General features: G+C 34.4%; 2 protein-coding genes and 1 non-coding gene across 6 annotated transcripts; 2 read left to right on the top strand and 1 right to left on the bottom strand.

Annotated features, from left to right (window-relative positions):
* Positions 1–36135: 36135 nt before the first annotated feature.
* On the top strand, positions 36136–36209 carry TRNAT-GGU (transfer RNA threonine (anticodon GGU)). The gene has a single exon. It is a non-coding gene; the product is annotated as a tRNA-Thr (tRNA).
* A 22140-nt stretch (positions 36210–58349) lies between these two features.
* Positions 58350–174235, bottom strand: LOC149085588 (alpha-1A adrenergic receptor-like). Of its 4 annotated transcripts, none has more exons than XM_089233719.1 (4): positions 174149–174235; positions 147331–147411; positions 86490–87797; positions 58350–60186 (listed from the first exon to the last, which is right to left on the bottom strand). In XM_089233719.1, the coding sequence occupies exons 3-4, from the start codon at positions 87505–87507 to the stop codon at positions 59675–59677; spliced, it is 1530 nt and encodes a 509-aa protein (XP_089089845.1). In that variant the 5' UTR covers positions 87508–87797; positions 147331–147411; positions 174149–174235; the 3' UTR covers positions 58350–59674. The 4 variants fall into 4 exon arrangements, with proteins under 4 accessions (XP_089089845.1, XP_089089843.1, XP_089089844.1 ...); XM_089233717.1 differs by lacking the exon at positions 174149–174235 and adding an exon at positions 166296–166521; XM_089233718.1 differs by lacking the exon at positions 174149–174235 and adding an exon at positions 165078–165418.
* LOC149085589 (uncharacterized) lies at positions 108813–120536 on the top strand. Its single transcript, XM_089233920.1, has 5 exons — positions 108813–112375; positions 112547–112683; positions 113152–113907; positions 119533–119681; positions 120501–120536. Exons 1-5 carry the CDS (start codon positions 108813–108815, stop codon positions 120534–120536), a joined length of 4641 nt encoding a protein of 1546 aa, XP_089090046.1.
* Positions 174236–207997: the final 33762 nt, after the last annotated feature.

Genomic DNA, 207997 nt, shown 5'->3' with positions numbered 1-207997 from the left:
CCCAAGTTCAATAGCTTTGTGATTAGAAGAGAGCGGTCTATTTTATCGAATGCTTTGTGAAAATCAATAAACAATATATCAATTTCGGTTTTTTCTTCAACGGCATTTGTCCAATAGTCGTGGCAAATTAGTTGTTGGATTAATAGTGATCGACCAGGAACAAAACAAAATTGATTAGATGGTATAAACCCTGAATTGATAGCAAATGTAAGAAGTTTTTGGACCAGACATCTTTCGAATATTTTAGAAGAAATATCAGTCAATGATACCGGGCGATAGTTTTGAGGATCAGAACATTTGCCTTTATTTTTGAAAATAGGACGAACTATGGCATTCCTCCAGGAATTGGGTATCATACCAAAGTCATAAAAATACTGGAACACTGCACTCAGGAAATAAGATGCCTTGTCTCGTAAGACCCTGTAGAAATTACCGGGGATACCATCAGGCCCAGTAGAAGAGCGAGAAGGCAGTGCATCTATTAAAGAAGCGATAACTCTAGCATCAAACATATCGATGAATTGGGAATGATCTTGCATAAGGCCGCCATCAAAATGAACTTCTGTCGCGAACGGTAACAAGTAAACGTCTGAAAATATGTCCGCAAATATATCAGCCTTAGATTGACTGTCAGTAATTATCGCTCCATCTACAACAAGGGATGATATAGATGCAGCCGAACGTAGTTTCCGTCGAGCGTCTTTGTAGAAGGCAGTACGATTATTATTGCCACAAATCGAACGGAGGTGTGAACTCTCGCTTGATGCAACGTACGCATTGTATTCCTGAGCCATGTCACAATATATTCGTTTGTTTAGAACACTCGGATACCTCCTCAAATTGTGCCAAGCAATCAGTTTCCTCTTACCGATTATTCGCAGTCTTTTATTTGCCACGTTGCTAAGTTTTAATGACATACGAGGAATATACCTCCAACAATTCAAAAAGAAAGTTTGAAATGCATCGAGGGGAGATATGCGCTTTTCCTGGATAGAACCAAAGAGATCATGTAGTAATAGAGAAAGAGCGTCATAATCCGCACTCCTAAAGTCATGTTTAGCCAAGCTTGAATAATTATTGGCTATTAAATTAGACAGTCGAAAGAGAAATGGTATATGCGGTATGTTGTCACTATTGCAGAAGGGTGGCAATGATCGTATGTCGATTATAAATTCGGGAACAGTGCACAAAAGAAGATCCAAGAAATTCTCTCCCTTAGTGGGAAAGTCAACTAGTTGATTGAAACCCAAGTCTGCAATAGAGGCAAGAAAGAATCTGTCAGTTGCATGTGTAGATATGAGGTGGTATGAATCCCATTTTATGTTTCTCATATTCAGGTCGCCGGCCAATACGATGGGATATCTAACTGTACAATATAGTCTGAGAGCATCGAAAAAACAATGTAAATGTCCGGCATCGGAAGATTTGTCCGGAGGAATATAAGCACAGATCACGCGCGCACACTGAATACCGACTCTAATGTCCACAGCTATTATTTCGATTTCAGCATTATTTGTATCAGTTCTCGCTATAACAGCAGGCGGATTCAAATTATTTTTTGCGAATATGCATACACCACCCCCAGGAGCGAACAGTCTATCAGATCTAAACACGTCGTATCCCCGCGGGCATAGCAGGGAATCGGGTAGACTTGGGGACAGCCATGATTCGGATACGCATACAAGAGAGGGATCATAAGTTTCGAAAAATGAATGCAAAGTATACAGTTTATTGCAGAGACTGCGGGGATTCGAAAAGATTCCAAACACATCACATGGTCCTTTAGTATCTGTCAAATGCTCAGCCCCGAGTGCCCACCCGGACCCTGAGTGTTGGGAGCACTTGGTGATATATACATATACATGCCCCTCGGTACATACACATAACTTGGTCCCGATGGGTCAAACGGTTCCCGATATATTAAAGAGTTGAATGAAAACTTGATCCAAAATCGCAACCGATTTTCGTCGCCCAACTCGTAATTTCCGTTGCATAGAAACGGGCACTTTTCGAGTTTGTGATTTTATATTATAGAGTAGAGATTTGTACGTCTGGAGTTTGAGTGCCATCTACCTTTCACGAAAGAAGAATAGTGTAAATAATATCTGAAATGCTGCATGAAAAAGAAAAGAAGGAAAGGGTTCCCCCCCCCCCCCACTTGTGCAAGAGAAAAAACATATCTTCAACTATTTGTGCACTTGAAGAGTTAAGGAGTAATAGAACACATCTAAACAAGTAATTGCCGCATCATAATGCATGGTCGTAATGCCCCAAGTGGTGAGCCGCTAAACTGCGCTGTAAACACAATAGAGCGTTGGTTTTCTAACTCATCGTCATTTTTATCGTGGATTGCAGAAGGGATGATTGGTTTCACGAATCAGGACGAGGAGGGAATGTATTTTATATATGGTGCTGCGGACGAGAATGCTCTTGTAGCCTAGCCTGTACTGAGAGTTTTTCCGTCAAGACGCGTGCATCATATGTCGGAAAACCTTTGAGCGATTAGGCCGGTGTGAGGGGCCAGCCATATGTGTGGAAAAGACTCATTTACGATAGCCTTATCCGATTCCAACGAAGCAATTGTTGCTAAAATTGTTGTCGTGCCCGAGAAATCTAAGAAATGTCTGATGTTTTTGCACCGCTCGCTACATCCCAGGTAATAGTATGCCGTTAGAGGTCGCTTTTTTGAGTAGTTTTTCTGTATTCCTTCCATTTTTTTCTATACATTCTACATGGCTACTATTTCTGCCAATAAAATATATTTATTTCGTATTACTTTGTCATATTCCAGTGTTTCCCAATTTCTTAAAACTGCTACCTCCTAGCGGTTCACTGCTTGCATTACGACCATGCATTGCATAACGAAAATCACTAGTTTAGATTATGGTGCTAAAATAAGAGAGAGCGAACTCTCTCTCTCGTCGCCCATCTTTGATCTAAGAACAAGTTTGCCGCTCCAAGAGATGGCTCAAGAATCGTTAAAAAAGCAGGATAGAGAACAGCGATTTGCTATACCGATAATATTGACGTCATACTTTTGCACAAAGGTAGTAGATGAATCAGCCTGGCATTTCGAAGAGCTCTGGTTTAGGTGCTCTCTCACACCTTGTTTTGGTGTGTATATGTTCTTGGTTTACATTTTTCGTTTTAATCTTCATTTAAACTTACATACTCTATCTTTGATTCTTTCCTTATCGCGGAATATTTTGAAGAAGTTGCGCAGGTTGAATATGTTCAATTCATATGCAGCACGATTTCGTTCGCACTTGCAATATAGAACCAAGTACTGATATTAAACGGGTGGCGACATCTAGGGTAATCAGAAAAGGATCGCAATTGATTTTTTTTGGACTAGGTTGGTGATAAACGAGGTATTGATAATCTAGTTATTGTGGTAAACGTGGACAAATCCCACGCAAAGGGGTCTTTGCAAAAGGTTTTTGGATCTTTGCTGCTTTTTAATAATACGGTTAAACGTGGAAAGCGTATTATGAAATGAGATGTAACTACAATGTTGAACGCCTGTCAGCTCTATTATGAAACGGTGTAGTTCGTTAATCCCTTTACGTACAGGCTTTTGGCAAAATATTCGAATGATATATAGTAGAAATACCATAGATTAAGGTACGTATAAAGCAGAGCGAGTGGACTCGCATCATCTGTCCATCTTTGAACAAAAAACTGGTTTGCCACTGCAAGTGATGTCTAATCGTTAAAAAGGGCAGGATTGGGAACAGCGATTAGCTGTAGCGATAATACTGACGTCACATCTTTGCTCAAACATGGCGAGTGAGTCAGCCAGGTATTTCAAGGAGCTCTAACAGAGATAAATCTTAATCTGGGTCTACACCCGCAGAACTCTGCAGCATAAATTCTGGTTTTGGGGTTTGGCTACGTAAAATTGACCATCAAAATCCCCGCACTAAGCTAGCCACACTTCAAAACCGGTTTTAACACTGCGGAGTTCTACATGTGTGGACCCGACTTTAGAAACTGGTATCTTTGATAACATTTAGGAAATAAAGGGAAGAAAGACGCGCGTGAGTTGGCCGGCCACCTTTCCCTTTTATATAATTGTATGTAATACTTTACTGTATATTTTTCACACTTCTGCTTATTTACACACTTTCTACTTATTTTTTTACAAACTGCATCAAGGACGAAAAGAAAAAAAAATAATTCTGAGGTAAATGAAAAAAAAAAATAGATTTCCGTTCATAGGGTTACCAATAAAACGTCGTGGTACTGGGAAAGAAAAAAAGCAAGAGCGAAAGCTCTAAAGCAGTGTTTCTCAACCTTTTTCAGCTCATGGCCCCCCATGGATAACATTTTCTCTTGTGGCCCCCCTGTATAGGCCAGGGCCCCTCTATCCTCATCCAAGATTGAGATACTTTTATTTTTTTTTTATTATGAATGAAATTTGAATAAATCAGATCAAATGGTGTATTATCATCCCTCCCAGGAGTCAAATTATATGGTAAAAAACGGTCTGTGTAAAATACGAGACGATCCAACGAACCTGCACGATAAATCGATAAAACTGGAAACAACAGCTTACATATGAAAAAATCATAGTACCAGATCCCATATAGTGCAGTCCCCTGCCTCCATTATAGACATGAAGATCCGGGTCATGCCCACATAGACCCAAGGGTTAAGATGACCCTGGTTCTATTGACGGATCTGTTTGATTCTGAAAGTAGTAATATTTTTCATGTTTCCCTTTTAAAGCTTTTCTCTTCACAGCTTTCTATGATTCCCTTCACCCCCTGTCGTGGATCACTTTTCTTCTGATTTTCTCCCGTGGCCCCCCTAGAATATCTCAGGACTGCAAGGGGGCCATACGGCCCCAGGTTGAGAACCACTGCTCTAAAGTATATCTTCCAGTTACTTCTATAGTACGAGATATCTCGCCTTTGTACGGGAAGAGATAAAATTATATGGCTAGGCGTTGTAGTAAAGTGATCCCCAGCTGTGACATCAATGTAGGTAACTACTTTTTGCACTAACTTGTAGTCGGGGTATAGGAAAAAATATTGTATTCATGGGAAGAAAAGATACTCAGAAACGAATTTCAAGAAAGTGAATTTTTAATCAAGAAACCAAGAAACACTGCTGCTTTTTTTTCAAAAACTCCAACCACGAGTTACGCTTCGAGAATTTATGTACTTGATTACTGGTTTTAACTCAAATTGGATCACAATTCAAGTCGGATGCATCCATCAGCCACGGGGCAAGAACAGACTGTCAGACCGGGAACAAGTTGATTTAGGTCAAGGATGCTTAAAATTTTTGGGATTGCGGGCCACTTCATTGATTTGGAAACGTGTGACGAGTCACTTGCGTTATCTAGAAATATTATTCAAACCACTTGAGTTATTTGGAAATGTGTAAATAGTGTAAAGGGAAACTTAAGTAATCTGGAAATGTAACGGGAGTCGCTCAGCTGTGTGAAAGTATGCCACGTGAGTCGTCTGAAAATATGCCGCAAGTCAATCAGGTTATCTGAAAGTGTTTCATGGACCGCTTAAGTGATCTGAAAATGTCCCAAGAGCCACTAAAGTGATCTATAAAAATACAGTATGTCATTTAAGTGAACTATAAGTGGGCGGCGAGCCACTCAAGTGAATTGTAAGTGTGCGGCGAGTCACTCAAGTGATCTGGAAATGTGCCTGTCAGTCAATTAAGCAATCTAAAAATGTACCACGTGACATTTAAGTGAACTGGAAGTGTGCCACGGAACGCTCAAGTGATTTGGAAATGAGCTTGGGTCACTTAAGTGATCTGTGTACACACCAACGGCATCTTAAATGGGTTGAGCATGTATGATTAGGCAGTCGGCGATCACGTCGTGTGCCTTTAGCAACAGCTTCATACCACAAAATTCAGATGCTATACGGTAGCGTTTCGCAACCTATGGTCCGCGACGATGGCACACGTGGTCCGCAGGCAGACTTGATAAAATTATTCACCAATTGTGATGTTGTAATTGATATCAGTAATATTCACATGGATTCAAATAAAATTATACATTTATGCCTACGTCCACCATACATCATCGAGGAGCATGCAGGAAATTGCGATATTGAATACGGAATATCATTAAATTTTAACAAAAAATTCAATTTCTTGCTTTAAATACAATTTTATAATCATTACTAAAATGGCTGAAGGGTATGGAAATGAAGGGCTGCTACAAATCGCAGTCAACAAAAGTATATAGTAGGCCTATTTCATGAAAAAAGTATTCAAATGATCTGATAACTATATTTCTCACTGAGAAAAAAAGAATGCTATACTGTGATCTTAAATAAGAATCAGTAAAATAAGGGACATTGCCAATCGTCATGAAAAAAATTGCTGAAAGTAGGCACAATCACCGATAGTAATCAAAATTTTTGAAAAAATGCGGATAAAACGGTAAACCTGACAAATATGTGAGATGAATATTTATAATTTTTGCTACAATTATCATAATATAATTTATATTATAATTATGTGTGTATTATGAGTTTAGTAATTGTTACAAATGCAAATAAGTATGGTTGAAAAATGGGACAAATGTATAAAAAAAATTGGAACAACGAAAACTATACAGGTATGTCAAATTGTTTCAGACATTTTACTGGTCCTCGTTTTCAGAAAGGTTGAGAAACACTGTTATATGGAAACCACCGTGAAAACTGAAGTGAAATGGAGAATGGAAACACAACATATAAAGTCTAATAAATCTTGTTTTAACTACTATCAAGTCGCTGGAATGCAACAGATGTGATGTGAACCTGAACCATATGATGCGTAACTCCACGAATGCCAACTCGGTATGGAGCAAGGCACCGTGCCATAGGTGCCGGAACCTAGAGGCTGAGGACTTTTGAGCCCCTCCAATAAATTTTGTAAAGCGGCTGATGCCTTTTGAGCCCCTCCATTAAATTTTATAAAGGGGCTGAGGCCTTTTGAGCCCACGAATAAATTTTGCAAAGGAGCTGAGGCTCCTTCGAATAATTTCTGCAAAAAACATTGCTATGCGCCTTCCCCCTCCTACGAACGCGCTTGAGCCCGTATATACGGGACGACTAGCAACTTTCATCCCCCCCCCAATGTTTTCTTCATATCTGCGCCTCTGACTAGTGCAATCTATTGAGCTGCTTTCGCATAGGACACTCCAAGACCCTTATTTCTCTTGAGACATCTGTCAATGATTCCATGTATGCGCAATGCTCTGCAATACACCTTGTCGAGGAAAACATTAATTAAACCGAAGCCGTTCTATATGATTGTCATATTTTTTCTGCTTTAATGACAATTTGTTCAATTAAGGAAATAGATATTTTCTGGATATTATATGCCAAGGTGAATTCGAAAGGAAAAGTCATCTGGTCTCCACAGAACAGCGTTCCTCATCAAAGATCGACCTCCTACAAAATATAATCTTTCGATGAATAATTTGATGATCATAATTATTCATAAATGCGGTAGATTCTCGATAAAAGTGAAAGAATAAATATATATAATATTATAACTCTTTCGCACAGTTTCAAGATCTCTTCTATACATGGCTATAATTTTTTTTATGCGTTTTGCAAACACGCGCGTAGTCGGAATGACGTCATGGCGAGAATTTTTGACGTCAAACATGCAGAATTTCGTGAGAATGCGCAAGTGCAGAAAGCTATAACGTCACTTGCTCTATCTAACACTTTGAAAAGGTATCTGTGGCTGAATTAATAAAATAGCAAAAGGAGAATTTTTCACAAGTAAAAAGAATGTACAGTATCTCAATTATATGTATATATAGACAAAGAGTAGAGAAAACTCAAAAAGAAATCGAATTTTCCCAAAATAGCATTCTTTGCTCGAAGGAAGCGAGAACCTTCTTATATAATGTTTGAATGATCGCGAATCAATTTTAATTATAGTACAGTACATGTATTAAACAGAAAAAAGAGGAAATTTCTTTCAAATTTACATATTTGTTACATTTTTGGAAAAACAAAAAAATTTTTTTTAAGCTGTTGCTTTTAAAAAAAAGTATTACACAAAATGAGTGATGTTACGGATCGAAATTGCCAGTGATACGAAAAAAATGAGCCAAAGATTGCAAAAACGAATACAAATTAATTATTTTATACAGTATTAAATATTTCATCTCGTAATACTTGTTTTAATATTAAATTATGAACGCAAGATTTTTCTTCTTTGGTTATACTTGTGCTGTATTACGAAATTTCAAAATTCCTAAATATAAAAATTTTAATTATAACATTATAATTATAAAAACTATTATGCATTTATCGGAATTTATTTGTGTTGGTAGGTTAAAAGGTTTTGTAGAGTCTCTTAATCTCAATTGCATATAATATTTAATATAATAGAGTATGTGAATATAAATGAACATTGTTGTTTTAATACGTCTCGTCGGATCGACAACCATTAGGTGTCTTGTTAATTAACACTACCAAGCGGTCATTCTGACCGCTTTCTGAACTTCGATCACCCACCACATCTTTAGTTTTCGAAATTTGGCAATTTCACTCCGCGATTTTTCCCAATTTTTCAAAAGGAAGGTATAATTAATTTTACTCAGAACTACCGAGCGGTCACTTTGACCGCAGTTGAAAATTGCGTTACTTAACCAGATTTTAAATATACTAAGAATGCATTTTTTAGGAAATAAAATTATTAATTTTCTTTTCTAAAAATAGTGTTTAGAATCGCCCATGTTTCGTTACATTTCGGGAGTAAGTAAACATACAGGGTATTTGAAAATAAAGATGGGCTAATTTCCAAAATGCGGTAGAATGCATTTTGATAATCTATTTTTTTGTCTCACAAATACTTGGTGGAAAATAGGACACAAAGGTATTCGCACGTGAACATAGTCGTAAACAGCGTTCTTTCTGAATTTTGCACGTGCGTGACCACGCACAGCCAAGAATGCTGAATATAATATTTCTATAAAACACAGTCCATTGAAAATTCTGTACATTCTAGAACCACTCTATAAAAATTAACCTTAAAACAGAGCTTGACTGAAGATACTCTAGGCGCGTATGTGCATACCTTTACATATATACAATACGACTATTTTGACAGCATTATGCAATCATATGAAAAATGATAATATGGTTTCCCTGTTGCAACAACTTGAAAACAGAAGCGACAAAATTGATACGATAACACCTCATGTTCTCTCTGCTAATAAATGTATAATAATGGATAATAAATAATGGATAATATTAGCTTCAAACGTAAAATATCTTGATTGGATGGGGGATGAGGGACGGAGTGGGGGCATAGATGGTGGAACCTCAAGAATTCCGGTCACTAGAGCCCCCAAGAATTTTTGTGAAGCGTGACCCTCAATAACTCATGAACATGCAAAACAATGTACGCACACTCCCCCGCGTGTTTTATCGAATTCTTTGTATACAAAAAGTCTGCATCCCTATAGTAACCTTCCATTGTTTTGCCTTATCGGAATCCCAGAGTTGGAGGTGAGAGGGTGTCACATGGTTGTCGTGGAGCAACTTACATTCCGAAAGTTTGAAATCAATGAATAATGTGTGCAATATAAATTCGAAAATATAAACATAATATTTTTTCACGGTGTTGAGACCCAAGTGCCACAGTGTCCACCAAACTTTTATACGACAATATTTCACGACAGGCAACCTTAGTTCTTATGACATTTGTTTTAATCCAAAAATAAATCAACATTTACAGCAGTGTCGATGAATGATCAGAAATAATATGTAATAATGTTGGTAGGGGTTTCAGAAAATTTTAAATTGTTAGACTTCTAGAATGTAAACTGAATTGAAATAAATGAATACAAATATTTTTTAGCATTTAATAAAACAAAAATTTCAGAAAGTTATACGGCTCCTATTTCATCGACAAATAATATATATATTTGTTCCTTGTTTGAAGAATTCTTTTTCGGATACCTTGGAATTTCTTTTAATTTTTTTAAGGGTTTCTGCGGAATTTTTCCAATTGTATCACATCGTCCATGAAGAGTTTGCTCAACCACCTCGCGCTTCTTTCAGAGAAGCTCCAATGAGCTTCTCATGGAAACACATCCAATTACGTACATTAGATTACACTTTCCGTGGATCTGATATTATCTCGTCGAGCAAGTAAGTCTGGGTTTTCACCTCATTAGAGAAACTCATCCATTTGATATATATACATATTCATTTTGCAAGAAAAAGACAAGAAGTATACAATTTAATTCATATAAAAATAGTAAACCCTGCGGTCGGCAAAAAAATATTCTGAAATAAAACATTTTCTCTTCAGTAATATAATTAACTCAAACGTTTTTTTCTTTTTGACTTGATGAATTGAGATTTAAAAATTTATGCCCTTCAATATATATGTTGCGGTAAATTTGATACATAATAGCAGGTTATTATGCATACTTGACAAGCATTTTGATAAATTTGTAAAAAAATAAACAAGCAAGTTTGATAAATTTCCTTAAATTTATCACTTTTACCGGTGGTTATGCATAGTACCCAAGCATCGCGTCGTTGCCAAACATGATAAATCGTACTATATGATGCACTATAAATGATAAGTCATACATGTATTGTATCATTGTATCGGGGTACGATCATAAAATTTGTTATCATTATATGGGGGCTATAACTATATTCATCACACATACTATACTCATTTGGAATTTTTTCATATTTATCAAATTCACCGATTACACTAAGGTATAAAAGCGACAAATTTGTCAAACTTACCAAGACGATTGGTAAGTATGCCTAATAACCGGTTATTATGTGTAATAATCTATTTAACACATTTACCGTAACACACACACACACATACACGTGTATATATATATACATACATATACATATATTTGTGTATTTGATTTATACAATTTATTTGTACATGATTATAGATATTCTTAATTCATTCGTTTTATTCATTTCATTCGATCTCTTTGTTACATGTGAGTTTAAAAAAAAACCTCATATTTTGATTTGGGAATGGGTGAGAGAAATAAAAATACAAAAATACATACATAATCATGTCCGTATTAAAAAAATTCGATATCATTATTTTTGTTTATTGTTGAATCAATTCATTTATTCAAAATCTAAAATACCTGCAGCATCGAATAGGTGTGATAAAAGGAGCAGTCAAACGTTCCGACGCTGTTCTTGTGTTCACTCAGGAATATCATGGAGATCTCACGTATCCAAACCACGTGTACTATTACCATAATGCGAACATGATCCAATGAAATGGAAACATCGGTTTCAATAGGCGACATTGAATTTGTTCCGGAAATTATAGAAACTATGTTGGCAAACTACTTCAATTTCAGTGCATTTGGAAGTTATGAAAGCTAGTTGCCATGGAGACTGAAACATTAGCGTAATGGATGACGAAACTAGCATGTAGACGTTTCCAATTAAAGATGAATTACTTGATTAATATATATAATCAGAGTACGAGAGATATATTTCGCTGTATACGCGATTCGCAGATTTAGGATCCTTTGGTTGTTCCATCATGAATTATTTTGAAATTTCACTTATCAGTCACGATAATTCTCTCATTCAAAATAAATTGATGAAAACGTATATAATAAAAGTTCATAATACTTGAATATTTATCAAAGCAAATATTCATATTTTACTGTATTATGCTCATGCTAAGAGAAATGCATACGCAGAAATGAGGACACATCAAAGTGCAACGCATTTACTCGTCAGAATCTCATTCGAGTCTTTACGTCAAGTTCAAACTAAAATTTCTGATATGCTATGCCTTTGAAGATCAAAAGTTCAAGTTTCTCTTTAATGTAATCTCATCTACAATCAAGAAGAACGACTTTTATTTCGTGAGTTATGCGCTGGACGTTATAGACAAATTTGCATTAATAAAGATCATTATCGGTTGATAGGAATTACGCGCAAGCATGAAACAACGACTTCCTACCCGAGTTTACGATAATAGATTTGCCATTCGAGATTTATAAAAAGTTAACACAATTGTGTGTGTGTGTGAATTTGTTTTTAATTTATAATAACCCCCCTCACCCACAAAAAAATCATTACTGCTTTTATTAAGCAGTTATAATTTTAATCAGTTTAATATACATACTTTAATCCTCGATCATTTATCAGTAACTTATGTACTTCCTGTTACTCGTAATATTTTAATTTCGTCAAAAAAAAAGCGTCGGGAAATTTTATTAATTATTGATCGTTAATTAATTAATGCCATATAAAATATTTTTTTTTGTTATTTTATTTTAGACAGTGCATCTGAAAAATTATTATAATAATAGTTAATTTTTAAAAAAATATTCTGTAAACTGACTAATGAAATATTCATTCAATTTCGAAATAATTAAACTTTGGTTCTGAGTTGATTTGATCGGATTTTTTTCGTTGGAAAGGAACTGAAAAAATTTGAAATTTATTAACAAAAATGCATACTCTCATCACAAAGACACGGAAATTAATAACTACGCGACGTATATGAACATAGTAGAGATAGTAAAAAGGAAAAGTTGAATCTAGGTTGGCAGATAACATTGGCTCTGACCCAAAATCATTTTTTAGATACGTCAATAATGGATGTAAGGGGACAGTTGGCCCCCTGTCGATAGGAGGGTCTAGGATAGAGAGCAATATAGGCATGTGTAATGTTTTCAATGACTTTTTCGCGTCGGTTTTTAATGGAGATAATAATATTCATTACACGGGTGTTGCATGGGGTAATAAAATCCTCAACGATATTCAAGTGTAAGACGTACAGGTCCTAAATCTTCTAAAAAATATATGCGCAAGCAAAGCACCAGGACCAGATGATATCTCTCCCAGGGTCCTCAGGGAATGTGCTAATGAATTGTTGTGGCCAGTCGCACAGATATACAGGAGTAGTGTTGCTGAGGGTATCGTTCCAAGAGATTGGAAGCTTGCTAATGTTGTTCCAATATTTAAAAAAGGTAGTGGAGAGGCTGTGTCCAACTATCGTCCAGTGAGTTTGACGAGCTTCCTCTCGAAAATTTTGGAAATTGTTATCAAAAGGCAATTGGTGAAGTGGATAGACGAGAATAATGTATTGTGGGGTAAACAGCATGGGTTCAGGAAGGGTAACTAACCGTAACTATCAGTCATGTGCAACTAACCTCCTTTGCTTCTATAATCACGTGACTAAGGATTTTATTATGGGCATCTTTTTTCAGCCACCTCGTTGGGCATTTTGCTTGTTGTGGCGTTGTGTTTGTAGTTGTATAGACATACATGGTTCACATCTGTTGTGCCTAAGGTACGATCCGTCCAAGGCAAGCTTTTTACTTAACTAAACAAAATTTATGTTGGTGGCAAACACACGTACAAAGCAGAGTGAATAGCATACCCCCTTTAACCCTTTATTTGGCAATGTTGCTTTCAAAAAGCAACGTGGTTTTCTTATATTTTTCAAGCATTTTATATTTTGAGCTCGTTTCGGCATTGATGCTTCTAGGCAACTCCTAAACATTCGATTTTTACTTGTGAGATGTTCATGAAGTTTCTATAATTACCAGCAGAATGGCTCAAAGGTACACGTTTCTTATTTCTTGACAAGAATAATTTTTTACGCTTGCATTTTGGAGGGAAATACCATGTGTGAAACAGACTTATTGCTGTGCATTCTTCAACAATGATAGAAAAGTAAGTTGGAAAACAATAAATTAAAATTTCAAACTATTCGAATCTATGTAAAAGTAAATATGTTATTGCCAAAGCCCAAAGTGTGGCCGATTCACGACGGGACCGGCCACTTCGCTAATTGGCCAAAGTCCGAATTAAAAAAGTGATTCATAACCGCCAACGTGTGATACATGTCTATGTATATCAAATATATTGGATTAGCTCTATGTGACAAGAGAGAAAAAAGTAGAAAATTTGAGAGAAAAACTACAAAAATAATTATATAAATAGTTTTTCTGCCAAATTTTGGGGAAAAAAATTATTACCGTATTGTGACTGTGGTTTGATGAGTTGCCATAGCTAATGTGGACATAATTATCACGGAAAAATACGTCAACTTCCCGATGATCCCGAATCATGTCTTTTGTTATCGGATTTCGGCCAGGGATCACCGACCACTTCGTGAAATGTTCGGGTCAATATTTAACGAAATTGGCCAATTTGCGAAGTGGCCGGCTCCGTCATAAATTGGCCAATTTCGGGCTTTGGCAGTAATATATGTATATATACAGTGTGTTCCCTGAAGTGCAACATCCCATATTTTTTAAATATTGACAATAATTTTTTTGTCATGTAATAGCGTTTGGGGTACCTCTTTTGCTTGATATAACTGCTTAAAAATTTTCCCGTCTGGTTATTTCAATGCTTGCTAATTAAAGGGTTAAACATGGGCTTTCAAAATCAATCACAAGACAATTACGATGTCACTATAATTTTAAGATGGTTTCCAGAACTAATTAAATATTATTGAGAGACAGAGTATAGAGATACATATCTTATATTATTGGTTATTTATACAATTGATAATGGGTTTCTTTGAATCAGTTTAAATTTTTAAATACAAATACAAACACAATGGCCACAGTAGACAAATTGCTCAGCGAAGTGGCTGAAAAAAGATGCCCATAAAAAATGTGTATGTCAAATGCAACTGAAATAGAGCAACCCAATATAGAAGCATATATCATGAAAGAAAAAAAAACTATTACAATAAAAACCCCTTTAACGGACACCTCTCAGATGCGGTCATCCCCCTTTTACGGCCAAATAACAATTTCCCCAGTGCATAACAAACAACGTGGTCCAACCCTTAGGGGTAAAAGGCTTATATCCCTCTTGGGACAGAGCCTGGATCACGACTGGCCTTACAGTACATAACAAAAGTATGATTTTCAAACCCTCGATTAATGTGGCCACCCTTCGTTTACGGACGAATTTTTTTGTCTCACCGGTGTCCACAAAAGAGAGGTTTACTGTAATTAATACTATATAAAACGTACTGTCTATTAAAAGATTACGGTTGTGTTATCTAAGTATGGATGGCTTCTCTATAAATCCCATTATGTTTATCGCACTTCTTTTTAAACTTGAGATTCTTCTTCTACACGAAAAAAACAAAACGCGTACTTCTTTTCGTGCCAGAAGTCACGGCCCCGGAGGTAAGCTATACCATTTAAAGTTGAAGCTTTTCTGTTGGTAGATTTGAACCCGGGCCCACTGAATACTTTCCATCTCTGACTTCACAACTTACCAACATGCCACCACATTACAATGTTTTTTAAATCACGGTTTAAGTTGTTGTAATGAATTTTAACAGTATATGAAATCTTAAAATTGTGTTTTTAGTCAAATAATCTGATTCCAATTTTTAGAACATTAACATGTATTCGCTGAAATATGTGCCTGAATTTACAAAGAAAAAAAAAAAGGTACAATAATGTTATTATTAGAGCCCGAAAGTTCAGGCAAAATGCCACAAATGTTGAAAATTTATGTCTTGCCTATTTTAAAACGCATTCGTAAAAATGTCAATTTCATATTTTTTAAATATCTTTTTTCAATTTTTCCTGCAGTAAATGCCTATTTCAAGAATTTAATGTTTTACGTTCACCGATGAATTTTAGAGGCTATAATTTTGAAGATATATTATTTTATACATAAATGAATGTGTGTGAAATGGGGAACGCTTTTGTCATTAACTTTGATAAATGCCGGATAAAGACGAACTGTAAATCAAACGTTTGAATTAGAAACTGCAAAAGTTTCTAACTCTATTTCGAAATGTCACTATCTCTAAATGAAGAGAAATATTATTAGAAAGAAATTTTATTTTTGAACGAGTCATGTCTGAAAAAAAAATTCTGAAACTTTCTTCTCTCTCGTGTGCAATGTTCATATGATAGAAATCGATACTATAGTTAGTGTCGTCCAATATCGGAAGAAGATGGATTTTACATCAAGAAATCTTTACTAAAGTGATCTGTTCCATATCATTGGAAGTTAGCTTCACTGCAAACCTATTTCGATAGAGACGAAGTAAAGAAAAAAAAGAATCGCTTCTAGAAAGAATGATGTGTGTTCTCAACCCCACACATCATCAGAAACGGAATTAGATATATAGCAACAGCAACACTGAAGCAATTCCAAAGATGAAGTGTTTCCTATCAACTTCTAGTTTTCAGTGATAATAGCTGAAGTGTGTGTCGAAAATATTTTTTCTGTCAGCCATAAAACTTTCAAGAGCTTCAACTTGTTCTGAAAAAAAACAAAAAAAAAAAAAACACGTGGATTTAATTTTTTTTATAGAAATATATTATCGGTAATGTTTTTAGAGTGTCAACATCTAGACTTTGAGGAGCCGTTTGGACTATTGGGATCAACAGATCAAGTTTACTTTTACGTTTCTGTCTAGAAACTATGTCTGAATTGATATAAATGGCATGTTTTTTTTGTAAATACTTGGTTCAGTGTATAATAACTCTCTAGATACCATATTCAAAATAGAAATGATGTAAAAATATTACCGTATTTAATTTGTCTGTTTTTAATGATCCATGTCTCCTGTTGATCTATAACGGGGCATTTGGCCCAATACAATAAAGATTGATTGATTGACATTCAAAATAGAAAGTTTAAGGTGTCTCGTACTTTTAGAAGCGGGCAAATAGTATCAAAAAATATGCTCTAGCAGAAATATCATTTAAAAATACAGACTGGTCCAGAAGTCCTACCATGATTTGAAAAAAAAATATTTGTAAAAAGCTATTGCAGATAGAGACTGACGGCTTAAAGTATTTGAAAAAAATGTTTCAATTTTTTTTCTAATTACTACAAAATTTCCGCATGCGCACCTTTAGTGACGTGGAGGATGTCAAACTTATATAGCATTTCTTGCCATGTTATTTGTAACATGGGTGTTACAAAGAATGATAGTAAAATAAATGGATGTAAAAAAGACTTTGAACCTAGCTTTTCGCAAATGCCTTAAGCTGTTTGTCTCTATCTTTAACATTTTTTGTTAAATATTTTTTTCAAAACGGGGCAGGACTTCTGAACCCAAGAATTTTATGCTAGTACAGATATGAAAAAAAAAACCTCGATTCAATTAAAAAGTTTAGTGGCAACAGTCCCACAGATGTAAAATCAATGAATTATAAAAAGAAAAACTAAGCTTTTTCTCATTTCTTTCATTTTTCTTCTATTCTTTGTGACACTCATGTTACAAATAGCATGGCAAGAAATGCCATATAGGCTTGACATCGTCCGCGTCACTGAAGGTGCACAAGTAAAAATGTTGCAGTAATTACAAAAAAAAATTTGAAACCGTTTCTTTAAAATGCTTAATTTGAAAGAAAAAGTTTTTTTTTTTCTGTTTTTGACAGTTTACTTGAGTTTGATTCCTAATGATGATTTCGATTCTAACATGATTTCGATTCTAACATGATTTCTAAAAATATATTAATTGTATTATAATAATAATTATAATATTATTACAATAATCAATATATTAAATGTATTATAGAATAATACCATAAATTAATTTATTAGTTGATTTTAATAACAAAATTTTAATACGATATTTTGCCATATATTGTCGAGGGTTATGAACTAAAATCTGAGGAGGTCTATCATATATATATATATATATATCTAATTATATACAGTGTATTTTTTATACATGTAAAAATGAAATTTCAAAATTTCACTCGCGCATCAACGGATTCGGGTCTAACTTATGAGCTTACCATACAATCCTCTAAATTATGGTTCGTAACCTGCTTCATCATCGGATAAATATACTGTGGAAATAACAAAACATTTCATTCATGGAATTTTTTGCAATAGTGTTTCGAATTTTACTTAAAATTTGACATTTCATAGAAAATGACATAGGTAGTCCAGAATTTATTATTGTTTTCACCATTTTGAGACACTTTCTATAAAAAATGGTATCAAAGTTCACTCCAGTAACGTTTCATAGAAAGGTTCTAAGAAACGTAGACGATACCTCAAGTGAGCAGGGCCGTAACTAGGATTTTTGCCGCCCTCCACAATTTTAAAATTCAATAATTTTATAACGGCGTTATTTTTTCCCACCTAAAACGGAAGCCCCTTAATTTTTTTCGGCTGGGGCAGTTGGTACTCCTCGCCCCCTCTAATTCCGGCTCTGCTTAAGTGTTTAGTGCAAATAATGTAAACATTATTAGAAAATAGAGAAGTTCGTCCTTTATTTTTGGATGAAAACATATCAATCACATCATTTAAGGGGGTGTCATATCTTTTAACATTGTGAATAACTATGCTTTAGTAGAAATATCATTAAAATACTATTTAACCTTGATTTATTTCAAATTTTTCACACTTAGTTTTGATTGCATATGGTATCCTACAGTATGTGTTAGTTTAAAGTTTTTCCCATTTCTAACACTTAATCTTTTGCATGCTTTTGAAAAAATGCATTAAAAACAGCTTGAGCGCATGATAAAATAGCACGACATCAATGTAATTGAAAAAGAAAAGATTCAAAATAAAGAAAATATTTAGTTCATGATGGAGTAAAATATTGACATTTCATTGACTCAATATCATTTAAAATTAAATTTTAAAATTTCTGAATTTAAAAAGTTCAAATTTTGAATAAAAATTGATCTAAAAAATATACATAAAGGAAACCGTTCAGCTCATGAATTGAAGCAAAATATTGAGATTTGATTGACTCAATCTTACTGAAAATTGAATTTTAAATTGAATTTTAAATAAGATTGAGTCGATGAAATATTAATCTTTAGCTTCATTTCATGAATTGAAGTTTCGTTTATTTTGAATCAGTTTTTATTCAGTTACATTGATATTATGCTATTTTATCATAAACGCAAGCTGTTCAAAATTCGTAAAAAAAAATATTAAAGATATGTAAAACTTTATACTAACATAGGATAGTATATACAGTCAAAATATGAGTAAAAAATTCGAAATAAATCAATGGTTCAATAGGATTTTTAATGATATTTCTACTAGAGCATTTCACCATGTTAAAAGGTATGAGACCCCTCAATAAGGGGCTTTTATTATCATGAGAACAAAAGACTAACCATTAAATAATCTATAAGTTTAATTTATCATTGACCTTCAACTGTGTTCGATCAATATCTTGAATCCTCTATTTCTACGAAACCAGTGACACATTAAATATATTTGGAGTACTTGCTGTTCTCGTTGCTGACAAGGCCTAATACCACGACCAGTGACTGTACTATGGAACTGGTAATCTTAACAACCAATAGCTGACCCGTCTTCTCCGCCTGATCTATGGCTATTTCCGGGCAATTTCTTCGGTGTTTTTCTTTTCCATCTGCCGTCACGGAACCACCGTTTCGTAGACCTCGAAATCGTTGTTCGAAAACACTGCCGATCCTTTCCGATTCATTTAATAAAGTCTGTTGCAGTAAATCCGCCACACAAAATTACCATGGTATTTTCGAGATGCTATTTTCGTACAGGTTTTATATACCTTTCGCTCTGATCTAACCGTTCGAACAAAAGAACCAATTCGGTCGATCTCACGCTTTGATAAACTTTTAGATAAGAATGAAATACGATTTATTTTTCTCTCCCGAAGCCAATCTTTTCTTTATGCTTTTTGATATGGCATCAAATAGTTACAAGTTCATCGAATCACACTTGCTCGTGTATATATATATATATATATATATACATATATATATATATATACATATATATATATATATATATGAAGATGTCCACCTTCGTGCGAATAAGTGGTATACTCTCTGATACGGTACATAAATTTATTCCCGAAATTATTATTAGTAATTTTTCAAGGTGATTGAGATTATTTTCACGTAAAATAAATTTGACGGGTATTGGAGAGACACTATGTTGCAGTCACGCCCGTACGTGTTTTTCATTGGGCGTAGAATATGACTTCGAAGTGTCGATTTCTCTTGTAGCTTGAAATAGAGCTCCTTGAAATATGAGGCTGAGTCATCCACCATCCTTGAGCAAAAGTTTGATTTATCACGTGATGAGCACTTCTACCTTCTCATCCTATAATCGCAGGGCCTCTGATCTTCTTTCATCGCTCGATTGGATCCGTGCTCTATTTGAATCAGTTATCACTTTAGTGAAATGTGTTTATGGGTTTCAAAATTATAGTATGATTTTTGAAAAGACAAATTTAACGGAACCACTAATTCAATTCTCCGCAATACAATGTACGACATAATTTAAAATATTTCTTGCTAAAGATAGAATTCACCCTCGATATCGCAAATTTAACGGTACTCTTTTTAAGGTTGCATGAATTCACGTTCAGGAGTTCCAACTAGACTCCATCGCCTAGATGATTTCTTTTGTCCAAACTACGCTAGTCCAGCCCGATGATCTGGCGATTATATGAACTTTATCATGTTGTTTTGCTCGCTTTTATTTCTGCTGTCTTTAAATCAAATATCAATTTTTTGATGTGTTAATTTTTAAATGATAGCATGAACTTTTAATCAACACTTTTCGTCACTTTGAAGTGCAAACTGCATAGCTCCTCCTCGCTCAACGCGTGATTGCATGATCATCTGTTTTATCTCGCTAAATTTTTTCATTATCATTCTTTTCAAAATCAGTTATAACCTTTCCGATATGCTTATTAATTTTGAAATTCTGTGTGTATAGCATGATATTTATTTAACACTTAAGTCACCCCCGGATTTTTGCTTGTGGTAAGACACGACACGACACGTAAGACACATTCTACGCCGAAATTCATTTTTAATTCATACTTAAATGGGAATCGGTTCTCAACCACTGCTCCGCAGCCACTCGAGAAAAATAAAAAAACCAGTAAAATAAAAAAAAAAATTTTAAGTAATAATCAGTCTCTTTGATGAATAAATAAAAAACAGGCCTACGGGCTCCGGTGTAGAAATTATATGCTAGAAAGGGCTCCACGAGTCATAAAAGATCGAGAACCGCTGGTTTAATCTATTGATTGTTTTCGTTTTTTTTGTGCCTTTAAAAACTTACCGACAAAATGTTACTTAAGACCAACACAACAACATGACTTTCAAGAGCAGACATCATTCAATAAAATATCGGACGTTTTAAAATGTTCAACACAGAGAGAATATGTTAAAGTAATAACGAGAGAGGGAGAGAAAAAAGGCATTGTTAATTTTATAAGCATTCCTTCCAAATGCATTTAATAGGTCTTCCAAAAACTTTCAAAATCTATAATGGCCTTCAACCGATTAATTTAGGATTGTGTGTGTGTGTGTGTGTGTAAGTTTTTACTTTTTTTCTCGTTATAATTTTTTTTCTATTTTCTTTACCTTACTTATCTGATCAAATGTTCCTGAAGAGGAAAGAGATTCTCTTACTTTTTCACTCATGGTTTGACGTCATCATTCTTAAATGTTTGAATCACGTGCTTTCTAAAGACTTGAGCTCACGTCAAATACTATTGACGTGGAAAAAAAAAAAAAATTCCAGTCCCTATATAAAAACAGAAAAAGCTTTCAAATAAAAGAGACAAGAAAAACTCTTACAGATCTTTTTCAAAAAAAAAAAAAAAAAAATTATATAACTTTTATACAAAAGCTCGAAAATACTTTTAAAAGAATTCTTTGGTCCATGATGCGTAATGTTTAGTTATTTACTTTTTTCAAGTATATCAGCTACAACCTTTGAAATTACTTTTTTTTTTTCCAACAAAATAACGAAATCTTCCAAGAACCTAAAAATAAAAAATTGTAGGCCTAGGGCCACCTGGCAACCGAGTGGTTAATACACTACCTATGCATCTAGAGAAGTTCTCATCTTTTTGGAGACTTAGGGCCAGATTATTGATTTGGAAATCGCTCGGGGGCCATATAAGTGATTTTAGTAACTGGTCGAGGGCTACAATAAAATTGAATGATTAAAAATTTTGATTTTTTTTCTCCCCTTAATAAATAATGGGAAATTTAGAGTAAAAATCAGGATCGTCATTTTTTTTTTGGGATCGATTCCCCTCGACTTCGATATTTTCAATCGAGCGTCTTTTAAATCATTTGACAATACTGGGTGCATTTTCAAAAAGTTGTGTAACGAAATAACTTAAACGCTCATATCTCAAGAAGTATTCACTATGTACAGTGTCCCACAATCGACCGAGGGTTTTCAAAATGGGATAGCATGAAAACGGTGACAGATATTGAAGTCGTTCTAGCGAAATATAAATGTGCAAAGTCAGGAATTTTAGCTATGCCATTCGTGTTGTAAGGGGTTGCATAGTTATGAAAATAAAAAAAAATAACTTTCTATATAGACACCCTGCGCCAGAAAACCTAACTCGAGATTTGTTGCCCTATCTCTCCTGATGCCAACAAAAACATTTCACGTTCCTAAGTGAAATATTTGCTGAGATATTTGAATTGAAAAATCGGAGGAAAGTTAGGAAAAAAGAAAAAAGAGGAAAAAAAACTAACGAACAACGCTTCTTTTTCAACTTTTCTCCAAGAATTAATAGAAGAAATAAATTAAATAAATTCTGCTACTACGTTTCTTATCTTTCAATGTTCTCAACCATTTTCTGAAAATGATCGGCAGGCCACGACAAAAAACTCCGGGGCCAAATGTGACCAGTGAGTCACGCTTTCAAGACGACCCCTGGTGTAGAACTTCTAGCAGCAGCTATGAACAGAAAATCAAGATTAAATATGCCTCCCCAGAGAGACATATTCAATAATAATTACTGTAATGAATGAGGATGCGATTAGGGCAGCATAAAGATTAAATCAAATTGGATTAAATGTGTCCGTAGTCAACGCTTGTTGTATGAATCGTGATCATCTTTAATAGGTTTATGTAGGATAATAATAGTAATCCCCAGAACTGGCATGCCAGTCCCGTAATATCATAACATCGAAAAAATATAGAGATATTTTTCTAATATATTAGCTAATATTTTTGAAAGTTATCCTACTTCATGTATATATATATTTTTATATAACATCATTTTTTCTTTATTTTTTTTCTAAAATTCTAACCTTGTTTTCAGATTGATGTCATTACTTCTTCCACCTAAATCTGTACTTATATATTGTTGATATAGATGGGCAATCAATCCTGGACATCAAGGGCTAGATGGCCAATAACATAGTTTTGAAGTTTTTGATTTCTATATTTTATTTATTTTCCACCGAAGTCCATGTCCCTGTTTTTTTATTATCATTTATACTCGTGTATAAGCCTGTCTGTGTATAAAACTGCAAAAAATTTAAAACCTGTGATGAGCCGACCCAAAAAATAGGCACATTTTAGAGAAAAAAATGCATATTTCCAAGTTATGAAAAATAATTAAAACTTTCAAAATCTTTTTTACCTCTTCCGATTTTCGGACCGAACCTTCACGAGACAGCAATGATGCTTTTTCCAGTAGATCAATGGATTCTGCATGGGTAAAAAGCAGGGGATGCGCAACATTTTCAGTCTGCTGGCGAGATATGCGAGATGACTACCGTTAAAACTGGGACGCAAACTGGTGTAATTATCGTGTTTTGGGGATTGATATTTTTTTTGAGACACTTTTCTCGCAGGGCCTTCTACCTACACGGGCTCACCCTTTCAAATGAAAAAGGAAAAAGCCCCATAAGGCAAGACCAGGGAATAAGCTGGTTGTGAAAGTATCGGAATGTGATGTTTTGACAGGTAATCTGTCGCCAGGAGGTACTTGCGAGTCTTTAAATGTCTGCATGATTCGGTGAGACGCAAGCGACCAGATGTTTGCAATGCCAAGTCGTACGTGCTCCATCACCACGGCAATGCGCCGGCTCGCAGGTTCCTCCTGGTGTCAGATCACCTATCAAAACATCACACATTCCAATACCTCTGCAACCTGCTTATTCCTCTGACCTTGCCCCATGTGACTTTTTTTCTTTTTTTCCCTCGGATAAAGAATTTGCTTAAAGGGCAACGATTCTCAGGTTCCGAAGAAGTGCAGCGAGCAGCGACGAAGGCACTGGAGGATATGACAACAAAAAGGTTTGCACAATCCGCATTTACATCTTTGTGTGAACAATAGCAAAAATGAATATTTCCACAGTTAAGTTACTTCCAAGGAAACACCAAATAAACAGGATCTATATGCATTCATTCTTTCGTAATAAAAGAAGTTTCGGAACTTTTTGAACGTAGTAGTATACCGTATTACATATATAAAACCTTCAAGTTATTTGGAATACTTTCCTAAATGAAAATATGTTTCTATAATCAACGATTGAGAAGAAAAAGGCCTGGGTAATAACTTTCTGTTCAAGTAAAATAAATACTAAAGCAGATTAGTACATTTTGTCCGATAACAAACTAAGCAATTCTTGATCGATAGCGCACTAATCAGCGAAAAAAATTATCTAACATCAAAACACATCCGTTTTTAAATTTATAAATTTCTCTGCTAAGTATAACTCGTAGTATATATGATATATATCTTTCGTTGTTTTTTCCCTTAAGAATATATAGTATAAAAAATTCATTCAGCAACGGTGAGCCATTAGTAAAAGTGTTTCGGAAAATATACTGTATATATATATATATATATATATATATAAACGGAAAGAGGAGTTTAGCCTTCTCTTGCCGATCTTTTGCTCCGCATTCACACAAAGATGCCTCAGACATTGAGCTAAAAAAAAAAAAAAATCAAGATTTTTTTTCCCCTTTTCCTTGGACCTCGCGATCAGCAAAAAAGGAAGATCATTATCGGAAAGTTGAATCCTGAAAGCCTGAGGATGACAATTCAGAGCCCTCGAAGTGCTCTCCGAAGAATACGACGAAAACCGCCGCTGCTAATAGTTCTAAGTTTTTTTTTTTCGAAAAAAATATATAAAAAAGATGAAAAACACAGAAAAAATTCTTATTTTTTCCCCCTTAACTCTATGCTCTTTCAGAGCGATGCTCACAAAAATCCGTGTTCAAGGAGCTGCACAAGCTGATATATATCCGACTTTTTTTTTAAACTTTCGTTTTTTTTTGCCAAGTTATTTGTGACAACATACACAGGAAGAGGGAAAAAAACCCAACGTAGTGAGAAAGTTGAAAAAAAGTGAATTCTTAGCGCATTTTTTAACGATTTTCCTCAAAAACGTCAGAAAAAAAAAAAACCATATATATTTTCTTTTATTTTCCCATTGAACCTAAGTTTTTCCCCCAGTTTTCATATGATCATAATTAGTCTGAAATCGACTCGATTAACCACTTAAGTTCCTTTTTTCTGCCATATTGTGTCCAAAAATAAGTCGATCTTTGATAAACAATTTTGTATTGAAATCGATGATGTAAATTCAAACCAGCAGTCAAAATTGTCACAAGTATTGAATTTATTAATTTATAATTTTTAATTACCACGAAAAAATGGTTTGAAGTTGGCTTCTTTCCGAAGAACTAAGTGAACTCTTAACTGAACTAACTAAACGGAATAATTTGTTATGAGCCACAGAGCCGCCCTTAGGGATGTGTGACAGGTGCGTTCGAACCGAGCCCCGCACCTCCAGTAAGCTAGCCAGCACCAGACTCCAGTAAGTTACTATTTACTGCAAGTAAATAGTAACTTACTAGAGGCTTTGACCAATTTTGAAATTATTTCTTACATTAATTCTGAATTTTTATCAATGCTCAAATTATTTCTTTCATGCATTCTGGAATTTTTTCTTACTTTAATACTGAATTTTCATCTACTCTGGTATTACTTTTCATTAATTCTGAATTTTCATTAGTGCTGGAATTATTTCTTTCAATTATTTTTAATGAATTAATTTTAAGATTTTCATTGGTTTCGGAAATTTCTCTCATTAGTTTGAAATTACCTTCAGTGTGTTGAATTTTTATCAATCTTTGTGTTAATTTACACTCAGTTGTGCATTTACAATTTTTTATATGAACATTTCTTAGCACTCCTTTATATTCTGAAAAATTGGCGGATTCTGCCACGAAGCTGGGCTGGAAGAGTTTTCGGCAACGGGATAAGTCCAGTAGCAAAGTTCTGGAGTTCATTCATTCATGTATATTCTGAAATAATTGATGCCCGATTTTCCTCCCCCACAAAATACGTATCCCGATATTGTTGAGACGCACCTAGCCCCGCTATCATTTTCGCACCGGTCCCGCGTCTGGTTATCGCAACCCTTATGAGCCTCACAGTCTCACTCATACTTTTTCAAGTAAAGCAAAAAATTGAGAAGAAATAGTATTCGCAACGCGTGATACACCGAACAAGTGCAAACAAAATTCGCTCCTTTTCCCGTGTAAACGAAAAGCAGTAAAACCTGACCTTGAAACTGATGTACAGTTGTTTTGCAATGCAATCTGTACTGGAATACTAGAGCTAGGGACTATCCTAAGTATTTTGCGGCCCGGTGCGGAAACAGCTTGGCGGTCGTCTAAAATGATTTTTTCCAATCCACCAGTGTCTTCAGCACCCTGGCGTACGTTAGGTTTACATTAGCACCGGAGAACGACTATCAATCTATGTACTTACGTACAGTTTTTATACTATATTTATAGTAAAAAAAAGCCAAGTGGCAATAAATTCGGGCCTATCACCCAACGAGTAAAATAACCATGGTTTGACAAAAATGTTTGAGTATTAACACTAGAAAGGACGGATAATACGTTATACTTATAAGGACCATCGGCAGTCAATTCGACCACTGCTTCTTTTTAACACAATGTATTTAATAACACTACATATGTGTTACGCTGAATATGTGTTGTGTCTTGCGTGTCTTCAGTAAATGTTAGGTAATAAATCTAAAACACACACACAAAGAGTTTTTCAAACTCCCCACAACAAGGGAACATATACAATTACATATAGTGGTGAAAATGCGTGCTCTAGCCGTTTAAGTGTTATATCTCGACTCCCGGACGCAAACAGAAATATCTAAACCCTCCGTTAATTTTTTTTTGAAGTAGGTTTTCTTCTGATTCTCAACAGGTGCAAAGTAAGGGGTATAGGGAAATGTGTTTCATTGAGAAATCAGCTCTGCACAAGTCTTGTCTTGCCACTGATAAAATTAGACTTTTAAGAAGGCGAGATATCTCGTCAACGCCGGTGAGAGGTTTAAGAAAGAATTGCGAGAAAAAATAATCTGTGAAATCAATGAATCATTTTATTTCCACACATGGCTCTAATCCTGTGCGAATGGTTGGCAAAAATACAGAGAACGAGTTCATGATCGCACAGACAACAAATGACACACACGTAATAAATTATGAATATGTACATTGACAATTGATGGCTCGAGAGTTTTTCGTAAGGAATTTAGTTAACGAAATTTATTCGATCATTTTTGTCGCACCACGGCCATTTTCTGCACACGAGGGCTAATTTAGACCTGGACCTACAATTTATTGGCGATTCCAAACGGCACCTTTTTTCAATACTCACAGAGAGGTTGGTACGTTGACACTTAGGGGCATGGGGGACTCCTTACGATAGCAATATTTTTCTCTAGTCATGTCGCCGTTTCTGTTGTACCCTTGGGTCAGGAAAGTTTCTGACAAGGACAAACCGGGTATCGAACTCGCGACACCTCTACTCATTCTTTGGTACTTCAGACGAGTATCTTATCGACCTGGGCCACCGCGCCCGAAATTTAATTGTAATGGAGCATTCGGAATTATATATAGACTTATACCGGCTGGTGACAGCTCAATTTAGAAAGTTTAATTGTTTAATCGTGTCGCGTTGCAAAAAAAAAAAAAAAAAATTGAAGGCTTCTTATTTGAAGCTCGGAGAGCATTGTTATCTGAGATACAAAATTTTGTTGGTTAATGTTGGATTTCAAAAAGAATTTAGATATGTGTGTGCAGTACATTTAAATTGAATAACGGGCGTCCCATAAGCATATGGAATAGATCGAATATTTGATTAGGCACATTACTACACTTTGGGGTATTTTTGCCCGGGTCAAGTATTACATATCCGTTAGAAGTTGGCAGGAATTTTCCCCCAGTCCGCATTTGAAAGATCAATCGCTTCCACGAAATTAGAGCATTACACCAAAGAAAGTTTTCCATCGTGAGGTGTAACGTGAAATGAATGAATAAAGGCAGGGTTAACGTTCTACGTTGAGTTATAACTATTGTTCGTCAGCAATATTTTCTTCTGGGAGAAGGGGCTTAAGCTTAATACAGGGTGTTTGAAAATTCGCACACATCATAGTTTATGAATGTTTTTTTAAATGACTATAAACTATTTAACAAAAATAACAAATTAAACTTATGAACTGAAACATTATCTTTAATGAAGGTTAAAAAAAACGTTGAATTTACAATAAATGTTGAAAATGCAGGTTTTTTTTCACGGACACATAAGCACACTCGTTTTATTTTACCAGATTGCTCGAGACTACGAAATCTGCGAGAATTAATGTCTGGTATAGCATTAATGATGTTGGTCTTGAATTAATCAATCGTATTTGGATTATTGCAGTATGCCACATTTTTAAGATAGCCCCAAAGAAAAAAGTTAAAGGATTATACAAATCCGGTGAAAGAGGCGGCTTAAGTCAGCGCGTAATGACACGAGCAACAAAAAAAAATCCAGTTAAAACATGCACTAGTTTCTTTTGACGCGTGGCACTATCCTATTGAAACCAGGAGCAGGACAACATCTCCTATAGATAAGATCTTATCTTATCCATAGGTTGTGTTGAGCAGGGCCGGAACTTGAGGGGGTGGGGGGGGGGCGCAACTGCCCCGGGTGACAGTTTTAGGTGGAGACAAAGAACAACGTTATAAAATTATTGAATTTTAAAGTTGTGGAAGCGGCCAAATAATGTTTGCTCCGGGCGGCGGAATCATGTTTGCCAAGGATGGCAAAACCCCTAGTTACGGCCTGTCTCCTGACCAGGAGTATCGGTCATCGCTGTTCATCAGTGAAATGAATTGAGTAATAATACCTTTGTAAACTTTGTAATTAAGAGTGGAATCGAAAAATATAGGCCCCCCCCACAATCCGACAGCGTGACACAGCATACGTATCATCAAGTATTTATCAAATTTACCAACGACACTTGATTATTATGCATAATTACCGGTAAAAGTGATAATTTATATAGTATTTATCAAATTTATCAGCGACGCTTAGGTATTATGCATATTCACCAGTAAAAGTGACAAATTTATCAATCTTACCAAGGCGATTGGTAAGTATGCATAATAACCGATTTACCATAACATACATATGGTACGAAATGGTAGTAGAATACTTTTAATGAAACATACATTTAATGAGCAATGAACAAGACGAATTTCATCGGATCAATAAGGGGTATTTATTTCAGAAATTCCTTTATTCCTTCCATCTGATGAACTTTTAAACGTATACTAACATCGAAAGGATGGGACAAGTAGATTGGAAAAACTATTTATTAAAAGCTCAGGTTTACTTGAAACGTCAGTCGTAACCTGTCTCATAAACTTCTTTCGTTGCTAGAGATTCTCATTTTGATGAAACTTTCTCGAAATAAGTTGCATCGAACCATTACCGACGACAAAAAAAAAAAAAAATTAATTAAAGCACAAAAAGTAAAAGAGGTTAATGATAGCTTTGGTGAATAAATGAAATTAATTGCATTGAAAATTATTTAGAGACAACGTACACACACAAACTGAAAACGCAAAAGCGTTCACTATTTAATTGGAAAGAGGTACATTTCAGAAAGGGCTTAGTTTAAATTTTAATTAACAATATCACGCTACATTTTCCAAACAATTTCCAATGAATAAAAATTTCTACAATTAATATTTCTCTGCGATTTATTTCCCGCCGTCAGACGGACGAGTTAGCGATAATTTCGGATCGGGTTTCACAAAAATGTCAAAAAACGATATTTAGGAACGAGGTAAACTGAAGCGAAGGAACATTAGCCTGCATTAAATACACAATATATATTTGGTAATCGTAAAAAAAAAAGTGCGTTGTTTCTAAAATGATTAATTATGGTGATTCGTTTTATGTGAAACGCATGAAATCAATTAAATTTTTACACTTATCATAATGAACTGTCTTGTTTCGTTTACTGAAAAGTTAAATAATTACATAACTTGATTCAGGGCCTCCAAAAATGGCTCGGGGATCCATGATGCTCTTAAGTCAGCCACCTCGTTGGGCAATTTGCCTGTTGTGGCGTTGTATTTGTATTTGTATAGTCTTTCTGAAGACATTCACGACAGTCGTGAATGAGAAGAACTTTTATTATTCTCAAGTAAAACTTTACTTAAATTCGAAGAATAGGCCTATATTTAAATGTTGTTGAAGCTTCGGTACCTTCTGTTTAGGAAAAGTCGAAGCCTGGATGATCTAATGATATGAAACAAAAACGTACAAATCTGATAACAGAAATATATAAATTGAGGAGCTTATTTTCGAAAGAGGACATTTCCATTTTTTTTTTCGAATTTCGTTTTCCAACGTTTCTGAATCTATGGGGTGAGCTCTAACAGGAACAGGGTTTATTCCAATGGGAATTTGGTAAAAATTGCAATGTCAAGTTAGTGATTTCGACCAAAAGGGAACCACACACATCCCCCCCCGTTCATTAATTTCCGTATTTTTTGGTAGTCTTTCGATAACGGTCACCGATGGGACCTAAAATTTTGTCCGCTAACGAGGAGTGTCCGTTAATTGATGGTGGAATACACATTGAATCACTTCGATGTAATTCAAAAAGTGTCAGTTAGTGGAGGTGCCCGCTAACGGGAATGTCAGTTGTGGGAGGTTCCACTGTAGAATGATAGTATTTCTTATGTTATTGCGAGAGGGCAGTGTAAGGGTACCTTCCTAGGCTAGGTAAAACTTTCTGGAATCAACAGGTGACGTAGAAATTTCTAATTTTTCAGACTTGAGCACCTCCAATTTTAATGAAAAAAGGTAGCATTTCCACTGATCTTCTTTCGAAACGGAACATTTCCGAAATTCAAATGTAGAACTCTTTGGAATGTTGATCAATAAACATAGTATTTAAATATTCATCTACCATTTTTATATGCCACCTGTTGGGCTATTTTCTACTTTTGTAAAGTGAATGTATTCCGGAGGAGTACGCTTTTTACTTTTACTGTGAATTTATCAAAAGTGATAATGTTTCCTTTTGAAAATAAGCTCCTCCATTATATAACTCCATTAGGCCATTGTATTTGTAACGTTTCAGGAACTGACCAACACACCCCTTCAAGTATCCACCATTTTTTCTTTATATATTGTGTTATGACCCGTCAACAGACTTTTCTTATTATTTGCCATTGAAAAGAAAGAAAAATAATTAATGAAATAAATGGAAAATATTTTTCCTTCTTTTCCTCTGATTTATACAACTAATAAACAATGGTATACACCGGAATTTCCCATGCAATTTTTCCAAACTACTAGTTATTAAGGAAAGTGGTTGAACCAGGGGTTTGGTTTTTAACCTTTTTCAGCCGAGATCCAAAATCAAAAAGAAGGTCAGCTTTGCGACCCATGGTAATGTTTGTTCTTCAAATTTAGGGATACCAGTGACGCAATAAGTGCATTTATAACAGTACTGTTAGTGGATTTGTACCACCCCTCTCGCAAGCCCTAAATCAAATTTAGGTCGGGACTCGTAACTCAATAGCAGAGCCCCTAGCTGTTAGTGGATTTGAACGACCCATCTTGGAAGTCCCTGTAGCCCATAGGTTAAAAACCCCTAGGTTACACTGATAATATTTTGAACACGTTTTTGCGTTTATCGTAAGAGTTAATTTTGCGAAACTTGACATTACGGTATTGTAAAGAAACAAACATATGCTCCATAAGTGCGAGTACTAGGGTAGTGTCAACTTACTACGGTTTCTTCCACTTTATAACATTTTCGGGACCTTTTCCTGAAAGGCAAAACACATTTATCCCGGAAAAGACTGTTATAGCAAGTTTGATAGGTAGTGCAAATTAATCACATTCACCAATGTTTATATAGAGAGGGATTCTTATAGAACTTGCAAAATGAATTTTCTCATAATTCTGCAATTGATGCATGTAACCTCTATACATTTGGACACATTAATCTGTGGACTTTGGGGAGTGAAATAGGAGAATAATTTGTGGATGGTGCAAACAAATGTAGCGCATACGGTACCAAGTTTAAGGACACGTAACGCTGAATTCCCGTGGTTCCTCTTTTCGGGATATGTGAATCAGGATAATCACTGAAAGAACACTGCAACACTTCACGGAGAATTTGAAACATCGAGTGGCCGCGTACCTTCAAGAAAATGGCACCCACTTTCAACACCTGCTCTAATCACAATAAATGGTACTCGAACGTATAGCTCACAATCTAAGGTCAGTTACATACTGTATCAAGTATACAGGGTGTCCTATAAGTCCTAATGTGGCCGTTATTTCATCAACCGTTCGTCGTAGAGTGTTAGCTGTCTCATGGTTTTTATTGTAAACGAGTGTGACCCTACTGCAACATTGATTCTAATCATCCCACTAATGTAAACATCCCAAAATGCCGTGATCGAATTTTATTCATAATCTTACGAATTTTGTGCTCCATAGATATTCATTGCGCAGTGAATCTAAGTCAATAACCACAGGCCCGTGTAAATGACAAGTCCAAGGAAACAAAGATAAAACAGTTAATTAATCTTTAATTATTAGGCTACTATAAATAAGGGCATTAAATATACGATTTACAAATAGAAGCTAGGATAGTGCATTACATAATTTCAATTTACATGGAGAGTGATAAATGGTTCGTAAAGTCGGAAGTGTGACTTACCCCAAATCCGGTGAAGATCAACTTCACTACGGCGTAGCTGCCCATCTCACTCTTATCTTGTGGACTTCCACAACCTCTCTCTATCTCACTCACTCAGTCTCTCTCTATCTCTCCTTGAGTCTATATCCCTCCACTCTTCTCAAACTTCATATATATATTTTTCTTTGGCTATCCGCCTACTCCTACCTATATTCCATAAACTTCATTTCATTCGCTAATTCCGATTTTCTTTCCTAAATTTTCTTTACCGAACTTCTCTTCACTTTACATTATTGGATAACATTTTCCTATGGACATGCGTTTCATTGGCTACTGCTATCCCTTTGGTTCGGTTGACGTTCCTGTGGGAACTATTCCCGGAATTCGCAAATCTCCTTTCACCTAATACCATCTGCTCTAACCCTGGACTTTCTCACGCTTTTACATGTATACAAAATTCTGACCAGCTGCAAATATCATTGAAATATGAGCGCGGCCGCTGAATTTTATTACCATATTCTTCTTATACAACTTATACCGATTTCTTTCATAGTGTCCTGCACCCTTTATGCGATTCATTTCAGTCCCCATATTTATAGATCTGTTTATCGCTACTTTTTATACTACTTCTTCGATTCTGTATTCCTTACATGCTACGCGCCAAATTTATAGGTTTCTTTCATGATCCATATTCTTTGGGACTCTAACTCCTAACACCTGGCTGGTATGGCTTTGAAATACATAATTTTCAAAGTCCATCCTTTCATACCATTATTCCTTGACCGATACGATTATTTAACTTTGCTAATTTCTTTACAGTATAACAAGAGGTATAGTTCTAATTAAAAAAAATGCTTAAAATTTGTTCAAAAATCGCCCTGTACCCATTTGGAGTGTGAAAATACAGTATCATAAAATAAAAAATCTAAATGTTTATTTGGCCACCCTGTTCTAAAAAATCCAATTAGAGAGGAAATTGTTGCCCTGTCTCTTCTGAGGCACAACATAAAAACTTTCCATTCGCAATATTTACTAAGATGTTCAAATCAAAAAACCGAAAATGAGGGAGAGAGCAGCATATGAAGCGTAGGATGAGCTTGTCCATTAGTTTATGCAGTTTTTCCTCAACTTTTCTCTGGTTTCATACTTTTTCTAATTGCAAGTGTGCCTCTAACATCAATGGTTCGCCATTAATTTGCGGTACGAGGTGCTAGCTATGCACCCTGTATACGTAACACATCATGACTGAATAAAATTAAAAAAAAGAAAAAGAATTGATTTTGTGAGTATATAAAAGTCACGGCATTTCTCTTTCTCTTGCAATTTTTCTGGATGCGGCGTTTTATTCATGGCAAATCATGATTATTTTCTAACGTTAAATCAATATCTATAAATCGAACTTGATTGGAATAACCTGATTTTTATGAAATACTTGGTCACGCCATTTCTTTTCCATTAATCTTATTATGCAAAAAAATGTGAGGATTTTTTTTTTTTTCACGGGCGACGTCGGCAAAAAACAGTGAATGAAATAAGATTTTGACAGGCTGCGTAAAGCCGGATGTAATTTAGGCGGAAGGGAAGTTTCTGTTTGGTGTATAAGTTCTAAATTAGGTCAGCAGTTTCAGAGGATAGCTGATAGCAAAATGTGCTAAGGGCAGGTACACCAGTTACTTGATGTTGCCATTTCCGGGCTACATCAGCTTTTCGAGCAAACAATCGAACTAAGGTGTGTTTCCCCCTCCCCCATTATATATATATATACGACATCACTTCAAGTTCTCTCACATTTTTTTTTTTACTAGATTTTTCTGCTCTAGTTTCAATTCAATTTTCTCACGACAGAGTTTTCTAACTTCCGTTTCAAAGAGCACCGAACGGAGGGTAAACCAGGGATTGAGAAAAGAATGAAAATAAAAAGCACAACGTGCTAAAAAAATATGTGCATACAACTCTCTTATACATAAAAAAAGACCAATTTCTTCTGTATTTTTTTTTGAAAAAAATTTTGACAAGATAAAATTTTGCTGTTATTTAGCTTTAGGTGATTTTTTAAAGGTGTAAGTTGTTCTTATACAAACGTATGTTGTTTCATTTCCATTGCAGGTCAAGGATAATGATAAAGATTATGCGTTTTTTTATTTATTTATGTTTAAGGAGCCTCATATACCTTTTAATATGATTAAAATCCTTAAAAATATATGTTCTAGTAAAAAAAAAATATCATTTAAAATGTTATTAAACAATTTATTTGTTTAAAATTTGATAAACATATAGTTGAATGTGTATGTGATGTATTATGCCGACATACTATTTCACACATCTGTGATGCTTATTTTTTTGCAAATTTTCAAACAGGAAGAAAAAAAATGTTTTGCGAACCCCTTGCTTTTGCAAAATCAATCTAAGTGAGTAAAAATTGATTCACAAAAAAACAACAACAACAACACCCAACCTGTTCAGTTCATCAAATGAGGCAAAATATATTAGATCCATTCATAAATACTGGATTTATAAAAAAAACTATTCAACTGTTTAAAATTTTGAATTAAGTTAACGAGAGAGAGAAACAGAAATCTCTCAATATTATGTCTCATTTGATAAACTGACGAGATTTTTTTTATTTTCATTCAATTTTTATTCAATGACATTGATGGCATACTATTTTATCATGACGTTAATAATACATTGTTTTTTTCTTAACGTTCTCAAATTTACAAAAAGAAAAATATGAGCGATATATATATATGTAAAATATTATGTTTAATAAAATAGAAAATATGTTTACAAAATTTGCGAAATAAATGGCTAAATAATATTTTTAATTATTTTCTGCCAGAGCACATAGGGGTTTCAGGCTTTTTTGTGTGATAATGTTAAAAGATATTAGACCCCTTAATAATTCCATGTTTTACTGTTTACCGTTTCGTATTTTTACTGTTTGTTATTATAGGAAATAATCATTTAAGAAATATTAAAGAAAAATCAAGGGAACAGTTATTTTCCGGATATTATGCTGAGGTGAGCTCGGAAAGAAAAGTCATCACGTCTCCGCCGGGACTCGAACCCAGGCCCTCTTGCATACCGGGCAAGCATGCTACCATCTACAACACTGGAGACACATGAATCTGCCTTCCTAATTTCACGCACTGTGTCGTGAGGCGCTGAAGTAGAGGCATTAGTAGCCTCTCTTAACTTCAGGAAATGGCCCCCGGGTGGGACGGTTTAGAGAGATATAGATGGCTTTTTTCTCAGCCAGAGATATCAAGGAAACAGTTATTTTCCTCAGCATAATATCCGGAAAATATACTGTGCGTGAAATTAGGAAGGCAGATTCATGTGTCTCCAGTGGTGTAGATGGTAGCATGCTTGCCCGGTATGCAAGAGGGCCTGGGTTCGAGTCCCGGCGGAGACGTGATGACCTTTCTTTCCGAGTTCACCTCAGCATAATATCCGGAAAATAACTGTTTCCTTGATATCTCTGGCTGAGAAAAAAGCCATCTATATCTCATTAAAGAAAAATGTTTAATAAAACTATGTTAGCATGTATGCTACTGAATATATACTCATCTATGTTGCTAAATTCGGTCACAGTGTGATTATTTTATGTTTATGCACTCGCGTGCGTAAATTAAACTACGATCAAGAGTTGAAATTTAAAACAAAGCTGTTAATTGGGGCGATAAAACCACACTTGTGCTAGGTCGTAAGTATTCATTCTCCTGCATACAAAATTCAATTTCTTTAATTTCTTAATGAGACTAAAATTCAAATTTTTTAGATAACTATTAAAATTTTTCTCTCATTGTTACATTTAGGTTTCAAAATTTTTGAGTATTTTTTTGTAAGTTATTGAAAATTTCCTATGTAGGAGCTCAAATTTGATTGGAAATCCGCAAGAGAAATACCCCTGCACACATGCGTGGCTTTCTTACAGTAAGTTTAACAGTGCAGTGAAATTTTTTCGATGTTTAGCAGGTAAGGGGTACTGATGACAATTTTTACACTAATATCTCACAAAAAGTACAATTATGATGCAACTTATGAGTACTGGCTATACACAATAATAATTAGTGCATTTATTATTATAAATGTGTGTATCATTCTTACCCGGCCTCATTAAACCAAATGCCAATATTTTACATGCCTGTGTTCTCGGTAATTGATTTTACTAACTCTGAATTTGATAATGATGTGCATAATACGGTATCAATCGGCAATGGCCTCCTATCCCGCCTATGATATGCTCAAAAATGTAAAAATTAATTGCATAAAAGATGGATGGTGATTTTTTGCTCGGACCAAGATATATGAAAGCTATCTCTGGATATATTATGCCGGTGAACTTAAAAGAAAGTGTCGTTCTCTCCAATGGGAATTGAATCCAGGACCTCCTCCATACCAGGCAAGTGCACTGACTATTATATATCAGAGAGACGATCCCCTCTCCCTTAAAACACGCACAGTAGCGTGACTGGCAGAGTAGAGACATTCTAGCCACTCTTAACTTCAGCTAATGGCCTCCAGGTGGCGGCAGTAGAGATGGATGATGATTTTTTGCTCGGCCAAGATTCATGAAATCAGTTTACTAAAGAATAATATTTGAAAAAAAAAATCATCCCATTGTTGAATAGCTGAATTGATAGATTTTTTTTATAATTATTGTCAACTTTGATGTGATTGAAATCAATAGGCTACCTGGATATTACGCCGAGGTGAATTTGGAAAAAGTGTCGTTCTCTCCACCAAGAGGTCCTGGGTTTCATTCCCGGTGCAGAGAACGACACTTTTTTTTTCCAAGTTCACCTCAGCATATTATCCAGATGGCTTATTGATGTCAATTACATCGAAGTTGATAATAATCATAAAAAATGTCTATCAATTCAACTAATCAACAACGGCATGATTTTTCTCAAATATTATTCTTTAGTAAACTGCTGTGTACTAAGTATACAAGAGCACACGATATTGAAAAAGAATATGCATATTAAATGTTCTTTTTTTTAAACATCCCACGAAGATCATAAATTTTCTTTTTTTTTGACAAAAAAAAAAATCACAAAAAAAAGGACAAAAGCATTTTCTTAGTTTCTTCAGAAATAGGCGGGTGGCAGCATAATAATGACACGGAAAGAAAAGCAAAAACCATCACCTGCATGGGTTTGGAATGGTCTTGCTACATTTGGCTATAAAAGTAATGGAGATAGCCCTTTATGAAATTGCACTATCATAACGTACTCTGTTTAATATTACGAAAGTTCTCTCTCTCTCTCCATAGCAATAAAGTTTATTAAATTTTCGAAAAGACACAAAAGTAGCCTGCAGTGTTGGATGACAGCGGTACCGCTTATAGATGGAAGAAAGCTTGTGTATGCCTTACAAACATATTTTCTAACATTCGAACTCAAAAGATATATCTACGTTTAAACCTAATATTTCTTTTGGAACACAAAAATATCATTTTTTTCTACAATTTTGAAAAAAAAAAACCAATATTTAGTAATAAAAATTCAATCGATTTTATAGAAATGATAGAAATAATTGCACAAATAATACACATTGAAAAATAAAAATTAAAGGGGTCGGTGCACGAAAATTTGCTAATTTTTTAAATTTTAAATTTCCAATTTTTTACTTTGAACTTTTCTGCGTCTAACTGCGTTTGAATTTTTCTTCTACCTGTACCAGAATTATTTTTTAAATATTTTGATATCATCTGCTAACAAGCATTATTTATGATAAAGTTTTCCATACATTAAAATAATCTTTTCTCAAAAAACTGTTTTTCGTCAGATAAGGACATTTTTTAAAAATATGCATTTAAACGTCTTGAAACATTGTACGTCTCTTTGCAGTATGGTGTTACATATTCTGATTAAACGATTGCTAACAATTTTATGCTATAAAATATAGGTAAATTATGGTGACTATTAAATTGGGTGTTTTTTTTTTGTAGTTTTAATTCGAAAAACATAACTAGCAATTAAATCCTAAAATATCCCGTTAAATTGTATAAAATTTTTCACCACACCAAGTTTGAAAAATAAAATCAAGTGCTTAATATCGAATAGAAATTTTTCAAATGTTCCTTAAACGCAGAAGATGATTTTTCCCTTTTTCTCATAGCAAAACATGGGAAGCCAATATATTACACCTCTACCCTCCTTTCAAAAACTAATTTTTTATAATAAATTTTTTCTAACCATGAAACGTATCCAATGAGCTCGGAACGGAATATTCTTCATCTTTTAATATATCAATGATCCCTTTTTAATAATAATGAGTGGCAAGTCTGGAACTAATGATCATATTTAGACGCGGTTTTGCATTAAGGCCAATTTAAAGAATGATGATTTGAATTTCGATATATAGAATATTTGTGTGGGTAATATGTATGTATATGTGTGTGTGTGACACTTTTTTATTTTTGCTGGTGTAATTATGCTAATAAGTTAGCTAGTTCACGTTACGAAAGAGGTCACTTGAGAATCCATACCGAAATAGTCCGACCTTGATGTAACGTCTGATGGGAAGGGCATTAAATGGAGGCTTAATTTCTGTTCGAACGCTAAAGTAATTTCCCTTACATAGATAGAGTGAACTCAAAACTGAAATTTCCTCGTCATTTTCATTGAAAAATCCTTAAAGAAAAGAACCAAACAGTATATACATCCATACTATATTTGACATCTTTTAATATTTTAAAGAATCCAAAAAAAAAATATTGATTTTTTTCAACGGGTTTCTGATTTGATAAAATAAAAAATGCACTTCTTTAATGAAAAATAAGAACCAAAAATATTGTTCATTTTAATGAAATGTGGAATTTTTCATTTATTAATGTATTTGATAATCAAAAACCATTAACCCTCACTATGGCCCATACATATTTGAATATACATGGCAAATACATGATAAAAAAAAACCCATTATACAAATCTCTTTTCTCAATTTTTTTTTTTGTTAAGTACATTTTTTAGTGTCATTTCAGTACAAAATACCACTATACAGGGTGTTGCCTTGAAGTGGCAACAAACTCGGAGGGGTGATATTAGGCACCAAGAGGAACAAAAATTGCCATAGAACATGGTATCGCAAACCACGTTCAGTCGGTGAAAATCGCAAAAATACTTATGAAGGGTGTGACGTCGAGTGGGACAAAAAGGCCAATAATAAGTAGAAAAAAAATTTATTTGACAGCATGATTACTACACAGCCTGTGGTGTACAAAATGAAGCACAATAATAAGTACAAAATTTGCTGTAATAATTTCTCTTCGTCTACTTTCTGACATTGAACTGTGCTGCACAGGCAGTATTGTAATCATGCTGTCAAGTAAATGGTTTTTGTACTTATTTATTTTACTCCTTTGTACTTACTTTGGACCTTCTTTAGCTACCTGTCATGGCTTTTCTTTAATGTGATTTTCACCAGTGGCCCCTTAGAATATCCAGGGATATTATCTTAGGTTCCGAACCACTGATATAATGGACTGAGTGCCAATTGATCGGGACGAACTATTAAGGAAACTTGATACACTAATAGACTTAATACACTTAATAAACTTAGCTTTAACCACTTAAATTCTAAAGAAAAAATTATTTCTGAATATTACAGCATGTATACAAAGTGAAAACCAGAGTCTCTTTCAGCTCGAACAACTCGTGAGCTCCTTTAGCTTTTTCATCCCTGAACCAAAACTGGATATTAAAAAAAGTTCCTTTGATCGATTTGTGTTTATTGTAATTGAAAATGCCCCTTAAAAAGAAAATTTCATTAAAGAAAAATTTAGTTGATTAATTTAGGTAGATATCTTTACAAGGACCATTAGAGTTAGGTACACATATGTGTACCTCAGGTCTTGACTTGAAAAAAGAATCATTGAAGATCATTTAAAAACATTCAAAACTTTTAAACCTTAGGGCACACATATGTGGACCCCTGGAACGAAAAGGATAGGGTATGCCAGTTTTTTGCTAAGAGCCGTATATGTGTACCGAGAGGAAAAATTAAATTTTTTATACGTTTCCTTGTCCTCCAACTTCCAATTTAAAAATTATTTCCTTGACTTTCCTGATCCCCCCCCCCCAAAAAAAACAGTATGTTTCATATATTAGCTGAGATATTTGAATGAAAAAAATTATCAAAAATGATTGAAAGAACTGTATATATTTACTGTATATAATAAACTTGTGTTCTACGCTGTGCTTTCCCTCATTTTTAGAGACTTTGAACTCAAATATTTTGGGTAATATTGGAACCACTTGGAAACGAGGATTTTTTTGTTGGGCCCATTAAAGACAGGGCACCAACATTTTAATTAGCAGTTCGAGCACAAGGGAAGTATAAAAAATTCAAATTTGTGTCTTTGAACTTATATGGCCCCTAGTTAAAAAAAGACATATCTAAAATTGACACGTTTACTTAAATGTATCTAAATGAAAACACGTGTGAATACTTTTTTTTTAAATTTAATCTGTACTTCTATAACCAACGGTGCACGAGTTATTTGAGCTGAAACGGACTTAAGTTTTCATCCTGTATATAAGTATGTAACACACGTTGACGTATATCCTCTTATTATAAATGATCATACATGATTTTGAGAATACATGCAAATGCAGTATTCGATTTTTACCGACGTTTGCGTTAAAGACTTATTCCAAATAATTTTTCCCCAGGAGGAAATTGAAGAGAAATACGTTAGGAAAAGCACATTAAGGATTATTCTCAAAGGATTTTCGATTGCTCTGCAAATTTTCTCTTCGTTCTGCTCCATTGCATAGTCTCAAGATAGCAGCGAATCATTGAAAAGTTGTGAGTGATGTTGTGCTTATACTTGGGAGGGTGGGGGGTATAACGCTCTCGCCATGCATTAGCAAGGAGCTAAATAAGTGCTACGTCTCATCTTGTTTTTTTTTTTGCTTTCACTGTGAAAAAAAAAATTGCTTTTCGAAAGGATTTTAGCACTCTTCGTGTTCCGCTCCTAGCAGAAAACAAATCCCCTTCGATAAACCCTTGAGCACGCGCTACGTAAAATATGAAGCGAGTTTTACAGGGGAACCGTTCTTATAACCCGAGACAGATTTTTTTTCCCCCTACAACTTTTCTTTTAAACAAAATGTCGGAAACCTGGTGTGTGAGAAATAAGAACCTACACCAAATAAAGATATTGCTTTTGAAGTTGTTTTACCTGCGCAAGTACATTTCTTTTCCATTACATACAATTAAGAGTTGATGTATTGGAAGAGAAGAATTAGGATTTCTGTAGATACGGCACGTTTCAATTGTTATCTTTTCATGCATTTTTCGGCTTTGATTTGATTGAATATTTTTTGTGATGAAACTGTAAAGAATGATATACGTGGTAGGGTTTTTATCACTGGAAAAGGAAAATCATCAAGATCATACAAAATTTCTAAAAACTGGGTTTTTCTATTGAATATTTCTTAGGGTATACCCTTTCAATACTGACAGTACTTTAAAGTACCACCAACTTTTTTAACCCCGTGACATCCCTTACATACGTTGTTGGGTATTGATAATTCAAAGTATAAAGGCTGTATAACTACTTTACGACTGTCAGATGACAGCACACGTGTGGGAGTAATAGTTTTAAAATATGTTAATTAATAAAATTCAGTTAGATGTTTCTCTCCTGTAAGAATGTTTACTACAGCAGTAAAATGCTGCTCTTACAGCATGTTCCCAACAAATTATGGTTTTCTTTCTGCTAAAATAAAAAAAATTTGAATACATACACGAATTTGAATTGGTATTTTTATTGTAAACGTATAGGGGCTGACGAAACTTTCAAGTACCAGGTTAATTAATTCGTGTTGTACTGAATAATTTAAAAAATATATATATTTTTTGTTTTTAGGCCTTAGTTAGAACTAGAATGACCTACTAAAAATTTACATGATAGTTATTGCATTTTTTCATAATGTGGCACTGAAAGGATTAACACTAAAAATTTGTGGATTTTCTAATAAAATAAATTCCACTGGGCATTGCTTTAAATTATATTAAAAGAAACTGTACTGTTATTAAATTTATTAAGATGATTAGAAATTAATAGACTTTTCACTATAGAAAAATACACGAACATCAGACATTTTAAAACAATTCAAAAATTGGTATTTAATTTTTTTTATTCCACACTAATTCATTTTGTCGCACGCATTATGACCATTTTATGTTCACAAGAGCTCTAACTATACCAGGATTTGCCGATTTTCCGCTGCCCTAACAGAGACGTGCATGGTCTAGTCGGAAATTAAATACGAACCAAATTACTGTCAATTCGGATGTTGGTACGTTAACTACTCGACGATGTTTTACGATCCAAAGCGAGATTGATTGTCTACGAAGAAGCAGGTTTGCTTTCAACTAGGCCCTTAGAAATCCCCTGGGGTTCGATTTGGTGGTTCGAGGTGTGCAATACTTATCAAGATTTTAAGAGAATGATCAGTTTTATTCGAATCATGCAGAATATTAAACAATCTATTCAAGAGGTCTTCAAACTTTCAGACATTGCGGGATAAAAAAATTCCATGAAACCCGAGGGCCAATAACGCATATGTTGTGGTATCTACATAGCTTCACACAGCGTTGGCGTCTTGACGGATGAGCCCTGAGCTCCGAGGGCTATATATATATATTTACGATTTTTTGTCAGGGGTCACTGCAAAAAGCTTCGAGGGCCATGCGTTGAAGACCCGTGGTTTATATCAATGATAATTTCGTTTGAAATTGACCTGCGTAGGATGAACATAATCGGTTTGGTAAACGTGATCATAAGAACAATGCGGTTCGGAGTCTCATATCTAGAGCAATGAACGTTCAAGTTTCTTTCATGGGTTTAGAAAGATTAGTTCACTCATTTAAAGAGGCACCTTTTCATGGCAGTCCAACGACTTAACTACACCTGTTTCTTTTGCTGGCCTGAGATGAGCAATTACGATGTCCAAAACTTTGCATTGAGCATAGGTATTTATTCTTTTATATTATAATCATTAAGTTATAAATTTGTATTCTATATAACAAATGAGAAGCACACATACCACACGCGAATTTCTTGGAAGGTACCAGTCGAGGACGCTTTACCACACGTCAACTAGTGCAGAGTAATTTTTCATAAAAGCTTCCAAAAAGCACCTTAGGTCTTGATAACCAGTGTCCTTACTTTTTTATTTCTACAATATTGTTGGCCCTGTGCCTATACAAGAGGATGCGATTAAAAATGACAAAGATATTGTTTGATATTAGACAAAAAACTAGTGATAGTGGGAGATTTGACAATAGAGCTTGGGAGTTTGTTCCATTCACCAATGGTGTGAGGAAAGAAGCTGTATTTAAAGCAGTCAGTGGAAGCAAAAATAGGTTTTAATTTAACGGAATGGTCGAGTCTTCTTGAGATGTAGGATGGTTTGGCAAAGATACCAGTAGTATCTATGTTGAATTGACCATGGAAAATTTTATAAAGCCATGTTAATCGAGAAATGAGACGAAGCGTAGAGAGAGGGAGGAGATGAAGTTCGTTTTTAAGTTTGGACACGGAAACGAAAGACGACCAGCAGTCGTGAGCAAATCGGTTGTATTTATTTTGGATTGATTCGAGTTTGTCTATATTACTGGAGGTGTAGGGGCCTCAGATTTCAGCGGCGTAGGAAAGAACGGAGGAGATATACGTTTGGTAACAGAGTAGTCTGATATCCCGAGTGGATTGTTTAAGATTGCGGCGGAGGAAGAAAAGTGTGTTAAGACACTTCTGGTAAACGTAGTCAACATGTTTGTTCGTAGGTCGGCTGAGATTATGACACCGAGGTATTTGATTTGAGAAACTTGGGATAACGTTAAATTATTGATGGAGTACGAGTATTTTCAAGAGGAAGTAATTTACGAGTAACTTTCATGTGAACCGTTTTTGAGATATTGATTGACATTTGCCATAAAGAACACCAGTCCGCGATGGAAGCCAGGTTATGTTGGAGAAGTTCTTGATCAGATTGATGATGAATGATACAGTAAATTACACAGTCATCAGCAAATAATCTAGTGGTGCAGTTCTGGCTACTGCAACCGAGTATCGGTATTAGATTGAGAAAACCTCATTTTTCAGTACAGATAAGCATACATCAAGATCATACAACAAAAAGCTGTCATTTCGGCTGAATTGTCTAAATGCTAATTATGTTTCTCCATATTGATTCAACTTTTAGTCACCAGCAAAACGGTTCGTACTCTTGCAGCATTGGACTGACCCTAGCCCTACCCTAAATGTCAGTAAGTTTTTTAAAGTGTGTTGTATTTATAGAAAATTCTTATTCTGGATTTCTTTTTCGTTTTAACTTCGCTAAACACCAATCTTACTTCTAGTCGCACTAAATTTGCTCATATTATGTGAATTTAACATTGTCTTAGATTAGGGGTCTTCAACGTTTTAACAAAACATCAATATTTCCCTGAAGTTACGCGGGCCACATTTAATGAGAGGGGTGAATCACAGGGATTGAGCAGCCTCCCTCCTGGTGACTATACAATGGGTTGTTATGGTAAAATTTGAATTTATTTTGCAAAAATGTAAAAAAAGGTATGAATAAATTATAATTATCGATAGTTAATTCATAAACAACAATCATTAATTGTTAAGGAATTATTAATTAATTTGACAAATTTGGAGCTCGTTCACTCTGAGAGTTTTGCACAATAATACCCATGACTATCAGTCTGATGTTGAAAAAAAAACTTTAATCTTGAAATAGCAAATTCCTCATCAAACTTCTTCGAAGGTTTTACCCCTACCACTTTTGATAAAACATTTTCTGATGAAGTTCAGAAAATTTTAATAAATTATTCTCTTATTGATAAAGAGTGGAAACTGGTCAGTAAGATTTTAATTTTCTGCAGATATACAAATTGCACGATTAGAAAGAATGTCCAAAATGGATGAGAATTACGATCATAGTTTCACATAGTGGAATGCTGATTTCATTTTTCGTTAATCAGTGTCTTGGCGGGCCAAGGGCTGAAGACCCGTATCTTAGATTGTCATCATTGCATCTTTGAAGCTTCACTGTAGTTCTATTTCATAAAACAAATTAAGAGTATAAAGTGTAAAATACTACCCATTTTCGGTATTTTAGTGATGACTAAAACGATAAGTTTAGATTCCAATAGAACTCTTGAAACAAGATTTAATAATAATATTAAATCTGTTGCTTTATCTGGAACTTCATAGACACATTGTTCTTTTGTATACGAGTTCATGCATTCTAAGTTTCTCCAGAATGGCACTTCATTGGCTTTTAAGGATATTTACATACGGGTTAGCCCACCGAAAGCATCTGAAAGGAATAAAAATTCTACAGTTCATTTTAAAATGCAAGTAAAATCTCGATCACACAAGAGTAAAGAGAGAAAAATTTTTCTATGATAGGTTAACCCCTTTCCCCACCACGACAAAAATGGCTATTGAGGAAAATACAAAATTAAAATTTTTATATGGCACCCCAATCAAAAAAAATGTCAGAAAATAAATTTTGTTCCTCTTTTCATTGTACTGAAAGAAATTTTCCCCAAATAAACCGAGATATCAATGATAATTGATTTTTGCCAGTTTTCGTATGTACTATAGAAAACTTTTGAGTTTTGATTTTTTAACCCGTAAAAAGTGGCAAAAATTAAGAATTTAAATTACCAATATTACAACAAATTTTCATTCAATCATTATGGGATGAAAGGAACAAATTTTACTATTGATTGATTCGGGGACCATACAAAAATTGCATATTTTTCATACTCCTTTTTTCAATTATTTTACGGAAGAGCGATAATCACAGCTGGATTTCTTTCTTGTTGATATTTTTTCCTATTTTACTTTAATATCAGAATCAGCCGCAGAAATTATATTCCCTTCGGATACTTTTTGGTGAAACAGTAATTTTAGCATAAAAATAGGTAAGAAATCTGAGAAAAATGTGTGTTAGCTCCTGTGCTTCATTTAGTTGGGCTATAACACCTTCATAAAAAATATAAAAATAATAAGAGTTCAATCACAGAGATTGAGAGCAAAACAAAAAGTTGGGAGCCTTAAATTTTTCTTTAACTAATGAATTATACGACACTATAACTGTTAAATAATGTATGAGTGACTATCATAAAATGTTAACCCGTTTGCGCTCAGTGTCCTCATTTGAGGACAGAGAGGGGATTTGACTTTATATAATATTTTACCCTTGCAGCTAGATGTTGAATACAAGGGTTTCCAACTTCATGGGACAAACAAAGAGGTGATATGACACTTACTTGAACATGCATTTTTGATCATACAACGTTCGGCCGAACCGCAATAGCAAAGGCGGTAGAGGATGTTTTTAGAGAGTGCACAATAAGGATTTCACCAAAACAAATATCATGTTTTCTGCAATTTGCTGCGATATGTGTTATCAATCATTCGAGAGTGCACATGCCCCTTCGGACCTTTATTGGTCCGTGTAATGACTTGTGGTAGAACTTGTGTTTCCTAGGTTGCACCATAAAGAAGGCCTACCACATTACATTACCCTGCACCCTCGAATGTTTTGGTGAAGTGCTTGTTGTGCACTCTCCAAAAACATCCTCTGCCGACTTTGCTATTGTGATTCGACCACAGATTATATGACCAAAAATGCTTGTTTAGGAGTGTTATATTACCTCTTAAAGTTTGTCCCATGAATTTGGAATCGCTATGTATTTCACCACGTGTAGATGATATCTCCATTTAGAGATTGGCATCGAAAAATTGTCGAGAAGCTATTTCTGATTTAGAGATGAACTCTCTCTTGAAGTGTGTATTTTATTATCTCGTGGGTATTTTTGTTTTCCACCTCATATTATCGACATTATATTGTTATTTTCATGCAAGTGATTCTTTTGTAATTGATTATTTAGATTACAGTTTAATGTGAATAACTAACACCATATTCAATGTCGTTTCACTTCAACTTTTTTTTTCAAATATGTCATATTTTGCTGTCCTCAATTGAAGACACTTGTCTTGTCCTGCGACATACTTCCTATTAATGTACTTAAAAAATATTTTAGAACATTCTTAATTGGTGCAATTTCAACGAAATAACCCAATATCGAAATGGAATTCAAAGTGCATCAAGGTGTGGGCGTTAAGGAGTTAATCGAGCCATTTACAGTTCCAGTAAAAAAATATTGGTTGTGCATAAATTAAATCTTTGGTAAGAAGCATCTGCCAGTCTGATTTTCAAAGTTACATTTTGTATTTATCATTTATAAGGATTGAATATCTCTACTCACTCTCGTGCAAAATTCTGAAGCGTATTCTTGACATATTTGTAGATACCATTCGATGTCAGAACGAATAGGTTGTATTACAGTTGTTTCGATTCCTCACTTGCTTCAACAAACTATTTACCGAGAAGCAAGAAAAGCCGAATTATTTCAGAGCGGTGCTATTTTTAAGCACATTGATTTACAGGAAGCTCGGAAAATTAAAGCAATGGAACAGTTTTCCCGAGGCTTCTATTTTGCGAGTTCGGTTTATCTTTGAAATACGTCGGCTTGTTTTAATTAATGCATTCCATCTGTGAACTTCCTCTCACGTGAATTCCTAGAATGCATGAGCTACCGCCACTGGAATATAAACAGAGATTCATTCTTCACGGCTTATTAAAAATTCTACATTTCTTTGGATGGGACGTGATGAACAAAATGTTTCAATTTGCCAGGCCTTTGTACGAGGAATCGCTGCATAGCAAAAAGAAAAAATAAGAAAGGTGAATAAAATACTCTAGAAATACTTTGAGATAACGGACTCGTAGGAATTGTCCAGGAGGGCCTGCGGGGGAAATTTGTTTCTTTAGATTTTTAGATCGTAATTAAAAACGATTGTTAAGCCGTGGAAATGAAAGAAAAGATAATTTTCTGAGACGTCGGTCTTCAAACTGGAAACCTATTAAAAAAGTTCCCTAAAGAAACTGGAGAGTGCTCAGGTGCATAAAAGATCTTTAATAAATCTCAAGAACAACACTTGGAAGCAAACCATCGTGTATTTATTTGAGGATAACAGATGAGAGAATGTAACTTTCACTTTTTGATCTTGGGTATTCTCAAGTCACCAGGGTGAATACGGATCATTGATCAGGGTATATTACTATAGAAAAATGAGATATTTCCGTAACTTTTTAATATTTTTATCGAAACAAATTTTTTCAATTTTTTGAATCGAAAAAAATTTACTATTTATTTCGGTTTTACAATTTATTTTTTTATATACTCAGTTCACAGGAATGCTAAAGTTTAATAAAATATGAATATAATGATCTGAAATCATATTCCTATCATCAATTCAAACGAGTCTTTGAGCAACATTACATGATAAAACTCTTTTATGAAGAAAAATATCTACATTTTCACTTCTAAAAAACATTCTTAACGATATTCCTACGTGTATTCAGAAGATATTAAGAACGCATTAGTCGGTAATTGATGCACCATGAGTTTAGCTGCTGTTGCCATAGTTCTTTTGAGAAATAATTAATTAAACTTGATTAATTTTTCAACGATGCAGTTTTGAAACATCGTAATATAAACTGTTCGATCTAATCCAATGATAGATTGAAAAAATCTTAAACATGAAAATTTTCTTTTTTAATAATACAAATTAATTATTTTCTTTCAGTTTTGTGCTGAATGGCAGCCGAATGTTGAATAAACCATTCTCTGGTGGAGAAGATTCGGGTTCGAGACCAATTACCGGGCAGAAATGTTTTGGTATAGACGTTCGCAATCACTTTGAACCAAAGGCCACTCTGTAACTCATCCATTTATCTTTTGCATAAAATGACTATCGTAGAATGATTTAAACGAACGAACGCTCCGTTTGGAAGCAAAGTTAACACAAAGCCATCTAGAAATCTTCTGTGAAGATATCGTACAGGGTGGTAGACATCGTAATGGGAGAACATATCGACGGCTTATTTCAAAAAGGTGACAACTCAAAATTCCATGCTTTGATATGACTGTATTTTAATGGTTTACTTTGTATAGAACTGAATGGGAGTCAACTCAGATTTAATTACAGTAGGGAGCGTATAAGCAGAGTTGGGAGTTGTTACTGTTTTGAAATATGTAAAGGCATTTTCCCTCGTTCTCATGGCTTGCATAACTCAAAAATGCAATTTGTTGAGTTGTTGTCTTTTTGAACTGGGCTGTCAATATAACGCTCGTACGGTATTTTTATTATGTAAAGGTTGGAAAAAAACCATTCGCAGCTAATACCGAACCAAATACAGTTGACGCTCGTTATAAGGACCCCACGTTTATATTACAAGGATTTTGTTCATTCTTTTGCAAAAAAAGTCGGGCAGAGTCGAATTCTCGAATGTAGTATAGGATTGAATGGCCTTTGTAGGGCATTATTTGGATGAAAAATAACATGGGATGAATAAAAAACCATTTGAGACTTATCGTAATGGTCGTTGTAATGGAACGGTCGCAATAACGCATCGTCGTTATAACGAGCGTCGACTGTTGTACTAAAGTTTTTCCAGTAGTTCAAATGGTGTTAATTTCTCATCATTTGATTTTTTTCGTATATCGTTCATTTTTTGCATACTAGTGCTAATTATTCCGGGAACTAACATTTCATGGCAATCAGAATAGCCCTCGTCTCTCATCGATAGATTCTTGCAACTGTTGAGGGAGGATGTTGTGCTGCAGTCGTTACTTTTGGTTCATCTTTGTGCTATCTATCTTCTACAACTAAGGCAGTACCTCTGGTACTGAAAGATTATGATAAGTGTGTGTGGGTTTCGAAAATGACAGCAATCTAAACGTTTTGAGTGTATAAAATTGGCTCTTTAAGTCCTTCGATACTTTCTCTGATTGTGCTACATTTTACAAGCGTAAGTTACTTACACGAGCAAAAAAATAACCATTATTGATAGCTGGAAATGATACCCATAATTCGTTCATAATCATCATATTTTTGTCATTCTACTTTCATGCCAGTTATTTGCAATTTAACCACAGCCACCCCAAACTCTGCCTCTACCGAATCAAGAAAAATTTATATAAATGAATAAAATTATAGTTTAATATTTTTTTTGCATTTTTTATATGCTCATAGCTCGGAACTTTCATAACTCACACAATAGCACAAACTCAGATATGCGAAACTGTTAGTGTTTTGAACCAGGTTTTTTATTACTACATTGATATACTAACAAACATAATAATTCTACACAATAATAAACAACACTCAAAGACAAAACTATGATCTCATCCAGACTGCACATTCCCAAGGAGCAGATAACTACATCGAGAGAGATATGAAGGTATCTCTATTCCACACATCATTTAATTTGATATTCCATGCCCACGATACTGCATTTAATGTCTTTTTTTAACCCATATACATTAGAAATGTATGGTGTGAACTCGTGGAGTTATTACTCATTATTAGATGGTGACATAATGAATCTGCAGAAAAGTATTCCTTAATATTGTATGAGCGTAAGTATTCTTTCAGTCACGTTGATGAGAGCTGACAGCACATTCAAACTTCGCAATTCATAAAAAATAAACATGCACAAGCTTATAACTACAACCATTTCTGTTTTTATTAATTTTTCATTTTTGAAATTGAACTGGAAAACTGAAACCTCGTCATATACACGTTTTACTCAATAACACCAGTTCCATTGTCCATTCGTATGACTTTACACCGTATTTATTTTACACGCGACATCACGTGACTTATAGCAAACATCGAAACCAACTGAGAGTCAAACTTCTACGATATAATCAATACCACTACATCTAACTGCATTACTAAATGGAGACGCGATGCTTAGGTCAAATGTGAATATATTAATTCACACGATTCTAAACTCTAACTTGTTCGCCACGTAAAGGTTATTCCAATTCATGGGAAATAATAACTTCAGCAGGAGCATGCGCAAACATTAAAAAAAATGTATATAAACACAATCAAATAAACGAAATCAAGATATGTTCGCAATATCAAGCAGTTCACAGCATTTACATTACATACATAAGGGTATATGCATATACATATATATATTCATTTATACGTGTATATATGTATATATATATGCATATATATACAAGGGGGATTTTCACAAGCAAAGGCAATAGCGGGCATGAAATAACTAAATAGGTTTGCCACAAAATAAGTTTTAGATTTTAGCTGTACAAGGAAAATGTGATATGAAACCCTTCAAACGGATAAGTGCTTTTCTTTTTTGAAAATCACACAATACACAAAATTCATGTAGACTGTTTACCTAAAAGGTTACACGGTTTAAAGGACTCACTTTACACGGAATTCATCACAGGCACTCAATATTTTTTTTTCTTCTGGAGACTAGCTTTGACATCACATTAGAGAAAAGGTATTTATTTTTGTACTTTTTTTTAAATTGTATCCACACAGTAAACTGGCAGTCGTCAGCTGGAATTCACTTTCCAACATCTTTATTTTTTTTATTCGAATGAAATCCCCATTGAGCCAATAGTTCTGGGGACGATAAGAACCACAAACGGCTTGAAAGACTTTGAATGACCATTTCCCTAGTTTCCGTTTCCAGAAACTGCTCAAAAAGCTACTTTGATTTAAAAAATAAATAAAAGAAAAGAATAAAGAATGACGTAACGCATTTCTGTATGTTACCCCATATTTCATAAGAAAATATCGTAATGCATAACTGATATATTGTTATAAAACTTATTTTCATAGGGATAAATAAGCGGATTTCTTTGATGAACAATGAATTGAAATTAACACTGGCGTTTCGTTATGGTTGTATATAAAACACCTTATCAGTGAAATAAATACCATCGACATGATTCAATAAAATATACATCAAAATAAGTAAAATGTATCGGATTTTATATAATGAAAGTATCGAAGGAAATTAATTCAATAACCGAACGATTGTAGTGCTTCTGTGTGTTACAGTACCCACGAATATCAGCATGAACATATGATGTGTGTATAAAACTTTATTTCATACTGTAGAGATATATGTATAGTATAACGCTATTGCATAAAAATAACGTCTGACTTTTTCAAATGACGCATTCATTTTGACATTCATTTTTGGAAATTTAATGCGGTAGGTTGTGTTGAGTTCAAATCATTTAAATAGAATAATTTTTTCTCACATTATGATAAGGAATAGTTATTATTTATTGCATTTTAATATTTCATGACTTTCGATTATGTACATCGATGTTGTAGAATTATCACAAACTCAATTTCTTATGCCGATTAAGGATTATACTTTGTGTTTCAATGGTTTTTATAAAACTTTTTGAGCTATTAATATCACGTTAAGCTTATAGAAAATTCTCGAGACATTTATGACTGATAGGAATATTTTAATTTGAAGACTTTAAATTAAGTTAATTGTTATTTATAGCTTATATAATCCTTACCTGGTTAAAAGCCTTATATATTACGAAAACATAGTCGTTTACTATAACCGTTTGCAATGAAAATATAACTATCAAAATGATTGCATCATGAGAAAAATGGTGCTCGAACGTCAATATATCTAATATTCTGGATCCATATTAAAAAGGATTGTCAACATCTAGTTGAGTCCTTTATCAGTTCTATATAAAATTCAGTCTCATTACGTGTAACCGTCTTATATATACGTACACTTCAGTTTTCAAAAGATATCGTTGTCTTGTGCTGACGTAAAAAAGAACGTTGTGTTATATGAGTGAGTATGTGTATGTGTGTGTACATATGTATGTAACGACATAAACTTAGAATATTTGATACATTCACTCACATAAATCCGGCATCTTCCTGAGGCTTTTCAGCTGACAATCTGATTTTGATTTCGTAACACATTTTAGATTCGAACCGCTCTAACATGATGATAGCAGCTCACGCATTTGCTGTGACGGAGGACCAGTCTTTGACCAAGCTGCTTTGATGATCTTTATTGTAATTTTCACCAGATAGTTATATACTGGTTTTCATTACTTTAAAAACCACTATAAGAAATATTGAGACTATTTATTTAAACCAGTCAAAATATGAACTCTCCGTTTTAGGCATCCACGTACTAAATTCTGTTCCCAAATATATGTATTTAATTGTCCGCCATCCCGTGACGGTTCGTATATACGCAAACACACACACATATTATTTATATATATATATATATACACATATATACTATTTTCTTTTCTCACAGAAATAACTACTGCTATTACGATTTGTTTGACGAATTTTCAGAACGAATACGCCAAGTACAATCATTCTCTTTCTGAAAAAATGAAACACAAAAACAATTCTAAAACCGTGTACAAACACTAAAACATCCAAACAATTTTTTTTCGAACAATAAATTTTTTTTTACATCAATAGAAATGTTCAGATTCGTTTCTGAGTCCGTTTCTATATATAAACAAACAACAGAATTCAAACACAGTAACACATTTTCATTTAGGATATGTTATATTTACACTGAGAATGTGACATGAGTTTACTCGTGACTGCACATGAATGAACGAAGCAATTTTCTACAGATAACACTGGCACGATATAGTCGAGTGCTTTGTAACAAATAATGCTGCTATATACAAACATATGAAGCGAGAAATAACGTCAAGATAACTAACACCAAACTTTTTATTGAATAATATCATGGAACTTTGGAAAAACGGTCACATTGTCATGCTAAGGATGTTTCAAACTTTGTGCTAAATTCTTTTTATTATATCAGTGAATTGTGAAACATGATCGATAAGCCTACAAATATTTCCACACGTTTTAGACATATGTTGTTCCTTAAAAAAAATAATCATCAATTACAAGAAATAATTATGTTGAATGAAAAAGGACTATAACCAAATACATTATCCCCATATAGTGAGCTGATAACAGAAGTTTTTCACAGATTCAGTTAAAAATTTTGTTGATGATTTCAAAATTGGCTGCGATAAAAATTCTTGTTTACTTTAATATCAAAATTTACATAAAAATTCTACCGAAAAGCCTTTTTTTTGTGACGTTAGTAATTTGATTTGCTTTAATATTCACACATACTCTTTGTACATTTGTGCTACACCAACATGTAATTTCCATTCGCATGTGCAATTAACATAGAACACGAAATCACCTTGTTCCACAGATGATACATATGACAAAGATTTTATTTGTACAACACATATATTAGTGCATTTCAGTGCCAGTATCTGTTGGTGAAACGACAATAACAAACATTTCATCAGTCCAGTTTCTTAAAACATCGTTCCATACTAATTAAACGACGTTTTTTGTGCTTATACGTCGTACCTAAACTATAACATAAATATTTTTTCAGTCATTTTTTGACAGCTGTTGATTCTTGGTGCAACAAACTATTATTTAACTGTTGAAACAAGCACGTGTTTTTTTTTTGTTTTTAGAATATCGCGCACACAAATTCACCAATTCATGATGTGTGTGTGTGTTTGAAGATAGTTTCAAAATGGCCATCCATGCTGCTTTGCAAGAAATACCGTTAGAGCCTTGTTATTTTAGAGTGAGAGGTAGGTTATACATATAATATCGTATAGTAAGATAAGTTATAATTTATTTGCCCTCTGCATTGTTAAAATAGAAACGGGTGTCCGTGGCCGAACAATGTAATGGAATCATCGATATTTTATTATTTGTGGATTACGCAAATGTTCTTTTGTTAAATGATCATGTTTCATTGGTTTGAAAACTTATCACTAAAAATTAATTTTAAGTAAGTTAATTTCATAATATTGCGAAGATTAATACGTGCTAAAACTTCTACGATAAATATCTAAATTAATTCCACTGAAGATAATGAGAACCAATAAAATATTCTGATTTTTGTAGTTTCCTGTTTAACGCGTCAAAGATCAAAGTCGGACAGAAAACAGAGCATCTTGTAGTTTCCTACTTCGGTCATTGAGTAAATTATGACCAAAAATCGGCCAGTATAAATTTGAAAGCTTTTTCTTTGCTTGATAAAAAAATGGTAGAAATTTCATAAAAAACTGTGAAATTCGATGATTTTTTTTTAAAATAAAAAAAAACTTGTGTGTGTGTATCACATTTTTTTAAACATGTTTGCATATAAATAAAAATTAATTACTGCATTTTTCGGAGCCACATTTTTGGTAAGAGTGGTTTTAGTAGTGTAAATTATTTAATATTAACGTAATATTATGGAAGAACAATTTAGAAAATTATTGTTTGTTATACCTATTATTCTTATATTGCTTACTCATATAGCACTACTCTTTCAATAACTAACCATAACCTTTAAAAAAATTTCGGTTAATAAAATTCTCTTCAACAGGTAAGTTCATGTGTATTATGATTTGAAAATGTTTGTATCATTAGAGGAGTTCTGGTTATTAGACTATCGTACAAAAAACTGAAGGGAACAATTTATATTCCTCATCAAAAAATTGGTCTCTTCAAAATACAAACTTTAAAAACTAATCAAATAAAATTATATTACTCCTTTTTTTAAAAAAAAAAAATTCTAGTTTTTCTCCCATTTGGGGATATTGCTTTGGGTTCACTTTTTCTCTCGTACTTCGAGTAAGCTTGTTTTCGAAGCCTCATGCAGTAGTAACATATCCTCGTTTCAGAAATTTCCCGGAGGGATTATTGATTCAAAGATCTCTACTACAACAATCACATCAAGAGCTTCTGTAAATTTCTGTTGGGGAGAGAGAGATAGAGATAGGAGAGACCTGCCCTAGAGGTTAGAACGTGGAAGTATCTCTCAACGATTTCACACATGATTCACCACCATAATTACTTTACTTGCGGCAATAACACTTGGTAGTCTTTAATTATTTAACTGAAAGCTGTGGGCATCAGAACACTTGGTTTCCGAATTCTGTACAAGTTTGTCTTAGTGAGTAGGTTTAGACGCAGAATTGGCGTTAGTTTGCGTTGAAAAAAAGTTATAATGAAACCTTCGCGTTGGTAGCAAAAGCTTCTAAACAAATAATTCAGTTATATTGTCATTTGAATGGCTTACATTGATGTGGAAACAAAGATGTGATTTTAGCATGAAAATACACACAAGTAACGAAGAAAATATTTCTACAAAGGATCTTCCGTTTATACAGTATGAAACACCGAGCTTTGTAAAATACTAAATTACGAGAGAATTTTTACGAGAAATATTTTTTTATAAAAAGTGAAGTCCTAAAAGCCTTTTCCTTTCACTGAAAATTACTAAAAGTCGAACTTCTGAGTTATGGAATTTTTAAAATTAATGTTAAAATAATTTGCGATAGGTTTGAGAGTTTCCCTGAGTATATAAAATATATTGGGATAGATAGAAGCAAAGTCATTTGAGCTTTCAACATTATACTGCCGTTTATTATGTTACAGAATATAAATTTGTAGACATAAATAATACAACATAAGTTATCAACTTGTATTGTAAAAGTTTTGTATTTGATTCGATCTAAACAAATTATGGAATGTTTTTTGTCACGACCGCGATATGTTTAGAAAATGTGTGGCCAGGTTATTAATTATAATCATCTCATTTCCGTGAAAAACTTGAATGTTGGGGGGTTTTATACTAAAAATATTTTCATTTCTAGATTTTTAGAATTGTGTTATATTTACGTGTAAATATGATATATACGTATATATATAAGTTATATGTATAGGACTATAAAATATGAAAGAGAAGTGTAAAATGATGTATAGTATATTACACATGTATCACTTTTAAGATAAAAAAGCATGCAGGTACATTATAGGAGCATGATGAGTAATATATTTTTCCTACTATAATATATTTGCAACTAGAGTTTTAAGCATTCAAAACAGCAAACATCATTAGGAGAAAGGAACTGCTTGGGGTATTTTATAGAATTTTTCAAGGAGCATTGAAGCTTTATTCCTCGTCAAGATAAGTGAAAAATACAATGCAAACATAGTTTTCAAATATTTTTAATTAAAATAAATGTCTTTTTTTCAAATAAAAGGTGTAAAGAGACAGGGATCTCTGTAAGAGGTTTGAAATTTTAAAATTTCCGGTAAAACTATTTGTGAGTGTTAAAAGTAAGTAGTAAAAAAATGGCAGTATATAAGAATGACAGTTTTAGAATGATTTCGGAGATTCTCAATAACCTCAATATTAATTACATTTTTTAAAGAATCATATGCTCATCAGCAGCCATGACACGAAATTACAATAAACGTAACAGGAAGGTATTTTTATACGATTATATATCAAAGTGCGATATATTTTTCTCGAAAACTTAATTAGTGATTTTCTTTCATTAGTTTCATGCAGGAAAATACACCCGATTAAATCAAAAAGAAAGAAGGAAACAATTTGATGTGAGATAGTGTTTTTGTGTTGAATGGTTATAATACACTTTCTTGATCATCGGTTGGTTGCACTTAATCTGCAACAAACAGCACGCAAAAAATGAATAGTACTTAGTAAAAGTCTTTTAAAACAGCTAATTATTCTTGACCAGAAAAGTTTGAGAAGTGTTAATCAGAAAAATGTGTGATTTTGTGTGTGTGTGTGTGAATATTTCCGACCCAATACATTAAAAGAGCGAGTATTTTCAAAAATGGAGTTCAAAAGTCAAAAATTTCCTATGCAAAGCGCAGCACGAGTATGAAAAATCTTTTAAATACATGCATGACTCTCCAATGATATAAGGAGATATCATAGCTAAAAAACGTCCTCTGTGACTTTCCATATTCTAACGGTAAATATGCCACAGAATATGTAGTAGCATCAGAGTCATGGGAGTTGAGCCCCATATACGTTCTGCGATGCCTTTGGTGTTGGAAATTCTACCTCAGTCTTCAACAATCGCTTAGAGAGAGCAAAAATTTACATCATCAGTCTTGGAATACACGCGACACGTACCAAAAATACACACACTCTCAAAATATCTACGTATCATCCGATAAGGTGAACCAACAGAACAAGAAAGCGCTGAACATCTCGAACTTGAAATGAAACTCATGCATGCTGGAGCTTTGATAAATGCAAGGCCATGCCAGGATTTGGGGATTGACATCATTCCATTAAAGACTGGGATTTGAAAAGATTGTGGAAATCGTTGATGGTAAAAATAAAAACTATATTCTACATATATATATTCATGAAAACTAACAAAGTCAGAAATGAATATTGTTTTTTACTGTTTTATGATCAAATATTTATTATGTCTTTCTAAGAAATGTGTCGAATAAAAACATAAATAAATAAAAATCAAATGAGATCTAGATGTATATATTTTTTTGCGTATTTAGATTTTGTTAACGTGATAGAAAATTTGACTAAGAATGAAAAAAATTAAGGGTGGTATTAGGTGAGATGAGAGAGATGCGGCCACTAATTTATACGGAATAAAAATTTCACAACATTCATCAATCACTAATTGATACAACTGCCAACACACACGTACACAAATTGAAGCTAGCGACTTGTCGAAATCAAATACGTAAAGTCTTAGACTGGTGTCAGAAAATTAGATATTACAGATTGGATGCACACAAGCGGCATTTTTTGAATGAAAAAGAGGTGCATAAGGTCAAAAGAATAATCGTAGTTGGAGCGGATGAAGTCAGACTGAAGACACACTGCTCTAGCCAAGAACGCCCTGCGTGGCGTAGCCGAGGCGCCAAGACACGGTGGAAACCCACAACGTGGTTTTGACCAACAAGCCGCAATCACCAGCGTATGATTTTTCCACTAACAGCATCATCGCCATTTTGGTGAAACAAGAGCGGCCACTTTTAAATTTTTTTTCTTCGAAAGATGACATCAACACTTCACCTTTGAATCGCTAATCAAGTCACTCATTAGTAGCGATAGCAGTAAAGTCAGTGTCTGTACCGGAGCTGGCTCGAATCACGGAATTGACTCTCTTGATGGCAGCCGCAATTACTGGCGCCGAGATACTATGGCAATAGGATGGTGGAGGTTCGTCAGGGATCGAATGCTCGTGAAGACTTCCAGGTGACTGATCGCTATCCAAGGAATAAGGTTGACGGCAAAGAGGCGGGATTTTAGTGACGTCGAAAGCAATTTTTTCTGGCTCAGTATTGTTGTTGGCAATGTTCCTCTCTCTACCTTCGGATGATCTGCGGGTACTTCTAAGAGTGAAGTTGATGGTTCGAGCCCGAAAAGACTGGAGGTCACGGTTGGATCCTAGGCCAGCACATCGAAGTACTTGACGGAAAGCCCTCTTGAAATCTCGGCTAGAGCATGCGTAGATAATAGGATTCAGACAACTGTTGAAGTATCCAGTCCAGAAGAATATGTCAAAAAGGAGGCCAGGAATATAGCATGATTTGCAGAGAGTACCTAAGAAAGGAAAAGAAAAGGATTGTTGTAAGTATCATATATGCTTTACTACCCCGTTGTTAATATTGATTTTATAACCTTAGCACCCTGTAACAAGATCGGTGTTATTGTATAGCGATGCAATACGATGGGGCCGGTCGTCCATTGGAAGCTACCTCGAACGAAAACAAGTCACGCGTGCGCGCAAAACTGCTGTAGTAGGCTTGCGCATACGCGCGACTTGTTTTCGTTCGTGGTAGTTTCCAGTGTATGACCAACCTGAAACTCATATGTAACGATGCATATAACACAATAATCTTGTATATTACTCTTCGGTCCGAGAGATTTGCTATAGCGTTAATGCACATTAAATTACACCGACACCTCGCTAGGACGATACTCTGTGAACCAAGAAAAGATCTTTGTAGAGACTAAATCTTTTTGCAAAACTAGCAGATAACTCTTCTTTCCCTTATTTCTGCTGTTCTTTCCCAACTTTCTTCCGTTTTTCGAATTCCACACATTATCTCTGCGAATATTGCACTTAGAAACATGGAAGTTTTTTTCATTGGCCTCAGGAGAGATAAGTATACAACTTTCTAATTAGGTTTTTGAGAACAGGTTGTCAGTATAAAAAGTGATTTTTTTATTTTAATAACTATTCAACCCCTTTCAACATGAATTACGTCTCTGAGTTCTACAAGTTATTTGAATAATTTTCTAATGTTAAGTGTGCCTCTTGGATCAACGGTCCGCCTGTAAAATGCGGCAAGGGGAATTAAGTAATCACCCTGTATTCATCAATGGTCATAAAAATGAAGCGTTGAATTCGCGGGTATTTTTTTCATGGGCACTTGAGATGATAATTTGTTTTACTTTCACTTTGCGAAGAAACATATGTGTTCCCCATCCCTTCCATGGATACGTGCATATAAAGCTGGCCAAAGTTCAACTAAAAATATCAGTTATCTAAAAAATTATACTTTCTTCTCTATATTACATGCGCGGTGTTTGAATGGGATATACAGGGTGCATAGTAAACAGGGGGTATGACATTTTACTGGTGAACCGTTGATTCTAGAGGTTGAATTTCAATTAGAAAAAGTTTTCAAATAACGTGTAGAACTCAGATATGTTAATAAGGTTGCAAGGGGTTGTATAATTATTAAAATAAAAAAATAACTTTTTATACAGCCCCAGTGTGTCCCAAAACCCAATTAGAAAGTTATTACCGTCTTTATTTCCTGATGCCAACAAAAAACATTCCACGTTTCTAAGTGCAATATTCACTGATATATTCAAATTCGAAAAATGGAGGAAATTTGGGAAAAAAACAGTGTTAAATGCTGGTAAAACAGTTTTTCCGCATTTAGAGCTGTTTTTTCCAACATTGGCCATATTACCACCAGGCACCTTAGTAGGAATGTGCGTTTATAGTATTAGTAGGCAATCAGTATATCAGGCAAGAGTTGTATAACAGGATAACTCTCATAGAGAGGCCATGAAAAACTGACTATTTCGAGAATTATTATCGACGTTGTAGCAAATTCTTTCTAAATTCACAACTCGTTTAAAACAAGTAATTCTGGTATCTTTAACATTAGCTCGTTGACGGTGCATTTTAAGCCATTCGTAATAGCGAGGATCTCGTTCTATCGCAATTTTACTGTATCATTGTTGCAAAATATCTTTCCATTTTAACCCTTTATATCCTGACGGTACTTTAAAGTACCAGATAATTTGTTTTGAACTAATTGTTTCAAAAACATTGTTTTTGTCTTTAATTAGGAACTAAAATGACCTATAACGAATAATTTACATAACTATTTATTATTATCATTACATTAATACTTTTACTTTATTATAATTTCTTCTTATTATGCTTTTCACAATGTCGGATACAAAGGGTTAAGGATAACTAGACAAGCAAATGATTAGCGATAAATGATTTCAATGTGTTGAATGTAATGGAATGAACATGAAAAAGAACGCAATCAGAAGTTGTTAAAAACGATTTTAAGATAAACATGATTCCAGAAAAGAATGATTCTTTTCGAAGTAAGGGTTGAAAAAAAATATTTGACACCGGTTGCATTTTGTGTATAACCAATGACAAACGTAACACTAATAAAATTTCAGTCACCGAACAAACTTTAGAGATAAGTGTGCCAAAAATAACCGAAGTTGTCATGGATAAACAAATTCAAATGGGGATTTGAAATTCAATGAGATCCGTATTTCCCCGTATTAGCCGCAAGCCGGGGATTTCAAGTAACACATTCCGGGTAATTCTTAAATATCTGCATTCCAAGAATCGATTGAATTGACAGTTTATAACCTCGTCTGTTCTTTGCATTTTAGAATTCATTTCTGTTTTACCCCGAACTATGTTCAGATAGTTCGAGCTTTATGTTTGCTTTTGCTAAGCAAATCTTGATTTCTTAAGAATGTTGGGTACTAAGTATATTCACTTTGGCGCCGATTAGATGAGTTGAATGGAAATATAAGTAGACTACAAAGCGCTTTTCTATTTCTTGATCATGTTTATAAGATTAGAATAAGCATAGAAAAATTAATAGAGAAATTAAAGAATAGCATTAAAAAAAAAGATGTCTTCATACAAAAGCGACAACATATTTTTTTAATCAAAGGGAAACGTGTAACGTACAGTCTCTGTATTTCGTATTAGGTTGAAGATAATTCAACTGGATGATAAGTAAATGCTTAATTTTTAATTACCCTTGCCAAATTTCTAGGCAAAACACGTTTTCTGGAGTGAAAATCATTAATTTTTTCCCATTCTCTTATTTATTCAGTGTATTTAATGTAAATTGATATATCGGTGTTTCAAATGTATAAATGCATTATGTGATCGTTATTGAACCTTGCTTTCCCCGGTATGCCGGGAATGAACCAAGCTCCATCATTCAAATAGCTGATATCCTCTGAAATTTATGGCATGCTAATGCGGTGGAATACGGTTATTAGTTATTGTTTTTTATTTTTACAATTAAACACATTAAAATGCAATCACTATAATCCTTTAGAGAGAAAGAGAGTTGCATTTAAATTCTCATAATAATAGTATTTATTGATATTTAAATGCAAGAAATGAGTTTTTTAAAAAGAGTAAGAATATATTCGTAATACGATGAATAATTGAAAATCATGTTTAAAATTAAGAAAATATGAAATTAAACAAAAGCAAATACAAAGCTCACAACAGGCAAATTGCCCAACGAATTTGCTGAAAAAAACTACTTCCATAAAAAATATGGATGTCAAATATAACCAAAATAATCAACATAGAAGCATATATCACAGAAAAAATTAATAATATACAGTATAATACTGCCCAAAAATATCATGGCTGTCTTATCTATATATAAGAATGAATAGCTTTTCGATTTATCCCATTACGTATGTCTATCGTACTTCTTTTTAAACGTATTAATTGTGTTAGAATTCACAACCCCCAGAAGTAAGCCATTCCATTTATTGACAACCTTATTAGAGAAAAACTCCCGGTGACACAACAACCAGGAATTTCCCTAACTAAACGATACTGGTGTCCCCTTGTCGAAGCAGTTGATTGACGGTGTATTAATAACTCATGGTCCATCCTATCTACCCCGTTGAAAATTTTAAACACTTCGATCATATCCTCCGACAACTGCGTTTCTTGAGTATATAAACATATTCAAGAAATCTAGTCTTTCTTCATAGCTCACGCCTTGCGTGCCAGCAAGAGCAGTCGGAGCTCTTCTCTGCACCCCCTCAACCGAGTCTCTGTAGGTAATGTTCTCCAAAACCCCCCTTACGGCATACTCCAGTGCAGGACGAAATAACCCTCGGAAAAAGAAAAGAATGACTTTAGGAGAACTCGAAGAGAGCTTTTTAAGAATGAAACTGACCATTATATTCGCTTTTCTGACCACAGCTGAACAATATTCAGAAAACCTAAGCCGCTTATAAATAAGAATTCCCAGATCGGTGGTCCTAGTTGCATCCGGAATAATAACACCATTCAACTCGTAAGTGAAACGTGTGTTGTTCGAACCGAAATGAGCGACCATGCACTCGTCAAGTCTAAACGTCATGCTCTATTCTGCAATCCAGTTGCACTTCGTCTGAAGAAACTCCCTATCGCTTTGATTTCCGACTACCCATATTAGTTTCACGTCGTCTGCAAATTTGCTAACAATCCCATCGCTACCCTGATCGAGTTTAACTATAAAAAGTGAAAAAAAGCATGGGGCCAAGAGCACTTGCATATAAAAATTTATATACAAGTCATCCATTATCACATAAGAGGTAATTTGATGCGCATTCATATGACATACTCTTGTGACAGATGAATTAAAGGAGATTCTACCAGATACGTAATGATAAATTTGCATGACTGTCTTTGAAGACTATGACATATAACGTTTTCCTGGTTCTTTGTAAAGGAGTAAAAACCTAACAGTTAAGGTGGTACATGAAAGATTGCAATTATATTCACTGAATACTATACACGACGATCAAATCAGACTTGTAATCTAATCACAAGTTTTCATCCGAATCGGGTACTTATCATTTATACGTATGTGATTAATACAAATACAACGCCACAACAGGCAAATTGCTCAACGAGGTGGCTGACTTAAGAACATCATGGATCCCCGAGCTAATTTTTGGAGGCCCTACCTACTACTGCTACGTTACTATTCAAGAATATACTCTGTATATGTTTTATAAAAGGTTCAAAATCACTGTTGGTTTATTTTCCTATCGCCATAGAATTGAGCATAGCCTAACAATATATGCTAACACAATAATCGACACATACCAATTACATGTCATTATATTTCTCTCAGTGGAACATATTCGACACTTCTAACCGTTTTGTTGGTTATTTTATGCACGCGAATACTAATTATATTACTACTTTAGCGCACACCATATTTCCATGCAGCAATTTACTACCGATCGAGTTGGGTCAGAAATGAAAGTGTCATCTATTGGTGTTATTTACCTATTACCTTCAGGTTGGGTGATATTTACCTATTGAGCCTAGGGCAACCACCAATAGATGGCGCCTTCATTTCCCACCCAACTCCGCTAGTTGGAAATTGCCATATGGCGATATATGACTGGAGTTGGCGTTCGGTAAAGTAAAGGTTCGGTAGGGTAGGGAAAGAGCTCGTCCTTTTTCTCTGGATCGACCCCGAGAACCTTCATGGCGGTAAACGAGCAATTTATCACTGTGAAATTCGGGCGTCTGCTCTATTTTACTGGTATCCATACTTTCTTACAGATTTTGAACGCTCGTAAAAAGAGGTTCATACGCTAACCACTCGGTGCGAAAAATTTTTGTGGCAGCCAGATCTTTATGTGACCATCTTGTCACCAACCCTCTTCCTCAGGTAGATTTAATATAAGCTGGTTCAGAACAAATCCGACAAAGTTCCAGACTCGCGAAATCTCGGAATGTTTCTTGGTACATTAAGTGATTATCTTGGGTAGACTTAGGGTACCGTGGCTCCTTTGCAGGACATTTTTTCGCTATGTATGACAGGAAATCAATTCTATAAATTTCACTTGTTACGTAAGGAATTTTTTATTCGAAGATGTAGTTTAGATCAGAAAAATCTCAATGATTGCCCATTTAATACCTCAATTATCTCTTCTTTCAAAACTTTTCTCATTGACTTATTATCACTACTTGTCATCAATATACAGTATATAAAATTTAAGTTAATAATTCAGAGAAAACTGAATAAGTTATTAAGAAAACGTTTTGAATTCCAGAAAAAGTAAATTTTCAGCAAAAATGCAGTAAATAGTCGAATTTTCAAAATAATTTGCCAAAATTAGCAACAAAAGACGTGAAGTTAAGGTTTCTCCTTACCTTTTAACATGGGTAAAAGTCTTTCTTATATAGAAATATTATTAAAAATATTATTTATACTTTGATTTATTTCAAGTTTTTACCACATATATTTGATTGTGTGTGCTATCCTATGCCAGTACAAAATTTTACATGTTTCTAATACTTACTTTTTTACCAATTTTCAAAAAAGCATTAAAAACAGCTTGTGTGCTGATAAAATAACATCAATGGAATTGATTAAAAATTGATTGAAAATAAAAGGAACACTGTCCAGTGTTCAGAAAATGAAAAAGATTTTATGTCCATTCGTAAATATTCGGGTTATAAAATTTTAAGTTTTGAATTTTTTTGAAATTTTGAAATTTTTTTAATTAAAAAAAATAATTTTTCAAATTTTTTAAATTAAAAAAATTAAGTTCTAAACATTTTAAATTTTAAAAAAACTAAAATTAAAATTTTCTATTTAATATCATAATTTTTAAAAAATTTAATTTTGAATAAGATTGAGCAGATAAAATCTCAATTTTTTCATCATTTTATGAACTGAACAGTTTTCGTTATTTTGAATCATTTTTTATTCAATTATATTGATTTTTATCATGCGTGCAAGCTGTTTTTAATGCATTTTTTGGAAAATTTGTAAAAAACTAAGTACTGAAGATATGAAAATTTTGTACTGGCATTGGATAGCATACACAATCAAATATATGTTTAATAATATTTCTACATAAGGAAGTTTATTGCTAGGTTATAAAAGGTATAGGAGACCCCTTAATACATTAAAATATCAGCATTTAACGGAACATATTATGCTATCTTCACTATCACTTGAAATATTGATCATCTTGTCTTAGTTTAACGAAAGAATAAAATAACCTTCACAATGCAAAGGATAAATGAACCGTAAAATGAGCTCTTGTTTCATGCTCGGGATAAATGGCTGTTGGATTGAAAGATTAATCACTAAATTTTGGGATATTGTTATTATTACAATGGGTGAATTTCCTAAAGCACTACACGTGTTACTGAAACAATATACCGCAATTTCCTTTGAGTAAGCCGCTGATTTGCATAAGCCGCCAAGAAAAATGATCAAAGGAAAAGGGAAGTTTTCGTCGAAAAGCCGTGGCTTTTTACACGCCGCATTTTTGTACAAGCTGCAAATACTTTTCGCTCACGAAATAAAAATGAAGCTAGACATTTGAATAAAATAAAATTTTTTAGTTGCATTTTCTTTGAAAACTCTTGATACAGTGTTACAGTTTAAATATTAAACAATATCCAGAAGTAAAAATTAAGTTTTTTTTAAAAATATTTTTAGAATTATTCGAAGAAATTCAAAATTAATAAAAAATATTTCCAGAATTGGAACAAAAACTTTGTTCTAGCAGTAATGTTTCTCCTGAAGGATGCCAGTGACTAGCGTTGGAGAAACGTTGAAGTCAAACTCACACAAAGACTGCCTCCAAGCCTGAATAGCCAATTTTCATCATTTCCAAAATTATTCAAAGAAATTCATAATTAATGAGAAATATTTGAATTATTCAAAAAAATATTTCCAGAATTATTCACAGAAACATTTGCAGAATTATTCACAGAAACATTTGCAGAATTATTCAAAAAAATATTTCCAGAATTATTCAAAGAAACATTTGCAGAATTATTCAAAGAAACATTTGCAGAATTATTCAAAAAAATATTTCCAGAATTATTTAAAGAAACATTTCCAGAATTAATGAAAATATTTCCAGAATTATTCAAAGAAACATTTCCAGAATTATTCAAAGAAACATTTCCAGAATTATTCAAAGAAACATTTCCAGAACTAATGAAAATATTTCCAGAACTAATGAAAAATATTTTTCCAGAACTATTCAAAGAAATTTGAGAGTTAATGAAAAATATTTTTCCAGAACTATTCAAAGAAATTTGAGAGTTAATGAAAAATAATTTCAAAATTGATGGAAATTCATATTGAAAGAAAAATAATTTCAGAATTAATGAAAATTTAAAAAAAAATAATTTCCGGAATTGATGTAAATTAAAAAAAAATATTTTTAGAATTAATGTAAATTAAAAAAAAATCGAAATTAATGAAGGTTCGTATTCGATGAAAAAATAATTTCCAGATATAATTAATGAAAATTGATATTTATTGAAAAAATAAATTCATTACTTTAAAATTTTTTATAAAAAAATAATCTCAGAATGAATGAAATTTTCAATTGATATAGGGCCTCAGTTTGACTCGTAGTCTTAAGCCGGGTTTTCCTAGGAAAAGTTTTTCCACGGTGCGTGCAGCGTGAAATCACTGATTGGTTAAAAACCTGAAATCTACGTTTTTTAACCAATCAGCGTTTTTACGCAGCACACGGTGCAGGTAACCTGCTCCTAGGAAAACCCGGCTTTAGACCTCGTTGGGCCAATCCGTTAAGACGCCACTGTGTGAATCTAGAAACCGCAATATGACTTGTAGGCCCTCCGGCTTCATGGAAATTTTTTTTTGGTCTGCAATGTCTAAAATGTTGAAAAAACCCCCTGCTCTGAGCGGGGCCTTCGTGATTTTTCCCTTCTTACCTCGTAAGTACGGTAAGAAGGGAGAAACGAACATCACGAAGGCCCCGCTCTGAGTCAGTTTCAGAAAAAAAAAATGTTTGGCTTTGAAGCCGAAGCTAAAAATTTTCTGGAAAGCTAAAAATCAACTTTCAAAGCTATACAGCAGTGGTTCTTTACCGGAGGTGCGAGCACCCCTTGGTGTGCAGGAGAGTATTTTTGGGGGGGGGGGGTGCGAGATGGAAAAAAAATTACATGTTGACTGATTATTCATAAAAATTGAAATTATGACAAAAATTGAACATTTTTATTCTTTAAGAATTATTTAATCATACTGACAGTTTGGCACTTTGTTTTAGCTTTCGTCTGCAGAAAATGTGTCACGTGAAATTTCCAATCCCACTTATAATTCAAATCGCTCTAGATTCGCCTGCCTTCGCTTCATTCGCAGCTGAAGATGTCTGTTTTCGCACCATTCGCAGCCAAAGATGCTTGCCTTCACCCCATTCACAGCTGAAGAGCTGATGATGGCCGCTTTCACTCCATTCGAAGCTGAAGAGCTGATGATGGCCGCTTTAACTCCATTCGAAGCTGAAGAGCTGATGATGGCCGCTTTAACTCCATTCGAAGCTGAAGATGTCCGCCTAGGCTTTATTTGCAGATCAAGATACGTGCCTCCGATCCATTCGAAGCTGAAGATGTCTGCCTCCACTCCATTCAGAGCTGAAAAGCTGAAGATGTCTGCCTTCGCTCCATGCAGATGCATGCTTTTGCTCCATTCGCACCTGAAGATGCCTGTCTCCGCTTCATTCACCACTGAAAAGATGAAAATGCCTGCCTCCACTTTATTCACCATTGAAGAGCTGGAGACGTTTGCTTCCGTTCCATTCACAGCTAAAGAGCTGAAGATGTCTGCTTTTGTTCAGGCGCGGATCCAGCGGGGGAGGGGGAATAGGAACGATCGGTTCTCCCAAGAGCGGAATATTGAGGAAAAACTAGTGCGTCTCGTATAAAATCCGGGATGATTTAAAGAATTTTTTAATCCACCCTTCTTGACACATCGTCCTGGATCGGCGCCTGCATGGAATCAATAAGTGAAGCAAATATTCATTGAATCTTTTCCCACAAAACTTCGAAAAATAGCAAAAAATAGAAATATTTTTTTGTTTCGTTTTTGAACTAATTTTCATAAAAACCAAAAAATCAAACATTAACCAAATAATCAAACATTAACCAAAAAAACGCCGTTGAATAATAAGTAAAGGAGTTTATAGAAATTAATTGAGGAGTAATTAATTACAGTAATTAATTGATGTAATTAATTACAGAAAAACTAAATTTTTTAACAGACAGAAAACAATATCAAAGCAGGTGCGGGAAGGTAAGTCGCATTGCCCTTGGGGATGAAAAAAAGGTTAGGAGCCACTGCTACAAATGCTGTCCCAAATTGTTTTCATGTAGCGGATACCTCTGCAACCGTTGATTTTAGAAACACACATATTTTTAATTGCAAAATGTTTTCTAATGACGTGTGGTTATTCAAAATGTCTTACATTTCTTATGAGGGAGTCAGAAGCAAAGGGATGCGAGTGATCAAAATCTAGAATCAAGAAAATCAACTTCAAAGTTGATCCACTACATAGAAATTCTATGTAGTAGTCAAACTAGTGACGGCTGGCCGCTAGAAAGCAGCACTAGTATATGGAATGGGTCTGTCCGTCTGCCAGTAGTCAGAGATGTTGGGTAAAGGAACCTCTTTAAGCACTTCGTTCAATTTTTCAAATTTCGACACTTGCATCCCTTTGCTTTTTTCAGACCCCCTCATATAAGAGAGTATAAAAATAAACTTTTATGTACACCCTGTGTGCTAAAACTTCCAATTATAATAAGTGTATATACTCCTCTATTATACAAGTGTAAATACTCCTCTCAGAAGTCATTTACAAAAAATTTCATATTTTTTAAAAGCAATATCAATGGAGATATTTGTGTTTGAAGTTTTCAGCATTTGTTGTCAATGATTGAGGGTGCGGTTCACAAATTGCAAAACGTAAATTAAATTCAAAGTTTTAAAACTTCTGTAACTGTCAAAATACAGCAAAACCTGTCTATAACAATACAGTAGGGACTGAAAACTATTGTTATAAAAAGGTTATCGTTGTAGACAGTTTGAGCATTTGCGCTATTTCCTATCATTTGATCATTGATCATTTTTGTCTCACCACGGTCATTTTCTGCACACGAGGGCTAATTAGACCGGGACCTATAATTTATTGGCGATTCCGGCTTGTTTTCATACTCATCGAGAGGTCCGTGCGCTAACCCCTAGACGGGGGGACTCCCTGCGGCCATGTCGCCGTTTCTGTTGTACCCCTGTGTCAGGAAAGTATTCTGACAAGGACGAACCGGGTATCGAACTCGGGACACCTATAAACATCCTTTGGTACTTTAGGCGAGTATCTTATCGACCTGGTTACCGCGCCCGCGGCTATTTCCTATTGAAAAGGAAATCCGCCAGGACCAAAGAAAATATCGTTATAAGCAGATTTATCGTTGTAGACAGTATCGTTATACACAGGTTTCACCGTAATTGTTAAAAATATGTGATTACGATTTATTGTGAATGAAAAAAATAAATTGGTTAAGTTCATTTTATTTGTGCACAGTCCCTAAAAATGATAACTCTTGAGCGAGTGAAAGCTTGCCAACACAGTGATAAGTTGCCAAAACAGTGATTTTATATATTTAATATCTCGATAAATACTGAATTTAAAAATAAGTTTTTCTGCAAATGAGGGAGGATCTCTCTACATTTTAATGACGGGAAGTTTTAGCACACGAGAACTGTGTGAAAAGTTGATTTTTCTTTCATTTTTTTATGTACACCATCTCTCAAATAATTTTAAGGTTTTCAGTGACCGCACGCCATTTAAAAATTCTTTGTAGTCGAAAGTATATTTCTAAAGTCTACGGTTTCAGAGATATCTGCTATGCAAACAATTTGGGACAAGCCTGTACAAGTCACAGCGTTATTACGGGAAATCACGGTACTTATTTCATGATATTTAAACTGAAAGAACGTCAAGACTAAGCTGAATAACATTCTGACATACATACGTATAAAAGCAAGTTTTAAGAAAAACACCCACCACTGCATATGTGTTGGGTATGTTTTTTTTGTTATGATGATTTCTAACTGTGACCGTGAAGGAGAAAGAAAGAGAGAGAGAAAAAAAAAATCGAAACTAGCCCATCTTCGTGAATGGTTTTACGTTGCTGCTCTCGTCCTTTGGCTGCTGTCCAGTTGTACTTGGATTACAAGAAAAGCTCCGAGAAAACGTGAGAGAAAACAAATATAATAGCTCCTTCTTGGTGAGGTGGAAGCAAGGAAAGAGAGAAGGGACCACCAGAGAAAGTGTATGTGGGGGGGGGGGGAGGTCGAACCGAGAGTTTCTGGAGGAGGTCACAGCACACATACTATCGAAAGGAGAAAAGAAAATCAAAGCTTCCTTTATTTTATATAAATATATAAAAAAAAAGAGTTACTGAACACAATAAAAACCAGTGAATGGAGCCGCGACGGTTTTATACGAAAGCAAACAATCCTTTTCTAATGAAGTACAATAGCATAAAATGCCACACACGAGATTACTCGAATATTTTAACGTTTTATTATGTCATCGAAGTTGAGCGTAAATGTAACGAAGAAGCAGACAGATTTCTCGACTATTAAATCATTTGATTTAGGTGATTCAGACTGGCAAAGAATCCTTCGTGTTATCCTAGGTAACCATGCTGTAGCACATAAACAGTACTCTGTCACTGGTCAGAAAACGATGTAATGAGCTGGCCATTAAGCTGAGAAAATTGAGAGGGGGTAAATGATTTTGTTTTCAAGCGTTGTTTCCATAGATACCCGATCGCAACTATTTACCCTCGTAAAATAAAAGGAGAAGTGGCAGATTAGTCTAACTGTTACAAATATTCCATTTGAGAACTTTTCCGATTATATACATAGTACCCGATACCATTTTGAGGCTGGGTAAAAGGAAAACAATATTATTATTATTATTATTATGTTGTCAAATACACGAACATAGTTTTTCTTTCGCGATTGTTATTATATTTCCTCATTATTTATTTTATCAGTTTATTGTTACTGAGAAGAACTCTGGTTTGTGTTTTGATTCCTACCAGACAAATTATAATAATATAGTATCATCTCTATGTACTAAATTGGTTCTTTCCTGGAAGGCACTTGAATCGTGAAAATCGTATACAGGGTGATTCAGAAAAGATGGGTTAAACTTTAAGAGGTAGTAGTACACACAAAAACAAACAATTTTCATCAAAGAATACATGCTCTAAAATGAAATGCAAACGTGCTAGCGCGTTTTGAAGCGGCCACTCCGCAAACGTTAAAACGACATTCCTGTTGAAATTTATCGAGGGAAAAAACACACCGTGCATGCAAATGTAACCCGGGGAAGAAGAAGAAGAAAAAAACCGTATGCAAATCTGCGTCAACGTAAATAAAAGAGGCGAACGCCAGTCCTGTGTGCAACCGTTCTAACAGTTGTAACGTATGGGATAATGGGGAAACGCTCACCGTACATTCGTGCTGCCTCTATGGTTCTTCCGTTTGCAGTTCCGTAAATGAAATGCATGTCTGCTTTTTCAGTATTACTAAAGTGCGCCATTATCCCGTACGTTACAACTGTTAGAAAGGTTGCGCGTTGGAATAACTTCACAAAGCTGGCGTCCGCGACTTTTATTCACTCTGACGCAGATTTGCATACGGTTTCTTTTTCTGCCCCAGGTTACATTTGCATGCATGTGGTGTTCTTTTTCTCCCGATAAATTTCAACAGGAATGCCGTTTTAACGTCTGTGGAGCGCGTTTGCGTTTCATGTTACACCATGCATTCTTTGATAACAATTATTTGTATTGGTGTGTACTATCACCTCTTAAAGTTTTTCCCATCTTTTCTGAATCACCCTGTATATCTTAAAATTTATTTCTTATTTGAAATACAAATACAAATACAAAAAAGATACAAAAAATTAATACTAATTATACATATAAAAATCATTTAGAATGCAACAATACAATGTTTTCCCGCAGAAAAAATGCAACTACAAAGACTGAAACAAACTACCCAACGAGGTGTGTGAAAAAAAATAATAAATGTGCCCATAAAAAAACGGATGTACTAGATTTGGCTGTTTCTATAATAAAAAGCAATGCTCTTTCTAGATACATTGGATAGTGTACAGTAAGGTCAGATATTTCTATCAGCTTCGATAAGTTGAATGCGTCGCAGCAATGTAAAAATGACAACAAAATCAGCAACATTTATCTGTGGTAGCGATGCCTCCATAAAGTAATAATTAGGAGGAATATATATATATATACTTATTCCCATTACACACCCTTAAAAATTAAAGTTTTTATACTACCGTCAATAAAAAAATGTCCATTAGTAAATTTGTGTCTTTATTTATTGTTGCGAAAGAAATTCATTCCGTGGCATTTTGATAAATATTCGACGAGATATCAGTGGTTGTAATTCTTAATTTTTGTTATATTTTGTCTGCTAAAGTAACTAAGGCGCAAAACGATCCAGGACTTGGAGTAAACTCGAGGAGTGGCAAGAATCAAGAATTTCAAATCCCGATATCTCGTTGAATTTTCATCCACATGCCACGGAATGAATCTAATCTCAGCAATAAAAAGAGACGCATATTTTACTTATAAGCTTTTCCCCGATTGGGGGAATACTCGTGCAGTACACGTATATAGATGTACTGTATATACTGAGACGATAACATTTATTAGAAATCGTTATTATCATCTTTTTTTTTTCAAGTATTGCCACGTACATATTGATCAGTATTTGATTCTTCATTTTAGTAGTGAGAAGCAGCTCATTTTATCTTACTCGTTAAAGCTAGACTGCTTCGAAGAAAAGCCGATTTTCAAAACCTACTGTTGTTGTCGGATTGCACTGTGCTCTGCTTTCTTCTTGCACATGCGCTTATTCTGCATAGAACATACATTCTACTATGCCAATTGATTTCCACACGAGTATTAATATCTACGGTTTGTGGAGAATTAGAGATCAAGAGATCGTCATTATTTTTATAGATCGTCGGCGCACACCACTAACACGAAAAGAAGACTATGAACGAGAAAACACTCAGTTGAAACTGTAAAAAAAAGCACGACTTAACTGCTAAAGAAAAGCCATATAAATAGCCCTTTTTTGATACCCTCAGCTAAAAATTATCAGAGCAGTAACGTCACGCAGCAGCTCCGAGACCACGCCTGCTGAGCCAAGGCAACGATCACGATTTCAAAGGGGGGATGTGAACAGCCTTTACTATATAGCTCTGGCTAAGAACGAAGTCTTCTTAATTCTCATAAAATACCAGATAATCTAAAATTTTGCATTTTCGAATGAGAAATTATCATTAATGCCGTTGGTATTCTTCTGTTTTAAGGATGCCTCATAATATTACGCTTCAAACTACTACTTGTCCAGTTCGGTATAACTGAATTTGTATACTGAATGTCCGAATAATTGCCGTGGACGTAAGATTTTTTCAAATAATCAATTTAAATTGTTAATTAAAAACAAAATAAGTGATTTGGATTTTTAATATCAGGTATGGAACTGATCAAATGTAGATAAAGAGGGATCACAATTAACGCTTTATATGGCTTTGTTGCTCTCAATAGAGAAGCAACGTGGTTTTTCTCATAATTTTTTAAGTAAAGGCATTTTATGTTTTCAGCTCATTGTGGCACTGATGCTTCTAAGCAACTCGTAAACATTAGATTTTAACATGCGATTCGTTCGTGAAGTTTCTATAATTACCAGCGGAATGGTTCAACGATACACGGTCTCCTATTTCTTGACAACCAAACAAAAACAACTTTTGACTCTTGCATTTTGGAGGGAATACCACGTGTGGAGGAGACATATTGCTGTGTAGAGTAGGTTGAGAAAGTCTGTGAAAAGTAAGTTGACAAACAATAAATGCACATTTTTAAACTGTTTAAATCTATGTAAATCATATAAATACAGTATGTTCCCTTAAGTGGGACATCCCATATTTATTTAAACATTGAAAATAATTTTTTTTTGTCATGTAATACCATTCTGGGTATATCTCATTTGCTTTTTACAATCCCTCAAAAAAATTTCTTCTCTGGATATTTCACTGCTTGCCAATTAAAGGGTTATATAATGTCGATTGATTATTTGAATGTAATTGCATCTGATTACGTGTTTCAATAACAGGCTAAGGGTAAGAAGTCCTTGAAGAAAACAGAGTAATCTTTGTTCCCTGTGCTCGCGTGAATAATTCACACCATTCTGTAAGTTGTGGCAACGGATTCGGGATAGAGCCCATCAAACTGTGGCATTTCCGGATTTACTGTGTACCAAAAGAACGAGATCTAATAGGATTATTTGTGGTCGTTAAAGCTGAAGGCTTCTTCTCTCGAGAGACATTCACTTTTTCTTCTCTGTTGTTAAATAGCGACTTCCTAGAGATAAAAATGACTGACCAACTATGTTTCGTAGTTCCAAAGTTCTACTAAATCCTATAAGTTTCACGTAGGTCTCGTAATTTTGCTCAAGAATGAGATTTATTTATTACATAGTTAATGTTTGAGAGGAACAAATGCCCACGAAGCACCTTTCATTATCATCTTCTATTCTAACGCATATAACTTAGCGTTAAATGAAGGTTTTCGTTGCATAAACGGAAGTCATTTTGTATCATTTACTTATTCAGATAATCATTGTAGGGTTGTAGCGATATATAAAAACAATCGAATATTTTCCCCATCAGATGCTTAATTATTATCATTTCTTTTATGCTGCAGAAAATCATCGTAAGAGATCGTTGATTTGTAGCGTCTGAGATTCGACTCTTGTCCTGCCGAGATTTTTTTCTCACGATCCGAATAAACGTTTCCTTATTCTCTTGTCTAAGACATTACTGATGGAATTATGTTATGTTTTGTCTCGATCGTTTGTGTTGCCTTTTTTTATTTCCTAACGGAAAAAAGGATAATTGAGCTCCTTTTATCAACGTTTTATTTGTTTTCGTGGATAGATCGTGACCAAATAGCCGTTTTTATTGTCATTTAGTTTAAATATATTCTTTACAGTACGTAAGTAAGCGCATTTATTGTGAAAGAAACAATTTTTGTGAAAAAATATGATTCGAATGGCATAAGCTTTTTAGCTTCTAAAATCATTTGCGAGCAATGTTATCAGACTTTAGATGCAATGGTGTTTTAATGATTATAAAGTTGAAAATTCTTTTGATGTTACTTTTAATTTATTCAGAAAAAAATTAGTTGAATACAATATTAAACTGAATGTTTCAATTTTTTTCACCACATAAGAAATGTAGTGTTTGCAACTTTTTTAAAAAGTATTTTTTATAATATTTCTTTGTATGTGATTTCACCTATTGAAGCACGTGAAAAATGAATATATATTGTTTATTAAAACAATATATATTTGAATTATTTAAATTTGTATAAAAAATTTGAATTATTTAAATTTTGAATCCGTTTTTTTAGCATAATTTTACAGTGCTCCCTATTAATTCAACCTTTATTTTTTAGGAAGGCGTATAATAATATATTGCCGTGTTTTAAACTCCAATGTAATGACAGCAAATATTATATTCATTGTTTGTGTTTAGTAGATATTACACACAGGAAACCATATTTATTGATAAATAAATAATACTGAGTATTTTTTATCCTCCAACCGAATACGTAATTATGAGTTACATAGACAAGATTATACGAGTTTCATAGACAAGCTTCTTGTTTGAGGGGTATAAAAGAAGTAATTTATATCTCTTCTTGACTCTTTCTGGTCACCATTAAAATATAGAGAGTATGTTTTTTGAAATAATCTAGTCTTTTTCTTCTTTTTTCAATTTCAAGAGAAAGATATGGAATGAGAATGAAGACAAAAAACAAAATATACACTTTAAAAATAGATTTTTAGAAGGATTTTTACACAAGAATTTTTTTACATGTTTTCCACTAAATTCTGAAATTAACCCTATTTTTAAGAGGAAAGAAGCAAAATTATAAATACGCTTGGCACAATTTTTTTTACATCACTGTTTATATGGCTTTAAAAGCAAACAAACTATCGCAAAAAATATGACTTCCAATGATTTCAGTTTCGGCAAGCCTTAGAAGTTGAAATAATATAAACATTTTCTTTTTTTTTTGAATAGCTTTTTTGTTCTTAAAGAAAATAAACTTGACTCTATGCATACGAATGTTTTATGCTTTTTCATCTCTGTTGACGTATTTTGATAAGTGCTCGTGGAAAGTTAGTTGAGTCCTCTCTTTGAGTAAACTAGTAAAATAGTACGTAGAATATGGAACAGAAAAGTAAAACTGAACTATATATAAGTAAAGATTTATTGCAGAGAGTATATATATATATAATTATAAATTATATTTCCATGTGTGTGAATCAGTGAAAATTAAACTTTTTTAAAAATAAATAAACTTCGAGTTAGCATCAATATGCAATCTATTGGAAATTGTTTTTCCTCTTGCTAAGTATTTAAAAAAAAAGTTATTTTAATGCAGTGGAACCTCGATCTAACGATACTATGCTGACTAGGAAAAATATCGCTATAGCGGGATTATCGGAATATTAAGAGGCTAGCTACATTATCATCACATACCACTAAATTTATTCTGTGTTTTTGACAACTTCTTTAAATCAGTGTTGTTAGTACCGCCAGAAAATAAGTTTTTAAGAATTTATTCACCATAAAAGATTGTATTTGACAATTCATTAATAAAACTGAATGCATTGCGTAGTGAAAGGGGTCTATCGCATAATAATTTTGTATCTTACACAGAAAGTAGTAATATCAACAATTTCAATAACATTTTTGGTAATTAGATGGTGAAAAATATACCGATGTTATTAGACACCTCCGGAAGAATGAAAAGAAGTGGCGAGGTTAAAAATTATTTTAAATGATTTGGAGCGATTTTAAAAAAACTATCGTTTTGTAGTGGTTACAAATCTTTTAAAAATATCGTTATAGAGGAATTTATCGTAGTAAAGGATATTGTTGTATCGAGAGGAGTTTAAAATTAGACTACAGGTGATTCAAAATAAGATTTAAAAAAATATCGTTGCAGAGTGGGATTTATCATTACATCGGGTATCGTTGTAGCGAGGTTTCACTGTCTTGTATTAAAGAAAAAAAGCAGTAGTAGATAAAAGCCGTGTCAGTTGTACTACAGTAGGTATAATTTCATTACATTTTTCACTCATTATGTATCAATAAATCATAGGTAATTCTCGAATTAAAATAATTTAATTTTATAATGAGAAATTAAAAATTATTTACCCCCTCCCCCCCCACAAAAAAAATATATATAAGCTGTGTAAACGTGGCGAAAAATAATTTTCCTGAAATAGGAGACGAAAGAAAGTGCAAATGTAACATACAGTAGAGCCAGAAAAATCCTCCCCGCGTACATTCGTACACAACCAACCGATGAGGAACAATGGTATCTCCCTTCAGATGATGGGGGGAAAGACAATGGCGTTTGGCTTCGAAATCGATTGCACTCACTCTGCAACATACACCTCGGCAAACCGAAGCAACAGTGTGTGTGTGAGCGAAACGCATACATAATGCTGAAGCGTGAGGCAGAGATAGATAGATAAAAGCGAAGGCATAAAAGAACTTGAAAGAGTTTGCCTTGTCCAAGTCTATACGCTTGATTTACCTTTACGTTTACAAACACAAATACAAAGGCCACAACAGACAAAATGCTCAACGAGGTGACTGAAAAAAGATGCCCATAAAAAGTATGGATGTCGAATATATATCTAAACTACAGGCAATCCAATAAGAGCGATAAAAAACCAATAATTATGATAAAATATAAATATTGCCTATAAAAAATTATGGTTGTTTCATCTAAGCATGGATAGTTTCTCGATTTATCCCAATATGGGAGATTTACATGGAGGAATAAGTAAATATTTATCAAATAGCAAGCTTTGGTTATGACTGGATATTGGCAATGTATATTACACGCACAAGTCAATTGATTCTTAGCACTCAAACAAGAAAAAAATCATTTTCATCGATTCAAGCAAAACCTGCTTATTTTTACGAAAATAAAATTTCATTAAGACATTGGAAATCTTGAAATTCGATTAACCCTGTATGGTTCACCCCATAGACTAAAGATATAATTCTTTTATATCTTTGATATAATTCTGATATTTCTTTTATTCCAACTCTGTGGTTCACCCCCATCAAAAGTATTGAAAAAACTTTTTTTTAGAAAATACGGACGGATGTAAATGGGCGGCGTTAACATATTTTTAATTAAAACAATACATCAGCACAACAATTTAATTAATTAGAGTGGGTTTTTAATTTTCTAAAATAGTTAATCAGGGGTAAAATATACAGTTTGCTTTGATTTTAATGTTATTTATGAATAGATAAAATCTTGTTTAGCAAAGTTAAATAGTTTTTACTTTGAATTTTGTTTCCAATCCCGTCAATTTGGGACGAGTTTATAAATCTCTGAACATATAAAACTTCAGCAGCTCTCAGAAACTGACACCGACAAGGAATTGACTCTTTCTAGATAAAGACGTATTGTATTTACATAGCCATATTTTGAACTGAAATGATACCATAAGATGTACTTTCTAAAATATATTAAAAAAAAACATTGAGAAAAGAAATAGGTATATAATGGGGTTTTTTACCATGTATTTTCTATGTATATTCAAATATAGGTTACAATAGAGCAGTGATTCCCAACATGGGCGTTAACGCCCCCTGCGGGGGCGATGGAATGTTCCAGCGGGGCGGTAGAAGCTACGGGTATAGCATTGGATTCTATGGGTTAGATTGCGTTGGGGAGCGGTGGGAGAAAAAAATTTCTGAAGAAGGGGGCGTTGGGCAAAAAAAGGTTGGGAAACTATGCAATAGAGGGTTAACCACTTATGGTGCTGTAAATATTTCAATATACATTGTATAAATACATGGTAAAAAATCCACTATACGTATTTCTTTTCTCAATTTTTTTGGTATTTTAGAAAGTGAATCTTTTAGTGTCATTTTAGTACCGAATATAGCTATATAAGTGTAATACTTTTTTTACCTAGAAAAAGTTGATTCCTTGTCGGTGTCTTTTTTGAGAGTGGCTCAAATATTACGTATTCAGAAATCTATAAAATCGCATGAAATTCAGGGCTTTTCAAATAAAATTCCAGGAAACAATTATTCAACTTTGGTAAATAAGATTTTAACTGTTTATAGATAACAGTAAAATAAAGGCAAATTGTATATTTTACCATTAATTAACTATTTCAGCTAATTAGAAGGTTCGCTATAATTAATAAAATTGCTGTGTTGATATATTGTTTAAATTAAGTTTCCTAACAGAATCAATTTGCATTTATTTTTGAAAAAAAAATTGAATACGTTTATATAGAGGTTAATGAAATCACATGCACTCTTATTTTCAACATTTCAAATCACTTCCCTCACGGTATTATTAAAAAATATCTTATTAATCTCGATCATTCAACGAATCCACTTACTAATATGAATATGAATTATTCACGTATCGAAAATATTTCAGTATGGAATATAATTCATATTTTAATACAATTTCAATAATAAAAAAAAAGAGAAAAATATTTCTACTGAGAGTTATTCAAAATCGGAATACTCCCGGATAATCGGATTTTTTTTACATATACAGCCAAATCTAGGTAAATCGAATGTGCAGTGGGCGACAAAAGACTTCGAGTTATCGTTAGTTCGTCTTATCGGAAATTTCGATTACAGATTGGTTAAAAGAAAGATTTATTAAAATAACAGTGCTATTTATGAATATCGTATAAGTAACACATGTTGAACTACTGGAGATGAATAAATTCGAAAAGATAAGTTATTCTAATTTAAACATATTTAATTATTGAATGAGAATATTCACAGAAATAAGCTAGTCGTACATATTGTAACATATAAACGGACGCATACATGATTATTCGCATAAATGATACGAATTATAAATAAACCGTATATAAAGATTATTTTCTATCAAGAAATGAAGTGATTTTTTACTGTCTCTCTCTTTTTTGACCTTTCGTGAGACAGTCATAACGGTAAACGAATCTGCTAAATTATGTTGCTAAATGCTAAATTATGTTGCTAAATTCTATTGCTAATTACTAAATTCTATTGCTAATTACTAAATTCTATTGCTAATTACTAAATTCTATTGCTAATTACTAAATTCTATTGTTAATTACGAAATTCTATTTTGCTAATTACGAAATTCTATTTTGCTAAATGTTATTTTTAAAATTTCTCTCATTCCCGAAAACTTCAACTTGAAGGAAGAAAACTTCGAGTTAGGAAAATTTCAACACTAAAATACAAAAAAAGTTCTGGGACTGAGTGAAAACTTCGACTTGAACAGTTATCGGAGTTCGACTTATCGCGAAGTGACTGTACTGTACTTTGTTTTTCAAATGTTTCCAGCAGAATAAAAAAAAAAAAGATGTCTAATAATTACAAAGTCATTTTAGTTCAGAAGTGTTAACCGCAGACACACATCATTATTAAAACTAGAGTTTTGTCTTCGTATTTTTATACGTTAAAAAAAATTAATTAAGCGTTTGCATCTTCGACCGAACTAATTTAGCACGAAGCACCACATTGCGTGACTTGCTGCTTATCCGGATCTTTTTTCTTTTTTTTTTTTTTTGTCCACCGCCCTTTTCTTTGTAATTTCCTTCCTTTTCCAGAGATTTTCCCCTTTATTTCCTACTTTTTTTGCTCAGTGTATGGAACAGAAGCATTTGTTCGTAGATATATCCAGAGCAGAGAGTGGCGCCCAACCCGTCCTCTTCCACTAACAGTAGCTGACATTCCGGAAACAAGTCCAGAAGTCAAAGCATGCAACTTCACTTGGATAATAAATTGAAAATCGAAGCCCACCCTCTGTTTATGAAAGGATAGCGTTTTATTTTATTTTAAATAAGTCAAATTATATCACGAAATTTCAGACTTTCATTTTGTTTTACCATAAGTCTGTTCGTTAGACTTAGCTTACGAAAAATATTACCTGAATAAAAAGACGCAAGAGATCAAACTACTTTTTTGAAAGCGTCTAATTTTTCAAAGAAACTAATGTCATGACTCTGCAACCGGACTTATCCCGTTGCCGAGATTTCTTCCAGCCTAGCTCCGTGGCAGAGTCTGGATCAAAGTGCGTGTACCTAACAGTCTGAGTGCGTATCTGGCAGGGCTAGGTACGCAGATACATGCGATACATAGTAAGGCCTGCAATCTGTATCTAGCAGGACTGTATAGCACTCGAGACAGGAAACAAGTCGTACTCGCCACCTTGTCGTAGTGGGCGTGGGTCTCGGAGCAACTGCGTGACGTCACTCTGCTCAAACACTAACATTTTTTCAAGGAAACACGTATTTTCTATTATGTGTATTATATGCCGAGGGCTGAGAAAAAAAAACCGTTTTTCTCTCACTAAAAAAATTTTTTTAGCAGGCGACATCAGCACACAAAACGTTTCAATTGATGTTGCTTTTTTTATACTTTTTAGTTGGTTATATTTTCTGTTCTTTCAGTGAGTGATCTCTCGTTTATGGTGTTTTAGTGTTACTGGTATGGGCGGGAGGTGAAATCGATAAGCAGAGAAATAGACTAAAATAGGTGATGAGTTACATAACGGCTTTTGATATTAGCATTCAAAATAATAATAATTAACTTCAAACATTTTATTTTATATTGCTTCTCATGTTATTATGTTGCAGTTTGTATTGGTAATAATGAAGTCTCCAATTCTTCTAAAAGCTACACCTAATTCAAAAACAAATAAAAGATAATCAAAAATTATTAGAAAGTTCAAAAGATGATTTAAATTGTGTCTCGATATGGCGTTCAAACAACCCAATAAAAATAAACTAACGTTCGTGATTCAATGAAATGGATCTAAGGAAAATATATTCTCGGTGGAAGTTACCTCATAAGCAAAGGCTACATTTTTTTTATTTTAAATGTTTAAATAGTTGAACGAAGCAAGCCAATAAATATACAAATACTAGTGACAATAATCGAAAAGGTAATTTTGGAATAAAATGGGCAGTACAGAGATTGCAAACTATCGTAATAAACAAGATAGAAAAACGGACGCGCTCGGTTCTGTTTGGGCAATGACCTCACACATAATGTCAGCTTGTAGAAGACTTGTTAGCTGGTACCGACTCCGATGCGTCATGAAACAGCAATTATTATGTATTCCTGGTACCCAGTGTTGTGTTTGATTTTTCAGTGCTGCCATCTATATTTCAAATCGTGAGTGAAGTGAAATGATCGAATATTTGTACCGTTATAGGTCTGTTTGTCTGTGGTGAGACTATTTAACGAGAAGGTCGTCCCGCATTCGCTCCTGATGTTGGGAGCCACAGAAAACCAACTTCAGCCGGCTACCACAGTGGCGCCGGTTCGAACCCGGGTCCTCACGATGCGAGTAAACTGTTATGCACCAGACAATACGCCGAATTATTTCTTACGATCGCTCAAATGCATTTTTTTGTGAATGAATACGATTCGGTGGTTCAATTGACTTCGAAGAAATTATGTGTTACTAAGATTGTGGTAGATTCTATAACCTCTGATTTATTTATTTTTACTATTACAATCTGTGATTCGGTTTTAAGATTGAATTTATGATAATGATAAAAATGCAGAGATTACACACAGTTCTGAAGTAAATTTACATAGAAATAAAATTTTTCTTTTTAATCTGAATGAATTCATGCTCAGTTTTCTTCTGGAAGTTTATCAAGATCTGCATTCGCCAGCAAAAAGAATATACTTTTTCGAAATCATGGTGAGTCAGTGAATCAAAAAGAAATATTTTTTCATCTCAGCACCGTATATGATTAATATGATTTAAAAATACGATGAAAACCTTGAATAACTCCCTCTTTAACAGAAAATAAGAGTAAAAGAATTCACATGCCACAGTTTGAATCGTAAAGCAATGTTTATTCAAGTTTTGTTCCTTTAATTATGAAAGGATGAAACATGTGCTTCTATGAAAACTCAAAGCTCTTTAGTTACGTGAATTTGCGAATGCTGAAGCTGCTACACTGAAAGCAGAATGGTATCATGTTCACAAGCATCACATGCGAAAATTGACTTAAAAAATATTGCATAGATCAAGTGTCGCAAATATACCAGCTTACTTCTTCCTCCAATTCATATGAATGAGCCAGAGAAAATTTTGATATGTACCAAAGGTTTTCATATTCACAAAGATTATAACTTACTTGATTTTCCTGAGACATCTATATAATGATTCGAATTTTGATCTTTTGGCTTGCTTACCTGTATCAGATTGTTCATGTCCTTATGCCACTTGCAGTGCTTCAAATGAAGCAGGGAATAGAATAATACAGCATTTTTTTTATGTATTTTCTATACAAAATTGTATCATGAATTATGATGGCGTTTCACGCACTCTCTCTCTCCGATGAGTACTACCCCAGAAGTTCCTTTCAATTATTGAAAAATTAAATTTCCAAACTGACTTCAAAATGCGTTTGAAAAATTTGAGAAAATAAATTTGAGCAAAAAACTGTTTGCCGTTCAAACAATATCATTTGATATTTTCAGTGACGTTACAGAATAGAAATGATGATGATGATGATGAAGTGATAATATATATTTGTTTCTTTTGATCAAATAGTGGAAGCAGGCTGCTTAACCAGATGAATAGTGAGAATTTCTCAGCCAATGATACATGATCAGATGCCGTTATCTCACGCAGTAACTTATGCGATACTTCACAAGTTGAATCTGATTCGTCTCATATGCTCATATATAGAGTGCTTCATCCCATTAATCTTTAATGCTTCATTCTGAGTAAATATTTTGTATTGAAAAAAAAATTTGATGAATAGCACACGCTTGTAAGTATTTCTATGTGCGAAAACAGAACTCTGTAAATGAAAAATGTAAGTTAAACAGTCATTTCAATTGTAACATTAATTATGGCAACTATAACAAAAGCGAAGAATGATCAAATCATCACATAAGGTGGAATAAATTTCTGTTAATGTAAAAAAAATATTTAATAAATTCCGGTAATAAATAAAACGTGTGGAATATATTAAAAGAATTTTGTAGTTTTTGTAATTTTGTCTGTATTGTGTAACATCAAGCATCAGCAAGTAGGAAGTTCCTGATCAGAAAAATATGATTAAATTTATAACAGGAATTTTGGCTCATGATCATAATAAGAAATTATCGTTGATAAGTTTGAAGAACTATGATAAAAGTATTTTCTTACTTCGAAATATATTCATTAAATTAATCTTTTGCTAAATATAATATATTGAAGAAATTTTATTCGACTTCAAGCAACAATCATGTCAACTGAAGATCGAAAATCCCAGTTTTTATCAAAAACATTTTGGCTTCGATAGCCAAATATTTGACTACATGACGTAAATGTATACAAGTATTTACAGCCGTTAAAGTTATTATAATAAAATATACATATATTTACATCAAAACTGAATTGAAAATTGATTTTTTGTCTTTTTTTTCTAATTTGCACTTGTATTTATTATGAAATTTTAAATTGTTTCTCCCCATACAGCGGATTCAAAAATTTAAATTAATTTACACTTTTTTATATTTTTCGTGAATGTACTTTACGGTAAATGTGCAAAGTATGAACTGTTGTATATAAGGAAATGGTTTATTATTTTTAAACTGGTTAAGTAGAAAAATGTTTGACTTACGAAGAGGTAGAAGGAAGAAGAATGGAAACCAGCAGATGATGAAGACGCCAACGACGATACCCAGAGTTTTGGCAGCTTTCTTTTGGCGTTTGAACTTGGCCAGTCGTCCTTGCAGATTGGCAACTGTCAGCTTCACAGAATGCTTGTCTCCACCGCATGTACCGTTTTTGCCTGTAGCGGAAAGTACATGATGGGCGCCAGCATGAACTCTGAGAGTGAGCTCTTTAGTGACTTCGTGGCCCGTAGACTTGATGACTTTCACTCCAGTTTCGAGAAATTTGGTCTGTTTGACAGCCGCTTTGTAGATCCGGAAGTAGACGACGAATATGATGGCACTGGGCAAGTAAAAGGAAAAAGTGACAGAGAAGAGGACATACCCGGTTTGCTTTGTGACTTCACAGACGTAAGGATTTTCTGGAGGGGGCTCTTTCCATCCCAGTAGAGGGCCCACAGATATAGCGATGGAGAGAACCCACACGAAAATGCAAGCCACGATAGCTCTTGTGTGGGTCACTATGTTAGAGTAAGCAAGCGGTCGAGTGACACCTATATATCGATCTACGCTGATAACGCAGAGACTCAAAATGGACGCAGTGCAGCACAAGACATCCACGGCCGCCCAGATGTTGCAGAATACTGGCCCGAAAAGCCATTGCTTTTGATTGAGCTCTAGAGTAGCAGAGAAAGGTAATACGCTGAGGCCAAGAAGAAGATCGGCCAAAGCAAGATTGACAATGAAGAAATTTGTCGTACTTCGAAGATTTGAAGTGAAACAGACAGCCAGAAGTACGAGCAGATTACCGAAAATCGTTAAAAAGATTATCAATGTAAGGATAGTCCCTTTCACAGCTACCTCTGCCCATTTGAATGTCGTTTCTTCGATCATAGAACCGTTGTTCCAGTCTGACTCGTTCCAACTGCTCTCTGATTCAGTAAGATTTATGATTATTATTGCTATGTCAGATATTTTGTTCATGTTTGACAGTGATAGATCCTCTAGTTCCGAAGTAACATCCATTACTCTTCTTCGGGATAGCTCCTATCTTAGACTCTGCCAATGATTTGATATTCTTTGTAAGCTACTATAATGTCCTTACGAAGAGCCAGTACTTGTGACCCGGTGGTAACGATATGAAATATGCAATAGTCCTTCATTGGCGCATTTCAATCTCCCTAGTCAGTTATGTATTGTGTTATCTTTCCTTTTACATTCAACATTTTGCTAAGGTTTTCTAAGTAGCGGCGTGATATAATTTTCCTTCATTCCGATACTTTTCTGGGTATTCTCGTATCACTTGACATCCCCTCCTGAAGAAAATAAAAATGATTGTTAAATAATTATCTCCATCATCAAAAAGTTATGACGTGTATAAATCCAACAACGTAAAAATAAAAGAGAGCAACGGCACATAAAATATGTGAGAAGAGATTTGCGAAATGACTCAAATGACTATTGATTATTTGTATTGTTCAAATTTAATAAAATTAAATAAATTGGTCGGAAAGTATTGAGAACCTTTTTTTATGAATATACAGTGTGTATAGCTAGCTACCAGCACGCACCGCATTTTACTGGTGAAACGTTGATTCTAGAGGTCTAGTTAGAAAAAGTATCCAAATAACGTGTATAAAAATTCAGATGCTCCATTCATGTTGTTGCAAGGGGTTGTTTAGTTATTAAAATAAAAAAAACTTCTTATACAGACACCCTGTGCTCAAAAACTCAATAAGAAAGTTGTTGCCCTGTCTCTCCTTATGCGAACAAAAAAACAATCGCACTTTTTTAAAATAATAACGTGATCTTCACGTATAAGGGATCAGCATGATCCGTCCAGGGAATTTGTTTGCGTTAGATTAGTAGACATCCATGCCCGAATCGGCACTTAAAAGTGTTTTCAAGTGCAATATCCACTGAGATGTTTGAATTCAAAAAATAGATGAAAAAGTTCGGGGAAAAAAACAGGATAAAAATCGGGGGTAAACAAGTCACCCACACTTATTTGTTTTTTGTACTTTTTAAAAATATGGAAGTTTTTGTTGTTATCAGGAGAAACAGACCAAAAACTTTCTCGTTGGGTTTTTGAGTACAGGGTGTCCGCATAAAAAATTATTTTTTTTTATCTTAATAACTATACATCCCCTTGCAACATGAATGACGTATCTGAGTTCTACATGTTACTTGGATACTTTTTCTGATCGGAAGTATGCCTCTAGGATCAACGGTTCACGAGTAAACTGAAGTGCGTGCTGGCAGCTATGTGCACCCTGTATAGATTCATTTGTTGTCTCATACTTAGATGAGACAATCATAATGTTTTATGGGCAGTATATTTATATTTTATCATAATTATTGGCTTTTTACTGCTCTTATTGGGTTACTTTATTTTTGATACATATAGTTTCGATACACAGGCTGTCCCAAATTGTTTGCACAGCAGATATCTCTGTAGCCGTTGACTTTCGAAAAATACTTTCAATTACAAAAAGTTTTCAAATGGCCTGCAGTTACTTCAAATTTCCAAACTTGTTTGACGGGTCGTGTAAATGAAAAAATAGAGAAATTAACTTTTTATACAGTCCTCGTGTGCTCAGAAACCCAATTAGAAAGTTGTTGTCCTGTCTCTCTCGAGGATAACAAAAAAATTTACACGTTTCTAAGTGTGATATTGACTGAGGTATTAGAATTCGAAAAACGGAGGAAATTAGTGAAAAAAACAGCGTTAAATGCGGGTAAAACGGTTTTTCCGCATTTAGAGTTGTTTTTCAACAACCTTCCTCCATTTTCCGAACTCTAATATCTCAGTGAATATCACACTTAGAAACGTGGAATTTTTTTTGTTGGCATCAGGAAAGACAGGGTAGCAACTTTCTAATTCGTTTTTGAACACAAGGGGACTATATAAAAAGCTGGTTTCTTTATTTTTTCATGCATACGGCCCCTCAAAAAAAATTGTGAAATTTACGTATCTCTGATAATCATTAATAAATGTAATAAATTAGGAATATGTGAACAGAATTTATCAAACATACAAAAATGATCGGTGATTAAGCATAATATAGCCAGCAATCATGCATAATCACCTTATTTATCACATATACCGTAATATCCGTACATCTACAGTTTTAATGGATCTCAAAAAATGCGATATCATACAATAAACTTTCCATAGTGAGAACTTATGTAGACAATATATATATATACAGGGCGCATAGCAAACGGGAGCATGGCATTTGCGAACCGTTGATCCTATAGAGGCATACTTCCAGTTAGAAAAAGTTTCCAAATAACGTGTAGTACTCAGATATGTCACTCATGTTTCAAGGGGGTTGTATAGTTATTAAAATTTAAAAAAAAAACTTTTTCTACAGTCCCCTTGTGCCCCAAAACCCCACCTAGAAAGTTGTTGCCCTGTCTCTTCTGATGCCAACAAAAAAAATTCCACGTTTCTAAGTGTAATATTCACCGCGATATTCGAATCCGAAAAACGGTGGAAAGTTGAGAAAAAACAGCTCTTAATGCGAAAAAACCGTTTTATCAACATTTAACGCTGTTATTTTCCCACAAATTTACTCTATTTTTCAAATTCTAAGATCTCAGTGAATATTGCACCGTAAAAAATAGAATTTTTTTCGTTGGCCTCAGAAGAGAAAGGGCAACAACTTTTTAATTGGGTTTTTCAGCACATGGGGACCGCGTAAAAAGTTAATTTCTTTATTTTTTTCATGCATTTTATTATTCATTTTTTTTCCTCTCAAACAAATTGAGATTTTAAGTAACTGCACGTCATTTGAAAACTTTTTGTAATTAAAAGTATGTTTCGAAAGTCAACGGTTACAGAGATATATGCAAAAAATTTAAGACATCCTGTATATTCAACATCCATATTTTTTATGGGCAACTTTTTTCAGCCCCCTCGTTGGGAATTTTGTCTGTTGTGGCCTTTGTACTCGTATATATATATCTATATATTTACATATTATTTATCCATCATATTTCATATAGCGGGTGGAGTAACTTTTTTCTGCTTGCGGGTATAGGCTCGAATACTTGCTTGGGTATGGATGTCCAGGTGTTCAAAACAAGGTTATAAACTGTATGTTCAAGTCTAATTAACCCATTAGCCTAAAAAACAATTTTAGTATGAATAAATATGTTCCGAACTAATTTTAACTGGATTCATCGAACGCCGATACGATTCGCAGAAGTTAGAAATTGCTTGTTGTGACAGAAGACAGGTCGGTAATCACTGTTTAGTGGGCAATTAAACTCACCCTCATCTTCTGTGCGCAGTTTATTAATAATTATGCTCACCGCAAATAGTTTACTGCGGAAATATCGTTTGCAAGATTTTTCTGCCCACGCTTTCCGTCATTTAATTACCTTGTGTAACGCTTGCTTTGTATATGATCAGAACACGCAGTCGCGCGTCTACTCAACTGAGAAAACGCGGCAAGAGCACACGAAATGGTCCAAGTTACGTTGAAGTTTGATACTTGCTATGGTACCACGTACAGCTCTGATTTCATGGTATTTGGAGGAGCTACATTATTATTATATCAATGAACGCGATCACAACTGCTCAACAAATTTTTTTTTCATGTTCCCGGTTCGTCTTTGTCAGAAAATTTCTTGAAACAGGGGTACAACGCAAATGGCGACGTGTCCACAGAAAAAGCTTGCTACCGCAGAGAGTCCCACATCGAGGGGTTAGCGCACCAAGCTCTAGATGAGTATAAAAAAAAAGGCTGCCTTTCGGAATAGGCAATAAATCACGGTCTGATTAGCCCTCGTGGGCAGAAAATGACAGTGGTGCGACAAAAATGATCAATTCATGTTCTCAACGAAATTTTAACGGTTTTAAGGTATATCGGACTGCTGATTTTAAAACTGGTGTTGGTTTTGCCGAATTGGCTCTAGTTTTTCAGATAATGCATACTCTCAACGTTTCAATATACAGTGAAACCTCGATAAAACGATAATATGTGGACCACGAAAAATATCGTTGTCGAGGGATGATCGTTATATCGAGAGGCATAATTGTCATCACGCATCACCAAATTTATGCTGCTGTTGGCATCTTTTCTAAATCGGCATTGTTAGTACCACCAGAGAATAAGCTTTTAAGCATTCAGTAGCCGCGAAAAGTTGTAAATTCATCAGTTAAATCATAAAATTTAGTTAAATGCGTTGCCCCTGTAAAGAGCTTTACCGCATTTCACTATTGTGTCTCTCTTGCGCAGAAAACAGTAACACCACCAACTTCATTGACATTTGACACTTGAGGTGCAAATAATGATGTTATCAGACACCTTCGCGGAAGAACGAAAACAAATGACGAAGTAAAATTAAATTCTAGATAATTTTGAGTGAAATATAAAAAATACCGTTGTAGCGGTTTCAGTATCTCTTAAAAACTTATCGTTATGGAGGGATTTATCGTAGTAAAGGATATCATTGTATCGAGAGGTGTTTAACATTAGACCATAGGCAATTCTAAACAAGATTTGAAAACATTATTGTAGAGGGTAGTACGTTGTAGAAAAGTATCGTTATATTGAGTATCATGGTAGAGATGTTTTATAGTCTGCAGCCACTAATTTTTGCTTTGAATTTTTTATTAATTTTCCTATTTTATACACTATATTATTACATTTATATGATGATCAGACATAAGTGGTATTTATTGATATGTATTACTGATTTACATTTCGCAAAGTTTCAATATGATTTGTAAGATGCTTTTGTATTACCATTGAAATTTGAATTTCGCGTTATTCCAAAAATACAGCCAATCTGACAAAATCAATGTCAGATTCGAAATCAGTGACCCAGAATTACCTTAAAATAATTGAAAAACTTTGGCAAAAAAACCAGAGTGTCAAACAGTGTGCTATATTTTTACCATTGGTTACACGCAGAACCAAAGAGGCGTAGTTATTTGTGATTTCCAGTACAGCGCAGATGAATCAAATGTTTCATGTTAGATTTCCGTTTGAACAGTGATTCTCAAACTATGGTCCGCGGACCAGAGGTGGTCGATGGCAGGATTGATAAAATTATTCATCCATTGTAACTGATATTAGTAATATTCATATGGGATCAAATAAAATTATACCTTCATACATCATCGTGCACGATCGAGGATAATGCATGATATTGATATTGCGATCTTAAATAGGGGGAAATCACTGAATTTTACCAAAAATTGAAATTCATTGCTACAAGTGCAATTTGCTAACTACTGCAAAAATTGTTGAAGGGTGTGGGAATAAAGCGCTGGTACAAATCACAGTTTTCAAAAATGTATAGTATTTCACGAAAAAAATAAATATTCGAATGATCTGATGACCACATATTTCATTGAGATTATCATATTTCATTATTTCATTAAAATACGGTAGACTGGGTTCTTGAATGATAATCCGTGAAATATACAGGGTGTTCTGTTAATGGACCGACAAACTCAGAGAATTGCTTGTAGACATCAAGAGAAACAAAAATTGCAATGGAGCATGGTGTCGCAAACCACGTTGAGAGGGCGGAAACCGCGAAAACGTATGCAGGTTTCGACCGTCACGCTGGAACGACAAAAAGTACAATAATAACTACAAAACGATTTATTTGATGAATTATTACAAGATTTGTTGGAAGTGGCGGCCGCTGACGTCATTGCTCAGTCTACAACGACGTAAAAACGATTCCCGGACGCGGTCGAAGATACCAGAAAAGCTTTTGATGTCTGCCGCAGTATTGACAATCCGCGCTATGAGATCCTCCGGTCTGTCCACAGCCATCGCATAAACGAGTGATTTCAGGTGACCCCATAGGAAAAAGTCACACGGATTGAGATCCGGCGAATGTGGAGGCCAAGCAACGGGTCCCGCGCGTCAATCCAATTCCTTGGGTATGAAACATCGATTTGCGTTTTTCGCTATTTTCACCCTCTCAACGTGGTTTGCGACACCATGCTCCATTGCAATTTTTGTTTCTCTTGATGTCTACTAACAACTCTCTGAGTTTGCCGGTCCATTAACAAAACACCCTGTGTACCGGACATCGCCAATTGTGATCAAAACCATTGCCAAAAGTAGGCACAAAGTCAAATAAGTATCATTGAAAAAGCGGGACAAATTTATAAAAAAAATGCCGGGAAAACGAAAATTACAAGTATGTCTCGTAATACAGGACACAAGTGGTCCATCAAATTGTTTTAGACATTTTCCTGGTCAAATGGTTTTAGACATTTTCAATGATACTTATTTGACTTTGTAATAAGTCGTTAACACACGCATCTCACATATTTGTCCGGTTTAACGTTTTTTTTCTGCAATTTTAATAACGATCAGTGTTTGTGCCTGCTTTTGACAATGTTTTTGCTCGCAATTGGCGATGTCTAGTGTACAGTGTGTTCTGTTAATGGACCGACAAACTTAGATGGTTGTTGGTAGGCATCAAAATAATGAACAAAAATTATGATGAACATGGTGTCGCAAACCACGTTGAGAGGGTGAAAATACCGAAAAACTCAAATCGATGTTTCATACTCAAGGAGGTGGATTGACGCGCGGGACCCGTTGCTTGGCCTCCACATTCGCCGGATCTCAATCCGTGTGACTTTTTCCTATGGGGTCACCTGAAATCACTCGTTTATGCGATGCCTGTGGACAGACCGGAGGATCTCATAGCGCGGATTGTCATTACTGCGGCAGACATCAAAAGCTTCTCTGGTATCTTCGACCGCGTCCGGGAATCGTTTTTACGTCGTTGTAGACTGAGCAATGACGTCAGCGGCCGCCACTTCCAACAAATCTTGTAATAATTCATCAAATAAATCGTTTTGTAGTTATTATTGTACTTTTTGTCGTTCCAGCGTGACGGTCGAAACCTGCATACGTTTTCGCGGTTTCCGCCCTCTCAACGTGGTTTGCGACACCATGCTTCATTGCAATTTTTGTTTCTCTTGATGTCTACAAGCAATTCTCTGAGTTTGTCGGTCCATTAACAGAACACCCTGTATACCGGACACCGCCAATTGTGAGCAAAAAACATTGCCAAAAGTAGGTACAAACACTGATCGTTATTAAAATTGCTGAAAAAAAAAACGTTAAACCGGGCAAATATGTGAGATGCGTGTGTTTACGACTTATTACAAAGTCAAATAAGTATCATTGGAAAAGAGGGACAAATTTATAAAAACAAGTCGGGGAAAACGAAAATTACAGGTATGTTTCGGGATCAACAGGCAGACAATTATTCAATCATTATACTTCAATCATAGTTAGAAAAACTGATTACAGATGGCGGAACTACACATAACAAGCATTACACAGGAACAAACTTCACGCGCACATTCAATCATTTACCCCAATTCGTTAGAATTTAATTCGTCCGCAGGGGAATGTGGACGACGTGCATGTATGGTTTAGCAGTAGTAGTGTATAACAAAAATGAAATTCTTTGAAATTTTCGTTGAGTATAATCGTGCTGCATCTACTACTGCTATATATATATGTTATATATATATCATTATTATTTAATTAACACTCATTATATATATATATATATATATATTTTAAAATTATTGGTTTTTACGTTTTGGTTTCTATGTGACATTGTCAATTTTTCAGATTCACAATATAGTGTAGCTATTTCAGATATTTAAATAACAGAACTATTAAAATGCCAATAGTCTATTAAATATTTTTTAAATTAATATCGAATTTCCGTGTAACCAAGTCAGTTTATTCCGTCCGAAGCGAAAAATTCATTGTGGAGAAATAATTATCAGTATAAAGTAAGCAATTTAACGAAATGAGTTGTATATATAAGTTACTGCCAAAGCCCGAAGTAGGCCAGTTCGCGAACTGGTCAGCGCAGTTGATCCGGCAAATGTCCGAATTTCGGGCTCCTGCTGGGCTTTGCCGGCCCCTATTCGTCGATCCCTATATATGGCTCATTAAGATGTCAATATTCAGATTCCTTTGATCGTTAGAGTTGCCATAGCTTATACACAGGGCGATTCAAAACTCAACGTTCAAACTTTTAGAGGAGGTAGAAAACTCAAAAATAAAACAGGATCACATAAGAGAATGCATGACCGGAAACCCCAACCTGATCAGCTGGAGGATAAACAAAGATGTAGAAATGACAAGCTAATAATGGGTGGAAAAACTCTTTATTTAGCGATATATTTAGCCTGGATTTCTTTTTGTGGGGGACCCTGAAAGCCATGTTCTACGAGACACCCGTTGACTCTGACACCGACCTCGTCGCAGCTGCAAACGTCCACGAAACGCCCGGGTATTTTTTAAAAAGGGTTCGACAATCAATGCGTCGCCGTTGTGAACCGTGCATAACTGTGGATGGTAGGAACTTTGAGCACTTGTGAAACTTAACGTGTAGAAGAACTGTCCTCGTGTAAAGTATCGCTAAATAAAGTTTTTCCACTCATTATTCGCTTGTCATTTCTGCGTCTTCGTTTATCCTCCAGCTGATCAGGTTGGGGTTTCTTGTCAAACATTCTTGTGTGTGATTGTTTTTTTTTCGTGCTTTTTTCCACCTCCCCTAAAACTTTGTACGTTGAGATTTGAATCACCCTGTATATATAAACAAAGCCTGTATATATATAAACATTCTTGTGTGATATTTAAATTTCTCTCCATAGAAAAACGCGTTACCAAGAAGTGTGTTACATTGAGATTCTACTGCAATAGAAAAATTGGCTATAAGTTAAATAGAATTTTTCACGATATTTTTAATGTTTAAATATACAGTGAAATCTCGCAACAATCGCTACAACGACACTTGATATAACGGTGAATCCCTCAACAATGATTGTTTTAAATCTTGTTTGGATTCGCTGTAGTCTAATATGGAACTCGCCCCGATACAATGATATCCTTTACTACGATAAGCCCCTATGACGATTGTTTTTTTTTTTTTGATTTTGAAACCGCTACAACACTAATTTTTTACATTTTGTTCAAAATCAATTTCAATATAATTTTAAATTCTTCGCCCGTTTCTGTTCTTTCCAGCATGTTTAATGATATCAGCATTTTGCACTATCTAACCCTCTGAAAGTGTTAATGAAGTTGCCGTGAAGCTATTTTCTGTGTAGCACACAATAGTGCTGTGTAATAAAGTACTTTGCAGGGTGAACAATTAACTGAATTTTATACAACTAATAAATAAGAATTTTCTGCTGCGAATAAATGCTTATAAATGCATTTTATGATGGCAGAAACAACGCAAATTCAGAAGAGTTGTCCATGATAGCGACTGATAATGCTACCTCTCGATTTAACGATAAACTCTCTACAACGACATTTTTTTCTTGGTCTGCAGATTGTAGCGCTATACAGAGGTTTCACTGTTTTTTGTCGTAAAGATTAGCAATAATACTTCTGTACGTTGTTAATTGCTCTTTATGCGCTCTGCATGTATAAAATGAACAAAGATATACATCTCACTTAACTAAGGAATATTTCGAATCCATAAGTAAGGAAAGCGCTGTGCAAATGAATTGTCCTTTTAATATTCTCCCAACAAAGCCCAAGCATTATAGCAGTCTGACATTGTAGACACGAAAAAAAATAGATATGTTGTTTCGTTTTAAACAATTCATCGATTTATAAAACAAGAAACGGCTACTGTGTGATCAATGGCCGTCTGTTGAATGCTGATATCAGTGATTGATTGCCCCGAATCTGTTACAACGATGTAAATGAATTGTTGGAAAGATGTATGATGACATTTTTGTTTTTGGATGTTACACATGAGAAAGCAGAAGAAAAAAAAACCATAAGCAAATGTTTTGTTTCTCGAGAAACCTCGTTGTGCCAGGTTAAATTTATAACACATAATCGATTTAACTCTACTGGCACCTTGACGAAAATAAAAGTAGTTGGAATTCTGCACGCATACATTAATCTTTGGACTCGGGTCTGGAATTAAAGTGTTTCAAGAAAGTTAAAACTATATAGTCAACTGTCACAATTAAAAGAAGTAAATGGTAATATATAAGATAGAAACGAGATAATTAGACACTTAGCAATTATTGGAAAGCACATTTTAACGAAGTACTTTATTTTGAAAATTTTTATATTCCTTATACAGACAAAATATTTAAAATTGGTGTTATGCTAAAATGTAAAGTTTTTAAGGACATGAAACTGTGTAATTTTTTTAAGTGAATGAAACACTAAACTCAATAAATTTAATACTAACGTAATTTTCTATTTTATACGCTGAAAAGACATCTGCATTTTTCTTAGAGTGGATTATATACCGCTTGTGTATTATTACCTGTAGATTTTTCTCCTGACAAGTTGGATTAAAAGTATTTTCCCAAACAATTCACAAAAATAATTATTTTTATGTATTTGAGATGGCGTATAAATGCGAGTGTAAGAGCATGGGTTATGGAATGGCATTTTTTTTTCAAAGTAGGAAAATTTACAATACGGACTATACAACACGGATTGTATGCAAGAAATTAGGGTTAATTTTTTTAGCAACAATAAACCAATGACACAGAAGATAGATATATTTTTTTACAAAATTTCATGTGATTCTAAGTTAAAACATCTTTCTAAAAAGCTACCGCATGAGAAATTAAATTAGTCTATTGTAAAATCTTGCATTTTCTATGCGGAAACAGTTTGAAATAGGATGTTTCGATTTACTCATACTTTTTGATATATTATATTTTTATCAATTTATCATTGATAATCTTATGATTCTAAACATTTTTCAAATCAATGTGGCTTATCAAAATTATATGAGAGCTGCGTAGATTGTTGTTTTACATATTTACTCAATGATGTAATACGATTAGAGGTCTTTGAAACCTTCAAAATTTAATTTATTGATACATATAAATTATATTAGTGAATATCTATACGTGGTAAAAATTTTGTATCACGCATAAGGAAATGTATTTCTTGAAAGGAAATTTCCTTTATGTATAAAATATCATTGTTTTAATCATGAACGAAACACTCTCTACTGAAATTTATAATATTAAACATTATTTTATAAAATATGCTCTTTGGAACCTAAATGAAGTTATGTGGAATAGAAATGAAAAGTAACAATCTCTTACCGTATGTAACGTACACGTTCAGCGAAGATAAATTTTCTATGTTCGTTTCGGCGCAACTAACTTCATTAGAGTTCATAGGGTGCAATAAAGTTTTTGCTCAAAATCCAACTTTGCCAAGCGTTCACAAAAATCCATAAAAAGCCGTTTTGAACCTAGCTAATTATATGTTTTCTTTCGCGAAGCACTGGAAAAAACTATTTTACCATACATGTCTAAACGGTTAAAATGTTGATGAAAATTTAAATGTTTCATCACGAAATTTACTTTGCTTCACTAAGATTCAATAGCATTTTTCCACGTTTTGTAACATAACTTCTATAACGATTTTCTAGAAGTGTGGTGCTCTGATAACCACAGCACCGAATAGTTGACCGCACATGGTTCCCACGTTGTATGACCAATGTGAGTATAACAGGGTACTTTTGTAATGTTGATTCAGGAAAAAAATGATCACCGCGCTCGATAGCTAACGAAGTAATGATGTTTCAGTAGGTCGACTACAGAACTATAAAGATTCAGGAGCGCTGACATCGCCCCCGACTACAGTGCCATCATCCGACGGTATTCGATATAACCAAATTTTTGTCTTTTTTCACGCGTATTTATATTCTTCTCATTAAAACTACCTCACCTATTGACACCAACGACTCTACCAACTGCAATAAAATTTATCTTAAATACAACAACAAGAACTGCGTATATATATATAGTGTGTGTGAATACTGTCTTATACTACTTTCTTTCCTTTTCACATAGGAAAAAAGTTTGAATTCAAATAAAGATTGTTTCAATTGTTAAAATTCCCTTCGTCATTTTTTTCTATATTTGCATTTCTGGTTAATGTTTAGGGAGGTAGCATTCAATTTCTACGGCACTTTGTTGAATTCAGGCTTGAAATGAATTTTTTGCAGTTTGGAAAAAATGCATTATCTGGTGTACATAAATTTCATGCATTTGAAATAACAGAAATGTGAAAATCTTACTATTGAATTTGCAAAAATCGCTATCAGTCATTGAATTCACACAAGCAAAAAAAATAAACAATAATAATAACATAAATAAATAAAAATATTTCGTTTTCTTTGAATTTTATTTTACCCCCTCCCGTCTCTCCTCTATTCTAATATAAGATGCTTGAAGAATAATTTTGCATTTAGCAAATAAATACACAAGAAACAGTAAATATATCTGCATTTTTCAAATAGCTCTGCGTAATTTTATGTATACGTCAGTTTATATATATATTTGAAAAATGCAAATATATTTACTGTTTGTTGTGTATTTATTTGCTAAATGCAAAATTATTCTTCATTGTATATATATATATATATATATATATATATATATATATACACACACATATTGCGTTTTTCAGCATTGTATATATATATACAGTGCCGAAAGACGATTAAATACATTGTAATTTTGAGAATAATAATGTGAAAACAGGAGCTGTAGGAAAATTAATAACCGAAGAACCGTTTATAGTCAAAAACAAACATACTGCAATTACATTATAGTTATTTATCGCGTCTTCTAGATCACATTGTAACTATCATTGCAACACAATTCTCACATATCACCATTCGTAAAATGAATTAGCATAAGAGAGACGATGCGGCTAAAATTTCAAGTCAAACGAATTCATTAGCTCTAAATTGAAACATGAAACCGCACTTGGCTCTCTGACAATTTAAGACTGAATTGTATAATGACGTTATCGTTCTCTCTCCCACCAGGTAAGTGATTTCTGTTGTGTCTATCGGGTTTGCACTTAGTTAATGCACAGTTTATGACCATGAAACAACAGTAATTTTTAAATCTTTAGCTCTTAATCGAGAAAACTCAATCATTTTTATATATATATTTTGTATCGATTAAGCATTTTTCGTGTGAACATTTTTTCTCAATACAAATACGTTTCTCTTGTGCAACCGTTATTTATTAGAATTATAAATTTAATGGGTTTTTGCACAACTTATATATTTAACGCATTATCGTATTCCCTCACATTAGCTGGCATGCCGGGAAAAAGCGAGGGAGACCAATATGCCGGGAATACGCGTATTTTCTTACATATAATGCCAGAAAATCCAAGTCACATGTGTTCCGGGAAATTCTTATTTGGTCTCTAAGGATCGATTGAATTGAGTGATTTGAATCTTGTCTGTTCTTAGGATTTAAGAACTCTTTTTGTTTATAACTAACTATTTTCAGATAACTGTCTTTATGTTTGTGCAGCCACAAATTTTGATTTATTAAAAACTGTCCGATATGAGCATATTTTTTTTGCATAGGTTCGATGAATTAAACTCAGTACTGAGTCTTACATAGACTGCGGAGCATTTCCGTATTCTTTGATGGCTGCAAGACAAGTGCAAAATTGGAATGAGCAGAGCGAAAGTTTAGAAAACCGCACTGCCAAAACATAATGTTGTGTTAGAGAAGTTACAGTACATTTTTCCAATTTTTGAATATACGGCGCGGGAAAAACGTGTAGAGTATCCACATTTCTTATCAGGTTGACGATAAATACATTAGAGCTATAAGTGAATGTTCAATTTTTAATTATGGTTATTATATTCCTGGGCAAAACAAGTTTTCCCACAATGAAAAACTATTATATTATTCTGATTTGCTTATTTATTCAGTACTTAATATAAATTGATATCAATCTTTTGAATGTACTCCACGATACTTATAAAACTTCGATTTTACTGGCGTGTCTAGAACAAACCAGACTCCAACATTAAAAAAAACTTTTGTCCCCTGGGTTTCACTGCATTCTAGCTAATGCGGGAGAATACAGTATGTATTTAATAAAGCAATATATAATTTCTGTACTTCAGTGTCATTTTCGTCCATGCTCAAAGGATATACGACGTTTCCTATTTGACAGAAGTAGTTGGATATGAATGAAATGAGTTATATATTTTTCTCTGTGGCACGAGAAAAATAGACTTTTCTGACAGTAATAGTAGACTACGTTAGACATAGAATTCAGGAAAGTGGCTTAAAATAACCTAAACCTGGTACATGTAGAATTCATACGTCCCTAACAACGTAAAAAATATATTTCTATTATTTCTCACGTTGCTGCTGAAACTAACATTGCAGTGCACTTCGGTTGATTTGATGGCAATATACTTCTTAATCATTACCATTCATTTTCTCGACCGAACGAAAAAAAAAAATTGATAACGAAAATGTGTGTGTTTATTAGTTGTCATAAAAAATTCAGCATTTCCTTTCTCAATAATCGAGAACGTAAAGTTAATAATTCAAACTATTGCACATCATATCAGTTACAATATCATAAATTACGATGTATTTTGTTTTTGCTTCGTATCAAAGTCGTTTTCGCATTCGAATTGTCTAGACAGGGGCTTACATGTCGAAGCCGATTCCTAACTGGTACGCAAAAATATCTATGCTCTAACCTAGTTTCAAACTAAAAATGTCGAAGAGTGCAGGTTTGAACGCTATAAAATGCGTTGGTTACTTCTTACATGATGTTCAACATTTAAAAAGATTCTTATACTAATATTAATTTTGAAAAATAAAAAATAAAATGATAATCACATGGTTTTTGTTCACAGAAGGAATCAACGAAAAAGGCAAATAAAAGGGCAAAACTACGAATTTCGTTGGTTTCTTCTGTGATTATATCAGACAAAGAAATATTACTCTGTCATAGTGTTTGCTTTATTACAAAATATACATATACAGTAAAACCTCGCTTTTGTGGTCACCGGCAGGGCAAAAATAATTCGCCCGTAAGAGAGGGGTGACCGGTAATCAGGGGTTTGAAATGCATACTTGTATTATGCAAGAGGAAATTATTATTTGGCCGTAAAAGTGGGGTGACCGCATCTGAGGGGTGTCCGTTAAGAGAGTTTTACTGTAATTGCAAAAAAAAAAAATTTGAGACAATCTTGGAAATAATAGATGAGAAACGTACGAACGTTTATAACTAATGTTAAAAATTAAAAAAAAAAAGAAATAGCATGTGTGACAATACCTTTTTGAAACTATTTCTTGGCATATACACCGAGACGCTTATGTTTTTGAAAACATAATTTTGAAAACTTGAGGTATTCACATTCACAGGGTGTGCCTACGTCAATTTTCAATATCCAAGAAACTGAAAAGGTATTGTGTATATCTTTCAAGTACACTGCTCAAGGCTGGTTTTGTTCTGGAAGATTTAGGGGGATTTTGAGGAACTGATTTCCCGAATCTAGAATTGGTTTTGTCAGATTGGCTCTAGTTTTTGAGATAAAGTGAAAATTAAATTCCAATTCTGATACATAAGTAGCACACAAGTCATATTGTTGCAGTATCTCAAAAACTAGAACCAATTCGGCACAACCAACAACAGTTTTGAAATCAGCATCCCCAATTATACCCTAAAACCATTAACATTTCCTTAAGAACCTGATTTTTTTTGTTGAGCAGTGATATCATTCACCTAAGTTTCATCTCAACCATTCAGAATTGCTTCTGAGCGTTTAGCAAGCATTTTCTAACAAATATTTGTTTTGTAGAGTACAAGAAAATAGTAATCCCATGAAAAAATTAAGTTATTCTGGTAAGGTATGGCGTTTGCGTCATAAAATAGTACGAGTGTGTGAATGCCAAATTTTACACATTAGTTTAATTCTGGCTTTTATTTTCTGTAAAATTATAGGTGAACCCCCTTACTAAAGATAAAGTACAGGATGATCATAAAATTACTTTGCCGATATACGAACCTCTAGAGGCCACAAAAATAATTTAACACTAATGAAATTCGAGATATAAGTGTTTCAGAATATGCACTCGAGAATTAGATCAGGAAGAAAAACCAATCTCTCGTGGTTATGGTTACAGTAACATAATTTCGAAAAATTTAAATAGCAACATGCATTTTTATGCATTACAAAATAATTGACGCAGTAAAAACCATGAATGGCGTTGAAACGGTACATGTAGCACCATAAACGCCGGCACAGACAAAGAAAGATCTCATCAAGGGTTTGGTGGGCTAACCGCTCGGTCGGGCTTCTCGGTCAGCTCTGCAAGAAGTCCCCAGCCGAGCGGTTAGGGCACCAGCCCCTTGGTGAGATCTTCTTTCTTTGTCTGCGTCCTGCGCCAGCGTTTACGATACTAGTTACCGTTTCAACACCATTCGCGGTTTTTTACTGCGCCAATCATTTTATAATGCATTAAATTGAGTGTTTCTATTTGAATTTTTCAAAATTTTGTGCACGAGAGATAGGTTTTCGTTTTTCACATCATTCTCAAGCTCATACTCTGAAACACCTATATCTGGTACTTCACTAGTATCAGTTCATTTTTGCTGCCACTGGGGACTCGTATAACGGCATGAATGAATGAACGCCAGAACTTTGCCACTGGACTTATCCCGTTGCCGAGATCTCTTCCAGCCCAGCTTCGTGGCAGAGTCTGGAACAGATTCGTATAACGGCAAAGTTATTTCATGACTACCCTGTGCACTTTCATCATATTGTAATTTATGAACTAGACATCAGGCATGCCTTAGATAAATGATGCCTAAACTTTTTCAGTCCACGGGCCAGAAACTTGTATGTATAGTGTGACCATATGATCTGTATTTTAAAACATTTCCGTAATTTCGGATGTTCAACTTTTTATTTTTTATAAAGTCTTCCGTTTTCTCTCTTATTTTCACAGGCTTCTTTAATCAAGAATTGAGATTTTTTCTTCATGACTTTTTTTCGTCATGACTATCATGTCACATAAACATACTCATCTCCCATATTTGTCAAACATATTCGTTTTGTTGGGTGAATTATAAATGCCCACCTATTGCGTCTTGCGAAAGCTCCCTGCTTCCCAGCCTTTGACGATTTTTCAGCGATTTTAGGCGTAGTTGGTAACTTTTACTTGCCTTCGTCAATTTCGTTTGGCTGTAACTAGCAACTTAACTTGCATTTGACAATTTTTTTAGCTATAATTTGTGATATCTTGTATGGATCACGATTTTCTATTTTCCATATTTTTATGAAGGAAATATGGTCAGAGTCAATATTTATTGTGTTGTGTGTACTGATACTTTTCTATCGAAGCACGTTTGAAGGGCCGAATGGAACCCCTTGGCCCACGGGCCGTAGTTTGCCCATTATTACCTTGGATAGTTTTTGTATTGCAAATGATTTTGGTTCTTTTATAATTTTAATTATCAAAGTTTTAACAAGTGTTTTTTGTATTAGTAACTTTTAAATTTAATTTCACCTAAGTAAAAAAAAAAAAGAATTGATGAGTGTCACAAAAAAAGAACCATAATTTGCTAGAGTTTTATGCAAACTAACAACACACTTGCTTCTAATCTAGCCGATTTCTTGATTTAAAACTTGTTTCCGCATCTTCCCAATCTATTTTTTTTAAACTTCTCCAGCGCCACGTAGTTTCGTGTATCGTATGTAGTTTCGGGAGGAGCACTTTTCGCATTTCATATCCGGTTGTTGAAAGTGTGTGTTCTCTTTTTTTTCGAGAGCCAATAACTCGGATGCAATTCCTGAATTATATCAGCCAAAAGCTGCATAACTTTAAAATTTTCTCTTAGTCGCTTTGCTTAGAAGGCAAGAGAGACAGAGAGACAGTCTGCTATGTGTGTATGCGAGCGGAACTTTGGTATTGCAAAAAGAATTAATTCTCCTCTTTTACAGTCATTTCGGCAGCTTTGCTCACTTCCAAAGGCAAATTGCATTTCCTCGTTTCGTAATTGGATTTCTTTCGGCGAGGCTTATGGAAATCAAGATCGCATTGACGGCATGACTGTTTTAAACGCACAAATACTTGACAGTTGTTATATATACTGTGTGTATTCTTCAGGCAAAATACGAACACTAAACATGCCAATGTACACGTCAAACCATTTTATTTGCGTAAGAGAATGAAAAAAAAACTTGTATTTTGTATAACTTGATTGAAGCTCATTCGGAAGAGATTATAATTTAACAAATAATATAAAACATTGATCCACGATGTGATACCGTAAAAACAAAATTAGGTATTTATTATGCGTAGGAAAGTCCGACTGATTTAATCTCATTACGGAATTGAAACTGTCTTTGAAATATTACAAAAAATAACAATCGAATAATTGAAATAATCAAAATTCACCGTATTAAAGAACAAAATATCCAAATACAAATACAAAGGTTACAACACACAAAATGCCCAACGAGGTAGCTGAAAAAAGATACCCATAAAAAATATGGATGTCGAATATGTATCCAAACTATATCAAAAATACAGCCACCCAATAAGAGCAATAAAAAGAACCAATAATTATGAAAAAATATAAATATACTGGTCATAAAAAAATTTTGGTTGTCTCATGTAAGTATGGATAGCTTCTCGATTTATCCCAATGTGTTTATCGTATTTTTTTTTAAACTTGTCAATTGTATTGTAATTCACGACTCCCGGAGGTAAACTATTCCATTTATTCACAACCCTATTAGAGAAAACTCCCTCCGACACCACAACCTAGAATTGTCACAAGTAATTGATATTACTTCACAAACAACTCTGGCCATATCGCTATATTGTAATTTACTGCCATTAATGAGATGGGTTGGATATGAAGATATGTATCAGTGGTTGCCTCAAGCTCATCAGGGAAAATATCTTATCGATATCCTCCCTCGGGTTTCAACCTGGGACCGTGACGACAACATTCACGGCGGTAGACGAGCATCTTACCACCACCACGTCACCTTAAAATATATTTCAATGTTTTCATTTCCAAAGGATTAATTGAATTTGCTGTTTATCTAATCGGTGTTCATATAGAAACAAAGGTAATACAGTAAAAGCTCTCTTGAAGGACACCCCTTCAGATGCGGTCACCCCTCTTTTCAGACAAAAAATATTAATTTCCCATTATATAATAAAAGTATGCTTTTAAAACACCTGATTAACGGTCACCCCCTCTTTTATGGACACTTTTTTTTGTCTCGCCGGTGACCGCAAAAAACTGGTTTTCTACTGTATTTGAAGATAAAAGCTAAAAATACGGAAAAGATCATAATTTTTGTGTTTTTGTTTGCTTTTGAAATGAAATCGGTCTATGTATTTTATGATTCTAGTCTGGTAGAAAACAACGATTGATCAATGGGGCATAAGACTGTTTGGTCGGATAGCACAGCATCGGATTCAATAACAAACCTACCAACCTACAAAACAGATTGAACAGAAAAGTGAGTCGCGCGCGCTTGATTTTCGTCTGTGATTTCTCTCTGGTGAAAAATTTTTTTTTTCTTTCATTTCTCTCTATCTCTTCCTTTTCAAATCATTAACTCAGTGCTGCTGCCGCTTATGTATGTGTACAGGTGGAAGGAGGATTCAAGCTTGTAACGCTGAAAATGGAAATCAGGGAGCAGCAGCACACGCACACAGTTTCACTTTTTTTTTGCACTGCTTCTGTAGCAGAGCTCGTAAAATGCAAGTCGTTAACGTTCTTACTCTCTGGATGTTGGGTCGGCACTATCGACAAGCATGAAAGCACAGCTCCCGATAACTCAAACAGAAGAAAATCGTATTTTGCAAAAGTATGTGTGTATGCGCACAACAACAACCAACTGCGTTCTCTCTTGCTCTCTTTCTTCTCTCCGCTCTGCATCTCCTCCCGCCTATTTTTATGTAGTAAGTTTGCTTCGTAAACGAGCGAAAAAGACTGAGAGAATCAATTCTCAACAATTGCGAGGAGAAGCAGCTCATCATTTTCTTTAAGAGAGAGCAACACAAGTCGAAATTCATTTTTGCGTAACGCATTATTTTTCGTTCTTTTTTTTTTCCGAAATTTTTTCGGAAGATAAATTCTGAAAAGAGATCATGGATTTCATACATGAAATATCATCGTCTAGTGTCATAAATATGTTTATATAACCCTTAGAGATTTTGCTCAAACATGAAATAAAAACAAAAGACGGTCAAATTGTTTGATATCGAAGTGAAAGATGATGATAGTTGACCCTCGAATTCAACGTTGGGTCTGCGAGACCCATAAACATGTATTTCTTTCATTTACTGACAGGTGGTTGGATGAATTTTCTTGGGGCTCTCACTAATTTCCTATTTAACCCCTTTACGAAACGAACTAAATAATTCTTCCAGACGCCAGTGGAATAAATTCAATATTCACAGTTCTCTATGTTTTCTTTTCTCTCTCTTTATAGTCGCGAAATGTTATTGAACCTATGAACCGAAGTTGCTTTTGTTCTCTCCGTTTATTCTGTATTGCTGCTAGTGATTCCCCCCCCCCCACATATAATGCTATATACATGTAAGAGAGAAAGAGAACACGTACGGTGAGGGTGAAAGAGAAATGTACTGTATAGTATCTCATCTACTTATCTATTATACTTCTGTGGCACAATGTCACACAAGTCACTTTTCCCAAAAAATTGAGTTGTTCGCATTCTGGAGTCTCGTTCGTCAAAATTATGGAAGGTGACAAAATTTCGTCCATCTCTTTCGGTTTATGAAGAACCAACGGAAGCAAATTGCAATAAGTCAAAAAGTCACAGTATCACTCGTGCAGTCAAGCAACAATTTTTTTCATTGATAATTGATACGGTTATTTAACCCTTTAAGCGGCAATTAGAAATCACCAAACCCCCTTCAAAATGCCATATCTTTTTTAATGAAGTAGGTGTTTTTCCAATTTTCACTAGGTGCAAACTAAGGTATCACGGTACTTTTAGAACCAGCATGTTGCTGCGTAATAATAATAATAGTAAAAAAGAAGAAGAAGAAAAGTAAGGAGAGAGCAGAGGTCAAAAAGGTGACGAGAGCTCCCCTCCCGTCCCCAGGGAGAGAGAGAGAGAGAAAAAAGCGTTTTTATGAGTGTGTGACAGTGTGTGTGTGAGTGAGTGTGAGTTGAGACCTCGAGCTGGTCAATTGTACAACGATTCCCTCGATCGGGATTTCGTGCGAGTTCATTTGTTATATTTGTGAATTAAAATTATCGTAAAAATTATAATAAAAGTGTTTACAGTCCACTTCTTTCGAGTGAGTTATCGTACATCTGGTCCGTCGAGCCGGAGACTAACTGTGAAAAATGTCGTTCAAATCGGAGAAGACGTCTGAGGAGCGAGTTTGTTTTCGTTGAGTTCTTGTGTGACCACGAAAGAATTGTGAGTGGTGCTAACATAATTCGGAATACGTAACTTTCATCGTCAAAATGTTCGCTGGAGCAAAAAAGCAGGACTTAATCCAAGTTGCTCAAGACCTTGGAGAAATAGTCATCGAGAATGCGAAGGTGAGTGAGTTAAAAGAACTTATTTTGCAAAATCAAGCTTGTGTAAAAGATCCCGACTTTGTAAAAGATTATCTAACCACAATAATAGCGGATAGAAAGTCAGAGGAACTAAGAGAGGTTGAATTAGAACGCATGAAATTAGAGCGCGTCAAAACAGAATTAGAGTTAGTTAGAGTACGAGTAGAATTAAATTGTGAAGGCACTGAACATAATAAAACAGAAGTAAAGGAAGACACAATTGAATCTCTCATTAAAAGTGTGAGAACTCTAACTGTTAGAGTACCCAATCAGCCGGAAGGTTGGGGGTATTTCTTCGCATCAATTGAAAGAGCATTTAACACAAAAAAAGTGCCAGAGAAATTTAAGTCAGAAATTTTATTGAATTTGTTGGGTGAAAAGGCAACCAACGTTTTGTCTCACATAAGCGATAATGAACTGTCAAATTATGATAAGGTAAAAGAAATTATTTTACGAGAGTACGAGCCTACACCGCAGGTTTGTCTAGAGAATTTTCGAAGGGCTCATCGTAATAATGAAACGCATGTGCAATTTGCGTCGAGGTTAAAAACGAGTTTCGATTACTATCTGAAGCTCAGAAGAGTGTCAGATTTTGACACATTAAAAGACCTCATTGTTGCAGATAAGTTGTTTGAGACATTAGATAGAGAAACTGCTTCTCATATTAGTGTGAGGCAAGGAGAAAAATGGTTTCGACCGCTTGAATTAGCTAAAGAGAGCGACATATATTTTGCTTCACGAGGTAGATCTCTCACTGAGAGCAATAGTGGGTTTCAAAAACAGCGAGGGAATTTCCACTTAAAAAATAATAAAAATGTGTCAAAGGTGTTTCTCTCGGATTCAAAAGACTCAGTATGCGTACAATGCGGCATTGAAACTCACGCATTGTACAAGTGTTCTGATTACAGAAGCAAATCAGTAGACGAGAGAATTAAAATTGTAAAAAGTAATAATTTGTGCTTCAATTGTCTGTCATCTTCACATGGGGTGAAAAAATGCAGGTCAAGGTTCTCTTGCCCCAAGTGCAATAAAAGACACCACGTGACCCTGCATTTCCCCCGCGAAGAAGAAACTGTTGCTGCTGCTCCTGCAGGAAGAACGGAGATGACACATTCTCCCCCGAACAATATAACGACGCCGAAACAGCACAATGCCAACCCCATAACAGCCACCAGCTGCATGGGAAACAAACAAAAAAAGACAGTTTTACTTAGTACAGCGAGATGCCTTGTAAAAGATAAGGATGGTCAATACCACAATGGTAGAGCGCTGCTGGATGGGGGCTCTATGTCGAACTTTGTAACCAGAAAGTTTGCAGAGAAACTTGAGTTGAAGAAAGAAAAAATAAATCTTGTTGTATCTTGCTTAAACGGGGCGTCAATGCCAATCAAGGGATGCGTGAGAGCCTCTCTCGCTAATAGAAGAAAGGACTATGAGAGGGAATTGGACTTCTTGATAGTGGAGAAAATAACAAATAGCACTCCCTCCCAAAAGTTAGAAGTGTCTATTGAGGGGGTGAGGGACGTAAATTTAGCTGATCCAGAATTTAATAAACCAGGACAGATAGATATATTGTTGGGAGCTGAAATATTTTATGAACTATTATTGACAGGACAAATTTCTCCTAGTGGCACCGATTTAATTCTACAAAATACAATATTCGGGTACGTTGTAAGTGGCGCATTATCCACTAAAGAGAAACAAACAATGCATTGTGGACTAGTTCAACAAGAGAACTTGAATAAAACAATGCAAAAATTTTGGGAAATTGAAAGTGTTGGAGAAAAGCCAGTAATATCAAAAGACAACGAAATTTGTGAAACCCATTACGAGGAGACTCATATGAGAGACAATAAGGGACAGTATATAGTCACCATGCCTCTCAAGGAAGATCCCGGGTGCCTTGGGGAGTCCAAGAGTATGGCGTTAAAACAACTAAACTCACTGTGGAATCGATTAGAGAGAGACAAAAATTATCAGGCATTATACAAAGATTTTCTCAAAGAATATCTAGAACTTGGGCATATGAGTGAGGTGAATGAGACCACAGAGCCAAAGGTCACATATTACATGCCCCATCACGGTGTATACCGTCCTGATAAAACGACAACAAAACTACGAACTGTTTTTAATGCTTCCACGATTACCACAAAGGGCAATTCTTTGAATTCTCTTCAGTATAACGGAGGAGTGATCCAAGAGGATCTTTTTTCAATAATGATCCGATTTAGGAAGCACGAGTTTGCTTTCATTGCGGACATCGAAAAGATGTACCGAATGATAAAAATTCATCCGAGTCAAAAAAGCCTTCAAAGAATTTTGTGGAAGGAAGGCAAGAACGAGCCCATAAAAATTTATGAGTTATCAACTGTAACTTACGGGACAGTGAGCGCACCGTTTCTCGCCATGAGAACCTTGAAACAACTCGCACAGGATGAAGGAAACAACTTTCCTCTAGCGGCTTCTGTCCTAACCACTGATTTTTATATGGATGACGTCCTATCCGGGGCACCAACCTTGCTGGAAGCGAAAGAGCTTCAACAGCAACTGATAGGCATCCTCAATACTGCAGGCATGAAGCTGCATAAGTGGTGCGGAAATAATCCAGCGCTCATTCCAAAATTATTTTCAGATTGTGATTATACCTTTTCCGACCCAAGTGAAATAAAGGCTCTGGGAATTTCCTGGAAGCCAAGTGAAGATTGCTTTTCTTTCAGTGTGAAAGCTGACAGCAATACAGTATTCACCAAACGGAATGTTCTATCTACCATCGCAAGACTTTTTGATCCACTGGGATTGATAGGACCTGTGGTATCAAAAGCAAAAATTTTCATGCAGAAACTGTGGCTTCTGAAAATTGACTGGAATGATCCACTTCCAGCAAAGGAGGCACAAGAGTGGCACGAGTTCATCGAATCTCTTCTGTCTATAAATAACCTAAAAATAGATAGATGTATTTTGATATCTGAGCCAACTACGATCGAGATTCATGGGTTTGCAGATGCCTCTGAATCTGCATACGGGGCTGTTATCTATTGCAAGTCTACTTCATCTACCGGACGCGTGAGAGTAAAAATGGTTTCGAGCAAATCAAGAGTAGCTCCAATTAAACGTACAACTATTCCGCGGTTGGAACTGTGCGCGGCAGTGTTACTAGCTAAGTTGATGAAGAGTATAAAAGCTTCACTGAAGCTCGACGTTTCAGCAGTGTATTTGTGGAGTGATTCTATGATTGTGCTGTCTTGGATCCAGAAAGAACCACATCTTCTGAAAACGTTCTTGGCAAATCGTGTAGCTACAATACAGGAACTAACAACTGTGCAGCAATGGAGACATGTTTCATCCGAAGAAAATCCCGCAGATCTCATTTCCAGAGGTCTAGCTCCAGAGAGACTGGAACAAAGTGCTTTATGGTGGAACGGTCCAAAGTTTCTTACGGACAGTGAATACCCAAACAGAACGATCCCGTCAGCGGTCATACAAGATGACTTTCAACGTGAATTCAAAATTTGCAGTATGAGTGACAATATTTGTGATATACAAACTTTTAGTGTTTCAGTTCGATCATTTATCAGTGATTTTTTGAATCTTAGTAATGTGTATATTAAGATTGTTCGTATTTTGAGTTTCATTTTTAGGTTTCTTAATAATTGTAAAAACAAGAAAAAATATAGTCCTTTAGATGCTGAAGAAATCAATAATGCTGAGCTGCATCTCGTGAAATTGATTCAAGGTGAGGAGTTCAAACCAGAACTCAAAGGTCTGAAAGAAAAAGGTAAGGTCCCTTTCGACAGTCCGATAAAAAGTTTGAATCCTTTTGTGGACGGAAAGGGAATCTTGAGAGTTGGTGGCCGATTAAGTAATAGTACATTGGGCTATAATCAGAAGTTTCCTATTCTATTGCCTACAAAACACCGATTAACGAAGTTGATTGTTGTACATTATCATAATAAGTATCTGCATTTAGGGCCACAAGCATTATTGAATCAACTCAGACAAAAGTTTTGGGTTATAAATGGTAAAAGTGTATGTAGAAAAATTGTTCATGATTGTATTGTGTGCTTTAAAGCTAAACCTATAACGGCTCAACAAATTATGGGTGTTTTACCTAAGGATCGTGTAACGAGAGATTTTGCATTCAACATTTCTGGCGTCGATTTTTGTGGACCCTTTTCTATAAAGTACAAAAATCAAAGAAAGGGTACCTTGAATAAAATATATGTGTGTATTTTTGTATGTTTAGTGACGAAAGCGATTCATCTGGATATTGTTACTGATCTTACCACTGCTGCATTTATTGCAACTCTTAAAAGGTTCACTTCACGAAGAGGAAAGTGTGTTAAGTTGTATTCAGATAATGCAAAAAATTTTGTGGGAGCAAATGTTGAGCTTAAAAACTTATACAACCTTGTAGCTCAACCAGATGAGGACCTTGCTGGATATTTATCCTCGGATGGCATAGATTGGAAATTCATTCCTCCCCGAACACCAAACTTCGGTGGTCTCTGGGAAGCAGGAGTGAAATCTTGCAAATACCACTTAAAACGAACCATCGGCCAGACAAGGCTCACTTACGAAGAATTTCTTACTGTTTTGACTCAAATAGAAGGAGTCCTAAATTCTAGACCAATATCTGCCATGTCAGAAGACCCAAATGACTTGGAGGCCCTAACACCTGGTCATTTTCTTATTGGAAGACCGATCACTTCACTTCCAGAACCAGAGTTGACTTCGGTGCCAGAAAATCGGCTTAACCGATGGCAACAAACAACGAAATTCGTACAAGTCATTTGGAAAAGGTGGCATCGAGAATATTTGAGTACATTACAGCAACGGAATAAGTGGTTCTTCGAAAAGGAAAACGTAAAAATAGGTGACATGGTCATTGTTAAAAAGGATAATTTACCTCCTTGTAAATGGTCTATAGGTCGAATTACGGAAACATATCCTGGCAAACAGGATAACAAGATTAGAGTGGTTGCTGTGAAAACGGCTTCAGGCACATATAAGCGACCAATTTCAAAATTGTGTATTTTACCTATGGAAAATTAATGTAAATATCGTATATTATGCTTTATTATGTATCGGAAAGTGTTGATTTATAATGTAATTGAGTGTGTCAATTTTCTTTATTCTGTGTATTTAGTTAAAATTTGTATTTGTTCAGGTTTTGATATGATCAGTTTTATATATTATTACATTATAATTGCAATTGGTTGAATGTTCAAGGAACATTGCAACGCCCGGCGGTATGTTGCTGCGTAATAATAATAATAGTAAAAAAGAAGAAGAAGAAAAGTAAGGAGAGAGCAGAGGTCAAAAAGGTGACGAGAGCTCCCCTCCCGTCCCCAGGGAGAGAGAGAGAGAGAAAAAAGCGTTTTTATGAGTGTGTGACAGTGTGTGTGTGAGTGAGTGTGAGTTGAGACCTCGAGCTGGTCAATTGTACAACGATTCCCTCGATCGGGATTTCGTGCGAGTTCATTTGTTATATTTGTGAATTAAAATTATCGTAAAAATTATAATAAAAGTGTTTACAGTCCACTTCTTTCGAGTGAGTTATCGTACACAGCATATTACACTAATACCCCGACTCAAGCGAATTTCTGTGAAAAATCACCGATTAGTGAGAAACTACAGTGTATAAAGAATACGGTATATTCCAGTTATTTGGAATTACAAGCCTTGTATGGTATTAAAACGTATGCCTCTAGGATCAGCAGTTCACCAGTGAAATGCGGCAAGGGGAATTAAGTAATCATAATTTTTCTATAATTATCATAGATTAATCATAGCTAATCCCTGTAGACGTTTTTTCATCAGATTCATCAACAACGTTGTCCATTTGATATATTATCAGGACTATCTTGACAAGTTGGGGGGGGTGCCCACCTGATTTCATATATTTCAGGAAGGGAAATTCGACATACAAAAAAGGGCTAACTAATTACAGGATTTACTGAAATTCTGAAGAAAAACCAACACTTTAATAAAAAAAATAAAAAAATCAGAATTTTTGAAAAAAAAAACCTTTTGGAATTGATGAAAGAACATTCCAGAATTATTGAAATTATTTCAGAAATTAATTGATAAAAAAAATTAATTGGAAGAATAATAATACGAGTTATTAAAAGATATAATTTTTGAATATTTTGAAATTATTTCATAAATAATTGAAAAATAATCGAATTTATTTACATATATTCCGGAAGAAATAATTTCAGAACTACCAAAACAAATAATTTGTCATTTAAAAGTGATTTCAGAATAATTAAAACAAATAATTAATCCAAAGATTTTTTTCAGAATTGGTGAAGAGACAAACAATTTCAGAACTAATCCAAATTGATAGTTAATAAAAATAATTTCAGTATAATAAAATTTTTCAGTTATTTTTGTCCCAGTTTAACTCGGGGCCCAGTTGGCCTTCTATAAAGAAATGTCACTGTTTACATTACAAGAGAAGCCCTTGCTTGTGTATAAATCTGGGATTGCACATCTTACAATTCGGAATACCTCAGTATGAGTTGGTGGCCCGTGGGCTTCGCGGGAAGTTTCAATTTGGCCAATCATATCTGAAAGGGTGAAGACCTTGGACCTGGGAGGTAAAGGGTGGAACCGTAAATTAATTAAATTATGGTTTTGAATTGAAAGTTACGTAGCGCACAAAAATACAGTGATACCGCGAGTTACTGCTACCCCACGATTTCGGAGTCACGCGAATTTCTCTAGAAAATGCATGTTTCTGAAATTCAAGGAGAAAGGGTACGAACATATAGTTTACGCTGGTTTCCAATTCTGCGAGTCAGCACCGTTACAGATTGTAGGTTTATAAAAAATCCGCGACGACACCGATTTGCGGAATCGGAAATCAGCGTGAACTCTAACACTCTATTACTCTAACACGGGATTACTGCTGAGATAGTGAAAATTATTATGTGATAATCAAAGTTCATTTTTTTGTCGCACCACGGTCATTTTCTGCACACGAGGGCTAATTAGACCGGGACCTACAATTTATTGCCGATTCCGAACGGCAGGCTTGTTTCTTATACTCATCGAGAGGTTGGTACGCTAACCCCTCGATGGGGGCCCCCTGCGGTAGCAATTTTTTGCTGCGGTCAAGTCGCCGTTTTTGTTGTACCCCTGTGTCAGGAAAGTTTTCTGACAAGGACGAACCGGGTATCGAACTCGCGACACCTCTAAACATCCTTTGGTACTTTAGGCGAGCATCTTATCGACCGGGCTACCGCGCCCGATAATCAAAGTAAGAATTGTTTTATTTGATCAGAACAACATGTGAGATAAAATTTAACTGATTTTTACTACAATATAACTTTGTCGTGATTTTAGAAATTGAAACCGTGAGACTTGTTTATGGCATCTAAACCATTTTTTCAGAATAGATTACAATTTCATACCTGAAGTCCAACATTATCGCCTGTCTTTCAAAGAAAATTCATTTAATTGTGACAATGAACTTCTGGTTTGCTACTCTTAATTAATTAATTTCAATCTGCGGGTCAAAGTTACTATCTTATCACCAAACATAGGCAATTCATTTTTATCGATGGACCAAGGTGTTATCAAACCATCTAACACATGACTTTCATTTCTATAGAGTTTAAGCGATAGAACCTTTTCTAAGAACCGGATAGCGGTCACAAAGCAATTTAAATTTTATTAAGTCATAAGAAAGTATCATTAGACACCCATACTAAAGCGACTTCCTACGCGTTCGGGGTACTTTTTTTTTAAAAAGGTCTCATTTTGGATGAAAAGAACGTGGTTCTGGTTCGGGCATGGTATAAAATTAAAAAAAATAAATGTCATTTCACACACATGAATATTTTGGCAAAAAAATCATTGCCGATTTTATGTGTAAAATTATAATATTTTCAAGACTTCTGCTAGACATTGTACACTTAAAACTACTACTTGTACCAATATGTTCTTCACAGATTATTACTATGGTATTGTTCTGTGCAATAAACTAAAATTTTTAGAATACTATAAAAACTTTTTAGATATGATTGTTTATACGTGAAAAAATATAAATTTTTCGTAAAAAATACTTGATATTCTCAATTCGAAAATCATGTAAATCAAAAAGTTTCAAACATATCGCTTAGTTTTCAAATCATTGTATAGCCGAAGCTATTTAAATTACAGTGGGGAAGTTTCATGAGATTATTTTGAAAAATGTTTGAGAAATCAAGTTTTCCGTGAAGTGAAAGAGTAAAAAAAAAACACAAATCTTCCAAAAAAACCTTTAAAAATTTCATTTTCAGACTAAGAGCACTAAATTCGTTTTACTTAATTCTAATAATTTTGCTTCTATTTATGTAGGGATGAAAATCAAACAGTTTTGGATTCTAGAATAACTGCATTTTCAATTAGCACATAAAAACAATTTCAAATTTTTTTTGTGAAATTCGTCATTTGAAGGTGGACAGTCATTTATACGAAAAAGACGTATTTTCTCTAAATTATGGTCCCAATTGATTAATATTTATATGTAGTTGTATGCAAAATTGTACCCCGACTTACGTGACTTCGATTTTTTTGGTTGTCGTTGGTCACACCTATCACGTAACTCCGGGGTATTACTGTAATGGGGATTTATGTGGAATTAATGATTCAATATCGTTAATGTAAATAATAATTATTTCATAACGAATCTTGAAAAAGAAATTACACTACTTAAAACGCGTTCTTTTGAATTATTATTTTTTTGTCGTCATTAAGACAAGCGTCATCATGAAAAGAATTTCCGCAGAACTTCCCGTTACAAAAACAGAAATCATCTCGTTTCCGTCCGGTGCTTTGAATGATAAAAGCTCGTCAGCGATCTTATCTCACATACATACATATAGGAGACTCCCCACGTACCAACAACTAACTCTCTTTTGATGGTTTCTCAACCATTAACCCTTCTTCTTCACCCTCCGGAATCATAACAATGTGGGATTGCAATGCTATTGGCCGAATGCCGCCTTCAAACTCGTTTTCGTTCGAGAACTTTCAAGCATGGAGTTTTGTGTTCGTTTTGAATTTAACCTAATTAAATTCTCATGTGCGATGCGAATGCAGTCGCGATGGGACAATTGCTTCCACTGAAAAGACTTGAATTGCTTCTGCATTCCTTTTGTTGAAAATAACACAAGCGAAGAACAGAATGGTTGAGTTAACGCTTAGGAAACTTGTACTCGGTTTGCTTATCTTGTTTCCCCCCCCCCCCGGTTTATATACATACATAATTAAACTTTTCTCAAGAGAATGATTGTATGTGTATTAATGAAATTATGTGAGCGAATAGCTCAGCGGAATTTTCTGGAAAGTGAAAATATTCACTGACCGAAAAATGCGCATATCTCTTCTGTATTTATTGTGGTCCTCGCGTGTTTCACGCGTCTTCGTACAGTAGATCGATACATTGCAAGGGACGTGCCGACAGCCCTGCGAAGGGGGAAACGCCAACGCTATGTTCCGAATAGAAACTGCATTATGTATACGAATAATTTCTCTTACACACACACACAAAAAGAAATAACCCCTTTTTTAAAAAATACAACATTTTAAGATTTGGAACATTTAGATATTTTCAAAATTTTCCCTTTTCCCCCATTTCTCTTCAATAAAATTAACAACTCGTGTTAAATATATTCTGCGCTGTGATAGTATAGGTTATAAAAATACACGCATTCGATAATATTCTATAGATTTTTGTCAATCATTAATCAATGAATATCATTTAGCTGACACAAATAATCAGTGAATCAGTTCACGTGGTTTTTTCATAATTTTAAAACTGTAAAAATATAATTTTAAATTTTGTGTACGGTGAATTTTTTTTATATATCACTGTTTCATTGCTATAAAAATCAGAAATAAATAGGGTTATAATTCATTTATTTAGAAATGATTAGCATAATTCGAAAAAAAGATCGTAAAAAAATTATTTCGTATAATTAGTGATCAGGACTAATGTTCATGAAAATAACTATAACTTGTATAAATATCTACAACGTGTAAAAAAATTTAACTACTTTGTTCATAAAATATGTTGTAATGAACTGGATTTTGGCCCCATTTATGCAAGAACCAATTTGGTCAAACCAACCAAAACAGATGATCAAATAAAATAAAACCCACTCTTGTCATTTCAGAAAAATAAAATTATGTATGGTAGAAAAAAAACCGACGATACATGAAATGTAAGAACAGTGACGTAGAACGTAAACAACTATACTTTGTCATAAAGAAAACAATGGCTTTAATGGATTTAAAAATGCGAGATATATCGCAACCGTCAGATAAAATGTCACGAAGTGATTGGTGATTCTGATCAAAAGCCGTTGTAAAATGATGATGAGAACAACTAAGAACATGAGCAATGGTCAATAGACTGGAACAATAAATGCCTTGTAAGATAATTAAATTAATTGCATTTTTTTCCAGAAAAAAACCAATGTTTTCAATGAATACTAAACAGAGATATATATCTTCTATTTTAACTTAATGAACAAGATAAATTATATAATAGATTATTATGTAATACAATAGTTTTAGCGACGTAAATACTTGAACCCAGAAATAGATTATGACAATTTTCTTAACTTTTCAGATGAAAATAAAAGTATGGAAAGTGATATATTTCTCATAGGCCTATACATAGAAATAAAGAAAAGATGTCTTGCTGTGTCTTTGCTTCTTGCTTATTCTTATTTATTTCCCACTACATTTCTTATAGCTTTCTTGCAATTGAGCAAGCAGGTAAATAGAGATGAGTTTTTCGTTCACATATAAGGCAAGCAACCACCTTATGAAATAACGTCATGTGTGTTCGCTAGAGAAAGAGAGCGAGAGAGAGGTATAGCGGAGATAAAAGATCACTGGATCGATCGTCTTCCCGTTCTACGCCAGTTTTTTTCCAGGTGTTGAAAAACTCTAGGTTTCAGCCATTTTTTTCCCTCAGGATCCATGAGTAAAAGATTTATATACATGATTCTTTGTATATTTAGAATGTTACTCGCGCTTGTCAAATGTAGCAATCAATTAGACGAACGAAAAAAAAAAAATACCCAACAAAAAACCTTCCTTAACCATTCTTGAATTAATTTGAAGTATTTAATATCCGGCATATTCTTAAAGCCGTTTTAACGTGTGTCAAAGCCTGGGGTTTAAACATTTTTTAGTGCCCCTTGAGCAACAATTTTATATGTATATGGGGGGAATGTCAGCTTGCAAAAAAGATACATAGTGGCATGCATATACGTACATATAACAGAATGTGAAAACTACTGAGAAATACATACACCGAAATGTGCGCTAATAAAAGTTAGTAAGTGAAAGTTAATGAAAATTCACATTTAATGCAAGAAATTACTTTAAAATTAAGAAAAGAAAAATTTCATGATTAATGAATGAAATGTTTTAGAATTAATGAAATATTTTAGGATTAATCAAAGATAAATTTCAGAACTAATAAAAGTTAATAAAAATTCAGAATAAATGGAAATCTGGTCATGCTACTAGTATTTATCATAGATGTGGTGCTATTAATAAATATAAAATTTATATCACACTTTTTAGATTTTACAAGATATTCTGAAAACTGGCTATGCGTAGACATGCTCATTTTTGGAAAATAAAATTTCAACTCGGCACACAGAGACTCGAACCTCAGATGACTACTCTAGCATTAAGCTATGAAGACAGATAGAAGGTTTCTTCCTTGGTGCGTATATTGTGAACGGCACAGCGCGATGGACAGTGACAACAATCAGCTAATTGCTCGTCTGAATATATGTCACCATCTGGTGGCCCCGATGTCATTTACGAGCAATTAGCTGATTGTTGCGACTGTCTATCGCACGGTGCCGTTCACCAAAAATACGCTCCAAGCGTGAAACTTTCCATCTGTTTTCATAGCTTGGTGGTAGACCAATCGTCCGGACTACGAGAGACCATGGTTCGCGTCCCGGTGGAGGCAGAGATGGATTTTCCTTTTCAAAAAAAATCAAATCAGCATCTCTATATACATATTGTTACTTTTCCGAATTTAATATATTAACAAGAAACAAAACATTTTAGATTTTAATTAATTACACTTATTGTATAAACTTATAGAGACATGGTCTATATTGTGAGCAAAACTCCTAAAAATAACATAAGAGGACTTCTGTTCAAATTGACAAAAATTCAGATCGTAAACAGAAGAATGTATGTATTTTTTATATGGAAATTAATTTTGTAACCCTTTTTTTATTTGACAGTGTTGCACTCAAAAGAAACATAAGTTTCTCTTATTTTTCAAGTAAAGACATTGTTATTCGGCATTGATGCTTCTAAGCAATTCTTAAACATTCGATTTGTACTTGTGAGCTGTTCATGAAGTTTTTATAATTGCCAGCAAAATGGCTCAAAGGTACATATGTCTCCTATTTCTTGACAAGCCAAGTAAGAACGATCTTTGATCCTTGCATTTTTGAGGGAAACACCATGTGTGGAGGAGGTGTTGCTGTTCATGTTGCTGTGCATTCTTCAACAGTGAAAGAAAAGTAAGTTGTTAAACAAAAATATGACTATTTTTTAAGCTATTCAGATCTATGTAAATTACATAAATACAGTGTGTTCCCTGAAGTGCAACGTCCCACATTTTTTCAAACACTAACAATAATTTTTTTTGTCATGTAATAGCATTCAGTGTACCTCACATTTGATTAATTACAAACCCTTAAAATTTTTCCCATTCGGATATTTCAATTCTTTTCAATTAGAGGGTTAAACATGGTTTTCCAAATCAATCACAAGCCAATTCCGATGTCACTATAATTTTAAGATGGTTTCCAAAACTAATTAAATATTTTTGATTTGAAGTATACAGATACATATCTTATAGTATTGGTTATATTTATATAATTTTATTGATAATGAGTTTCTTGAATGAGAGAGTTTACATTTTTAACGTTTTTTAAATCACGGTTTAAGTTTTTGTAATGAATTTTAACAGTATATGAGGTCTTTTAAAGATGAAATTATGTTTTTAGTCACAAATATTTGATTTCAATTTTCTGAATATTAACATGTATTCACTGAAATGTCTGCCTATGTGGAGGAGACATTGCTGTGCATTTTTCAACAATGATAAAAAGTAAGTTGAATAACAATAAATGACATGTATTATTATACTATTAAAGTACATGTATATCACGTGAATACAGTGTGTTATCCATCTGTCACATCCCATATTCTTTTAAATATTGACAATAATATTTTGTCATGTAATAGCATTCAGGGTACATCATATATGCTTTGTATAACCCCTCAAAGTTTTTGTCTTCTGGGTATTTCAATGCCTGCCAATTAAAAGGTTAATCTCTTATCACACATAAATATATCAATTAATTTTATAGTCAATTCTAATGCGCATCTTACAGAATATTTTGGTTTGCAATGGATTTCACGATGTTCGATAGGGAAAAAAATTGATTGAAAGAAAGAAAAAATACATGAAACATTTTATAATATGAAGGGAGGAAAAAGTTTAAAAAATAAAATAAAGAAAAAAAAAGTAAAAAAGAATATATAAATATATTTTTTTCTTCTATAAGAAAGGATGACAACCCCGATTCGAACTGATAACGTGAAAGCGCCCATAAGAAATGATCGCCTATTGAATTAACGATCCAGACAGTGATGCGCATACACATGGTGGATGGACGAGAGAGAAAAGTGTTTAAATTTTCAGTGCACGTCGTTTGAGAGTTTGGTAGCGTGTTGGCGGGTGGTCGAGTTGGCTGCGTGACCAGAAAGTGTTCCCGAGTCTTAAAAGCCCTGAAACAGAATATACGGTAGTTGGACGCTCGTGGAAGATTTTTACGTTACAAAATGATATATCGCATCCACAGTTTTCAGCCACATTTTCCGTTTATACAGCACTACCACTAAGAAAACATTTCTGAATGTCTTCTGTCAGCCTTGAAAAGGTTATAGAATTTATACTTCCATTTTTTTTCTTTTTTGAGAATTTTATATACCTCATAATATTCTTAGATTTCCTGTTAATCTGAATCAATTGATAAAAAATAACAACATGCATCATTGAAAATGTTCTTTTCCAGTATTTTAATGTTATCATACCTTTTAACATGGTGGGAAACTATGATCAAGTAGAAATATCATTAAAACGCTATTTATATATAATCTTAATTTATTTCAATTTTTTACACATATTTTTGATTATACATAATATCTTATGTCAGTATAAAGTTTTATCTATCTCTAATACTTAATTTTTTTGCAAATTTTCAAAATAATGCATTAAAACAGCTTGCACGCATGATAAAATAGCATAACATCAATATAATTGAATAAAAATTGATCCAAAGTAAAGGCTACTACTCAATTCGTGAAATGAACCAAAATATTTAGATTTCATTAACCTAATGTTATTTAAAATTAAATTTTAAATTAAAATTTTTTCAATTTCAAAAATTAAAATTTGAAATTTAATTTTAAGTAAGATTGAGCCAAGGAAACCTCAATCTTTTATTTCGTTTCGAGAACTGAAAAGTTTCCTTTATTTGCATCAATTTTATTCAATTACATTGATGCAATGCTATTTTATCATGTACGCAAACTTTTTAATGCATTATTTGAAAATTTGTAAAAAAAATTAATTGTTAGAGATATGTAAAATTTTATACCGACATATAGGGTCGCATATACAATCGAAATTGTGCATTATATATATATGTATATATATGTAATTTTTATTCAATTACATTGATGGTATATGTTATTTTATCATGCCCAAAGGTTTTAATAATTCATTTTTTTTTTATGTTTGAAAACTCCGGGAGATATGCAGTCCGAGATATGCAGAACACTGTACTGGCATAGCATAGCAGATAAAATCGAAAACATGCTTAATAAATGTGAAGTAAATTCATGGTTAAATAGTATTTTTGATGAAATTTCTACTAAATTATAGTTTTTGAGGATTTTTGATCATATTCAAATTATGAGGCCCCTCAAGTTAATACGCTGTGTGCTTGCGTCTTGCAATCAAGATATTTTTTTTTTCAATCTCAATACTTTTCCCTCTTGATAACTCAAGAAGACTAGAGAAGTTGAAATTAATATGAATTTTGCATTCCGTCGTTTTAAATGATCCTAGTAAAAAAAATCAACCACAAAGAAGGGATTTGCCATTTTACTGCAAAACTATGCATGCAGTTATGTCTTAATAATTGAACGAACGGGCTTGTTACCTGAGCGCATAAAAATGCCTAATTTGTTGCTCTATTAAAAGGTTCTCGGTGAATATTTGCTGTAGTTTATCTGCTGTCGAAGAATGTATGATCACTAAATACACATTTACAAAACGATGGAAGAGAATTCATCCCGTTTAACAGAATTCAAAGATGCCAGATTTTAGTATGAAAGAAGCAAGAGGGTTGTCTCCACTGCTTTTTCGACTCCTAAATTGTTCTGACCAAACCGTTGTGAGGTGTGGGGGACCAGACTAAGTTGTGCAAGTGTACATATTCGGTAACCAAGTTTCGGACACCGTCGATAGAGCACCGGTAAGGATGACTGTCTGATGTTTCGACAAGCGTGAACGATTACAACTGTTTCGTGTCTCTGCCATCTACAGGCAGGTCTCACCATCATTACAGGTCTCAATCTCGGCAAGCATTATTTCAAGGCAAATGCCTGAAGAATTTTATGTCTCACGGTGCTTATTACATATGTTGCTATTGACAACCGACCACCGACATTTACGTTTACAGTGGTATCATTCACGCCGAAACTGACCGCTACAGTATAAAGCCTGGTCGCATTCTTCTGCAAATGCGGATTCGAATTGCGATTTGAAAACGTCAGCATTCGTGTCCGGGCTTTCTGGTAAATGCCTTGATCCTGCCTTTGTTGTTGGCTACGCACATTCCTTCTACAGCTAGTGTGGGATGAGTATCACATACAAATACATACACAAAATCAGAGGTCACAAGAAACAAAATTGCCCAACAAGGTGGCAGGAAAAAAATGAAAAGTGTAAGAAAAAACCAAAAGAAAAAATAAGTAAAACCCAATATAAAAACTAAATAATATTGGAAAAGCTTCATAAAAATATGTTTGTCATACGTGTAGTTTAAATACAGCAACCCAATAGCAATAAATCATTAAAAAAATCAAAAAAACTAAAACTGCCCTTAAATGGTTGTTATTCATTTAAGTATGGATGGCTTCTCGATCACACCCGTTCCGCTTATCATATTTCCTCTTGAAAGTGTCTATCGTGGATGAATCACGACAACCAAAGTTAAGTTATTCTATGCATTTACGATCCTATTAAAAAAACAAAAACTTCTTGCTACACAACAACCTACTACAATTATCCCTAACTAACCGAAATTTTTGTTCCCGAGTCAAAGCAATTGAATGACCCCGTTACAATATTTCATAATCCATCATATCGACTCCATTGAAATTTTTAAATACATACTTTGGTCATATTTCCACGACGCTTACATTGTTCCACGAAAATGAAAAAGAAAAACATATTCAATGAATCAAACTGCAGCTGATCACTCCTAGTAGTGGTCCGAGGGACATTTACCACGAAGCAATATGTTTTGGAGACCCTACAGTCACGTGTTCTGCTTCTCGTGACTCTACAGAGGTGTTTTCTAGAAGGATGATAGTCAGTGTGTGACCACCAGATTTATCCCCAAAATAAAATGTTAACATACTCGCCTGAAGTACCAAAGAATGATTAGAGATATCGCGAGTTCAATACCCGATTCGTTCTTGTCGGAAACTTTCCTGACGCGAAGGTACAACAGATACGGTGACAACATGGCCATAGAAAAACATTGTTGCAGCAGGGAGTCCCACATTGAGGGGTTGGTGCACCAACCCCTCGATGAGTGTAAAAAAGGCAAGATGCCCAACCTGCAGTTCGGAATCAGCGATAAATTGTAGATCCTAGTTTAATTATTCTTCGTGTGCAGAAAATGACCGTGGTGTGACAAAAATTGTCGAATGATCGAACCAATAAAACGTGTGGCGGCCATTTTCGATAACCTACTAGTTTGCGCAATCTAGACTTTCAGTTATAGCACCCGTGGATGAATATGACATCGGATACCACACGGGACATGCTTCCATGCCCACATGTATCGCATCTTGTATCCAGTCTAAATGCTGCTACATGCTAATCTGACGTGACTGGTTCCACGTCACATCAGCGACATGGTGAATTCTGAATCGTGGGAATTCTGTGATGTTGAAATGACATTCGCATGGCATAAAAATCCCACGAATCTGAATTCTCCATGATACTGACGCGACGTGGGACCGCGTCACGTAAGAGTAGCATGTAGTGGCCTTTAACTCTAACAGGGCATGATTTAGTGATGTTAAAGTAACTGTAGCAATAGCTACTTCAAACTTGTTTATTTTCCCGTTGCTAATTGGCAACTTCATGTTTGAAACATTCATTATTTCCATTTCTCATTTTCTGTCGAAAGCCACTCATGGATGGCAGTAAAACTCTTTAATTAAAAAAAGAAATGTAAATATTCTGGAACTTGTCAAAAAAGGAAACCGTGCACTGTAATGTCGAAATGATTTATTTGCATTTCATTTTTTTATGTTGAAGTTTGCGACCCAATTTTTTTCCTTTCTATAGTTTAAATCTCAAAGACGTAAGTTGTGAATTTGTAAATTAATAATACTTCAATACATCTATTTTATATGCTCTTTTACGTCCTCTGTACGTCCTCTTTAAGACCCTGTATAAGGTGTACAATTCGGAATGGATTTTTTTAAATATTTTTCCCAGCTTTCTATAAGCTTCATTAATTATGGAAAAAATTATCAGCTCAAAATAAAAAAATCATGCATTGTAGGGTTAAAGTCGTCCATGATAGAGCCCACTTTTCATGTGTTAATTCCTCCACAACGAAATGAGACAGATCCTTCTGCTCTGCTCTGATATTTAAGCAGAAACAGAAACACTTCTTATAGTAAAGTTGCAGTCGCGTATTGAAGTTTTATACAATTCCAACAAGTTTTTCTTTGTTATCGTATGATTCTTTTTTACCAAGAAGATAAAATATTTTATATTTAATTAAAAACAATTATTTAATGTAACTAAATTTTCTAAAAGCCAAGTTAGCATAAAATGTGAAAATCAACGGTATGCTAAGAAATCTTTCCTTCTTTTTCGTATCTAAGAACTAGGAGATTTCTTATTTTTCTATCCAAACTTAATGTCAACTTTCTCTCTGATTTTAAGTGACAGCAGCTCAGAAATATTCTCTTTTGATATCGCAAATAGTTACAGATACTTTAAATAACGTTACGTGATCGCTAGATAAGTTTGCATTTGATGTTATTGATCGAGAAGTTACGTATAAGAAAATCTCAGACAGCAATTTAGTTATTCAATCTCTAGGTTCGAAAAGATACTTCTTCGGCAAATATATTTATATCTTTCCGGCACAAAAATTGCCTTCAATGCAAGAATTAGCCTAATGACGGGCATTCGAAAAAGAAATGCAACTAAAGCAAAACAAATTATCTTGCACTTGATATCATACAGATACAAAAATAGTAATTGCATTCCGCGAATGAAAACAGAATAGACATGATCTTTTCGATGACAGCGACCGTAGAAGTTTTACAAATGAAAAAATGTACAGTCTTTTTTTTCATCATAGAGTCCATTTAGGCAAGGGATCTAAGAAGTGTACGTTAGAATAATTCAGAGAAGGCATGGTAGATACGACCACATTTCTAGGGGGTTGCTGAGAATTGTGAGAAGGCAATTCTACTATACAACTCATGTTTTCCGCTCGAGATGCACCGATATTTCGAAAGGGTGACAAATTCAGGCAGTATGAAACTCATTCTGCCAATTTTGAGGATTAGAAACCCAACAGATAATCTGTAAACGCTCTTGTTCTGCCCGGCAGACATAAAATTGGACTATATCATAATATCTAGCGTGTTGACGAAATACTGTAGGGCCTTTTAGTGGATGTGAGATACTAATGAATACGTTTCAGACAAATTAACTCAGAAAACAGGACTTCGAATATGAAACCAGTTAACTCGCAAATGCCTTACATTTTCTCTCTCTCTCTCAGGGTATTCTTGTTCTTCCGCAAAAAAAAGTAACTTTTGATTTCGCTAGTCATACATTCCGTCTTCTTACACCGTAGAAGATACGATTAGTCCTTCTAACACGGTTATTCTGCACATGGAAGAAGTTCCATTTGTTTGAACCGCGACCCATATCCTCTCAGTATAACGTTGATGGTTTTTAACGTCATCTTGCTTATAACATTAGTTTCTAAAAGTATCGGCGCGGGTGAAATTTTGTTTCAGGTAACGAATGAATGCAGAGGTTAAAATCAAGGAATGAGTTGAACTTCTAGACAGTTTGCGGTCGAGTTACCCAGATGAAATCGAATATATGACAATAGACAGAAATGCCATCACTTCTTCTGAGGCCTTCTTAACAAACAGAGATTATTACAAGGGTAACAAATGAAAAAGAATTTTCAAGTGATAATGATGAAAGTTACTACAAATAAGAAATTGGAATCGCATATATGGGAAGCTCTGTCAGCATTGAATATTGTCACAAAAAGTTCACCGAAGAACATTTTAACGTTATGAGACAATTAAGAGAGTTTATGCCAATTATTAAGCCTGCAGAGAGAAGTAATCTTGTATGACACATTTCTTCAAATAGTGTGAACATAAGATCAAAGAGAAAGTTAATATTTTTTTTATTAAATCATATCATCATTCTAAGACACAAGTTGTCGTGTTATTCTTGTTATTTTAAAATCCATATCTTGATAAGTTCTGATCCAACCTTCTGTTTTTATGCGTGTAGCGAATTTTGAACGCGAATTTTCATGAACAGGTGGATTATAATTAAAATTACAGTACTCTGTGTATGTGTGTGTGTGTGGTTTTTCTCAAAAACTACTCATCCGAATACAGCCAAATTTTTAGGCTATCTTAATGAGACCATGGGAGAGAGATTTAAGCAATAAAAAATATTTAGTTGAATTTTTTTGACGGAATACCTCCATCAGAACGGCAGCTTCATAGCTCTGAATAGTGTGCGTATACTGACGGGCATGGCCCCACGAGAGTAGGGTTGACGGAGCTCCAGCGTAGGGGCTCTGTACAATTACCATCATTTTTTGTTTTTCCATGCTATAAATTTACTACAGGAGGGCCCGTGAAAAGTCTGGCTTGAGGCAAGCCAAAGATCTCAGCCTTGGAGCCCTGCTCTAGAATGTGGGGCGCTGCATAAGTCTGAGCAGTGTCGGTATACTGAAACTACTCAGACCTATGTAGCGAACGTTCTGGTAAACATATGCTATTGAAACTTTTTATATACGCTATATGGACCATGAAAAAAAGAAAACTTAATAAAAAAAGCGGCACTTATTCACCTGGTGGTCAAAAATTGAACTATTTTTTATTGCATATGAATCTCTCTTCCCATGGTCTCAATAAGATATCCTGAAAATTTGGCTTAATTCGGATGAGTAGTTTTTGAGAAAAACTAAACGCAGAGAATGGAAACTTTAATTATAATCACCCTGTACGTGAGTGAGCGCATGCTCACTCACTTGTTAAATCAGACTACCTGGTTATTAAGTCACAAATACGAAGGCCACAACAGTCAAAATTAATGTAACCTCCAATTATAAGCATAGCATACTGAAGTGGGGAATAAGGAAGCTTCTCATCCTCCCTCCTCTCAGTTAAAGTACAATTATACAATTGCGAAGGCTACATTAGGCAATTTGCCCAACGAGGTGGCTGAAAAAAAATGTCCATAAAAATATGGATGTCGAATATATATCTAAACTGCATCAAAAATACAGCAGCCCATAAAAAATTATGGTTTGTCTCATATAAGTATAGATAGTTTTTCAATTTATCCCAATATCTTTATAGTATTTTTTATTAAAGGTTTCAATTGCGTTAGAAGTCACAACAATCGGAGGTAAGCTATTCCATTTATTCATAACCCTATTAGAGGAAATCTCCCTGCGTCACCAAAAATTAGAATTGTCCCTTACCAAACGATAGTGGTGTCCCATTGTCCAAGCAAATGATTGGCGATGCATTAATAGCTCATGGTTCATTGTATCTATCCCGTTGAAAATTTTGAACACTTCAAGCATATCCTTCCCTCCACCCGATCATATCCTCCCCCCCCCCAACATCTGTGCTCTTCCAATGTAAATTTAAAAAAAAAAAATACATTGGAATACAAATTTTTGAAAAAATCAAGTCTCTCATCATAGCTTAAGCCTTTTGTGCCATCAAGAGCACGCGTGGCTCTTCTCTGCACCCCCCGGACCAAGTCAGTGTCCCTCTGTAAGTATGGTCTCCAAAACCTGACGGCATACTCCAGTCCAGGACGAACTAAGTCCCGGAAAAGTGGAATAATGATTTTAGGAGAACACGAATATACCTTTTTGAGAATGAAACCGAGCATTCTATTCAATTTTTTGACCACCGCTGAACAATGTTCAGAAAACCTTAGGCACTCATCAATGAGAATACCTAGATCAGTGATCCTAGTTGCATCCGGAATAATGACACTATTTAACTCGAAAGTGAAACGTGGGTAGTTCGAACCAAAATGACCGACTGTGCACTTGCCAACGCTAAAACACGTTCCATTCATTTGCCCACGCTGAAATTCTGTTTAGGTTGGTCTGGTGCAATTCCCTATTGATTTGATTCCCGACTATCCCCATTAGCTTCACGTAATCTATGAATTTGCTAACAATCCCATCGACATCTTGATCGAGTATATCGATAAAAATTGAAAAAAAAAAAAAATAAACTAAGCACACGTCCTTGAGGGACACCACTTGTGACACCTGTCCAATCAAAAAACTCACCGTTCACCATAACTCGTTGTGACCTATCTCTTAACCACGATTCTATCCAATTCAACAAGTTCTCTCAATTCCAATCTCGTGTAAACGCTTCAAGAGTGTACCATGTTGGACCTGATCGAATGCCTTCTGGAAATCAAGATAAACTACGTCGATGTTTCTCCAATTCTCAAAACCTTAGTAACGTGATCATAGAAGCAAACGAGGTTTGCAAAGGAAGCAAAGACATCTCCCTTATAAAGTCACTGCTATTCGGTCCCAGATATACAAGTTCCAGACATACATTCGGTCCTGTTATACAAAGCTCTGACTATATATGGTACTCAAAGCCAGCATCTGGTGCCACAAGTTGTTTATTTGGACTTTACTATAATCGTTCAGAATGGTTTTACATTTTATCTTCTGACCATCAGTGTACTAAAAAATACATGCATCTCATTTTACTTTCATTATTTTGAAAATACTTTAAAAGGTGTACGAATATCTACATTTCATTATACAATGTGCCACAAGATAAAACCAATAGAAAGAATTATTCTGAATCTCTGGAATGTTTTTTTTACTGTATATATCTCTGAAAAATAATATATCGAATGAGTCAGTATAAAATTTCTATTTCATTTTGTAATATAGTTTTCCGGATTAATCTATTCGCAGTATTGCCAGCGACAAATGATACAAAAATTCTAAGAGTATTTTCCGTTCTGTTAAGATTAAAAACATTGTAAGAACGTTTCCTAAAAGTTTTCTTCTATGAAAAATGAAATAATTGGTTTCTAAAGGAATATGCTCTGATTTATTTCCGAATGATTTCGAAAAAATGTTTTTCTCCCCGTCTTAAATCTTTACCAGTAGAATATCTTTTTACTAATTTAACAAGAAGAGGAAAAAATAACGATTTACTCGAGAAATGAACAAATAGAAATTCACCCCGGCTGTTTGAGTATATGAAATAGAAATGATTTCGTTTTAAATTTCACTTCGAAATCAATTTTCTCGACGTTGCCAACCCAAAGAAACAGGCAAATAATAATCTCGTCTCGAAAGAGGTTCTCAGGTTTCTTTCTCTCCAACTGAGCGACGAAAAAGCATGTCACGATAAAAGTCTAACGGGACCTGAATCATCATTTTTTATTTCATTTTATTCCTTATATTCTCAAAATTCCAATTCTTCACTTTAGAAATAAGTTCGCTCTTTTTTTCTTTTTTTTAGGGTTTTAACAGTAAAAATCCGATACCATCGTTTTGTCGGCGAGGAATGCAGATTTGATTGAAATTCTTTTTCCACTGCAGCTTGTCAAGTGCGATCACACAAAGCCTTCAACAACCCAGTTTGGTTCTTTCCTTGACAGATCGTTTTATTATTATTATTCTTAATCTTTTTTCCTTCTTTTTTGGATGTGAATATGAAGCAATAATGTTGAAATGATTAAATTCTTTCCCTAAATTTATTTTCACTCGTCTAATATTTATTTTAATTCAATATATAATAGTTCCTATCATTGCTAAAATCTCTATTTCATTTATCTTTTAAAATTGTGTGCTTGTTATTGAATTTTTATAGATATGTATATATATAATATATATATATATATATATATATATATATATATATACAAAATTTATTTTCGGCGTGACCAGAGTGCTCCCAAGTCTTAAAAGCCCTGAAACAGAATATACGGTAGTTTGACGCTCCTGGAAGATTTTTACGCTACAAAATGATATATCGCATCCAGAGTTTTCAGCCAAATTTTCCGTTTATACAGCACTCACTACCACTAAGAAAACATTTTTGAATATCTTCTGTCAGCGTTGAAAATGTTATAGAATTTATACTTCTCTTGTTTTTCTTTTGACAATTTTATATACCTCTAATATTCTTAAAATATTTCCTGTGAATCTGAATTAATCGATGAAAAAAGTAACAACCCGCATGATTGAAATTTTCTCCTCCAGTGTTTTAATTTTTTAATTTAAGAGTCACATACCCTTAAATTAAAAAAAACTATTATTATTATTATTAATCTTCTTTATCGTTCGTTTTCTTTGTGGATGTGTGTATGAAGCAATAATACTGAAATGATCAAATTATTTTCCTAAATTTATTTTCACACGTCTATTATTTAATTTTGTTCAAAAACACAGGTCTGCGATGAAAATACATTCTTCAAAATAATTAACATTTCTTATAATTTTTAGGATGCTAATTACTGGAAAAATAATTAAATCCATCAGGTCTAGTTTTTGGGTAAAAGTGAATATTAAATTTCAAACACAAGCACCAAACAAATCACATTGAAACTGTTCATTATAAACAAATATAATAAATCATTCCCAAAGATAATTCAGTGATTTTAGGGTGATATTGGGGGCGCTGGTTACGAATCTGACATAGGTTTTGCCATATTGGCTCTACTTTCTAAGAAAAATACCTATATAGCTATTGTTGGATGCTTAAGCAGAAAACTAAAGACGCAAAGCAACGAAAACGTAGTAGAAGTATTAGAAGTAATAAATAAAGTTTCGCAGCAAACAGCAATGAATACAGATCGTCTGTTCAGCACTGCAAACTAATAGAAATGTTAAAACTGTTTTATATTTTTATTACCTATCTTAAAAAAAAAAGTACCCTTTCTTCGCCTTTCTTTCTTTACCAGTGTATGTTTTAATTAAAAACCAACCTCAGTTTGCCAGAAATCTCTACGCAATGGGGAAAAAATAATGTTATTTTCGGTTTCAGCAACCCAAAAAACATGCAAATCACCGAAAATATCTCATGCAGCTGAATTTTTGTTTGCTGACCTGTGGAATGTTTCTTATGACTGGCAAAATCTCTAAATTCATTTTATATCTTTTAAAATTGTGAAATTGTGTGTGTCATTGAATTTTTATAGATACTTACAAAATTTATTTTAGGCGTGACCAGAAAGTGTTCCCGAGTCTTAAAATCCCTCAAAAAACAGCCGATATGTGACACTGGTACGAGTGACTTCGGTGGAAATATGCTGTAATAAACGATTTGAAGGCATTCTGTTCGTTATTTGCGTATCTTTTCTTTGACTTGTGTACGTCAGCACCACCTATCGGCTAATTTTTAAGTTATTTTTTCCTGTCTTAAAAAACCTCCCGTGACCTAGCGATGCTAACCCTGCAAACCGTAATTTATTTCGATTATTTTTCCGGTTTTTATGAATTTTTAAAGTATCTACGTGCTTTTTGCCCAAGTATAAATTGTATAACTTTTTTCAAGGCTGACAGAAGACATTCAGAAATGTTTTCTTAGTGCTGTATAAACGGAAAATGTGGCTGAAAACTGTGGATGTGATACATCACTTTGTAACGTAAAAATCTTCCACGAGTGTCCAACTACCGTATATTCTATTTGAGGGATTTTAAGACTCGGGAACACTTTCTGGTCACGCCTAAAATAAATATTGTTAGTATCTATAAAAATTTAATGACACATACAATTTCACAATTTTAAAAGATATAAAATGAATTTAGAGATTTTGCCAGTCATAAGAAACATTCCACAGGTCAGCAAACAAAAATTCAGCTGCATCAGATATTTTCGGTGATTTGCATGTTTTTTGGGTTGCTGAAACCGAAAATAACCTTATTTATTTCACTTCAGAAATAAGGTCGGTTTTAAGGTTTCAACAGTAAAAATCCGATACCATGGTTTTCCCGGTCAGGAATGCAGATTTGATTGAAATTCTTTTTCCACTGCAGCTTGTCAAGTGCGATCACACAAAGCCTTCAACAACCCAGTTTGGTTCTTTCCTTGACAGATCGTTTTATTATTATCATTCCTAACCTTTTTTCGTCCTTTTTTTGGATGAGAATATGAAGCAATAATGTTTAAATGATCAAAAATTCTTTCCCTAAATTTATTTACTTACGTCTAATATTTAATTTTATTCAATAATAGTTCCTATCATCGGTAAAATCTCTATTTCATTTATAACTTTTAAAACTGTGTGCGTGTTATTGAATTTTTATAGATACGTATACAAAAATTTATTTTCGGTTGCCTAGTACGAATTTTTGATTTTATTAGTGTATAAAGTTAATTATCTAAATTGCAGATACTTTGCTTATAAAAAAAGTTAGTTGAGTTTGTGATGCGAAGAAAAACTCATTTGATTTAATTTACGAAAAAGTTTCTTGCGTTTTAATGAAACGAAATTCGGGAAGACTAAGTTAAAAAAAAATTCAACAAAGTTTTCGATTAGTAGACAAATGATGTAAAGTATTTTATGTAAGCGCGGGTAGTTTGTCTGAGGCGTATTTCACTTCGTAAATCTGTTACGATAAATGTGATAAATCTGGTTATTATTCATGATCGAGCATTTTGTTAAGTTTGATAAATGCCCCTATAAATTTATCATTTTACCGGCGGTTATGCACAATACCCAAGAATCGTTGGTAAATTTAATAATTAATAAAAAATTATTACTTTTTTACCGGGAATTATGCATAATACCTAAATGTCCCATCGTTGGTAAACATGATAAATCGTAATATATGATATACTATACGTGATAATTCATACATGTATAGATAATATCATTATATCGTGAAATTTGTTATCATTATATCGGGGTCCGACTATATTCCTCACGCATACTAGACTCATTTGGAATATTTTTCATATCTATCAAATTCACCAATTACACCAGGGTATTATGCATAACACAGATGAAGGCGATAAATTTCAAGTATTTATGAAATTTACCAACGAGAAAAACACTTGGTTATTATGCATAATCGACGGTAAAAGTGATGTTTTCAGTATTTATAAAATTTACCAACGACACTTGGGTATTACGCATATTCGCTGGTAAAACTGATACATTTATCTAACTTACCAAAACGATTGGTAAGTATGCATAATAACGGGCTATTATGTATTATAACCAATTTATCACATTTACCTTAACGTAACTACTCTTCAACCATTGTTTCTTCTATTTGTTATTTACATCTACTATTATTAGAAGTTATTAGGCCACATTTTGTGTATGACGTGGACAGAAAGATTCAAATTGTTCGCCCACAGGACTATTTTTGAAACCGTTGACTTTAAAAGCATACTTTCAACTACAAAAGGTTTTCAAATGACAAGCAGTTCCTTAAAATGTCATGATTTTTTTAGAGGCCACATACATAAAAAAATAAATTAATTAATTGTAATACAGTCCTGTGAGAAAAATTTCCAATAAGTTAAATGTAGAGAGAGAACCAACTGTGAATAGTCATTTGCAAAAAAAATCATATTTTTAAATGCAATATTAAAGATGAAAAATTACTATGTTTCGGTAACTTATCACTGTTTTGGTAAGTTTATTGCGGTTTGTGTGAAAATATCCATTTTTCGGGTCTGTAAACGAATAGAATAATTTCACCTTTTGATTATTTTATTTAGATTATTTGACAGATAAATGCTTCTTATCACTGTGGCATAAAAAATAAACTCACTGTGGCAGATAGTTTTCATCGCTCTTGGACAAAATTATTTTCAATTATAAAAAAACAATTATTCAACCTTTTGAAAACCAATAAATACAATGAAAAAAACAACTTGTTGTGAAATGTCTCTTCAGAAGATGCAGGAAAGTATGGTTCGTACTCATAGCTGACAAATTTACTGCACTGAGTCTTCAAGATATCAATAAAAAATATTTTTTTTTTTTTCAGATTCAGTGACGCATGCTCAGTTTTTTTCCCCCGATATAATCTGAATACTAAGAAACCCTAAAATAGAAAGTCAGCCACCAGATAGTTATACGTAGGTGGATCAAATATAAACCGGAATTTCATTCTAGAGGGTGTTACTGGCAGATGGTTTGGATGTTTGCAGCGTCTTACAACATCTTTTCGTCTGCAGCAACTCAAATCTATACTTAGTACAATCAGCGAGCAAAAGGTACATACATTCGTTGCGCATCGCGTTCTTATAACATTTTTGGCTATAAATTGCGTAAACCCGTCTGATATTTTGAGGAGTCCCCACATATGTACAATTCAGAAAAAAAAAAAACGCTCCAAAACCCAAGTATATGGTTTGAATAATTTTTTTTTCAAGAAGACGTGATGCGGTAGAAAATTATCCCCGGCACGCGGACTAGTATGGCTGCAATAAACATCGTGCTGTTCACGAAATTATTGAAGTAGATCAGGGCTATGTAATAAGGACTGTTTCATGACGTGCCGGAGTCGGTACAAGGTGACGTCATGCATAACGTCATTGCTCAAACAGAAACGAGTGCGCCACCTTCGCTACCTTTTAATTACGATAGTCTGTAATCGCTGTACTGCCCATTTTATTGAATTATTTCCAAAATTATCCTTTCGATTATTGACATCAGTATCTGTATATTTATTGGCTTGCTTAGTTTAAACATTTAAAATAAGAAATTTTGCATTTGCTTATGAGGTAACTTCCACTGAATATATTTCTCTCGGATCCATTTCAGTTGAATCAAGTACGTTAGTTAATTTTTATTGGGTTGATTGAAAGCCATCTCTAGACAGATTTGAATCATATTTTGAACTTACTGATAATTTTTGATTATCTTCTTTTTGTTTTCATTTGAATTAGGTGTAGTATTTAGAGTGAAATGTTGACTTCTTTATTACAAATAACAACTGGAAACAAAAACATTAGAAGCAAATATAAAAAAATAAATAATATATGTTTGAAGCTAATTATTGTTATGATTTTTGAATGCTGATATCAAAAGACATTACAACTCATGAACTATTTCTTGGATTTAATGCATTTCTTAGCTTATAGATTATAAAACCATTAAAAAATATCACATGCGCATACCCGTGACGCTAAAACAGAGTTCTTCAACCTTTTTCTAGTTGCGAGCACTGCCTGCACCCATCATCGAAAGAAAAGCACCTTTACGGGAAGTTTGCCATACCAATGCATGATATCAGAATGATTTCAATCTTTCAAATGCAATTTTTACAATGTGTTTACGTGGGACGTTGATCCTCAGCGCTCGCGAGCACGAAATCAGACACGAGCATCGAGCACTCTGAGTGCTACAGGGAGCACCGTGGTGCTTGCGATCAACGGGTTGAAGATGCCTGCGCTAAAACAATACCATGAACGAGAGATTACTAACTTAAAAACAATAAAACGAGCAAGTAAAATGTAAAAAAAAAAAACCACAGCAATTGAGCACTTTTCATGTGCTGATGTCTGCTAAAAAAAAGTATTTGAGCAGTGACGTCACGCAGTAGCTCTGAGACCACGCCAATTGAACCAAGGCGGCAAGAGCGACTTGGAAGTTGATGGGAGTTGGAAATGGATAGCTATGGAACAACATATTAGCTATGGGAGAGCCATCATCGAAGATAACGTGTATCTTAGAGTATCGAAAAGATGTGTACTTGGTGCATTACCCGTAGCATTCTTCTCCCCGACAATGCAAAGCCATACTGCTGTATCAACAACTCAAAAGCTGAAGGCGGTTCAGCGGCCAAATCTGAAACTTCCTCCCCGCAGTCCGAACATTCTCCCCCTACGACTAACATTCGCTTAAAGGGCATTGGGAGGATAGCGATCCGACGATGATGCGGCAATGACCCACCTCTAACGCAACTGTTTGCAAAAACATTCCTCTTCTTTCTTCGATAAAGGTTAAAAAACTATCAATTCGTTAGGAATTTTAAATTCCTAATTCATGTAGAAAAGTAATGAGTTGTTTTTGTATCTTTTTATTTCTTTGAAAAATTGTTTTAAAATAATTCCGGTTTATATTTGATTTGCCCAAGTATATGTTTAACCTTTTAAGCGGTGTTTTAAAATGCCTCTGATCAACAATGTAACTGCCACTGTGGAAATCACTACACTCTGTAAAAACGCTATCCTTTTTTCAAGAAGGACAGTTTTTCCGATTTTGTGCAGCTGATAAATTTTCCCCAACACCGAGAATAATAAGAAAAAAACGAGCAAGAGAAATACTCTATCTTTTTTCATTGTATGAACTATCTGCATATTCTTATCCTACCTCGAAGCGAAGAAAAAAAAACACTGTTTCACTTCTGTTATTGAACTTTGAACAAAAGCTGACTCCACATACTGGCAATTCATCTGATAGGTTGGGGGCGGAGGGGTGGAAAACATGTTATCAGGACAAGAAAACTTACAACGGTAGAATCCGGAAATTTCGTCCCCCGGTACGTTTCACCCCTGGAAATTTCGCCTGCTCTGAGCGTTCTGAGTGACCGAGTGGGTGACCAAGTAAATTAATGACTGTGCGAGCGACTAGTGATTGGGTGAGTGGCCGTATGAGTGGCAATATAAGTGGATGAGTCACCAGTTTGAGTGAATGAGTGACCGCATGAGTGACATTTAAATGGGTGAGTGGCCGCATGAGTGACCAAGTGAGTGCCTGTATGGTTGAGTGAATGGCCATATGAATGATCACGCGAGTGACTGTATGAATACGTGAGTGACCATATCAGTGACTTTCAGTGACCAAGTGCATGCGTGTGAGTGACCGTATTAGTGACCAAGTGTATGACCATATAAATGAGTGACCGTATTAGAGATGAAGTTAGTCACTGATACAGTCAGGGCAAGCGAAATGGCTTTGGCGAAATGTACTGAGGATAAAACGTGCCGGGGCGAAATGTCTTAGGCAAAATTTCTGTAGACAATAGAGTTGCCGAAATACAAGCCGTCACGTTAGGCGAGATATCTCGTCATTGCCGCTGTGAGGGCTAATGAAGGAAAGGAATTCTCACGTGAATATAACTTTACATACAGTTAGCGATTTTCGATAGTCTAGCTCAATGGCTATTTCAGAAATGTTATGTCCCAAATGCGTGCATTTTATGTGTCCAAATCCCCCTTTTATCGAGTTCAAAACGGAAGCCTTGAAAGTGAAATTCCTGAAAACAGTCAATTAAACTCACTTGCATTGTTCGATATGTATTCTGTGTGCAGTGCCTAGAGGCGAATCTTCCTGGAAAACGGTTGAGGAGCTTTTTCTTTCAATTAATACGGTTTGTATATGCCATTGCCAATCGAAAGGATATCGCCCTTCTTTCTCCTCCGGTTAGCATCGCAGTGACGTTGCCATCATCTCGAGATCGAAAGATTGGATGAAAAGAAGGAGGAGATGGTCGGAGAAGAGAACAGATGAGATTGTTTCTTCTGGCTCGTCAACAGGAGGTGTGTGCATTGTAAATGGCTTCTTTAAGATCAGCCAAAATAAGCTCTTGTCGTGGCAAATCGAACGGATTAAAAACAAAAACCACAATGAACCAGAAAAAAGAGAAGAAATAGACGATAGTTTTTTTACTGTTTGAGAAATAAATTGCCGAGTTTATTTTTATTGCCGAGTTAAAATCTTATTTTTGTCTTGGTAGTTGATCGACCCTGATATGATATGAGTAGCATATATTAGACTCAAACTCGGTCGTAACGACACCTCGGCTAAAACGTCGATAAATAGTGGTCACGGCCATGTAGAATATTGTTAAAGCGACTGCCTGCCTTCAAATGACAAATTTCGCAAAAAAGACCTCTAAAATTAATTTTATTAGTTAATTTGAAAGTGCTGTTATTCTACAACACTTGTAGAATCCAAAAAACTGTTTCATTTTTGTCTATAATAACTAAAAGCGAAGTTATTGCCGATTAAGTAAAACGAATGCAATGATATAAATCCGGTAATGAAATCTTTGAATGCGTTTTCTGAAGATTTTTTTTTTTGCTTTTTTTTTACTTCACGAAAAAAACTTCACTTCATAACTCAAGCATTTTCCGAAGTATCTCTATCAAACTTTCCTACTGTATGCAATATGTTTGAAAATTTCTCAGATTTAGATGATTTTGAATGGAGAATATCTTGAGGAAGGTGTATTTTTCACGTAAACAATCATATTTAAAAAAGGTTTTACACTATTCTAAAACTTTTAGTTTATTGCATAGAAGGATGCCAGACCAATAATCTATGTGAAGAACATGTAGATACCAGCAGTAGTTTTTAGTATATAATATCTAGCAGAAGTAGTGCAAATATGTGCTAATTTTGCATGTACACACTATATCTAAAAAGTTTATGGAATCGTGTTTTCTCTGTATAACTTTTGTACCACGTAGTGTAATGAAATGAATATTTTTCGCAGAAAAGCATTTTATAATAATATAAAGAGCATTTTTCACAAAACAATAAAAATTGTATTTCTAATCGTTAATTTGTTAAAATTAAGCTATTGAATACACATGCGAATTCGAAACTCGTAATCGTGACGCATGAAACCTATAAATGCAGTAAGACAGAATAAGGTGTGAGGGAATCTTTTGTTTGCTGGAGACGGCAAAAGCGACGTACTTTTCTGTGGACGAGATCAACAAAATTTTGGGATTGAAAAGATGCGAAGTAAGCCTATTGAATATTTTTCAAAGGCTTTTAATCGTTGCAAAAGCATAATTCATCACGTTTTAGCCAGAAAGACGCCTTACCATCCAAAATTACGTTCTAGAAGACCTCGATATACGACTTCACACGATGATAGGTTGATAAAATAATGGTATGGTATCTACCTACGTTATGTTTGTTTGTGGAATTTCTCGGACCTCTGGTTTGAATATATCGCTAGTTAAGGCTTTATGAAGAATTTAAAAAACTGATTTTATGGTTAATATAGGCTATGGAAAGTTGTTAGTCAACTAGCCCTCTCAAAGCACCACATTCAAACACACCAAACACCACATGTCGAGATGTTAGAGAGGACTCAAAGCCACGTAGCTTATGAAGAGAAATGCATGTAAATGACGAAAAAATCCCATCCACTACGTTGTTCACAGTGAATTTGTCTCCCACCTCTTTATCTTGATCTTCATGTGGTATGACTTCAGTTTCACAAGCTGTCATCTCGATTAATTGCACTTATGTCAATGTGTATCCCGATCGCTATTTAATTGATTCTTGGATTTCCTCTATGTCCATATCATCGATTCATCCTCCATCAGCCTAACGTCACAATGTCTTTCAAACTTTTCAATTTCTTCTGTAGAAATGGAAGTACCCTCGGGCACAAATTGTAGTTCAAAAAAATTTTCCAACACGAATTAAATATTTTCATCTTTATAGCTCCTACGGCTACAGGAGTGACACGAATGACATTAGCGATGGCGTAATTTATTTAGAGCTTTAGACACTTAATATTCTTTGACTGGATGCATAATCATAACAATTGAGTAACGTGTATAGGGAGCATTAAATGTTTGTATCATATCCTGATCAAGTAGCTGGACCATAAGTGGTGTTAGATTCATTGAAACTTCAATGCTGCACAACTGCAGTAATTGACGTTTTCGTTTTTCTATGCTATGCATAGTCAATATGCCGAATTGTTCTTGTAAAGTTTTCACTTTCTTTTGTCTTTCAGAAAAATTTTGAGAAGCACTAGGAAAATTTGTGAAAAGCCTAGGGAGCCATCGTTAAATATGCACAATTTATATTTGTTCCGATACCAAAAAAAAAAAAACACGCAGGAACAGTGTTTTCCCAAAAACACTGCGAAAGACTGGGAATACCGAGGGTCAACTGTAACATATAGTATAACAAAATATGCTATATTAAATGCTACTGCTAAATTTGAAGAAATGAATAAAATCATCTATCAAATCGTAAGATACGGTCTTGAAGGTATATGCTTATATTTTCTAGATTGCAGTTTTTAAGATTTTTACCCTACCATATAAATACCAAAACCACAAATAATACTAAATCGAATTATAAATTTGAAGTGTCATGTTTTTAAATAAGAAATTCATACAATCCGCTATATCAATTAGTGTTCAAAAGACACTTAGACACTGCCAGCTGGCTCACAGGCCGGCGCGAGGTGATTTTGTGCCCCTAACGAGTTAAAAGTAGTGTCCTATAAATTTGTAAATAATTTAAAAATCCATAAAAATTGCAGAAATTGGTAAATTTGAATGCGGTTTGCGAAAAAGTTATTCTCACATGAAGGGGGATTTTTAGGTGCTGAAAAAAAGTATTTCACATTTTTGTCAATAGAGAGCCAAGGAAAGCAGTTCGGCAGGAGTGATTGGAGCCGCACCTTTCTTCCATATCTTCCGAAACGTTCTTGAAGCTTCAGCCGGAGATTCGTGGCTGAGGTAGAACAACTTCGACAATAGTGTTTTATCCACTAATGACAAAATCACAATGAAAACCTTATGTAAGTGTCAGTAACATGGACTCATAATCGTAGACTGTGCATTTTTAAGCTCTCTGATTTACTTTTGTGCAGCGTTCCCTATTGACAAAATTTTTTTTCTATACCAAAAAAAATCCCCTTCCGTGAAAATAACTTTTTCGAAACTGCATTGAAATATACGCCTTCAATTTTTGTGAATTTTTAAACTTATGAATTCATGGGACACTCTGTACATCAGCAAATTTTGCGGTTCACTTTAATGGTGCGGCTTATACTCCCCCACCCCCCCCCCCTTCGTGGCGCTGGGCGGTGTGGCTTATACCATTATATTGGCCCGCGCGCAGAGAGAAGTTGGCCACACCTGATATAAGCTATAATACCCTTGATGAGAAAATGATTTAACTGATTTTATCCAAACCTGAACATAGAATTTCTCATGACAAATTGGTTTTGAACTTTTTTTGAAAAAAGAATCCTTAAGAAAGAGGGAGAAAAAATTTGCATTAAAATTCATACATCTCTCCTCCCAACCAAATTTTACCTAAAACTATTGCCTAATTATGTTAATCTTATGTACATTGATAGTGACAATTGTTGCTGGAAAAAAAAACGATTGCCTCTTTCATTGTGTCAAATACAAATAAGACGCGAAATCGTTAATTTCATACAAAAGCTGTCAAATTCATCATTTTTTCAGTAACGGAGAAGTAACAAGGAGAAACGAAATTTCGTCGAATTGCTGCTCATTGAGCTCCACCCGAATACATTTTACGTACCTCTTGCATTAAAATGTGCCCTAAATATGTCAATGACCGAATTTTTCAAGAGACGAAAACTTATTCTATAATTTTTTTTTTTTTCATTTCGACAACCTGCTGGTAGCTTGACCGTCTTCTCTCCACCAGATTGCCACACCCAGCGTATCCATCATACGCAGATGGATCGATCATCTCCATTACATGAGCATAAGACGAACACGCGATCAGAGATCTGATGGACGTCTTTTCGAACTTGCCCCACCCGAATATCTAAAAAGTCAGGAGTTACAGTAGAAGAAGTGGACGGAGGAAACAATTGAGCGCTCTATCGATTAGTACGTATCTAGTATAGATGTGTTTATTTGGTTTTTTATTCAGGATGTGTGTATAGTTATATGAAACATCCAGTGTCCATTAGAAGTTATGCCGAATATTACTACTACAGAAATTCGAAATATATATACAGTGAAACCTCGATACAACGATACTTTGCGAACCAAGACAAAATATCTTTCTGGGGGGTTATCGTTATATCGACAGGTAGTGTTATCACAGGTGCTGCTAAGTCTATGCTGCTGTTGGCATCTCACCTGAATTGGCGGTATCAGTACCACCATAAAATGCATTTATGAGTGTTTATTCACAGCAAAAATATCCAAAATTCATTAGTTGAATAAACTTCAGTTATCCGAAGATGATGTCGCTCTCCGCTATTACTACGAAGGTTTCGACAGCTAGCTGATGCGAACATAAATCCAGGAAAGAAAATTCCACGGCCTTGCAGGGAATTGAACCCACGTCCTCTCACTAGACTACAAAGCCAACGAATCCTCTTTCCTTAGAGCTCGTGTGCACTGAAACGGGGCCGTACATGGACAACCAGACACAACTCAGGTCACAGCTCACAATTTCTGACGCTGCCACCAGATAGCGACTTATCCGACGGTGTTGTCCCTATCCGCTATTGCTACGAAGGTTTCGACAGCTCGCTGAAGCGAAGATAAATCCAGGAAAAAAAATTCAACTGAGCATGCGCGGATTCGAAAGAGGAGGTCCTCTTGAGGAGAAATTGTGAGGTTTCGCCTGAGTTGTGTCTGGTTGTCCCCGTACGTCCCCGTTTCAGCGCACACGAGCTCTAAGGAAGAGGATTCGTTGGCTTTGTAATCTAGAGAGCTCAGCCAGCAAGTCAGAGGACGTGGGTTCGATTTTTTTTTTTTGCAAAAACAAACACAAAATACATATAAAAGACAGAACAAAACCACATAGAAAGAAGAACACATAAACACAATAAATAGTCATATTGGACCCCAAGGGACATAACGTCCTTCCAGGCAGCCCTATGGATTAAATTATTATATTTCCCGAACGGCCACTTGAATTTTCTTTCCTGGATATATCTTTGAATCAGTCAGCTGTTGAAACCTTCGTAAAATTCAGTTAGTTGTTACCGCACAGCAGTTTTGTGCACTACACAGAAAGTAGCTTCATGGCAACTTCATTAACGCTTCCACAGGGTACATAGCAAATTACCGATGTTATTAGACACCCTCGGAAGAACACAAACTGGTAAGGTTTGATCATTGGTAATTTTTGTCGCACCACGGTCATTTTTTGCACACGACGGCTAATTGGACCGTGACCTACAATTTATTGCTGATTCCGAATGACAGCGTTTGACATTTTGTTTTTTTTTATACTCAACGAGGGGTGGCTGAGCTAACCGCTGGATGTGGGACTCACTACGTCAGTAATTTTTGATCTCGCAAGGGATTTAAAAATATATTGAAGGTGATTTTGAGCGGAATATGAAAAATTCGTTGTAGCAGTTCCGTGAATATTCTCAAAAAATATCGTTATAGAGTGATTTATCGTTATATCGAGTATCGTTGTAGAGTGATTTATCGTTATATCGAGTATCGTTATAGAGTGATTTATCGTTATATCGAGTATCGTTATAGAGTGATTTATCGTTATATCGAGTATCGTTGTAGAGTGATTTATCGTTATATCGAGTATCGTTGTAGAGTGATTTATCGTTATATCGAGTATCGTTGTAGAGTGATTTATCGTTATATCGAGTATCGTTGTAGAGTGATTTATCGTTATATCGAGTATCGTTGTAGAGAGATTCGCCAGTATCGTTGTAGAGGGATTCACCGTTATATCCAATATCGTTGTAGAGGTTCTTATCGTTATCGAGTATCGTTGTAGAGGTTCTTATCATTATCGAGTATCGTTGTAGAGGTTCTTATCGTTATCGAGTATCGTTGTAGAGGTTCTTATCATTATCGAGTATCGTTGTAGAGGTTCTTATCATTATCGAGTATCGTTGTAGAGGAACTTATCATTATCGAGTATCGTTGTAGAAAGACTTATCGTTATCGAGTATCATTGTAAAATTAGGGTTTCTACTAAATAAAGTTTCTGATCCAGGATTAGTATTGAATAGCTTTACAACACTTGGGCTTGCATGCCATTTGTACTTTGAGATAGAACCAATCTGTATGTTCTTCAATACTTATTTTTTAGCGAAAGGGGAGGAAAATTTCTATGAAAGTTAACCCTCTATGATCCTGTGTATATTTGAATATACATGGTACAGAAAAGCCATTATACCAATTTCTTTGTTGTTGATTGACCAGCTGATTCCTTGTCGGTGCAATTTTTTTAACGGTGCTGAAATTTTAGGTGTTCAGACTTATAATATAAAATCACACCAAATTTAGGGAGCTGGTAATAAAATTCTAGGTAACAACTATTTAAATTTTCCAAGCAATTTTTTATCAGTTCATAAATAAATTTTTATCAGTTAAATGAAGGAAAACTGTATTTCACCTTTGATTGGTCATTGTAACTAATTAAAAGTTCTATAATATAAAAAGTAACTATATAGTTAATTAAATGCAACGGCCTCCCTGACCCCCCCCCCCAAATGCCGGGCTTGCTGAGTGGCCTTAAGTTCAACAGATACGAATATTTCTGACAGAATTTCTATATTCTGTACAGTCACATTACAGAAAAAAAAATCACATTACGAACTTGATTGATATTATACGTTGTGTTCATTAGATAATCACTAAATTAATGTTGTTGAAATAATGTAGCATGAACGAACATACTGATATGTGTAGAAAATTAGATCCAATGTAGATCACTCAAAATATAAAAAATTGAAACAACAAACAGCCGTTTCAAGGCTTATATATAGACACTTCTTCAGTGGAAAATGGCTTGATATAGCGCGGACCACTCACTAGAATAAAAGCACGTGATCGGATAGAAGGCCGATGCGTGAATGTTGATGACGAGGAAGAGATAATGATGATGAATGATACGATTACGATTGTAAGACAGTGTATCGATGACAGTTTTTTTGTATTTTGAGTGATCCAAGTTGCATCTCATTTTCTACCCTGCGCTCACATGGTATTTCCTTTATATATTGATATGTGTTAAAAGATCAGAACATTTTATAGTTTTTTAATATTAAAGATAAATACTCACCTTTGCCTCATGGAAGTTTTCACTGTTTGAGCTTGTTATAGTAGATTTCTAATGGTGTCTATTCTGGTTTCAAGTTTTGTTCTGAAAAAGAGAAAATAATTAATTTAATTACAATAAATAAAAGTATTCGTAATCTAAATAAAAGAAGAATTTGAAGCATACAACGTCATAACTTAATTGTATGATACAGAACTATATAAGGGTTTGGTACCTGTTAAAGTGATAAATAAATTCAAAAATGACTTATAGTTCAACGTAATACACTGTATACAAAATGTATTATTCAACGTGATTTTTCAACTATTAATGATAGAATGTTTCAGGCTGAACTAAATATTTCATTTCTATTTTATTTCATAAAAACAAAATTATTTTAAGTGTTTATTATTAAATATATGAATAAATAATGCAAAACTCATTTCGAAAAATGTAATTTCTGGTTTTCCTCAGTCTCTATTGCAGAATTTAAGCACCGACCTCCAACTATTTTTATTAGAAAGCGCGTAAAAATTTAAAATTTTTAATTTTTACACTTCCATTGATGTAAAACTATTCTTGTAAAATATATATTAGTGAATGAATGTACTGATGACTTGAAAATTAATCAATACGGAAGTGATTACTACAGTAAAATTTCGTTATAGCGAAAACTCCCAATCACGGGTAAAATTGTAGTTATAGTGGACTTTTTGACAATTTCACTTTTTTGTTCTGTCAGGTTATAAATTGTAGAAAATTCCTGCTTATATATAATCATCTTTTAGATAATTTTCTTATAATACTAACGAATGAGCTGGGCTCCAGTCGTGAAATTCATTTTTAGTCGCATAGCAGTTTACTCTCTAATATTGTTTTGCATATAATTTTATATTCTCAAAGCAATCCAGCCAACCGACAAAAGAGTTAAAATTCTCACTGCTCGTTTTCATGGCTTTATGGACTCGTTAACGCTTTTCTGCAAATTCCGAAGATTTTTGCAAGCACGATTTGTTGAGCCGTTCGGAAAGAAAGAAATTTAAATTTGCAAGTTCCGCTCAAATAAGCCCTGACACTGACCTGGTCTCTGGAGCGACGAAAGTCTAAAACAGTGTTTCTCAAAGTGTGCTTCGCCAAACTTTGTCAGAAGCGTCGTGGCAAGCTGGGGATATTGATTTGTGTGCCTATTTATACATTGTGAAATAGTTCTTTTTATATGGGAAAATACCCACCAAACTATTCTGGGGAGCCGCAGATGAACCGTGAATTGGAAAATGGAGGCTGCGGGAGAGAAAAAAGTTTGAGAACACCAGCGGTCTAAAAAAATCGCCGCTTGTAACGGATGTATAATAGGAAGAGGGGGGGGGGGGTGGTAAAATATTTTTTTTCTGTGTCTATTAGTTGTTAGTGAAATGTGTGATAAGTGTCATTCTTAGTTTATTTCTTGAAAGAGAAATAAAACGAGCGTTTTCGAGAATTTTTTACGTTTTAGCGAAATCGTTGTAAAATTTTATATTTGTTAACTGTTTATGCCATTTTAATCGTGAGTTCTACCACAATTAACACTTTTAAAATAAATACGATGTTTATAATGGGATGAATCGAGAAGCTATCCGCACGTAGATCTAAGACAAATATAATTTTTATAGCAAGTGTATTTTATTTTGTTTAATAGTTATTTTTTATTTTAATTTAGTGTGTGCATTTTAGTTTTTCGTGATAATTTCTCTGATTTTGGGTTGCTATATTTTACGTTTAATTGACATACACATCCATATTTTTTATGTGCATCTTTTTTCAGCCACCTATTTAATCATTTTACCTGCTGTGGCGTCTTGCATTTGTATTTGAACTCGCTACAATGGTCTATAACAGAATAATTTTTGTATCTTTGAAATCAGCCATCCCACAATCAGTCGCAAACGCTCGTTATAGCGAGATCGAGATCCTCATTATAAGTCGTACTCGTTGCATTTTTAATTCGGTTGCTGTATTTTTGAAATATATGACATAAATATTTATTATGGGCATCTTTTTTTCAGCCACCTCGTTGGACGTTTTGCCTGTTGTGGCGTTGTATTTGTATTTGCATATATCGGACTTTTACTGTGTTTTTTAAAGTTTTTTTTTTAATGGCTCGCATATCAATATATCAAAAGTACGGTGAAATTTTTTTAAATAAATTGATCTAATAGTAAGTTTATGAATTTTATTTTCTTAATAACGCATGGTCGTTGTGTTGTGTGAAGGACCTGCGGATCTTTCGGCTCGTTCTTTTCACCTTTTGACCTTGAGCTGTATTGATTACAGGTAGCAAAGAAACGGAAAATGCGCGATAAACTTCTTCTCCTGCATAAAACTGAAGGTATCCAATGCCCCTTTTTCTGAGGGATGATCGATCATTGGTAATGCGGTTCGGGATTGACCACACACACACACACATATATATATATATTTTTTTTTAAGAAACAAACTACTGCACCGCGTTTGAATTATGCATTCTAGAACTCCAGAGATACGTGTCACAAATATTCCTGAGTTTTTTTTTTTTCGTTTTTTTTTGCACACCGTCTGTCATAACGTTTGATGCCTACAATGGTAAGGTATATCGATTAAACAGAAGAATGTTATGGTAGAATAGATAACCGCATTTTCCTTTTTCACATTTGTGTTGAATGAATAAATTGTCCAAAAAACCCCCATTAATATACCCCATCATTCGGGGGGGGGTTTACCCGTTTAACATATAGTATATTATTATATGCATTTGGTTAAGATAAAAGCCCGAAGAGAGAGATACCAAAATATTAAGTTTTACTAAAGCAAAGAGTTCTAGAAGTTCTTGTGGGTGCGTGTGCGTGATGCTTTCCTATTTGCACATATACACTCATTGCCATAAAAATTTGCGCACCCAGAAGAAGTCGTCAAAATGAAACGAAATTTTACACATGTAAGTAATACGTTGATATAAGTAAGTGATTAGAAAATCCAAGAAAAAGGATCATTTATTGCAGAAAAAAGTACAGATAAACAGAAGTTTTAGTACTCTGTTGGACCCCCTCTAGCGCGAATGCACGATGCGATACGAGCGGGCATTGAGGCATACAAGTTCCGTATGATGTCCTGAGACATCTCGTTCCACAGTTGCTGTAAATGCGCCTCTAGTTCGACCAACCTCGTAGGGTGTCCAACTTGCCGTCCCAAATGATCCCAGATATGTTCGATTGGTGACAAATCTGGGGATAGAGCAGGCCAGGGAAGGGTGGTAATGTGGCGGAGGCAGTCTTGTGACATCCTTGCTGTGTGTGGCCTAGCATTGTCTTGTTGAAAAATGGCTCCTGGGAGTCCTGCCATGAGTGGCAACACATGTGGCTGAAGGATGTTATGGACGTACCGCTGGGCTGTCATTGTGCCATGGATCAATATTAGGGGTGACCGTGTATCGTAAGCAATGGCACCCCATGCCATGACACCAGCTGTGTGGAAGCGGTGTGTCGCTGTAAAGTGAAGGCAGGATTGAAGCGTTCACCACGGGGCCTCCACACACGAACACGATTGTCATCACTGCTCAAGTTGAATCTCGATTCGTCGCTGAAGACGACCTGGTTCACGACCACCTAAATTACACATCTATGGTTATCTAGGTGGTCGTGCCTGGTTCCATTCCGTTGCAGTCCAATCCCGTCGTGCTCGACACCACTCCAAACGGAGGCGTTGGTGGGTGGGTGTCATTGGCAGCACACGTAATGGGCGCCGCGATACCAGATGTCCTTCAGCCAGGCGTCTTGCGATGGTTCGGGAAGACACAGGGGCCCGTAGTGAAGCTGCTGCCTGTGTCTGGATAGCGGCCAATGAGACAGTTGGCTCTACGCGTGCGTTTCGGATGATGTGACGGTCTTCTCGACGACTGGTCTGTCGAGGGCGTCCTGGACCTGGTCGCCGTGTAAATGACGTCTCTTCTGTCCACTGGTCCCAACACCTCCTCACAGTAAAATCAGAACGGCCTAGTTGACGAGCTACTCGCCGAGCTAACCACCCAGCTTCCATCATCCCGATGATTCTTCCCCTATCGAACTCTGACAACTGCTCATATGGTCTTCGACGGCGGCGTAACGGCATGTCTACCTCAGCATTTCCTTTGCAAACGATTAAATACACTTCAGCAAGCTCTGCTTACCTGTTTTATACTCCAAGGAGAACGAAGTTCAACGCTCTCTAGTGGCATTATGCAATGCGCAATCACGCTGCATTTCTAATCATTTGCATATCTGCCCGACATGTACCTTCAGGCCAACTTTCGTTTCGATCCCACAATTATTTCTTGGTTCGCAAATTTTTATGGGAATGAGTGTATATAAAAATTTACCAATATAACTTATTTACTTCTTAGTCATAAACTATACAGTTTATTTTAAAATTTTAAAATTAAAGTAAAATATGGTAAATCATCAGAAAAGGTAAAAACAATGAAATTGTTTCGTCATAGCTGAATCACCAAAAAATGGTTATCGGGTGAAAATACAAAATTGAAAGTTTTAGTCTCTTTACAGTTTTAAAGTTTATATGTATTACATGCCGGTAATATGATATACCGGGTTTTCTCTGCCTCCAGGTATTGCCTCCAAGTGGAACAGTGATAAACAATTTCAAAATGTTCCTTCTTTCCCCCCCCCCTCCCCCCGATAAGGGCTATCTAGTCAGTGTCGCTCGATTGCGACTATCATCACGGTTGCTATAACAGAATATTTATTTTCCCACTTTCAAGAATTTACTCTCTCTCTCTCTCTCTCTCTTAGGCAAGTTTTCAAAAGCTTTTATTAATTATTGGAAATGCGCCCAATGACTTGAAAATAAGCACGATATACATCACAAATGCTGTATTTTATTATGCTGCACTCATTTTTAGCTACTCTACTCTCCGGTTACATGAAACGCTATTTTTCACAGATGGTTTGTCGAGTAATATGGAATACCATAAGTGGTATCTGAGTTTGGCTAGAATATCTCTTGAAGATGGAAAGTTTAGTAAGATAGAAGAGGAAAGGTGTGTCTAGAAATAATGTGTGGCCTGTTCTCTGTGGGCCCTCCTTGACTGTTTTGGGGCTGAATAGGAAGATTGTATTCGCGACTCTTGTCATGACACCACCGCATCATCAACTGCAAAAACAAACGATGGAATTTTTATTTTTCATTGTCATGGGCTCATTAAATCTTATTTTCGATCAACTAGAATTAGTTTTCTTCATTTTGGACCCCCATTCCATATTACGCCGTGAAAATGATTTTTAAATGCCTTTCTTTTCGGACATAACATTCTTTTTTAAATGAATGTAATACACTTGTAAATGAGACGAGAAAAATCCAAATTTTATAGAAATACAGGTTTCTCTACCATGTTTCAAATTGGAATGATCGAAAAATAAAAGGGATTTTCCATATCACTCGAATGTACTACATAAAAAAAATGACGATGATTAACAAATATTCAAACGTAACTTTTTGAGAATCTCTAACATTGTCAACAAGTATACGAATATTATACCAACTAGATTTAAGAACGTATTACAGTGTAATTTTAGCATTAGGGTAAATAAATAGGTTTCGAACGAGAAATTCATCACGTATTCGCCTTCAAGGAGGGCGCATTGCAAGGGAGGGCGTCGCACTCTAGAATATGACGATAAGTGAACAAGAAACGCAAACGACGAATAATGACCATTCAGGTGTGAACGTCGAATAAACGAGTAAAAATGAAAATACAAAAAAACAGTCAGTTTCACAGTACATCGTGCTAACTTTGTAAATCTACAAACCAAATAAGTTCAACTGAGCTTCTTTATTTTTTTTTACGGCTTATTGAAACTATCAAATATAGAAAATACATGTGAAACCTTGTTACCGATTCTCAGAGGTTGTTTCTCAATTTCTAAATGTGGGAATACTTCGGCAAGAAAAAGAGAGGGAAGAATATGTGTGAGAGAGCATTAATCCCTGCTCTCGGAACGGCAGAAATTCGTCTGATGTCATCCACGTTACAACGTTTTCCAGCCATCTCGCCTTCTTTGTCACCGCCAATGTTTACGCCCATTCTTCATTTTGAATCCCCCTAATCCATATTACCAAACTCTACTCCGTATTACCCCACGAAAATAGTTTTTCAATGTTTTTTTTTCTTCGTTATAATATTTATTTTTAAATAAGATACACTTGTGAATGCAAAGACAAGAAACAAATTTTATAGAAGTACAGATTTCTACCATGTTTCGAAATATTATAATCTAAAAAATAAAAGTGATATTTTAGATTACACCCAAATGTAGTATATAAAAAAATGACGATGATTAATAAATATTCAAACACGTAAATGTTTGAGAACCTAACATTGACATCCAAGCATATTAGATGAAGTAGACATAAGTAATAATCTATTACAATGAACTGATAACACTCAACTTGATTTTTTTTTTTTTTTTTTTGTGGAAACTATTAATGTTTGGTATTTTAGGGTAAAAACGAATAGATTTCGAACGAGAAATTCATCACGTATTCGCCTTCAGCGAGGCATTGCAAGCGAGGGCGTCACACTCTAGAATATGATGTTAAGTGAATGAGAAACGCAAACGACGAATAATGATCATTCAGGTGTGAACGTCGAATAAACGAGTAGAAATGAAAAATACAAAAAACAAAAAAACAAAAAAAAAACAGCCCACTTCCTAGTATATCGTGCTAACTTTACACGGCTGAATAACCTCCACAAACCCAATAAGCTCAGCTTTTTTCTTTTTTTTACGGCTTATTGAAACTATCAAACATAGAAAATACACGTGAAAATTTGTTTCCGATTCAGAGGTTGTTTCTCAATTTCTAGATGCGGGAATATTTCGAGAAGAAAAAAAGAGAGAGAAGAATATGTGTGCGAGAGAGAGAGAAGAGAGGGGCTTAATCCCGGAATGGCAGAAATTCGTCTGATGTCGTCCACGTTACAATGTTTTCCAGTCATCTGGCTTTCTGTGTCACGGCCAATGTTTACGCCCACCTGATTACGGGGGTGAACCGTTTCTCCGGTGACGTATCGGCTCGAAATGACAGACTTTTTCTTTTCTTTCTTTACGCTTAAAAAAAAAAAATCTTGTATCATAAATGGAATCGAGACCAAATGAGGAGCTTATTTTCACAATTGGGAATATTTGTATTTTTTTTTTAAATTGTTTTCGAATGGTTTCTGAATCTTTGGGATGAGCTGTGTCGGATGGTCACTAATGGCCACTCATTTGATCGCTCATGCGGTCTCTGCATTGGTCACTCACTTCGTCACTCAAACAGTCACTCACTTGGTCACTCATAGGTCACTCACTTGGTCACTCATAGGTCACTCACTTGGTCACTCATAGGTCACTCATAGGTCACTCAAACAGTCACTCACTTGGTCACTCATCGGTCACTCAAACAGTCACTCATACGTTCACTCACTCAAACAGTCACTCATACGTTCACTCACTCAAACGGTCAATAACACACTCATTTGGTCACTCAAACAGTCACTCATACGTTCACTCACTCAAACAGTCACTCATACGTTCACTCACTCAAACGGTCAATAACACACTCATTTGGTCACTCATATAGTCAATAACACACTCACATTTGGTCACTCAAACGGTCAATAACACACTCATTTGGTCACTCATATAGTCAATAACACACTCACATTTGGTCACTCATACAGTCAATAACACACTCATATTTGATCACTCATACAGTCAATAACACACTCACATTTGGTCACTCATACAGTCAATAACACACTCACATTTGGTCACTCATACAGTCAATAACACACTCACATTTGGTCACTCATACAGTCAATAACACACTCACATTTGGTCACTCATACAGTCAATAACACACTCACATTTGGTCACTCATACAGTCAATAACACACTCACATTTGGTCACTCATACAGTCAATAACACACTTGGTAACTAATCAGTCACTGACTCACTCATTACAGTCCATAACACACTCACTCACGCATACTGTCACTCACTCATACAGCCAGTAACACACTCAGTCACTCATATAATAACGCTCTCATTTGATCACTCATATGGTCACTCACTCACGCATACAGTCACCCAACCACTTATATGATCACTTATACGGTCACTCATACAATGAAGGCAGGTGAAATATCCGGGGCGAAGAGCATCGGCGACGAAACGTCGGGCGAAATTTTCTAATCTCATTATACAACAGGGTTTATCGGAATGGAGATATTTTTGGTAAAAATTACAATGTAAAGTTGGTCGTTTCTACAAAAAGGGAACATATTCACCTGGTTCACTCACTTCGGTATTTTTTCGTAGAACCTCTCGATAACGGTCACCGATAGTACCTAAAATTTTGTCCGCTAACGAGAAGTGCCCGTTAATGGGTAGTAAAATACATTGATTCCCGTCGATGTAATTAAAAAAAAGTGTCCGTTAGTGAAGGTGTTCTCTAACGGGCAGTGCCCGTTATGGGAGGTTCCACTGTGGCATGATCATGTTTTTCATGTTAATGACGAAACTGTAGTAAGGGTACCTTCCTGGGCTATAGGTTTTTATGTAAAACCTTCTGGAATCAACAGGTGACGTAGAAATTTCCAATTTTTCTGAATTGACCACCGCCAATTTTAATAGAAAGGTAACATTTCCACTAATTTTCTTTTAAAGCGGAACATTTCCAAAATTCAAATGTCGATAACTTCCATGGACGTTGATCAAGAAACATAGTGTTTAAATATTCTTCTAGCATTCCTATATGCTACTTCTTGGGCTATTTTATATTTTTGTAAAGTAAACGTATTCTGGAAGAATATGTTTTTTCTTTCTGCTGAGAGTAAATTTAGCAAAAGTGGAAAAATGCTCCCTTTAGAAAAAAAATAAGCTCCTCAAATACAGTAAGTCCGTTAGAACGAGAATCTCACTATAACGAGCGATTTGCAAGCAATTGTCAAATAGCTTATGTTAAAGATACGAAAAATCTTCCGTTATAGCGAGTAGAAAATTAGAAAGCATTCGTTACAATGTCAAAAGACTTCGTAAATGCTTATTTTTCCTTCTCTCTTTTCAAGAATTGAACATGACTCTTATTTTAGCACATGCGCCTCGTGAAAATTACTTTGAGGCACTTCAAAGAATGGGCACAGAAAAAGTGAAATTGTTTCAACCACTATTTTGGGGGGTTTTTACTGTGCGTGATATTCACACCATGTGTTAGCTGATGGATTTATTCGACTTCGGTCTCTTCTTGGCTAAAAAAATTTTCGATTAGCGGGAAAATGTTGGAGTCCATATAACTACTGAAGTGAGCGGCGATATAGTAATTGAGACTTTTAATTGTTCAGTTGGTCTACTGAATCGCTTTGATAATTCAAAATTATTTCCAACGATGCCATAGAGGGAATTAACTGCTGTCAGACCAAAAATTCAATTTCATGACTAGAGTTCCGTTCATTCAATTACTATTAGAACGAAACGATTTAAAAGGTATTTAAATACAGATAAAGTTTTATATCCTTAAAGATAGAGTTTTATATCCTGATAGAGCGAAATATGTGAATTCGCTTATAACGAGAATTTTTCTCCGAATTGTAACTGCCGTTACAACGGACTTTTACGGTACAGGGGAACTTGGTTAATTCGAACGTGCTTCAATCGAATTTTGGATAATTCGAACACTTTCACGAGCTCCCGTTTAGTTTTCTATCTGATTTAATGTTGAAATGTCTTGTTTAATTCGAATTTTCTTTAAATATTTTGAATAATTTGAAGTTGGAAGTAAAAAAAATCATGATTTTAGTATGAGCGAATGTTAGACAGTTGGGGAAAATCCACAAACAGTAAAACATTGCTTCTTAATACAAAGTTATTGGCTGCTGACAAATTTTTTAAAGAAAACTAAAAGTTGGATTTATTGTTTAGAAACTCAATTTGAAGAAAAAAATATATTACCGGTTTTTTGATGATCGGAACCGGCAAAATCCCATGATCTGAATTCATAAAAAGATTATCAGTACTTGAATTAACCCGCCTGAAGGTTTTGGCTGTCTAGTGAAACGACTTCAGAAACGACTGTCCGTATAGACAGAACTTAAAATGCTAATTTATAAATTTTTGAGTTCTTTTTTTTAATTTAATGCCTTTTTTAAGATTGTTCACCTGGAATGTAGTAGCAAAATTTTGGAAATAGTTCAGCAACTGATGCTCAGTAACTGTTTCCGTAAATCGGGCTTTGGGCATGGTAAAGAAATTCGACAGTGAACTGTCGATTTTAATGATGTAACACCTGAGATAAATTAATAGTCCTATGAGATCATTGATTAAGTTGTAATTTATAGTCATTCTGCGGATCCAGTATACATTAATTGGATAAATCCAATTATGGATAATTCGAACTTTTTGCTATTCTTTTGAGCTTCGAATTAACCAAATTCGACTGTAATATGAATGATTTGCTCACGCTGATTTATTTACAGTTCATTTTTTTCCTTCCATCAGTGTATTCGTTTCTTGAAAATTTTCTTCAATATAATTTGTTTCGCTGTCTTGCTAAAAATGATGACGAAACGAAAGAGATCTACAAAATTTTCTTTAGTTATAAAGTAAGGCTGGTATTTTATAGATGACATCGCTGGGTAATATGGAATATCGGGTTTACTTTGCCTTCAGGGGTACGGCCGCCATGATAATCTACAGTCAGTGCCACTCGATTGTCACCATTAAGATTTGCTATGGCATTTATAAGATTTATATAAGTTTTTCAATTTACTTACATTTACTCAGAAAAGTTTTAAAAGTCTCTAATAATTATTTGAAGAGTGCTTAATAATTTGAAACAGAGCGCTCAATGGGCATCAAAAAGTTGTATTTTATTATGACGATCTCACTTTATTATACTAGATAGCTATTTCTTTTAATCCATTATGGAATCACTTCCCAATAAATCCAATATTATTGTTACTTTTAAATTCTGATAACTATTTTTATATCGATAGATATTACGTAATGCACTAAATAATAAAAAAAAATTTTAACTTAAGCTAATTAAAATAACACTTTGAGCCATGTCACCCTTGTACGTGTGTAACTTTTTGGCTCATTTTACGTTTTTCCTGTCTTAAAGCATTAAATGAAAAGCTATGGTATTGCTTAAACCTGGACCAGTAATAAAAATTCAGTTTTGAAAGAAAACTTATATTTCAACCTGTATGGATCATAAAAATAACAATATTCACATGTTTTGTTTTTATTTTTACTTCACAATCTTGTCTCACAAACTGACCAAAACAAACCTCTTTTAACAGGCTTTTTAAACTTGATTATTGTAGACCAATAATCACACATTTTGTCAACGTGACTAGCGAATGCCAGTTCTTCCTCGGCTCTAAAAACCTTTATAAGGTTAATCTGATGTGCTAGAAAATGCATTTTTAAGTTTGTTTTAAATGGTGCTTTGGGGTATTTTAAAGCTATCTGCAGCTTGCCATCGGTTTATTTCAATAAATCTAATTGCATCTACACAGTCTTGAAAGTGGTCGGTCATTGCTGTAGTATGCATACCTTTTACTTCCAGGCTAACGCTTGTATTTATACGGTATCTTTCCATTCTGGAAACATACATTTGAAATAGGATAGACATTTAAAAAACAAACATAATTATTCAATGCATAATTATGTTTTTAAGTGTACTCACACAGAAATGGGTTCCAAACACAAACGCCAAGGGTTCCAAAAATGTGACCTACTTTGGCCCAACATTTTGATAGGACAAAGTAGGGCATATTTTGAAGTTTGAAACATCAATTTTCAATTTCTTTCCGAATAGATGAAGAACTAAACAAAATTTTATTACAGTTAAAATCATTCGATTGTGCTTCTAATTGGGAACCTACCTAACTTAACAAAGCTGGATTACAACACCTATAGTTGAAAGTTTGAGAGATAAAAAAAACCACGTGCAATCACAGCACACAAAACCACCACTGTTGATGCCTAGTTGGCCATTCATCAACTACCCAATGCAGTTAGTTGCCTTGCTTAGTACCGCTACTTGGCGAAAAATTACGAAAAATAGTTCCGAAATGTTTTTTCTACGGTAATTAGAACACGTTTTATTATTTCATCGTTTCGGGCAAAAGAAGAATCCCAGGGCCAAAGTAGCCTACGTTTACGGTATCATCTGAGTTGAACTTCGTATCGTCTACAGCACCACATAACGAGGATACTGAATATCTATAAGTTTTCGGACGAGGAGAGTTCATTGAATAATGTTTGGGATAACGAACAACTGTTCTGAGGCAGAGAAGAACAGAGCCACCGCTAGGGGAGAGAAGGGTAGTCTGGCACTAGTAAAAATATCGACCCAAATTAATTATTTAACTAATTTATCAATTATTATCAAGTTTTGGTAACCAATTTCAGCTCACATTTGAAAAGGTTATATTTAGTTTCTTTCTTTAGCCAATAGTTGATTGAAATAACTTCGCATCCACTATTGATTAATCTCCCACGATTGCTTAATTTATTTGCAATGTAAAACAATATTACAACATGATCTACACTAACCAGGCATTCTTTTCTATCAAGTGCTCGGTACAAAAAAATTATATAAATAAATAGATGCGATCAGCATAACAGGTATAATTGTCAAAATATTATATTTCATTTTCGATGTACTTAAGCAAAGTCATCAAATGAAATGAGAACGTATCCACATTTTTTGTTCAATAGCGAACGATTTCAAATTAATTATTCGGTATTTTCAGACAAATAATGCATAAGAAATTCAACTTTACATTATACAGAATTAATGTGTAATAATATACAGTATATTAATTAACGAGAACACTATGAATGTTAGCTTGGAGGCAAAAAAGAGCATGAATGGAATAATCTTGAGGCGCATCCAAATCAGAGTAACTGACTCGTCTAAAATGTTTTCATCGAATAATCAAATAATGATAATAGCTCCTAACAGTTGAACATTGCTGCGTTGTCATTAAATGTTTTTCCTTGACCTACATTGAATTCTAGATGAATTTTTTTCATCAAGTGAGCGAAAACAGAGATAGGCCCGGGGATAGAAGTTTATTCTACTGTGTCATCTCTGTATTGGCAGTATATATCCGCCTATTCTTATCTGTATGTCTCTATTTTTGAACTGTTTCACGCAGTTTTCATTTATATTTTTTGTCTTTCATTCAAAATAGAATATCGAAAATGTTTACAATGTACTGATATTCAGTATCAGTAACAATGAATGAATATCGTAAGACGGCACTTGCATACAATAGGAGAGAGAAGACAGCAGCTTAAAGTCTTGCAGCATAAGCAAACTTTCACGGAATTCTCGGTAATGTCTTCCATTTTTTTTCCTTCTCTCTTGATTTTTATCTTTTATCCTTTTTTTTTCTTTTGGAAAGCAGCCAAAACACCCCGAGAGCTTGTTACCATGAAAACCAGTTTCCTACTTTATTATTTCGACACCTTTTTTAGTCGGGGCTATTTATTCTGTAGAATGATTATTTATTATGGAAGAGGAAGAGCGGAATGACAGTACGCAGACACAGGACATAATACGTGGCCAACTGCTACCCGGCCAGTTTATCTCATCATAAATCTTTTTCGGCAGCATTTAATGTTTCGTCATTATCTTTTCTCACACAGTGGAATAACCATTACGCCAGCAAGAGATATCAGTGGCCTCATAATGTAACTGATGCATAGTCGATTCCAATAAACGCCTGGGCAACCGCGAATCAAAAACGATGGCCTTAAAGCTTGATAAGAATGGCATCGCATTTCCGAACAAATTTCTAACACTTTTTCGATCGTTTCCCTCAATTCACAAATGATCTTTACCTCTCCCTTTCTCTCTCTCCTAATCATTTCAACCGCAATGCTAATTGTTTTAAATTAGGAAACTTGCGGAATATTAATAATAATAATAAAGAAAAGGGTTGAACTCTGAATTATCCGGAAAATATATATGTACATTTTTTAATTTCTCTTACTCTGAAATATACGGCCATACTAAGCATTACCTTGCTAATTTTATCACCAGTTATATATAATGGAATAGTATTTTGGTCTTTCAACACGCAAATGTATTTCTGAATTACGTTTCAATTTGAATATTCGTTTTATTCTATTGTTTAAACTTTCTCGTTGCGAATGTTATGTATTTTCTATGTTAAAATATGGATAAAAATTTGACTAATCTATGATTGAACGTTGAAATAATAATTTATGGCTTATATATTCTTTAGTCAGCCCTTGGTTAATCCTTAATTGGCAAGCATTGATACCCAGAGGAGAAAAGTTTTGAGATGTTATATTGAGCAAATGAGGTACCCTGAATGTTACTATATGACAAAAAATTTATTTTCAATATTTAAAAGAATATGGGATATTGCATTTTTGAAACACACCGTATTCATGCGCTTTACATAGATATGAATAGTATAAAAATGTCATTTATTGTTTACCAACTTACTTTTCTATCATTGTTGAAAAATGCACGGCAATATTTCTCCTCCGCACATGGTATTTCCCTCCAACATACAAGGTCAAAAATCGTTTTTGCTTGGCTTGTCAAGAAGTAGGAGACATGTGTACCTTTGACCCATTCTGCTAGTAATTATAGAAGCTTCACGAACAGCTCATATATAAAAATGTTTACGAGTTGCTTAGAAGCATCAACGCCGAAACGAACTCAAAATGCACAATGCCTTTATTTGAAGAGTATAAGAAACTCGTGTTGCTTTTTTTGCGACATGGCCAAATAGAGGGTTGAAAATTTTGAACAGTTGAATACATTGTTACAATAACAGCAATTTATTCGATCTCCTATAATATATCTACAGGGCGCCCTCAAAGGAAAATCCTTTTTTTTCCTGAAATAACTTGACTGCGGAGAAAGCTACAGCTATGCAACTTAGATAACGATATGGTAAAGTGACTAAATCCGATGAGATGCAAAAAAATGGGAACCGTATTTGAAAAAATGTTAATTAATGAAATTTGCGTCTGTTTCTATCAACCTTGTTACAATTTGACTTTTCCTCCAAATTCGCGGAAATTATCAATTTTTAATACTTTTCAAACACTAGAATAACGTAATCTTAAGGAGTATGGAGATGGTGTAAAAATAGTGAAAATCAATATTTCGGTAAACTTTCATTCAAATGACACGGGGTAAATGTCTTTATGCTATAACAAAAGAAAAGCACAAATTTTATTAATGAACATTTTCACATTCAGGGCCGTATAAAAATGTAAATTTTTATATCGCCCTTTAATTACTTGTTTTACGCGTTGTTGTTTGTTGCATCTGATCGGGTGTCGTAAATTTACTGCATAGTCACCTAAGTTATATAACTTTAGCTCTCTCCATTCGCGAGTTATTTTGATGGTCGAAAGGAACCCTTTTGGATGCCTTAAATTTGAGGTATTCATAATTCGTATTTATTACTATCAAGATATCAACTTTCATTTGATCATTTTTGTCGCACCACGGTCATTTTCTGCACACGAGGGCTAATTAGACCGGGCCCTACAATTTATTGCCCATTCCGAACGGCAGGATTGTTTTTTATACTCATCGAGAGGTTGGTGTGCTAACCCCTCGATGTGGGACTCCCTGCGGTAGCAATTTTTTGCTGCGGTCAAATCGCCGTTTTTTTTGTTGTACCCCTGTATCAGGAAAAGTTTCTGTGAAGGACGAACCGGGTATCGAATTCATGAAACCTCTAAACATCCTTTGGTACTTTAGGCGAGTATCTTCGACCTGGGCTACCGCGCCCGATATTAACTTTCAAAAAAAAATTTATTAAATAATCCCTTATTCACCATTAAAAAATGCAATGATAGATCATTGTTTTTTAACAAAATAAAACGATAAATTACACTCCAAATTAACCTTTTAAAACCCGTCTTAATTTGATAAATTAAAGGTTATTTTTGCTTCGATTTTAAATCGTGAGTAATTAGAAAATTTTGAAGAATCTGTTCAAAGATTTAATGTTGTAAGATATGAGAGGAAAACTTGGATTCAAAACATTTTTCTGAGATAATTATAATTTTTTGATGCATTAATGGGAAAAGAATAACACATTTTGATTTTATAATCAGTCTTTGCTGCAAAAAGAATGCGTTTCATTTAAAGTAAATCGTTTCCACATTTCATTAGAAAATAGTTCGGACTTTTTTCCACGTTGACGTAAAAAAAATATATAAGATAAAAGGAGTAGTTTATTACAAGATACGATTAATCACTCAAAGAATGTTAATGTTAGGGCGTTTCGAAGAAGAAATATCAATTGCCCGTAGCTGGTATTCCATGATCGTAGCAGATAAAGATATCGGAACTAAGATCCCGACTTGCGCGAAAGAAAATTACTTAAAATGTTAACTTCTTTGTTATTCAATTTGCTTTATTGCCTAATGGATAATAGGTACACATATTTGTAGGAATGCGTTCTGAGAACGTAGAATACTTTAGTGAACATGTAGTGCATACAAATACTGATTGATGTATCAGTAAGAAATATTGATCGGTGGAAGACGATATCTTCAACTTATAGGCTTAAAACCAAAATTTAAAATTTTTTGGAGGAAAACAAAGTACAAATGCAAGGCCACAACAGGTAGAATACTCAACGAGGTGGCTGAGAAAAAGATGCCCATAACAAATATTTGTCATATTTCTAAAATACAGCAACCCCCCAATTAAAAATGAAATAATAAAAACTAAAAACTATATATATACAATAATAAAATATTATACAATGCCCATAAAAATATTTACGGTCGTCTTCTAAGTATGGATAGTTTCTCGATTTACCCCAACATGTTATCGCATTTTTTAAATAGGGTAAAAATAGGATAGCTATAGGTTGAATTTCGTAAAAATAGGCTTTAAGTATCTCAACCAGACAAGAATTTCCTCTCTGTTTTTAAAGAGTGCTAAATGCAACAATCAAGGTGGTGAAGCTAGCTACCATTAAGAATATATAATATTAGCTAATACCATATTATCTACCATTAAGAAATACTTTTTAAAATCTTTTATCCTTATCTGTTAGTTTTCATATGCGTTATTTGAGCAAAATATGTTAAAATTTCATGCTAATATTCTTGGTCTCTCTTTTTTTAATTATTATAGCTAAATATAGGATAAAACTGAAAATTTTTACAGGCATATTTAAGACTAATTATGTCAATTGTTTGCGAAAGACGGAGCTTATCATATTAATACCCCAATTAATGTAAATTGCCTTGCAAGCATTAGTAAAATCTAAACAATTAGGAGTTAGGCTTCTGGTAACAAATCAGAAATAGTTCCATAATTCAGTTGCATGAATATCAGAATGAATGAAAGACTTAGTCTCGAATAAGACCGCATTAAAATATCAATTATAATCGGTAGAAAGCTGAAACAAAGAACACTATAACATATGATTAAGTAAATTATATAAAATAAATTTCTCTTAAAAACCCGGTATCTTTAAATGATTCTAATCGTTGAGTATCAAAAGCCTTACACGCACGCTTTCGCATTTCCTGAAATTTTAAAAAGGCTCTAGTTTTCATTAGATTTTATTGAATCTGAATTTTTTTTTTAAACGATTATAATAATACAATTTTCGATACTTGAAAAATATATATATTGAGTTTTATTTGAATAGGGAATCAAAATAGGAATATGAAACGAAGAAACTTACTTTTGACGTTTGTTTTCTATCATATGAACATTTTTGTAAGCTTCTCTTGGATGTATATACATGGTTGTGAATGATGTGGAGTTAAGTAGTGGCTGTAACATCGATGTAAGTCTTTTTAGATCGTGTTCTTTCGACTAAATTTGTTGTGAAACACTTCTAAAGTGGCAGCAGCGCCGACAAGCGTTGTCATATTTTTATTGATCAACCACTCAGTATGTACTTTTCTCTCTCTTTATAATTTTTTTTCGTAATTTATTTTTGCGTTCCAGTAGCGACAAAAACCTTTGGAGTCTTTCGTTAGAATTTCTCCAGTTTCCCGTTATCTAGTGGCAAACGGTTGCAAAGCAGGCTAGGCTACTTCTGTGCTACTGGATCGAGCTCAGACAAGAAGCGGGAAAAATACGTTGTTTGGAGGCGCTTCACGATTCATGCGCCCCGCAAAACTAAACAAATCGATGATAAGAAAACAATTACCCTCGCGTTGTTTCTGTTTGCTGAAAGGAGAGCCCCCCTTTTCCCCCTTTGTAAAAAATGTAGTTTAATGATTATAACAATGACAATTTAATATGCAAATGAATTTATATGCATGTTCGTGATTATGAGTGCAGTTGCTTTCTCTAGCTTTTAGTATCGACATTTTTTTTTTCTGTATTGCAATCAAAGTAAATGTATATCAAAAAAAAAAAAATTAAGTAATTTATTTCACTAAAACCGACCAATAAGGTTTTCGAATACCATTATACTCATTTGTGTATGTAAATGTGAATTTCAAAATTACTATGATAATTTAAGATGCTAATTATTATAACATGAAACCATGAATACATCGATATTCAAATATATAGTATAATATTACTACAAACATGTCGTTTTGTCATTTCCGTTTTTATCGTTTACTTGAAAAATTACGACCGTGACAATATTTCATTAGCAATCGAACATCAATATTTGTGAAAGTTTCCATCAAATATTAATCAATTTCATTTCTGTAATGTCGTGCAGAAATATGACAATGCTTTAGTCATGTGTGAAAAATAGTTATTATGGCACAAAACAAAATAAAGTGTAAAACTGCACAAATAATATTTGTAATTTTGTTCCGGTTTTGCTTTTATGAAGAAATTCTCCAACATTTACAAAATATTTCCCAAATCCATAATTTTTCCTATAAACAAAATTAAGTTACTAAGAATATGTATGTAGTGTTATTCCCCTTACCTGGTGTGTTGTAGGCACTCCTAGTTTCCTGTTATATTGAAGATGCAGCAAAATTTATATAGAACAAAATTTCTTTTTAAATTTTTTTTTAATGTCAAAAACAATTTTTAACATTTATTCTAATTTTTAGATAATTTTTGATAAATTAAATATTTTGCGATGAGGTGGTAGTTGCAATGAATAGGAACAAACATGGAACTGAAGTTGTGTGAAATGCAAGATTTGAAGTTTTACAAAGACTGTTCAGTTTGCCGCTGTTCTTAAATTTGAGGCTGGGTCTTTTGGAAGAGATTGTTCCTGCCATCGTACGTTGGGTGCCGCTCCTGGCGAGATCGATACTTCGATCCATCAGCCGGTCACTCCGGCTTATCAAGGTATCAAGCAGTCGATACGACCAAACTTGAGGGAAGGTTTGTTCGTAAAAAAAATTATATATATATATATATATATATATATAATAAAATAATAATAATATACCTTTTTTTTTTTTTGTTATTCTGCATTTCCTTTTCCTAATGACATAAATGTCGGTCATGACTGAATCCATAAAGTACGTGCTGCAGAACTCTTTTAATGCACTTCTCTCTACAGATAAATGTTAGCTTGATTTTCATGAAGTCCGTTCAATCGCCGGATCATTTGATGCAATTCGTGGTTCCTTCTTTTTGACATTGACGGACGCCTTTTGAAAAGATTTTCCTAATCTGTCAGAATGCTGTTACGAGTCGAGTTTGTTTTTTTTTATGTAACGTTTGGTTTTAATTTACTATATCGTGTCATTTACATTTTCGATGAAAACGATAATACGCAATTATTGATGTTAATGCTAATCGATATAGAGTTGAGACAAACGGCATAGACAATTTCTTTATGCGTAATTCCTTCGTTAACATAAGAATTCGCCTATTTTTTTAGTACATCTGTCCAGTTTTTGGTGGTGTTATAAGAACAGTCTTGCCATAATCAACAGTTATATTTAAAAAATTACATAAAATAAGCATCATAGGAATTTTTCCTGTTTGAAGCTTGTGTTTTTAAAAATCAGTAAAAACTATTTTATGTGATTATTCGTAACTCTTTACATTTCTGCACATACTATTGCTGAATTGAAGCATGTTTCAAAATCACAGACATTTAACCCGTTATTGGCCCGTGTTGCCCTCAAAAGCAACATGGTTTTCTTGTATTTTTCAAGTAAAGGAATTTTATATTTTGAGCTCGTTTTCGCATGAATGTTTCCAAGCAACTCCTAAAAATTTACTTTTTATTTATGAGCAGCTCATAAAAATTATATAATTACCAGCAGAATTGCTCAAAGGTACACATGCCTCCTATATCTTGACGAGCCAAGCAAAAACGATTTTGACCCTTGCAATTCGCAGGCAGATACCGTGTGGAGGTGCATTCTTCAACAATGATAGGAAAGTAAGTTGACAAACAACAAATGACATTTTAAACTATTCAAATGTTTGTAAATATTATACATACAGTGTGTTCCCTAAAAAGGGAAACATTCCATATTTTTTTTAAATATTGACAATAATTTTTTTTGTCATGAAATAGCATTCAGGGTACCTCCGTTTGCTTAATATAACCCCCGAAACAATTTTCTCCTCGGTTTATTTCAATGCTTGTGAATTAAAGTGTGTTAAGAACAAAACAAGAAAATCTATATCTTCGCGATAGAGTTTCTATCCTCGGTTTTCACTGTTGGACTGTGATCCAAAAAATGCATTTAAATCAGTTGTTTAATGTAAAAGTGTAGTAGGTTCTATCAATGGCTTAATCTATTATGAAAACATTTCAGAGTTTTTGATTTGCTTACATTCCAACCACCAAGAGACAAGAAAAATAAAATCAATTAACGAAACCTACAAGCTTTATAGAAAACCATAGGCAGTAATTAGTTATTTGTCAAAATGTCAGCCGCACACACATATACTGATGATGAAATTCGCAGTTTTTGGCCAAACGTTACTCTTAAACTGCCTTCTAGACTAGTAACACAAAAAGTCGCACTTCCATCTAAGTGTTTAAGTCAAGTGAGTTAAACAAAAATCAATCAAACTAATTCAATATAGTTACATGTTACTGGTGACTTATATTTCTTTGCATCCCAAAACCATGGAGACGATAACAAAGGAAGAAAAATGGTTCTTCATTTGAACTTTCACGATAGTCTGTACTTTGTTCTTTCTCAGACACAGAAAGTATCCATTTAAAATAATTAACAGAGAAGTTTTCTTCTGTGCTCTTGCTACTCTTATGCTAATGAAATTCCCGACCAATGTCTAGATTCTATTGATTTACAGAAATATCTCAAGGTTTATAAGAAAATGCATCAATTCACTAGAACGGCAACTGTTTTCCTATTTTTATTTAATTGCACTAGGAATCGAAATTCCGCCTGTCAAGACTTTGTTAGTCATTAATCTGGCGGAAAATGTTTCATTCGAATACATGCGAAAAACCGTTTTAACGAAGATCTCAAAAATGATTCATTGCGAGCGATGGAAATCATCGTAATCGTATGTCAAACGAGCAATTTCAGCGGAATTTCCGAGTAATGAGTATCTATGATAGAGATGGAATACGTATGTTTGTGTGTGTGTGTGTGTCTGCGTTCCAAAATCTGCTACTTAGCAGATTTGATGAAATAATGTTCGGAGATACTCGCTGGATCAAATTGTGGAATGAATTGACATGGGCTTCAGAGCAGTGTGGTTGTCGAAAATCTCGAGTTACGGCATGTTTAGAGGAATTACACGCTTCCATAGAAACATTAATCGACAGGCGAATAAGCGCTTACATACACTGTAGTCGAAGATCGCGTTACTTAATAGTCTGTTCGAAAGTTACCCTATGACTCTGTTGACACCGTTTAACGCGACTGTGCTATTTTCGGTCATTGTACTTCGTTGTTTACCATAAATACTAGGAACTTTCATTGACGAAAGTTTAGCAAATTTTGTGCCGATTGCAAATTTATTAAAGCTGAAATTGTAGCTGAATAAATAAAGAAGTACGGTGTGTGTTATATTGGTAGAAGAAATGAATGGCTTTGATGTATAAATATTTATTTTATTTTAACTGATAGCAGCACTGATTTTGGTGTCGGGATTTTTTCAACTGACTTTATGTGTATTTCATGCGCTGAAAACAATACGACATTAGTTTTTGCCCATCAGCTCTTGTTTGTGAGATATGAAAATAGCGTTTTTCACGTTTAACACATTAAATTAGGCTTATGGTATAGGCGTTCAATTGAAAAACAAATGTGCTTAATTAATTTCCTATCATTTCAATTGACTGAAAAACGCGCAGCAACCATCCTGTGAATTTAAATAGCTTAATCAGAAATGAAAAAGAATCATAAAAATAAAAGGAAAAATTATTTTTCACTTCTGTGTGTGAAAAAGTGTTTCAAATCTTTTTTTTCTTTAATTCTGGAGTGAACTTTGTTCACATGGTTTCTTCGTAGATTCCAACAGTATATCTGCCATAATATGAGTGCCCTATCTGCCCTGGTATCGGTCTTCTATTTCCTTTATGCGCTGGTGAAATCGTTCACCTTGTTCCTCAATTATCGCCTAGATTTTTGGGGAAACGGTCTAAGTGGATGTGCAAGTAATGAACGTTTATGCTCGTATTACAATCAAGGTCTCTAAAGTTGTTAAGCATGCTATTAACTAGTTCGACAGTTTTCAGCCTTGTAGTTGCCAAGAAATATTTTGACAACAACGACGACTTTCTTGACTCAAAGACGAATGAGATCCACGCTGTCTTTCACGAAATCTACGAAATAAGGATCATTTATGAGATGTCTGATTCGAGGACTATCAAAAATTCCAGTTTTAAGTTTTTCTGTACTTATTCCATGTATTTTTTGTCCTATGCATGCAAAGCAAGGCCTATCCTGATCAAAAGCTTTCGTGAACTGTTTCATTAACCCTAGCTTTATATACAGCAGAGGCAAAATGATTCTGTCTGGTCTGGCTAAGGGTTCACGAACAACATTTCTTTCTCGTACAACCATTCTTTAACGTAGGCCACTCTTTTCTTATCTAGTGACACTGTTTGGCTCTGCTATCCCATAGGCACCAGAAGCTATGATATTTTGTGTAGCCCCCTTGCTGACCAAGATAAAGTTGACCACTTTCAAGTCCGCACAAATTACTCATTGATGTTAGTGGAACTCAAAGCCGATAGTATATATCTCTTATTTCATTTTGGTCGAATGTGCAAATGAGCATTGACCCCTTTAGATCCCTTCTCTTTCCATTAGTCCACTGTCGTAGATGTTCTGTACAAGTTTTACACACTATGTGTGTGGAGTCTCATCATTGGTCATTTTTGTCGCACCACGGTCATTTTCTGCACACGAGGGCTAATTAGACCACCAGGACCTACAATTTATTTCCGATTCCGAACGGCAGGCTTTTTTTTATCCTCATCGAGAGATTGGTGCGCTAACCCCTCGATTGGGGACTCCCTGCGGTAGCAATTGTTTCTGCGGTCATGTCACCGTTTCTGTTGTACCGCTGTGCCAGGAAAGTTTTCTGACAAGGACGAACCGGGTATCGAACTCGCGACACCTCTAAACATCCTTTGGTTCTTTAGGCGAGTATCTTATCCTGGGCTACCGCGCCCGTCCAAACTTTGTCTTGGTCACCAAGCCTCATGCCAAAGTACCCAAGGTAAGCTCTTTTAACAAAATCAGAAATGACTTTTCCGTTCTCTTTTAGGGTGTACTCACCAAGTATGTAGCAAAATACATCACAGGATGATTATTACGCCTTCTTCGACTGGATGGCATTCTTTTCGTCAGAACAAAGAACTTTTATAAGTTATGTAGTTGTTTGCGATTTGTGAAATGGAATCCTGGAACAAATTTAAAAAAAAACACTTAAAACGTCATTTACATCCGGATTGTCCCACGACCCAAGGCCGTAACTAGGATTATTGAGTTATTTTGCGGTCCGGGGAAAAATATGATGTTGCCACCCCAACCACTTTAAAATTCAACAATTTTGTAACGGTGTTCTTTGTTCCTACCTAAATTTTGCTACCCGAGGCAGTTGCCCCCCATCCCAGTTCCGGCCCTTCCACGACCATGCTCTATCAAAGCCGGACGACACACATTTAACTTGGACACACGGAACAACAAGATCAGAATAGAAAATAAAATAAAACATAAAAGCAAAAACGAACACATTGAATGTCATGTATCGACACTCTCCCAACTATAAAATGTAGTTACGTTAGATGTAAACACTCGGTTATGTCAATAAATACGGCTTCATACAATCAGCTGAGCAGCACTATAGAGAATAAGGGAGAAAAAAAACGAATCCACATAAGAAACTTTACTACTCAATGTTAAAATATTTCATAATTTAGATGCGCTGAATATAAAAAAACTAGAGCTGATAGAGAAAAACTGTTTTAATATTTGCAACCAACACACCGAATATAGGCAAAATCAGTTAAAAACATTATAGGTACCAAAACAAAAAACGCTGTCAGCTCCTCATATTTAAATTTTTAAAAGCTTGTGAACAATACCAGTGGTCAGGGAGCTAGCCTCTGCAGGTCTGGGTTCGAATCCCGGTTCAGGCATGGATGTCTACTAACACTAACAAATTCCCTGGACAAATCGTAATGATCTCTTGGGAAAATACGTGATGATCACGTTATATACATTTATATATTTAAAAAAAATTTCTAATGAAATTTATCATGTTACGTATGTTTGATATTTATCAAATACCGAATTCACGAACATTCTAACTTTATTTACTGATGTCAAGAATTTGAATATATCATGTTTTACTGTTAGCATTTTTATAAATATATCGATCGTGAAAGATGGTATATGAAATTTATACACGCAGCATTTTTAATCCAATAAAGTCGATTCCATTCATTTATGCCCTAATGTATGAAATGCCACATAAGTTTGCAACGAACACTTTCTGATTCTTGTTTTTACTCTTCTGTATTCAATATTGAATTCGCGATGAGAATTTTAAAAGTATTTTTAATGTATTTGAGATTTAAATGCATTTTCATTAAAATTTTGCAATATTTTCATTCTGCAAAAAAAATTAATCAATGCAACTAATAATGAATAAACTAGTATTTACTACTTTTACCAGCAATTAGACTGCATAATCTTTGAACAATGACGGATGATCCGAATATCTGCATTTTTCTTTGTAGCATTTGTGCCGCCCATTGCAAATACTTAGAGTTTCACTATTTCGGTTGACTGATCCGCGAACAGGGTCATTGATTATTACCTAAACAAAATTATCAAATTTTATTTCCGATAATCGAATAACTCATTTACCGATGCAGCCAAAATTATGTTGGGATGTTATTTTGCAATGGTTGAAGGTGATTTTTTATGGTCGCCAAAAGTAACAAAGAACATAATTTTGCCAAAATAACTAAATAAATAAACATAACATTCTCTCGCAATAAACGTATTCACAGTGAAGAACAATAATGGTCTGGCAAAAGAAAAAAAGAAATTAGATTATTTGACTTGCCTAAAGGAAAAAAAAGAAGGTGGAGGGAGAAAAAATATATATTTTCGGTTATTTGCAAACCGCAAATAAAGCACAAATTCTCACTTAAAAATCATCTTGTTTAATCAACATGGCTTTTTGTTGCCAGTGTAAAACTGTTACATACTTACTACGCTGATATTTGCACAAAATGAATAAACTCCATTTTACCACGACAAAATGTAACGAGAACTTAGTGGAATTAAATTTATGGCGACCCAGAAGTTCACGCATGAAAAAGTCTGTTCTGTGTGTGTGTTACGTTTTATTTTAAACTAACTTTTTTTAGCTAGTCATTTCAACGAGTCTTAAAATTTTGCATTGGTAAAGTAATTAATTAATTTTGAAAGCAATATTTGATGTAACTTTTTTAGATGTCAGTGATGTTATGACTTTACTATCCTTAAGCAATACGCATATCAGTAAATCAGCATAAACGTAGAATTAACCCTCTATGATCCCATGCATATTTGAATATACATGCTGAATGCCATGGTCAAAAAAACAATTATACATTTTTTTGAGGATTTCTTTCCTCATTATTTTGGGTTTTTTAAAAATCGCATCTTTTTGTTAAATTTCAGTAAAAAATACGATTCTATATAAGTACAATATTTCTGTTTTTAGAAAGAGTTGATTCCTTTTAAGTGTCATCTTTATAGAATTGCTGAAATTTTACGTGTTCAGAGATTTATAAAATCAGAACAAATTGAGGGAATCGGAAATAAAATCCAAGGCAAAAATAATTCAACTTTGCTAAGCAAAATTTTATCAATTTATAGATCAAACATAACAATAAAACTAAAGGGAAACTATATTTCACTTCTGATTGACAATTGTAACTAATTATTAAAAATCCACTATAAATTATTAAATTGCTGTGTTAATGTATTGTTTTAATTAAAAATATGCTAAGAGCACGAATTCACATTTTTTTTTGCAAAAAAAAAAATTAATAAGTTTTCATGGGAGTGCGCCATAGAGGGTTATCTAAAAAGAAAAAGAACATCTCTTTCTGTAGAGAACTTCCACACATCAAAAATTTTTCCATTTAGTTAACAAAACGTATCCATCGTCGATATAAAAAACCCCCCTAAAAAATGTAAAAACAGATCGAGATATTTCGTAACAGACGGAAAGTTCTCTGTAGGGCCTTAATTAAATAGACGACTTAATTATTAAAGATTTTCCCCAGTCTCTAAAAGTTTCAGTGCACTTCGCAAACTTTTCTTAAACTTTTCGAGATTGGTCATTAGAGAAGAGAAAAGTTCAAGGGTTCACCTGTGTCTCGTGCTAGAGGCGGCGTCCTTCTTTATCGAAGCTTGACAAGTTGAGACGATCAAGTCGGCATTGGTCAGAAGCAGTCAAGAAACTGTTAAAAATGTCAAGGCATGAACTCTCAAGTTTTTTGAGCAGGTTAAGATGAGAGAAAAGAGAGGTATAATATTTTTCGTTTTTTTTTTTTTTTTTTTTTCTTCGTGTTCGTTGTTTTTTTCTTCTCCTCACTAGTTTTGTAAAAGCCTTGAGCTAAAGAGTCACTAGGTTCCTATTGGTTGTTTGAAAACGACTATTACAGGGGATCGATGACGTGGCAGCTCAGCGCGTGGAACTTGACCAATGGCAGAGCGTTTCCCAGGAACAGCACACCTTGATATACAGCTCCATGGAACGTAGAAATTTCTGCAACTGCCGGAGTGTCCGTCCTCAGTTATTCCACTCTCTCTGTGTGTCCTTGTTCACTTCCAAACTGTGGTTTTTTTTTTTTTATTTCATTCTTTTTCTCTTTTTCACGAGGTTCCTAAATTTTCCCGTCAAATCTCCTGGCCTGGAAAAACTTGGATCTCAAAGTCCCCCCCCCCCCCTTGCAAGCATCTAAGTTGAGCTCGAATCCATTCGAGTAAGATGCATATTCTCGAGTCATAATAACATTATAACTTATCCGTAAAGAACAAAAAAGTTACCTGTGCTATATTTAGAAAAATCACAATTGGGATTCTTTCAATATAGGTTTTGAAAGAGAAGATTATGAATGCCGCAATTATATTTGCTCACTGTATTAGGTTAAGTGTGACAAAAAAAAAAGCGATATGAGACAAAAAAATTCCTAATGAAAAGGAAATATATTTTTTTTAATATTATGCCAAGGTAAACATGTAAAGAAAAGTTATCTGGTGTCCACCGGAACACGAACCTAGATCCTCTTGCAAACCAGGCAAGTGCGCTACCATATACCCGTTTCGGACCAGAATATTCATTTTTTGGAATTTTCACAACGTTTTTGCATTTTTGATACTCAAAAAATGTATTGAAAGCATAAATGTCAGGAAATCTTTATTTTTTCAAATTTTCAATTTTTGAAAAAACAAATTTGTGAAAAAATAATTCACTTTTTGTTGAAACTTTTTCAGCCAAAATGATGCAACGTATACTCATATTCACATGCAATTTTTACCAGAATTTTATTGCTAAATTTTATGTAGTAAATCACTTTTTCCACGGAGACACTTTCTCCTGGAAGCTATAGTAAAAACCCCCTGAGAGTTCAACTTTGAGTGCTGTCCTCTGATGAAACCCCCCCCCCCAAAGTTCATATTCACCATATTTCTAACTCAAAACTTACGCAGTCTTTCAAGTCAGCACATAACTAAAAAAAAAAAAATGGTCAGCGATAAAAAGTTAGCTCTCTCAACTCTCTTCATAGGCCCACCTGGCCTATTCGTATTCCCACAATCGGCCCATAAGGATGGGCATGGGGTAAAAAGTCTGATTCTGGTCTGGAGGCAAAAAAAGTCGACTGCGAGAAAAAGTAACCATCATGTTTGTGGCACCAGGGTCTGAAAAGTTTACATCACTGGAGACACGACCCTGTCTTCTTGTGCTGAGAAAAAGCCGTCTCGTTCTCAATCCTAATGATAATTTTCACACGAAAATCCAATTTTAGTTAATACATTGCAAGCAGCCCGAAGTTAATAGAAGAAAATTGAAACGAAAATTTGTACGGGAAAGGAGGCATGTTGGGAAAGGAGCGTTGTCGGTTAGTTTTTGCTGTTTTTTAAAACTTTTCTTCGATTTTTGCATCAAAATATATCAGTGAAAAATTGCAGGTAGAAACATGAGATTATTTTGTATTGGGCTCAGAAAAGACAGGGCAACAGCTTTCTAATTGGAAGTTAAAGGACAAAGGGACCGTTTAAAAATTTAAATTTTTTTTGTGACGCACTTTATTCTCTTAAAACTGGTACAGAGTAATTTTTGAACCTTTTTTCAGCATTGTCTAAATTGGAATCGTACCTCTACGACAGGCGGTTGATGAGATAAAGGCCGCATTAGCCCTTACAGGACACCCTGTATAGTATTATCTATATAGATAGTATTTTAGTAATATATGACATCTCTCTCCATACTTGTTATGGGCGTCTTTTTCTCAGCCACTTCGTTGGGTATTTTGCCTGTTGTGGCCTTGTATTTGTATCAAGTATCAAACTTTTTGAACGTACATATTATGCATATTAAATTTAATATTCCTGGCGGACATTCATTATTTCACCGCTTCCATGTGTTTTTCCCCATTTTTCAACGTTTTCAATATTCTGTATAATCTCATAACTAATTTTTGACGGGAGAAAAAAAGATTCCATAAAAACATAGTTCAACATAGACCACCAAGTGAAAAAGTGGAATTTTTTTAATCGCAGTTATTTTTCCTCCCATGGTCCAAATAACGTATATATCAAGTTTCACACACCACAACGGGCGCTGTATAAGCCAGAGTAGTGTCAGTATAATTAAGCTTAGTTATCAGTTCAATTATATACCGGTACTACTCCGACCTATATAGCGGCCATTGTGGTGAACGTATTTCATTAAAACTTAGTATATGCGTTATTTGGACCATGGGAAAAGATAACGGTGATAGAGACGCCATTTTTTCACCTGGTGGTCGAAAATCGAACTATGTTTATTGAATCTTTTTCTTCCCCATGTGGTCCCATATATCCTTGTATATTTTCATCAAAATATCACCATCAGAATGGGCGCTACATATGTTTGAGTGGTGTCAGTTTATTTATAACCACTGTATTTCAGTGCAAACCGCACGTTTTTATGTCAATTGGTTTATTAGTTTTTAAGGACTTCTCGTCCCCCTCCGCGTATATTTTTTCACACAACGGCGCTCACATTCCCATGCGGTTTTATATGAAGAAATACGGTTATGCTATTGATAGTCAAGTTATGAATAAACAGTAGCTTTTTCTACTGCAGTGTTATATACGATACGTTATATACTCCCAATACGATAGATAATTAAAACCAGAGCCGGAAAATACTCTGCTCGACTCGGAAAATTCCACACCATGAAGTTGTTCATGAAAAATGACGAAATTAGAAAAGCCGATACAGCAAATAGTCCCAATCACATCTTTTTCTTTTGAAATTTTCTTTCTTTCAAACCTTTCTCCTCAGTCTATTGCCATGCAATTTAATACCGATTGCGTTGTGCCGAAAGTGTCAACTTAACAGTTTGAGCACGCGTATTTTAGTGCTGCCATTTATATTTCAAATTGTAAAGGTTGTTTAATGATTGAATATTTATGCCGTTGTAGGCCTGTTGATGTGGGACGAGACGAACTGGGAGATCGGCTTGTATTTGTGCCTTGAAGTTGGAAACCACAGAAAACTAACGTCAGTCTACCACCACTGTAATTGAGGTGGGGTTCGGACCCGGGTCCTCGCTTATGCACATCTTTATGACCCCTCGACAACCACAGCGGACTTTTCAAATTTTACACGTAGTGAGCGGCCAAATATAAAGCGTAATTTGTCAATAAATAACCACCATACTGTGTTACGAATTCAGCTACTCTGCTGGCGTTAATCGGGTGAGTGTTTCATTCTCATGTTGAGTATTGCTAGCCATATGGTGATAAGAAGATTACACAGCTTGCCCTTGTTTTGCGAGGAAGGAATAGCATTCTAATTGCATCCACAGATTATCCTTTGGAGAGTGGTCCAGAAGGTTGTGCTGGCTACGGAAATACCGGAACACCTTGCAGACTGCCTGCTGATGGTTACCGTGTGAGGTTGCTCATCATCATCTTGAAAATAGCCTTCGGCACACACAGTTCGAAGTTAGGGTAGTGCAACATTACATTAGCACCCATACTCAATCCCGGTTGCCCACTACACAGTAGGTTACTGCCGTTGAATGAATTTGGATCAGAAAATTCTCTCCAGCATCAAAAAGCCCTCCTATACACAATAACCCTGACGTAACTGCGTCAATCCTCAGACTTTCAACTGCACATTGACATTTCTACCAATCCACCCACTAGAGCAGAAGAACGCCAACAATTCTGAGTACCAATCGTCACGTAGATGAAGCCTAGAAGGAAGAGAGCTCATTCATACATGTAAAATCGTCAGTTCACACCATAACAGCACATTGCTATAGGCATCATAAAAAATATAAATGAGCATATTGACTGTTAAAAATGTAGCACAGAAACAGAACTAGATCAAAAGTTACATCATTAAATACAGTGTCTGATCATTTTCAGTAGTAACTACATATGTCTAAGTGTCGAGTTTAGAAGATTGTTTGTATTTTGGGATATTCCTGACTGACACTCTAATATAAAATCACAACCTCGAAAAGTTTGAAATTTTTTTTGCCCTATCCAAGCAACGGAAATTGGACGCATTTTTTTTTTCTTTTTGAGACGGAAATTGGTTATGTTTTTTTTTCAAGTTTTCATTTAATTCTGCAATATAACGGCAACCGTTCGAATCTATCGCGACACAAGTTATGTGCATGTACCGAAACCATATATATGAAGAGGCGAAGGGGAAAGCCATGCCTTTCCCAAACCGACCGAAAATTAAGGGGAAAAATTAATGTTTTTTAGTGATAATTAATAGTAACCAATTTCTGTTAATTTAAATGTATTTTGAAGGGTGGTTACTGAAAATTTCTCGGGAAGGAAATTAAATTTTTGTGCCCCCTCCAAAAGTACATCCTGTACATAGGTATATAAGGTATGTACTCCCAGCATACAGGGTCCGGATACCTTCAATGGCCCTCCTGTATTTATAGATAACAAACCGTCAAGCCCCTCTGTTCCATGTGCTACCACATGAATAAAACATTATTTGCGGGTAATGAACCAAACATATCTTCATAGAATGGACCCTAAAGCTTCTACCCCCCCCCCCCCCTCACGATCTGGCTCCTGTAGAGGTCCTGGGTTTTGTCCATTAGTGCAATTTTAATTTTGTTCATGGCTCTCATACGGAAGTACAAGGTTTTAGCTGAAGGACCCGGGGTGAATCTCATTGGAATCCATGCAAGGGTGTTCACCTTTGAGGGAGGGGGGCATAGCTCAATTATATTGGGGTCCTAGTTTAATTCGTTGGTTTAGTCCTTGAAATAAGTTTTATTCATGATGTCAGAGTGGGAAGATTGACAGGTTTCCGGATGTCAGGGTTGAATCTGATTGATACAGTACTTGCTGCTTTAACACAAATTGGCAATAGAGGGAGCCTCTGATAAATCTCAGTCTGGAGTCCCACTAAATATTTGCCCTTGGCTTTTAGATGTGGTTGCTCTGGATTTCATTCGTTGGTAAAATGTATTTATGAAATTTTTTCGTGGACCTCACGGGGGGAAGTTCGACAGGATTCCAGATTGAAAGCCCCCCCCCCCCCCACATCTTAGTTGGGAGGGTAAATTTCGAGGGGGTCCTTGATGAATCTCATTGGTTTTTATTGCTTCAACATTGTAAAATTCGCAATAGCAGGAGCCTGTGATAAATCCAAGTACTGGCCAACCAAAAATCTGCTTATTCGATCCCGGCTCTTTGGTCGGGGGCCCGGATATTTTACGTTGGTAAAATGAATAAATATCAATTGGCCGTCGAGGGCAAAAGTGTGGTAAAACCGACCTTAGCAATGGTAGTAATGATAATAGAAAGAGCAGCAGCACATTTTTATCGTATACTATTGTGCTAGTATACAGGGTGCATATAGGAAAGTCCTTTATCGAGGAATAAGTTCGTTGGTCCTAGAAGCATCATACTTCCCATTAGAAAACGTGTTCAAATAACGTGTAGACCTTAGATATAAATAAACCATTCATGTTGCAAAGGGTTTTATAGTTATTAAAATGAGAAAAACATTAACTTTTTATTTGGTCACCCTCTTCCAAAAACATATTTAGAGAGCAAGAAAACGGTTGCCGTCTCTCCTGAGCCCATCAAAAAGATTCCCGTTTTTAAAAGCAATATTCGCTCGCATATTTGAATTCGAAAATCGCTGAAAGTGAAGGAAAGAACAGCATAAACTAACGAACATGCTCATTCTACGTTTTTTTTTCATATGCTTTTCTTTCCTTCATTTTCAGCTATTTTCGTATTCAAATATCTAGGCGAATATTGCAAACATGGTTTTTTTTTTCTTGGGGCTCATTGTGAAAAGGAAAACAACTTTTTAATTGAGCTTTTAGGACAGGGTGAGCAAATAAAAAAATATTTTCATTTTAATAACTATGCAACCCCTTGCAATATGAATGACTTATCTGAGGTCTACACGTTATCTGGTTACTTTTTCCAATTGATATTCCAGCATAAAGGGACTTTCCTATGCACCCTGTATATATTTACTATTATAGAGACAAATAATTTTATCTTTATTCTCCCTTTCAATGATCAAATTATAAGCACTTACCATCTGAAATTATTCAATCAGTAAGCTGAAAATTTGGCACTCAATGCTCGTACATCAACCTGCATCGATGAATAGAAAGAAAAATATAAGTCCCTTTGGTATTTTTATACGAAATATTAAGAAATTTGGAATATCATTTTGTATTTTTCATATTCATAAATAAATTATTCTATTAAAAAAATGTCATTTTTTTCGGTGGGATTTTAACGAATGTCAGACCAGCGGAAAAGTTGGATAAAACGACGATGCTTCAATTCTATCTCCCGCGTGAAATCTCAGTGGGAGATGTTTCTCCTCAATATGTTTTATACAGCAAAGAAACAAACATTCAGGAACAAGATCAATTTTTAAAAAAACGGCAATTCTACGTTTTGGGTATAACAAAAAGTTTTGAATTTTTTGCTGATTTAAACAAGAGGAAAAACAGTATTTCTTGATCATTTTTATGTTTCTTAATGTAGGAAAAATCGAGACTCAAAAGAGCAAAAAAGTAATTCTTAAATGCATGAGATTTATTCAATAAGATCAATTCAAAAACAGGTTACCGGCGTGAAAAGAAAAACGTCTCGTAGTAACATCAACCATCATCACAATCACAAGATAATACGTCTATATATATACGGCTCACATGCCTGCAGCAAAAGGGGAAGAAACAATTTGCATATACTCCGCAAAACTCGATTATAATAAGTAATAATTCCAACACTCCCCCAGCAAAGTGTCTTTTTTTATACATTAAACTTTTAATTGCATATCAATTACATTTAATTGTGTCAAAATCCACGATAATTTTTCGTGATTTACGCCTTAGCGAGAAAGTCTTCCACCATATCATTAGTGGTTGCATACTTCAATTTTATACGATTCTCATTAACAAAATCTTTTAAAAAATTCAGTTTTAAATTTATGTGTCGAGTTTTCACAGATGATTTAGCATTTTTACGAAAACCAATATTGGTTTAATTATTTGAATGTACAGTATATAGTTATAGGGCATATTCAAAAACATTTTATACAATTTAATTCAGTTAATAAATTCAATATTCAAATAACATGTTTTGCAACTATGGAATTGCAAATAGTTCCACTTCGCAGGAAGATAAACCTACATACCTTTGTTTATTCGTATAATCGTTCATCGTTATTGTATTGGAAATACAATAACGATGAACCTAACACGATTATTAAACCTGCGAAGGTGGATTTTCCACCTTCCGCATTGCCCCAACAGCGTCAGCACTTCTATTTAAGTAACCTTGTTGGTCGTCATAAAATAAAACGTAATCTTTTGTATCTTTCAAATATTTTCAGAACCTTCTTCAATAAATTTAAATGACGAATTTCAGGTCTCTTATTAAATTCAGATAATTAACACAAAACTATATGTCGGGTCTAGTTTGATTAGCTAAATGCGATAATTCACTAATTTGTTCCAAATATTTATCAGGGTCTGTTAAATCATCTGTAGGCTCACGAATACCATCATCACCTTTTGTAATTTGAGCATTTACAGGATTGCTATCAATCATACCATATTTTTAACAATCATCATCTAACAAAAAGTATTTGTTAGATGATGGTTTAAATGTACTTTTTTCATACGGGGTCATAATAAAAAATTCATAAATAAAATTTTTCTAGTATGGTATATTTCTAGTTTTATATGAAATTTTATAACATCTTTGTAACTATTAGATTTATCTTGCTAAATTTATGATTGATATTATCAAAACATTGAAGCATATAAAAAATATCAATTTTTAAACTGTAGATCTTAGAAATGCATGTTACATATATTCTTTGATCAGAACATAGGTATTTGAAAATGCTTGGAATTGCTATATTTTCAAGATTTAGTGGAAATTTATATAATCATTGTTTGAATAGGTGGTGTGGTATATATTATATAGCTAAACAATTATTATATTTTGTGTGTTTGAATTTCATTGAACTTTTTTTCACTATTTTTCTAAATGAAAAAATGCATACATGTTTAATGAATCAATTTCAAAAAACATTTTTTCGTTTGAATGATACTTATGAAAACAACTTGAAGATAATAAAACAATTTGAAATTGAATAGCAAAAAGAAATGTCTAATGAAAAAAATCATATTTTGGACATTTTAATAAAGTCTGTTTCTATCTCTGTTTATTGAAACAGACAAAAATTGCTGGATGTTTGAAATGTAATTTAGGATTTTTACTATATTTCTATAGTTTGTGTGAAATGTTAGGATAATTTATTTTGATAATTTTATACTTCATAGCAATATATTAACAAATTTGATTTTCTCAGTATATTTTGAACTGTGAAAAATGTTATTAAGTATATTAATTTTTTAATTGCATGAATAAAACTATTTTGCAAGCTTTATTTTTAGTCGAGTCGTAGAAAAATTGCTTAGAATCAACGTTTTTAGGAAATCTATATATGCTTTTACATTTTTTTAAAATTTTAATATGATAATAAAAGCATGTTTTCAATTTTACTCGTCAACGTTTAGCAAATTTTGCTTCATAATTGGTGGTGAAGGTGGCAGTATTTGTGAAGGATGGTGACCGTCAGTGGGCATTGTGTTCAATATCTATCACAGGATTTACAATCCTCATTTAAAAACAAAATGTATCGCATTTTATTCTTAAACATAATCCTTTCTTTTACGTATAAGAAAACCAATGTGTTTTCTTTGTTAAAAAGTATTTTGTATTGGTCTAAGTGGTTATGAATACAGATAAGAAAAGTATCACACTTCATGTTTTTTTATATTTTTATATATATATATATATATAAGTGCATAAAAAACTACATATATTTTTATGCTCGCACACTAGCATATATAGTAATATAAAATGACATCAAAAGAAGAAAAAGATACAGGAAACAACGATGAATATAGTAAGTTTTTTTACTTTAATAGTAAAACTTAAATTTTATTTCCTAATATTAAAGTGCATAAATGTGTAAATGATCAGAAAAACCCTGAGGGTCACACTACTTTTACTATATCGTATTTTTGTGATACACTTATTCCAGTATTTGACACATCAGAATTACCACTAAAAATTGCAATATCATCAACATAAATACACATTAGAAAGAAACAATGAGTTATCCAACATAAATATACAATTATGAGAATATAATTTTTTCAAACCAATATTTCACTCAATACATTCTTTAATTTAAAATACCAATTTCGACCGGATTGCGGTAATCCGTAAATACTTCACTTTGGTTTACATACCTTATCGGTTCCATACAACATTTCGAATCCTGCGAGTGGGAATTACCTTCTCATCTAAGTCCGAATAGGTCGCTTAACATCAAAGAATCTAATATTTAAATTAAGTTTAGATGCTAAGGCAATCATCAATCCAAGCCAGTTTCCCAAACTTTGCATTCCATCCGTCCTCTTCAGAAATTTTTTTCTCTCATTGCCCCCCCCCCTCCCCATAACTCAAGTGAACGCATAGGATCATGTTAAATCCGTAGCTTATATCGCCCCCCCCCCGGACCATTCCTTCTTCCACCGGGGATGATATTGCCCACTCTGGGAAACACTGATCTAAACGATTCGATACTCGCTACAGGAGAATAAGATTCTTCGAAATCTTTGTTTTATTTGTCCATAACCGACAGCAACTAAACGCGCTTTGTATCTAATATAATTTTCATTCTGTTGAATGGTATACTCCTGTATGCTTTTGATTAATATTTTAAACCGTCTGGTCTTCCAATGATAGCCCAGACATCATATCATGATTACGCAAGGATTCTAGTTCGCATTCCATCGCTCGATTACATTCCATCGACTTATAACTTCATTACTGATTTGACTAAGTGATCATTCACTTCATTAGTCAAATCAGTTAGATTACAAGAAACTTCACCAGGTATTAAATTTATATTCAAAAATTTTGATCCTGTGATACTCATTAAATTTCACGGCTCTTCTATAATTTTATTGCTTTTCACTTCATAGATTCGATACGCGCTATATGTGATCTATCTCTCTATATATATATACATGCATAAAACTCTTCTAGAAAGTCCAATATAAAAATTCCCTATAAACTATGTTTTGGTCGAAAACAAAGTATTGACTATCTCAAAGTTTTTGGCTGTGTTGCATATTATGTCCCCCGACCAAAACGACATAAATTTTCGACATATATATATATATCAAAATTAATAATAATAATAATAACAACAATAACATTATTATTATTATTATTATTATTATTATATGATATATAATATAAATTATATTCAATAATTAATATATATCAAAAATTCTTGAAATTCGAAATTTATGAATTCTTCACCATTATCCGACCAAACAATTTTAATCTTTGTCCCACAAAGAGTTTTGTACTTTGTTTTGAAGGTACTTTTCGGTCACACCTTTGTAGGGCTTATTGGTAATTTTACAAATATCGCAACTCTCATTCATACTCTATAGACATTTTCATATGAGCACGTTTAACCATGTTATCATTTAACATATAATCAGTATTTAAATTACTTAATCCCCCCCCCGTTATGCTATAGAATTGCCAAATTTTGAACTTTATAACTCATTTTTTCCGATTGAAAATCAAATTTTCAACATCGGGATATAATAAAATTTCAAATCGCATATAGCGTCTGAATACTTACAAAATTTGGTTACCTCTAGTGCAGATAATCGACAAAGCATTTTGTTTTGACACATTAAATGCTTTAATGGATAAAAAGGTACAAAGACAGCAAATTATATCTTAAATGAGGTACACATAATACATTAGTAAAACTTAAAATACCATTATGAAACTTGACTTTGTCTCGATACTCTTGGATTCGAGTTCATAAATCACTACCTGCCTGGTTAATTTCTTCATTTGCACAGTCAATATTAGAAAACCATTTCGTAATTTCGTATCTTTAGCCATATGGCACGTTGCACTACTATCTAATAACCAAATTGATTTACATTTTTTGGCCAAACCATCTGCTGTATTTAAAGCACTCTGCAAGTGTCCGTAATTGTATTTTTTCTTGACGGAACCACCTTTCTGTCTGTAATCGGCAGCTGATATTTTTCTTGCGTAGCAATCCCTCCATAACTGTCCTCGTCTACGGCTAAAATTAAACGTTCTCAAAATTCTTGATCGCTTCGCAGCTAACGCGTTTTCAACAATTTCACACTTTGAACGAATTCGCGAAGTTCTTGCTCTTCCTCACGTAGCACCTCTAAAATTTCAACCATCGATTTTCCTCGGTTCAGTGTTTAGAATTTCCCGAACACGAGTAAACTTGCTATTTAGTCCACGCACGATATGTAACACCAGCTCACGCTGTGATATCTGCAGTCCAAGAGCAGCACATTTCGTAGCCAGTCCTCTCGCTCGAGCAATGTAATTACTAACAGTCTCGTCCTTGACAATGCAGATGTTTTTCTATTCTTGACCCGCGTCAATTTTTCTATATGCTATACTGCCGGTTCAGTCCTACTTGATGGTGTGCCACAAATATTTTGCGATTTTATTATCAGCATACTGAGCAAAACATATTCATTGGACATGGATAGCTTGGTGTAGAGGCGACGGCTTCATTTTTTTCGTTTCCACTTGGATAACGCAGGTTCTGCATCACCAGGTTGATCCTCTTTCATATAGTCATAGGCCCTTGATATTCAATGCTGCTTCTAGTTTTAGAGCCCAAATCTGGTAATTACTTCCATCCAAGAAAGGAATTAGAGAAGGCAAAGTCTCCTGTCTAAATTCATTTTTAATTACCGGCAAAATTTTCCAAGTCGTCAAACTTAATCCTGCTGCCCGCAGTCTCGTTCTAATTGGATGAACCACGCTCTGCTACCAATTGTAAGAAATCGAGATTCAAAAGCAGCAAAACGTAATTCTTAAATGCCTCAGACTTATTCAATATTCAACTCAAAAACAAGTTACCTTCGTGAAAAGAAAAACGTCTCGTAGTATCATCAACCATTATCACAACACAAGATAACACATCTATATATGCTGCTCACTCGCCTGCAGCAAAAAGGGGGAAAAAGCAATTTGCATATACTCCGCAAAAATCACAATTTTCGATAATTCCAACACTTAATTCATCACTTAGAAGAAAGTTATAGATAATTTGAATAAAAGTCTATATATATATATATATATATACCAATGCAATGAATTATTCAACTTGCCTTTTTTTCCTTATAGATTTTCGAATATATCTCAGTAAATCTTGCACGTGAATGACAACTTTTTCGGTTTCAATAGATCTGTCTTGGAAGAAATCGTGTTGTGTCTCGTGTCTCTGTAGTTCTCTTTTAGTCGTAGAGCTGTGGGAGGGAAATGAATATCGTAGTTTTATCATAATCACCATGAGAATTAGAATTATTATTTAATTTCTGAGGGTTTAAACAAATTTTGCAATTATTGAATTAAAATAGAGTAAAACCTCTTCTCATTGCGGACGCTGTGGGGCCAAAAAAATTATCCTTAAAAAAACAGCTGACCGTAAAAAAACGTGGTTCCTGAGGAAGCTTTCGAAGTAATCCATTATGAAATGATCATCATTTTTTAACAACACAAGTTAGAGATTGTGTGTGAAACTAGTGAATACTTTTGTACAAATACGTAGTTTAATTTTCAACGGGAACATAGAAAATTACCGTAGTTCCTAAAAAATGTGCTCCCAGAAAAATGGCCCGATAAATTTTTTTGCAGGAAAACGCCGACGCTTCGTATAAGCCGCAGTATTTTCTTTCAAGGTCTGATAAAACACTAGGAATTAAAAAAAGTTTGTTGTCACACACATACGTTTCGCTCGTTGTTCAAGTTTTCTTCGAGAGTTTTATAATTATAATGATTAAACATTAAGCATTATACAAAAGACTGGATGTTGTGAAGATATTTATTATTTGAGATGTTAATTTTTTAAGGAAGGAAAAAACTCATCTCTGCCTCTACCGGGAGTCGAACCCGGGTCCCTCAATTGCCGGACGAGTGCTCTGACCACTAAGCTACAGAGGAGATAGAGATTGTCCTTCGCTAGAGCGTATATATGCCGAACGAAACCGTGCAATGGATGGCGAAACCGATCAGCTAATAGCTCATGGACGACGAGCGTCGAGTTATATATATGGCATGAATGTCGCTCTCCACTTGTTAATACAAGATATACAGAAGACTGGATGTTGTGAAGATATTTATTATTTGAGATGTTAATTTTTTAAGGAAGGAAAAAACTCATCTCTGCCTCTACCGGGAGTCGAACCCGCTCTAGCGAAGGAACATCTCTACCTCCTCTGTAGCTTAGTGGTCAGAGCACTCGTCCGGCAATCGAGGAACCCGGTAGAGGCAGAGATTAGTTTTTTTTCCTTCCTTAAAAAATTAACATCTCAAATAATAAATATCTTCACAACATCCAGTCTTCTGTATATCTTGTATTAACAAGTGGAGAGCGACATTCATGTCATATTAAGCTTTATATGAGAGTGTTAACTGAAATGAAAATAACATACAAAATTGTTTATAAATATTCATCAAGTCCCTCGAAGTCGGGAAAAACAAATTTTATTAAATAAGCCAATGTAACATATTGCCCTTTGGGCGAGTATGTTCCATTCATTACCTTTGTCATGCCACCACTGACCCCCTAGTGACTAACACTAGATAATTCCCTGGGAGAAAACCTGGTTGTGTTATAGGATTTATGGGAATATATTTTAATTTATTTATGTATAATGATATATTATCACTGTATTGCATAATATATGTAATGAAAAATATATTTAAATACCTTGTCTCAAGTGCGGAGGGCATACGTAAACTTCTGTTCGTGATGCAGTAATAGCCCCATGATCTCAAATTACAATAACGTTGTTGACATCACGGAGAAGCCTGATCTTTCCTCATCTTGTCTAGATTGTTGCCACCAAAAAATGTTCAAAACCCAAAGTGTTCAAAATGTTCAATGCCACGTGTCTATATACAAAACACATCGATAGCGTCATAAGTTTCTTCATGCACCGGAGGTCAACCGTGTGCCGATTGGTCCAAGATCGAACCGGCTTTTGTCGGCTATAAATATTCCGGGTAGGAAACATTCATTCGTCTTCCGACTCCTACTGGCGTTGGCAGCTTCATGTGTTGCGCTATAGATGCTCTTCACTTAACGTACTAACAAGTTGTGATTCTTTAATCCCCCCAAATGATATTAATTTCAACTACTATGGAAACGCTCATAGCATTAAAGCTAAGCTCATAGAATTCGATGAAAATTTTACAGGCGTTAGTAGATGGCTCAAAATATGTACTGTGAAAAAAGTAGCTGCGGAATTGCAACGGAAAAGCTGTAAAAAATGAATACTAATCAACATTTTTAACGCCAAATGCAACCCTATTTGGCGAGGATTCAGAGCAAAGCGGCAAATTCTTAAATGAGTGCGTCCGTGTTTCCTCCGAATGAGTTTACATTTGTTGTAAAGTTTTCTTTTTTTTTTGGGTATTTTGCATTCAAAAGTGTTTGAAATTGAGTTTGAATATATATTTTTAGTCTAATCGTGTATTTCCTACACTTTTATTTTACATGTGAAACAAATTAGCGAGTTGCAATAAGTTTTTGTTGTTTTGTTTAATGTTGAAATGTCTTTCGCATGAAATTGCATTGTTGTATACTTCGATGTTTTTGAATCTATTTTTTTAAACTACAGCTGCGATTTTTAAAAAAACAAAAACATTAATGTGTTCAACGCGGTGTGTGTGTGTGGATGCTGTACCACGAATTCTCTGTTCAAGAAATGGAGCTGGCAGATTTTACAGAAGCCGAAATAAATTTAAAAAATAAAATAATGAAAATTTTGGAAGAACCTGAATCTATTTGCTAAATGTTTAGTGATGAAGTAGAAGACACTGGATTTCGAGTCATCGGTTGGCGAAAGTGAATTTGAGAATTCTGATTTTGACATTATAGATGAAAATGATGAAAGGTATGTAGGTGAAGAGTTAAATGAGGAAGTCCAGAGTATATCCCATTTGAAACTAAAAGAGCGGTCGTTGAATACTGGCGTAGCAGTAAAAAAAACGAAACATCGCACACTAAAATCTGTTCAAAGCAAGTATAGATTTGTAAAAGTTTGTCTCAAATGTATTTGAAAATAAAGTAATCAAATTTGGTGATAAGAGGCACGAACTATACGAAATTCAAAAATATGTTTCTCAAAGGTTTCAGGAAGGTAAACGTGCATGACTCGGATTTGAAAAGCTGGACTTGTAATAAAGCTCTGTCCCTAAAAATGCCTTTCAAAGCTTCCAGAAAATGGCTCTGTAATTTTAAACAGAAAAGTAGAGTTGTTAGCAGAAAAATTAATAAAATGATCGATCAAAAGCAGATTTATGAAGAGGGTCATATTTTTGTAAAAGCTTCAAAAGCATATCTAAATGATGTATTTTTTTTTTTTAAGAATTCGCAGTTGTAGGTTAACCCGATGTTTAATACTGTCAACAGGGTTTTAATAAAGAAATTCATTCGGAAAGAACGCTTGATTTTTTTGGGTTCAAAACAGATTGAAAGTGCTGCACAATCTATCCATGCTACGACCCATTTATATACCGTAATGCCAACAATCAGCAAAGATGGAATGCGGCTATTGCCTTTATTTATTGTGTATTCTGAACCTAAAGGACAATTCGGAACCGAAGTGCGGCAAGAAATGTTTCAAGCTGACAATATTTTTACCGTCGCTTCGAAATCGGTGAAAATGGGATCAAAAGAACCGTGCGAATATTTATCGGAAGTTTTTTTTTTTGAAGAAACACCCCCCCCCCCCCACGATGTGAAACCGTACTTTCAGTGGATTCTTGGTCACCCTTCAAAAACAATGATTAGATTAATAGTGTTACGCCACCAGGTAAAATCGTTCGTGTGTTTGTGATACCACTCATCTAATACAACCGGTTGATAGGTACGGTTTTTGGGTGTGGAAAAATTTCGTTCGAAAATTTTCAGATTTAGTTATGATTGAACAAATACAAATCGATTTCTCTCATCGAGACAATATTTTTAAAGTACAATCCATTGCCCACAACCAGTTTTCTTCCTCACGCTACGTCAACATGTGGAAATATTCATGGCATGCATGCTCATACACAAAAACGCATCCTGGGTATTTCAAGAATCCTGTTGTTTCATATTTACTGCAAACGACGCACCTGATTGCTGGAAACAAAAAACTGTGCATCTAAAATATTCGCTCGCTGTAGCTGGTGTAAAATACGTTTCTGCTTTATGCATTTCTTCAATGAACCTCATATTTGTAACTTTCAATTTATAAAGAAATTGACCCTTTCATTCGACCTGAATCAATTGCAATCAATTATATCTATTGTAAACTATGCGATATAGTACTGATGCATCTAATCTGCATATTCTGGTTTTCGAGTGATACTTTTAAGAAGCTATTTTTCACATATTAATACCTCTAAATACAGCATAAAGCACATTTTGATAGTATAAATGCCTTAGATGTTTTCGTTAATTTTCAAGAATGCAAAGTCGCCAATTGATGCTAACTGTACGGGTTTGGAATCCCAGACCCAATTTTCGACATTAATTTACTCCTCTGCTAATGCAATTCTGCAGCTACTTTTTTCACAGTACATATTTTGAGTCATCTACTAACGCCTGTAAAATTTTCGTCTAATTCTATGAGTTTAGCTTAGGAGCGTTTCCTTGTAAGTAAAACGCAAGGTCCTACTCTTTCTGTTCCAGGTAGTTTGTACTTAGTAATAATGTTTTCAATGCCCAATTCATCAATGTTCTCGTGAATATTCTAGAGAGAGAGAGAGTGGTGCAACCTGGATAATTGACGTAATCCTATGTCCAGGAATATGTCTAGCTGTTGATAAGTTGATTTTTCACGACTCTCATTGGATCTGATTACATGTAACGATGACCGTTAGCTGACGAGATCTCTTGGAATGATCTAATACGAATTCATCTTGTTGGATTACTAACCGGATTATCGTCGACCTAATTGGGTGAGATCGTTCTTTGAAACATATTGTGATCGTAGCTAACTTACTTCAGTGTTAAAATGAAATTAACAAAATTGATGTTACTTGTTACTTTTGTAGTTCTTAACTGAATAAATGACTTGATTTGAAACTTGCCATCGTTCTCATTGAAATTGCATGATAATTTACTACATGGGTGTAAAAACACGGGAAAGTAGCTGAGTAGTACGCTACACCGTGCGTTTATAAGCTGCAAGAGCCAAAAATTAATTTTGAAGCTATATAAGGAATGGTGTTATCACGAGATATTCATGAGGATTTAGGAATATTCTAAGAAAGAATGTGTCCGTGCCGGGATTCTAGTCTACAACAGAATGAATGAATGATAAAGTGTCCGTGACCGTATCTATGGGTGACCGTTAAGCAGGAGTTTGAAACGCATTTTTCAAATAGAATTTTTCCCGGAAATTATTATTTTTTCGGTAAAAGAGCTATGACACATCATCGTGATGACCGTTAAAAAAGAGAGGGTTTTACTGTAATTGCCATAAATATTTTTCACACAATGAAACTTTATCAGTTTGATTTCTGATGACTTTAGAGTGTTTCTTCTACTATTTTTAACTAAAAATTTAATTCGAATTCTCCCATTATTTTGTCTACGAGAGTCTTATAAGAGTTTTATAAGTAAGCTAAATCTCAATCAGTTAACAGCACGATCGCTTTCAGATTATTACAATTATACGTATCCTTCTTCAAAACTTGTCAGAAAAAGTTTGAGCACGAAGAGCTTTGTCGTTTATTTATTTATTTTATGATAATTTTTTTTTTTTTTTTTTGCGTTGTTGAAATTTCATATCGTAGCAGTCAGTTACTTTGAAAATGTGTGATTATAAGTGTGTGTCTTGCGGTGAAAATAACATTTTTCCAATTTCCGCCAGATCCCTTGGCTGAGTTGTTCATGGGGACTTTTCATCGTCATTAAAGATCATTGCATTGATCATTTTTGTCGCAACACGGTGATTTTCGGCACACGAGGGCTGATTAGACCGGAACCTACAATTTATTTCCGATTCCGAACGGCAGCCTTTTTTTAATACTCACAGAGAGATTGATGCGTTAACCCTCGATGTGGGACTCCCTGCGGTAGCAATCTTTTTCTGTGGTCATGGCGCCGTTTCTGTTGTACCCTTGTATTAGGAAAGTCTCTGACAAGGACGAACCTGGTATCGAACTCACGACACCTTTAACACTTTAGGCGAGTATCTTATCGACCTGGGCTACCACGTCCTAAAGATAATTTATTTTGTGATCAAGGAATTCAAACACCCACCGAAGAAAAAGAGCGTCCTTAGCGCCCGGTTCAGGCCATCACCCTGAAAATCCATGTTATCGTCGATGGAAGATCACCGATTGAAGGTGCTTGAGATGGCTGATGTTATGGGCATCTCAACAGAACTGGTTCGTAATGTTCTCCGTGAGAAATTGAAAAACTTTGTTCATGATAGCTGCCACGATTGCTGAAGATTGTTCAAAACGGAATGCAAAAGATATTTTAAAAGATAATTTATCGATATTGGCTCATAACCCCGCAGACTTCAACGTCGATTTTTGACCATGAAGTAAACATGGATTCACCACTGTACACCAGAGTCAGAACAACAGTCAAAGTAGTAGATGGAGCGTGGTGAAATAGTTCCAAATAAGAAAAAACGATGTTTTGGGAAAACTTCTGGAAATGCAATGGCCAAATTTTTTTGGTATTCTCAACAATAATGATACATTATGCCATACTTCTGTGAAATTTCAAAGAACAGTTGCAGATGAAACAGCCATGGTTGAAGTACAAAAAAGCCTTATCTCACCAAGCCTCCATCTAACATTGCAATGTCCAAATTACATGAATTAGGTTTCGCACCAATTTCTCATCCACCACATTCTATACGGATTTGTTCTCACGTAACTTTTTCCCGTACTCAATATTAAAAATTGCACTTGGTGGAAAAAAAATTGGCCATATTGCAGTTTTAAATGACTTTTTTGGAGAGTTGGACAAAATGTAATTTTCTGATGGGATAAAGAAATGTTTTATGATTGAAAAAAGTTTGCGGAACATAAAGTAGACGATGTTAAAAATAAAACAAAATTTTTCCAAACAAATAAAAAGAAATGATAAAAAAAACCATTGTTTTTTACCTTACTTATCAAACGACCCTCGTTCTTTATCATTCTATCATAATCATTCCTAAATATCACTTTTGAGATCGTGTCCATTAAATTTTTGCATTTTTTCATGAGAAATAAAAATTCCAGCAAATAGAATGTTTTTATTTCGAAAAATAAATTGTTATCTTTGTTGTAAGTTGTAATGACATGGAACGAAATTATTGTTGATAGCTAAATCACAGTTAACCTGACTCGTTGTAGTTTTTTTTTTTTTTTTTCCTGTTTTCTTGAAGCTAGGAGAACAATGGAACGTTGTCTTCAAATGTCAGCTTTAATATATTAGTTGACATGACCCAGAAAATGCTGCCATTTCATGGTGTTAACAATGTCAGGGCAGGCGACGTTCTAACTGTTAGTCTCTTTATTAGAAAAGATATATAACTCTTTCTCTGTCTCTCTTTCTCTGGGCTGTCTGGATTTATTCGTCCTAAGGGTCTCGAGGAAAATAGACCAAACTGGCAGCGCTGAAAACTCCAAAACACACACACATTTACATGTGCATATGGGTTTTTATCGATGAACATATTCTGACGTTTTTTATTTCATCACCGCAAGATAGTCCTACATTTATTTGATTTGATCAGCAGCTCTTTGAAAAAGAAAATCGATTCACCTTCCTGTACCTCTTATTATAACTAAATGATATATATGTTACTGCCAAAGCCCGAAGTTGAACCGGCCAATGTCGGAAATTCAGTCTTTCGCCGGCGCCTATATGTCGATCCCTATATGTGTGTATCACTAAGATATCGATATTCAAATTCCTTTGATCCTTAGGGTTAATAATTATGGTTAGCTATGGTTAATTATAAATGGTCATAATTATCACAAGAAATATGCCAAGGCGGCGATGACCCCGAATCGTAGGGATCGATATATAGGGGCCAGCTATAGCCCGGCAAAAGAACGAATTTCGGACATTGGCTGGATCAACTGGGCTGGCCAATTCGCGAAGTGACCAATTTCAGGCTTTGGCAGTAACATATAGACAGAGTGCATGGCAAACAAGGAGTATGACATTTTACTGGCGAACGGTGATCCTAGAGGTAGACTTTCAGTTAGAAAAAGTTTCCAAATAACCTGTAGTACTCGGATATGTCACTCATGTTTCAAGGGGTTGTGTAGTTATTAAAATAAAAAAAATACTTTTTGTACGTGCTCTCCGTGTGCCCCAAAATCCACATAGAAAGTTGTTAAACTGTCTCCTCTGATGTCGACAAAAAAATTACACGTTTCTAAGTGCAGTATTCACTGAGATATTCGAATTCGAAAAACGAAGGAAATTTAGGGGGAAAAAAGCGTTAAATGCAGTTTATAAGTGTGAAGAGCTGTTTTTTTCCCCAATTTTCCTCCGTTTTTCGAATTCGAATATCTCAGTGAATATTGAACTTAGAAACGTGGAATTTTTGTTGGCATCAGACGAGATAGGGCAATAACTTTTTATGCGGGATTTGGGGCACACGAGGACTGTATGAAAAGTTAAACTTTATATTTTAATAACTATATACAAACCCCTAGAAACATGAGTGACAACGGTTCGCTAGTGAAATGTCATGCCCCCTGTTTGCTATGCGCCCTTGTATATATATATATATATATATATATATATATATAGGGTATGCCCGGTACGCCCTGTATATATATATATTCACCATTGAAAGTTTATTGTATGATATCGCATTCTGAAATGCATTAAAACTGCAGATGTGCGCATATTACGGTATATGTGATAAATAAGATGTGATTATGCATGATCGCCGGTTATTATGCTTAACAACCAATCATTTTTGTATGCTTGATATAAATTTTGTTCGCATATTCTCAACTTATCACATTTATTGATGATTATTAGAGATACGTAAATAAAGCAAATAAAAAAAGGTTTGAAATCACAAACATATTCACACACAAAAGAACCCCTTCAAATCATCACAAATTTTGCATTTATTCTCTAAAACCGACACAATTTTTTTTTCTAACATAATTGTGTGACATGTTTTTAATTTTTACTAATATATATATATAGCTGCTCTTTAAAAAGTTTCAATTATCAGCATTTTTTTCCTTACATTTGAAGTTTACTACTACTACTACTTCACTGTACCATGCAGTTCGTAAACATTCATATCGTGGAACAAGGAGAACTAGTTTATGCAAGGAATATATATATATTCGCTTTTAAGAACATAATAAGATGCAAGCGGAAATACTGAGCAAAATTATCGAGTTTTCGTGGAAAGTAGTAAAAAATCAAATTTTCATATTTATCCGTCAAAATCCACAAATTTCGCGGATTAAAAAAAATTAAAAAGAGAGATTAAATTGAAAAATTTCTTTTTAAAAGGTATTTTGACACAGTGAACACAAATCAATCAAAAAAAAATCTCAATTCTCGTTTTTTCCTCCGGTTTGAAGAGAGATATCGTTAAATATAAATAATCGTCATTAAAATCACTCAAATTTACCGGAATTGTGCATAAATTTCAGTTTAACATTATTAATTCTATCAGTAATGTGGGTTTTTGGGTTTACACCTATTGATTTGTGTAAAGAAATCCAATATTTGCAAGATTGATTACAATTTTTGTTTCCACCTTTTCTTCACACTTATTTTGACCTAATTTAATTTTTTTATGCCATAATACGTGCAGTGTATGCATCCGGTTCGAGCATATTAAATAAACTGATTAAACGAAAGGAAAAAAAGGTGATAGTTTTTTCCATATTTATCAAATTTACAAACTTCATTTGGGAATTAGGCTAGTTATCCACTTCCAGTGCGCCAGACTACTATAGCACTCTTGCGCATACACGTGACTTGTTATTGCTCGTAGTAGCTTCTAATGGATGACCAGCCTTATGCATAATCGCCGGTGAAAGTGATAAATGCAATGGAATTTATCAAATTCACAAAGACAATTGATAGTAATGTATAAATAGCGATTTCTCACATTTACAGTAACACATATGTATCAGGTGTCCAGAGGTTATAGAAGTTCCGAAATATTAATATTTTCCGAAGTTTTTACGATAAAAACACGCGGTTTTCACAGACATGCACGGGAAAGAACTGGGATTTCTTTTAATTCTTTTTATTTTTTATTTTTGTTAATCAGCGAAAATTGAATCTTTCTTTCTTGTGCTCAAGAAAATTCACCCTGTCATAATTCAATAAAAATTCACTGAGATATCCGTGATTGAAATTCTTGCTTTTTGATACTTTTATTAATTTTTTTTTCAGATTTGGTCATTTAATCACTTAGAAAGTGTCAAAATCAAAAACTTCAATTGCATAAATCACAGCCGGTTTTCAATTAACTGTTGTGGAATTAATTTTTGCGGTATAAAAGAGAGAGAACCGAATATTTCATCGATTGACTTATCACATTAGAAACCGTATGTATGCAGTTTTGATTTTTGTTTTTCCAAATTATCATCTAACGTTTTCCAAATTTAATTATAACGCTAACCCCTCTAAAACAATATTTTTCAAATCTTGTTTGGAATCGCCTAATGTTGAACTCTCGATACAACGATATCCTTACTGTGATAACCCCTCTATAACTATATTTTTTGAGATTTTGAAACCGCTAAAAAACGATCATTTTTATATTTCACTCGAAATATCTTTCAATATATTTTTAAACTTGTCACATACTTAAGTTCTTCGAGGAACATCAAATAATATCGGTATTTATCATAGGTGGAGATAGACGTGAAAGTCTGGGGGGGGGGGGGCATGATGATGATGATGATGATGATGATGATGATTAAGTCAATTTCATATATACGCATAAACATTATACATTAGATCAGTAGGCTCCACCTTTGACGCTAGGGGGGGGGGCATTGCCCCCCTGATCCGCCGCAGCTCCACCCATGGTATTTATCTGATCTTACCGAAAGTGTCGATAAAGTTTTTGGTACCGCTACATTTTGTGCGATACACCATAGTGTATTGCCATAAACCTCTAACCCGCCTAAAATCCGTTTATCATGCTAATCAATTAAAATTTTTTGCGGCAAATAAATTCACAAAAGTACATTTTTTTAATGGTACCAACAGCACTGATTTAGAAACGATGCCAACAGAAGCATAAATTTGATGGCAGGTGATAATAATGCTGCCTTTCGGTATAACGATAATCCCGCTACAACGATATTTTTCTTGTTCCGCAGAATATTATATGAAGATTTCACTGCATATTAATTATAATTATTTTTCTTATAGAAGAATAATTTAATTAGTCATCAATAATTGCACATCTTTTAGTGCGCATGTTGGATGAGGAAAATGTTAATGAAGTTTGTGCGCGGCTTTATTAATGTCATAAAACCTGCCTATACAAGAGCAAGTGTAAAAAAAAATTGAAATTAAAGATAGAAAAATTTTTTTTAGCTAATATAGGTACGCAAGTAAACGCAGCGTAATTTTTCCTTAACCTGGAGCTCAGCCAAAGAGAAGTGGAAATTCAAACTGTTTCTAACTTTCAGTTGGTTGTTTCCCTAATTTACCAAGATAATAAATGATTTTTTTAATAAAATCTCACAAAGTGTGCTTGCACAAGATATTTTCCAGAGCCTTTATGATCCATTAAGATAACTGATTGCTCGAATACGTAAAATACACATTATTAATTGTCTCAACAAATCAAATTTGTTATACATCCACGCACGCTTATCAGTAATTAGATACTTCATATTTTATGAATTTTGAGTTAAATCATTTGTGGCGTTTTTTTGTTATTCATAAAACGTCTACGCTTTTGCTGCACTGAAAAGTTAAACTACTGGAATAATTTTAGCCATTATTACATTCATTTGTGAATTTTATTCACAGAAATCGTTTATATTCAACACGGAAAAATTGATTATTTCATTATCACGTGTACTTAAATAAATAGATTGAAAATCGAACCATGCTATATTTTATAAGGGATGATCAAATTAATGGTGACGTAAATCCCTGATGATACACACCCCCACTCCCCTAGACACTGATACGTACATAAGATATTGACAATACATATATTTATTACTCATTATAATGACAATAAACAAGAAACATTGCTCACATTGCGCTGTGCAAAACATTTGACTGTCGTGAAATTTGACTCTTTGTATTTTTTCTGCATACATCGTCACTTTTTCATTTAATCACGCCAAATGTTTTACGATATTTTTTTACGTATGATTTTTATTCATGCTTTAAATTAAATTTACGTGTCACGAAAAATTTACGCGGCGAATAAATATACGGAAAAGATTTTCCCAGTTTTTAAATTTGAAAAAAAAACAAAAAAAACAACGTATCTTCTCCATGTAGAAAAGCAGTTTTGTTTCCAAAGAAATTTCAAAAAATAAAACAATTCTTATAAGATAAGATATTGTTATCCGTAAGTCGCGAGCCAAAATATTTGTTGCTTTCCAAGAAATTCAAGATTTTTCAAGTACTTACAAGCATTTGCTGAAGCTTTTCTCAGAAAAGATTAGCATTTTCCTTACCATTTGATTCAAATGATCCTTAACTTCTCAAAAATGAGAAAAAAAAATCACACGTTTCTTTTTGGAATCGATATGTCATATCGAGAAAAATCAAAATAAAAACGTTGCCCTATTTGCATTTGTGCAGAGGTGCTGTGCAAGTGACATTTCTCACATCGTTGAGCACAAATAGAATATCTCCGTCTGGATCAAAAAGGATTTCTTCAAAGTGCTTCTAAGAATTTCGGAAACGCAATTTTTATGAAACATCGTTCAAGCTTATCGCAGTTGTCGGATATATATTTGCATCTCTTTTCATTTTTATATTTTTCCAACTCACGCTTAAACACGATGATGTTTCTGAATGTCATGACGATAATCATCACTTATCTATAAATCTGCAAAAATGTTTTATGAACAAATTTAAAAGTAATATATGCATAAAAAGCAAGAACAAAGTCAGAAACTCTCTGAAAGCTTTGATTCGAAAGGTATTGTTAAATAAACAGGTTGTTTTTTTTCTAATGTTTTCTCTTTCTTATACTACTCCGAAACAACAATCAGTTCAGCTATTAAGGAACATAAATACATTTATTGTAGATTCCCTGCTTTTAATACATGAATTTCATAGTTTTTATTTACATCATAAATTAAAATTAGTAGTGATAGTACATCTTATTATAAATATAAATACAAGGCCACAACATTCAAAATGTCCAACGAGGTGTCTGAGAAAAAGATACCCATAACAAATATGGATGCCATATATTCCTAAAATACAGCAACTCAATTAAAAATGCAATTATAAAAACTAAAGACTATATATACACGATAAAATATTATACAACGCCCATAAAAATATTTATGGTCGTCTTATTCTAAATATGGATAGCTAGCTTCTCGATTTACCCCAACATGTTTATCGTATTTCTTTTTAAACGTGTCAAGTTGTTAAACTGTCTGGTCAAAAAAATTGTCGCATACTATGATACTTTGTCAAACAGACTTCAGCCGGAATATACGGGGTGATTATAAAAAAACTATCCCGACATATGGGCCCCTAACTATCATACCATTCACAGAAACTGAATGAAATTTTGGCATAAGGTATTTTGAGGTATGCGCTCAAGAATGATATGGAAACAACAGTGTCACTCTAACAGTTACGGTTACAGTGAGAAAATTTGGAAAATATCAAATGGCAACACCAAGTTTTTTGTATTGGAATGCGATCTCCATACTGAAAAACACTAAATAGCGTTGGAATGACACCTGTAGCACGAAAATTCCCGGAGCTAGGCAAGGAAAAAGTAAAAAGGACTTTGCCGTGCACCAGAGCATTAATGTTCGTTTCATTCGTCACACCGTTTCTTCGGCTGAGATCCCAGCCTGATTAGTCCTCCACAAGGTCATGTGGAAAATTTGTGAAACACAATAAAATGCTTTATTTTATGCTGCTTCTCTGTCCTTATTGGTTGTCCTCACTTTTAGCCTATCTACCGCCGGTGATTTTCATGCTACATTTGCCGTTCGAACGCTATTTAGGGTTTTTCACAATGGAGATCACATTTTAATACAAAAAACTTGGTGTTGCCATTTGATATTTTCGAAATTTTCTCACTGTAACCGTAACTGTTAGAGTGACACTGTTGTTTTCCATATCATTCTTGAGCACATACATCAAAATCTCTTATGCCAAAATTTCATTCAGTTTCTGTGAATGGTATGATAGTTATGGGGCCCATATGTCGGGATAGTTTTTTTATAATCACCCTGTATATCAGTGCAAAACATTCATAAAATTAATTTAAACATGTTTAATTTGTTCTGAGGTACTGTGTGCATAGTTATCGTTGCACCAAAAAATTAGTATAACGCAGTACATAATTCTATTCCATCCTACAGCGTATTTTAAAATAATGATGTGTTTTTGGAAATAGCTCCGAAATGGCCAACGGGCCAAAGTTTTAATTCTTCTGATTTAATGCAACTCTGAATCGGGTTTTGTAGGACAAAAATGTTTCAGCGATTTCACTACGGATATATACTTCAGTCAGTTTGATTACTGGTTTTGCATCTGCAAATCACTTGCCGTAAAGGCTTTATATATATAAAATAAATCAAATTATTTGATTCTGAAACAATTTTATGTCTGACCTCCAACAACTTTAATTTGCTATAACTCTGTCAGTTTGGCCGTAAAAGAATGGATTTTTTTTTATTTTACGGTCAGCGTATAATTTTTTTCACTGGATATGACCTACAGTACCCAGTGACCATATATATATTCGAACTTCGTAACTTTTACCCCAACAATTTGAATTTTTTTTATTCACATGACATCAGAGGTAATATATGGCAACATTTGGTTCGAATGTTGCGATCAGAAGCGTATGCAGGATTGATCGTTGGAGGAAACACAGAAGGTGTTTTGGTTACCAATCTTCAATAAACATTTGAATTAACAGAAATTCGATTAAAACAGCATATAAAAATATTTCTTTAAAACTAAATCTTTCGATGTTTTAATTTTTTACAAAACTATTTGACATTATTTTTAATCTTCATTAATTAATTGGCGCACAAGGCTTGAGCTATGCAAACACCAAACATCTGTCCCTTGTGGGATATAGGCAGGCTACCTTGCGGCTGAGCCACCAAGACCATGGGCCGGACGCCAGCCGGCATTGCGCCGCCGGACCTCCGACCCATGCAAAGGACAACAAACACTAACATCAAGCATGGCCCTCGCTTTGAAGCAGATTACCCAGCGGCTGGGCCATGCTGGAAAAACTCGCTTGATGTCCGGGCACGGCAGGCATCCCCGGCCTGTAAGCCACAGGACCCAACCCCCCGCCGAGGCCCCCATCACCTCCGACTCACTTCACGCACCCCCCCCCCCCCCAAAGTCCTTGAAAACTCCCGCCGGCCGCCTGGGCGGATCGCCCGCAAGAGACCAACGAAAACATCTCGAACCATCCGCCTTCATCACCGTACTCTGTCCCCAATCATCAGCGGATTTGCAACACAAACTCCTCTCATCTCGTCCTCTGTTGGAAGGGTTTTTTCATAGGCCTGAATCTGAAAATAGAACATGAAAAGAAAAACAGGATACGTGTACAAATTCAGGTTCAATGAACTATAAAGGTGTAAGTGGGAATTATATCGATATTGACCAATTGCTGGTATTAATAATACCAGCAATTGGACTCTAAGGTTTGGAAATTAGCTATTGGACAACGACAATAGTGGTACACCCTGTATGTATCTACTGCATCAATTTTAATATTTTATTAGGAAAATTTAAATAAAATTATATTCATAAAATAATACACAAAGTGAATAATAATTAATAAGGCGCAAAAAACAAAAAAAAAGTTTTTAAAACTAATTAGTAACGGCATTAATTAATTGCATTCCACGTAGATAAATTATTATTTTTCTTAAATAAAATGGTATCTCATTCATTCATTCAAAACATGGATGGTTATCCATGTTTCTGTGTATATTTTTTTCATTCTGTACAATAAAGCAAGAGAAAAAAAAAAAGTAAAAAAACGATTGCACGCCATCTCAAAAGGCAATTGTCCTAGTAACTCGTGCATAAATAATCATAGATAATCGACTAAAACATGCAGGAAATGTGGCTCTCATGCAGAAAATAGTTCTGTCTGTCAAAAAGAACAAGAGGAGCAAAAATAAAAATAAAATAAAATAAATGCTTTCAATGACGGCAGCATAGATTGAAGAAGAAGCTCCCTCTCTCAACATCATTATTCCACCAAAACTAAAAATAAAAACGTCGGTTTTTATAATAGATTCCCGAGCCAATGTAGATTTGAAAAATTCCTTCAAAAGCAGACGAAGCAATTGCATATTCGAAAACGAAAGAAAAACTACCGATGTAGGAAGTATTTGTAAGATCGACTTCACATGAAGGATCATCATAAGTGCCTGTCGGAAGTTTACGGAAAAATATAAAAATAAACGACAACTGATCATTTATTTTATTTATTTTTATTTTTGAAATTATGGAAAAGAATGATTTTTTTTTTTTTTTTTTTATCGTAAAACTCCATGATGTAGAAAGGAATTGCTTTCTGACCACAGTTATGCATTGTGGTACTTCGTCATCAGAAATTTATCATTTTTTGGTGAAAGATTTTTTTTTTATTAGATTTCTTTACTTTTTTTTTGGATCGATTATCAATTTATGAGATTTTATTTCAGAAACGTATATATACACATAAAGTAAAACTGATCGATGGGATTAGGGACTGATCTTAGCTAATTTTTTTTTAGTAGTAGAAGCAACGGACTGAAAGACGGTGGTTATTAGTTTATTCGTAATCAATGGAATTTTGCGACTGAATAAAGTTAACGAAATTAAAAAAACATTATTGTTTAGTTTTTGATTTTTAAAATATTCATTTTTTTAATTCATGGCTTAAGGAGTGTCACGAACCCCTCCCCCCCCCCCCCCATGAAGTCGTCTTTTCGAAAATGATTTAAAAAAATATTTCACTCAATTGCAAATCAAATGCAAAAGATTTTGTATGAATCAGCTAATTTCTTCTTTCAAATTAAAGAAAAGAGGTAATGAATTGTAGTGTAAATCAGTGTTTCTCAAAATGTGTGTCGCGGCTCCTAGGGGCGTCGCGATGAGCTGGAGATATTGGTTTTATGTGCCTATTTATAATTTGAAGTGGTTTTTTCATATAGAAAAAAAGTATCTATCAGGCTATTCTGGGGAGCCGCAGATGAACCATAAATTGGGCAATGGAAGCGCGAGTGACAAAAGTCTGTGAAACTGGTTCAAATGTATAGAAGAATGCATCAGTCATTGCTGAAATAAAATCATAAATTACATAAATAAATTACTTTTAAAAATCATCACATTTCTAAAAGCATACGACAACTTTTTGATAATAACACGGTGGCACTTTACAAGTACTGCACATAGTAATTGTTCAGTGGGGCTTCTCATTGGTAATACAAAAGGCGCATCTTTATGATATACACTTTACTGGTAGGTGTATTTTGCGTTTTGTCTTTTTCTTCGGGAAAAAGGGAAGGGCAACTACCTCCCCAAAAACACATAAGTCAGTCTCCACACTTGCAAGCATATCATATTATAGCCTAGCAACAAAAAATGTCACACTTCTTAGCTCTAAGCAGGAGGGGGGTTTACCCATGAAACCACTTGAAAATTTGAAAAAAAAATTTGAAATTAATAATAGTTTTTCTTGGCTTTATGATTTCAGCAAATAAGAGCGTATTTAGCTGAAAAATTTATGAGTTTTGTCCAGGTTTTTTATCACATTTCTTGGAGATTAAATGAGAAAAATCAAAAATTTTTATCTTCCTGTAGTTAAAGTTTGTTCACATATAAGTCAATAGAAAAAAGTAGATAATTTTGTGTTGCCATCTAATAGCTTTATAAATCATAGAAAACATATTTTGCCGAATTAACCATCCATAAACCACCACCCGAATGAGGAAAAGTTTCTTGAACTTCTTAAGGGATTGACGTGTGAGAGAGTCTGTTTTACTAAAAAAAGAAATAATTTATCGTAATATTTCGGGAAGAAAAACGCCGCACTCACGAAAAAATTGTTATAAAAACACACTTAGCAGAATGTATGAATCTGGAATCCGCATAGAATATGGAATAATTAACAATAACGGAATGAGTTTTTGCAATATTTTTAGTATGTGGATTGCAAAGAGAACATTTCCAACTAGTTTTGACGTTTACGTTACATTGTGAAAAAGTTGTCAGAAAAGAATTTCTTATAAAACGCCACACATGCGCTAAAAATAGTACTTTCAGACACGTAAACGCCGCGACGCTTCTTCCGGGAATTACGGTACAAGAAATTTCATTATTCTCTTTCTACCATTACGTTAAACCGCTACTATCTTCTAAAATAGCAAACGTGAAAACGGAATTGACTCTTATTCGGAATCACGTGAATGTTTAAACTCAGACGGCAGTACATTAAGTATTTCAAGCTATTATCTAGCCAGATAACGCATGCTTTACGTAATAGTTACGTGCAGTACTGTGTTTGTCACGTTGAGGTCCAGTCAAGAATGAAAAATGATTCGTTGTCATTTTATTGTGGCAAGGTATCACTCGTTGTTTAACAGAAAAAATACGTTTCGATTATTTCTCGTGAAAAAATTTTCAGCTTCACAATACACAGAATTGTCCTTAGGGGTGTGGTGTGGCAGGTGAAGTCGCACTGGGCCCCGATTTGAGTGCCCCGCACTTACAGTAATAGAAGTGAAAAAATTTATCTGAAACACACACATTTTTTGTAGTAAACAAGGTGTCTGAGCTTCATCTATGGAAGAGAATTCTGAATTATTTCTTTCATTAATTCTGAATTTTCATCAGCTCTGGAATTATTTCGCTCCTTCGTTCTGAATTTTCATTCGTACTGGAGTTATTTCTATCAATCATTTTTGTTATTTTTATTATATCAATTATAAATTTAAATTTTTTCAGACAATTTTTGTATTATATATGGTTCTAATTTCTCTTAGTTTTGTAACTTTTTTTCATCATTTCGAAATTTTCATTAAAACTTTTGCCATTAAATTCACTTTAATTGTGGCTATTTTTTGTATGAATATTTTTCAGCATTTTCGTGTATTCTGTAATGTATGAATTTTTGTGGATGTCGGTTTTATTTCCTCCACAAAATATATGAAATTGTAGCTAATGGGCCCGAAATTATTAAGACACTCCCCCCGGGGCTCTGGCCCCGCTCCTGATATGTTCGGCTATGATTATATACAGATATTATGTTTATTCATTCACATATAAATATGTCGCTCACCCATAGGGTCAGTCAGCAGTCAGATACAAAATTTCCATTTTTCCACGGAGACGACACAGCATTACTTTAAAAGAAAACCAAAACAATAAAATAATTTCTCAATGTATAATTAACATAATGTAATAACTGTAATCGAGATGAAACATCGTCAGTAATGATAAAGTTACGTAGAGTGAGACTAAGTAAATACAAACACCGTGCCTGGTTGAGCGCAGTTTAGCATGGCAACAAAATCACTTTCAGATGCAATTTCATACAGATATCAACGGTGATTGATGACCTAACGGCAAACATGAACTCAATCAATGTATGAAACTGCATCTCAGTTCTAAATTGAAGATATCCGCCAAAGTTAAAATATAACAATAGTTGTTATATTCGTCTATATATTTTGAGTATCATTAGTTAGAATGCGAATTTATGCACCAAAAATTCAGTCCAAAAAAATCATTTCATGCCCTTCTTGTAAGCAAAACGTACATTGACAGGTACGATATGAACAAATCTTGGTTTAAACCATCTCCTCTTTTCGAGTGTTATTTTAGACTTCATGCGTGATTATTTTCCATTCTGCATTTCTTGGAAATTTAAAACGAACGTTTCTAAATTAATTAAATTTCTTACTGAAATTTAAAAGTTAGTTCAGAAAGAAGTGAACAGAATAGTAATACAGGAAATAAGCTCACTTGATTGAGCATGAAAAGAATATAGGAATTTTAGATTAGTAAGTGCCGAAAAGTTACAGATGTCATGTAGCTCAAGACTGGGCCGGAACTGGGGAAGAGGAGACAACTTCCGCGGGCAGCAGATTTTAGGGAAAGTCGTAAACTTTTTGGAGGACACTCTCAAATTATTTGTTTCAGTTCAACTTTACTTGAACCACAGTGCAATATTTTATTAGGTACAACAAGGGGTAATAAAAAACTAAAAAAAAATTCAAAAATTGAATGAAGTATTCATGTTATTTAAATTTTATGATTTGAAAATTCATTGACGGATCAGCCAAATGAAGATAGGTTGGATTGGTGTAAATTTATATGAGGAAAAAATTTAGCAAATTTAGCGATGTTACTTTTTTTTTCGGAACTTTTATGAAACATTATTTTTTTAGGTGGTAAAACTTGTATCTATCAATCAAATTCACCCACAACAAAGAAGTCTCTACTGTGGCTATACAAATACGAGACTAATTTTCTAGGAGTGTGGTCCATAAATTGGTAAATTCTATTTTTGGAAAACTAGCTGTTAAGCCTTCATTTAACTAAAAGAAAGACAGATGATCCGTGACGTATGGTGCACATTAGTTTGTTCACCAAATCGGTGAGAAACGTCTAAAGATAGAGATATGTGCCATTCTCATTCATCATTACAATGCAGCAGCTCAACCATGTACTAAGACAAATCGAGTTTCTGAAAGACACATGTTGAACTGGTGCCATATCCATTTCACAGTCCAAACTTTACCCCGTGTGCTTAATTTTTTTTGACTGATAGTGATGTTTGAAAAGCAAGCATTTTTTTTTTTTTTGCCGTAAACGCGAGATACTTTGCCCCAAAACGATAAAATAATAAAAGTACTCTAATTACTGCAGAGAAAAATTTTCGGAACTAGTTTTTGTAGTTTTTGCTATGGCGGTACTAAGCAACGCAACTAAGTGCATCGGGTAGTTGACGAATGGCTGGCTAGGCAACAATAGTGGTGGTTTTGTATGCTGGGATTGCACGTCGTTTTTTTCCTCTCCAAACTTTCCACTGTCGGGGTTGTAATACAGCTTTGTTAAGTTGGAGGTGACTGCCAAATTAGAAACACAGATGAATGCATACTTGTAATATGA

The sequence above is a fragment of the Pholcus phalangioides genome, unplaced genomic scaffold (assembly GCF_987345545.1).
Source record: "Pholcus phalangioides strain wild (caught in Gottingen) unplaced genomic scaffold, Ppha-v1.0 ptg000007l_1, whole genome shotgun sequence".
Classification (NCBI taxonomy): domain Eukaryota; kingdom Metazoa; phylum Arthropoda; class Arachnida; order Araneae; family Pholcidae; genus Pholcus; species Pholcus phalangioides.
This window is presented reverse-complemented; position numbering and strand designations above follow the sequence as displayed.

Bases quoted from the DNA above. Each gene is read 5' to 3' on its own strand.
- LOC149085588 (XM_089233719.1), bottom strand. From the start codon at position 87,507: ATGGATGTTACTTCGGAACTAGAGGATCTATCACTGTCAAACATGAAC. The intron at 60,187-86,489 runs GTAAGTCAAACA...TTCCTTTCTTAG, and splicing joins CTTCTTCCTTCTACCTCTTC to GTACTCTCTGCAAATCATGC.
- LOC149085589 (XM_089233920.1), top strand. From the start codon at position 108,813: ATGTTCGCTGGAGCAAAAAAGCAGGACTTAATCCAAGTTGCTCAAGAC. The intron at 112,376-112,546 runs GTCAGCGGTCAT...TTTCATTTTTAG, and splicing joins TACCCAAACAGAACGATCCC to GTTTCTTAATAATTGTAAAA. The intron at 119,682-120,500 runs GTAAATAGAGAT...CACACTTTTTAG, and splicing joins TCTTGCAATTGAGCAAGCAG to ATTTTACAAGATATTCTGAA.